This window comes from Lissotriton vulgaris, chromosome 2_1 (genome assembly GCF_964263255.1).
Source record: "Lissotriton vulgaris chromosome 2_1, aLisVul1.2, whole genome shotgun sequence".
In the NCBI taxonomy this organism is placed as follows: Eukaryota; Metazoa; Chordata; class Amphibia; order Caudata; family Salamandridae; genus Lissotriton; species Lissotriton vulgaris.
In genome coordinates, this window is record NC_141687.1 from 1,539,498,812 (window position 1) to 1,539,787,169 (window position 288,358).

The window sequence follows — 288,358 nt, forward strand, 5'->3', positions numbered from 1 at the left end:
TACAGTGTTTTGAGAAAGTTGAGAGCACACTGACAGAAACTTATAAATACGAGCAAGACACCATTTTGAAATCAGTTGATTATCAACTCCCAGAGTGTGCAGACGCCCAAAGCTGACCTCTCTGACCTATACACCTAGCGACGACCCAGAGGCATAGCAAAGCCGATATTTTCGCTCTGCCAAGTAAGTTTTAAAACAAATAGCATAAGTAGTTAGTGTTTAGCTTTCAAACTATGAATTAACACTAAAATAAAATTAAAATAAATTACAGCTACAGCAAAATAGTCAGTTTCGAGAAAGCAGTTTTGAAAATGACAACCAATTCTTGACAAATATGTAAGTAACTAGAAATGTTCGAAAATAATTTACCAATTTTTTTATAGTAGCAGATTAACGCCAATAATTTAAATATTTGAACATAAATAATAAAGATAAAAAGCCACAATAAACAATATATTTGATGAATACAAACAGTTTGTATCAAGTCAAAGAACACAGCGTAACTCATTTATTTTAGAAATATACATGTATGTAAAAAGCGTGCGATAAGAGCTATTGGAAATAATACATTAAATAATTAATCAATAGTCAATTTTTTTTTTTAAACAGCAAAATATTAACATTTCCGAAACGGAATAAAAACATTCCAACAGCGTTTTGAGAAAAGATCCAATCTCCCTTTCAACTATATTTACAAGGTAGTTATTTTTTTTTTTACTTTATTTTTGATTATGCAAGGAACACATAAACATTTTCCCCAATTGTGGCATCAAACAGAACCGTTGCATACAGGAAGACAACCTCATTAAGGCACATTAGGGACCAAAATACAAGGTAGTTATTTAAATTATTCGATTATTTCCCAAAAATTATGAAAAACAAAGAAAAGCTTCTAATACAAACTCATTTATTACAGACCTGAATAAGGAAAGCTAAAAAACGAGGAATTTCTTGGTTGAATAATCAAAGGACAACATTTTAAAAGGTAAATATTGTTTTAAAAGATTTTAGAAATAACATTTTAGAAAGTGACATAAGAAACATGTAGTAGTCAGGTAAGTAAGAGATAGTGCAGCAGTAAGAAAAATGTTGAGTAGTGATGAGCCCAGAAAGAAAAAGCTGTAGATGAATGAAAAGCTTCAACACAGAAATACAGTCATTTTAAATGTTGCTAAATTAATAAAAAGAAACAATATCAAAATCTATTTTTCACAATTTTTGCAGAATCTCAACGAACAAAGCAAAGAAATCCAAAGGAAAGTCAACAGCAAGAACCAAATACAACGAAAACAGAAATAGACAACAATAAAAAGGTAAATCAGATCCCAATGCAACATATTTAAACAAAACAAATTACAAAACTTGAGAATTTTTACTCAAGTACATTGCAGCATTTGTGTAAGTGAAGAATATTGCCAAATTAAAAATAACGATTCTTAATCCAATAAAATGCAACAGAATGTAAAATGTGTAACAGCTGTAGGTGCAACATTTACCAATGTAATGCAAAAAAGGTTAAACAGTAGGGAAAATGAAGGATAGTGAAAAACAAAAAACACTTTTCAAATTCCAGGAAGTTGCAACAGTGGTGAAAGACTGTGATAAAGTAAAGGTACCATTATCAATTCAAAATTCAAGAAGATGCAGTAGGAAAGAAATGAAAATCTTTTGCACAGAAATCCAAATAATCTGAATTCTTTTGAAAAAACTTAAACAAGCAATAACAAAATATACTGTTTTTATTATTTGCAGAATCTCTCAGAACCAACCAAATAAAAGCAAAAAAAAATGAACACCAAGAAAACATCTTCCAAAAAAAAGGAAAAAAGACAATACTTAAAAGGTAAATCAGATCAGAATACAACAGAAATAAAGCAAACAAATAACAATACTTGATTAATGTTACTCAAAAACATTAAAGCATTTGTGTAAGTGAGGGATAGAGTAAATAAGAAAATTGCATTCTAAGTCCAAGAAGGTGCAAAAGTATTGAAAATACAACAGTATTGATACAACAGTTGCTAAATGAAAAGCGTAGGCACAGTAAAACAGTCATGTAACATATTGTAAAAATCATTTAAAAAACAATACATAATTCTTATGATTTCTTTGTTTACAGAATATCAAAGACCCAACCAAATAAAAGCCAAGCAAACTCTACATCTCCAACACATTTCCCAGAAAAAGAAAAAAAGACGAGTCTAAAAAGGTAAATCAGATCAGAATGCAACACTGTTATACCAAACCAAAAAATGTAATATTATAAGTCCAGGAAGGTGCAGCAGTAGAAAAAGTGTGGGATAGTGTAGGGGCCAAATTTACTATTCTAACTCCTGCAAGGTGCAGCAGTAGGGAAAGTGTGGGATAGTGTAGGGGCTAGATTCACTATTCAAACTCCAGGAAGGTGCACCAGTAGGAAACGTTTTTGGATAGTGAAGGAGCTAAATTTACTGTTCAAACTCCAGAAAGGTGCAGCAGTAGGGAAAGTGTGGGATAGTGAAGGAGCAAGATTTACTATTCAAACTCCAGGAAGGTTCAGCTGTAGGGAAAGTGTGGGATGGTGTAGGGGCAAGATTTACTATTCTAACTCCAGAAAGGTGCAGCAATAGGGAAAGTGTGGGATACTATAGGGGCCAGATTTACTATTCTAACTCCAGGAAGGTGCAAAAGTAGGGAAAATGTGGGATAGTGTAGGGACAAGACTTACTATTCTAAGTCAAAGAAGGTGCACGAGTTGGGAAAGTGTGGGATAATGAAGGAGAAAGATTTACTATTAAAACTCCAGAAAAGGGGCAGCTGTACAGAAAGTGTGGGATAGTGTAAGGGCTAGATTTACTATTCTAACTCTAGAAATGTGCAGCAGTAGAAAAAGTGTGGGATAGTGTAGGGGCCAGATTTACTATTCTAACTCCAGGAAGGTGCAGCAGTAGGGAAAGTGTGGGATAGTGTAGGGGCTAGATTTACTATTCTAACTCCAGGAAGGAGCAGTTGTAGGGAAAGTGTGGGATAGTGTTGAGGCAAGATTTACTATTCTAACTCCAGGAACGTGCTGCAGTAGGGAAAGTGTGGCATACTGTAGGTACAAGATTTACTATTCAAATTCCAGGAAGGTGCAGCTGTAGAGAAAGTGTGGGATAGTGTAGGTAGGAGATTTACTATTCAAACTCCAAGAAGGTGCAGCTGTAGGGAAAGTGTGGGATAGTGTATGGGCCAGATTTACTATTCTAACTCCAGAAATGTGCAGCAGTAGGCAAAGTGTGAGATAGTGTAGGGGCCAGATTTACTATTCTAATTCCAGGAAGGTGCAGTTGTAGGGAAAGTCTGGAATAGTGTAGGGGCAAGATTTACTAATCAAACTCCAGGAAGGTGCAGCAGTAGGGAACGTGTGGGATAGTGCAGAGGCTAGATTTACTATTCTAACTCCAGGAAGGTGCAGCATTAGGGAAAGTGTTTAATACAGGAGGGGCAAAATTAACTTTCCTAACTCCAGAATTATGCATTAGTCGTGAAAAGGTTGTTTAATGTAAGGGTACTTTTTGAAAATCTAAATCATGTAAGAAACATCAGTTGCTAAATTAAAAGCTTAGGCACAGTAATACAGTCATGTTCCATATTTTAACACCGTAGCTGCTTCGAACGTTCAGCACCCAGTGCTGAACGTTCGAATAACAAGCGCTGGCCCGTCGGCCAGCGGTCGTGCACAGCACTGGGGAGGTAGCGCTCGCGACGACCGTTGGCCGACGGCAGCGCTTAAGGGGTTAAAAATCATTTAAGAATGCAATAACTAATTCTTTTTTGTTTACAGAATATCAAAGACCCAACAAAATAAAAGGCAAGCAAACTCTACAACACCAACACATTTTCAAGGCAAATAAAAAGGAGAAGACTAAAAAGGTAAATCAGATTAGAATGCAACACTGTTATACCAAAGAAAACAATTTTCTATTCTAAGTCCAGAAAGGTGCATCAGTAGTGAAAGTGTGAGATAGTGTAGTGGCCAGATTTACTAATCTAACTTAACCCCTTCCATGCTCATGACAAGGTCAGCTCGTCATGAGGCACGGTTGAGCTGTGCTTATGACGAGTTGACCTTGTCATGAACAATGGGGATCATGGATCTGCAGCACAGGAGGGGAAAACCCCCTAGCAGCCAAGGTTTTAAGGAAGGTGCAGCAGTATGGAAAGAGTGAGATAGTGTAGGAGCAAGATTTTCTATTCTACCTCAAGGAAGGTGCAACTGTAGGGAAAGTGTGGGATAATGTAGGGGCAAGATTTACTATTCTAACTCCACGAAGGTGCACCAGTAGGGAAAGTGTGGGATAGTGTAGGGGCTAGATTTACTATTCTAACTCCAGGAAGGTGCAGCAGTAGGGAAAGTGTGGGATAGTGTAGGGGCTAGATTTACTATTCTAACTCCAGGAAGGAGCAGTTGTAGGGAAAGTGTGGGATAGTGTTGAGGCTAGATTTACTATTCTAACTCCAGGAAGGTTGCAGCAGTAGGAAAAGTGTGGGATAGTGTAGGAACATGATTTACTATTCAAACTCCAAGAAGGTGCAGCTGTAGGGAAAGTGTGGGATTGTGTAGGTACGAGATTTACTATTCAAACTCCAGGAAGGTGCAGCTGTAGGGAAAGTGTGGGATAGTGTAGGGGCCAGATTTACTATTCTAACTCCAGGAAGGTGCAGTTGTAGGGAAAGTCTGGAATAGCGTAGGGGCAAGATTTACTAATCAAACTCCAGGAAGGTGCAGTAGGTGAAAGTGTTTAATACAGGAGGGGCAAAATTAACTTTACAAACTCCAGAATTATGCATTAGTCGTGAAAAGGTTGTTTAATGTGAGGGTACTTTTTGAAAATCTAAATCAAGAAAGAACATCAATTGCTAAATTACAAGCTTAGGCACAGTAATACAGTCATGTTCCATATTTTAAAAATCATTTAAAAATGCAATAACTAATTCGTTTTTGTTTACAGAATATCAAAGACCCAACAAAATAAAAGCCAAGCAAACTCTACAACACCAACACATTTTCAAGGCAAATAAAAAAGACTAAAAAGGTAAATCAGATTAGAATGCTACACTGTTATACCAAAGAAAACAATTTTCTATTCTAAGTCCAGAAAGGTGCGTCAGTATTGAAAGTGTGAGATAGTGTCGTGGCCAGATTTACTAATCTAACTTAAGGAAGTTACAGCAGTATGGAAAGAGTGGGATAGTGTAGGAGCAAGATTTTCTATTCTACCTCAAGGAAGGTGCAACTGTAGGGAAAGAGTGGGATAGTGTAGGGGCCAGATTTACTATTCTAACTCCAGGAAGGTGCAGTAGTAGGGAAAGTGTGGGATAGTGTAGGGGCTAGATTTACTATTCTAACTCCAGGAAGGTGCAGTTGTAGGGAAAGTGTGGGATAGTGTAGGGGCAAGATTTACAATTCAAGCTCCAGGAAGGTGTAACAGTTGGGAAAATATGTGAAAGTGTAGGGTCCAGATTTACTATTCAAACTCCACGAAGGTGCACCAGCAGGGAAAATGTGGGATAGTGTAGGGGCTAGATTTACTATTCTTACTCCAGGAAGGTGCAGTTGTAGAGAAAGTGTGGGATAGTGTAAGTGTGATATTTACTATTCTAACTCCAGGAAGATGCAGCAGTATAGAAAGTGTGGGATCGTGTAGGGGCAAGATTTACTATTAAAACTCCAGGAAGGTGCAGCAGTAGGGAAATTGTGGGATAGTGTAGGAGCAAGATTTACTATTCTAACTCCAGGAAGGGGCAACAGTTTACAAACTTTGTGAGAGTGTAGGTTCAAGATTTACTAATCAAACTCCAGGAAGGTTCAGCAGTAGGAAAAGAGGGTGATAGTTTTGGATCAAGATTTACTATTCTAACTCCAGGAAGGTAAAGCAATAGGGAAAGTGTAAGTTAGATTGCTAACAAACTTAAGATAAGTAAATGCACATACTAATGCAATTTTTTTTATTTTCACAGATAATGTCCACTCAGGAAACTGCTTCGTACATAAAATCCAATAGGGGAAACAGTTAATTAAAACATGCGGGATATATATATTGTAAAGAAAGGATAAGTGAACCACGTAGACATTGGAGGTGTGTGCAATACTACTCATCCCATTGCAGCGGCAGAGTGGTTACCCATGGTGATATCATTATTAAAACAACAGAAAATAACCACTCTGCCTCTGCAATGGAGATTGAAGTAAGGGAAACCTTAAATGAAATAAAAGAAGTTGCATGCACCTCCAATGACACTACTGGATCAATATTACGAGAGGTTGCACAGCATGTTCCTAGTCATATTGCTAGTAGTATGCCTATTATTCCCAATTTGAGAAAAATTATACAAAGACAAAAGCAGGCAAGTAATACTCAAAGTTCAACTCCTCATACTTTTTCTGACATTCAAATTCCTAATGAATTCACTATCTCTTTTTCTAATGAACCTTTCCTCCTGCACGACAACCAAAACCCTCAAAAATGTTTTAGTACACCCCGCAACCTTGTTAAATTAGAAAATAGTGAAATTTGGATGATGGATGGGACGTTTAAAAGTACACCCCATCCTTTCACCCAAATTTACTCTATTCTTGCAAAGATTAACCATAATGTAATTCCCTTAGTATACAGTTTGCTACCTGATAAGCAATCTGCAACCTAAACTGAGCTTTTATCAGTGATTAAAAGCAAAACCTCCAATAAAAGTCCTAGGAAGATAATTGTTGATTTTGAATTGGCTATGATCAATGTGATCACTAAAACGTACACGGATACCCAAATTCAGGGATGTTTTTTTCCATTTTTCCCAGGCATTCTGGCGTAAACTACAGAAACCATCCCTGGTTGCAGAGTACTCATCTGATAGCAAACTACAGTTTGAATTAAAAAAACGTACTGCTCTTTGTTTTGTTCCTCCTGAAAGTGTAGACGAGTACTACACAGCTATTAGAGAATCAGAACTTTTTAATGAAAAGGAAGATAAATTGGCACCCTTACTAAATTATTTTGAGGACACATGGATTGGACATCTAAGCAGATCGGGTCGCAGGAGGAAGCCACGTTTCCATGTGGAGTGGTGGAACTGCTACACGAGCTGCTTAGAAGGAGAAGGCAAAACAAAAAATGCCATAGAGGGATGGCATAACTCCTTCAACCATACAATTGGCAAATCACACCCTAATTTCTACTCATTTTTGGAAACTTTGAAAAAGGAACAAAGTTTTCAAGAAATGAGAATCTCTCAAACATTAACTGGTAGTCTAAACCCACTCATTTCCAAAAAATCAAATGAAATGTCTGAGAGACTATTGGCTATTCTACAACAGTTTTCGTTGTGTGTGGCTTTAGACTACCTTGATAATGTTACTAACATACTACATTTCTAACTTTAAACTACACCTTACTTTCCTGCTTTTACCTAAATAAAATAAAAGATTCAATTCAATTGGCAATCACATTTTTCTAAATTATTTTTTAAAATTTAAAGCCAGGTCACCTTACCTTTAGTTGTCTTCTTTTTTTGTCTTCCTCTTGTTTCTCCAATAGTAATCCATTTGGAGGCAAAATCCATTCACCCAAACCAAAAAAGTAAAAAAACAAAATCCACGAAATCCATATTTTTACGAAGTCAAACTTGAAAATTATCAAAGGTCTAGATGCATGCTTTTTAAAATCCAAAGTGCACGAAATCCACATTCTTTAATACTCCATCCTGAAACTAATCCAAAGTCAACGAAATCCATTTTCTTTTCAAATGCATTTGTTATGGTTTCCAAATTCAATATACATTCTGAAATTCATCCATACTCCAGTAAATCCTTTTTTCCCCTAGTCCATCTTGAAACGTTTCTTAAGTCCATGTACATCCTAATAATAATCCAATGTCCACGAAATCCATTTTGTTTCCAAGTCCATATGTAAAGGTTTTCAAAAACCATGTACATGGTGAAAGCCAACCAAACTCCACAAAATCCACATTTTTCACAAGTCCATCTTGAAAGGTTTCTGTCGTCCATATTCATCCTGGTAGAATTGCAAAGTCCAAGAAATCCATGTTCTTTCCAAGTCCATCTTGAAAGGTTTCCATCATCCAAATGCATCCTGATAGTAATCCAAAGTTCACGAAATCCATTTTCTTTCCAAGTCCATCTGGAAAGGTTTCTAAAGTCCATGTGCATCCTAATAGTAAATCATAGACTATGAAATCCATGATTTCGCCCACTCCATCCTTAAAAAAATTCAAAGTCCACAAAATACCTGTTGTTTACAATTCCATTTGATAAGGTATCCCAACTCCATGTACATCCTGAAAGTCATCCAAATTCCTTTAAATACATTTTTTTTCAAATTTCAAAGTTTTAATTTTGCTGTAGTCCAAGTGCATCCTGATAGTAATACAAAGTCCGAGAAAACCATTTCCTTCAAAACACCATCCAGTGTAAAGAGCAAAATATCCTTTTGTTTTAAATATTGATTTGAAAAGCTATCCAAGGTGAATATACATCCTAAAAGTCATCCAAAAACTAAGAAATCCATTTTTCCTCAAAATCCAACTTCAAAGAGTGTAAAAGTCCATATGCATGGTGATAGTAATCCAAAGTCCAAAAAATCCATAATCATTTGAAAACATTCTTCAAAGTTTTTTAAATTCCAGATGCGTCCTAAAAATAAAACATCGTGCACAATATCCAAAAACATTCTAACTCTATACTAAAAATAATTCTATTTTCAAGAAATCTAATTTTTAACTATGTCCTCCTTGCACTATGCGAAACAGCCTTGCTCTATTTCATAAGTTTCCGAATGACAATATATTCAAGATTCTAAAATGCAATACGTAACACAATTCCAGTATATAAAGTTTATACCAAAAACAACACCACCAAATTATTCAAAAATGAAAGAAACCAGCTATGTGTCAAACTCGATCTTTTATTTTTCATATTACTTGTATTCCGTGCACTTTGAGATTTGTATTAACAATGCATTTCACATTATAACTTATTATAAGCAATAAAAAGTATGACTTTGTAATGTAACATTTAAAAAAAATTTTATTTTACAACAAGCATCTATATTTTACATTACCCTATTATTTACAGCGACCCGACAAAGGCATACTATAGTAACATGATCGGCGACATGCTGAAATAACATCGTATACATAACATTTACATATGCAACCTCTCCTTATCCTTTCTTTACAATATATATTTCCAAATTAACATTGTAATGTTTATAAATAAAGTTCAAAGAGTTTCCAACCTGAGCGCAGATTAGCTTCCTGCTGCTTCCTCCTTCAACGCTCTTCTAAATGGCCGCTTGCATACACGTTTACGCGTCGACGTCATCTGGAGCAACAAAGATGAAAAAAGGACTACTTATATTTAATATTTAAACGTACTATTAAATGTATTTTAAAATGTTTATTTACATTTAAAATTTTGAAAAAAAACTATTTAAATCTATAAAATGTAAATAATATTTACATGATTTTTTTAATTAAAAAAAATCAAATAAATTGAGTTTCTGTTTTTAATAATGTACTTATTCTAAATGTGATTTTTTTATATGTAATAACATAGAACATTATGATAAATACAACTTACCTCTATACTTAAGGTATTTCCATTCAAATCTTCTCAAAAGTACCTCTTTTACAGCTTGCAAAGTAGTTCCGCACGACTCATAACTTCAAGTATGGAAATAAATAAAGGACAAAACTCTCCATTGAAATCAATGGGAAAGGGTGGGAAAATGTCATTCATTAATGTTAAAACATATATTTATAACATATTTATAACATTTTTTACAATCATAACAATATAGATGTGTCTTCTGACATTTGTACATATTTCTCCAATTTTCAACTTTTTCATATTTCGAAAAATATATTATACTAATCTTTAAATAAATATATTTTAAATAATATTATAAATCTTACTTTTTTTAAATAGTTTATTAATTTTTATAAAAGATATTAATAATTACAAACATTACATTACTAAATTAAATATAATTTTATTTACATTCAAATATCAATTTAGCAAACTTTTACATTTTTTAAATTTAATAAAATAATTATCAAAAATAGTTATAACATTTTTAAGTGCTACATTCAAAGAAATAATCTTGAACAATTCAATTATTAATTAAAAAGAATTACTACAGGATTAATTTAATTTCATCATAAAAAAATAATACTAGAGTAGTATTTTTAAAATCCCTTTTCAATTTTTAATAACTGGTGTATTTTTATTTTAATACTTACAAACAATAAATAATATTTTAAACATTTACTAATTACTCATAATTTAATTATTACTTGAGTATTTAGTTTAAAAAAATTTAAAAAATCCTCAATACTCAAAATGTATTTATTACTTGAGTAATCTTTTTAAATAAATCTTTTTAAATTTACACATGAATTATAATAAAAGTATTACTTGAGTATTAATTTTAAACAATTATTTTTACATTTACTCATAATGTATTTATTACTTGAGTATTAATTTAAAAAAATATTTTTACATTTACTCATAATTTATTTATTACTTACTTGAGTTTTACTTTTAAATAAATAATAATATTATACATTTTTTAAATTATATTAGTATTAATTTCAAATAAATATGTTTACATTTTTTTATTTAATTATTACTTATTAACTTTAAATTAATATTAAAAATTACTTCGAAATTATTTTCAATGAAATATTTTTATATTTACTCATTACTCCTAATTTAATTATTACTTGAGTAATAATTTCAAAAAAATGTTTTAAATAATTAAATGTAATTAAAAAAACGTACCTTATACCTACTTACGTTGTAAAAGCATGCGTTGTAATGACATCTGCGTTGTAATGGCATGCGTTGTAAAGTCATGCGTTGTAATAGCACTTGCGTTGTAAACGTTGCGTTGTAATGGTAGTGCGTTGTAAAAGTTGTGTTGTAAATGATGTTTCCCGTGCACAGAGTTGGCTGAGGCGAGAGGGCAGCAGAGTAGAGTGGAGCGCAGCTGGGCACAAAGAATTAACTTATTAGCCAGGGCAATCGGTAGGCTGTCAACAGCAACAACACAGCACACCAAGTGCACCCTGGCTCTGCAGATGGAAATGAGCCACTACAGTAATGACATTGCAAGAGGGCTGCAACAAATAATGGCTGCAAAGGAGGCAATCTAAACAAATATGATTGCCACTTGAGGAGCCACAGACTCAGCAGACAGCAAGGTGTCCAGCCGCAGCAGTGTCTCCACTGCAGAAACAACTATGCAGTGGCGAAGCGGCAGTTGGCAGCCACAAATCCCACGTGCCAGACCCCCACATTCTGTATGTAGAGGCAAAAAATGAGTTTTGACACATATGTTCCTGTTTGATTATTGTGGGCGATGCAGTAACCACATGACATTCATACTTTCAGTTGGTTATGTGGATTGAGATGGACTGGTTGTCATGCCCTTCAAATAAAGGGAAATTCAAATTGTTAAGTTCACTTTTTGTAGTGTCATTTGTTGTGTGTAAAGTGTCAATGGTTATGACCTACCTTGAAAAATAATGTCTAGCTTTGTGGTCCCTGCACCTTCTCTCTTCTACTGCTATGCTTCCCTCTCTTGGCTGTTGGGCAGTTCAGCCAGAGTCTTCATCTACCGAGTCTGAATCAGACACCTCCACGGGCATGCCACACCTGCAGGCAATGTTGTGGAGCATGGCCCATAATGCAAGGCTCCACCACTCTTGTGAAGACACCGGAATCATGATTTTAGTATGTAAATTGTGTGCTCAATGACTGACTTGGTGCATCTATGTGCCCTGTTATATCACCTTTCAGATGCGTTGTTGGGAAATAGGTACGGTGTGAGGATCCATGTACGCAGGGCATACGCACTGTCACCTTGGGGGAGATTCATGATGGTGAGACAACATGTAGACAGACATTAAGTTGCAAATACATTTCACTGTGGGTATGAAGATTCAGTACTTAGTAGGTACCCTTCATCAAAGTCACCTCTTTCTAATTTCTGGTATATGCCACTGTGTCTGAAGATGTATGAGTCATGGGTGCTTCCAGGATATTTGGCAACAATGTATGTGATTATGTTGTTTGCATCACAGACAATGTGGATGTTGAGGGAATGTGTGCTTTTCCTATTACAGAATATGTATTCTATGCGTGAGGGGAGACATTTGGGCACATGGGTCCCATTTAAGCACTCTATGACCTGTGGTAACCCTGCTATTCCATAAAATTGCATTTTTGTATTTTCAAGTTCCTCATCATTCCTGGACAGGTATATGTGCCGATGGATGTGGTGTAGCATGGCATCTAGGAAATCATGTAGGAAACGCGAAACCGCACTCTGCCACACACCTTGGCCCACTGCAATGACATCTTGGTAGCTTCCAGTGGCCAATAGGTGGAGGGAGCACAACACCTGCACATGTGTGGGCATTGCATTGCTACACATGGTTCTGCTTTCCAATTGTGGCTTCAAGTTGTCTATGAGGACTAGTATGACTGCTACTCAGCCTGTATTGCTCATAACTCTTTTCCTTTGTCTTCTCAAACAATGTCGGCCTGACTGTGAAAATCCTCTCTTGTCTCCCCCTCCTCTGCTAAGCAGCCAGTATCTGCATCCTCCTTGCTATCACGTACGGGGCAGCTATTGTGGAAATATTTCAGATGCATTCTGGGCCATTTTTTATAGGTTGGGCCTGTTTACCACCTGGTTCTGATTAGCGGTAAATTGCATTTGCAAATGGGCCAATTTGCGACTATTCCCTAATTGCGAATGGTCTGTAAATTGTAATTTGGGACTCACAAATTGTGAGTTGCTATTTTCAGAATGCAAACAGCGGTCACATTTTTTCTGAGTCAGTATTTGTTTGCACCGCAATTTTGAAATTTGCGAGTGCCCTTCGTTCATTCCGCACGACCATTTATGCAAGCGCAAATCATTTTGCGACCGATTTTGCACTTGCAAAATAGTTGTACATCTGCCCCTTTGACTGCAAAATGATTTCGGCTTGAAACTATATCATCTCCACTCTTGTGTGAAACAGTTTTCTTTAAGAAATGTAGAGCCTCTAATAAATCCAGAATTCTGGTAGAGGCTACTAATCACAGATTGCTCATGTTATGAATATCCCCCAGACATCAGACTAGATTCTGAAACTTTTGAGCAGTACCTCTGCACAGCTGTAGGGGGCACTGTACAGCTCTGCTTTGACTCTGTTATTCTCTGGAAATTACATGTGGGCCCTTATATGTCGCACTCCCACACCCAGGCATCAGTTCCTTTCTTTACTCGCCACCAGAAACAGATGCAGAGTAACCATTTGTCTCTTAGAAACTGTTTTCCTAACTAAATTTTAAAGAGTGTAACGGAAATGACACCTCCCAAGACAACCGGATTCAACCCGTGTAAGGACTGTTGTAAACAAATGTCTGTGACAGATCCTCATCAGGTTTGTGTGTCATGCCTGGGGTTATTTCACAACTCTAAGGCCTGCAGTGGCTTCAATGTCAATGAAACAAAAGGCTGTTATACAGTTCCTACAAATATACCAGGACTGTGTATTTGACCAACATGAACTTATTTGAGACTTATTCCACATATACCAGCAATAAGTGTTTGTGGGTTACAGCTAACCCAAAGTCCCACATCAAACTCCAAAACCAACCAGGGTAACAGATGTTATTGGCAACCTCGAACATGACACTCTGATGCCCAAGGAATCAGTGGAAACTGATCTAACCTTTTTGTTTGGTCCCTCTTGCATGCCCAAGGTAAATACAAGAAAGATGCGACAGTGCATTTTCAAACATATATTATTATTTTTTTTAACTTCTTTTTTTATTAAACATTCTTCACTGTCATTATACAGTATTACAATAGCAATGGTTGATATTACCTATCTGTCATCATACTTCGTTGACATATGGATGTTTGGAAACAAGCAACAATACTAGTGGAGGTCCCGCTCAAAACACCCCCCGTCAACCACCCCCTCCCACTTTAGCAATCAGGTGCCCCCCAATTACCCCTGTACTCTTCCCACTGTTGCCGCACTTTTTGCCATTTTTCAAACATTTATTGAAATGATTGTATTCTTTCAAAGTGAGCATGCGCTGTGATTATTAGAAAGATGAGGAGTTACTGTAATCCGCATTATCAGAATGGTAAACAATATGAACAATTCAGCCATGTTAATTGTTGTTAATGTTTGCTTACTCCTATCGGTATCTAATCCTGCACTGCAGAGAGCATAGTGGGAGTACCCTTTTTCCAGATTTATTGGGATAGCATAACACGCATACCTTGGTCTTATGTGTCAGACAGCTGGTTGTATTGCACAGCTTATCTTCCTTTGCAGGATGGAGGGCAGAGTCGGCAGGACTGCATCTCCATACAACCCTGGAACTAACTGTACAGACTACGGGGTGTCAATGCCTATCAGAGATACACATACAGCACAATCATGCATTAGCAGAAAGTGTAGCAGAAGGCACCGTGAGAAAGAGATGTCAACTTAAGGAGTTGAATTCAAAACAGTGGTGGCTCCTCTATGTGAGCGGAGGAGCGTCACCCCACAAACACTTAAATAAAATGGTTAATAAAGTTTATTTATTACCATTTTATATTTTAGCAATCTGAACTCAGAGTAAGGAAGAGGTGCGGCCAATGCTGCCAAGTGGTAGCTTGTGGTACGTAAAACAGTATGGTCCTTCTTGTATGTAATTAACATAAGATGTAAAAATGTATTTGCAATGATAGCGAGTGAAGAACAAGGACAACAGCATGAATACATCACACTCAATGTTGAGTTCTATAACCAAAGTATATTATTTATATATCCAAGATTCATTTATAATCAATTTAGTATAAAGAAACATCAAATTCATTATACAAAGGTTGCTCCACAGAGAGTGAGAGAAAAAGTGTTCTTAAAAGTGCTCATGTGCGCAGTGATAAGAGAGAAAAGCAAAAATGAGGGGGAAGATTTCTTCACTATTTAGTGTACAAAATAATCATAGTTCAGTGGCTATGGCAATGAGGGAATCCAATTTAGCCAGAACCAAGAAGCCTGCTTGGTAGATGTATCTAGTCAATTAATTCTTCCTTAGTCAGAATAGGGTGGTGTCCAGATAGACAGACCACCCCCCCACAGGGTATCAATATTCAATCCAGGCTAAATAGTTCTTGTCAACGTTTTGACCCGACTAGTGCAAGAGGTAGATTGGGTCCTAGCATGCGGGTCTTCATCAGGACAGTATGCAACAAAGTTAAAGGGTAACCTCACAGCGGTGCAGTCGCACAGAGTGTTGAGGGATGTGTTAATTCAATGTACAATATCCATTCTAAATCCAGAATGAATGTGGCGTAAACTCTTTCGCCCATTAAGTGGCAACCCCTTTGTGTGAAGATACAGTATGTGATGAGCGGTCGCTAGTTAAAAGAAAACTGATTCCAAATGCTGTCAGGTCTCGACGAATGAATCATACCTTACTCAGCATATGAATTAATCCTGTCCAGCAACTGTATCTTCGCACGAACGGGTCGCCACTTAATGGACCAGCTTTTTATGAAAGACCTACAGTGTGAATTTCCTCCCTCTCCTTTTGTTATGCTGCAGTGCGACCTCAACTTGGTCCTCACATATTTGATGTGCACTCCCTTTGAATGGTTTCACAGATGTCCTCTGCAGCTTCTCGCCCTCAAAACGTTATTCCTTGTTTCCATCTCATTAGTGCGGTGAGTGAGTTAGCTTCAGGCTCTGTGTTAACCTGCCACACACTACCTTCTTCTCAGTAAAAATGGTTCTGTGGATGCAAACATACTTCTTCCCAAAAGTGGTGATGCTGTTCCGCATCAGCCAAACCATCACCCTGCAGATGTTCTAAGCTTAGCCTCACCCTCTAAGGAGGAGGAGAGACTCCATCACTTGGACTCCAAAAGAGTGCTGAGCTTTTACATCAATTGTTCCAGAGATCACTGGGGAGGGCGTCCCTCCATGGACTTCTTTTGGAGGTAATCAGGGGTCGCAGCCTTACCCTCTAGACCCATTCTACCAGGGCCAAAGCTGCTACCACTATGTTAGCTCGCAGAGTTCCTGTCCTGAACATTTGCCAAGTGGCTACGTGGGAGTCACTACATACATTTACGAAGCACTAGTGTCTGTACAGCCAGGTTCGCAGAGAAGGGTCTTTTGGCTACTCTGTCCTGTAGTATTTTTTAGTCTAACCAAATTCCCTGACCCACCTCCTAATAGGTACTAGTTTAGTATCCATTTAAAAGGTGAGGAATTTACAATTAGAAGCCTCATTCAGAAGAACAAGTTAATGGCCTTCGGTAACGCTCTTTCAGATAGAGACTGATAGAGATAGAGAGATAGAGACTGATAGAGACTCTATCTAACCGAAAAATACTAACCAGCCTTTCCATACTCCCCATTCTGTTAATTGGACTCTACTCACTATTAAGATCCCAAGTTTAGGCACTTGTACACTAGTCAAAGCAAATTTGCTGCTGGGGCCCTGAATCTTATGGTACGGATGGATTCGAAAGCAAATGACATCAGTGTGTGGGAGTCGTACCTATATGAGCCCCACACCTCATTTCTAGACAGAAACGGTGTCTGTGTGGAGCCACAAAGCAACACCTACAGGCACATAGAGGTATTTCTCAAAAGTTTACGGATCCAGTTTGATGCCTGGGTAATATTCAAACAGTGGGGCATCTGCGGTTGGATAGAGTCTCTACTAGGAAGAGTGCTCCTTAAGGCAACTTTGTCATTTAGGAATCTGCAAACTGGTCAAAGCCAATTTGCTGGGAGGCTCTGTGCCAGAAGGCTCCGACAGCCTCAAAAGCAATTGACAGTGTGTGGGAGTGGGGCCTATATGGGAGTGGGATTTCGGCCTTGCGGAGCCACAGAGCGCCACCTACCAATGCACAGGGGTACAACTCAAAATGTTTACCAATCCAAGCGGATGCCTCTGGAATATTCAAAAGGAGAGGAATCTGTGATTAGATAGCCAACCAAAAAGAGCATTCCCACAACTGAGTGAATTGTTGTTTATTATTGCTTGCTTCTGATGGGGGCGACAGCAGATGATAAGAAGCCCCTTTGTGGCCACCATTGACCAAAATCATGGACCATTCCAAAACCGTGTCAACTATCTGCATAAATTGTAACACTCAATCCAATGGCTGTGCAGCATGCTCTTGTAATTGCAATCAATTTTGCCCTTTGTGCTGATGTTGCTCTTTACAAGTATGATGCTTCCACAATATATGCTATTGTACAAACTACATATACTTCTTGCAGAGTTTAATAATAATGTCTCAGACAAGATCTGGCCATACATGAACTAAGATCAGCCAATTTGAGTACATCTTACATACCCAGTCTTGGATTTAGTACACAATTCTGTCACATCAATGCAATCATGGTCACCTTCATCGATTTTGTCAGCAGCCTCCTTCCTGCCAATGGCAGAAAAGGTGCAGGATTAATTGTATTGCAGGATTTGATCGAAATGTTCTCTGCCAACAGAATAATCTGCTCATCCTGTAGCGATTCTTGGTATGAATGCTCTCAGTAGGAATGGACATTGTTATTCGTCATTTGGGAACCGCCGCACTACAACTCCCAGAAAGCCCTGGGTTCTGGTGGTTAGGAAGTTGCACATGGCTGCCTGCATATAAGCACCACCCATTGAAGAGGAAGGTGCTTGTCAATCATTCTCGATGCCTGACGAAGCCTTTCTTACAACCTTCGTGATCACTTCTGAGAAATTGCTGCGAGGACACTTTCCTTTCCGCTTTGGACACCTGAGGAATCGATGCGCGGACGCTTTCCTTCCCGCTTTGGACACCTGAGGAATCGCTGCGCGGACGCTTTCCTTCCCGCTTTGGAATTCCATAACTCGCTGAGCGAACGCCTCCTTTCCCGCTTCCAAGGTAGGATTGCTCTTGTTGATTCCACCCGGAGATAACGCGGCTGCGCTATCGAGTCTCCTGACCTCATTCTTAGGTCACCATTACATTTCCTGACACTCTCGTATTTGCAATCACTAAGTTTGGAAGAAGACTCCGTGCTTAATGACGAAACCCCTGTAATGATGTTAATTACAGGCTCCCAGAGGAACATTGTTCCTAACTAACTCGGAAGTACGCGGTATTCCATGTAAAGTATGGAACCTGTTCTAGCGCTGTGACTATAACAGCGGTAAACAGTATCCTGGTAATTAGTGATTCAGCCCCAGGACTCAAGGGCAGTTCAAAGACAAACATTGCTGGGCACCGAGTAAGTGCGGAACGGTTCTTGCCGAGTGTGAATGTGTCCTAGTTTTTGTTCTTTGTATACCAACTCTCCTTTCTATCTTTATAGTTACTTCTACGTCCAGAAGATTCCTACATCTTAGACCAGACCTAAGACCAGTGCCATACTGGCAGTGTTCTTTCTTATTTTGTCCCCTTCACTTTTCCCCGGGGTGTTGCCTGCCTAAGTCGTGTTTACCACACTGGGGGGGTTTGCATTTAAGGGAACTGGGAGGCTCCTCTTCAAGCTGTGGTCCCTGCTGGCTATTACAAAAAAGGTTAGTGGCTACTAACAATCTGGCAAAGACTTGACACATACATAGTCATGTGACTGTAAGGTGATGAGAACAGGTATGAGTCAGCAATGTCTCACCTGAATTTGGAACCAGGATAATAAATGTGTCACTAACTTCTCACTTTGTACCATTATCAAAGAAGTAGCCACAACGCTCTCCATGCACCCTGGGAGTATTGAGGCCACTCTATATAGTGCAGCAAAATAAACTATGGAGTGGGCTGTTCCACAACCCCCTTGCTAGATGATTTAATATAACAATTGTGCCAAGTCTACAGCCCTCTCTCATTTTAGCCATGACCTACAGATCACCAATGTATTGGACAAGCACTGAATCACAGGAAATTAGACTGCAGGGATAGATTGAAAGACCCTCTGTATACCCTTGAGTGATTCTACACCAAACCAGCATTCTATTGTGGAATCTGATTGTGTAAAGATATTGACTATCCTAATGAAGAGTTACTGAGTAAAATCTTTAACTCAAATCTACCACTAAAAACCATTTGACTTCCGTAGAAATCTGGAACAATATCACTGCAGGATTTTGTACCATGAGACATCAAGGAATCACTATGTCATACATTTTGTGCAAGTCCTGTACAATCCTCCATTTTCCACTAGGCTTCTTAATTTTCATGAGCTACCTAATACTTCTTTTAAAAAGCCTTGCTCAATAATTTTATTGTAAGGTAGTTTAGATGGGGCCCTTTTATTAATTTTAATTGTTAAATGAGTTTTTAGAATGTTTTATGGACAATTGTCTAAATAGACTTGTTTTCCACCTACCTACCAATAATTGTATTGTTAACAGGTGAAATCCCCGGCTTAATGAGTAAGCTTGATTGAGGAGTACTAAGAAACATTGCATTCAGTGACAGTGATATGCACTTTTGATAAATCCAATGTATTTTCCTGTAAAAACTCATACCTCCTTGTTCATCATATGTATTTAATCTGGAGGTACATTTCCTCTGTAAAACTTGGAAACATACTAACTCTTGTGATTTTGTCTTGAATTCAGGATCCTCATTATTTGAATACTGACACAATCGGTAAACAGTTATTCATGCAATTGAGGTTACGTAGTACGGTCTTGTCCTAACAGGTCAACTGGAGTGGCCTCACTGATTATAAATTCATGGTCCTTTACGATTGAACCAATTTTTACTGGAACATTAACTGATAACTTTCAGGTAGCTTGTTTATTTGAAATGCATGTATCATTGACTTCTTTTCCTAAGAGACATAGATGGGGAACCTCCACTCTCTAACCGTGGTGCGGGTTGCACCTTCATTGGTCAAAAATTATACTGGATGGCCATTCACTTCTCCGTCTATGAGAAGGCCATTCTGGTCTACATCTAGGACAGTACCAAACATGCCATACTCCTGCCTCCTCATGCACCATCATTGTTCCAAATTCGGTCCTGTGCAGGAGGCAAATTGTGGAAAATCATCATTAATCACTGAAAGCTTCTGCTGAAATCTAAAACTATGTTGGAATCCCTGCATATGATTCTGTTTTGGCTGTTGCTTAACTGATGCTGAAGGCGTATGCCCATTGAACTGTCTTGGATTATGCACGTATTGCGCACAACCTGGTAGGGTCGGCACAGTTGAATGTATCACCCCATTCTGCGCCATCTGATTTATAGTATACTCAATTTGGGGAATTCTTTGTGACTCACTCTGAAATCTATTTGGATTAAACCTACAATCCTGTTGCCAATGACCATTTTCCCGAAAATTATGGCATGGACCATTTCAAATTTGTGCATTATTAATATATTAATTGGGCACATTGATAGTAAAGCCTCTGCTCGAGGACCACCATTTCCACCTTGCCCATACTGCACGCCATATCCTTGTTGTTAGACCTGCCTTTTAATTACAGTGCGTTTATTCACAGACTTTTTGCTTTTGGGCCTCTTCTTTCTGACCTGTTTTTGTTGGTTTTATGACTCTGGACACTTTACCATTGCTGATCAGTGACAAAGTGCATATGCTTCCCCTGAAATTGGGTTTATTGATTGGCATTTCCCTGATTGGCTTATTTGAATTACTACTAAGTCCCTAGTACAGTGCACTGTGTGTGCCCAGGGCCTGTAAGTCCAGTACTGCTAGTGGGCCTGCAGGACTTATTGTGCAACCCACACAAGTGGCCTTTCAAAGGGTTCTGAGACCTGCCACTGCAGTGTCTTGTTGCAGTTTTTACTGCCATGTCGACCTGGCTAGTGCACCCACTTGCCAGGCTCTAAATTTCCCTTCTCTTACATGTAAGTCATCCCTATGGTAGGCCTAACGTACCCCTGTGGGCAGAGTGCAGTGTATGTAAAAGGTAAGGACTTGTACTGATGTTAGTGACATGTCCGGATAGTGAAATGCAGTGTATTTCGTTTTTCACTTTCGAAAGACTGTTTGTCACCTTAGGATAGAATGTGAGTTATTTATAACATCTTATAAGTATAATTTCCCATTGGGACAAGAGAGAAAGATGGGGTTTAGTATGCCTGAACTCAGAATATCAAAATGAATCTTTTGGTAAAGATGATTTTTATATTGTGTGTTTGAAAATACCTCTTTTAGAAAGTGGGTATTTTTTTGTTTAGCCATCCTGGGTGCTTCTGCTGGTTTTTTAATTGACTGTCTAGCTTTGGAGTGACAGGGGCTGAGGATGTGCATTATCTCAGACAGCCTCTGGGGCTGATGTGTGACCTGCCTTTCCTGAATGAGTCATGGCTGGGCTGAATAGACCTGCGCTGCATTTAGAGTAGGAGGGGGGAGATTTCCTGCACCTGAATGGGCCTAGCCTGCCTTACACAATGTTGTCTCCACCTCCCACTGGGAAGCTGGACCAGAGAGGACAGAACTGGTTTTGACTGAGCATAGAGCCTCTCTGCCAAAAGAGAACAAACAGAAATGCTGTACAAATATTGGGGCCCAGACCCCAGAACTTTAGATTACTTCTGGATCCAAGAGGAGCCTCTGCTAAGGAGAAGAGCTGGGAAAGCTGAAGGAGAAGTACTTCCCCTTTGCTCTGTGCTCTCTGGGGTTGGCATGCAGTGGCTGTTTCTGCCACGGACAGGACAAGGAGTTTGCTGTGTGTTGTGTATCCTGCTTGAAGAAGATCACCAAGGGCTTGAAATAGAGCTTACCTCCTGTTCTGAAGTCTCAGGGACAGAAAGATTTCACTACCAGCTCCCCAGAGCATCCCTGCTGGGAGTTCTGCCCTGCCAAGAGGTGCCTGTTGCTGTGTTGGGACTCTGGAGGTTGTTCCTGCTTCTGCGAGATGGAAAAGACATGACACTAAGAGAAGTGCAATGCATCCACACCGGTTTCTGACGCATCAACATTGTGCCACTGAAAAAAATGACTCAACGCCTGCCCGCGGCTAGAGAAATTGCCCCAAGCTGAATCCTACTGCACCGATCTAGGAAGTCCGAGATCACTGCCCGGATTCTGACGCAGGTCGTGCTGTACAGTCGCACGAACCAATGCACCGTGGGACCACGGCTGGGGAGACTAACACTGCGCAGTTGCTGCCACCTGCGCATCGAGAACCAACGCATCCTTGATTGCCACGCATTGCATCGGGGCGCCACGTCTACAAGAATGCCGGGGCCACAGTTAGAAACCGACACATCACCTCCCAGCACAGTAAGAAACTGACGCATCACCTCCCCTTCATTAAGGAACCGATGCATTACCTCCCCTGCATGGGAGTAAGGAACAGACGCATCACTCACCTGAAGTAAGGAACCAACGCATTAACTTCTCTGGGTGTAAGGAACCGACTCATCACCTTCTCTGTGGCTGTTTTTGTTTATGATTTTGACACGTCCAAGGTACTTTGTGTTGAAACTGTCACCTTTATAGTTTGCTATGGACAGACCTGTTTTTATCTTCTAAGAACCCTATTTTGATGATTGTATGATGGATTTTTGTAGTTTTGGTCCTGTTTGGTTTAGATAAAGAGTACAGATTTTTCTAAACTGGTGTGGTGTCTATTTGTAATGTTTTCACTGTATTACTTGCATGTGTGCACAAATGCTTCACACACAGCCTCTGAAATAAACCTGTCTGCTCGTACCAAGCTACCAAGGGGGTGATCAGAGGTTATTTTAGAAGTGTATCCCCCTTACCCTGACTAGGAAGAAGGGTCCCTACTTGGACAAAGGTGCAAACAATTGCACATGAGAGACTCACATTTCTAACACTTGTGCATTAACACCTTGCACATCAGTACCAAAGCCAATACCAGGTGTCTCAAAATCACCTTGTCCACCATTGAGCAACCTTCCATTTATTTTTTGTTGTTTTTTTCTTTTCAGCATCACAACAATCAATATAATACATTGTGTACACTAGAATCCAGTCTATCGATCTGGCCTGCCCACACATCATGCTCTGCTAGATATGCAAACTAATCTCCAAATACAATCCCAATACAAATGCCAAAGCAAGTCCAGAAACACTTTCTTTTGTGGGGCCTTCAACCCCACTATACTGTCTCTAAAGCTGCATTAATCTTTTATGATTTGCATGCATTGATTCACCTGGATTTCATGTCACTCTTGTAATCTTTGCTCAATTTACTTGTTTCTGGTTCCTCTTGGTCTTCAAGTGCTGAATAATTCGTTCATATTGCTCCATAACTACCGGAGAAGGCTTATTTTGAGTGGCTTCTTACTGTGGTTCTTCTACTGGCCACTGAACCATAGACTTACATTCTGTCCACAAATCTCGAGGCACAACTATTGTAAATAAAGCATTCAAATCTGTTCAAAGCACTTTTTAAATGGTCACAATCTTTTCCAAATGTAGGCCAGTTTTTGGGCTCCTCTCTGAACTTTTGGAAATTCTACCTTAATGAATAAAGACCACTCCTTGGCCATAGTACATGCACACATCTTTGCACTTCTCACAACAGAAACCCTTTTTCAACAAACATGTCACAGTTCAAAACACATTCTTCTTCATTTTACTCTTTTTCGACAAGCCAGTTTTATCAGCTGGGTCCATCTATTCCTTCCAATACCCCATCACATTCTCCTATACCCTAATCATGTCGAATATTTCCATGAGAGTATCACATAACATTTTCGGACTCTGATTCATTAATTAATTTCCAGAAATCCCTTTCTATTATGACTCACAACTTTTCTTTTGCCCAAAATCATCTTTAATTCTCTAGCCAATTCCAGATGTTTCTCAAATGCTTTGAGAGCAGTTTTCCGGCATTTGCAGTCATATATGCCAATTCATCTTTATTATACTTTGAAATTTTGTCTTGATCAATTCTTCTGCAGTAGGGGATATCTGTGTATAGTCATAATCTAGTGAATAGTCCCGCCCATGTGCGTGGACCCCGGAACAATCAAAAATAATCTCTTAAATTGTCAAAAAATGCAGATCTGCATAGACACTTAAGATAGAATTTAAAGACAGATAATGCAGCCTATCCATAGGCTACACTGTCCTGTACTTCAACTAGAAATTCCACCAACAAAACCACAAACTGCACAGCCTGCCCAGTTTTCTCCACAGAAAAACTTCCCTTCTACCAGTAAAAGCTACTGGAAAGATAGAGAGGGAGGAGTGGACAGACAAGCCCCATAGGCTGCCATTATGTAGCTGAAACAGGATACTGTGCTTTTAAGAGAACTTTCCAGAACTCTCTCAGTATCCCAGAGCACAGCAGGTCCCTTTTACTTTCAGTTCTTTTTTCCGGCTCCTGCTAGCAGGACCCTGGAGCATTGAGCTCTCCCTTTTCAAGGGTTTATTGGATTTTTGTGCACTTTTGGTGTTTAAAAGTGTTTCAGTTTGTGTGCTTGGTGTTTTTCTTCACTTCTGTGTATTTCTTCAGGCTTTTTAGGGCTCTAAAATGCCTGCTCTCTTCGACAAGTGCCCAGAATGTGCAAGGAAGAAGTCCAAGTCCGATCCACACGACATCTGCATCCTCTGTCTCCCTGCTACACATGCCCCTGAGGAATGTGACATCTGCCAGACCTTTTCAGCGAGGACCCTAAGGGAAAGGCTGAAGAGCAGGCTGCAAGGCATAGAGGAGAGACGACTGCAGGCTGCAGGTGGGTCTGGGCAGGATGGGAAGGCTCCCTCTGCCCCTGCTGAGGACTCTGGGGGGCTCCCCAGAGGCAGGAAGACCATCAAACGCTCCCGGTCTCCTTCGGCATCGATGGCATTGACGACGACTTCGAGAGGGATGACGACGGTGTGTTCCCCATCTCCCCAGGGCTCTGGGTCGAGACAGCGTGGAGGATCGACGTCGACATATTGGCAGGCGTCGGCGCTCGCCGTCGAGGCGACACTGCCGGTCGCCGTCGAGGAGACGGTCAGCGTCGAAGGGATCCTCGACGTCAAGGACCTCGAGGAAGCGATCGACGCCGAGAAGGAATCGACACTCGACGTCGAGGAGACGACGTTCGACATCGCGGAGGCGGCGTTTGGCGTCGGGGAAGAAGCGTTCGATGTCGCGAAGGCGGCGTTCGACGCCGGAGAGGAGACGCTCGGCGTCGCGGAGGCGGCGTTCGGTGTCTGAGAAGCGCTCGACATCGAGAAGAAAGAGATCAGAGTCTCGGAGGCTTTCCAACTCTCTTAAGCGGCACAGAAAGAGTTCTGGTGCCAGAAGTCACGCTGGATCTGGGGGAGGACGCCGGAGATGGCGGTCACCGACTGGAGGGGCTGGTTCGCAGTCCCCTCCCACGAAGAAGTCACTGGGCTCGGTGTACTCGGAGGTTTGTACACCTCCTCGGCCTAAGACACCCCCACCTCCCCACCCTCTACCTAAGGAGGCTCCTCCCAGCAATCCTCCTCTTCCGCCACTTCCGCCATCACTGCCACAACTCCCACCACCTCCTCCCCCTCATGCCGTCCCTTGGCCGGACGTACCTCCTGCTATTCCACCGGTCGGTGTCGCTGCCTCGCTACCCTACACCGCCTAAGGGGACACCTAGGCCGAAGCCCCTGGATAGGCCATGAAAGACACCTCCGCGGAAGCCTGTGGCGCGTCCGAAAACTGGGAGGTCGCGATCTTGTTCCAGGAGGAGGGAGCGGTCGCGGAGTCACAACATGTCATCGGAGCGGTCCAGACGACGCCACAGGAGGCGCAGGTATCGTTCGCACAGGGACTATTCACCGACGTTGTCGGAGTCTCCGGGGACAAGGGTGCCACCGGTTGACGATCTTGTGTCTTTCCATGATGTCCTGTTGAGGGGTGCAGCGAAGTTGGGCATCACTTTGACGGTGCCCACGCCAAAAACATCGGTGATCTTCGAGACGCTGCATCAGAAGCATCTGTCGCGGCCGTTACTGCCGCTGGTGCCGGGATTGGAGGAGCCGGCCATGGAACTGTTCCTCACCCCAGCTGTTGCTAAGGCGGCCCCCTGGAGACTCCAGAAGAAGTATCGGGCTCCCGACTCGGATCCGGCTTTTCTGAGGGTGGATCCTCCGCCAGACTCGGTGATAGTGACGGCGGTTCGGAAGCAGCATGCCACCACTCCGTCGTCCACAGTCCCGCCAGATAAAAAATCTAGATGGCTGGACTCGGCGGGGGCGGAAGGTCTGTGGGACCATGAAGGTGGCGAGTGCCACTGCCTTATTTGGGCGGTATGACCGAGCCCTCTGGGAATCCCTCCAGCAGTTTGTAGAACACCTGCCTTGTGACAAGAGAGAAGATTTCCAAGAGGTGTTGAATGAGGGGATGTTGGTGGCGAATCAGGTCATCAGTGCTGCAGCCGATTCTTCCCTCCTGGCGGCGCATGGTTACTGCCATGGAGTTAGCCACCAACGACACGCCTAGCTCCGCCTCACGTCGCTGAAGCCTGAAGCACAACAAAGGGTTGCCAATTTACCATTCTCTGGCGAAACCCTGTTTGGCAAACATGCGGATGATGAAATGGCCCGCATGAAGGTGGAGGCAGAAACGCTCACGGCTGTGGGTCTCGAAAATCCCAAGGAGACCAAGAAATCTTACCGCCTGTTCCAGGGACAGTTCGGTGGACAGGGCAGAGGGCGTGGCCAGGCTTCGGGACTGCAGCAACAACAACAGCAGCAGTTCCGAAGGCCCTTGCAGAAGGGCCAAAAAGGCAGAGGCGGACAACAGTCGGCGGCAGCGACAAAAGGCCCGGCCGGGTCTAGGCCCTGAGCGTTTACTTCCCCTGCATCTGTTACCCACTCCGGTGGGGGGAAGCGCTCAATTTTTTCTGGCAGAGTGGAGAAAAATTACTCAGGACAAGCGGGTGCTGAATATTGTTTGCAATGGATACAGTCTTCGGTTCACGAGCCCGCCTCCAGCGATTCCACCGGTCGGCTCGCAGTTTCAGCTGCTCGAACTCCAAGCGGAGGTCGATACCCTGTTAAGGAAAAGGGCGATAGAAGATGTACCTCTGTCCCAAAGAGGAAGAGGTCTGTACTCACGGTTCTTTCTGGTTCGAAAGAAGGACAAGAACGAGTTCAGGCCCATTCTGGATTTGCGACAAGCAAACAAGTGGATTTGCAGAGAGAAGTTTTGCATGCTGTCGTTGCATCAGATTTATCCTCAGCTGCAGCAAGGGGATTGGCTGTGTGCCATAGACCTACAGGATGCGTACTTCCATGTGCCCATTGCACACAAGCACAGGAAGGTCCTGCGATTCCAAGTCGGCGCCAATCATTTTCAGTACACAGTGCTGCCGGGCTGAAGTCAGCGCCCAGGACATTCTCGAAGTGCATGGCAGTGGTAGCAGCACACCTGAGGAAGAACAAGGTGTTTGTCTACCCGTACCTGGACGACTGGTTGATCAAAGCATCCTCCATTTCGGAAGCTCAAGCACATTTCTGGAAGACGTGCGTTCTCTTGAACAAGCTGGGGTTGCACGTCAACATGTCCAAGTCTGTCCCGACTCCGGTCCAGTGCATACAGTACTTGGGAGCCTCCATCAATATGCTGTCAGCAAGCGTGTCTCCTTCGGAGGAGCGATGACTATCGATCCTTCGGAAGGCTCAGGCTTTTATGACCGCTCCATCTACAACAGTGAGGACAGTGTCTTCTCTACTGGGGTCGATGGCCTCTTGTATCTTCCTCACGCCTCACGCACGGCTGCACATGAGACCTCTGCAGGAGTGCTTGGAGGACCAGTGGGATCAGAGGATTGGATCTTGGTGTTGTATCGGGTTCCCAAGGCCTACATGTTCCGAAGATAACCCACATACATTGGAAGAACTGTTGGCACGGAAACTGTAAAAGTCAAAGAACATGTTTATTAAGACCCCATGGGGTGGTGGTACACTCATACAGCACCCTTCGGTAATGCAAGAGGTATCACACCGAACATTGGTGTGACCCCCTCTTTTATACAATTCCACAGGTAATAAAACGAACACGCGGCACAAAGTTACAGAACATTATGTACATATAAGGGCATGTTTTGGAATACTGCCAGCTCATTGGAGGGTTTCAAACCCACTGGTCAGTTTGCGGCACATTCCTAAGGAGTGACTGGTCAGTGTGAACTGCGCATGTGTGAGCTTGACCAATACTAAAAATAGCATGTTGCTGGGCAGACTCGAGTGGTCAGTGGAACGGACAAAGGACTAAAGGGCACGCTGGCCACGAGGCCGCTCATGGTCTAAGATGGCCGCCACTTCATACAAAATGGCGTTTCTATGTATAGCTAATTTAAGCGGGAAACGTGTAGCAAAGCTAAGCGCTAACCCAGCCATCGTCAAAATACGACAGACGACCCTTTTAGCGTTTAGCTGAAGCTACCTCATAGTGGACATAGTCAGGGTGTTCATCTTCTATATCAATTAGCATTATTTGTGTTACTTCTTTATGAAGCATCATTTTGTCATGAGCAAGAGCTCGTCTCGATGGTACACAGACTGATAAGCACATGGAACATAAAGCTGGGCCACATTGGATACATATGTATACGAAGAACAGAATCCCCACAATAATACATAGAATCGTTAACAGTTTCCATCCCCAGGTGGTGAGTATTGACCAGAACCATCCTGACAGAGTCCAAGTACCATTATCCGGATGTATTTCAGCGGCTATCTTGTGTAGCTTAGTGATAGCATCATATACAGATGGTGAATTGTCAGGTATATAGACACAACAGCTACTTCCGATGATTCTACATGCCCCCCCACAGTCAGCTAACACTACATCTAGAACCATCCGGTTCTGAAGCGCAACAATTCTAGAAATCTGTACTTCTTCAGTGATATTTCCAAGTGCTATTGCAGTATCATTAGCCACAGCCTCAACAACACGCGTTAGTCGTCGGATCTTTCGACTGTTCAAAGCTGCCCCAACGAAGGAGAACAGACCCAAATTAAAGTCCACATACTGCTGCAAAGTAGTGTCCGTTTGATCTATATCATCCAAAACAACAGAGCGTTTGTCACGGTTTAAAACAAAGTCATGATATAGAATGTAGTTATTGTGATACATTGGTGGGGCAATGAATACAGGCGGTAATACAAAAGACACGTAGCAAGTGCCTGACCATCCCAAAGGAAGCTGGTGATAACCCTTCGTTCCACAGATGAAGTAAGTATTTCGGGATGTCACAAACGATATGCCAGTAGGACTATCAAACATGAGTGTGGTGTTGCATTCACTTTTCCCAACAGAAATTACACCTTTATTACGTATACATAGGTCTGCTTTAGTAGCAATAACATTAATGACATGTGCATTCGATACATTGACATTTCGTTGGTTGCTGTAAATTCGTGAAGCAGACACATTATCAGGGCGGTATTCCTCCCATTCAAATCGAGTACCCTCAGCTTGTGGATACCCATCCCGGTCATGATGACACAATTTATTCAAACGGAAAAGCACTCCCCCTTTCGTAGGCCATATCAAAGTAAAGAGGAGAGTGTAAAATGCATTGCAGGATCCATTATGCGAAAACGGGAGAGGAATGAGTGGAATACCCCTTTTCTTCTGATGCCCGGGCAACATCCCACACACCCAACAATTAGAGGTATTTGTCATATTGTGCGTATGATGTAGGATCTGAATAAAGCTATTGTTCAGATAAGTCTGTCGGTGCCGTTCTTCGTGGTAAGGCAGGGTGAAATGAAAATGTTCAGATGGAGCCGGGGTAGTCGGCAGCAAATGTTCACGTGCAGGCACCACAAGTTCAACTACCCAGGCTATTACAGCAATCACCACAATAGTCAAGACAAAGAGAATGGCACCCAAGAGTCGCTTATCTCGTGATGCTGATGATGCCATAGTTCAGAAAAGTTTTTGCAGAGTCTCAAATAGTTCGAATTGGTCACAAAGTCTCAAATACACATGCGTGTATACCTAAAAAGAAAAATATGGTGCTGAACTCCGAGGTAGCCGTTGTTTTCCTCTCCGGGCCAAGACGGGTTTCGCTACACTGGCAGAACTGATCCCCCCCCTTGGAATTCCCGGTTTCCGTTTCACAAATCTGGAGCGGTAACCAACCAGTCATAAAAAAAACACAAAAAGAAACTCTTCTTTATCGTGGCCGTAGATTATAACGCTCTCGTCAAGAAGCAGTGTGGTCCGGGAAGGCTCCCTCAACTTCGGCCGACGTCACAGCTGGGCTCTTCTCTTTTTCCAAAATCTCTTTATAATCGGTCAACACAACAGGATTTGCCAGATCAGAAGAAACACGACGGCAGTGGGTTGAATGTATCCACCGCTTCCTGTTGGTCACTCGTACAGCTGTCCGAGTGGCGAGAAGGACTTGCTCAGGGCCACGCCACCTCGGTTCCAAGCTATTCGTCCTCTCAAACGACCGAATCATCACAAAATCCCCAGGACGAAGATCATGGCCCTCTCCAGTAGAGTTGTCAGGGAGCGCTTCTCGAACCTGTTGATGAATAGAAAGCAAATCATTTGTTAATCGTGCCAAATAGTCGTTCATCATTACACAAGGCACATCATGTATCAATCGCGACTTAGGCACCCCCCAAATATTCATCGGCCTTCCGAACACCACTTCATATGGTGTGAGGCCCGTTCGAGAATGGGGTATTGATCTGAGAGAGAGTAATGCTAGCGGTAAGGCATCCGGCCACTTTAATGACGTGGACGCCACGATCTTGGCCAGTTTTAATTTCAACGTGGCATTGTACCGCTCAACAAGACCTGCCGACTGAGGGTGGAACACAGCATGGAACTTCTGCTGAATCCCCAACCCCTTCAACACATATTCCACAATTTTCCCGACAAAATGAGGCCCATTGTCGCTCCACAGATATTTGCAAATTCCAAATCGAGGGAAGTACTCCTTGAGCAAAACCTTAGCTGTTGTCAGCGCTGTATTGTCTTTCGTGGGGAAGGCTTCAACCCATTTACTAAAAGCACATACCACCACTAAAACATACTTCAGGTTATTACAGCGCTCAAGCTGGATATAATCCATTTGGAGTACTTCGAATGGTGCAGAAGGTGGAACGAACCCTCCTTTCGGAGTATGGGTCCCCTTTCCAGGGTTGTGCTGCAAGCATATCAGACAGGTCTGCACTACTCTCTTAGCAGTATTGGCAATCTCGGGATGCTCCCAAACTCGTGTCAACAGTCGAGTGATTGCAAGAGCCCCCACGTGTGCCAACCCATGCGCCATTTGGACCATCACCTGCAAGTAAGCTGCAGGCAATTTCCATTTCTCCATGTCTTTACTTCTCCAACACCCTTCATCATCTAGCACCCCATCTACTGCCCATGCCGCAAGTTCAGCTTCAGTAGCTGATTTTTGAATATCTAATATCTCAGCTCTAGCATCATTCCATCGTTCAGCTTGAGACTTTGTCACGTACATGGGGGAGTCAGTTCGAAACATAGCCGTTTGTCTTGCTATACTATCCGCAAAGGCATTTCCCGTACCCACTTTATCAGTGATTTTCTTGTGGGCACTACATTTTATGATCGCTACCTTCTTCGGACAAAGCAACGCATTTAGGAGATCCCGCACTAGTTCTCCGTGCATGATGTGTTCTCCATGAGAAGTCAGAAACCCACGTTCTCTCCAGAGTAGCCCAAAGTCATGCGCTACTCCGAAGGCATACCGGCTGTCTGTGTATATGTTCACACATAAACCAGCGCTCAATTCGCAGGCTCTTGTTAAGGCTATCAGCTCTGCTGCCTGAGCCGATTTCTGTGGTATTCTAGCTGTTTCCACCACTGTCTTAAGTGTCGTGATCGCATAAGCTGGGAAGTCGTGCCATCTGGCAGCCTTAGACACGACCCATCGACCCACAGTTCCCCATCCACATCTGGAAGTGGCATATCCTGTAAGTCGATACGACCCTTTGTCTGTTCCTCGGTCAGGAAAACACAGTCGTGATGTTTTTCTTCCTGACCCTCCTCGACCGGATAGGGCAATAAAGTGTCAGGGTTCAAAGTAGCACATCTTTTCAGTGTAATATGTGGCGCCAACAGTGTAAGCTCATATCCTGTTAACCGTGCACTCGTGAGATATTGGGTTTTCGTTTGGTTTAGCAGGGCATCTACTGCGTGAGGAACTAACACCAACAGTTTATGTGATAACACTATTCCCTCACTCTGCCGTATGGCTACTGCTGTAGCTGCTACCGCTCGGAAACACCCAGGCAATCCTCGTGCTACAGGATCAAGAATGGCAGAGAAATACGCACATGGTCTCTGCTTGTCCCCGTGTACTTGCACTAACACTGACAACGCGCACCCATCATTCTCGTGCACGTACAATGTAAAAAGTTCCGTGTAGTCTGGTGTGCCTAACACGGGTGCAGAACAAAGGGCCTGTCTCAGCTGTTCAAAAGCATTCTGACATTCATCTGTCCATTCAAGGGGCATTGGTTTAGTTTTGGACAGTAACGCTAGCAAGGGCTTTATAATGTGTGAAAAACCCATGATCCATTGTCTACAAAAGGACGTCAACCCTATGAAGGCACGTACATCTCTCTGTGTGCGGGGGACTGGTGTGTCTAAAATTGCTTGAATTCGATCTGATGTCAATGCACGCCCCTCCTTAGACAAAAGATGACCGAGGTAGGTCACCTTGGGTCTACAATATTGAAGCTTTTTCTTGGAAACCCTATGATTGTTCTGTGCCAGAAAAGAAAGCAACGCAATCGTACTTTCTTCACATTGTGCATAAGAGTCAGCAGCAAGCAGGAGGTCATCCACATATTGGATAAGGACAACCCCCGACTGCAACACAAAAGAGTCAAGCTGTCTTTTCAGAGCCTGGCTGTAGATACTCGGGCTCTCAGTGTACCCTTGAGGAACACGACAAAATCTATACGATTTATTATTTAACGTAAAGCCAAATAGGTATCTACTATCGGGATGGACAGGAATAGAAAAGAAGGCATTCTTCAAATCAATTACGCTAAAGGTCGTAGCCGTTGGTGGTACCATCGTAAGCAAGGTTGTAATATCAGACACCACCGGGTATTGGGGAACGACAATTTTATTGATCTCTCTCAGGTCAATAATAAACCGATAAATTTTGTCGTCAGTATCTCTCTTCAGAATCGGCAGAATAGGACTATTACAAACATTGTAAGAAACCTCTTCTACCACCCCAGCCACAATCAGATCTTGGACAATGTGTGTCAGGGCAATTTCTCCTTCCTTTGAAATCTTGTACTGTGGCACACGTGGCAGAGAAGCCCCTTCCTTAACAGTAATGTGAATAGGTGGAATGCGCATCTCTCCCACATCCGTGTCTGAGGTCGCCCATAACTTGTGCGGGAGAGAGGCCAAAGCTGAAATATCTTGTATAGTATAGAACCTATTTGGGTCAGGATAGTTGTCATTGAGAATGACACGCACTCCCTCCGGAGCGCACCGTATCGTTGCTCAAAAATATTTAAGCAAATCAATGCCCAGGATATTATCTGGGGTGTAGGGCGATAACAAAAATTGGCCAAAAGTAAAAAATTTGTCGAGACAAAGCGCTAGGGGTTTTGACAATGGGCTAGGGGAGGGTGTGCCATCAAACCCTACACATGTAATCATTTCGCCAGACAGGGGAGCCCTCGGAACCAACCTTTTAGACAAAGCGCCACGGGTAGCTCCGGTGTCAACTAGGAATTGATCAGTAGAACCCAAAATACCCGCTGTTACATATGGACCCTCCTGATCTACAGGCACTTCAATTGGTTCCGCACCCCATCCTACGCAGTCCTATGCATGTACATAATCCTGGTGTTCCACATTCTCACTTTCCGATATCTGATATTGGTTTCGTCTATCGAAAGTATTTCGTTCATCCTGGCCACGGCCCCTGCCCTCAACCCTTCCACGATCACTTCCGCCACCTCTTGCTCCCGTATAACCTCCTCTCGACCTACCACCTCCTCGACCACGCTGACTACGCTGATCACGAAGTACCGGACAATCATCAGCCCAATGCCCAAACTCCTTACAGTAGGCACACTGATCCTCCGCTATATCCGTACGACCATACGACGTAGTACCTCCACCTCGTCTTCCTCTATCACTCCCTCTATACTGAGTCCCACGGACCTGTGCCAACCTCACCTTCGTCTTCAATTCTTTCGCTTTCTTATCAACACTTTCTTTAGCCTCTATCTCCTGCCACTCATAATACTGTGCCATCGTTAACAAAGACGCAGGGGTCACCGTGGCCCAGGAACTGTCACTCGATTTCAATCGTTTTGCAATCTCCGTTAGGAGATTAGCCACATACTTATCTACGAACAAATGCCGGCCCGTATCATCTGTTAAAGATTGACCACTGTAATCATGGAATGCCTCCTCAAAGCGTGTAAAGAAATCTGAAACCGTTTCATCGAGCTTTTGTTTGCACGAAGTTAACATAGTCCAATCGATCTTTTTAGAAGGAACAAGCGTTTTTAATTTAACCAAGATAGCCGCCGGAAGGTCTAAAATCAACTGACAAGGCTTACATGCCGGTTCCCTATCTAAATCAGCAGCATTTATGTCTTTCCATGTTCCCCCCAATATTGTTTCATCATTATTTTTACGAATTTGCCTCCACATATCAGGTGGAAGAATTAACCCAAAAAACAAATCTATATCAACAAGAGTCATCACACAAGACGAGATAGCCCCTTCCACCCCTTCATAGAATACCGCTGGATTTTTCCGAAGATCAGGTAGAGAATTTTTCAATGCCATAACATCTGCTCTATTCCAGGGCGTGTACACCCAATTGTATACAAAATACCCCTTCGCATCCTTAGACAATTTATCCTCATCTGTACCTTGCCCTTTAGGAGGGACATACAAAGGTGCGGCTTCACGCATAGGCATAACATGCAATGCAGAACTCTTATCTGAACCCCGGAGAGAACACTCCTTAATCTGCTCGCTATTCTTCGACTCGGACTCCTTTTGCCTCCTTTTTCGCTCCTCCCGCAATCTGGTTGTTTCATCCCGCAGCTGGATCAGTTGCTTGAAAAGGTCGTCGACATCTGAAAGAGCAAATAAACCTTTATCCAAATTCTCACGATGTACTGACACCGATTTAGGTTCTAACGTGTCTGAAAGGTCACGATACGCGGCAACAACTTCATCCGCCAGAGTAGACAAGAAATACATTAACTCAAGATCCGACCACTTACTCCTCTCCGCAATCACCTCATCCTGAGAAACACATTTCTTATTCACTTTACGAGCCCAACTACGTAAATGTGCGGACCTCTCCGTAGTAAACCTGAGAGCAGATACACCCTTCTTTTCCGACTTATCCTGCCCATCATCACCCGAATCTTCAGCTGAAGCCGTCGGCGAAACATACGGTGGCGGTGACCGATCTAGCAACGAAAAATCATCAATTTTATTATTAAGGACAGGATAAAGCGGTCGACGGATAGGGAATTGACCCGTCGTTTGCAATTTACGTTCCCGTTCCTCCCTCTCTCTTTTCTCCTGAGCCTCTTTTTCCTCAAGCTGTAAAGCCTTATCCCGAGCAGCCTTGCGCTGCTCTTTGTCCGCCAAGGCAACTTCACGTTTCATTCGCTCACGCACCGATTTCTCCCACATTCGCACACAATCAAACATGTTTTGTCTAGACCTGCGTTGAAACAGACATTGCTCCACAAACTGTACTTTTTGCAAATCGAACGACCCATGTAGTGGCCATTGCAATTCAGGATCCGACTTAGTATACTTGTGCCAGAGTTTACTGTACATTATAGGGGGAAGGTCATGTTTAATGTACATTTCGCGATTTGGTGTTCCCTCTGGGGGAGCCGGCTGTGATTCCGCTAACCTAATTGTGGTACCATTTCCAAGACAGCACATCCCTCGAAGCGTGCTAAAAACAGGCATGTTCAAAGAGTATCACGAAAGCGTGACACCGTACAAAATGGCACTTACAGTACTTCACACAAATGTGCCGCTCAGAGGAAAAAAACAAAGTTAGAGAAACATCTCTACATGCCTGCCTATGTGAAGTGCACTACACATATAGATTCAAAGTTCACAAATTCACAAATTCACAAATGTTAGCTAACTCAAATCAAAGTCATAGGTCACAAAATTTCGGCAAGCGTCCGAGGACTACCTCACCGATCACAAATCATAGAACTCCAGTAAGCGTCCGCAGACTACCTTACCGATCACAAATCTTACCCAAAATCTCAAAGGTCCAGATTCCAACTGCCAAGATCTTTTAATCGAATCAGCCAAACGGCACTTTATCCGACAACACAGACGATTGAAACTCAGTCGGAGACCGGCGCCACCTGGAAGGTCAGATCGGAAGGAAAGGAAAAACACCGTGGGAGCCAAGACTCGGGTCACTTAGTGGCAGCGCGCGTCCATGGCGAGTGTCCCAACCTTCGTCACGACCTCTCTTTCGGGCATCCGAGTCGCCGATGAGTCCCTTCGTGGTCGCCAATTTGTTGTATCGGGTCCCCAAGGCCTACATGTTCCGAAGATAACCCACATACATTGGAAGAACTGTTGGCACGGAAACTGTAAAAGTCAAAGAACAAGTTTATTAAGACCCCATGGGGTGGTGGTACACTCATACAGCACCCTTCGGTAATGCAAGAGGTATCACACCGAACATCGGTGTGACCCCCTCTTTTATACAATTCCACAGGTAATAAAACAAACACGCGGCACAAAGTTACAGAACATTATGTACATATAAGGGCATGTTTTGGAATACTGCCAGCTCATTGGAGGGTTTCAAACCCACTGGTCAGTTTGCGGCACATTCCTAAGGAGTGACTGGTCATTGTGAACTGCGCATGTGTGAGCTTGACCAATACTAAAAATAGCCTGTTGCTGGGCAGACTCGAGTGGTCAGTGGAACGGACAAAGGACTAAAGGGCACGCTGGCCACGAGGCCGCTCATGGTCTAAGATGGCCGCCACTTCATACAAAATGGCGTTTCTATGTATAGCTAATTTAAGCAGGAAACGTGTAGCAAAGCTAAGCGCTAACCCAGCCATCGTCAAAATACGACATTGGGACGACAAGATACGACTGTCTCTGCATGCTCTTCAGTCTCTGAAGTGGTGGTGTTCAGCGGAGAATCTCCTCAGAGGGGTTCTGTGGTAAGTGGATATTTTTTCGTTACTTATGTCCCATTATACACCCTCTCTTTCACGTCCCGGGCTCATCATAATGGTAACTAGAAAACTCGGACACATAAACGTAAGATTGTGAGCGGCACATTTCTTCCTCTAGCTGCAACCACACATTCTTATGGTCAAGCCGATTCTGAGAAACCGCCTCCTGTTTGCCAAGACACGACACCAGACATCCTGTCACGACCGTTTTTTCTTATCTAAGGAACCAGCCTAGGGTTATTTCACAACATACCGCCTCTGCCGTGACTTCTGTATGATTACAACACAGAAACTGAAATTTGCCCGAGGAGAGCTTCTTCCTTTTTCCTGAGACAAGAAATGTATAAAATGTTGTACTTGTGATGATTAAAACAGAGACTATTCCTGAGCCTCCTTAGGTGACGGAGCTCTCCCTTAACTCGAGTTACTGAATAAAGACTCCTGAAATTCTAACCACAACGGACTCTGCTCTTCATACTTAACCTTATATATATTATAGAAATTCTGATCAAGGTAAATTACTAAAATATTTACCACAGTAATATGGCGGCCGAACAGGTACTTCCCGTTCTCCCCACACGCCGGTGATGCGGACCCGAACCTGTCTGTCCAGACACTGACGGACTTCAAAGTGCACACTGCAGGGTGATTCTGCATGAACTCCTTCGTGCCAAGGAGAGGCTGTGCCGCGGCCTGACCATCCACACGAGGCGGTGAGGACGACAGCGGAAGTCTCGACCCAGAGCCCGAACCTTGTGAAGTTGCCGAGTCCGAGGTCTTCAGAACCCTGATAAGTCCCTGATCAAGAGCGCGGCGCTACAAGTCCAGTGACCAGGTCTTCAAGTTTTCTGCATCTCGGTGAGTACTCCTGGAGATGTATCAAGACGGTTCTGATTTCAGGACACGGTCAAGACGGGTTCTGAGTTTCTAGAAAACTATATGTTTGTACTCTGATACGCAGGGTTTGTCGAGTTATCAACTGTAAATGTATTATATACTGACGCAATGCCTTTATTCTCTAAATTGTGTAAACTGGGTACACGAAAGGTGTTACCGGAACAATATGTACCAGTCCCCCCGAAGGATACTCCTGGTTACTTCATGTACACGAAATATGGAATTGGTGCCATCCTGTATTTGGATCTTTGGGAAGGTTACACCAAAGATTTAGAAATTGCGATTAGATGGCCAAAGAGTGCCATATGGGACTTAAATTGTATAATGGCAGTTGAGAAGAAATGTTGGGAAAAGAAAGCAAGACCCTCGATGTTAGAGAGCGTTGAAATATGGCGAAAGGAAGCACATCGAAGGGAACAGAAAGAGCAAGAGAAAGTGGAGAAAGCAAAGAGATTGTCAAAAGAAAGTAAGATGAGAAAGTTACAGGATCAGAATGATGATATTGATTTTGAACAAAAGGAAAGGGATGTCTCGGCCTCCGTGACGGGTATATATCCCGTCCTCTCGCAAAAGACAGGGTCCGATAGTAGTCCTGACCCTAACATCACAACAGCACCCCCACTTCCTAAGGTTCCTTCCGTGCCCGTAGACTTCATTACCACCAATTTAATGGAGCCACCTCCTGCTTATACTAATCAAATAACGGCCAGACGAGTAATTGCCTAGACGGAACCCATCCCTGACACCCCGGGTCATGATGTACCAATGTTGGAGTGTGGGTATTACCCGACTCCAGGGGAAGGTCCACAAGCAGATGTTTCCCGTCACTTACAGGAAGCTCTAAAAGGCATACGGGAGGTACCAGATATCACAAGTTGGCTGAATAAAATTTACGAAGCTCTCCGGACAGGGGAAAATTTAGAAGTCCTACAAGGGGCTATTAAAAATAGACCCATCGCTCATAAGAGATGTCTCTCACGATTCATGATTACCTGTTTCATCCGTATGGTCTTGAGTACTGGGAAAAGGGTTCCCGACGACCTACTTCAGCTAGACCAAGCAGTGGTAGCGGGAAGTTATAATAAAATAAAAGAAATAGATCTATTTATCCCTCTATTTATCAGTAAGGTTTCCGACTCACACCAGAAGACTGCAACTAACCAGGAAGACGAGAATGAGGGTGCAGATGAAGACAGGGAAGAAGTACCTGCTTTTCAAGGAGCAGTACGTTCCTGTCTCCCTCGTTCCCAAGGTAGCGGACGACTCAGTAGTAAGACTGAAAAATTGTCAGCTTCTTCAGATAAATTGTTTCAGCAAACACAAAAAGCCCTGGCTGATTGGATGGATACCGAACCTCCACTCACCACACAAGAGGAAGAACTCGCTCGATCAAGCACCCATTGGGTATCCCAATATTGTATATTATGCCCTGATATAGTCGCTCAAATGTTTTTATCGCTCCCTATGACATTTCAAAGGTTGGCCAGCATGTATATGGTTCAACACCTCATTACATTGTATGAGGGCACTGGCTACCCGCCCAAAGTGTTACATCCTCTCTTACGAGATTGTCTAGAGGGGAGATTGGTGGCCAGGGGTCAAGATTTCCTCAACATTTTCCTGGAGCAGCGACAACGCTATGTCCAACACCTTTCTGATATCTATGACTCAAATCCCCCACAGTACGACCAAGGTCAATTTCCCCTCTGTGAAGTACATCCCGTCGTAGATTCCACAGGAACGTTACAACAAACATTTGTCTATACTCCCTTAACAAAACTAGAGATATTAGAGATGAAGAAAATGGTCCCTTCTCATGAAAAAGATCCTACGGGATTCCATAGGGAACTCAAGGATATCCTTCAAATGGGCTCCTTTACTTATAAGGATCTCAATATTCTCCTCAAAGTCCTGCTGCCTCAAGGAACATACAACAAACTAAAGGGAAAGGGTTGGGAGGTTGAAGGGAAAAAGGTAGAATTGGCAGCTTTGGAGGCAGAAGAAACTACTCGTGATTGTGGAAAGGGCCTGGGACCTTTGGTCCTGGAACTCCCCCGCCTTCTCCCGAAAATACTCTCCCAGTTATTGGCTACTAAAAAGGAAGATTGGGATGCTATCTCTGCGTGCAAACAAAAACCAGATGAGGACATAGGGGACTATTATACGAGATTGGAGAAATGTTTTCTTATCAATAGTGGTCTCTCCTCAGGTGGAGACGCCTATAGTCGACTGTTTGTCTCAAAACTTGTAGAGAATGCTTTACCTATAATTAAAAATAGAGTATTGAAGGTTGAAAGCACTTGGCAAGCCAGTTCCCCTTCACAAGCACTCCAGATGCTCCAGTGCCATCAAAACAGAATTAGGGACGAACAAGAACAAGAGAAAAGAAGGACAAAGGATACCAAAATGAAGGTATTGGTAGCACAAACCAAAACAATTCCTCAGACCCATAAACAACCTCCAGTACCACAAGAAAAGGCCACCTGTAATTATTGCAAAAAGCCTGGCCACTTCGTGCCCGACTGTCCAGTCTTTCAACAACATATGGCTACTGGAAAGACACAACCTTGCACCTATACCCCTCGTCCCTCTGTTCCAACATCAACTGTCCCACCTGGCACTAAGGTAGCCACACAACTCTATCAGTATCCACTATCATCCTATCCTGAATTCCCCACGATTTCATGAGACAGCTGGGAGGAACACGATAGTCGTCCACTGATCCCGGTCCCGGTCGACCAAAAAGGTCTCTATGTACATGCTAAGCTCTTAGGTAAAGAAACAAAATTTCTGATCGACACCAGGGTCAGTAGGATGACAGTACAACGCAACGAAGTTCCCGAGGTACCCCTCTCTGGCTCGAATAGTATTTCCTTGGGTTTTTCAGGTACACCAGCCATCAACAAAGTTTCTGAACCAGTGTCACTCCAGGTTGGCCCTCTTACAGCTTCCACCGATTTGGTACTCACTAAGTCCTGTCCCGAAAATTTACTTGGCATCCAGACATTAAAGGAACTGGGTGCTGTGATATGCTGCTCCCCGGAAGGGGTCCGACTATTCCTCCGAGATTTCAATGGTCACTACACCACACGAAAATTAGATGACAGATTGAGGGATATTCCTGCTACATTATGGGCCACTGACCCGACTGACATGGGATTCATGGATATTACACCACACATAGTCACGTTAAAAGAAGGTGTCGTCCTGCCTCGTGTCCGCCAATACAAGTTACCTCCAGATGTAGAACAAGCCCTTATTCAGATTATCGACGACCTGATACAAAAAGGAGTGGTCAGAGAGGTACCTTCCAATATATGTAATTCGCCAGTTCTGCCAGTACGCAAGAAAACAGATGGCGGCGCACCACCAGTTTACAGACTTGTGGTTGATTTACGTGAGCTTAATAAATGTGTGGTACCACAATACCCTGTGGTTTCAGACATTAGTACTCTGCTAACAGCTATAGATCCTGATGCAACACATTTCACCGTCATTTATCTTAAGAACGCTTTCTTCAGTATACCCATTCATCCAGACAGTCAGCACCTATTCGGATTCTCACTACAAGGTTGTAGTTTCTGTTTCACACGAGTTCCCCAAGGGTATACAGAAAGTCCCAGTATCTACAGTCAAGCACTAAAAAGACATTTGGACGACATTGTTCTGCCTTCCACTACAACATTGTTACAATATGTCGATGACTTACTGATCACCGCACGTTCCGAACAGGAATGCGAACAAGCGTCACGAATTGTCCTAATGTTTCTTGCACAACATGGCCACAAAGTATCACCCTCTAAATTGCAATTGTGTTTACAGCAGGGGGCATACTTAGGACACTTGCTGTCAAAGGAGGGTAGGGCACTCACACCTGAAAGAATCCAACTCATTTTTAACATTCCTGTCCCTAAGACACAGAAAGAAGTCCGTGCCTTTATTGGCCTCACTTCCTATTGGAGGCAGTGGATTCCCCAGTTCGCCTATTTGGCCAAACCCCTGATACAGTTAACGACCTTTGATTTTGCCCCTCTTCTCCATTGCCATGGACACCTGTTCATACCTTTGCTTTTGACACTCTTAAACAAGCATTATGTTCTGCACCTGTCCTAGCTACACCAGATTATGCAAAACCTTTTGTCCTCTTCGTCACGGAACGGGAAGGTACAGCCTTATCAGTGCTCACACAAACACAGGCCAATAAACATCGTCCCTGTGCTTATTTTTCCAGTACTCTCGACCCTGTTGCACAAGGCTTGCCTGCCTGCTTAAAATCTGTTGCAGCTACGGCTCTAGCAATTCAACAAAGTGACTCCATTGTGCTAGGATATCCTCTTGAAGTGCAGGTCCCACATGCAGTAGAATTACTTTTGAATAGGACACAGACACAACACTTGACCATAGCTCGTCTCACAGGTTATGAAGTCACATTATTCCAACCTCACATTATCATCAAACGATGCAATATCCTCAACCCAGCTACACTGTTGCCCACTGTTCCAGTAGACAACCAACTCACGACTGCTTAGAGACAGTTGAACTAGTCACAAAACCCCGGTCTGATATTGTAGATGTACCCTTAAGTGCACCAGAACACACACTGTTCGTAGATGGTTCCTGTATGCGCCTCCAAACAGGCGAAATCTCAGCAGCTTATGCTGTCACTACAGAAAATACAGTCCTCCTGGCAGCCAGAATACTCGTACATTCAGCCCAAGCACCAGAACTCATAGCTCTTGCACAAGCATGCGAGTGGTCATTAGTAAAACGGGTTAACATCTACACCGATTCACAATAAGCTTTTGGGGTGGTCCACAATTTTGGAATTCTATGGAAGGAAAGAGGTTTTCTGACCTCTCATGGAACTAAGATAAAGTATGGTGATCTTATTCTTCAGCTACTAGATTCAATACAAAGTCCCGCAGAAGTAGCTATATTGAAATGCAAAGCACACACAAAAGTCATGGACTCTGTTACCAGAGGTAATGCTCTGACGGATGACACAGCTAAACACGCTGCTCGGACAGGAACACGGAGTACTGAAATTACCATTAAGACTGCTTATCCAGTTATCGATCCTACCAAAGATGTAATAGACATCCAAAAACCAAGCTACAGAGACCGAAAAGGGAAAATGGGAAGAAGAGGGAGGTTCCCGCACAGATCAGGGCTGGATAACAAAGGATAAATCCAAATCGTTTCTCCGTGACATAATGGTTCCTGTAATAATAGAAACTGCCCATGGTCCCACGCATCTCAGGGAAAAAGGGATGTTGGATAGTCTAAGTATGGTATGGCATAACAAACATCTGCGCTCAGAGGCCAAACAAAAGGTACGCATCTGTATGATTTGCTGGCAGTTCAATCCAGGGAAAAGTGTCTCGGGTGAACAAGGAGGATTCCACCCCCCAAACTACCCCTTTGAAGTCCTCCAAATGGACTACATACAAATGAAAAGATGTTGGGGACATAAGTGTGTCCTCGTAGTAGTCTGTACCTTAACCCGTTGGACTGAAGCATACCCCGTTCCAGATTACGGTGCCAAGATAACAGCTAAACAATTGGTGAGGGAATGTTTCCCTCTATACGGGTTGCCAAGAGTCATATACTCTGACAATGGACAGCCGTTCTCCTCCAAACTAATGGAGGCTGTCTCTTTACTGTTAGGATACACCTGGAGATTTCACTGTGTTCGACACCCCCAGGCAGCAGGCCTAGTCGAACGGCATATTCAGACTCTGAAGACCAAATTAGCTAAAATATGTGCTGACAAACAAATAGACTGGGTTACAGCTCTCCCGGTTGCTCTCTTCTACATGCGAATGGTGGCACATTCCCGGACGGGTCTGTCTGTCTCCCTTTGAAGTCACATATGGGAGGCCTCCGAATATCTGGGGCGTCCCATCCCCTAGAAAGTTAACTGATATTAATTCTAATGTTCTGACTTATTACCTAGCTTCCTTGATGTCTGCACTACGTTCTTGTCGTTCACAGGTGGCTGCAGCCTTTCCAGACAAAACCACGCCCGAGAAACACGCCATCCAGCCTGGGGACTGGATCCTTGTGCGGAATTTTGACCGCGCCAGTCCCCTGGAATGAAGGTGGACGTCTCACAAGTTGGTGCTACTCACGACGAGAACTGCGGTCAAGGTGGAAGGAAGGAAAGGATGGCTCCACGCTAGCCACTGCAAGAAATTCTTCGGACCAACACCTACTGACATTGTCGCTGGTTCCGAGAATATAGACACTGAGACAACAGACTCTATTTCACCCCTTCCTGAACTTTCCCCTCAAGAGGAATACAGATTGTGGCTGCGATCCCATCAGAAACAAGCTAGAGACATTGCATCTGACCTCTACCTGCTGGCAGCTAACTAAGTCCAAGACGTAGTTTTGGTGAAGCGGTTGTTGGGAAGTGTCCGGTCACGTATGCATAATTGACTCAGACTAGCAGCCACACATGAAGAATATATTTAAATGTGTAAAATGATTGCATAACAGGGTTTCGATCTTTTTAATTATGATGATTTTTATTTTTTGTATCACGGCTTGCCTGGGTTGGTTTCTTCATCTAGCTTTCCCACCATCTTCCCCTGCGCCTTTGAACAACACAGCTATGCATTCCCATATAGATCTCCCTCCACATCTCGAAAATAGAAAAAAAAAAGAATTTATCAATAACACGTTTATCTCCACACTCCACCAACATCAAATGGTTATTAACAAAACCAACTGTTGGGTCTGTGGTTTAATGCCACATTCTGTACATGGGGGGATGCCTTTTCTCCCTCTCCCTTTTGGCTATGCTGGATCTACCTATGCATTTTCTATGATATTCTCCGCTTCTGTTAGAAACATTCCTGAGACCAAGACCAAGACCACTAGTACATGGAACGAAATAAAAGCAAAGACAGTATGAGCCGTTGAAAAGATGGTGAACTTCACCATGACATGGGGATGGGTAGATAATAGTGAAAATACCAGTTATTCCCTCTTGAACGACACTACCTCCTTTAGGGAAACGTTTTCGGTCCAAAAGAGAAAGACAGAACAGGGAGGATGGGCAGTGCCCCATAAGGGCCTATTCTGTGTAAGAGGAAAGGGCAAGGGTCAGAAAATGGGAGAAAGTGAGTGTAATAAGACATACACCCTACCTGACCTCAATTTACCAAAGATGGTCACTGCCCCAACACCTATTATATCTGTGGACCCCACACACATACTTGGTTACCCCAAGGCTGGTCTGGGAAATGCTACATTGCATTTCTCCTCCCCCCTACTTACACAGCCCCAGCAGATTACCATCTGATTGACCCTCTGACCGTAATTAAAAGACGTCGAAGGGGGGCCATAGATGCCGAAGATACAGCGGGACAAGAGGCTGGCGATTTTTTCAAAGGTCTCGTCCCTTTCTGGGGCCCATGATCAATAGCCGCCACATAAGGCACCTGACTCGTGTAGTCCAAGCAGCCATAAACGAAACGGCTGGTGCATTAAACAATATCACAGCTGAGATGGCTGCCGACAGACTCATGACGTTACAAAACCGCATGGTTCTAGACATAATATTGGCCGACCGTGGTGGCGTATGTAAATTGATCGGGACCAGCTGTTGTATATACTTTCCAGATAATGCACCCTCGGTGTATTCCGCTATTTCCCGCCTTCACGTACTTTCCAGTAAAATAGATAAGGACACTGATACCTGGTTCCTGACGGGATGGCTCTGGGGTCTCCTGTCCACATGGGGATGGAAGGCACTTACCATCATAGGCCTTGCTCTAGCTATTCTCTTCACCAGTTGCATTTGTATTCAGTGTGGCCCAGCACTCTGTAGTTTTTGTATCACTGCCTGTATTCCCAGACCCCAAACTAGAAAGAAAGAGAAGGAAAGGATCATATTGCAGGAACAAGTGGACAACCTAATGAACATAGAGGTAGATGAAGGAAGATAATTTTAAAAGGGTATATTAGGGGACAAGGAGGGAATGTGGAAAGTGGATATTTTTTCGTTACTTATGTCCCATTATACACCCTCTCTTTCACGTCCCGGGCTCATCATAATGGTAACTAGAAAACTCGGACACATAAACGTAAGATTGCGCGCGGCACATTTATTCCTCTAGCTGCAACCACACATTCTTATGGTCAAGCCGATTCCGAGAAACCGGCTTCTGTTTGCCAAGACACGACACCAGACATCCTGTCACAACCTTTTTTTCTTATCTAAGGAACCAGCCTAGGGTTATTTCACAACATACCACCTCTGCCGTGACTCCTGTAAGATTACAACACAGTAACTGAAATTTTCCTGAGGAGGGCTTCTTCCTTTTTCCTGTGACAAGAAATGTATAAAATGTTGTACTTGTGATGATTAAAACAGACACTATTCCCGAGCCTCCTTAGGTGACGGAGCTCTCCCTTAACTCGAGTTACTGAATAAAGACTCCTGAAATTTTAACCACCACGCACTTTGCTCTTCATACTTAACCTTATTGATATTATAGAAATTCCGATCAAGGTAAATTACTAAAATATTTACCACAGTTCCCTTCCACAAGGACATTTCCACTCAGACTATCGTGACGGATGCGTCTCTCCACGGCTGGGGGGCGCACTCCGGAGACCTACAGATACAAGGACTGTGGTCCCCGACGAAGTCCACTTATCACATCAATTTCCTGGAACTCAGACTGTTCACTTGGCACTGAAGGCCTTTCTTCCGTCCTTTCAGACCAACTCTCTGCTTGTACAGACGGACAATACGACCACAATGTATTACCTCAACAAGCAGGGGGGTTCGAGATCGCGCACTCTCTCGCAGGAGGCGCAGACGATCTGGCGCTGGCTTCTAGCCAGAGGACTGACGATAACGGCTACCCATCTGCCAGGTGTGCAGAATGTTCAGGCGGACGCACTGAGCAGACTGATTCAGGAAAACCACGAATGGGTCATAAACGACGAAGTACTAGGAGAAGTCTTCGCAAGGTGGGGGACTCCAGACGTAGATCTGTTCGCCACCGCCGAAAACAGCAAATGCCGAGACTTCGCCTCCAGGTACTTCCAGCAGGGGACGCTGGGGAATGCGCTATGGATCGATTGGCCGAACAGCTTTCTGTACGCTTTTCCACCCATTCCCCTGATTCCGGCGGTGCTCATCAAGCTATCCCAGTCCAGGGCACAGATGATCCTGATCACACCGGAATGGCCCAGACAGTGGTGGTTCACGGACCTACTTCACCGGTCTCTCCTTCCTCACATTCGGCTGCCGTGCAGGCCAGACCTTCTCACGAAGTTCGGGGGGCAGATGGTGCACCCCAACCTATCATCTTTGAGTTTGGCGGCATGGCTCCTGAGATAGTGCAATATGGCCATTTGAATCTACCAGAAGATTGTATGGACATACTGAAGGAGGCGAAGTGACCTTCCACTAGGACTTCTTATGCTTACAAGTGGAAGAGATTCTGCATCTGGTGCAAGTCCAAGAACTATGATCCGACGAAATGTCAGGAAGATGTCATCCTTCCGTACCTTCTACATCTGGCGCAGTCTGGCCTTAATGTCCATTCTATTAAGGTGCATCTCGCTGCTCTTACTGCCTACAGGAAGTACCCTTCACAGACCTCCTTCTTCCAGATCCCTGTGATCAAGGATTTTTTGGAAGGCTTGAAGAAAGTGTTCCCTCCTGTCCGGCTTCCTTCGCCTTCATGGGAATTGAATGTGGTGCTGTCCAGATTGATGAAGAAGTCTTTTGAACCTATTCATAAGGCTTCGTTGCAGTACCTGTCCTGGAAGGCGGCGTTCCTCGTGGCCATTACATCGGCCCGCAGGGTGAATGAAATTCAGGCGTTGTGTTGCCAAGAACCTTATAATGTATTTCATGCTGCTAAGGTTGTTATGCGTCCTCACCCTAAATTTCTTCCCAAGGTTATTTCTGATTTCCATGTTAACCAGACCATAACTTTACCTACGTTTTTTCAGAATCCTTCCTCTCCGGCAGAACGATCTCTACATTCCCTGGATGTTAGGAGGGTGTTGAAATTTTATCTGGATAAAACCAAAGATATTCGTAGGTCAGACCAATTGTTTATCAATTATGGATCAGTCAGGACAGGTCTTGCTACCTCTAAACAGTCCATCTCTAGTTGGATTGTGTCCTGTATACAACTGTGTTACCAAAAAGCTAATAAGACCTTAGGAGGTAAGCCTAAGGCTCATTCCACCAGTGGCAAAGCTGCCACGACAGCTTTGCTACGTAATGTTCCAATTGCGGAAATCTGCAAGGCGGCCACATGGAAGTCTGTTCATACCTTTGCTAAACATTACTGTCTGGACACTGATGCCAGGTCAGATGCTCAGGTTGGGCAGGCTTCGCTGCAAAATTCGTTCGCACAGTAGTGGTTTGTTCTCTTAGTCTCCACCGCAGCTTGGTGTGGGGATGGGCTTGCCATTCTATTCACTAGATTATGACTATACACAGAGATCCCCTACTACAGAAGGAGTAGTTTCTGTCCTGTAACTCCAGTTCTGTAGTAGGGGTATCTCTGTTATAGTCATAAGCGCCCGCCCTCCTCCCCGGTGGAGAAAGATATTCATGTAAGGAATGCTACAGGTCTGGCGTGTTACGCCTTCAAAAAGAACTGAAAGTAAAAGGGACCTGCTATGCATTCTGGGATACTGAGAGAGTTCTGGAAAGTTCTCTTAAATTCACAGTATCCTGTTTAAGCCACATAATGGCAGCCTGTGGGGCTTGTCTGTCCACTCCTCCATCTCTATCATTCCAGTGTCTTTTACTGGTAAAAGGGAAGTTTGTCTGTGGAGAAAACTGGGCAGGCTGTGCAGTTTGTGTTTTTTTTGGTGGAATTTCTAGTTGAAGTACTGGACAGTGTAGCCTGTGGATAGGCTGCATTATCTGTCTTTAAATTCTCTCTTAAGTGTCTATGCAGATCTGCATTTTTTGACAATTTAAGAGATTATTTGTGATTGCTCCGGGGTCCACGCACATGGGCGGGACTATTCACTAGATTATGACTATAACAGAGATACCCCTACTACAGAACTGGAGTTACAGGACAGAAACTACTCCTTCTGTCTGCTATTAATTCCAAATCTCTTCTGAGTTTGAACATATCAATTTCCATTGTTTTCCTCTAACTGCATGACAACCAACTAGACATGCCTTGTTTCTCTTGATACTCAGCTATCCTGCCCCTAAATCTTCTGGCTGCCCCTGCAATGGGCTTTGTGATACAAAGGAAGTCTCACTTCAGTCAGCAATCTGTTCATAAAACAGATACAGCAGGTCTCGGTTTGAGACAGCACATGTGCGCAGTATAGAGCCGAGACCTAAAATTCAGAGAAAACAAGGCCAAAAGATGCATATCTAAAAGACGGCTTCTGTAAAATTACAACATCTGCAGTGAAAGAGAAAAACATATTGTGCAAACAACCATTCAACGTGAAACCAGGACTTTCAATGCTAATGTATAACTCACAGTTAGGATAGCATCAGTAGTTAGGTTAACTTAAATCAGTACATCCCGTTATTCCACTTGTATGCTTCCAACGACTAAGTTTGACTACCCACTAAAAAAAGTAACATTTATTATATGTGTATTATTTTGCATAGGCTTTTGAACTTTTCAGCTAAATGTATTTTTGCTTACAAAATGAGGAAATTTGCTCCAGCAACCTCCCCCCTCTGATGGCTAGAATTGCCATCACACTTTTATCATAAATGGATCTAAATCTAAAGTGCACCTTCCATTCTTGCAGTGTCATCTAACTTATTTGTTGAAATTTTCACCTCCTTCAACTTCTTCTATGCCTTATTCTTACTTTCTTCCATTTTTATTTCTTCTCCCGTTTGCCTTTCTATTTATTTTTTTCTTTCTTGTTAACTACCATCTAAATCCCTTATACATATTAAGCAAATGCCAACAATTAGTACAGGTTTAAATATAACCCCTAAGAATCCATTCCAAATGTTTCCAAACTAATTACTTATAGTACCAGCTAGTTTTCCTAAGGTTCCTAATAAACTAGTTGTCTCTAAAGTTTCTAATTCAGGTTTAAGGTTTGAAATGTTTTTTGCTAATTCTTCTATCATTTTACTCCCGTCAGGTATGTATGAACAACAATTATGAGTTCAACATTTTACCGACTACACCTTTCTCTGCCAGCAATATATCTACAGCTATTCAATCCTGCGAAAACATTGATCTGATACCTACTAACTTTGTTTTACTGCTAATAAATCGACAGATGTACTAGTAGCCAGCTTATCTACTACGGTACAGAGCTTTCTGGTTTTCTCATCATTCAGAACTACTCCTACTGGGGGAATAATTGCCCCATAGATATCTCCCACTAATTGAGTCCCATCCATGGTACTGCGTATATGTCCCTGACGAGTCATTTTTAGAACATCTATGTGATTTACATGATACTTCTTAGGTTAAAATAGAGCTAGATAGCACACTCCCTCCCAATCAGAAGGCAATTGAAAATATGCATCTTTTGAACAAACAAAATATACTCAAGGAATAATTGCTTCCTCTCCATGTCATTTTTGGACAGGCCCTTCAAGAACTTCAAATGTATGCACAAAGCCTTATCCCAATGTGTCTTTTTCTAAACGGATTTCTCCTTTTAGAAACACAGAATTTTCCTTTCTATCTAATTTTAAATTTGGATATATCATTTTCTTTTTGTATTCATCTTCCTCCTTCTTCCAAACATTCTTTAATGCACCTTCTTCTTTATTTGCCTTACAAAATACATGAGCTCTGCATTTCAATAATGCTAAGCTAAATCGCTTTTCTAATGGTCTCATTAAACATATCGAATTTTGTTTGTATGCCTTAACAATATCTAGCTCTGTAGGGGATCAAAAGATATACCAAGCCACTTCCACATCCTTAGCTTGCGAATGAGGTTTCATTCTTTTCTTTAGGGGAACTTTAAAGAGGATTATGCCATAATTGAAAAAATAATTAAAATGGTTCTGCCTATAAAACAAACTAAGAAATGTATTACATCTAACTGCATATGAAAGCGGAATATGATGATGGGTTATTTGAGGAAGGGGGTATCACTTCTGCATGTTTCCAGATGTTAGGAAGGGTGGCTGTGGTTGTGGGGCATTGAGGATGGTGGTGAGCTGGTGGGTGATCTAGTCTCTGCGGAAGCTGAAAAGTTGGTGGGGGCATGGGTTGGCTGGTGCTCCAGAGTGGACGAAGTTCATAAGAGTGGTTGTGTTCGGTGTGCTGAGCTGTTCCCATGTGGTGGGCAGGTGGTCGATGGGATGATGAGGAGGTCAGAGGGTTGGGGATCGAAGTTTCTATAGGTGGTTGCTATCTTGTTGTGGAAGTAGTCAGTGAGGGCATCACAGAGTTCCTGCGAGGAGGGGATCGAGTTTTCAGTGGCTGACAGGTGAGCCATAGTTGTATTGCATTGTATTGTAATTGCATTTATATAGTGCTTACTACCCCTGTCGAGACCTCAAATCGCTTTTTCGGCGAGTAGTACGCTACTCCGGGACCCATAAAGGATTAGTGTTGAATTAGTATAGTGAAATATCAAAGTAATTAAAGTGGTGGATAGGTTAGTCAGTTATTTGAATTCGGAAGGATATAAGAGGAAAAAAGGTTTGCATTTATATAGTGCTTCTTACCCCTGATGGGGTGTTAAACCACCTTTTTTTTGGGTGGGGGGGGGGTGCAGTAGCACGCTACTCCGGAAAGCCATAAAGGATTAGTGATGAATTAGTATGGTGAAATATGAAAGTCATTTGAGTGGTGGATATTAGTCAGTTATTTGGAGTGAGAAGGATAGCGGAGGAATAGAAGGAGAGAAAGGTTTGCATTTGTATAGTGCTTGTTACCTCTGAAGGGGTGTTGAAGTGCTTTTCTGTCAAGGAGCACGCTACTCCGAAACTCACAAAAGGATTAGTGTTGAAAATTAGTATAGTGAAATATAAAGTAATTTGAGTGGTGGATATGTTATTCAGTTATTTGGATAGAGAAGGGTAGCAGCAGGATAGAACAGTGAAAGAGGTTTGTATTTATATAGCGCATGCTACCATTGATGGGACCTGAAGCTCTATTTTATAGTGAGTAGCACGCTACTCTGGAACCCATAAGGTTTAGTGTTGAATTAGTATAGTGAAATATGAAAGTAATTTGAGTGGTGGATATGTTAGTCAGCTATTTGGATTGCGAAGGGTTGTAGGGGTAGAAAAGGGAAAAGGTTTGCATTTATATAGCGCTTGTAACCCTGATGGGCTGTTGAAGCGCAATATTGGCGAGTAGCACGCTACCCTGGAACCCATAATGGATTAGTGTTAAAAATTAGTATAGTGAAATATGAAAGAAGTTTGAGTATTGGATGTGTTATTCAGTTGGATAGAGATAGAGAAAGGTAGTGGAGGCATAAAAGAGGGAAAAAAGGTTTGCAGTTATATAATGCTTGCTTACCTCTGATGAGGTGTTGAAGCGCTTTTTTTGGCAAGTAGCACACTACTCTGGGACCCATAAATCATTACTGGTGAATTAGTATAGTGGAATATGAAATTTGAGAAGTGAACATGTTAGTCTGTTATTTTGATTGAAAAGGATAGTAGAGGGATAGGAGAATGAAGGATTTAGAACTATTTTTCTTGGAGGTCATAGCAGTAGGAGGAGGCTTTTGGATGAGTAGAAAGGGGTTGTGGAGGGGAAGAGTCAGAGGGAAGAGTTTAGAAAGGTTTGTTTTGGGGATCGAAACCCAATGCAGGGCTTTCAAGGCAGGTAAGATGTGGTCTCGCGGTTTGATATGCAAGAGTAGTCTGGCAGCCGAGTTCTGAATCTGTTATAGTCTTTTCATGGTAGTTAAAGGTGATCTGTGGAAGAGGCTATTGGCGTAATCGAGTTTGGACAAAACAAGGTTGATGGTAGCTTGGACCTTGTATGGAAATCCCAAACGAGGGAAAATTAGTTACAGCGTTTTTATAGAGACAAAGCTTGATCTTGCTAGTTTGTCCGCTTGGGCATTCATCGACAGCTTGGAGTCCATGGTCATTCCGAGGTTTCTTCCTTCCTTCTATACTTTAGGTGGTGATCCCAGTTCATCAGGCCAGGTGGCAAGCGGGTCATAATGTTTCCAATTGCCACATGTGAGTATTTCCGTTTTAGAAGCATTCAATTTGAGGTGGCTCCAAGTCATCCACTGATCCATGGCTCTGACACAACTGAAAATTGGGGAGTTTCCAATGTATTTGAGGCATTACAGTTGAAGGAGTATTTGTGTGTCATCTGCAAAGTTATAGTACGTGAGGTGAAATTGATTGATCAGTACTGGTAATGACTTCATGTAGATGTGGAAAAGAATGAGTGAGATGATAGAGCCTTGAGGGACCCCAGCTTTTGTGGAGTATGGTTTGGACGAGAAAGGTGGGGTATGGATGACTTTAGTTCTGTTTCGAAGGTAGGACGTGATCCAGTCAAAAGCAGACCCCCTCTATGCTGGCTTCGTAGATTCTTTGTATCAGAGTGTCAGGGTCAACCGTGTCAAAGGCAGGTGAGAGGTCCAAGAGGAAAAGGGCAGCAACCCCGTTGCAGTCAACTGTGTTCTTCAGGTCATCCCAGACTGCAAGGAGGGCAGATTCTGTGCCTCTTCCCGGACGGAAACCTCTTTGGAAGTCTGAAAGTATGTCATTCTCTTCAATGAAATGTGACATCTGGGCAAACGCTGCTCCTTCTATCAGTTTGCCTAGGAAAGGTCCATTTGTAATGGGCCTGTAGTTCATTCAGGGCCCCTGTTCTCTTCAAAACTGCTCATCATTGATGGATTAAAATCAACCAGCCCTGAGCTCACGGAGCAAGGACTTAAATCTGCAGAGTTTCTAAATTTGATGTGCTGTGAACGAACTCACACAGATTTTGAATTGCTGGACTGTAACCAATCCATAAGGAGACAGCCTTTCTCTGTCTCCACATTAGTAAGGAAAATGAGTACTGCATGCCGGAAAAACACTCAGCCACTGGATCCATTTACTTATGCAACGGGAACTACTGAAGCCCCATGAAAGTGGGCAGCTGTGGCACTGGTTGGTCTCAGCTGCTCTCAATCAATACAGTCAGCTCTGCTGAGCCCAGTCTGCTGTTGCACCAACCCGAAGGTCTACTTAACTTGAAGGCTCAAGAAGACTGCTAAAATTAAATTATATTTTGAATATTGTAAATCAACATCATGTCAGAAATCATCATGAATTGTCAGACCTGAGTGGCCAACGTGACAAGAGTAGTCTTTTTTTCAGCACAGCATTGTGGAGGCATTAGGATTTCTTGAGATCCTGCCTCTGCAGAGGTGACTGTCCGACCTAATTTGGTCGCCCTGTGTTCCTGCATGATGATGGGGCAGCAAACTGCTGGTGACACACAGGCAAGCAGTGGTGCTGTGAAGAAACATAACTGCCATGTTTTGCTGCCTCACTAGGACTTCCTGCAAATAGACAGTCATTGGACACGATGTCACATTAGGCCTCCGCAGCCGACCTTAGCTGAGCGGGTTTCTGCAGAAGCTGTGAATGATGTATATGCTGCCAGCGCAGCTGGGCCCCCTGGATGGCGCAAACCATTCACTATATTATTTTGATTTTAAATTCTAGTCTGTACTAGCATTTCAGAGCATTTCACAATGAATGCACCGTTACACAGTGCTCTCTGCTAGACTCATTGCTTGAGTGCTTCCGGCACCGCTCTTTCTCTGTAGTCTGGCTCAGTGCTACTTTGATGTCAGGACACGCTATAAATGCATGACTAAGCATAGTGCGGTAATGCGAACCACCACACTAAAATGCGTCAGTGTTGGGTCGTTGTCGTAGGCGGATGTCCAGTCTTGTGCACTGATGATGTTCTTGTGATCTTTGGTGAACGCCACCTGGTATTCATCCCAGTAGCTGGGTTTGGGTGCTGCTTCCACACAGCTTTGACAGTTCCGCTTTCTTGACAATGGCGATGATCTCGTGTAGAGGTGTTTCACCACTCACCCTTAACTTTTCCTGAACAGCGGTGTTTACTGTGTGCATTATTATTTGGTCCCGCACCAAGTCGTCATGCAAATGGCCGAATTTGCAGTTGACCACTAATTTCTTGAGTGTTGCAACATAATCTTCCACAGTCTCTGTCTCACTCTGTTTTCGCTGGAAAAATAGTATCTATCTATGGCCGTATATATGACTGGCTGGTAGTGGCTGTCTAAGTCGTCCAAAGCTTGCTGGAACATGTCTCCGTCCGTCGTGGCTCTCGGTTTCTTAACCATATTTTCGTAGACCCTCAACCCTTTATGCCCGCGGTTGTGCAGCAGAATTTTCTTCCTGCGCTTGCTGGAGAACTCTTCTTCTCCTTCATCTTCCAGGGCAGACAAGTAGTTGAGGAAGTACCCCTTCCAATAGGCCCATTTCATGGCCGGCGCACCAGGTTTTGGGAGGAAGGGCACTGGATTTGTGAGGGAGAAAGTCTGGGCACACATCGTGGTATGAGGGTCTCACCTGCGGGAAGGAAGTCGCGCCTGGAACTTGCATGGTGCCTGCCGCTTACTGAGCAGCGGTGCCTGCGATGCAGTGTCTGAAGGTGGTGCCGAGCTGTTCTGACCGGCTCCAATGTTCGTTCTTGGACCGCGGGCGAGGTTGCTTGCACTCTAGCAATGTACGTAGGGTGACCACGTGCAGGGGCCCTTGCGCCTGTGATTGAGAGCACATACCATGCACAGTTTGTAAAAGAGTCCATATTCAGGGTTTGACAGCATGCAGTGGGGCGAATCGCTGAGTACTAGTTTCAGTGCTGCTGCATGGGTCCCCTTGTGTGCATGGTACGCGTGGCGAGGCTCTCCTGAACAGGTGCTGGCAGGACGCTACGCAGGACACCTGGGAGCCCCACATGGGAGGTGCCGAGATCGTGAAGTGGCCACAGGAGTGTGCTGGGGCTGTAGTGAAGGGTGCTCACCTTGCCTGTGCTGGGAGCGAAAGGTTGCCGGTGGAGACAAGGGCGTGACCGGGTGCACGCGTGACCATAGACGCCTGGACGCTGCACTCCGTCTCCTGAGTGCCGTGCAGACGGCTTGCTTCCCGCTGTGAACACCGATCGTGGCAATGTGGCGTGTCTGGCAGCCGTTGCAGTGGGATTCATTTCCGCACGTCGCCAGTTTGTAACGTTAGTCCCCTGCACCATAAACCACAGGGACAACGTTGCTGATTATGTAATGTCACTTTTATTGCAGGAGAGGGACACACGTCCGATCTATGCTGTGCCTGTTAATCAATGGAGCACGATGATTAATTGGAAGAAGACGAGGTGTAGAGAGTGTAGATCTCTTTATTAAGTTAGATGGTAAGTTTCCAGATAAGAACCCCACCAGGAGCAGCCACTTGCTGCTCAGCCCGTTCACAACTGATCCTCGCGCTCAGACACTCAAACACTGCATTCTAACCACTCACCAACATTCCACTCATTCCACTCTGGCTGAGCAGCAAGTCCTACTATGTTTAGACCACTACATCACCTTCCCCCTTTTAAACAGAACAAAAGAATTATGCAATTACAATAATAAAATGAATCAATCAAGGGGAAAAAAAATTGTTAACATTGCATAAGAAGTAAAAAGACCAGTAATAATTCATAAAAGGAAATACATAACCAGTCTGAGAATTGTTAACACTGCGTCTGAAGAAAAAAAAACAAGTAATAATTTGTGAAAGAAAATGCAAAGCAATTCTGATACCAATTAACAGAGCAAATGAAGAAGGGCAGAGGAAGCGATTCATAATAACAATAAGGAAAGACTGAGATATATAAATTAAGACAGGTGGAAATTGCACCCTGTTGGACTTTAAAATAAGTCCAATGTTTCAGAAACAGATTTAAGATTCTACACACCGTGAATAAAAATCCAGTAATATAAATAGCAAGAAGTAGAAATCTAACAAGAGATAACTGCACATCCCAGTGCATATCACAAAGCCCGAAAGCTTATAACTGTCCACGCAAATGTGAACATTGTCAAACCATGAATAAAACAACCCCTACAACTAAACAACCATACACAGCAATAGATGAGAAATCCACTTGATGGTGGAAGACCCATAGCTGAAGCCAATTTCAGCTATAACCCGAAAAAGTAAGAGAATTGAGTGTATAGAGCTCCAAAATATGAAGGTTGCAGTGCCCCATGCACATTACACTAAAGGTGGGCTACGAGCCCATTAAAACTACAGATGGGTACACAGCCCATTGTGCATCTCTTAAAACAAATATGGGCATATTGTCCAAAATGATGGGTACTCAGCCCACAGCCCATTGTACATCTCTTAAAATAAATATGGGCATACTGTCCAAAATGATGGGTACTCAGCCCATTGCGCATTTCTAAGAACAAAAATGGGTAAACTGCCCCCAAGAAGATGAGTACTTAACCCATTGCGCATTTCTAAAAACAAAAAGGGTAAACTGCCCCCAAAAATATGGGTACTTAGCCCATTGCGCATTTCTAAAACAAATGTGGGTACACAGCCCGATGTGCAATAAAACTAGTATACATTACAAATTGCACATGACCAATTAAAATATATGAAACCGGCGCATTGAGCATTAAATGGGCTACAAACCATTAAGCATTCCTCAAAAAGTATGGATACACAGGCCTCTTAACTAATTAAAATATGGTCACTGCGCCAAATCCAATACAACGCACTTCATTGTGAAACTCAACTTCGAGCTAACCACCATCCATATAGCTAAACAAGGAAAGACTAAGATGTTAAAGCTAGGCACAAAAGAAACCAATAAGGGTAAAATCAGTGTTTAGGGTGTGCACTACCCACACTGTAGATTACCAGAAAGTGAAGAGACCAGCTCTAACACAATGAATACCCTAAAGAAACCAAATAAAGCCTAGAACCCTCAGGATCGGGAACCTCAACAAATAAATAAAGATTTTGCTATGTGGTTGCAACATGAGCAATTTCACCAGTTAAGTATGTAATAACGTGTATCATATTGACTCAATGAATTAAAAAGATAAAAACTGGAAAAATTCACCAAAAGCAGTCAGGTACTGTAACTTAAATTAACATAAATTAGAAGTACAGATACAGTAATGCCATATGAGTCAAAATGAAACATAGAACAACACCAAAAATAAAATAAAAGATAAAACAGTTCCAGAATCTAGTCCGGCCTTCCTGGTGAGCGATGTCTCACCCGAATCCACTGCAGGCGGAGTGATGATCCATCAAATTAAGAGCTGAGAGGTGCACTGCCGGCTGCCTTCCACTACACGGAACCGCATACCTTAAAGAAGAGATCACAGTAAAATATCCACTGGCGTTTCTAACAGCCGTCTGAAGAGAATCCTGGAACAGCCAAGATGGAAGCACGCTTTTTGACGCAGTCCCGGGTGGTTCACCGTGTGTCCGCACCCAGGAGCGTCCAGGAGCAGTTCTGGTCACCATGGAAACAAAGACGCCTTGTGGACGCTCAAGCACTCTAAGCATAACTCGCGTGAGCACTCTGAGCATGGCTCGCGCTGAATTCAAACAGGGGATCAACTGCCTCAAAACGCTTCACAGCGATGTCAATAAATAAAACATAAACAAACTGCTCACGTAGGTGAAAATCCACAGCCACCAAAATCACGTAGCTTTCCTTTTCGAATGTATTAAACGTACTTGTACTCAGGATCCACCTCCGGTCAATAAAAGTTCCATTTGAATCCAGTGGATGGCAGCAACCAACCCTTCATTCACTACCGATCAACAAATAATTACTTGAGACTTTCATTTGCTTGAGTCTTTCAGTTTTCAAAACGATGTGATCGCTCACAAGCCTGCCTGATCCACTCAGCTTACTTGAGTCTTGAGACACTTGAGTCTTCCAGTTGTCAAACGATGCGATTGCTCACAAGCCTGCCAGTTTACATTGCAGTCGAACTCTCCTTAGAGCACAGCTTTCCAAACTTTTCGTGTTGGTGACACACCTTTTTGTGAAAAAAATTTCAGGGACACAGTAACGCGAGGAAGCACAGCGAGTGAGCCTGAACCACCTATGGTGGGTTCAGGCCCCACAACCCACACACACATACTCCACCCCAAACACCCCACCCCACAGACACACCACCCCACACCCCCCCACACACACACAACCCCCCCACACAACCCCACACACACCCCACACCCCCCCACACACAACCCCCCCCACACACACCCCACACAACCCCCCAACACCCCCGCACACACACCCCACACCCCCGCACACACACCCCACACACAACCCCACACATACCACCCCAAACACAACCCCACAGATACCACCCCACAGACAACCCCCACACACACACACCAATATCCTTGTTATGGATGGTTAAACATTACTGGCTATTAAAACATACAAGTGAGTTTTATTTGCACAGGTCATTTTAAACTGAATTTGACACATGAAGTTAATTGATTTGACTTATATTCACACAATTTAGTCATGCAGGAAATCTTGGATTTGAACCCAGGCTTTCCAGTAACACTTAGTGCACTAAAGCCATTGAGTAGGTTGTTAATTTCTTATTCTCAGTCCGCTTTAAAACCAGAATACAGTTTTTGTACAATTCTGTAGGATGAATAGTACACTCTAAAATAAATGCCGATCACAGGTTAATCTAACACAATATTTAAAAATAAATAAATGTACATAATGAAGGTGAGGGAAAGCAGGATACTATATACTAATATCACTGGCTTTTTCAGACGTTAGCTAGCTATTCTATGCAGCGATTTAAGTGCTTTACAAATCGTATGGATACTGCAGCACGGACAGGGCTTGGGAGCGCAGAGGCGGAATCCAAAGGCAAGGCTAAAAAGAACAAATTCTGGAACCATTGTGTTGATTTTTCACAATCAAGTAACTACATCTAAAATAACACAGAGCTTAAATGGAAAATTAATGAAAGTTAAAATAATTCGTGGGAAATGCTCTATTTTATCTTATGAAACCGCTATTTGTTAATGCAATCACTACAGATGTCTATGTATACAATCACAGGCCCATAGCATTCAACCCTGGTGCAGCTGGGAAAGTGACATGTATTTTTAGTGCTACGAGGTCCCTGAAAGCACTATGAATGTGTAAATCATTACTTTAAAAGCGCGTTACACATAGTATAATATAGGCTGTCACAAAATGTGCATATACATTTAGGTTAAAGATAAAAAGTGCATCTAAAGTACAGATTTTACTATACCTGGTACAACATTTTTATACCTGTCCATTTAAAGCACACACTCCCCAGCTCGTCTTCGAACACTTTTACAATACCTCTAATAAAGAAAATATCTCTGCCTTCAGGAAGCTTCAAGTAACCATCAATTAATGCCTATATCGGCTCCTAAGCAACCTTTACATTCGCACATTTAAAAGTTGTGCACATTTGCATTTCTTTCAGGAAGCATGCACAAGAAACCTTGTTTTTTTATCTGTCTGCCTCTGCTTCGGTATTACAGCCCAGGCGACTCCCTCTCTTCCACTTTAGCTGGGGAATTTGAATTGCTGGAATTAACGTTTGTCCTTTAGCTGAAACGTTAAAATTACTGCCAAATGAGTGCCCGGAGGGTTACCTTATACGAGAGATGAGGTGGGCATCAAAGGGTTTCAGCCCCCACCCCCATTGGCATCAGAGGGCTTCAGCCTTCACTCATCCCGTCGTGTGTGGCGGCCCGGGACCGCTCACAGCCGCACCCGAGCATTTCACAGCTCTTTAAAGACCATGTGCATGTTAATAGGTCCTATTAACATGCACAAGGTCTTTAAAGACCTGTGAAGTGCTCGGCAGAGTCGAGCTGCAGGGGCTCTTAGAAGGGGTCAAACAACAACAAAGCCCTATAATAGGTCTTTGTTGTTGTTTGACCCCTTCTAAGAGCCCCTGCAGCTCGACTCTGCCGATTCCCGGCAGAAGTCATTATTCGCGCGACACACCTGTCGCGCCACACAGTTTGGAAAGCTGTGCCTTAGAGCCTCAGACAACTATATCAGCTGATTCTCCTCGTAGCTCTCCTACCGATCGAGGTTTAAAGAGAAGACCACCGCAACTGACAGCGCAGGTCCGCATACAGACTGAGACTTGATTCCTGACACGGCGGGCGACAGATGGAGGTCACTGGTGGGGTCTCTGTGTCAGGATCTTAAAGTCGATTAACGTTTCTTGAAAGGAGCTTTACTTTAACCTCATGCGCGCTAGCGGAATTCCGCTCGTACGCTGAGATTTTCTAAAACGCATGTTACGTGACGAGCTGGGCTCGTCATCAGCGTGCGAGGAGGCTACGCCATGACGAGCCCAGCTCGTCATCAGCGTGGAAGGGGTTAAGCAATTCCGTTTTCCGTTCAACCATCCATTAAGGTAGCAGCACCGACAGGTTCTTCCGGATCGCCGCCAGATGTAATAATAGGATTTATAGGTTAATTGGAAGAAGACGAGGTGTAGAGAGTGTAGATCTCTTTATTAAGTTAGATGGTAAGTTTCCAGATAAGAACCCCACCAGGAGCAGCCACTTGCTGCTCAGCCCGTTCACAACTGATCCTCACGCTCAGACACTCAAACACTGCATTCTAACCACTCACCAACATTCCACTCATTCCACTCTGGCTGAGCAGCAAATCCTACTATGTTTAGACTGTGAAGTTCTCCTTTCCCCCACACCAAGCACTGAGCCTCTGTGTATGTGTAGAGTCTTTATTACACAAAATTGCCAAGTTATATGAGCACAGGGCGCCGAGCGTCTACCTAGTTACAGCTCCGGTCGCCAACTGCCGTTTTCCCCGTTCGCGCCTTTCTCTCGCGTCTAACCGCGCATGCGCGCGCCTCGCGCTCCAGTCTATGGCGTGACGCGTCATCGCGTGTACGCTCATAGACTAGAGCGCATACTACATATCTCCCCTTTTTTATATAAACAACAATTAACATTCCCCAACTCTCAATGTGTCCAAATCCCCAATATGTGTCTCTGGAGGGCGCCCGGGGACGGCCAAGCCTATGGCTAATGTCCACTCATTTCAAAGTCTCTATATCGAGAGGGCACGGTAACTGCCCTGCCACTGCGGGTGTGTCTTACCGGCATGTTCTCTTCCACCTCTCGCTCTCCTCGTGCTCTCTCTCCATCTCTGTGATCTTCACCCTGCACTACACCGGCCGGTGTACCGTCTCTGTCTATAGGCTCTGTGTTGGGATTGTCCGCTTCACTGTTCTCTCCACTTCCATCCGACAGGCCTCCAGTGTTGTGCCCCGTTTGAGGTCTAGCTTCTTGGGAGTCCACCTGTATCTCTTCCTCCTCGGACTTGGGCCACACTACTATCTTGTTGACTCTGGCCATGCGGTCTTGGGACCACACCTTGCCGTCGCTCAGGAGAGCCGCCCTGCCTCGCACTTCCTTGACCTGCAAGGGCTGGCTGTATTTGCTTTCACCTTTCTTTTGTATGGTAGGGAGTTTGACCCTGACCCATTCTCCTTCCTCCAGCTCTGTTCCCTTCGCATTGCGACGTTTGTCGTAGTGTGCAGCATAAATCCTCTGGGCCTTCTCCAGGTTGTGCTGGACCACCGCGGGGGACCATTTGCTGGTGATGGTCTTCTCCCTCCACACTACGTTGTCCCTGGTGAACGGATGTCGTCCTCTTAGCACTTGGAATGGACTGTACCCCACCACCGTGGGGGTGATCCTGTAGGCCCACAGCATACTCATCACTTCGGTCTCCCAGTCCTTTCCCTGCGTGATGGCTGCCTGTATGGAGCCCATTAGCATGCGGTTGAACCGCTCCACTTGGCCATTGCAGGCCGGGTGATAGACTGCCGTGTGCTTTGACTCAATCCCGTTTCTCCTCATAAACCTAATCCATTTGTCCGAGACAAACTGTGGTCCGTTGTCACTGAGGATACATTTGGGTATACCTTCTCTTAGGAACAAAGATGTCAGGAATTTCAGTATCGTGTCCGTGTCCATGGACTCTTGTATGTCCACTTCAGGCCATTTGGAATATTTATCTATCACCACACACAAATACTTGTTCACGCCTCTGCTGTCCAGGACCGGCACCAGTATGTCGATGGCCACATTCTCCCAGGGGCTTTGTGGTGTGTCAAACTTTCCCAAAGCTGGTCTGAGTGGTCGTAGCACCTTGTCCGCTCCTTGGCACTGCCCACACTCCCTCACTTGTCTTTCTATGTGGACATCCATGCCTGGCCACCAATACATTTGCTTGACTCGTGCTTTGGTCTTTACAATACCCAGGTGTCCTTCATGCAGTTGTGTTAACAATCGGGGTATTAGTGATTCTGGTGGTACGACCCTTTCACCTCTGTAAATGAAGATCCCTGAATCACTCAGGGACAGCTCCTCTCTTATTTCATAGAATCTCCGTATCCCTTCAGTGAGCTTCCTTTTGTCAGGCCAGCCAGATGTTAGATGTCTCTTTATCTCTACCTTCTCGGCATCCTTCTCGTAAGCTGCCGCCCATTCCTGGCCGCTTATCGTCGTCTCATGGTCCTCCATGCTGGCCACCATCTCTTCTCTGTCCGGGGCTTCCTCCGGCGCATCTTCCATCGCCGCCGCCCTGCTGAGGTAATCTGCAACCCTGTTTTGCGTACCTGGTAAGTACTCCACGTCATAGGTGTAATCAAGAAGCTTCAGAGTCATCTTTGCTATTCTCGGGGTCGCTGTCTCATGGCCCGAAGATGTCAAGACTTTGATTAGGGGTTTGTGATCGGTTCGAAGCTTGAATCTTGTGCCCCACACGAACTGCCGAAACTTGCCCATGGCCCAAGTGACCGCCAACATCTCTTTTTCAATGACGCTGTACCTTTGTTCCGTCGGGGACAGCGCGCGTGAAGCAAAGCTGATGGTTTCAGTGGATCCATCTTCCCTTTCCTGCGCCAAAACCGCCCCTAAGCCCTTGTCGCTTGCATCTGTTGTCACTATGGTCTTCCCCATGGGGACATACCCTTGCAGTGGAACAGCTTGGCTGATGCATCCTTTATTGTGTCAAATTCCAATTGCGCTTCTGAGTCCCAATCAAATTTAGTTTTGTCTCTGATGAGTTGCCTCATTCTGTAGGTTCTGGTAGCGAAGTGTCTCACAAACTTGCTATAATACTCGGCCATCCCGAGGAATGACCACACTTCCTCCTTGGTGCTGGGAGCTTTGGCATTCCTGATGGCCTTCACATTTTGTTCCTTGGGTGATATACCAAGCGTACCGATTTCGTGACCCAAGTAGGTCACTGAGTGAGTTCCAATTTTACATTTGCTCCATTCCGCAGTTAACCCTTTGCTTTGTAGCACTCCCAGTACTCTATGTAGCTTCCTGTCGTGATCTTCCTTGGAGGAGCCCATCACCAAGATGTCATCCTGAAAGTACTCTACCCCCAAGATGTCCTTGAACAGCCGATGCATCAGCTTCTGAAATACTGCCGCTGCAGATGCCAGGCCAAAGGGCATCCTCCTGAACTGGTAGCACCCAAAGGGCGTAATGAAAGCGGTGTACTTCCTACTCAAGGGATGCAGCTCAATCTGATGGTACGCTGACGTGAGATCTATGGTGGAGAAGTGAGTCACGCCTTTCGTCCTAGCCAGCATCTCCTCGATCCTGGGAAGAGGAAACCTCTCCACTATGAGGTTTTTGTTGAGCTCGCGGAGGTCGACACAGAGACGAACCTTTCCGTTAGGTTTCTTGACCACCACCAAGGATGATAGCCACTCCGCACTGTCCACCGGCTCTATGATGCCTTGCTCCTCCAGCCTCAGAAGTTCTTGTTGTACTGCCCCGCTTGTGGATATGGGTATGTTCCTGACTTTGTGTACCATTGGTACTGCACCCTCCTTGAGGACTATTTTGTGGACGAACTTGTCCAGTTTACCGACTGTGCCATCAAAGACATTGGGGTATGCAGATTTCCAATCTTCTTCTTTCGTGAGGGGCCACTCATCCGTCAGCAGTATCTGCTCTCTCCCGCCTGGGTTGAGTATGATTCCTAGATCCCCTGCGTCTCTCCATCCCAGCACTGATGGGCCCTTCTCCGCCACGTACAGGGTGCATGTGGCCGACCTTCCTCTGAATTCAAACGTGAAGTCTCGGCACCCCACCAGTGGAATGGCGTTCTCTGTGTACGAGATGGGTCTGATATCCGGCGGCCATAAGTCTGGCCCCACTACCGGAGCGAAGTCTTCTTCCCATATGGATCTTTGTACGATGGTTCAGGGAGATCCTGAATCGACAGCCACGTGTACCTTCACTCCCCCTATCAGCATGTCCGTGCGAGGCTTATCTCTTCGCTTCCCAGCCACCTCCAGCACTTGGTCTTCGATGCATAGCACCAGATCGCCATCTTCCAGGTCGTCTTCCTCGCTGATGTCCGCGGTGGCTGATTCGACGCACTTGACCATGGACTTCTTCCCCCTCTTGCGGCATACCTTTTCAAAATGGCCGACCAGGCCACAAAACGCGCATCTGGCACGGAACGCGGGACAGCGTTTATCCTGGGCCGAATGTGCCGTGCTGCCACACCTGTAACACGAGAACTTATTGTCCGTGCTGGGGCGGACCGTCTGTTTCCCAGTCCATCTCGAATCCTTCCTCTGGTCTCCATACGTCCCCTTGGGTCTACTGGACTGTGAAGCCTCATCGATCTTGTTAATCATCTGCCTCGGTGCGCCCTCCCGTTTGGCTGCATCTGCACCGCGTTTCGACATTTCCACCTTTTTGACCATCGCCACGACTTCCTTGAGTGATGTCTCGTTCTGCGCCCATAATTTGTCTTGGACCGCCCTGCTGGTGGTATGCATGACGATCTGGTCTTTTATGTACTCATCCTGTAGAGTACCATACTGGCACGTGATGGCCAGACGTCGGAGCGCTGCCACATAGTCATCAATGGATTCGCCTGCCTCTTGTTTCCTCTGTTGAAAGTTATAACGGTCTATGGAGACACAAACTGCTGGGCGGTAATGGCTGTCCAAGTCATCTAGTGCATTTTTGAAGACATCTGTCTCCGTCGCGTCCCTTTCCTTGGGCACCAGGTTTTTGAATACTCTCACCCCTTCCGGACCTAAGTTGTGGAGTAGCAGTCTCTTTTTCCTTTCCGGGGTGTATGCTCCATCATTTTCATCCTCTAGTGCCTCTATGTAATTTTGAAAGTATTCCTTCCAATCCTCCCATTTTAACTGGGGTTCCCCTGGTCTGGGCAAGAATGGGACGGGGGCCATCAGGGCCGACGCTTGATTCGCCATCTTAGCCTCGCCTCTGGGGTCTACTGCCTGGGCACTGTGTTGGACGAGTACTCCGGATGCTCCTGCACTCCCTGCCGTGTCACTTTGCCCTCTTGGACTACCTGGGGTATTGTCCCTTATAGCCTGCGTGGGGTTGTCCGTCTGCGCCCCTTCCTCTGGCTTGGGGATGGTGCCTTTGGCTGCCAGGGTGCTGGCTGTGGGCTCTGTTCCTTGGGGCAGCACTGACCTGGGTGTAGGGCTTGTCCTCGTTTATACTCGTGCTGTTGCGCTGCTGCCACGCCCTCTGCTCATCCTGTTGCTGTTCTGTCCTTCTGGCTGGTGTGGGGCTGTTGAAGGGTGCCTGCTCCTGTCCCTTGTGCTCACTGGTGGTTTTAATCCCATCCTCGTCGCCACTGTAAAGTTCTCCTTTCCCCCACACCAAGCACTGAGCCTCTGTGTATGTGTAGAGTCTTTATTACACAAAATTGCCAAGTTATATGAGCACAGGGCGCCGAGCGTCTACCTAGTTACAGCTCCGGTCGCCAACTGCCGTTTTCCCCGTTCGCGCCTTTCTCTCGCGTCTAACCGCGCATGCGCGCGCCTCGCGCTCCAGTCTATGGCGTGACGCGTCATTGCGTGTACGCTCATAGACTAGAGCGCACACTGCATAGACCACTACACTGGCACTGGGAAAAAACTTTCTCCCGATTTTTTTTTCTTTTTAAACTCTCCCACTACTTTTCGAATAAAACTGTTGTTTCTGAGATTTCTTAGTTTTCACTGTAACTGTTTTACTTTCCTCCCATTAGAAAGGCTAAAAAAACAAGTATCCGCATTTGTTCACAAACATCTGATGATTTGCACCATATCTGACTGTTATGCACTCTATTTCTATTGAGAACGTAATCATGTGAGGCTACGTCTTGGTTAAGGGTCATTCCTCTAATGATGATGGGGCAGCAAACTGCTGGCGACACACAGGCTGGCAGTGGTGCGGTGAAGAAACATAACTGCCCTAGACTACATTTCCCCTGCCGATCACCTGCTCGACTCCGTTAGGTTTTGCATACACTACCATGGTTCAACAATCAAACAGTTAACGCCTTACTGGGAACCTAGAGACAGTTTAACTCCCGTGCTTCCGCGACACACCGCCGCAATTGACTAGTACAAAATGGCTGCTCCATTTACTATTATTAGTCTCCCAACCGCAGCGCGGTGTTCATTGGTCGCATGCTGCAACCAGTGATTCTGCTCGGAATTACGCATGCGCTCTACCAGTTTTGGTTGGCGGGAAACTAGAAGCTGATTTGTCGTTTTCAGGTAAAAATACTTACAATATAGTTCGTCTTGGTGTAGTTATAGCAAGAAACAAGGAAGAACTGCTGTAGGGGAACTTGCTGGAAGGGAGTACCAGGGAAACTTTAATAGTAGGGCAGCTACGTCTAAGATCAATGGGCTTAAAGGGGCGGAGTGAAGGCAGGTATCTCTGTTATCTAGCATAGCCAGAGTAGGGGTGAAGGGTAGGTTCGCTCTCTTGTGTTTGGAGTGGAGCTGGAAATGGGGTAACAAGTGCTGGCACCACTCGTTTGAAGAGGGAGGCGGGCAGTCTCCGCTACCACTCCAGACAAGGCAGCATCTCAGTCCCTCGTTGAAGGAAGACCGCAAGCACCTCGCTATACCTCTCACTAATATTCGGGTTTAGGGGCGGTGGTTTTGAGGCGCCAAATGTGCGAGAGTTCTGGAACTCAGCACTTTATATAGGAGGACCCCTACTGTCCAGAGAAGATGTTGCCTAACTCCTGCACATTAGAGAGGAGACCATAGTGACATTGGTCTCAAGCCAGACGTTCTCAATCAGGCACACTTCAAACAGTTTAGCTGGTCATACCTAGTGAAGTGGACAAAACCCCATGTGGCGGCGAGGTGTAATGGGTACCGAAACAAAAGTCCATTCCTCAATTCCAGTATGCCGCTAACTTGGCCATTAATGAAATTTGCAGGTAGGGTGTAGGAACAAATAGCAAGCTACCGACAAGTGCTCTAACCCCGCTTCACTGAAAATGAGACGAAAAATAGAAATACATTTGTTGATTTTTATCATTGCTACCACTAAACTTATTCAGTGTTAAACAACTCAAAACCTGGCAAGCTGTCTATTCCAGTTAACAATCGCTGAGCAAAATCTTTTTTTAGTTTTCGTTTTCACGCATTAACTTATTACAACAGCACATCAAATTCTGTGCAACTATATCACGTAAATGGCATTTTTTCGTGAATTCGGAAGCAAAATTCTTAGACCACACAAAAATGTGAACTTGTCAAAAGCCACATATTCCTAAAAGTTATTGACACCTAGTCTGTTAGCTTATTGTTTTTTTTATGTTGAGACCAGTGGGAGGTGCAACAGATTCATTAGTATTACCAACCAACTCATCGGGTGGAAAGAGAGGAAGTGTTGCCAATCCTTTCATGAAAGAGGGAATTTGTTATTCTTTATAACAGGGGAATAGGACCCATTTTACATATATCGCATCCCTCCCCTCCTAAAACGAATTTCTAACACAAGTTCGTTCTGAGGTCCAAAAGAAGAGGGTAATCCGAGGGCTCGCTGGGTACCATGTCACTGTGTTCTTGGTTCTTCCCTCCAGGATGAATAGTGTCATACTCACTGTGTTATCTTGGGCCTGTCTACCTGATCTCTAGTGATTATCAGCTGCAATCTTGGCTACCATGCATGTATTCAAGTTTTTATTCTCCAGGTAGTTATTCATAACGCAATAAAGTGGTGTGCTCTTGAGTTGTCTTTAGATTGTCCCAGGTCCAGGTGTAAATTCTTTCTGATGATCTCTATTCGCTGTCTAAGTGGTATCTATTTTTTTTGCATCACTTTGATCTGTGGATGAATGGCATTTGCATTTTATTCGGTCTCTCCTTAGAGTAAGTACACCAACACACTAGCTCCCAGTTGAATGTACACCTCAGCGATGCTGCATTCTGTTGTTGGTGCCGCATTTCCCTGTGACGTTTTGTGTTCTCCGTTTGACAAATATGGTCATGCATGCAAATATTTGGGGTACATCGCCTAACAGGTGGATTTATGGGGCTACAGGTTTTGTGGGGAAAAGCGTTTTTCAGTATGTCAAAAAGTGTTGTGACTGAGTACAATGAGATTATTGCGTTGGATGTGTATTTCTTGGTGGATATATCTGCGCTATTGGTATAGTGCGAACATTGCCAAAAAAAGGCAGCAGATCACTTTACAGGATCAAAGGCAAGCATACCGTCAACAAGTGATGGGAGATATAGCTGGTTATTGGAATGTGATTGCTTTGTGATGTAATATTCTTTAAATAGGTGTGACGTCAACTCTTTCCTAAAGTGGACCTGATTTGGGGGCAGTCCATATGAATTTTCAAATGTTGCTTAAGATCCTGGATTCGTATATGGAAAAGGGCTTGTTGCCTTTTGGTCCCTTCACTTGCTTAGTTTCCAGTTTGTTGGTTACCAGACTTTAGGTGTGCCCCGAACCTCCAGAGATGGTGAGGGCTCCTGCAAAGATAAGTGGAGGTGCCATCTATTATGGTTTCGTAAATGATTCAGACCCTTTACCTCCGTGGTGTGTCCGTACACTGAACTACTTCTCCATTTGCTGTAGGCCACTATTGTGGGATTCGGTGATGGTAGCCATTCACAATGACAAGGATGTGCCATCTGCCAACTATAAAACTAAAAAAAAAAAAGGATTAAGAAAAAAAAACAACTCTTGCATGTATTAAAGCCATTGCTACATGGACATGGTGATGATTGGACCCTTTACTGGTGCTGTTGCCAAAGCTTGGTCTCAGTTTCAGCTGCTCGTTGTCTGATGTATGCAAGTCTCAATTTCGAGCAGGTCATTTTTTGCTTGTATATAGCTTTGGGTTTTTCTATTCCTCGTTTACTTTCTTGTGTCAAACCCACAAATTAATGCTAGATTATCTACAGTGCCACGGTTCAGATACCTAATGTTCTCTGTAGCAATTGCCACTTGCTGTCTAATGTAGAGCAGTGATGAAGGACGTGTCTGCCTTAAGGGCTCCTGTGTGACTGGGATTTCTGAAGTCTTCTCTTCGTGCATTGTCTACTTGCTATTGAGGCCATTTAAAAACCTGCCTGGAGCTGTCTTTTATGCTAATTGGTCTAATGTGTCTACATTCTGAAGCATATGTATTAAAATGAACAGTTGCACAGTTTGACATGCTCTCTCTTCCCGTGGAATAGGTGATTTTGAATTGCCTGAGAGAGAATCTCTAGGGTTGGTCACCCCGTCTGGCGTATCACTTAATAACCTTAAAACTGTAATTTTAGCATCTGTGCTGTCAAAATAGTTTGTTGCATTGAGAATAAGTGAGTAGTTTGTAGGCCGTCTCCATTGCAAATTTTTGACTTGAAAATTTGATTCACAACAAATCTAAATTAGCTATATCAGAGAAGGGTAAAACAAAGTAATTTTTTTTCTCTGCCCAAGGATGCTGAGCCAGTAGAAAATAGTTCCAACCCAACACTTGTGTTGACTTCTGTGTAGAAGCTTGAGAGATTATAGCCAATAACAACTGAGCCAATAACTGACACATACTTCAAACCCAAAGCAAACTCTCATGACCTACTTGCAAAACAAAGAACAAAACTGAGATGCAGTGGCAAAGAATATGGGCATGTTCAGAAAGCAGTATTGAAAACAAAAAAAATAAAACGCTTTTGGCAGGGAATAATTGCCTTTGAAAGAATGCCCCATGTAGTCTAAAGGGCAACACAGTTCCTCCTATAACGGTTTATGATGATATTTCTCTTCATTTTATCGCTTGCTCTAGAAAGGAGTATAAGAAGGGAGAACTTAACAGTCCTAATGCTCCATGTGGCTCATGATGGAAACTACTTTTAAGAACAGCAAATACTTAACCGTGACTTTCCTTTGGTCATTAAATGGAAAATGTTTTCCTTGTGGGAATATTTACTTAAGACATTTTAAGAATTAGCTTTGTGTAGGATTTAAAAGGCAATTAGAATTACAAGAATGGTCTTTTATTAAAAATAGTCTTTGATTCGGTATTAATGTTGTAAGCACACTAAATTTAAAATACATTTACAAACATATTTTAATTAGTTATTTTTGGGGAAAAATGCCTAACCACTAAGATGTGGACCACTGTGATTTGATCACGTATGAAGTGTGGGTGTTTGGTAGAAAAGGATGATTCAATTCAATGTTATTATTATGATTTGGAACTCAGAGGTCCACATAAAATAGTTACATTTTTCATTAAAAAGAAAAGCAATACATTCAATATAAATTATATGAAATTCTGAAATACAAGAGGAAACCAATCGGCATACAATTATACTCTACTTTACTCAAAGTATGGCCCATGGACATAGAAAGTGCAAAAGTACAATCTAATCAATTAAACATTATAACGGACAACTAAATAAAGTTATTAAATACAAAAAATAAGTAGTACAAATGTTTTACGGTACAATTCTAATGCAGTACTTGTATTTGCGCATTACATCCTGCATTGTAAGCAAAATTAGTACAGTAATTCTATTTTATTCAATGTAAAGTGTTAGGGACCTAAAATGCTGTATTCCACAAAATCATAACCAAATACAATTACTATAGAATTACAAAAATTCAAACAATTCTAAAGTATTTTAAAATTGTTTTAAAAAATGTGCAAATATTTGCGCATACTATTTTTGACGCTGGCACAAAAAGACAATTCCGGGCCTCTGCTACCTTAGTTATGTTATACTTTAAAACATTGGTCTTAGCAATTGGTGCCAGAACGAGTGAAGGTATTATGATTTAAGTTTTAAACACAGTTCCCATAAAGATCATAAAATCTCTCCTTTCTTTCTTTCCCTCCCAAGATCCAGTAATAATTCTTAGTGATGCAGATTCAACCTTAATAACAAAACAGTTCTGCGCACACCATGGGGGAGGTTTCTTAGTACATAGTTCCGGGCATGCTGAGCACACAACACAACATCTATTTTCCAGCTCACTTCAGAAATTGATTTTTTTAAATCAAATTTATTTAAGGGGAGTTTCGGAAGAGGTGCCATCTCACTCTGACCATTTACAAACATATCTAGAGCTTTCATACAGTGAAAAAGTTTGTATTTCAGTGCTGCTCGAATGGAACCAGGTTTGCAATTCAGTAAGCTAATCTCCCCACCTTAAAACAGCCGCCATAGAAAATTCATTCGTAGACGGAACCCTAATTCTATCCGAAGAGCTGATGGTATGGATGGAAAATGCAAATTACAAATTCGGGGACGGATTCACCCTTCAACGATCTCAAAAAAGTACCAATGCCGTTCTTCCATTACCTCACAGGCTTAACTCAGCGAAGGCGGAATCTTATAAACCTCTAATAAAAGAGAGAGGTACCCCACAACCAAAGGGATGGAGTACCACAATAGACTTTCGTCAAACAAATATTCCCTTTGGGACACCTTACTGTTGGAACATATATTCTCAAGACACATGTACACAAACAACAAATACTAACGTGATACTCTATTAGTGAAGCAAAATGTAAACATAGACAAACTTATAAGAATATGCTGAACAGTTTATTCATATTAGAATATATTACAAAATAATTAAAAATATGATTAAAAACAGGGGACAGACAATTAAAATAAGGAAACACTCGAATTCCTATTTGGTAAAAAGGAGGTACCAAACAAAAAATCAATTCAGCAAAGCGTCAGAATTGTCTTCAATTAGTATATAGCACAATCCTCCTTTTTCTTAAGCATCGACGCGTTTCGGCGGACCTTCTATTAAAGCCACCTTCATCAGGTATACATATATTGTCTTCCTAATTAAATCTTGCGTAATAATTCTCAAGATCAATACTTCAGGGTAGGTACCTCTTACGTCCTTCAAATGCCACACGTGTTGCGAGAAGAAACTTCTCTAAAACAGCAGCCTTGCACACTGCTTATATATGCACAAATCAAGGATCGATATCTCTGGTTAGACCGCATATGGGTATTAACGGTTAAAATGACGGTTGCAGTATAACATCTTTATACTAAACTCCGTACTATACACGCGGTATGTGTGCCTGTGAAGGGATGAAACTAGAGATTCTCTAGTCTCACATTTTCAAATATTTAGTCTGACGTCGGTGGGCCCTCGACGCCTCCTTGCGGAGCACCACAAAATACCCAAAAAAACATTTTTCAACTTAAGCTTAAGTTTGATCAAATACACTGCTGGGCATCCATCCGATATCAGTTGAATTCCAATTTCTGCCACCCTTCTTTTTCCACTATATTAGTCTGGGAGGCCTGATATTTCGTTTCAGTGCCCCTTTCTTCCTTTCTTGGGCATAAACCAAAGGAAATTAGGTTCTGCACTCCTATTAAAATTGGGGACAACACGCCCAACACTTAATCAGAGTTAGCAACTGATCTGTGCAGCAGAGCCATAATGATGATAAAATATCTATATTCTCTACACATATTAAAATAACGGAGTGCCCCCCCCCCCCCCTTCAGATTAAGTGGCTGCATACATACTTGGTACCTTATGGGCAAAGATAGACCACAATTCAAAGAAGAATTCATTGAGGCCTTATAGGAAACCCTTGAAGATGACTTACTACTATATAAAGCCGGTAATGATGGAAGACTGGGTAAACAATCCAGAGGTGGGCTCCAGATGAAGTCCAGGGCAATAGGAGACTTTAGCTTGACCTCCCTAATCCGATTCTTTTCAATAAGAGCAACAATGTCTGGCATGGAATAGTCCTCCACTGCACCAAGGTTACTGTGTCACAAATCAACAACGAGCCATCATGAGTTACTACAGGAGTCTCTTTAGGTGGCAACATTTCCGACCCATGAGCCACAATTTGACCACCGAATGGGACACCAGGCGGCGCCATGCGATTATTGGAACTGGACCCGAGATCCATCTTGATGCCAACTGTACCAGCAGTGCTCGGCTTGAATGCAGCCTCAATGCCCATTTCTTCTATTACTTTCACCATACTACACAATTTATTGGACTGGTTTAAAGGGTCAGCTGATGCTGAACCACAGGCAACACTACTGACTTGATGCAAAGCAGAGCCCAGGAACAAAACTGTAACCAATGTTAAGTCGTCTTCATTATTTGCATCTGACATAATCTTCAGTCCCCGTTTCCCTACCCCGCTCCACCTCTTTGAGAATAGGTTCAGATGGTACTGTGACTTTTCCGGCCTAATAGTTTTTTCAGTTTTTAAAGGTGTAGAAGCACTAGTAGAGGTAGCAGTCGCTCCAGAAATGGAGATTGTGCGACCTGAGTGCAGACACCTTGATGGCATCTTGCAAAATTGTCCACACACATCTCCCAGTGACCAGCTCCTCCACTCATTCCTCCTGTGACTCTGCAACTCTGCAACTGAAGGCATTCCCCTCCGGTTTGTCTAGTTCTCCTGGTGACAAACCTTATGATGGGAGCCCAGACGAACGCCCACTGACACACGGTTAGAGGGCAATTCCCATAAGGAGGATCAAGTTAGCTGGTAAGGAGTGATTGTGTAGGGAGCAGAGCCCCCTAGGAGGCACAAGCTGCACCGGCCTAATGCCTTCAGACTAAGCTTACCCTGCGCACTATCTCTCTAGGAAATATTTATATATATATATATATATATATATATTCACTAAAAAAACCCATAGGTTTTAGGCCTTAGTGATGTCACTGACCATGTCATGAATGATGTAATATGTGACATCATCAGCATTGGATTGCGGATGCGCGAAATATATAGTTAGTGCACCTAACTATATGTCGAATTTCATTGGTTTTATATCAATAAAATGTCCAGCTAACTATATAGGAGGAATTTCAATGGTTTTTTATATGTTAATTCCTAACTATATAAGGCCTAAAACCTATGGTTTTTTTAGTGAATTTCATTGGTTTTTTAAAGGCTAATTCCTAACTATATATAGTGTATAACCTATGGTTTTTTCAGTGAATTTCATTGGTTTTTTAAAAGCTAATATATATATATATATTCCTAACTATATAAGGCCAAAAATCTATGGGTTTTTTAGTGAATTTCCAAGGTTTTTTAAAGGCTAATTCCTAACTATATATAGTGTATAACCTATGGTTTTTTCAGTGAATTTCATTGGTTTTTTAAAAGCTAATGTATATATATTGCTAACTATATAAGGCCTAAAACCTATGGTTTTTTCAGTGAATTTCCAAGGTTTTTTAAAGGCTAATTCCTAACTATATATAGTGTATAACCTATGGTTTTTTTAGTGAATTTCATTGGTTTTTTAAAAGCTAATATATATATATTTATATATATTACCAGGGGCGACTAGGTTAAAAAACAGACTGTGAACATTTCATGTTAAATATTAGAAGTTAAATATATATCAGATTTCACACAATGTAATTCAAACTAGGTCATGTTAAATATTGGAAGTTAAATATATATCAGATTTCACACAATGTAATTCAAACTAGGTAATGATGTATTTAGCTGTACATTTAAAGACATATTTTTCTTTAGCAAGTGTATGTTAGGAAACCTGACACAGCCAATTAACCACGTTTCTAGACAGAGATTTCCTGGATCTTGTCTCATTCTTACGTGGATTTACCCCTTTACACCGTTTGCAGAGCGGCCAGAATCCCACTCTGAATACCTGTGCACTCCCCTAAAGACCTGAAGCTTTGGCCTTTTCAAACCATTGTAACGTAGTAAGCCATCATACTTGTTTAGAGTGTAGTCTTCAAGAGTTACAGCTTCTTAGCACATGGACACGTGCATTGCCTGTAATATGAGACTTTGAATGCAACCTGTTAACCTAAAATCCCCCAACTCGAGTTTTCAGCAGCTAACATTTCCATGCGTAATACTTCAATTTGTAATCTCATTCGGGCTGGTAAATTTAGTTACTGATTCGTTCGACATTACCTGGGGCACTAGTAATGAGAGTCTGTTTGGAAATCTTAAAAAACTGAAAAGAAAACAAGAAATGCTCTGCTAGTGAAAGAATCTGTCAGCTCACAGTCAAAGTCAGATACACATGCTGCCTCATAAAATATGGCTAAATTCCACTGTTATCACATAATGCACGAATCAAGGCAACCAGCGTCCCCATTCAGACCACCACTGAAATCAATGAATAAGTATAGGAAGATCAAAAAAGAACTTTTTTACTTTGAAGGCAGAGCAAAGCTAGAAATGTCTATTTTGCTCTTTTCCCAGCTGGAAATGGTCATAAAGTTATTGGCTGCAGTAACTATCTTCCATGATACGAAGGAGAATGGATTATCCCAGTTGTGCTAGGGGTGTAGAGGAAGAAGTTTCTCAACGGGGACAAATGTTTTTCCCTGCAAAGAAGATGTTCTTTCACCCATTTGCCTGTCTTTTGCATAACGCTGAATTGTACGAAAAATGAAGTCTTAAAAAAGTAAAATAGCATGGGTTTTCAGGATACACTATTACATCTGTTTTTTGTGAATGGTGAAAAAGGGTGAAAAGTATGTTATGACATCATCGCCGTTCCTTTAGACTTTTCTAAATGCATTTGCTGTTCTGCTTTTCTGCTAGCGCTATATAAAACTCTCAAATACATGAATAGTTCCTCAAGGTTGCTCTTGGTGTCCATCTTGCAGCATTTGAATTGTGATGATTCCCAGTTTGACAGTGTTACAGTCCAGTAAATCAGATACTTGCTTGAGCCCAGCCTTTTTGTATGGCGATGCGTTTGTCCTCCTGTTAGTAATGCACACTGTTTGCATTAATGTAAAGCTTAATTGAGGTTTTTATGTGTTTTTCCTAAAGATGTCACGAGCCCACACCTGACCATGCAGAACTTAAGTGAGGAAACAAAAAAGTCTGAACCCTGCAATGGCCTGCAGGTAGAGAAAGGACAAAACACCGGTGATGTCTCCAAATAATACACCCGAGACCTGCTCTCCAGCCCATTCCAAATACCTTCAGTTCACTACACCTGCCCGTTTGTGACATATTCGAAACGAGGGCGCTCTTTAGGGGCTTGGCAACTCTGTAAGGCTTCTCCGGTTGGCGGCGCGGGCTCCTCTTCCACAACGGAGCCCCGCCTGCACCTTCAGGCGCCGGGCCCCTCGTCTCTCCTCAGACTGCGGGGCGGGACTTCTGGCCACCTCTCCTAGGGCCGCGCCATGATTGGCCGGCGGGCCTGAACACTTCCGGGTCGTCGCGGGCAGCGCGGCGGCCCGTTCCAGGCACTCGTAGGCGGGGGATACGCAGCAAATGCCGGGTGGGCACCGGCTCTTTTTAAAAGACAATAAATCGAGGTGGGCACTCGATTTTAGGGCGGCAATGTCCCTGGCAGGGTGGGCACCTGCCAGGGGACTTCAAAATCGTCCTCCCGGCCCCGCCCACAACCAGGCGGCGGCCATCTTAAGGCAGCTCGGGCGGCGGAGGTGATCTCGGGGTGCAAAACGAGGGGTGGGCACCCTCGAAATTAAATTAAAAACATAAAAATGAAAGACAGAAGCCCCCCCCCCCCAAAAGAAAATCACGGAAAATCGCGGGGTGCGCGCACCCGTGCGCGCTTATAGATATATAAAGTCAAGTCATAAAATTTATATAGCGCACTACATACCCAGAGGGTTTCAAGGCGCTTAGGAAGGGGAGGATGATTATTTGTCAAAAATCCACGTTTTAAGCTGTTTTCTGAACGCTAGGTGATTCTGGGTGAGGCGAAGGTAAGCGGGGAGTGAGTTCCATGTTCTGGCAGCCAGGTATGAAAAGGATCTGCCTCCCATGGTGGTCTTGTTGATGCGAGGTACAGTGGCGAGGGCTTGGCTGGAAGAGCGAAGTTGGCGGGAGGGGGTGTAGAAGGACAGTCGAGAGTTGAGGCAATCTGGTCCGATGTCGTAGAGTGATTTGTGTGCGTGGGTAAGCAGACGGAAAGTAATCCTCTTATTGACGGGTAGCCAGTGGAGGTCTTTGAGGTGACCAGAGATGTGTTCGTTGCGTGGGATGTCTAATATGAGCCTGGCTGAGGCGTTTTGGATTTGTTGTAGTTTCTTCTGGAGTTTAGCGGTGGTACCTGCGTAGAGGGTGTTTCCGTAGTCCAGTCGGCTCGTGACCAGGGCATGGGTGACTGTTTTCCTTGTTTCGGTGGGGATCCAGCGAAAAGTTTTTCTGAGCATGCGAAGAATGTTAAAGCAGGAAGAGGATACGGCGCTGACTTGTCTGTTCATAGAGAGTGAAGAATCCAGGATGACGCCAAGGTTCCGTGCGTGGTCTGTCGGGATGGGTGCATTTCCGAGGGCTTCCGGCCACCAGGAGTCGTCCCAAGCAGCGGGGGATTTACCTAAGATGAGGACTTCTGTTTTGTCTGAGTTCAGTTTCAGACGGCTTTGTTTCATCCATTCGGCGACTTCTTTCATTCCTTCGTGTAGGTTAGTTTTGGCGGTGCTGGGGTCCTTGGTGAGAGATAGGATCAGTTGAGTGTCATCCGCGTAAGAGATGATGTTGAGGTTGTGTTGGCGGGCGATGGCCGCGAGGGGGCTCATGTATACGTTGAAGAGGGTGGGACTGAGTGAGGATCCTTGTGGTACGCCGCAGATGATTTCAGAGGCTTCGGACTTGAATGGTGGGAGGCGGACTCTCTGGGTTCTGCCGGTGAGGAACGAGGTGATCCATTCCAGTGCCTTTCCTTGGATTCCGATGTTTCTGAGGCGTTGTAAAAGGGTGCTGTGGCAGACTGTGTCGAAGGCTGCAGAGAGGTCGAGGAGGATGAGGGCGACTGTGTCTCCATTGTCCAGTAGAGTTCGAATGTCGTTTGTTGCTGCGATGAGGGCGGTCTCAGTGCTGTGTTTGGCTCGGAAGCCAGATTGTGAGGGGTCGAGTGATTTGTTGGCTTCGAGGAAGGCGGCGAGCTGGTTGTTGACAGCTTTCTCGATGACTTTGGCCGGGAATGGAAGAAGCGAGATGGGTCGGTAGTTTTTGAGTTCGGTGGGGTCTGCTGTTGGTTTTTTCAGAAGGGCGGTGAGTTCAGCGTGTTTCCAGTCTTCTGGGAAGGTAGCGGAGTTGAAGGAACAGTTGATGACGTCTCGGAGGTGCGGAGCTATGACGGAGTCTGCTTTGTTGAAGATGTGGTGAGGGCATGGGTCTGTGGGGGATCCAGAGTGGATGGAATTCATCAGGCGGATGGTGTCCTCAGTGGAGATTGGGTTCCAGGCGTTAAGGGTGTTAACGAGGGGAAGATGGTCGGCTGATGGTAGGGTGGGTTGGCTTCCGGGTTGGTTGTCAAAGCTGTTGTGGATGTCAGCAATCTTCTTGTGGAAAAAAGAGGCTAGGGAATCGCAGAGGGTTTGAGAGGGGGTGATGTCGTTGGAGTTGGCCGAGGGGTTGGAAAATTCCTTGACGATGTTGAAAAGTTCCTTGCTGTTGTGGGCGTTGTTGTCAAGTCGATCCTTGAATGCTGTTTTCTTGGCTTTTCGGATCAGTTGGTGGTGAGTACGGATGGCGCTTTTGAAGGCGTCTTTGGTGTTGGTGGATGGGTCTTTTTTCCATGCCTTTTCAAGGGAGCGGCACAGTTTCTTGGAATTCTTGAGGTCATCGTTGAACCATGAGGCCTTCTTGATGCCAGGTTTGTGTTGACGTTTTTTCAGTGGTGCTAAGGTGTCGGCGGTGTTGGATAGCCAGAGGGTGAGGTTGGAGGCGGCTTCGTTGGCGTTAGAAGAGAGGGCTGGGGAGGTTTGAAGGAGTGATGTGGAGATCTGGTCGGTGGTGATCTTTGATTTCTCTACTAATTTTTTTGATTTCTCTACTCATTTTTTTCTACTAATTGATTTCTCTACTAATTTTCTCAGGAACCACTGGAGGGAATTAAACTATTTTACCAAAAGCGTGATCTGCATACCAGACACTACCATTTTGACAAGTTTGGTGTAATTCCCTTCAGCGGTTCAAGCTGTAGCTGAGTCTAAAGGTCCTATGGAAATTAACACGGGGAAAACACGTTTTGGGACCCCCCTTTTTTCTCAGCCCCCACTTGACGAATCCCCCCCAAATTTTCAGGGAAGGAGCGGAGCAGAGCGAGCCATCTTCTTTGAGAAATTTGCGAAGATTCATCAACCAGGGCCAAAGTTATTCCCAATAGAATGTTGGGGATTTCCTATGGGAACCCGTCCTAACTATATATACCTACTGGCTACCGCCAGTAGGTAATTAATATATATATATAATTTTAGATTCTCTGCTCTTTTAGTTAACCTGTGCCTGGAAAAAGACAGAGATTGACCTCAACTTGCAGGTGCAAAACTGTATATTAGAGACAGTCTGCCATGACGCGTTTTGGCCTGGATAGGCCTTGATCACGACACCACTGCATTGTGGCACCAAAGTATTTAAAGTGGCAAGTGCTATACCAATACCATAAACACTGATAACAGACTGCTCATACAGTTGAACACGTAGTATCTTGATTAAAACACACTTGATATTATTGCTTGGTTTAAAAATCCCAGTAAAATATCTCCATGTTATAGAACCTGTGTTAACAAATTAATTATAGACATAATCGTAAAATCATTTTTATAAGAGCATCACAAATAACAGTGCAATTAAAATACAATACAAACATCAATGCATGTTCAGCAACTGACGTGATATTCCTTATAATAGATCTTATTGCTTATACTTGGTAATTTGTCATAGTGTCGATGGCTGATATTTGCCAACAATAATTATTTAATTACTCCAAATCATGTCTACCTTGTCATATCTGAAAGCCGTCTGTAGAAGTGCAGAAGTGCATAAAGTACTGAAGAATAAAGTGCTATGTATAGATAATTATTTCCTCTTTATGTTTTTGGCGTTCAAAGGTGCAAATAAAATAGCACCAGGTAGGTAGCATCAATGCAAGGTAACTGATGGAATCAATGTCCTGAATGACTGTACAATTCCCTCAAGCTGTTGATTATGGATCGCTGTATCAATGTTGATCAAGTAGCCAAGAATTTTATAAAAAGAAAATAAATGTTTCATATGTTTTAAATTCTTATTAAATGTCAATATATCAGCTAATTGACTGTATCCTAGCTTGTTGTACCCTGGCCTTTGCCTAGATCCTCTTACTAGATATTACTAGATATTAGGTTGAACTGAGTCAGTTAATTGGTTAAGCTTGTACATCACACCCATCCCTAATGATACTACAGACAGGTGAAAAGGTCCTCACTGGCATTAATGCCCCCAGATGTATTTGTATCTCGTTCCAAAATATACTCGGTCTCTAATTTTCTTAGTAAAGACTCCCTGTTGTTCCCCCTCTAAAATTTTGAACCAAGTCCAGTAGATAGTATCTGAACTGTTCCAAATTGTTATGGTGCCCTTCTTTAAAAGGGGTGCAGCTGGGTAGGTAGGGTTGGAATTGGTGATTGCCCGGATGTGTTAGAGTATCTGCGTGTCTACCTGTAGCTTGTCACTGCCAATATAACGCAGCCCACGGGAACGCTCCAACACATACACAACATGATCTGTCTTGCATGTAAGGAATTTCTTAATTATAGTAGGTTTGTCACTGAATGGGGTTAGATATCATTTGCAGGCTCGACAGGTGGGACATTTGAAGACGCCTTTTCTAAATGATAACCAGGTATCTCCCTCCATTGGTTCTTGACTACTTTTAACAAAAGCAGTACTCAGTGAGGTAGCTTTTCTGTATGTAATGGAGGGGGATTTGGCAGAATTTGACCTATAATTGCGTTGTCCAATACTAACTGTGAGTTTCGCCTGATGGTTTTCCTCAGTTGTCTTTCCGGTTTGTTAAAAGTGATACTTAACCAAGTTTGCTGTTCCTTGTCTTTCTTCAAAAAGAACAATTGATGGACAGAATGCAAAACAATTTCATACATTCACCCCAGTACAAAGTTCTGGCCTAAATCCATCGTTTTTTTGCTCACCATGCCATTCCAGTTTGGACCCTGCCATATGCAAATCAGCCTTGACCCTGCGCCCAATGGGAACAGTCCAGCCCGAACTGCCAGACCAGGTCCTCCCTGGACAGGAAACAAGCATCGTAGGACCGTTTTCGGGTTTTCCGCTGTCATCAGCTAGGACAACTTGACTCCAGTGGTATGGAGAGCACGGGGCCCACAAATCGTCTTTCTTCTGCATGGGTTTAGAGGTTGTATCACAGCTGTTCCTACCAAATAGGAGCTCAGATCTATTGAGAAGTTGTAATTTAGAAATTGCTGAATTGATTGTTTTATCGGAATAACCTCTTGCCAAAAATCAGAGTTTGCGGTCTCGTTGAGCCCTTACCAGGCCTGTGTTACTACATATTCTCTTCAACCTAAGCATTTCCCCATTGGAGATGCTCTGAATCAAATGCTTATGCTGGAAACTGGTAGCATGCAGCACAAAATTACCGGCTGTTTCCTTATGATGTAACGCAGTTTCTATCTGTTGTCAATAACACAGACCTGTATATCAAGAAAATTGACTGTTTGTCTGCTCACTGTCGCTGTAAAATTAAGATTGATGTCATTAAGAATGATCGCTGAAACAAAAACTTCGTACCCCTCCAAATGACAAAGAAGTTGTCAATGAATCTTAGCCAACTCATTACATGCTCATTCAAGATCGCCCCAAAGTTTGCCATGAGGACCAGCTCCTCCCACCTATCTATATATATATATATATATATATATATATAATATATATATATATATATATATATATATATATATGTCTGCTCCAACAATCCCTCCCCGCAATCCTCGGGAAACAGGAGGCAGCACTCCAAAGATAGGTTACACAAAGTTCTTTTAATCTCTCACAAAGCGCTTTCGGCACTCGGCCTTCGTCAGTAATGAGACGCTGGCAACAAACATCAGCTTACATTTAAACACCCGCGTTGCACGGGTAGTAAACATAAAGATAGGACTACCATCACAAATCAAATTGAAAAAGTGGCGGTCGCCATCTTAGAGTGGTTGTAGTCGCAATGTGTTAATCGCTTATGCTACCAATAATACACAAGTGTATATCCAATTATTGAAAAAGCACACTAAGGCCATTATCAACACACAATGCGACTGTATAACTTTGGTCATAGATATATATATATATATATATATATATATATACACACATTTTTTCACTTTGGCTCCCCTCTGTGAGCCACAAGCACAACAAGGCAGCAGCAACACAACCCCAATAATAATAATGGAGAAGAATCTGCCTCTTACTTCCTTTTCTCGTGGAATGAACTGTAGATTAAAACAGCTTTTTCAGTGACCACAAGCAGACATAATGGGCGCATAGAAATCTCCAGCAGAAAATTCAAGCTCCACTCCACTCTCCGTCAAGTCCTCTCAGTGACCGCGCTGCTGGGACCAAGGACCACACAGTGGGGCCATGGACCACACACAGGGGCCAAACCAGGTCCATAGCCAAAACCAACACTTGCGCCACTTCGCCCTGCTCTCCTATACGGACTGCTTACCAGCGCCGAGACTGGAGGCCGAAGTGACGCACTCGCTGCCTCACTCCTTGCTTGCTGAAAGCGTGTGATGTCACACATGCCGTAATCTCGTGATCGTAATAAGTGGTCAAGGACAGTAAATTTGAAATGCTTTTAGAAATAGAAAAGAATGATCTGGGAAGAATATTGGTAAAAGTTAACTCCAGGATAAGGTCTCCTAAGCAAATTGCTACTTAATAGAAGAAATTCATTGCACCCGAAAGAACCAATTGTTTATCATTTTTCATTATTGCCCAGCTCCTCAGGGATACTGGGTCACCCCATTGTAACTTAACTTCAAGTTGGAGCATATCAAATGTTGTCGTGGTTGTGATGAGTTTCTCCTCTGCCTTCTTGTTTAGTTTGAGGCCATCTCTACTTGTTCTTTTAAGGCCCCAAAGCACATTATTGTGCTAAGGATGTATTTCTTATTACATCTCTGCTATGTCACATTTTTCTTCAGTGCTTGGTTGAATGTCTGCTCGCTCGTCAAATTTCTATTATGCTTTTCAGTGTCAGCTTTGGCTGGCTTAAGATGTATAGGCGTAGCTGTGGTGACAAAATCCACTGTTGATATGTGTGCTTATTTCCATCTGATTTGTTTTAGTCATCAAGAGCAGGATGATTCGAGGTGTCTCATTCTTGCTTGAATGCATCTGTTATATGGGACATTGTGTGGCATTTATGGGATTACATTGTTTATAATCTAGGGTTGTTTGTGGTTGGAAGCAGTCTGTTCGGTCATTTACATGGAAATCGTAGTCTGTTTTTTTGCCCGAGTTTAGTCTGCTTCTGTCCATAGATGGTGAAACAAAAGATGTTTCAATTTTTTGGTGTAGGGTTCTTACTCCAGTCTCTAAATAGTTTTTGACACCATGCCAGCCACATTGCCTGGCGAAGTCCAGTAGATACGTGTTAAACTCCTCAATTCAACATTGTGTTTATTTGCTCTGAACTGGTTTTTTTTCTTTTGCTGTATTTTTATTAGCCTATTCGAGTTTGATGTCTTATCGTATTTGACAGCTGCTTTGTGTTTCTCTTTAATGTTGTTCCATCATTTGTTTGTCTTCCTTCTCCTTGTTTGCATTTGGTAATTCTGTTTTTTACATTGTTTGTGAAGGCAGGGCTCAATGGATGTCAATAAGAAGTGTGTAGTATGGGTCGGATTGTTTCACTTTCATCACAGCATGTGACCCCTCTTCACTTGCATACTCTTTATCCAAAACTTGCACAGTGCCTTGGCTGTTCTCCTTATGTGCCTTGCCTGGAAAGCGTTTGACCTGTTCAGAGTGAATCATTCTGGTTATTTACTGTTTGGTGGACACCACGTATCTAGTGGTTGCAGTAAGGATTACATGAAAATGCTGCTGGGATGATGTGTGTAATCTCCACCGTATGTATGTTTGCACTTATTAGTATATCTTTTTTTAACTTCTAGTTTTGTTTGTTTGATGCACAAATGGGGTTGGCTCCTCTGACACCACTGTATGAATCCCCCGAGTTGGAATGGGGCTTCATTGCGTGATTCAGTTTCCTGATTCTTCAATGTACACTCCTCTGCTTTGTTGTATCACATACACAGAATGAGGTATTTCTTCTGCATGTTATATGGAGGGCGGAGGGGTGGTGCCTAAACAAATTTTTTCTAACTAAGCTGTGCTGATGACCCTGATCTGTAGGCAGGTGAGAAACTACTGTAAAACATAACAAGGAGAGTCTGGGAGTGCGGCTAACATCCAGCATACATACTCCCTAGACGCATATGTAATCGCAAGGGTATGCAGTTCCTGTATAGTCATAGGAAAAGAGCAAAGCTGTTATCGGAAGAGACTGGGCGAGCAGATCGTGGTGGGGGGGGGTCTGATCGTTCCGAAGCAATAGTCCTCAGCAATAGTCCTCCCGCGTGTGTCATGCTTCATCATAGGGCAGCTCCTCGATGGACGGCGCTGCAAGGCCAACAGGTCCCTAGAGGGGACTCTTTGCCAGAGGTCTTTTGAAAATAAGACGCCGTGATGAAGTGTATGTGGAGTTACAGTGTGTGTACATTGGTGAACGTGGTTTAAAAATGACCAAGAGAAATCCTTTGGGAGTTTAATAAGCAGGGGTTCTTGTCATAAATAAAAGCAAGTAGTGGCTGTGTTGGAGGCAATGATCTTGTACAGCTCACAAAGTGGTAAAAGCTTTTACCATGAGGAGCTGCCTGATGATAAAGCATGACACCCATTTGGATCTGTGAGCACATTGCTTACACCCCCGGTCTATAAGAAGGAGAGATAGCTTAGGGGTGGGGTTCTTTAGAAGAGTTGAGAGGGCAGTACAAGGATTTGTTGAGAAAGGAAGGTCCAGATCTTTGGACCTATGTATGGCAGTGCCGGGATACCCTCTCTCTCATGGGAAACAGGGAAGGAAAACTGTAGCTCTGGTTTCCTAGAGTTGCCCAGACTACTGTGTGGTGGTCTCAATAGGTTGGGGACTAGTAGTCCCTATAGGAAAGGCAGCATTTTGGTGGGATTAATCACTCCAAGTGATTTTCACCCTGCCACAAAGAGAAGAGAGATCTCTTCTCTTTGTGGCAAGGTGAATATCACTTGGCATCATGCAAGAAGAGATATGCCTTCTTTAGTCATTCTTCTCCTGAAGATCTAGGACACTTGTTTTCTGTTAATGCTGTTCCTTTCATTAGTTATTCGCGTTAGATGAAATCAATCAAATTTTTAATTAAACACGTATCATCCATTGACGTTGTGCATGCACTGCTAGAAAAATGGTGGACGTTGATAAGGCATCATTACTTGCCTTATCATTGCCCTCTCAGGTCACTGTGTTCAAATGCATATAGATGTTTGTTTGAAAAAAAATGCTTTACAGTCTCTTTATGTTTCAGAGAGAAAAACTCAAATCAAAGGAATATAGGCACAGAACTTGCTCCACTCTAAATCCATGGCTCTTTCAGTTTTTAGTCGGCCTGGGGTGTGTTCGATTTCCAATAGGGGCAGATAACTACTGCTCATGACCATCATCTTCTTTCGAGTGATATGTTGTTTGTTAAATCTGTTCTAATGACCTAATCACTATATATATTGTAGCATAAATGTGATCATTGTGTTGGTATCGCCATAATATGGTAATGTATCACTTTATTTCGCAATTAACATATAGTTATGTTTTTTTACCATTTGAGGATGGTGCCCTAGTGTACGGAAAAATTCTTGTTGTAAATAGCAGAACCACACTGGCTTTACAGTATCCTGATCTGGTATCAGGAGCGCACTTCCAGGGCGAACAATGTCAGTGTCACTTTAATTTTGTACTTGAGACCACTAACACATATATGGCACCGAAATGGTGTGTTGGTACTTAAAATACTATAGGCCTCTGAATCTCTAGGGGAAGGTTACTCTGCTATCATGTTAACCCCCTCAATCATCTTTTGAAACGCTGAGCATAAGTTTTTATTTTCTTTTTTTTTTTTAGAATACACTGGGGAAAGGGTATCTGTAAGGAAGAAGCATGTTCAGATTGTAAACGCTTGGGGAAATTACTGAAATACCTTTGTGACCCAACACATCATGTGCCACGATATTCAAATTTACTGTAACAGAACGAAAAATTATACCATATTTTCTAAACCTCGTCACAGTCATGAAATTAGTATGTGAGACACGTCTGCCATATGGTCTTCTGAAAACAAAGTGCCACTATTTCAGATAAGGGTGAATTTCATTAAAATCATTATTTTTTTTATCTTTAAGATTAGTTGGATTCCATCGGTTGCACATATGAAAAATGGCGGTACCATTTGTGGAAGATTGGGATCTGGTGCAGACTTTGGGAGAAGGAGCTTATGGAGAGTACGTAGCACATTCTTGTAATTCTCAGTGTATGAATATCACCTGCTCCATGGCCATGCATTTCAAATCATCATTGAGGATAACTTGTTTGGGCAGCAATGCCGATGTTCTGTATCCTGAGACTGCCAAAGTGTGTGTGTGTGTTTTTGAGACTTTTCACTTTATCACTACTTTCATTTGCTTGTGGCTATTGAAAAAGACTCCAGGTTCTGTTTGCACTTTTAAACTGTGCGCCATGGTTGTCTGTTGCATTAGTCTGTACAATTTCCTAGATGCTCGGAGCATGCAGTAGAATTTCTAACATGTAAAACGCACCTTGAAGTCAATTGACAGTGGCCTTTTTCCCCTCTGACAGAGTGCAACTGGCTGTGAACAAACGCACTGAAGAAGCTGTGGCAGTAAAAATTGTTGACATGAAGCGTGCAGCAGACTGTCCAGAAAACATCAAAAAAGAGATCTGCATCAATAAAATGCTAAATCACACTAACATAGTCAAGTTTTATGGGCACCGGCGCGAAGGTAACATCCAATATCTTTTTCTGGAGTACTGCAGCGGTGGAGAGCTGTTTGATCGAATTGGTAAGAGAGTTGAAGATGTTATCGCAAAATGTTTAAGGTTCTTTTCATATCCTTCAATAATAGTCATGGTTTCAGAATGACCTATTTAAATATTATTCAAAGCTGTTAAGGTGCAGGTCTCGGACCTTTCGTTTGTATGCTAGTTCCTCGAGGTGAGGAGTTACCTGATTCCTTACGAGGGGCCGAGATTGTTACCATTTATAAGAAGGGTGATGCATGCGCACCCTCGAATTACAGGCCAATCAGCCTAATCAACAATGCCCAGAAGATTTTCGCTAAAGAAATCCGTGACAAATTGCTCCGTTAGATAGACACAAATAATGTCATGTCAGATCTCCAAGCTGGGTTTCGCTCTAAGATGAGTACTACAGATCAAATTTCCAGATTCACCATGCTACACTGGAAATATACCCTACTACATCAGGCAGAATCTTTACATGGCGTTTGTTGATCTTAGGGCTGCCTTTGATCTCATTCCCCGTACAAATCTGTGGTATGTCTTAAATATGATGGATGTCCCAGGGAACTTAATCCATCTCCTGTCCCAGCGGTATAGTAACAACTTTGCCCAGGTACAGTGTGGGCATGCGGGAGAGTTAACTAAACTCATCCCTATACAGCGGGGTGTACGACAGGGGTGTGTCCTTTCTCCCACGCTCTTTACCCTGTATATAAAGGAAGCGGCTGATAGCTTGAAGAATTGCAGAAATGACTCCCTTTCACAAAATGGTAATAAAGTACTGATTCTTTTATTTGCAGATGACTCCCTCCACATTTCTAAGACTCCAATGGGTCTCCAGCTCCTTGGTGATAAATTTACAGATTTTTGTGTGTCAAGGGGCTTGGAGCTCAATGCTAATAAAACCAAATATATAGTATTTGGAAAGGGAGCAGTCAAAAATTCAATCATACGGGCTGGGGGAGAAGCAATCGAGAGGGTGAGGATCTTCGATTATCTAGGAGTTAAGGTAATAGAGAGCCTGAAGCGGAATGATCAGCTAAGGAAAAGTCCACTACTACTTGAGCACAGAGCAAATGCTATTAATAGGCTGCATAGGCAAACAAGCTCCCGTGCTCATTTTTACAGGCAGTTGGCACAATTGTGGCAGACTACTATTTGTGCCTTCAAGTGCCTAGGTCAAATTTGTAACTACCGTTTTATTCTGACAATATTCGTTTTATATATAGAGTTTAAAGCTAATTTTTGTGTTTTTATGTACTCGTTGCTTAATTTGCACATAGCTGGAATTGAGTTGTGACATGTCTTAAAATGGTTTTTGGATGTATTCCCACAAAGTTTTGCACAGGTGCACTTTTATGGTAAGTGGCTACCGAATAAAGTATATTACTACTACTACTACTACAGCAATGTCCTTGTTCCAGAGTGCCTAGTATACCCTACACAGAGGAGAATTTGGGCACTAAGATTTTATTTAACTTCAGGTCTCTGAGCCCATAAGTGTGCATGTTGCCAGTTGGTGGCTATCCTTTTTATGTGATACTGAAAATATTTTCGTAGTTAATGGCTTACATTTCCCGCAGCTATCATAGTGGGCTCCATGCCCAGAAAGTGTTTTTTCTGGCTGGAATATCACCTTCAAATGGTCTAAAGAGGTTTTTGCCAAAATGCCTGCCTATGCTTAGGACATCTTACACAACTAATAAGGCAGTCCTTTGATAAGAGTTTTGTTTGGACTCCGTTGTCTACAAGCTAAAATGTAAAAAAAACACATCGACCAGGCTAATTGCAAAGGCCGTGGTAGAGTTAACTAAAAGAAAAAAAAGTCAAATGTTTGCTAGCCGACTGTGTTTCATTGACGTGTAGTGATGGAGGATTTAGATTGGCTTGACCTGCATCTCCCTGCTGTTCAGTGGTCCATGGTGGTTTACTCTTCAGGCAAGTACATTTATTGGGCCTGAAACATCATCCACCTGTCTGACTGGTGCGATTCGGCCCTGCAGACGGTTGTAGCAGTTCCATTCGGAATGCACAGGTGCCTATATTCAGGCATATACCGTTCGCGGTACATCAATCTACAATCCCCTAACTATCCTCTGCTGGAAATCTCTTATTATCCGGACCTTCATATTACCGCGGTGGCTCCGCAGCAGATTCTGCCCACATTATTGGGGTGCCGGAGCTCGTAATTACTACGGTCATATTTCGACTTTTCTGCTGCCGTCAGAGGTCAACGTATGGTGGCTCCTCCTTTTGCCAGCCTAGGCTTTTTGACCCAGGCAATATATTGGTTGTCCTGATTATGATCCTTGATTTAGACAGGATCGAAACGCCGTCGACAGTAAATGTAGTCTAAACATTAGTTCACTATTATGTGCCAGATTGTGTTTTTTCTACATGCGTGAGGCTAAATTGATTCCATTCTATGTCTAGCTGCTCACAATTTGAAAACTGGCTGAGAAACTCCTTTGTACATTGTATATTGTTTGTCTAGCCTTGTCGGATACAGGACTGTGTCCCACTGTATATGTGTGGTTGTTATACATTTTCATTACCTTATTGATTAAATTTGAGGTTCGGCTGAACTTCTTCTTTTCTATTATAGCGCAGATTGTGGCCTATGATTATTTAACATTTCACCTCCCCCTTTGTAAGGACCGTTGTTGCTTACTAATACTGATACCCTTGGTCCTTGCTTACCGAGTGGGTTCCCTTCTTTCCTTAATAATCTGAAACATCATCCAGGCACGTTTCAGTTACTGCCACTAAGTTCAAGTTCCTGCTGGCATTAAGGTAGCACAACACGTAACGGTGCACTGCCTACTAAATGTTTCCACTAATAACGTATTGCTGGTATCTGAAGAGGCTATCTTCCTGATGGTGTCACTCTACACATCACCTGAAATTATTGAGTAAGCTGAAGATCATTAAGGTAGCAAGATAGAACGGAAATGGATCTTAAAACCGACTGTTCATTCTATGATATTAGATTTGGACAAAATGATGAATTTCTCTCCCACTCTTTCGAGCTGCCTGGGACTCGCTCCCCTGTGGCACCGTTGAAGATACTGTGGACTTAACCTGCACTTGGGCTTGCAGGAGTATTTAAGGGCAATACATTCTTTGGCCTGATTCCCTCCTGGAAAGCATTTGTAGATTTCTCCATATGTTATTTCCATTAATGATGGCACAAATATGGTGCTAACTGTTGGAAGCCTGACATTAAAACTGGATTTTGTGTTGGCGATAGCCTTGCACAGTGCATCCGCGAACTCCAGTTTTGCTCTTTCTATCCATGGACACTTTCAGAGATCCTTTGGTGCCTTCTACCCACCAGTACAGCATATTTCAGTAGTCAAATGTCTATCTGAATCAGAGATTTTGCTCCTGGTGTTGTTACCTAATCTTCATATCGCTGGTCTTCAAGACTGTCTGCACCATCTGAATGTAAAGGAATGTAGGAGTTTAAGCTTGACCTCATAAAGAAATTCAGCTTCACTTTATGGGTGGGCTCCATATGGGTGCAGAATTAGAACTATGCTCTGGAAAGCACAAGCCCGCTGGCCTCAGTTAGGTTTTGTCAGTTGTTTCAGAGCGCAAACAAATGCACTAATTTCTCAGGAGTTGGTTACAAAAGAGAGAACAGAGATTCAGAGGATCAGAACTGTTACCGGCAGGTAAATCACAATTTCCCTTCATTGCTTGCCTTTTTGGATTAAGGAAAAGGTGACCTTTGCAAGTGCCGTTTGTATAATGGCAAGAACATGGAGTACTTCCTCGCCCTAATGGGATGTGAACTACACATTAGTATGAAGCCTTTTTTTGGGGATCCGAGGTAAGTCAAAGATTACTTGGTACTAACTTTAACCATTAGAAACTCAGAAGCAATAACTTGAAACTTCATGAAGCTCTTTACTTTGTAAAAGAACACAACTTTCTTAAAGATATGTAAGCTATTCTATGCTCCAGATCTACACAGAAAACCAGAAGTGCCTAGCAGCATCTGAGCTTGAGCTACAATTGCAAAAATGTTTCTCGCTCCTAGACACTAGGAGCCAGATGTGCAAAGCAGTTTTTTGTCACAAGCACTCCGATTCGGAGTTTGCGACCTAAATGGGTTTAGGCGTGTGCTATATGTCCCTTCCAAATAGAAATTCCTAGCCATGAAAGGGTTAGAACTGAAATAGCGTCTGTTTAGGTGGTAGCCTATTCATGAAAGGGAAGGAGTCCCTTCAGGACCCCTTTCCCTTTGCGAATGTTAAAAAAAAAGTTGGGTAGTGGCAGCAGGAGCGGCTCCACAGCTAAAGCAGAGGAGCGTTGCCCCACTGCTTTCAAGCCGTGCAGAAGCAAAAACATAAAATTATAAATAACTTTCAGTTATGATCATTTTATGTTTGGCTGCTTTGAGAGCCGATTGGTGGGATTGGCTGCTCTGCGAGCAGGCAGTGGAGGAGTCGTTTGCCCACTCCTAAAAGTGCGCAGTGACTGTTTGGTCGGCCCTCTCGAGCCGCCCAGACCAGTCATGCGCACTTTCCCACTTCTCCATGCAGGCTGTATTACAGACCGCATGGAGAACAGAGCCACCCCTACCGCCCCTGGCTGAGCGCTGTCACTGCGCTCAGACCACTCACAAAGCTGCCTGCTTCCTGTTCTTGAAATTGGAAGCAGGAGAGCAGGAGCAATAAAAAAAATTAAAACAGTAACGATCCTCCCACAACCCCCCTCCCGCGAGTCATGCCAGCCGCTGCTGAGTGGACCACGCAAACTCTCAAACAACCAAAAACAAAGTAAGCTTTTCTTTTGAGAGGCAGCCCTGTTTCCTATAAGGAAAACTGTTTGCATTTAAAAACAAACATTGGCATAGCCAATAGGTCTCGTTTTTGGGACCTTATAAGTATTTAGCTATGCAGCACAATATCCTTGGTGCAATAACATCAACTGTTGCATGTCTAAAAACGGATAGGGTCCCAAAGGTGAGACCTATTGGCTATGCCAATGCTTGTTTTTAGAGGCCTGGCATGCAGTTTTAAATGTAGGCTGGTAAGAAAGGTGCCAACCTGAGGGGCAAGGTCTAGAGAGAAATAAGATAGGAAGAGAGGTGAGTTATGAGATAGCACAAATAGAAAGGTGAAGCACAGAATGACAGGTCAGGTAAACAAAGTAGCGAGGCAGAGAGGCAGGTAGAGCCGGTGGGATGAAAAATAGAAAGATATGAGAAGTAGAGCGAAAAGAGGTTCAGATGAGATAGAGAGATGAGGCTAATACAGAGGAAGGGCGAGGGAGAAGTAGAGAATGGTGAAATAGGGAGAGAGGGACAGAAGTAAGACAGATGTATTAAACGATCGAGACATTGGAAGCATAGAGAGTGAACGGAATTAGTGAAGGCGATAGAAAGAGAGATGAAAGCAAAGGGAGTCATAGATGAAGTGGAAGAGGTAGAGAGAGCATTGTAGAGAGAAATAAATAAAATAATGGGAAAGGTGAGGGAAAGAGGACATCAATAAAAAGAGAGACACAGAATGCCAATAGGTGAGGTAAATTTAGAGGCTAGATAGTGTATGAGAGGTGGTGAAGAGAGAGATGAGGCAGTGAGTTGTGAGGCAGAGAGAGAAATTAAGATAATAAGTGTTCAAAATAGCACAAAACTGTTTGAGTAAACATGAAATGATGCATAGAATGAGGCCTGGGGACATGCCCTTTGTTTATCTCATTTCCCACTGTGCCGTCTGATGTTCTCACGTGTGCTGAGTAAGCAGCGCCGTAACTTTTGCCTCCCTTCCCCTGTCGTCTTTTTCTGCCTCACACAGGGAACGTCCCAATATTCAATGTCGGCTTATACCTATAAAAAAGGAGTTTTAAGAGTGACATTTTTATCCAACGCAAATTTTCTTGTTGCAAGTTGTTGCTTTTTAAATGTTCTAGTACTTAATGCTGTTTTTATGTAGCTGCTTAGTAATAGAATGCATTAAAACTGAATATGAATTTTGCTTGCTAGAAAGGCAGTCGCCTCACAAGCAAATAGCGTTTTTTTCTTCTTTTTTTTCCGAAAGGGAAAATCAGTTTGATTAATAAAAACAGTGCTCAATGTCCTGTTCTGTTTTTTAACGAGCACTTTAAGTGGTGCTGCAACTACACATATTGGATGTGGGTTATATAAAAAAAAAGGCTAGTGCCATAACACTGTGAGCTTAAATTCTAGCAAAGTGTGTCATGGGACTGCGTAGTCTTAATTCGCAAAAAAAAAACTATCACAGGCTGTGAAAATACGTTCCTCATTAAGTTACAAAGTGAGCACATCTCGAAGTAAACACGGGCGGAACATCGAATTAATGTTAATGTTTATGTTATGTTTATGTTAAAATATTTGTATAGCGCAACGTACACCGGATTGGTTTCTTGGCGCTTCTGGGACGGGGCTCTGTGGAATGGAGGCTCAGGAAGAGGAGTAGGCTTGCTGGAATAGCCACGTTTTAAGCAACTTTCTGAAATGGAGATGCGAGGCAGTAGAACGGATAGGAAGAGGGAGGGAATTCCATATTTGAGGGGAAAGCGTAGAGAAGCGAGTGCCGCCATGTTTTAGGCGCTTAAATCTGGGAGTGATAAGTAGGTGTTGTCCAGCGGAGCGAAGGGTACGAGAGGGGGTGTATTTTTTGATCCGATTTGAGAGGAACCTAGGGCCTGTGTCAGAGAGGGCTCTGTGAGTAATACAGCAGATCTTAAAAATGCTACGCTGTTCCACGGGGAGCCAATGTAGTTTTTTCAACAACGGCTTAGTATGGTGGCGGGCTGGGAGATGGAAGATCAGTCTGGCCGCCTGATTCTGTATCAATTGCAGTCTATGTGTCTGGTAGGCTGGAATGCCAGCATACAATGCGTTGGCATAATCCAGACGAGAGACAATGAGTGCAAGGACGACCAGAGTGAGGGCTTCAGTGGACAAGAATCTTTTTATTTTTTTTATTTTCCGTAGCATAAGAAAGCAAGCTGATACCACAGAACTAATCTGTGGGGTCATTGAGAGATCGCTGCTGATTTTTACGCCTAGGCTTTTTGCGGAGGGAGCTGGGGTGGGCGGGGGGCCCAGGGCTGAAGGCCAGAAGCTGGAATTCCAGGGGTTAGAGGGCGTAAGTGTCAAGACCAACTCTGTCTTGTCAGGGTTAAGCTTCAATTGGTTGGTGTTCATCCAAGAGCTGATGTAAATCATAGTCGACTGCAGATTGATTTCAGAGAGTCTTGTGGGTTGAATGTTAAATAAGAGTTGCAGGTCATCTGCGTAATTATAGACCTGGACTCCCATTTCCCTCAAGGATGATATTAGCGGTTGCATGTATAGGTTGAATAAAAGGGGGGATAAAGAGGAGCCCTGTGGGACTCCGCAGGAGAGCCGCCCTTTTTTTGAGCAGAAATTGCCCAGTCTGACAGATTGGAATCTGTTTGTCAAGAAGGATTGTATCCACCTCAGGGCCTGTCCTCCGACCCCGGCACTGTGGACACGGTCGATCAGGATGTTATGATCGACCGTGTCAAACGCAGCTGAAAGATCAAGGAGGATCAGGGCCTGGGGGGAGTTAAGGTCCGCCCCCTTGCGTAGCTCATCCATGACCGTTACAAGGACTGCCTCAGTCGAGTGGGCAGGCCTAAAGCCTGCTTGGTGAGGGTCGAGATAGTGAGTCTCCTCCTTAAGGATGAGAATAGGCTTCTTGGGTAAGTGGTTCTACACCACATCACACAGCAAGAGAGATTTTATGCACATTCCCAAAAAAATAGTTAAAATATCACAAGCCCCCAAAAATTATATACATCACCTCTCGGGACTGCTGTGTAAAGAAAACCCTCCTTTCGGACTTTTAAAGTGTGTACTAAATTTATCTCGATGAATATTTCCTGAAAAATCTGCCATGGCTCCACTTCTTGGCACTCTGAATTTAGCATGTATGCCAACACATCTGATGCAAGCCGAAAACTCATAATTTATGCGTGTTTCTGTTGTGGTGTGCACGCAGGCGGTGCCGCTTAGTTCTATTGTGGTGTGCACGCAGGCAGTGATGCCTTCTTCTATAGTGGTGTGCACGCAGGCAGCGATGCATGGTTCGATTGTGGTGTGGGGAAGCCCACTTTGCTAGCTCTTTAACAACTGTCTACAATAGTGACCCGAAAATGAAACGAGCATTGTTGTAATACACTGTCAAAAAATTCTAGTTCTGTCCAATAGATGGCTACATTACTACACATGAAGTGCACTGGACAGACAATATCACAATTTAAGTAATCAATAAAAGGTGTCTCATAGGTTCGCCCAAAAATATTTTTTAGATGAATGTAGCCACTATAATGTATTATGTGTAAAAGCAGAGGGACCAAATTCGGAGAAAAATAATGCAAAGCTAATGACACCCATACCACAGTGCTGAAGGCTCAGACATAGGATCATGCAATATACCGATTTGTGCTCTCACTTCCAGGCAAATAGATGAGTGCAACACACCAGAAATACAGATCTTGAAAAGGTAGACCGAACATGAAAGAATATTACGGAAATTACAAAATAGGCAACAACATATCATATTTTGGCATGTGTGTATCTTAAATTATCTGGACTCGATGGCTTCATAGCCTTTCCATACCGGGTTGAGGAATCTGGTGGCAGAGTGACGCGATCTGTGGTGGGGAAGGGGGAGGGAATTGAAGTGCGGAGAGAGACACGCAAGGCTTAATGAGCCTTGACAGGAATGGCTGCGCATGTGCACGAGCACGTGCACGCACGCTTGAGGCCAGGAAAAGCCACTGGTAGCACTTTGTAAACCATCCAGTGAGCCAGTCCAATGTGGAACGCCTCGCACAACTTAACAAGCACGATAGCAACGGAACGCCATGGCGCGCAATCAAAAGAATACCACAGGTAAGCAACAGTAAGAATATCATTTACACACTAGTAACACATCCATGTGACAATAAATACACAGACATGCTAAATAGCATAAAAGCACAAATACAACAAATGTCCAGCTAAAGAACGATGGTTCAATCATGAATCCAAAACATTTAAGGATTGGTTAAATCAGTTAAGAAAAAAAGAACTGCTCAATAAATATACTTCCATGACTAGCATTACCTACAAAAAGCTGATGCCTGAAAGAAAAAGAGCTTACAGAAATATGCCGAGGTGCTGTCACTGCTATGTTGGCGAGACGCACAGCAATAAGCAGATCTCCTGGCTTCATAGGTGTAAAGTTCGGGGAGCGGAAAGTGGTTGCGCACAAGCACCCCACCAGGAGCAGGCGTCTTCACATTGGCTAAGCCCTGCACTGAAGGCTGACTCCAGAGGGACAAAGATGGAACCCGCTCTCAGTGACCTCACATATGTGGATGACGTATGCCGTGGCGCGCACATTCGCACTCGACACCAAACGCCTCAAAGATAAAAGGTGGCTGAAAATGAAGGAGCGATGTGGATGCATAAATAATGAAAGGCACTTTTTTTTTTTATTCTGCCGGTCTCGTGAGAACTCAGAGATAACGATACTATACATCGTTATTGGAACAGTTTGGTGGCATAAGGCACCTTACGAGCTATTAAGTAAAACAATTAGCAGTGTACATCATTGGAACTGAAGAATCACAGTAAAAACAACTGCATAAACCTGCATTCCCGGAAAACATTACACAAACTGTTAAAGTAGCATTCTGTGAGAGGAGAGGGGTGTGGTGCCCTCTGTTCTGCCGCCTCCTGCAAGTGGTTGGTGCAGTGGCAATGCCTAGATTGTTAGTGTGCTTGTGACTGTGCAGAAAGATTGGTGATTGTGTGCTGTGGTTTAGTTTGCAGAACGTATGGGGATTGCGTGCTATGGTTTAGTTTGCAGAACGTAAGGGGATTGCGTGCTATGGTTTAGTTGCTCCTTTGGTGTCTGTCAGTGCCAGGCTGAGCAGAAGGAAGATTACTTCCGGAGAAGTTTTATATTGTCTATACTGTACCACAAGTAACTGAATTAAAACATGCAGCATACATTAAAGCTGATGACGTACTTAGCTGTGCGAAAAGTGAGCATGGTCAGTAATATAGCAAGCTTCATTTTGACCATGTTCACTCCTGCGTTGAGCCAGATGTTTGGCGGAATCTCGGAGCACCAGGAGTACCTTGGTTGCAACCCTACCCACAGCTCAGACAAGCGCGGTCTGGCCGCAAAAGTTTCAAGCATTGGCGCTGCGAAACGCGTTCGGTGGAGGAGCGAGTAAGACTAAGAGGCAGAGCGAGGCACGCGCAGAAGAGCCAGAGGAATGTCATATGCCGGCTCTGCTCGTAAGCGCGCGTCCACGCACATGCAGGCAAGCTGTAGGCCAGCCATGGTAGCATTTTTTGAAACCCTTACTAAAAGTCACGCCAGACCAGTGCATGCGCTGGGTCAGGCGAGACCTAAAAACTACACAGTTCTGGGTTTTCAGCAAGATGCCTGAATGCAAGATGGGATCACCAAACTTAATCATGACACATATAAGTAAGGCACTGTGCGGATCTTGGGTTAATTTACATAACAAGAAGTGCAGATTCTCTCAGTGTAATATGCTTGCAGTTTTGGATCTGGTAGAGGGAATTTTGCAAGTATTCCAACCTTTCCCAAAATGTCAAAATACTTCATTAGAGTGCGCTTTAAACTCTTTCAGACTATTTACCAGCTAAACAAATAAACACTTGAGGAATGTCTTACAGCACTTGGATGTGCTGGCTTAATTGTACCACGAAATTTCATCTCCCACGCTGATGACACTCAACTAATCCTCTCCCTCACCAAAGACCCAAACACAGCCAAAACCAACCTACATAGAGGAATGAAAGAAGTAGCCGAATGGATGAAGCTCAGCCGTCTCAAACTGAACTCAGACAAAACAGAAGTCCTCATCTTAGGTAATTCTCCCTCCGCCTGGGACGACTCTTGGTGGCCAGCTGCCCTAGAAAAAGCACCCATCCCAACTGACCACGCACGGAACCTGGGCGTCATCCTGGACTCCTCACTTTCGATGACCAGACAAGTCAACGCAGTTTCTTCATCTTGCTTCAACATCCTCCGCATGCTCAAAAAAACATTTCGTTGGATCCCCACCGAAACCAGAAAGACGGTCACTCACGCACTGATTACAAGCCGCCTGGACTAACGAAACACCCATACGCCGGTACCACCGCGAAACTTCAGAAAAAACTCCAACGCATCCAAAACGCTTCAGCCAGACTCATACTAGACATACCGCGTAAAGATCACATCTCCGGTCACCTAAAAGACCTCCACTGACTCCCTATCAATAAGAGGATAACGTTCCGCCTCCTCACCCACGCACACAAAGCACTTTACGAACTTGGACCAGAATGCCTCAACACGCATCTATCCTTCTACTCCCCATCCCGCCAGCTACGTTCTTCCAACCAAGCCCTCGCTGATATTCCTCGCATCAACAAATCCACCATGGGGGGGAAGATCCTTCTCCTACCTAGCAGCCAAAACATGGAACTCCCTTCCCATTCACCTCCGCCTCACTCAAAACCACCTATCCTTCAGAAAACAGCTTAAAACTTGGATTTTCGACAAATAATCCCCCACCCTTCCCCAAGCGCCTTGAGACCCTCTGGGTATGTAGTGCGCTATATAAATTCTCTGACTTGACTTGACTTGCCGTAGAAAAAGTAACATTTTACCCTTACTGTGGGCAGCATGCGATTCCTCTGTTGAATTGACCCTTAACCTTGCCCAAACATCCACTTTTTGTGTCTTAAATTCTCACAAACCTCATTGGGAGTACTTGATGTTTTACCTATTCTACAAGCTCACTCTAATCCCTTTTGCTACCATTCTGACGCCTGCTCCTTTACTTTTTCCAGCACCTCCTCCTCTTTCCTCTCCACTGTGGTGGCACCTACCCCTTTCTTGTTCTACCCTCTAATTGATGATACACTCCTTTCGTGCTCCTGTCTGGTGGTTCCACTCTCCTTCAGCTTCCATCTTAATACTCTATATCCTTGAGCACCATAATTACAGGCAGACATTCCCCTGATTATCTTACACTCCCAACCTCTCTGCTTATTCCTGCGTCCTCATCAACTTCCTCTCCCTTCTGAATCTCTTTCATGCCCTCCCATCGATTTACTTCATGGAATCATTATAAACTGCTCTTTCTTGTGTTTTCCTTTGTCTTGTACGTTTTTGAGTCTATTCTAAAGAGTTTTTTAGTAATTTCTAACCAAATCAGAGTCGCTGCGTGTTAAGGCAAAAAGGAATGCTATACAAACTGAAAGCTGGTTTGACTCTCAATGCACAAAGGCTTATACCAAACTTAAACATGCTCTAAATGCTCAATTGAAGAACCAGGTCCACATTAGGGAAGCCAGAAGAAACTACAAGAAAACATTCAAACAAAGAAGAAAATGCTGAAAGAGGAAGCATGGAGCGCTTTACATGAGGTTTCGCTTAATCCTGATCCTACTGCTTTTTGGAAGGCGTTTAATGCACAGTTTTTGGCTGATCAGGACAAAGCAACCTTAGAAATAGCAATAACTGATTCAGACTGGATATCACACTTCTCAAAGTTGTATAATAATTCACTGACAGATGACCAGGGAAATGTGTTGAATGGGGTTGTTCTCGAGGTCTCTCCCACTTTCCAAACATTATCATTGAATTTTACTTTGAGCGAGGTAATGCTGCCATAAACGCAAGTTTGGGTGGTAAGGCCCCGGGGCCCGACGGTATACCAGTTGACCTTTTTAAGTGTAATATAGCACTGTGGGGACCACTACTAACACAAGTTTTTAATGCATGTTGTACAAAGGGTTTTTTGTCAACCTGGTACGATTCTATAATTGTCCCCATATTTAAAAAGGGAGAAAGGGTGAATCCAGCTAGTTATCGCCCAATTTCATTACTGGATTCTACAGTTAAGATTGTATGACAAGTGATCCTTGTAAGACAAGTGATCCTCTGCCCAGGCCTGGGCAGAGGAGCAAGCAATAATAAGTGACTTACAATACAGCTTTCGCAAGGGCCTGGGAACAATAGATCAGGGACTGAATCTACACATCTTATTAGATAAATATACCAAAGCAAAAAGGGAAAGGTGGTTTTTAACGTTTGTTGATTTAACGGCATTACTCGATTGCGTCGTTCATGAAAAGTTAAGGTTGATCTCAGAGGAGCTGGGAGTAGATATTTTACTAATCTCTTTTTTAAGGCAGCTTTGTTCAGGGGCAGGGGTGCGATTTGGGCTAGAAGGGGACTGTACCAAGAACTTCGAAGTGATGAGGGTTGTAAGGCAAGGCTGCGTCCATGCACCGTTTTTTTCACATTGTATATAAACGGCTTGGAAACTGTTTTGGTCAAGGAGTACAGGTATTTACCAACAGCAGCTACTCGCCCTATCCCTGCACTCTTCTACGCAGATGATGCCGCTGGGTCTCCAAAAGGTAGTCCATTCTGTACAAATTTTATGTCCAACTTGTGCCTTACATTTAACTATTCAAAAACATTTGTAATGAACTGTGGGAATGGATCCAAAAAAAAGAATACTATATTTATTAATACTAAGGCAATAGAGTGTACCAAAACTATTTAGGAATTGTATTTGATCAATCGGGAACTTGGAACCGGGCAGTTAAAGTCAGATGGCTTTTTATTTAGCAAATCATTAATGGCACTGTCAAATCTTAGTTGAAATTTAGGGAAATGCTAACCGGGGGAATTGCTACACATTTATAGGGCAAAGTGTGTTGTGATTGCTACCTACGAAGCTGGAATCTGGGAACTTGCCAATGTTAAGTCACTGCAGATGGCAGAAAACATGTTTCTCAGGTTCCTCCTGGCAGTGCTGGACAGCACATCAAATTTTGTCTACCTCACTGAGCTTGGAATGCCGTACTTTGAGGATGTGATTAAGACTCACCCCGTCCTCCTGTGGCACAGGGTATGGACCACGGAGGAATCTGCTTTTAACCATCACATACGGAAGGATACCCTTGGGCTCGATGGGGTTAAACATAAAAGATGGTTAGAGAATGTTAAAACTTTCTTATTTCAATTAGGTCATCAAGAATACTATTATGACCCCCAGACAATGTGTAATGTGTCTAGAAAGGACCTAAAAAGTAACTATGCGATTTCTGAATGAAATCCGACTTATGACTGAAATGAAAAAAACCATGGTCCAAGCCCACCATCTTACCCTCGTCTCTGCATCTATGCAACCATACATTCAGTTAATCGCTGGAGACTACGGCAGATTTTTGCTAACACGTTTTTTTCATTTAAATATTTTATATAGGTCTTTGAGTTTCCCCAAATTAAATGATTGGTCCAGAACACTATGTAAGTGCCCGTGTGACGACATTTCTGCACAGTCATCTATACATATATTGTTCTTTTGCAAATTTTACTCTATTCCCAGGAAACAATGGCTTGTCCCTGTGTTAAGAAAATTGGGTCTGAGACAATGTCGCACTGCATTTTTGGCACTACAATTTTTGGACGATGAATTTATTATTGCCTCTGTAATTGCTTTTTTAAACATTTTTTTTAAATCTCGTAAATCAATTGTGATATGATACCAACAACTTTTTGGTATTAAATCTTTTTATTGACAAATAAACGCTCACACAGGAGTAGCATATAGGCATTTGGGACCATACTTTCAAGACATCAAAAGCCCAAAAACATTGCCAATAAGATACACTGAGCCGTACAAACAAGTAGGATTGGCTCCAGGCGAAACACCTTGTGTGGGCAAGCATAGATGCAAAACAAAAGCAAACCATACAGAAACCACCCAACTTCCCGGTAAACCATATTCTTGAAGAAATATCTCAAACGGCATAACCCCGCCTTCGGCATACAGGTGAAACAGGGTTCTACACCTAGCTGGGTGCCACTTTGCGAAGGCCAGAGTATCTTGCCACGGCCCAAAGTTAGGGTTATTCATCAGGGGAGTGAGGGTTGATGGAAACGAGGTGAGCTCATGTTTAATGTAAGTGTGATCTCACACCTCCATCAATGCCCTGGTAATATGTGAGGCGTAAAGGTTAGGTGGTCGGTGCTGCTGGCAAAGGAAGGGAACCTCCTGGAGCTGGCGACCCGCAATCGCCTGGTCTTGAAAAAGCCAGTGCTTTTCGGACTCCCATCTGCTCCATTCCACAAGAGCCCGCAATTGGGCCGCCTGAAAATAAAGAAGCAGATCTGGTAGGCCAAGACCTCCCCTCTCAGGCGGAAAAGTCGCCAATCGAAGCTTCAGTCTCGGACGCTTGCCATTCCAGATAAACTGAGCCAGCTCCGACTGGGTCTTACGAATCCATCTGTCTGGCGGTCGTAAAGGATTGTGCGAAAGAGATAAGCTGAGGAAGAATAGTCATCTTGAGGGCCGCTACCCTCCCCAACCAGGATAGGGGAAAATGCCGCCATCTACCTAATTTTATGGAGAGCCCGTGCATAGTTGATGCGGACAGTATCCTGTAATGTGGAGGCCAACTGAATCCCCAAGTAGGGGATAGCATCAGACGCCCAGCGGAAGGGAAATTGCTCCTGTAGATGCGCTCGTGTGGGCCTCTCTAGCGAGAGATCTAGAGCCTCCGACTTGCCCATGTTCACCCTAAAACCCCCCGCTTGTGTGAAACCCTCTTAAGTGTCAAGACAAGCCGGCAGCGACTCCCTAGGAGAGGATAAAAAGAGGAGCACATCGTCCGCATATAGGCTGATTTTGTGAACAAATGCGCCAAACTTAATCCCTCTCACTCGTGGTCTAATCTTGATCGCTTGCGCCATCAGCTCCATGTAAAGGGCCAAGAGCAGGGGCGACAGGGGGCACCCTTGTAGAGTTCCCCGCTCAATGGGAAAATGTGGCGAAGTATAGCCATTTACTCGAACCGTCGCCAATGGGAATTTATAATCGTTCATAACCAAGGTGCGAAACTTTTCACCCAATCCCGCTTTCATTAGGACCTGCTCTAGGAAGGGCCAATGGACCCGATCAAACGCTTTTTCAGCATCAATCGTAAGTAGCATAAATTCGCCCGGCAGTCGCGTAGCTCGTTCTATCAGATGCAAAGCTCTCTTGGTGTTGTCAGTGGTTTGTCGTTCCGGGATAAACTCAGCCTGATCTGGATCAATCAACCCGGGCATGAGCGGTGCAAGCCGAGCCGCAAGGATGCCAGTGTCAATCTTGAGATCAACGTTAAGAAGGGATATAGGACGGTACGCCTCACATTGCGAATGACCTTTTCCCGGTTTGGGGATCACCGATATAGTGGCATCTAGGAGGTCCCTGAGAATAGCCCCGGCTCCGAGAAGGAGTTAAAGAGTGCGGTCAGCAGGGGGGCCACCTGAGGGCAAAATGTTTTATAAAAAATGTCCGAAAATCCATCAGGCCCTGGTGCTTTCGCTAGCTTAAGCCGGGATATGGCCGCTATAACCTCCTCTGGCCTGATGTTGCTGTCTAAGAGGTCTGCTTGATCTTTTGTCCAGGTCGGGAGGGGGACGCCAAAAAGGACTCTCTGGCAGCGGATTCAAGTGAGCACCCAGTATATAAGGAAGTGTAAAACTCGCTAAACGCAGCAGCTATATCAGCATACTCAGTGACCCGCCGACCATCCAAGGTAACAATCTCTTGTATCGTCAGTCTCTGTCGAGCTTCTCGAAGTTTATAGCCCAATAGGCGCCCGCACCGGTCCCCCCAGTATAATATATATGCTTCAAGCGTAAGGCCGCATATTCGGCTCTGTCTTGATCCAACGCAGCCAACTGCTGCCGCATAAACCGCAGTTGTCTCCATACCCTGGGGGCTCCCGTTCGCTGGTGCATATGTTCCAACTCCTTCGTTTTCTGCGTGAGCTCTTCCCTTTTTTGTGCCCTTTCTACATTTTCCGCAGCTGAGATCGCAATGAACTCTCCCCGTAACACTGCTTTGAGCGCTGTCCATTGTGTAGCTAATGTAGCGTCTGCGTTGCTATTGTGTGTCAGGAAGTCTGTGATAGCCCCCTTGATTTTTCCCACTACTTCCTTACTGTGTAAGAGCGTATCCCGCAATCTCCAGTTCTGCGTTATTCGCGTTACTAGTGGTAAAGAGAAAACCACAGTCAATAGCGCATGATCTGAGAGCGCTGCCACACCTATGTCAACCTCTTTTGTAAATGCCTGAAGGGATGTGGTAGCCAAGAAATAATCTAAACGGGCATAGGTCTTATGAGCATTAGAGTAATATGTGTATTCCCTGTCCCAGCATGAAAGCTGCGCCAAAAGTCTACCAAACCCATCTCTCCAAGCCTGACCAATCCCCCGGGAGAAAAAGCACCTGCCTGCGAAATACGCTGACAAGACCTGTCTAGCTGGTTAGCAAACACCAGGTTTAGATAGTATGTTCAGTACAGCAAAGCCCACCCTCCCGCCAACGGCCAAAGCCAAACCAGAAGTAAGAAAACTGCCATGGGCAAAGTCCGCACAAACTTCAGCCAGGTTGAGATGATTCCAAACCAGACGATACCGCCTCCACTGCAGCCCATTGTCCGTTCTTAATCTCGGTCACCGGAGGCTTCCGTACTCTGCGCCGTCTACCCTGCTGCCTCCATCGCGGCTTAGTGTCCTCGGATTCTGCGATGGGTTCACCAGGCTCGTCATCCTCTGCCGGAGCGTCCAAGCCTAGCAAGCGGCACGCCTCTCTCAGAGATCGAAGTTGGTGGAGCTTATTGTCTCTCTTGAATTTCAACCGGAACGGATGGCCCCAGATATAGGGGATATTATTCTGCTGCAGATAGGCTGTGACAGGTTTGAAGGTCCTGCGTTTCTGCAGGGTAAGCGCCGTTAGATCTTCAAACAGAACTGGAGACTGTTCCTTAAAGGACTGGGGGTGCAATTGGCGTGCCTTCTGTAGGATTTCCTCTTTTGTACGATAGTCCTGCACGCATGCCAAGATGTCTGGAGGGGGGCCGTCGATTAACACGGAGGACCCACCCTATGAACCCTGTCTAGCCGTAGCTCCGACTCCAAGAGACGACTCAGGATGTTGTTTAAATAATTCTTTTGTTAAGCTGAACAAATCCTTCGTGCCATCCGTCAGCGTAACGCCTCGGATACGAACATTGTGGCGACGAGAGCGATTCTCTAAATCTTCCAGATGCGTTTGCAAATCAACCTGTTGGTCGTGGATCCACACTATCTCCTGACGCAATGCCTCCAGCTCATTATCCCGTCCATCACTCTTGGTCTCCAGCTCTGTCACGCGTTCCCCAATGCCATCCACATCTCTGCGCACCACTTTGATCTCCGCCGTGAATTCCTTCTTCAAGGTATGGATGTCGTCTCTGAGATTGGTGAACAGCGCTTCTAAAAAGGCTTTAGTAATAGGTTCCGCTCCCTCTGATCGTTCAGCGGCAGAACTGGCTATACTCGCCGCCATGGTCTTGGATTGCTGACTTGCCTGTGCCAGTGCAAACAAATCTTTCAAGGTTTTATCCTTGCGGCCTCATGTCGTGGACATAGCGACCCACATGCTGCCTGGCAAACACTCACCCGGCCCACTGTGCCCCAAGGCCTCTTTCGAGATCAGGCAATCCTATCACTAACTCCAACCAGATGCACACCTCAGAAATTCAGTTCCACTTTCACAAAGCAGTATTAGGCCGTCCCACACAGGACACCGGATGACAAACGGACTGCCTGCCACCAGTACCCCTCAAGCTGCCGCCACACCACCAGGCCAAGTTACCTACAAGTTCCAACATGCAGTCCAAGAGTCTCCTGTCTCTGCTGCACTGAGTACATTGTTGATCTCGCCTGGCCTCTACCAAGTTCGGGGCGGCACCCACCACCTGTGAGCCACTTTTAGCATCATCTGGCAGTCTCCCAATCCTCCAAGCACCCCAGGCCCCCGTCGATCTCCGCAGCCGGCCTCCACAAGGCCGGGCCGCCCGCATCTCCCATATACGCCGGTGACCGGACCTCTGCTAGCGTCGTCCTCTCACCAGGTTGGAGGGCCGAGACACCACCACCGGATCTCCATTCCCAGAGCGCCCCAAACAACGTCAGAGCCCCCTTGGGTGACAGCCACTACAGCTCACGTTCTCACCCCAGTCCACAATGGAGGACGATCACCACTGGCGTCAGTCCTGGGCCCAGGCGCAGAGTCACTGCTTCGTGGGGGACCTCCCACCACTAATCGCCAAGAACCTGAGTGCCATTCCGGTCCTGGCCACCACTCCTGATCTCAGCAGTTCCGGACTGCGCTACTGCTGTCCGCTGTAAGGGAGAGAGACCCGCTCCAAAATGGCGGCCCACTCCTGCCCGCCGCGATTCAGCTCTTTCTCGTTGCGGCGTACTGGGTCTCTGCTGCCCCGGCTGCTGCAGGTCTGACGGCTCCGATGCTCCCCCCAGCCGCACTGCCACCAGCGTGCTCCGCCACTCAGCCCTTCCTGCAGACTGTCTCCACACTCCAACGCAGGTCCAGGGCAAGATGGTGGCCGAAGTCCGGCCTACGCTCCAGTCCGCTCTTGGCCGTAGTGCCACGCTCTGCATCCACCACTGGACCCACCGCTGTGTACTGTGCCTGTCCCGCAATCGCGCCCGGACCTCCGAGACCAGCCAGGGCGATGCACAAGCCCGCAGGACTCCAGACTCCTGATGCTACAACAGCCCGTTGGCCGGTGCTAAATCAGGCCGTTGGCGGGAGCCTCAGGGCAGCGTGTCTGTTCACGCTGCCATCTTGGCCACGCCCCCTACCAAAAACTTTTTAATGTGACAAAAGCATCTGATATCATTGTGGCCCTCTTTTTAGGTCTCGCCTGTCGATGCGCATGCGCATCGAGCAAGCGAGACTATGGTGGCTTATCCACTCTTTATCCAACTTGCAAGGAATCGTGGCGATTCCTTGCAGTGCACGAGAAATTTAAGCTCAATGCGCATGCGCATTGAGCTTAAAAGCGCGTGCACATGCCCCCAGCCGCCTGCCTTGCCTACTCTCCCAGCTGGTGCCGCTCCACCCCCTGCGGCATCAAAGGCTTTCACGGCCGGCCGGCCATGCTTTCAGTTTCACGACCGGCCGGCCGTGTGAAGTGCATTTCAAAGCCCGCTCTCCCTGCTCCGCCCCCTGCTCTGGCCGAGACGCATTTCTCCTCCCTCCTCCCCCCTCCTGGGTCTGCTTCACACGGTGTCGCATTTCTCCTCCCCCCTCCCCTTCTCTGCCTTCCCTCCGTCTTATCACTTTTATCCTTTCATTATTTTTTTCTTTCCTCTCCTCCCCCACATCACCGATTTTCATCCTTCTTTGTTCCTTTCTTCACATTCCTTCTTTATTTCTTATCTTTTTGTTTCTTTCTATTTTAGTTCTCAATTGTTATTCATCTCTGCTTCTTTATTTCTCATTTTTTCTTTTCCTTTGTATTCCACCCCTCTCTCCTTCCTTTTCCATCTGCCTTACCCTGCTAGCGGGCCCCTCATCCGTCACATGCTGCCCTGTCACCCCTCTCCCCTGCCTCTGCTCCGTGCAGATTTTACCCCTGCGTTCCGTCTCTCATGGCCCGTGATGCTGTGATGCGTCCCTGACTCACTCTCAGACTTCACAGAGACTGTTAGGTTTCTTTGATTGTAAAGGGGATTGTTGGGGGGCGGGGTGTTTGCAGATGACAGAGGCGCTTACACTGCCGTCTAGTGAAATAGATGGCTTGCACGCCATGTCAAATCTCCCATTCGGCTCCGCGGTCCCTTTATAATCTTACATTTCCGATATGTGGCAGTCTTCTCTCATTCTGCCTGCATTGCTCTTAGGTCTCTTGGAGTGGCGCTACTGCTACAGCAAGAGGTTTGCTTGGGGGCAGGAACGTGGCGGGACTGGGAGATGATGCTGGTTTTACTCCTGACTACCGAGGTTCAACAAAAATCTTTACATTTTTGGCAGATCGCCTCATTTGCTCGTGCATGTAAACGTGAATGTAACATGCATGTTTGCTAATTGCACGTTCACCTCTGGAGCTTCTTGGCGCTGAATAACCGAGGTTTACTGTTACCCGCCGCAGTGATACTCATTTTATGTTTCATGTAAATATGTCATTTAAAAGCACTTGTATTTTTTACTGTCCCAATCACGCGTACACCCCTCCGTTTTGTGTAATCTAATTCACAGCACTGCGCTGCGCCAGATATACAGGAACGTGTCTGTAGAGCTCTGTTTGTCACTGCAACAAGATCTACGCTGTGTCGGTCAGGGGGTTTGCTGCAGAGGCAGTCTTCTGAGGAACTGCCTCAGTTGTGTGATCCTGGGCAACTCGCTCTGTATCACTGCGTTCAGATCGGCATTCATCAAAGTGAAGCAAACCAAAGCCAGTGCCTACCATTGTGTGAAAATAGGACAGTGTGTAATCTTATTTCAAGCAAAAGTCATACATCTCAGGATGCGCTCACAATCCCTAAGTTATCACAAATTCAACACCCTGCAAGCGGAATGTGTTAATTTGTGTGCGTGTGAATTCGAGATCCTACATTTTTTAATTAAATAGTGGAAAGTATGAGGTCCTAGAACAATGCCCTCGAGGGACCCCTCTGCCACACCCTGAAAACGCCCATTATTATATGTGCACACATGTTGGTTCTATGAGAGCAGTTACTTCACAGCCTTAAGGCCACACTCCATGTGACATCCCTTTTATGCACCATATGAACATGACCTGCACGTGCTTAATTCTTAGATGTTTGTATTTAGCCCCTATGCAGAGGGTTGAGGCGATGAGGAAGGTCACGTGCCCAGTAGATGTCCCAAGATCGTGAAGACAGGTTGTCTTTTATTCTGAACCCTCTCAGATGTATGCATGACCTTAACATATGCATGTTCTTTCATATGCCTGGCCCTAAGATGTCCTCAGACATGCCTGACCATAACATACTGTGAACAGAATATGAATGTACTTACATATTTTCTCAGAGATGTCAGATGCTCTTGGGTGGTGTGCCTGCATGTACGCAAGAGCGTGTGTTGCTTTGACTAAAAAAAAACAAGCACTGGTGTTGCCAATAGGTCTCGCAGTAGGAAAGTTGGAGCTATTGGTTTTGTAAATGACAAAGCCCTTTATGTTTTTAAAATTAAAACAAAAATAAAAGGCATTGCTATTTGCAATTGTAATAGCTCCAACTTTCCTACTGCGAGACCTATTGGCAACCCTTCACCCTCAACCTCTCACTCACCCTCACTCACCCTCAACACCTCAGCCTCACCCTCACTCACCCTCACCCACCCTCAACCCCTCACCCTCACTCACCCTCAACTCCTCACCCTCACTCACCCTCACCCACACTCACTCTCCCTCAACCCCTCACCCTCACTCACCCTCAACCCCTCACCCTCACCCTCAAACCCTCACCCTCAAACCTTCACCCTCAACCCCTCACTCACCCTCACTCACCCTCACTCAGCCTCAACTACTCTCACTCACCCTCAACCCCTCACCCTAACTCACCCTCACCCTCACTCACCCTCAACACCTCACTCACCCTCACCCTCACTCACCCTCAACACCTCACCCTCAACCTCAACCCCTCACCCTCACTCACCCTCACTCACCCTCACCCTCACTCACCCTCACTCACCCTCACTCACCCTCACTCACCCTCAACCCCTCACTCACCCTCACTCACCCTCACTCACCCTCACTCACCCTCACTCACCCTCACTCACCCTCACTCACCCTCACTCACCCTCACTCACCCTCACTCACCCTCACTCACCCTCACTCACCCTCACTCACCCTCACTCACCCTCACCTTCACTCACCCTCAACCCCTCACCCTCACACAGTGCAATAGGTCTCAGACCATTTCAGTTAGAGCTTTAAGAAATGTTTATGGCTTTTTTTATTTGTAATTCTTTAGCATTGGCTACAGGAAACAAAAATGCTAAACATTTACAAAAAAACCCCATAAACAATTCTAAAAGCACTAACTCTAATGGTGCGAGACCTATTGCATTTCCAATGCTTGTTTTAAATAGTCCTGATAATTTTAACTGTGGGAGATAAGAATTGTGCTTTTATGGTTTACTTCGTACAGTAACCGAATAAAGTTCTTTGAATTGAATTGAGTCTATTCAGTCCTTCATCAAACCCTACATTTCACCTCTGGAGGTATGATATGGAGGCCCTTTATCTTGGAGGTCCCTTTGATCTTTTTCTGTCTCAGGATAGGCTAGGCCTGCTAGAGTTGGGACTTTTCACATGAGCCAACGTTCTGGGCAAATCTGTGTTTTCTACAAGGGCTACTAAGTGGGTGTGCACTGAACTGACCTCACTAAGGGCCACTCTGAATTGCCAGACTACTTTACCTTTGTCTCGGCAGAAGTTGTTTTGCCATGAAAGGTCCGATATGAACAATAAGCCTAAAGAGGAATACAGCTGAATTTGACCTGTTTGATGTTGGAGCACAAGTGCACCCTGTCTAGGATTCTGAAGTTTCTACCTGCTGTTAGTATTCTCTCAACTTCTACTTGTAATGTTAAATTTGCTCCCTCACACCCTTATTTTATGGCTCTCCTAGCATATGTCATCAGTGGGTTCTATCTAGCCTTCTAAAGTTGTGCTTTTGCCGGCTTCAGTTGGAATGTGTGTGATTATCTAGAGCTCTTCTAGCATCTCTCTCCTGCCTCTTGATGGAGATTTAACAGGATCAGACGCAGTACATCGCTCCTATTCCCCCCAGATTGATCATTGCCTCTCTCATCTATTAAAATGAATAATTTTTTTCTGATTAATAAGTCACGCATCTCTGACTACTATTATTGAAGCACCCTTGTTCAAAAACATACATATTTATTCACAAACACATGTGAGTGAATTCGTTTCATCATTAATAATACACCATTTGGTAGTAAGGCCTCTAATTTTCATTGAGACAATACATTTTCATTAAAACCTGTGCAATGCAGAGTGCAATCGTTATTACTACCTTGGTATTTACTTTGATAAAAACTCTGTATAGAATTGTTAAATGTTTGTGATTCAACTTTACGAATTATGAAAATCTTGCAACTAAACCTTTGTGCTGTTTCTTACAGAGCCTGATGTAGGAATGCCTGAACAAGATGCTCACAAATTTTTTCATCAACTTTTGGCTGGTGTTGTAAGTGTATTATATACTTCCGAGTTTACGTTTTTTTGCACCGAGAGAAAGGTGAACAACATTTTTTTGTTGTTTCTTTTTTGTTAGGAATATCTCCACGGGATTGGAATAACTCACAGGGATATTAAGCCAGAGAACCTTCTGCTTGATGAAAGGGGTGAGTTAACAAAAATGTAATGCTCATGTTAGACCTCCTTTGGATCTACAAAGGGGCTCCCGATTTATATTGAATGGTAAACTGTACTTAACTTTAGACCCTTGGATATTACAGGTTTTAGCACACTGTAAGGAGTTAATGGTACCTGGCCATAGTTCCATCTTCTAGGTTGTAGTTTTGTGGCAACGTTTTATTTTTGCATTTTTTCATTCTTGTCTGGTTACATTTTCTCCCAGTAATCTGGGTTATGCCTGGATTTCAAAACTACTTTCTTCCAAGTAGGTTGGGAGAAGCTGCCTTCTGGTCTTGGATGGATTAGCCTAGCTGTGTGATTTCCTTCTCTGCGTCTCTGGCAAGTCTTCCTTATGGCATACCCCGTGACTCATGCTGGTTGCCTCAGGCGAGCTGAGTTAGGGAGGCTAATGTGGTAGGACTTGGTGGTGGCTGTATAAAATAATTGGCCTCAGGTTACGGTGAACAAGAGAGCATCTCAACTGGAGAAAATTTGAATGGTTACTGTGTCAGTAGTCCAGTGTTTTGAGAGTGCCGCATTGATAAAAAAGACTAATGCTTGCCTCGACAAGTAGAAACCAAATAGTTTCAACCGCCTGACCAGAGCTACTTCATATTACTAAAGATCAACTTATGATGATCAGCATTTACCACATGGGAAAGGTTGCATTTGTTTGAAGACGAAATTCCTTATTAAAATTTGGAAATACTGCTGTAAATAAGAGGTTGGATAACTGAGAGGCCCAGCCTTTTTATAACTGTGACATTGATTTAAAAGTCTGCAAATTTAAGATGCGATTATTTGTTTACAGGTGCCCTTTGCATCATTGACTTCAAATGGGGACACAATCAACTTTTAAAAAGCATAGGTGCTTTTTAGAGCAGTGTCTTCTTATCACATGGGGCTAGGTGTAGTGGCCAGTGATGTTTTTTTTTTTAGTAAGGTCTAAGTTAGGAAAAAGACTTTTGGGCCAAGATTTGCTTATTATATTGTTGAAACTGTATATTGAGTCTGTGTTGAATTGCAAAGTCTGGTTGACATTACTCACATTAATATGGAACAACAGTGGTTAATTGCAGCTTCAGGATTATTGCCTCGGGTGTGTTCAGCTGTGGAGAAAACACAATTACATACAACAAAAAACATTTCTTGTATTTTGTTTTTTCCCACTTGACAGGCAACTTAAAGGATTTGATAGTGCTTATGATTTAAAACTGACTTCTGTGAATATGTAGTGCTGTACCATCAAGTTTTCCACAGTAGTTTTTTTACAAGTAAGAGAGTTTCTTAAGATAACATGATCATCTCCATTTGGAGATGATCCCTGACGTGTTTAGGGTAATGTCTAGTTTCTGAGTTGAGGGCAGTTTTAGTACTTGGAGAGGGGTTGTCTTTCCGTTATTTTTACATTTATATTTTAAACTTGGATACTTGAGCATTTGATATACGAAAACACATTTTTGCCTTTTATCAATAATTTTTCTGAAGAAGGCAATAATTGAAAGACCATGGCCTACTTTTTTTTTCTAAAAAGGTCCATAGACATGCCCGAGGATAATTTTAAATGGCTTGCTTAGCTGAGCTTTTACTATATTTTCAGTGGGACGAGGAGACCAAGACGTGGGTTCCATGGTCACCAAGCCACTGGATTCAAGCTATCCTGGCTGATGACGGTGAAACCGGTCCTATGATGCTTGTTTACGGTCCAAGGAGGACCTGGCCTGGCAGTTTGGGCTGGACTGTTCCAATGATTTGCATATGCCTAGGTCAAAACTGGCGTGGTGAGGTGAGTAACAAAATTATGGATTTAGGCCCAGATCTCTGCACTGGGGGTAAGTGTTTGACATTATTCAGCATTGTGTCCATCAATTGTTCTTTTTGCATTCGTCCTCAAAAGGACCTAGGGCCAGAACTCCCGCTCCCAAGGCAAGCCAGTCACCATGTTTCTCTCAAACACCATTACACCTACCATTCCAAATCTCACAGCTAGACACTGCAACCATACTCTCTCTATTTCCATATTCATACATCTGTCACCAGCAACCTCATTCACATACCATGAGAGAGAATACATACACCACCTTATCACTCCATCTTCAATTCAACACACAGTCCTTGACAAAGCCAACATCCCGCACCACCACCTACATACTCTTTATTACAGAAACTTGGTTCACACCCTCCTCCACCCATATTTTACACTATCCCCCCTCTTGATACAGCATCCAACTCGTAGACCGCACGTGCAGAACTACAGCGGGACCTGGAATTGTGCACAAGTCATTGTAGCCGTCCTCTATCTTGCACACCAGAGTCTTTTGAACTCTTATCCTGTTACTTTCTCCTCTCAGCCTTCCAAACTGCCTCCTTTCATGTCATCTGCAGATCACCCGGAACCCACAAGGACTCTGTAGGAGTAATGTCAGACCTCCTCAATTCTGGCTCTATCCACCTGTCTTGGAGACTTCAATCGATGCAGTAACTCAAGTTCCAAAACAATGAGGAAAACCCTTGACTCTCTACCCAACACCGTAGAAATAAAACACCATCACAAACCCAAGTCTCCCCAAAGGCAAGACACCAGCTTTTCCTCTCTGCGTGCCCCAACATCCACTGCCACCCCCTGTTCTTCTGAACTGATACTCTTGCCATCCCCTCCACATTCTAAACATCCTCCCCCACATGAAGGGCAGCAGAAAAGGAAAAATTACCATCTGCTCCTTCATGCATATCTATTTAGAAATCCTAGAATATCTAATCAACGACCCGACTCTTGCAGCCTACAGTAGATGTCCACACCCTTCTCAACATCTACAGCACCTCTCTGAATAATCATGTAAATGCTGTGGCCCTCTGAAAAATCGCACCTCCAAGCCTATGCCGTCAATACCCAAATTCACCCTAGAACTTACTGAAAACAAGCATGCAGTGCAAAGATAGGATAAGAAATGCAGAAGATCAAAATGACGAGATGACCTTACCCTTCTGAAAGCATTCTGCTCCAATGTTCGTTCCATCATCACCACAGTTAAAGCAATCTACTACAAGATCACCATCAACAGAGTAATCAACAGATGCAAAACCCGCTTTAAGATGTCCAACTGTGTGCCAGCTCCATTCCAGAAACTAGTACCCCAACATCAGCTGATAGATGCTATCAGCCTATTCTTCATGGAGAAGTTAATAAAATCAGATCAGACACCACCAATTAATTTTCATATCCTATCCTCTGTAACCAGCAGCCACCTCTTCAGCATTTTGATCTCACTTAAAGCCACCTACTAAAAAATTGACATGGTTCCTGCTTCAATAATCAAGTCGCTTCAAGGAGAAGCCATCACGCCACTTTCACACAATGTTCATTAGTCACTAATGCAGGATACCTTCCTGGACGGGCTCAAGACCGGACAGGTTCTCTCCATGCTGAGAAAGCCTACATTAGACACAGTCAACCATGCTAATTTCATCTTAAAACCCACCTCCTACTTGTTGGAAAAATCATCAAGGTGGCAGTTGCCACACAGTTAAAGGAGCACACTGGCAAGAATAACCTACTTCCAAGACTATGAATTGGGATTCGGAGCACGCTGCAGTATTGAAACAGCTACATTTCTAGTAGTCTGAAGCCTTCTTCCTCAGTGACAAATACAAGACTTGCCTTCATGTCCTGCTTGACCTCTCCACAGCTTTTAGAACTTGCATGGGTCCTACTGCCATATTCCTACAATGCTTTATATCTTACCGCACCAAACAATAGCAGCAAGTTTAAATAGGACTGTCGGATCCCAGACTCTTGGTTTCACCTCTGGCACCACCATCTCTCTCTCCGCCCCCTCCCACCCCTTATCCCACCCCCTTTCACCCGGGCTCAATCCTGTCACCTAAATGAAACCCATACATACAGTAAAAATAAAAACGACCTGTATGCTAATGACACCCAACACTATCTCTGCGTCTCCTCAATCAAAGACATATAGAGACTCAACGCCTGCCTTGAACCCATCAGAACCTCGTTGTCAGAAAACAGCTTCACACCCCAACTAAGAACAAGCTGAATTACTTGGATTCGCCCTCGACTCGAACCTCTCACTCATAAACCACTTTGCAGAGAAATTGAAGGCGGCCTAATTCTAACACTCCTCATAACAGTGGCATTTTTTTTTTATCGCAGAAGAAGTCAGATGGCCCTAGTCCTGGTCCTGGTCAATGTCAAGACGTACTGCCATAGTCACTCCTGTTTTAAATTTGGCTCCATCTGTTTCTCATCTTTCAGTACTTACAATCCAAAGCTTTCTTGCTTATGCATTCTAGCTCGTTTTCATTATGCAATCCTCTCATATTTCCTTGCATTTCTAGTTCTTTGAGCCTAGTCCTTTATACCCCTCTTTTCTATGCCGTTTTGATGTTTGGTACACATTTCACTCCTCTGTAAAGTTGGCAACTAATACCATTTCCCCACGGTTTTTGATGGCCTGCATGTTTTCCTAATGTTTGAAATTCACCCCCATTTGAGACTAATGTAATTCACGTAGACTTTTTGATTGCTGACACTTGCATGATTCCCTCTGTGACATTGGATATTGGCTAACTATGATATGTTTCTTTTTTATTGTACTTAAAATTTGATGACTGATTGTATGTAATGGATGGTCATGTCGCACTAGGGTTGTTCAGCATACAGAAATCTGACACTTTTACCTGGTATAGTAGCTGTTTAGAACAAGCATTGGCATAGCCAATAATTCTCGCTTTTGGGACCTTCTAAGTATTTTTTTATGCAGCATAATATCCTTTGTGCAACCACTTCAACTGTTGCGTAGCTAAACACTTATAAGGTCCCAAAGGCGAAACCTATTGGCTATGCCAATGCTTGGTGTGGTTGTTTGTGTGGCTGTGTGTGTGGCTGTGTGTGTGGCTGTGTGTGTGGCTGGCTGTGTGTGTGGCTGTGTGTGTGTATGAGTGTGTGTACGAGTGTGTGTGGTTGTGGGTGTGGTTGTGTGTGTGGTTGTGTGTGTGTGGTTGTGGGTGCGTGTGTGGGTGCAGTTGTGAGTGTGTGTGTGGCATAGCCAATAGGTCTCGCTTTTGGGACCTTATAAGTGTTTATTTATGCACCACAATATCCTTGGAGCAACAACATCTACTGTTGCATGGCTAAACACTTATAAGGTCCCAAAGGCAAAACCTATTGGCTATGCCAATGCTTTTTGAAGCACCTACAAATTGGAAGGTGAATGCCTCAGAAATGTAACATAAATGTCTCAGGAATGGAAGGTGAATGCCTCGGGAATGTATATATGGGGGGGGGGGGGTGTAAAATGGCCACAGTATAAACCACGGTGATGTATGGGAGTGTTGCACTGCATCAACACACTACAGCATATTACAGTACAGCAATGCAGGACAATATAGTCTATGGAAATGCTGGAATAATTATCGTGAGGCATTGCATCAAAGCACTGCAGGCACTGAAGCACCGAAATACCCAAGTTAGGGAGCTGTAAAGTCTGGTCTGTGGGCAGTGCGGACAATCTTAGTGTGTATGCTTCCCATCACTTCCGACCCAGGCACATCATGGGCTCAGCCCTCCCTCATCAGAGCATAATGAGTAGCAAGACCAAATGCACCATAAATTATTCACTCCAAGGAGAGGGGTGCATTAAAAAAAGCAGGCTGTACTGGGAAGAGAGTGCTGGAGAGAGAAAGATGACAAGGAGGATGAATGTGGCAAGGGATGAGACGTGAGTGGTGAAGAGAGAGAGCAAGAGTGTGCTGAGGTGAACAGAAAAGGGCGTGGACTGTAATATGTGAGAGGTGAAAGAAAAAACAAGAATGGACAAGGTGAGTGTGGAAAGACAGAGCAAGGCAAAATGCAGCATGTGGAGAAGTAGAGGGTTGTGAGAGGATAAAGGAAATACTGTTTAAAATCAGACAGGGGCTGAAACCAGTAGCCTTTAAATACTACGCAGGAAAAAGTGCGCTAGGCTTGTCCTCTGCCTTCAGCATTAGGGACTGGTTTTTTTTTTTGAAGAAGATGATGTTAGTAACAAGATCAAATGTGGCAGGTATAGCCACGGAAAAGACTGTAACTAAGGTACAAAATGTGACGTGACTAGCGTTCACGTCAACTGCATACCGACTTAAAATATGTATTGGCAAAGCCAGTAGGTCTCGCCTTTTGGGGCTACCGGCTTTGCCAATGCAATTTGCTGACACAAAAAGTGGAAAAAGGCGTGATGAAGCAACTGTTATCTTCCTTATTTTTTAATATACCCATCAGAAATGGCAGATGGCACGTAGGTCAGGGAAAAAAAAGATAGTATAAAAGAACATGAAAAAAACAAACCAGAGGCAGAAGTCAAAGGAGGAATCGGCGGAAGGAGGAAAGGAAAAGCCATCACGACAGAGAGCTAAACTAGGGTGGGGAGACGCACCCAATGGAGGGAACAACACATAGGGTGGAGCGTCGGAAGAGTTTCCCGGGGAGAAGCAAATGAGAGAGAGAGAGTAGCACACAAAGGAGAGAGCAATATACTGCGTGGGGCAAGTACACAAGACGGAGAGCAAAACAGAGCACGTGAGTGAGCAATTTGGCGGTGGCGAAGCACACGAGTGCTAAATACCTCTAGCCGATCGGTGCTGTTCTGTTTACACATACTGTGACACTTTAAAAATAAGATTTTCAGGGCCGTTGGAGCTCGGAAACACGAGCGCTCGTGAAGCCGCTATAAGCAGCACGGCACATTGCGTAGGAATAAAAAGAAATGACAGGGCTGTCGGAGTCCTGAGATTGAAAACACGATTGGATAAAAACAAGAAGTGTAATGAAGAAAAAAAAAAGCGGCCAGGAAATGCACTCGGGGCAAGAGTGGGAACGCAGTTGCAGAAAGAGGTTTTCTTGATTCCTTTGAAGTGAAGCTCTAATTAGGGGGGAGGAGAAGTGAAGCCGAGCGAGCAGGGGAGGGGGGTGGGAGTAGAAATGCGAGACACGGCCTGGCGGCCGTGAAGTGTGAAGCAGTGAGCGGGGGAGCAGATGCCTTTGAAGTAAAGCTCTCAGAAGCAGCGGCTGGGGGAGCAAATGGTAAAAAGCGAGTGCATGTGCACATGCACTCGACGTAATCTGCGATAGTTTCAGAGCTTGGATGAGCCTCTATACTCTCGTCCTATTTATCGCTTGCGCGATTAATAGGACGAGACCTAAAAATCACTGTTACTAAAATAGGTGTTAAATAATTCTGAGCGCAGGGAGCTTAAACTCCAATTCTCTATCTTTTCCTAATTAGAATTTACACTTACAAAATGTTACAAGGCAGCTCCAATGATCACCTATGGGAAAGACAGCCTTCCACAATGAAAAATTGAATTGGCTGTATTTCACCATTAGGACACGAAAACACACCAGCACATGTCCTATCTTTCACATACACTGCACCCTGCCCACAGGGGTACCTTGGGCCTACCTTAGGGGAGGCTTGTATGTAAGAAAAGGGATGTTTAGGGCCTGGCAAGTAGGTGCACTTGCCAAGCCAACATGGGAATTAAAACTGCGCGCAGACACATCATTGGGAGGTCTGACAGCTTTTGAATGTCTCCTTGTATTGGGGGGTGGTGGGTTTCACAATCAGTGCTGCAGGTCCAATAATGTCAATTGATTTACATGTCCTGGGCACACACAGTGAACTGTATTATGGACTTAATAATAAATCAATTATGTCAATCATGGAAAACAATCATAACAATTTACAGTAGGAGTACTTTCACTTTAGTACTGAATAGCAGTGAAAAAGTGTGCAGAGACACTAAACCAGCAAACAGAAGTCCAGCATACTGTTGAAAAAGAGGGTGTCAGAAAGCAAAAAGTCGGAGTTAACACCCCAAAAAGATGCCAGGTCTAACACGTGTAAAACAAGGGGATTGTACCTATGCCTCCGGGATGTATTACTAAATCACTCAGTAAGACAATAGATAAAGCTAAATGAATTAGTTTTACCAAGACAATTTATTTTGTCAGTATTTTTAGAATCAGTTTTTTAGATTATTATTTTTTAGGCAAGAGAATCAACATTATCAACTCAACCTCTAGCGACTGAATTTTCACAAAAGACTAATATACAAATAACATACAAAAACATTGAATTAATCATCAATATACCTTAACAAAAAAGGACTAATGTACATGTGACATACAAAGAACATTAAATCAACATATATCATTTCATTCCAATTATCAAAAAACAGTTCATCATGGACAGAAAGAGTTTGCCAATATTAAATATGCATTCAGTTTCCACAATGTGGTGCACTATTTCTTTTTAGAACCACATGAGTCAAAGTTTAAACATTCCTTTTAAACTTGAACATTCATATTAAATGTATTAACAAGAATTTTATGCGAACTAGTGCCGTAGCCGACGCGTTTCGAGTCCTGTTAAGAAAGTCACAGGGCTCTCATCAGGGCAGCATTAAATGGATTCCACGGGGAACTGATTGAGGGCTTGAGTGCGACCTTTTATTAATAGTAGTGTGGCCGCCACTGTGTGTCTCACACTTAAGTGAAAGCCTCAAGGATGGTCTCTTGTCAAGGCATTGTTTATTGTTCCAAGGTGACAAGTCTTGTCTATTCAGAAGCCAAACAGTCCACCGCAACCTTGCGTGAGGTACTGTGCTTAAAGTTGGTTATTTTATAATAACTCTGAGGGCTGAACAGCCCACCGCAATCGAGCGTGTGGTGCTGTGAGTAGGAATTATGTCTTCTTTGGTTCAAAAAGAATCTTTCTGTTTTCTCTCATTGAATGAGCACGAACATTGACTAATTAGCAAAATCATGCAGATATGTGAAAATAAAATGTTTTGCTTTACTTGTTATAAAATACATGTAGGTTTCTTGCATACCAATGTGTAGTTGAGCTCAAATATGGCTGAGAAGAGCTCTGTTTTTAAACCGACATGTGAAACTTGGCATTACATCTTATGGTAATGTGGTATGTATTAGGCGTTTGCTTTGCCTTTATCCAAGATCAGTTATCATCATGAGCATAATGGAATCAGTTTATTTTTACAGGCCCCAGAAGTTGGTCTGCGACTGATAAGCTCTAACAAGCATTTCTCAATATTTTAAAGCACAGCATCCAATATCGCCCTTGTTTCACATGCTTCCTTTGTGCAATGTATTTCTGGTTTACAGTGTCACTAAATTAGCTCTTAGTATTTTTCCTTAATTAGATCATGTGTCCCTATTTTACTTTCAAGACTTTTTAATATCACATTCACACCCTAGGGGCAAGGTGGGGAGAACGATTTTGGGGGTCAATACAATATGAGCAGTATTTTCCTTTTATAGGGGTTTTCGTATATTGACCGGTTAGTGTACACAGATTATTAATGTGATCCGTATTTCTTTGTTTCGGAAGAAACCCCTTTTGATGTCTTTGTAAAGACTTTCTGCATAAGGAATGCCTATGCTTTAAGTCTAAGAATGGAATGTATGGTTCATGGTTGAGACTTGGGTGGGGCATCTGGTGGAATTTATTATATTTCTGGTGTTTTAATATCACCTAGAGCATGGACCAAGTACTTGCCTCCGTACACTGCTCACATTTTTGGAGCTATTTTTTATTGATTTTTCTACAAGCATGCCATAGGCGTACTTGTGTTTTTAGGCCATCTACTCTAATTGTTGCTTCTTTTCCCTTTCAGCCTTCTGCCCCTGTCTGTTTCTTCTGTACCCTCTCCATGCACCTCTTTTGGAATTGCATAGCTTTTCAATCCCTGGGGGCACAGGCCCCAAAATAATGTGTTGCATGGCTACACACCTATAATGTCCAAAAAGCTAGACCTATTGGCAATGCCAATGCTTGTTGAAACTTGTGGCCCGTATTCTGCGAGCGGTTATTCCCTTGTTAAAACAGCTACAAGGTTAAGTTCCTCTGAAAATGTTTACTGAAAGTGAATGCCATGTTGGGAGGGGTCAACATTTAAGAAAAACTGAATTGCACGGTCTACAAGGCATTACTTAATTGAAAATTGGGCAGCATTTTACTGTTAAGATTAAAAGACGGAATAAATGATGAATAGACTACATCTCCCACAATGCTGTGGGTTTTACTGATTGCAATCTTACTGAAGGCCCCACCTGTAAAAACGTTCTGTGCTGCTTTATTTCAGCCTATTGCAATATATGCCTGTCTATTTTTTTTGCACAGTTCAACACTATTGGTGGAGATAATTCAACCAGCAAAATCAGAAAAAGAGCAATTACTAAGAAAAGGGAGAAAAAAAAACTCACAAGAGGACATTATGAGTTACAAGTGGATACCGGGAAGGTTAAGGGCGACTGGCAGGCTTTGATGTGTTGCTTCTAAATTAAAGCTATCTGCATAAAAAAAGTAAATACGGCGCTTAAGAGCTGCAAGCGAGTCGAGCGACTGTGATCTTAAAAACACATCTTCAACGTTGGCCGACGCAGACTGTGGCTGAAAGTAAACTTGGCTTGAGCGTAAAGCAATACTCTTGGCTCTGTAAACCGAGCTTGCAAGCTGCTAGGTGCCACTTGTAATACAATGCACGAGAAGAGTCTGCTCACAAACCAAGTGGCCGGAGGCGCAGGCGCTGCATTGAATTGCCAAACAGCAACAAAAAGGCAGATATTTCTGAAGGCCCTGGCCGTCTAACACCCCAAGTGAAGTCACATCTGCGCTGCTACATGTGCACGGCTAAAAGCGCCAATGTCTGCTTTAACTGAGTACTAACTACTTCTATATACAACTACACGTAGGACATTCAAAACATAGTCAATAGGTATTTAAAAAATAAATGACGCTTCATGGCTCCCACCTACCATTTCAGTTACCTCCTTGTTCGTATGTCAGTTACGAGAACATTACAATCGAACACCTAGATTATAATATGTAATAGTACCCCTTTCTTACATATGCGGTCTTGAACCGTGCCTGTGCCTTCTTCCCTTAAGGATGCATCCATTGAAGCATTCAAGGGGGAAGCGGCTTGGTTTGAGAAACGCGAGAGACGGCCTGGCGGCCGTCAAAGTGAAAGTACGGCCGGCCGTGGGCAGTGAATAAATTAGGAGAGGAGAAATGCCTGAGGTAGAGCGCACGCTGAGGGATGCCTGTGGGAGGGAGGCTGGTGGCTTTGATGTGCACTCGCTTTTTAGGTCCATGCGCTTGCGCATTGAGCTTGCTTTTCACAGTCACAGCATCAAATCACCCGATGGTTAAGCTCTGGTTAAGCCCCAATATCTCTCGCAAGCTCAATGTGCAAGCGCATTGACAGGCTCGACCTAAAAATGTAAAATGTGTTCGACACAAGGAATACAGTTTATACTGTTGGTGAACATCAGATATGGGTGGCCAATAACAATGATAAACATTGTGTGTAGAATTTTCCCTATTTCCCATCAATTGTCCACCTACACAGTAATTGTATACTAGATGTATCACTTAGGAATTAAATTATTTGGCCACAATACGCTGGTCTCTAGTCTTCACCCCCCCCCCCCCCCCCCCCCTCTGTCTTAGGGTACAGCAAACACTCATCCTATCTTGCTTAATTAGATAATAAGGACCCACTTAATACTGGTTTCAGGTTAGGGTTAGGACCTTGTTATTATTCTGTGTGCTACATGGGCCTAAATCATGGCCACTTGAATTATGTGGCAGGGAAGGGCTAAATTATGTGGGAGGTTTGAGTAAATTATGCAGCAAGAAAAGGCAATTGTGGCGTAATGTGGCACATTTGATAGTTTTACCTAATTATTGTCATTTTTAGACTTGTTAACACTGTCGGGTTCTTGGTGACACCTTATTAGTACCAGTTTAACACTCCATTATAGAAATAAGCAGCAGAAAGGTGACCAGTCAACCTTTGCAAATGTATATAACTACGGGGAAAAAGTCAGTCTAAGAAGTGACAAAAAAACCTCAAATGCTCAAAATAAACTTCTCACCAGGTCGACATAGCTTGCCCAAACACTGGCTTGAGAAAAGTCTCCATCAGCCCACCCATTTGGCGGAGCATCGTCATCTGGAAGACTACGAGAGGAGGGTCAGATGTAGCCAATGTTGCTCTAAGGCTAACATGAATGGAAACTTGACCTCATACTCTCAGAAGTTCTCAGCCACAGTTGTTCAAAATATGAGACCACTGATGGAGTGCAGTGCAAGTGATAAATGTGTGTGGGATGAAAATGACTAAAAGGACAAAAATATGTTTTTTAAGTATTGTCCTGATGCCATAAATAAAAACCGCCTGATAGTATTGAAAAAATTAACTACCTCCTGGCAAAGAGTGAGGTCGACATGTTTCAGCCGTGCGGCCAAATTGCCCGGCTTTCTTCAGAACCTTGATGATGTTAATTGCTACCTCAGGAAAAATAATACGTGAAGTATATTATACATCTGATTTTTCATAAAGAAGTAAACAGATCAGTGGTGTATTACCACCCTACCAGGTACAAATCCAATGTACACGTGGATGAGATCTATCTCTTCATTCCTAGAACAAAGAAGGGGGTTTAGTGCAAAAACCAGGTCAAACCAGCAGTGGCGAATAGAAATACTCGGAGCATAGAGGTAAAGAAGTCAAAGAGTTCGATTACACTTTGTGATCGACTGTGCCCATTCATTATGTGATTCTAATAAGGCAATAATAATTTTAAAAAAAATAGTAAGTACTCACCCAGCTTTCTGTGGGAGTAAGCCTCCCCTCACCCGGCAACTGCTCGGTGGTTGAGGCCCGCTCTATTTGTAAGTAAAGTAAGGGAACAAATGGTAATGGCATCATCCATCTTATGTTCCCCTGTTATACTCGGAAATCAAATTTACAAACCGAAAATCAAAAAACTAAGACCATAACATACGACACCATGTGAGAAAACAGGCTGGCGCTCAGCGTCAAAAATTCTATATTGAAGTAAATCAATTTCTTAATGTAGTATTTTATTTCATATATTAATTGTGAACCAACATATTTAAAGTTTAGGATGAGAGATGATGTACAAAGTATCTGCAAAACACTCTCTCACTGAAGTGTCCCTTATTTCTGAAGACTTAGCTGAATAGGAACAAAACAGCCCATGAAAAAGATGTTCTTTCATGAGTATTGTCAGCCAAGGACCTAAATCAATGTGTAAAACTATGGTCTAACCTATGGCTTAAATTACAGTGTTTCCCCATGTTCTCAGTTAGCTAAGGGTCCACTGTGACTAAAGGGGCAACACCAAAATTAAACGTTTAGCAAAAATGATGAAGTAAAAGTCCAAAATAGCAGAACCATCTAGGAACATCTTACCTGTCCGTCGATACCTCTTAGCAATCCGGAAGCAGTGTGGGAGGTACGAGGAAGGTTCGATGTCCTCTTTTATAGTGGAGCTAATTGGCTAATTGGTTCTTTAACCAATAAATGTCCGCGTTGTTGCGGTATATTTAACGCATGTAATGGCTGGCCTTGCGTCATGCTCAGACGCTAACTCTATCCATTCATCTTGAGTGCTCATGCGTAAACAGCTGGCCGCTCTCTGAGCATGCTCAGTCCTTCCTGTTGGTAACACGCAGTCGGTAATGTTTTTCTCGCGCGCATGAGCGTTGCTGCCTACCGGATGATGAATGCGCATGTGCGCACAGCTTTAGAACTGAACTCAAGAGGCAGCATCAGTACAAGTCTCTGTATTTTCTTATAAAGATTGGAGGAGACAAATTAGGACTCGTCGGATCTGGCTGTCCTACCCCTACATCAGGCAATCGTGAAAGTAACTCTATTGATAACCCGATGTGCTCAAGGCACACTGTAAATCATTGGATGGAGTGTCGTCAATGTGAATACACAGATTTATTAACCCCTCCGATGCGTGTGACAAGGTCAACTCGTCATGGGCGTTACCTGCGCTGTGCGTGTGACGAGTTGACCTTGTCACGTAACGCGGGATTTTTGAAATCTCAGCACTCAGCGGGAAAACCGCTAGCGCGCATGCGGTTAAGTGACAAGTATGCATCATTAAGAGCAGTGAGTGTTACATACACATTCAAAGATGCCATATGTGGAGTCTTGTAACTGGCTGTCAGAAAAACTACCACCATAAATCAGACAACTAGGATCACAAAAAAAGACCCGGATACCGATCATCAATTGCAAGCGATCAATCTGCTAGTTGTGATGTAGTAGTGCTCGTGAGTTACAGTCGAATACCCATGCACAGGTAGTACTGAAAGGTGTACTTATCACTATATAGAAAAATGATTTGGAATTGTCAACCGGTAACGCGACAACTGCAGAATGTGTTACAAGTAGATCAAGCCTGATCTACCAACATGAGCTGGCGCAATATATACTGGTGGCCAAGATATCACTTTACAACACTGATTCAGATTGAGACCCATGGAATATTATCATTCAGGCCTTCTGTATCAGTTTTGAGCCTAATAATCAATTTCTGCTCTTTAATAAACAGAAACCTGGATATGTCAGTCACATGTTGGTGATCATAGGATGTTCAAGGATCAGCCATCTCATGTCGTCTGCTTGGTGTTTGAAGCATAAGAAATGGTTGGTGAGGCACGTAGATTGCTTATTGCAGGGTATAGTGCTTTTGTGCTCACTAATGCGCAGCTTGATTTTGCGAGTGGTGTGACCGATTTACCTGAGTGAGCAAGGACATGTGATCATGTAGATCACACGATCTGTATTACAATTTGTGTGATTTTTCAGAATCCACGGTCGACCAGTCCCAATATCCACAGAATCTGTTTTAATGGTCTGTGGGCACACACTACATGACCCACATGGATGGTGGCCACGTACCGGGGGAAGCCCCCAGAGGGTGTTAGAATTTTGTTTGGACTGCAAACGGGGTCGAGTATGTACTAGGCTGTCACGTAGACTAGGACCTCTCCTGAATGCAAAAAGTGGTAGAGGGATCTTTTCAGTGGCAACATTCAAAATGCGCCAATGTCTGCGTACTGTCTTCTGGACTTTACTAGACAGTGTACAAAATGTATCGACAAACGTCAATCTGTTGGTTGCAGGTTTGATAATACTATGATCAAGTAAGGCATCTCGGCTAGTGTTCGGGCTCTCTTCCAGGCTCTGCGTACTCAGTGTTTAGGATAATCTCGGGCCTGGTTTAGTTGGTCTATAAATACTATCCCCTAGACCCTCTTACACATATTTTTCATTTTTAACCTTTGCAAATGGCCTTCCACTGCCAGCACCAGATATCCCTTTATGTTTTTGTAACTTTTGAACCATTGGAGCTAGAAACTCAATTTGCTTCTTGTTAAAATCTTCAGATTATGCAGTAGATGATAGATTATGTGGAAAATCTACAATTAGGTGAAAAACATCACAGCTGCACAATCGCATAATTCTAGTGTGTCTGGCTTAAATTTGATCTTCACAATGAGCTGCTTTGAAGCTGCTGTCTACTTCCAAGGATGCATTAGGGCTTATTTCGTAACTGCAGATGAGCGGCAATACTGAACAGAGAACTCTTTCTGGAAAGCACTTGTAATTCACTTTTCATCATATTTATTCTTTGCTCAGATTGGGTTAACGATGTCTTGGCAAATGAGATTTACTATCTACAAGGAGTAGGTATATTTAGTCCTTTGTTTAATTGAAGCTTGCATACAGTTTACTTCATCGGTACAGTAGATCAGGACCTGAGAGGTGTTCTCCGTGGAAACTTGCTCACTAGGCTTCTTTGCCAAATTTGATAAGTTCAATGGTTACTCTTTTCGGATACATGTGCAGGGTTTTCAAGTAAGCTAGTGCCTTACCAGAACCAACACCAAGAGTAAGTACCATATGCTTCCCCTCTTGCTTGACTTACCAAGTAGCAGTTGTGGCTACTCTGTCAAAGTTTAAGAAGAACATAGGATCGTTCTGAGGAGCTTTGATGGGACTGAGCTTTATGTTGGATTGATTATCACTTCCTACACATAGAGAAGTGTATCTTGCTGTTTAGGTAGTCTGCTTCACCCTGGGGTTGAAGACCTTGTGGACGTATGACCCTTCCATCTAGAGCAATATTATTCTGTTATACACTATGCGGGCTGTAAGCATCATTGTCCCTCTGCCAGTTGTGAGATTAAGTTCAAGACACAGGGTGCTCCAAGGGACTTATTTTGAAAATATTTTCAATGAATTGTTGAGTGGTATTACAATAACACACTCCGTAGTATCCAAGAGATATCAATCTTATTCGACACAACATGAATTCATGGAAGGTTGGAAGAAATACAGAGCAAAAAAGGTTATATTTCAAATTAATTCTTTACTTGAAAACAATTATTATAGGGGATGTATGTACACAAATCAATTAAAGCAAAAAAAGTCATGAACAAAGATAGACAATGTTTTTTCTATAGTTCATAACATTATGCATCAACTCCGGCTGAATCCAGCAAACAACCCAAATTATACAATAAAAAGTGATTGTAGGTTGGTGTCTAAAGACAACATTAAAGGAGATGATGACAAGATGTCGACGTTTCGGTCTTTGCTGTATTCATCAATAAGATCATCATCAGGACGATGTTTATTCAAATGCTGTAAAGGACTCCCCTTAGAGTTACAAGGGGAACTGCATCAGTTGATATAGGCGGTCCACATTAAAATTCTTACAAGAAGATTCAGATGGATGTAAAACAACATCTGTTGATCCAAGAAAACTGGCTATACAGTCCAGTCGTAGGAGTGTTAGATCCTTTTTTTGAGATAACTCCAGCGGCAAAATTATATCCCGAACACACGGGGATATAATCCATCTGAATCTTCTTGTAAGAATTTTAATGTGGACACGTCGACATCTTGTCATCATCTCCTAAAATTGCTGAAATATAACCTTTTTTGCTCTATATTTCTTCCAACCTTCCATGAATTCATGGTGTCGAATAAGATTGATATCTCTTGGATACTACGGAGTGTGTTATTGTAATACCACTCAACAATTAATTGAAAATATTTTCAAAATAAGTCCCTTGTAGCACCCTGTGTCTTGAACTACATATCGCCCAAGCCTACAAGGGTTGATTGGGTTTTCCCCTGACAAAAATATAATATAGTTGTGAAATTAAGGCCCCCTTTAAGCCCAATGCTGACACCAAATGTGACAGACAAGTGAGAATGAAGTGAGCCTATTTACCAGTTTAGCTTTCGTTCTTTTCCTGTGACGAACAAGGGTTCCATTGGTGGGGCATGTGGTAGCATAGTACATTATCAGTACATAGTCTGTCTCCTTTAATGCCCTCGGTGTACACAGTATATTCACTCCTCAAAATGCTGACCTTAGCTTGACCGCACCTCAAGCACTGGGTCCTGCTGTCTCTCATGAAACTCATACGACTTAGTCTCAAAAGGTTGCAAGTTAGAAGTGTTATTAATTTTACCATTGAACTCAAATTCAAACAACATTCCATTTAAAATGTCACTACCTGGTTGACTTTCCATGGACCTATGTTATGTCCTGTCTTGGAGGCTGTGTATGTAGTATCTGGGTCTATAGTGTCTGTATGATAATGGAAAACCCTGGTGAGCAGTAGATTCCCCTAGGTAGTTGGAAGGACTAGAGTGGTGCTGCTGTTATCGTGGTGCTGGTGGGGTACTATTACATGTAATAATGAACTTAAAGAGAACATTAATATATGGACATCTGTGCATCTTAACTAACTACCCTACTGCCTGTTGGGAAGAGTCTACTATATGATGTTAAACAGGATGTGTGTCAGCACTTGTCTATAGTATGTTGGTAGAGGCAGCAGCAGATACCACCTCTCACCTACACCACCACTAGGAGAGTGGCACTGTTAGTTGTTGGAGATGGTATCAAAGAGACGGTCTACTGTAAATGACTGTTTCCAGGTCTTGCAGTGGCTCCTAGATCTCTTTATGATGCGCTCTGGTTGAAGATCATTCATCAGGTTTTGTTGGTTCTGTGGTCTGTAGAGGGGTAACCTGAAATGGTTAAGTATTAATGAATTCATGGTTGTTTCATGATGATTTTTGATTAGCTTGCAGACACGATTTGTGAATAGAAGTTAACCATATTAATAATTTGCCATATACATCAATGTTATAAAAAGCCTACTTTTTTGCTACTTGAAGGTCTTACTTTATACTCTGTGTCTCATTATCTCAAGAGTATAATGTATGGTGTGTTCTAATTTCCAATGAGGGAGGTGAAGCATTTCATGTACACACTCTTTAGTTTTAGGTGCTTCGGAAGGACATTATGCATTGCCCACTGAGCACCCTGCTAATAAACTATGATTATCGAATCAGCAGGTGGTGCACTCACTGCTGCTGATCTAGATATAAAGAACTGTAATGGAGCATATTACTAATAACAGATGATTACAAATGTAAACTAATTAGCTCTGATAATTAAAATCATAGATATTTTATATTTTAATTTATAATCTTCACTTTTCCTAATGTTTTTCCAATATTCCGTCTAATTTTCTTGCACCTTTTTATAGTCCAGTTCAGGACCAAATAAAGAAACTGTAAATTATAAAAACATTTATGATGACCTGAAATAAATGTGATCTCACACACCCTAATCTTCCCAGCAGGGAGTACCTGGCAACTGTGAAAGAGTTTCACACTGTGAATGAGAACCACAGGTGTGTTGGGCAGATTCAGTCTCTTTTCTCCGCTGTACAGATCCACAGGTTCACGTCTCCGAGGGATAAGGAAATTCTAATAGTGGCCAAAAGTTGACTAGTTGCAATAATTTACATGTACCACCGAGCCATGAGAAACTGGTGGAATTCATTCTTAGCAGGTGAATGTTGTGGCGTTGGTTTGGGACCATGCATGCTTGACTGAGTTCTAAATTTTTTTACTTAAGTGTCGTTGATGGGGCAGTTTGCTCTGCAATTTCAATTTTTTTTATTTATTTTGATATGGAACTCCAACGGAGGTCCGCAAAGTACACCAATAGATTAAAAAAGACATACTTTATATACAATACAAAATTCTTCAATATCCAACCATCAGATATTACAACATACAAAATAGACTTAAAAAATTGCCTAATACATAACCAAGAATGTTTTTAAAAAAACTGATTTATCTGATCGCAAACCATATCATTTTTGTTGGGCACAAAACAAATGTGCGGGCCTCCTGAGCAGAATGGATATTAAATTTGATAAATGATGCTCCTAAAAACATAAGCCTGGCCCTTTGTAGTTCCGGGCACAGCAATAGATTAAGATCTTGAATTTGTAAAGAACACATTTCACAAATTCTCTCCTATTTTGGTATTTTGTCCCATATACCAGTAACTTCTTTTAAGGGAAACAAGTTAGTTCAACAAGGAGTATCAGCCTTCTTATCCCGTGAGGAAGGTTCCCGGTTAAATAAAGTTGTGGTCTATTCCCCAAAGCACTTTCACAGACCACCTTGCTACGTGATTTGGACTGACTTAAAGCAGTGTCTCTAGCCTTGCTAATAGAGGTTGCAGGCTTCTTTATAAACAGCTTCAGTTCAGACTTTGGCGTAGAGGAATCAACATTTAAGCTAAGTCCAAATAGATCAATTGCTTGTGCAAAGGACCTAAAGAATGTAGATTGTTCTTTCAATTTATGAAAAATTGCTATTCTCAAGGCAGCCGTAAGAGTGCCCTCATCCCCCACAACAGAGGGAGTTACCCCACCTCAGGACTGCAGCCACGGATTAAATATATGAAGAGACTAAACAAATTCCAGCCGTAATACCTGTGGGGCAGCTAAAGAATTTAAGTTACAAATTTGGCCGAAGATTCTGCCTTCAGCCTTATCGAAAGCGAGCCAGTGATTCATATCCAGTACTTCAGGAGCATATGTTAATGAAGGGGGGATTTTCACCTTAAATACTGATGGAACATGACTGAAGTGGCGTCTCCCACAAGTTTTATAAAATCTGTCTAAACCTCCAGCTTGGGAGACAACCTTACTAACACAAAGTTTAATATGCTCGATATCAAGTCCAGCTTTTGAAAAAACCTTCCCCAAATATAAGTACGAATCAACTAGTTCCATTTCTTCGTACCCCAACATCCACTTATGCCCTCTCTTTATTCTTAGCCCTTTCTTGCGGAAAACCAGGATTTTGATTTAAGCGATATTAATTTTCAAAAACTGGTCTTCTGCATATTTAGTTAGTGCATCCAGACGACGTTGCAGACCAATTCGGGTTAAATCAAAAATTGCCACATCATCCGTGTATAATAAAGAACCAACAGACATTGTACCAAATATGGGAGCATCCTCCCTGACTGAGTTCAAAGTGCTGGGGAGATCAGATCTATACAATGAAAACAAAAGAGGGGTCCGCAGGCAGCCCTGCTTAAGCCCAGTATATGTTTTGATCTTACATGGTAACCCCAGTGAACCTCCCATCAGAACTTGGTGCCAGGTGTCTGTATGTAATTCCATAAAGTTTGCTTTGTGCACATTTTAGTGCAAATTCAGGCTCAAAAAGTGCCCTCCGATAAAGCTTTACTTCTCAGTGAGGTTAAACATCGCAATTAATACATTTCAGTAACATGAAGCATATTTGGTTCCACTGCAGGCAAGAGTGAATTAATTTTTCAAAACCATGGAAGTTTGTTAAAGGATTACAAAGTTACACATTTAAATCATCAAAATTTGTTGTCATTCTGCTGTCAATACATGAATGCGCCAGTCCATATATTTTCAAACCAATTTAAAAACCTAGAGACATAGACCGACTATCACGAAGTTGTCTCGAATGAACTAGATCAAAATCAGCTCTTCCATACTGAAAGCATTCTACTCTGCCGAACTAGGGAAAAGTCGGGTGTTCTGGAGAGAAGTCAGGATAAAGGGATTCTGCCAGAAAGTCTTGAAAGGCAATAGAAAGGCATCTGCTCACAAGCAATGGAAAAGGGAGTTCCAACTTATCATACATATTCCACTGGCTGAAAACACACATTCTCACATTTTGCTACACCAAAATATGAGCCCCAAAAGAAGAATCAATTACTTTAAGGAACAAGCATATAAAACAACTTTGCTAATTTTCCCAAGCAAATATACAATACACTCACTCTAAACGTGCTCCGGACTAACACTTGTCTGCAACATAAGATGCATTAAGTTCAAGTTGTACCCTGCATGTGCGCATTAGAGCATCCTAGAAGGATTGCATCAAACCTTTCACACGAAAAACAGAAAACAAAAGATACATCATTCAATATTGCTGGCTCGGTTTTCTCCTGAAATAAAGTTACAGGACAAAAAGCAAAATGGCTTCCAGACGTTACCCATCTTTAAATGTGACATATGTTAGCTACAGTAAGTTTAAATGAGAAAAGTACATTTGCGTGTGCTCATCGTATTGTAAATATGAATGCAAGCATTTTTAATATGAAAAACACTCCATTACCATTGCGTATTCTTTTGTAGGACCCAATGAGATTGTGCCCCGTAAGTGTAACTAAATGAGTCTGTGGCACACATGCTGTTTTAGGCATCCTGTATTAAACAGAACGCCAGTTGAATTTTTTCTTTCTGTGCCTAGTATTTACATTATATTGTTTCTACCTGTATGTAATATGGAAAAACGGGCTGCATTTTTAGTCGCTGCATTGATTAAATGTAAATTGTAATTTTTGTCAACTAGTTAAAACTCTGTATTTTATCAGTTTTTGCAGCACTTTTGTATTAGATAAAATGCTTGTGCCCCTGAAAAAGCACTGCTTTTAAGATCTGTTTTGAATTCTCCAGAAAAGCACTTTAAATATTTAATCTATTTTTCTTTTTCTTTAATGAAATTTTTAGATAAACTTAAAATTTCCGATTTTGGTTTGGCAACTGTGTTCAGACACAACGGCCGCGAGCGATTGTTGAACAAGATGTGTGGGACGCTCCCTTATGTTGCACCAGAACTAATTAAAAGAAAAGAATTTCATGCAGAACCGGTGGATATATGGTCATGTGGGATAGTTCTAACTGCAATGCTAGCTGGAGGTAAGAAGCAGAGACAGGCTCTTGAAATCAGTTTTCCTAGATTCTTTATATGCTGCTTTTATACTTCATCCTCAATACATTTTTCCTCCTGTCTAATGTATTCAGGCATGAGGAAAAAAAACAGGTGAACGATTTTTGACTCTGCACATTATCATGAAAGCAAAGTATAATTGATTTTGTTTTTACTTACCACTTGCGTGAATAAGCACTTTACATAAAACTGGATATTCATTGTGGTTTACTTAAGTGATGGGGAAAATGTATAGCAAAGATGTCTGCAAGCTAGGAAGGTGGCTGTTTAAGTTTATTTTTGCAGATATAATTTTAGGAAATGTGATTTTACGTTATTCCTTGTGAAAAGAATGTTTGGGTTCAATTTGAGATAATCCTGTATATGACGCCAGGATCTTGATACTTGACTTGAAATGGCTTGGTTAAATGTTTTTATTTAATTTTTGTTTGGCTTCTTTATTTCTCAGTGCAATTAACATTTGCTTTTAGACTTGCCTTCTTGATAATAGTAGGCCTAGATAGAAAGCTTTTTAGGTCTAGGTTTGCGGCAGCGCACAGCGTGCTGCTCGCTCTGCGAGACTGCTGTAGTAGAGTATTGGAGAGAAGCCGTGCCCACTCTCCTCCCATATTTTTCATTCGCTTGTGTCGTTGTCTTTCATAAATGCTGCCTTCGGATTCGTTAATAGGCTTGTTAGTCCCTCCTTAGTACGGCATTGTCTTCATTTGTAACCTCCATGGCTACTGGCCCCTTTACTTCTGTTGTTACACTGGATCTGTTATTTCGTCAGTAAACACTATTTACTTGATTGAGTTTCTCTTACTGCAGGCCGGACATGCGCTGCTTCAGCTGAAACGGATTGTCTTTTTTTAAGCAGCATGTCTGCCCTGTAACATGGGCCCCCACTTTCAATCGCTTTAACATTAACCTTAAAACAGACACATTATCTTGTCTGTTTTAAACCCCCCCACCCCAGTAAAATAGTTTTTGAAATGATTATATTGAGTTTCTCTTGCTGCAGCCCGGACATTCGCTGCTTCAGCTGAAACCGCTTGTGTTTTTTGAAGCAGCTCGGCCGCCCCGTAACTTGGGCGTCCGCTTTAAATCACTTTAACCCGGCATTATCTCGAGTCTGTTTCAAACCTATCTACTCCCCCCCCCCCCCCCCCCCCCCACTAAAACCACCACAAATACCAACACCACCAATACCGGCGCCACCAATACCTCCACCACCAATACCACCACCACCAATACCACCGCCACCAATACCACCACCACCACCAATACCACCACCACCACCAATACCACTGCCAATACCACCACCACCAATACCAGCACCAATACCACCAATACCACCAATACCAATTCCTCCACCACAATGCCACCACCACCCCCAATACCACTACCAATACCATCACCACAACCAATACCACCACCAATAATACCACCTCCTCAGCGCCTTTCGCTCACTAGTAATAGCAGGGGCACTGTACGAGACAGTAGCTGCAGCCAAGACCATCCCTCCCTCCCTCCATGCCTGCCATAAAATACACCCTGCTCTGCACCAGGAGGTGAAGTCAGGGCCCTACTACAGCTGGAGTGTTTTTAGGTCTCCGCCTAGCGTACACTGCGCAGCAGTGTCACGCAGACGAGAATTTTCGATCCCCAGTACTGGGGCTTTAACTCGCCTCTCTCTTCCATTGGCTAGCTCCATAAATGGAGGCTAGCCATTGGAAGAGAGATGTGGCAATCATTCTGGGAGAAGATTTGTGGGCGTTTCTGTGTTTTTAAGCCCCGCCCCCTCTGTTTCGTCATTCAGAGGTGGGCCATTGTGGGTGTTTCCTTTTTTTTTTTACACAGATGTTTTTTCGTCAGTCTGTGCCAGCTCGGTCCCGGTCCTGGTCCCCTCTGAAGCCTCTCCTTTACATGTCATGTTTTTGTGACTCTGCTCTTTGACTGTTGAACCCTGCCAGGCCCCTGACCCTTGTTCATGCTTGCTGTCCTGCCCCCCCCCCGTTGTTTCAGTCAGCTGCGCGGCATGCCTGCGTTGAGTGTGTGTGAGAGGTCGCGCAGGGAGGGTCTGAAGCTGCGGTGAGACACGGCGCCCGAGCAGCAGCGGCAGCTGGAAGAGGAGCCCGAGCAGCTCCCCCTGCCACGCACCCAGGACTCCGGAACACAGCTCCAGTGCAGCACAAATGCCTTGTAGAAAACCCCAGGCTGCGTGATTGTGGATACAGAGTGTTGCCCTGTTTAGAAACCAGTGTGTAGGCACGCAGTTGGAGCGTGTGTGTAAAGTAGCGCCCAGCACGGCCCCTTTAGACTCGAACGCTGTTTCCGATACTACCTTTCCAAGATGGAAGCTGCAGGAGTGGGAGAGGGAGGGGCTCCATGCCGTTGTTTCCTGTGGGGGCTGTTCTCTCTCTGAGCGGAGAGGGTTTGTACCAATAGTAGGCATAGTGTGCCTGACAGCATAAATAGTAGACGTAAAAATCAGGCGCATTGAACCCACCTCTGTCATATGTTAGTGTCAATGTCTTCCAGCTTATCCTCGCCTGTTTAGTACCCCAGACAAGCCTCAGCAGCTGAGTCTGTAATGTTTTAAAGTGTTGAGTGAGTGGTATCGGTATATTGCAGAATAGGTATAAGAATTTAGGCAGCACCACCATTTTTATGACGGAGATGTGGTCAGCTAAGGATAAGGGGAGGCCCTGCCATCTATCTATTTGTGCAACTAGGGTCCTATAAGCAGCGCCATAATTTTCTGTTATAACCACCTGAGGGTCTTGGTGTATCCACACTCCTAGATATTTAACAGGTTCTGCTGACCAGACCAATGGGTATTCAACAGACTGAGGGTTAGTCACCTCCGTCAGAGGGATGACAACGGATTTGTCCCAGTTAATATGCAGGCCCGAAAATAAGCCATATTTGACGTATTCGCGCAGTACCCCGGGGATAGGTATTTTTGTGGTTCTCTGACATACAGGAGCATGTCGTCCGCGTGGAGCGAAATTCCCACCGGCCTGTTATTAAAGTTCAGAGCCGCCTCTCTATGTATCTGCCTGATTTTACAGGCCAGCGGCTCAAGCACTATGGCAAATATGAGCGGAGAGAGAGGGCATCCCTGACGGGTGCCCCTACCCACCTCAAATTGTTCAGACGTGTCCCACCCAACACGGACTCTTGCAGACGGCTCTGTGTATAATCTGAATACATTGGAGGAATACCAGAGGAAAGCCCATTCTGCGCAGTATGTGCATCGTGTACCTCCACTCTATAGAGTTGAATGCCTTTGCGGCATCCAATAGGCCCGCAACTGCGTGCAGATTGGGATTTAGGACATGTGGCATGGCAAATATAATGCGTATATTCAAAGAGGTAGAGTGGTCAGGGATAAACCCTGCCTGGTCAGGCAGCACAAGCTGCGGCAAGAGGGGTTGTAGCTTGGTGGGCAGTATCTTAGCCAGGATTTTGGCATCTAGATTAATAAGGGATATGGGGCGGTAAGATTCACAATGCTCAGGGGGTTTGTCCTTCTTTAAAAGGGTGATGATAATCGCTTGGCACAGTGAAGGGGGTAGTCTACCAGTCTTGTGCGCTTCAGCGTACATCCCTAACAGGTGAGGCGCCAAAATATCAGCATAGGCCTTGTAGAACTCCGCTGTTAGCACGTCAGGGCCGGGGGCTTTGCCATTCGGGAGTGTCTTGATGGCATTTACCACGTCCTCTACATCTATGGGTAGACTCAGATATTTGCGGTGTACATCCGATAACCATGCGCATGCAATATCTTGAAGGTAATCATCCGTGGCTGCTTCCTCCATCCCCCACGTGGACGTGTATAGTGTAGCATAAAATTGACGGAATTGTTCCACTATGGCAGAGGGTGTATAGTGAGATTCCCCAGTCGCGTCTACTATGTGATCTATGGGAGGCTGTTGGCCTCTGCTCTGGAGTCGGCCCGCAAGTATACTGCCTGGTCTTCCCCCCCTCCCCGTAACGCCGGGCTACATGGCGTTTAGAGAGGTACTTCACTTCTGTGTCAGCAATCGCGTTTCCTTTGTGTGTCCGCCCAGCCCCACACCACATCCGCACAGGCTTCTATATTAGTTGCCCTTTTTGACATTACAATGTCTAATCCTGGTGGAGTATCAAACTCTGCTTGACAGGTCTGCTTTGGTTTACAAATTATACTAGGAATGCACTTGAAAGCAAGGGAAACAGGATGACAAAATAATTTGTGTGTGCCCACTCACTGGTTGCTGGAACGCCCTGCTTTTTTCTGACCTCTGTCTCTGAGTTTATTGGGTATACAATGACCTCCCCAAACTGGAAATTAGTGTTAGATGTGGAAGAACACTGGATTACCATAGTACAAACACCCAGCCCTCAAAACCAGATATATTTAATGTGCCAGGAGACGTCTGCCACCTTCAAAGTGTCTACATTAGGGTTGGCCCTGAAAACTTATACCTCATTGTTTATGGCATGCCCGGGAGTCTTTCCCACCCACCGGCTTCTGCCAGGCATACATGTGGCATCTCCAGACACCCACTTCAAAACCTGGGGCCTACATTTACAGCTGCAGAGTGATGAGCAGCTACAAAAGGCCTATGCTGCAACTGCCCACCTGGTCAGTGGCACTGATCTTGGACTGTACCCTGCTGGTTGGTCTCTGCCTGTCTCCCCTTTGATTATCTAAGTGCCTCCCGGAGATCCTGAGGAACTTTAGAAGTGTACCACTGTGGTGGATTAGTACTTACAGGAATAAAGTCAGAAGGCAAAATCTTTGTCCAACATAAACCCGGTTAGTGTATCGCACTCGCAGTCCATCTCAGCCAACGTCAAATTGCACCTAGGTCACGGTCTGCTATGGCCATATATTATCATTGGCATTTTATGCTTTTTGGTGCAATTCCTATTTAAAACTTTAGAAATTCATATCTCCGATTTAGGATTTTTATTGTTGCATTTCGACTTAATTATTGCTGTTTTGGTACTGCATAAATACTTTACTCAATTCCCTAAGTTAGGCCTGTCTGTGCTGTGCCACAGCAAGCAGTAGGTTGAGCTTTGGTTGATTTATTCACTTTGAGAGTTCAGCCTGACAAGAGTTGTGAGTAATCTAGTTTCTTACACTGATGTTAGACTTAATGATAAAAGAATGAAAAATAGAGGCGCGAGAGTGAGATTCTCTAAGGAAAGCCCCATGTAACCTGACTTGATAGAGAGTGACAATGAGCACTGGAATTAAGATGGGACAATTCCATGAGAAAGGATACAAGTCATTTGAAAGCAAAACCAGCAAATCACCCTCTCTGAGCTAATTTGTGAGGAGGGGTGGTCTTTGGTGTCAAAAGCAGCTGAGAGGTCCTGAAGAATATGTATCCTGATACCTCTGTAATCCACCTTCATTCTTAGTGTATTCAAGGTGGTGAGTACCAACAGCTCTGTACTCGGGCAGTTTAATTTGGGATCTAGGATATTACTTTCTACATACTAAATCTGACGCTGGCCTGTTGCTGCTTCTACTTGGACCTTGCACAAGAAAGGGAGCTGGAAACGATTGCAATATTTTTCAGTAATTTGCACCCAAAATGTTTTCCCTCAGTGAAAGTTTCTGGGTACGCTTCTGTAGCAACCAGGCATTAATTATGTATTAAAGGGGTGATTTTGGTACTTATGACTGGTCATATCGTAGCATGGCAGGGTTCCTGTGGTGGACCAGAATGATGAGTACATAACAGCTTTGTTACTTAGTCCTTTACATACTAGGCCTCCCTATCTTGACCCCCTTAAGGTCAATAACCATTGTCCTTACTTTTTCAATTCCTTCACCCAGTATGCAAATCCTATATTGTTGCCTCTGTGGCTCAAAGAATGAACATGTTCTCTGTAAGATACTGGGCCTGGAAAATTCTTTCATCTTCTGGGGTTTTCCTTTGAATGCTTTGCCTTATTAAAGAGTTCTTCATTTAGTGACTTTTGTGTACTTATGCCAGAACACTTAAGGATAGTTTGCATACATTTCTAGATAGGCTCAAACAACTACCAAGGTGACTCATCTGCTTTTCCTGGCTAGTGGTAGGTCATTTGTGTGCAATGGAGAAAACTCACACCATGAAGAAGCATGGTGTTCTTGCGTTTTAGAAATCTCTTGGGATTGGAATCGGAAGTCAGTGTGTTTAGACTTGTTAAACATGTGGCTTACTGCTTTGTTTGCAAGCCCGCGCGATCCTCCAAGTTATTGCTAAGCCAAATTTCTCATACAAAAGTCTTGCTTGCACCTCTGTCTTTCACTCAAATGTTTTGCTGAGGCCAATTTGGTGTGCGACCTCATTACACTTTCCAACTTCTATAGGTCAAGTAGGTTTCGTCTTATTCCTGCTAGCTTATCAGGGGGTCTTGCAATAATTCTCTATCAGTTCAGGCACATAGTAATCCTCTTGCTAATGAATCTTGTTTGGCAGCGGTCGTCCCATATTATAATCTGTTGAATGTTTCTTCTTGCAATAACAGACTCATATGAAACTCTAATCTGAGAGATTTCTAGCACAGATACATTTGAATATCCTCAGGCATCAGACTGCATTCGGAAGATTTTTTAGCAGTACACCTGCGCCCCAGTAGGTGGCGTGGTTTGTTTCTGTGTCGGCATTCGCACTGGAAGTGACGTGTGGTACCTATATAGGCACCACCTTGGTGTGCTGATGTCTTTACTTTCTGAGCCAGATAGTGCTGATCTTGATTGAGCTACCCTCAGTCACATTTTGACTGGATTCTTTTTACTTTTTGTCGAGGGTGTTTAGATTTCATCTCCTGGTGTGAGGGTGTCACCCAAGACACTGGCTGTTTTCATACCATGTGGAGTTTGTCATCGGCAAATGCGAGCGACAGACCCCACTTGGTTTGTTAGCGGTGCCTGGAGCCAGGGCACAACAAGAAGATTCGTGAGGACTTCCCCGCCATGCACCCAAAGGCGCTGAGCAAGCCCTCCAGCAAGGTCCTTGCCGCCTGACGTCATTGGACTCTGTAATGCTCGATGTCCCATACTTGTGGGAGGTCCTGGGACTGTTAACTGAGCCCTTCTTGACGTTTGTCGCACACAGTCTTCCGTGAAGTTGTGGAAGATCCACAAGTATTAGAAGTTGAAAAAATGCAAACGCTCTTCGACTTACCCTCGTCCGTCGAAGGGGGCGTTGGCACTCCAGGCCTCGCAAGTCGGTGCAGTCTGAAACTAAGTCTGCTCCACGCATCCTCTATTTTCCCGAACCCACCCTGCCGAGATAAAGGAGTTTTATGAGGCCTTGCGTCTCACTTTTGGGCGTCCCGGCCCCACTGGGGTGCCATTGGGTCCCAAGGGCACCGGAGGGTTCGTCCTCGTCACCATTTGGGCCCTAAGGATCCCTCGGTGGATCCAACGCAGAATCGTTGTCTTGCCTTGGTTTCCACTCCATTGACACTGGCACTGCCAACACCCCTAGGCAGCGCTATCCCCATACCCGACTCCGACATGGAGCCGGATGGGCGCTGCCTGACGCTGCATCCTTCGCCGACTGAGAACATCCTCATTGAAGCAGAGCCAGTACCTTTTTTAAAGGATAGGCCTGGTGAGGGACACTTTTGGTAGGGGTCAATGGACCCGTACGGAGAAGAACCATTTGAGGAGAATAACTGGTATGGGGAACTGGGTGAGGCCAGTGAGTTAGACACCTCCCCTTTCTCTGGCCTGATGTCCCCTCCTACTGTGGCTACAGAGGCGAGAACCTCTGTTGCTATGGCCAGCTGAGGTCCTGGACCTTAACCTGTCCTCAGTGGCAGTCCAAACTAATGTTTTGACTGAGGTTCTTCAGTCTGGAGTTCCCCCCTCAGAACCTTTACTCCCATTTAATAAAGCCCTTACTGCCATCCTACTTGAAGGCCTGCTCCAAGCCCTGCACAGGGGCTCCTGTGAATAGGACAATTGCCCACCACCATCACCCCGCTCCTGGGAATCCCAGTTTCCTTACTCAGCACCTCACCCTGGAGAGCTTGGTTATTCAAGCCTTCTCATCCCGCATTTACCCATGCGCATTCCTTACTACTTCACCAGATATGGAATCCAAGAGGTTAGACACCTTTGGTAAGAGAATGTTCTCTTCCACCAGCTTGGCACAGAGGTCAGTGCATACTGCATGCCTATTGGGCTGTTATTCCTATACTCTTTGGTATTTGGTTATGCAAGTGCTGCCTATGGTCCCAGAGGAAGCCTGGGCCATACTCTTTGAGGCCGTTGCAGACGTGAGAGATGAAGCAAATTTCTCCATCAAATGTTGTCTTGACACGACCAACGCACTAGGCAGAGCAATTTCACTGGCAGTGGCCTTGCGGCAGCACCACGCCTGGCTGAGAACATCTGTTTGTTCAGGGGATATCTAGGCTCCTCTCCTCTTCCTATCCTCACTTTCGCTCTCTCCTAAAAACTCACCTTTTCCGCGGTGTCTATACATAAAGTTCTTCTTTCTCCCCTCCTTGCCTCCTCCTGGGTTGGTGATCAGCGCCAAGAAACCGTCCGGTGAACGCAGCGCTATACAAATCCTTTTTACATTAGGCTTCCATCCTGGACATGCCCATTGATGTCCGTCACCTATTTGGTGACAAGGTGGATTCAGTGCTCGCATGCTTCAAGGACAGCAGAGCTATCGCCAGGTTCTTGGGGTTGTCTATGACTCGTCGTCCACCTCCTTCCACGTTCCGTGCTACAGAAGGGGTTTCCAGCCACACCCATACACTCTCAGCCACCAGGGCCATCAGGCTTCCCTCCCTTTTCGTGCCCAGCAGCGTGGTCCCAGTGACCACATGGTACAGGCAGTCCGGTAAGTCCACCATACCCCTGGCAGCTGCTGCCTCCAAGCCTCTTTAGTCCGCCCTCAGTCCATCATGGGCCCCCACTGCCGTCCAGTAACATCAGACCGATGGGTACTACAGATCGTACAAAGGGGTTTCCTCCCCTTTGTGACAGCCCCTCTGCCCATCCCACCCACTTATGACCAGCTGACGGAAGACTGTCTCTCCTTGCTCTTACAGGAAGTGCAGGCTCTTTTGGCGAAGTAAGCCATAGCGAGAGGGTACCGTCATCAGAACAAGGTTATGATAGCGGTTCCCGCTACATTCTGGTGCCCAAGAAGGACGGCAAACTCTGACCTATCCTTCTCAACTTCTTCTTGAAGAAGGCGGAATTTAAAATTTCCTAGCTATCATAACAGAAAGTTTCAATTTTATTAAGGACTCTGAGGCGAGGATTATGCCATCTCTCTTCACTTTTATTAATAGCAGCCAATTTTAAACAGCAAGACTACATTTCCCATGAACCCTTGGGAAATTTGTAGTAAAAGAAAAGTGTCCAATTAGGAACGGTCCTGGATCCTCCAATCGGGGACACTCCAGCTCCAACATAGTCTGTCCTCACTGGCCTTTCATCCTCTTTCGTCGCGCAAAGTCAGCTGTTAGATCACATTCATGTATCCTGTTCATTCGCATCCGGACCTACGAGGACAATGGTACATCGTCACTCAACGAACAGGTATTCGTCAAGCCTGTAAACCAAAAGCAGAGAGGCAGATTTCCACAAAATGACAGCAAAATCAGTACTCTCAACAGTCTAGAATCAAACTCAGATACTGACTCCAATACGGGGTGGGAAATCTTCATCCAAAACCCTAGGGAGGGATAATTCTCGCCTCTGAGTCCTTAATCGAATTGAAACTTTGTTACGATAGCTAGGAAATGTTTTCATTCTATGTCGGGACTGGAGACGAGGATTATGCTAGTTTAAAGCATCCTCGCCACGAGGTGAGCCATGTCCAGCATTGGCTTGAAATAAAACCTTTTAAAGGTAGAGTCCGAAGACCTATCCGCCATGTTGAGGATAGCCTCTAAACGGGCACCGAAGCCAAATGCTTTCAAGGCCATTGCTCCTCGAGCTGAGCTCTAAAGTCCTTAAGACTCCTACCTGCCTATTGCATAACCCACCTAACCCATCTGGCTATGGTGGGAGAGGACACCGCCTTAAATGGTTTGCGTAATGCAATAAGGAGTTAACGTTCTCCTGGCGGCCGGAACTCCTGTCATTTTTCATACGCCATCAGGCAGCGGACCACACACAATTTAGGAGAATCTGGGAATTCCGGATATGAGATTACTCTATTGTGACACTTATTCCTTCTATGCAGAGCCAGTCACTCAATTCGTAGTAAAAATCCTGGATGTGACATCCAGAGCTCTCACGTCAGAGACACGTCGGCTTGAAAAAAGGCAGGAAATAAGGCAGAGCAGCATAGCCAGCTTAGCCGACAGCTCTTTCCATGACAAAAAACAGTTAGGTTGCTAAGATAAGAACACGCTACGGTCCTGGTTCACATCCCATAAGGCTGAGTGATAAGTTTCCGGAAGCAGAGATAGTTTAGTGCCCCGGAGAGGTTTGCACACTAGGTGTTCCCCCGACTGCAGCATTATTAAGCGACAGGTGGCCTGCCGAAATGGCTGAACGAAAGGTGGTTATAGACCCGTAAGCCAAACCACTAGAGGCTAGGTGGGCCAGAAAATTCAGGATGTGAACCACATCTGCATCCTAGGAATTGAAACTCAATCGTACACACCAGCGGGACACCTGCCCCAAGCGGACCTGTATCGTTTGACTGAACTGTCTGCCTAAGCCTAAGACATGAACTCTTGAGCTTTTGCCAAAAGGCCCGGGTCCTCCCATCGTCCCCTGTAATCCTCCACGCCATGAGCCACAATGAGTTCCCCTGAACCAGTGGGTGGAGAACTCTGTCGGGATCCAGAAGAAGATTCGGAAAGTGGGGGGAGTAGGATTGGAGAATTCCAAGAAAGTTCCAGAAGAACCGGAAACTAAACTTGAGATCTCCAAAAGGGGGTGACTAGTACCACCTCTGCTCGCTGCCTCCTGATCTGAGCCGTCACTCTTGTGATCATTGCAAAGGGGGGAAAGGATTACCCAACCGAGTTGGTGGTCAAGCCTTGAGGCAAAGAGGTCTATCAAAAAAGGACCCCAAAGTTCGTTCAACCTCCCAAAAACATCTGGGTCCAGCATTTACAGACTGGAATCCCTGAAGTTGCAGGATTGAAAATCTGCCACCAAGTTCTCGCAACCGGAGAGATATTCCGCTGTGACTGACACTTGATGATCCAGACAGTACTGCCAAAAACCGGCAGCCAGGTCAGAGAGAACTTTGGATCTTGTGCCCCCTAAGTGGTTGATATAACGGACAGCAGATATGTTGTCCATTTTTAGAAGAACAGATGACTGAATGGAATCTCTCGTCCAATAGCGTACAGCGAAGGATCCAGCCAGGAGTTCTAAGCAGTTGATATGTAATTTCCGTTCTTCTGGAGACCACCACCCTCCTGTAGAGAATTTGCTGCACCTGGCTCCCCAGCTTATTGTGCGGACGTCACTCTATCACTAAATCTGGCGCAGACCCAAAGATTGCCCGGCCGTTCCGGGCTTCCATGTGTTGCAACCACCATTGGATCTCCGCCCGAGCTTCCTCGGAAAGGATCACCTTGTGGGAGTAGGGACACTGCGCAAATACACTGCTTTGAGGCGTTGTAGGGCTCGTTAGTGGAGGGGCCCCGGGAAGATGGCCTGGATGGAACCAGATAGTAGACCTACTATTTTGGCTAAGAGAGACCTGTCATTTGGTGAGGGTCCGTCTCAATTTGTGTTGAATTTTTGAGACCTTCCTGGCCGGTAGGCTGAGAGTGGCGGAAGTGGAGTCTATCAAGAAGCGTAAGAGATTGGGAGAGTGTGAGAACCAACTTCGATTCGTTGACTACAAACCCCAGGCTCTGGAGATGATGCAGCACAATTTGAAGAGTAGAAGTTGTAGAAGACACTCGTCCATCAGGAGCAGATCGTCCAGGTATACAATCATTTGTATGCCACAAGCTCTTAAACACTCCACCACTGGCTTGAGGACCTTGGTAAAGCACCAAGGGGCCAATGATAGGCCGAAAGGGAGAGATGCAAACTCATACGTCTGCCTTTGCCAGATGAACTGGAGGAATCGTCAGTGGGGAGGACAAACTGGAATAACCAGGTAGGCGTCTTTTAGGGCCAACCGCAAGCAAGACATCTCTGAGGAGATGAATTCCTTCCATCTTGAAGTGGCGATAGACCAGCCACTCATTGACCCCCCTGAGATTGATTACAGGTGACTTGCCGCATCTATTTTGTCCTCTAAAAATATGTTGCTGACGAATCCCCTGGGATGAGAAGTGGAGGGGACGATAGCCCCTTTGGCCAGGAGGGATTCGACCTCTGCATCTACTAAGGGGGCTTCCTTTTGGGAGAAGTGGATGGGATGGGGTCTGCCCTCTTGGATGGGTTTGCCCACATAATCTATGTGGAAGTCTTGAACCGTTTGCAATATCCATGGATCCCCTGTGATAGAAGTCCATGCCTGGAAAAAATTCCCCAGCCTCTCCCCTACCTTTAAACGGGAAGAAGGGAGAACACTTGTTGGGATTGGAGGAGGCTGCAGCTTCTCGATACCCTCTGCCTTTGCCACATCGGCCTCTTGCAGGGAACAAGTTGCCAAAACGGGACTGGTCCTGGTACTTGCACTGTCTGAAGCCTTGCCCTTTTGGGTGTTGGTTGGAAGTGCAGCCTGTTGAGTGGCCCCTACCTTCACCGGCCCCTCGGAAAACTCGGGGGAAAAACCTTTTTAATGGAGAACTGCGCTTTGTCAAGAGAGGTAAACGTGTTGACAAATTTACCCAACTCCTTGACAAAAGGTTCTCCAAAGAGTCCTCTTTGCGCCACGGTCCCAGCTTCTAAATCAGCAAGTTCCCCAAGTTTGGGTTCAAACTTGATAAGCAGGGAGCGATTGCGTTCTGTGGAAATGGCACAATTAGCGTTGCCCAAAAAGACAATAGCCCTATGTGCCCATGCCGAAAGGGACTCGGGAAAGATTAGGGACCCTGATGTCTTGGCCTCCTCTGCCATGTCCAAGATCTTTGTGAGGGGCCCTAAAATGTCCAGGAGCTTGTCCTGGCACGCACACCAGGACTCGGCAATCCCTTTTTTGGGGTCTCTCATAAATTTCTGCAAAAATGTGGCCATTGGGGTGAGGGCGACTTTACCGTCCAGGGAAGGTAGAGGGCATTCAGCTCGGAGACGGCTATGTGCCTCTTTCTATAAGGGCTTCCTAAAGTGCAGTGCCACAATGGCAACCTTATCAGCTGGGGCCCAGTCCGATGAGCAGGGGTGAATGATCTCTTCATGATCGTAAATGTCAGAGGTGTCTTGAGGTCAGGAAGGGAGCCAGGGCCGGGCTCAAGGTCCGCATCCCCTGCTTTGTCGATGGGCAGAGTGTCTTGTAGGGTTGACAAATCGTCACCTGCAGGTGGCAAATTTGGTTGGGTGGCTAGGAAAGCTTTTTTAAGCATGTCAAAGGCACTAAGACCCCCCTCTGTGTGTCGTGCACGTTTGGCAGGGGGGAAACAGGGTCTGACAACATGTAATCATGGGTGCCCAGGTTGAGAGACGGGGGCCATAGGGACGTTAGCCAGACGTGCTAGCGCCTGATCAATCTTTCGTGATAACCTCTCTTCTAGGGACGACATGGCTTCGCCCACCGCTTCATAGATTGAAGCATCCACAGCTTCATAACTCATCATCCCAAGGGAGGTCTGCCAGGGTGTTTTCCCCTCCTTGGGAGTCTTCCTCATAGTCCATTTCCATATTCTTGGACAATAATGAGGATGGATAAGGGTAGATGAGACTTTTCTGTGGGGTCTGGGAGACAGACCTGACTGCCTTAACCTGAAAAGCTTTTATCTTAGGGGGCTGGGTGTCAGCCTGATCTCATGTGCGAGGATCTTGCTGAAATTTCAAGGGCACAAAATACCTGGTGCAAAAACAGTATATATGAATAGGACCGGCTTGGGAAAGTACCCAACAGGCGTCAGATGCCTGAAATATACAGACCCACATAGGGCGCAACATAGAAAAAATACTGATTCTGCTGCCTAAAAGTAAATCAGTGCCTGAGGCAGCAGAGCGTGAGAAACACGGATAGCCATTAATTAGACAGCGCAGCACGATTACATACACCTCAGAGAGGCGTTTCCCTCTGCCTCCCACACCCCTTGTCAGCGGGGGGTCCACGAGCGCACCAGGGAAGAGCTGCGTAGGAGATGAAGCGCTCCAGCGGCCTCACAAGAAAGGACGCAGCACTTCTCGAGCGTCCCGCTAAAACAAACTCGCACTGTGGTGGTGAAGCCCTAATGAAACCGAATAATGGGCAATCTCGTCAACGCTGCATCAGCACGTGCCGCTACGCGGGAAATGAAAAAGGCAGCAATGAAAAAGGCAGCATAACCTTCTAATGAGCACTAAAACCACAATAAGGAAACATAAAGAGCAATACAATCAAAACTGCATTCAAATGATTAAACAAGGCAAATGATACAAAGCCGCATTAGTACGCTCAAGCAACGTGTGTGATACAATCAATTATAATTAATTAGGGAAACTAAAAACATAATTAACAAGGTCATAGTCCCACAGAGTAGGAAAAACACTTATTTCGGCTGCGCAACAGCGAAGAAAGAGGATGAAGGGCCAATGAGGACAGACTATGTTGGAGCTGGAGTGTCCCTGATTGGAGAATCCAGGACTGTTCCTAATTCGACAATTTTCTTTTACTACAAATTTCCCAAGGGCTCATGGAAAATGTAGTCTTGTTGTTTAAAATTGGCTGTTAATAAAAGTGAAGAGAGAAGGCATAATCCCCGCCTCCAGCCCTGAGATAGAATTCAAAATGCTTGGCTCGCCTAAGTGTTGTCTGCCCTGGACCTGGGAGACTGAATGGTAGCATTGGACTTCCCCATCCTTGTTCTGCTGGCCTACAGACTCTATCTGTGGTTCACGGTGGGCTGCTAGCACTTTCAGTTCGCTATACTCACCTTCGGCCTTACTAGTACCCTTCGGGCGTTCACCAAGGTGATGGCAGTGGTCGCAACTCATCTGCGGAGGTGAGGGATCTCAGTCTTCCCCTTACCTCAACCACTGGTTGTTAGAGGCGGGCTTGCCCCAGGCAGTCGTCTCCCACCTTGAGACTATGCCAAACCTCCTGCACTTGCTGGGATTCACTATCCTCACGCCTAAGTCACACATGACTCCCTCTCAGACGCTTCCTTTCATCTGAACTTTTCTGGACACAGTGCAGTTTCGGGCCTATCCTCCTGAGCGGCGAGTCCAGGATTTTCAGGCTATGATACCGATGTTTCAGCCTCTATCCTGGATTTTTAGTGAGACTGACTCTAAGGCTGTTGGGCCTCATGGCTTTCTTCTATCTTGTGGTGACACATGCACACTGGCATATGCAGGCTCTGCAGTAGGACTTGAAGGCCCAGTGAGCGCAGCATTAGGGAATCTCTCCAACATGGTCTAAATCTCAGAGAGATCTGCAAATCTCTGCATTAGTGGCTGACGAACCGCGATTGGGTCAGTGGCAAACCCCTCACCCTTCCCCAACCCTTCTTGACTGTAGTGACAAATTTGTCACTAATGGAAAGGAGTGGCTGCCTGGGGTTGGTGGTCTTTCCGCCTAAATCACTCCTGCTCACAGTTCTCAAGAAGATCAGGAATGACCGGGCCCAAGCCATTCTTGTGACCTTGGATTGGGCACTGAGAGTGTAGTATCCTGTGCTGTTGAACATTGCTGCCGGTTGTCTGGAAAGGCTGCCTCTTCTGTAGGATCTTCTGTCGCAGCAGCAGGGCAGCGTCCTACACCCGAACCTATGCACCCTCCACCTCTGTGCGTGGAGATTGAGCAGCGATAGTTGACCACCTATGACCTTCCTCCCGAGTCTGAGATGTTATTCCTGCAGCCAGGTGTCTTTCCACCAAGACTGTATATGTCGGCCGTTGGGAAACGTTTGTCTCCATGGTGTGCTTCTTTCAATGTCGACCCCTTGTCTGCACCTCTATCACAATCTCTCCTGTTTGCACTCTCTTTGGCCCAGCAGGGCTCTGCTCTGGACACAGTTATGGTTTACTTATTTGCCATCTCTGCGTTTTTGCAGTTGCCGGACCAACGGTCTCTGTTTAAGTCACCAGTTGCGGCTTGGTTCCTTAAAAGTCTACAACATGTTTCCACCTACACCCTCTATTATGCTTCACTGGGACCTCAACCTGGTCCTTACTTTTCTCATGTGCGCTCCATTTGAGCCTCTACATAATTATCCCCTTAGGCTGTTGACCATCGAAACTGCCTTTTTAGTGACCATTACATCGACTAGGAGGGTCAAAGAACTCCAAGCGCTCTCGGTACACCCACCTATTACCCAGACAAACTGGTCCTCCAAACATTTCTGCCTAAGGTTGTCACTTCTTGCCATGTAGGCCAGAACATCAGCTGTCCACCTTCTTTGCTCCTCCTCATACCTCCAAAGAAGAGGAAAGACTCCACCGCCTGGACCCAAAAAGACCGTTGTTGTTCTCCCTTGACCTCTTGAGAGTGTTGCTGATGGATTATCATCTCTTTGTTGGTTATGTGAGAGCAAAGAAGTGGAAAGCTGTACAGAACTATCTCTCGATGGATTTTCCTCTGTATTAAGATCTGTTATCCATTTGCCAAGAAACAGCCCTCTGAGGGCATGTGGACGCACTCTGCTAGAGCTAAGTCTACGAACACTGCGTTTGTGTATGGCGTTCCTGTCCTGGATATCTGTCAGGCAGTGACACGTAAAATCCCTGCACACGTTTACAAAACATTATTGCCTGGACAGTCAGGTCCATCGTGATGGGCACTTCACCTGTTCCGTCTTGCGGGAATTTTTTGGTTTGATCAGATTTTCAGTACCACCTCTGTATTGCTAGGTTATCTATTCAAAGGTAAGGAATCTGTGGCTAGAAGTCTCTATCTGATGAACAATTACTTACCTTTGGTAACTCCTTATTTGGTAGACACTCTATCTAGCTGCAGATTCCTTACCATCCTGCTCATCCTCCCTGCTCTGCGAACTAGTTAGGTACAAGAGAGACCCTCTTTCAGGGACGTAGTCTTTTCCACACCAGTGATCCGTTTTCATCATGGTTCCACGCAAAAGTAGCTGACATCATCGCTCTGAGGTAGCGCTTACGCAGGAACCGCGGACGGTGAAGAACCGAACTACGCCACCTACCACCGTGCAGGGGTACTGCTCGCAAATCTTTGCCTGGGCATATTCAAAGGTAAGGAATGGCCCTGGTAAGAAGGTAGAGTATTCAAAGGGAAGGAATCTACAGCTAGATAGTCTCTACTAGATAAGGCGCTACTGAAGTTAAGTAACATTTTCTTTATGCACACCAGTTCAGAGCCCCTATCCACTTTGAGAGTAAATTACCGTTTTGTCTGTACTGGCACAAAACCCTTTTGAGCACTTGTCTTTTCGATGATGTTAACTATAGATACCATGGAATATTACAGGTTTGTAGCCTTTTCTTTGTCTATTTTGATGAGCATGCTTCATTTTTTGTCTGCAAAGAAATCCCTTATGCTCTTTCACTCGGATTAGGGGCTCTTTGGGCAAAACCTTTGTTTCTCTCAAAGTATTTGTTTGACCAGAGTGATGGCTAAATAGTTTGCTAATCCTTACCAAGCTAAACAAATTCTGTTTAGCCTTGTAGTTACTCTTGCATTCGTTTTGAATATGTAACGCACAAGGAGATTGTTATTTTCTTTTTTTTTTGTTGCTGTTGCTGACCTAATTCACCGAAGGCTTTGTTTGTTATATCTTTAATACTTGACTGTTGCTTTTGAGTTGTTTTCCATCCTCTTTCCATAAAGTAATGCAAGAATTAAAAGCAAGGGTGGCTTCTCAAAGATTTGTTCAAATTATTGAGGGCTGCTTGGAGCCTCTTCGGCTGCACCCCTTGCATTCCGTAACCACCGTCAGTGCAGTTGGTGAATGTTATTCCGAATACATCTGTTTTATCCAACGTTCAATTTCTTGCAATCCTCACAATAATGTTCAGTGTTTACTTTTAAAGGAACGGGCTCTCAGGACAAATTCTTTAAAACAATACACTTGTGATAGTTTAACTTTGGCTGTTTATCTACTTTACCTCCATGAAATTATTCTCCAATCCCCTTTACTAAAGTCTGCTGATGCCTTGCACCCTAGCTAAACCTTTTTCTGATGTTGCTAGTGTACTGTACATTCCCATAAAAAAGAAAAGACCTCCTAGGTAAATTAAATAAGAGATGGCATAAAGGTTAAAGAATGCAGAAGTTACAATTACGCATAAGATGTTCTTACTTCCATTTTACATGCACCTTAGTCATGGCAGTCATGTTTGTGTGGGGAGTTACTTTCATACTGTACCCTTTCTGTAATGTCTTGCTTTCTTCTGCTGTTCTTTTTTTTATTATGAAGCATTCAAGGAGAGGTTGATGCCTTCTTCTATTGCAGAACTACCGTGGGACCAACCGAACGAGAGCTGCCAAGAGTACTGTGACTGGAAGGAAAAAAAACATTACCTGTCACCTTGGAAGAAGATCGACGCTGCGCCATTGGGTATCTTTCCTGATTGATTATATATTTCCATATCGTGATTATATACTTCCATATCTCTTTAGATATTTGTCTGTTTGATTTACTAGACCACTTAAAGATTTTAAACCAAGGCAAGACTTAAATAATAATTATAGCTACATGTGCAGTAGGGATAGCTGATAGGAAATTATCAGTTACACATAGAACTAATTGGCAATAGAAAATGTGGGGAATTTTCCTATGTTGTGTAAATGTGTCCAATTCCATGAGTTGTTTGTAACTGTACTTGGTGATTGATAGGTGAGACAAGAGGTCTGTGAATGAGACATGGAAGTGTGAAAGTTGATGTGGGGCTTTTTAATCTGCATTTCAAGGTGGCTGTGTAAAATGTTAATTTTGTAACTGTTCTTACTTTGTTCCAGCTTTTTTGACTAAAATATTAACGGAAAGTCCAAGTACTAGAACTACCATTCCAGACATAAAGAAAGATCGATGGTACATGAAGACTGCAAAGAAAGGTATTCTGTTCATAGGATGATTGTTTGGCATTGGTGCCAGTTAATCCCATTTGTAGTGAATGTATTTCATGGACAAGGAAATGGCCAGTGCAGTGACCCAGAAAAAACGTATAAAATTATAGCTGGGTAAGAGTGAATTATGGTTATGTTTTTCTCCCGATGGGTTCTGAGTGACATGAAATAGACTAGAGCGAAGCTCCAATTGTCTGTGATGCCACTCAGAACCCCGAGGGGAAAATCATCCCTGCAGTATGCTTTTTAAAAAAAAAACTTTATTAGATTTTCACATACGAGGTGCATTACAGTCAATGAGCCCCCTTCCCCCCCAACGAAACACACTCATCGCAACTAAGTCAGTTCTACAATTACCAATACTCTCCATCAGGTAGTAGACAACCATTTAGCCAACAACCCAGTTCCGGGCAGGCGGTGGGCAACTCAAAATCCGAAGGTGACAAATTCAGCATGAAACAATCTGTCTATAACATTTCCCCTCCTCCTCCCCCTCGTACAGCACTCCCCCCCCCCCCCCTCCCTCCAGCACACCGACACATGACACAATGACAATCACAGCAAATTCTACGTGTTCCTAGTGCAATGTACGGTATGGAAAGCAAGGATACCCCCCCAAGTGACCTACAAAGGGAGAGGGGGATCTGGAACGATCTCAGTGCGAGGTGCTGTCGGAGAGCCCTCCGCTCAGCAGCTCTGTGTCCCTCAGAGTGGCTGGGGATCTTTTCGCTGGGGCGCCAGATTCAGCACTGCCGCTGATGTATGTCTGAAACAGTCCCAAAAAATTCTTCGGGCGGCTCGTGGGGGGCAGTAACTCACTGTAATGTTCCGACTGCGTACTACAGTATAGCATGTGATGGGCCCAGCGCTTGGATGTGGGTACCGGGCCTCGCATCCAGCAAAGTGCAACCACCCGCCTGGCCATAAGCATCCCCATGTCGACCAATCTTCGGACGGCAAGCGGCAATATCCTGGAGTGTCCTAACAGCGCCAGCGCCGGGTCGGGGACCAGTGTTACCCCCACTATCTTGCTAATTTCAGCAAAAATGTCCTCCCAAAATGCTCGCACACCCGGGCTCTGTCACGCTAGATGAAGGAAGTCCTCTTACGGCGCATGGCACCTTTCACATTCCGCCATGTCGCGGAGACCATACCTGTGCAACCTTTCTGGGGTGTAATACACTCTGTTGAGAAATTTGAAGTGGATCAGTCTGTGCCTGCCATTTAAAGATATCCGTTTAGTGTTAACGCAGCAATAGCGCCACGTGTTGTCATCTATTGTAATGTGCAGGTCCCTTTGCCAGGCCAACTGTGCTGTTGTGAACTGTTCCTCTCTGTGTCATCGAGCGTTTATATAGGTTGGTCAGCAATTTGCGGGGCGTCTCGGTCTTTATTATGTATGTGAGTTCGGGGGGCTTCCGGTGTTTCCGCTAGGTCGTCACCCAGCAGTCCCAGGAGAGCGCTACGCATTCTGTGAAACTGAAAGCGCAGCAGTAGGGAGACGTCCCCTCCGTTTTCAGTCACCTGATCCCAGGTTTTAACCTTCTCATCATGGAATAAGTCCCTAGCGAGTTTGTTGTTAAGCTTGTGCAAGGTCTGGACCACCCCCCTCTATTCAATGGGGGATAACCATTGAGCCCATTCCACCGGCATGCTAGGGGAGTAAAGTAACACCCCACCCCAGCGCTGCAGTAGTTTATGCCAAGCATGATTTGTAGCTGCAATGGAATCAAGGATCCCAGTCCTGCGGTCCGCCGGCCTGAAAACAGTTGCCGGAAGTGTGAGTGGGTCTGCAAATACGCTTTCCATGCAAACGTGGGGAATACGTATATCACCATGAATCCAAGTGTGCATATGAGCCGCCTGGGCTACCCTGTAATAGAGCTCCAGGTCTGGGGCATCAAGACCGCCCATACTGTATGGCAGTATGAGGAGTGACCACTTCGCTCGAGGCTGTTTGCCTGCCCATGCCAATTTGACTATAAGTTGCTTCAGCCTCTGAAAGAAGATCTTAGGCAGCGCCATCGGGATGGTTGCAAACAGAAACAAAAACCTTGGCAGCACTACCATTTTCATAATGGATATGCGACCCAGGAGCAAGAGCGGGAGTCTGCACCAAGCCTCCACGTCGTCCTCTAGTTTACTGAAAGCAATCCCATAGTTTTCACTGAACAGGATCTCAGAGTCAGTATGCAGCCGAACACCCAGGTACCTGATGGGGCCCAGGGTCCACAGAAGCGGGTATTCCATGTCGAACCGCCGGATAACCGCAGTGAGGGGGAAGGCAAGAGACTTCGCCCAATTAACTTTCAAGCCGGAGAGGGCGCCTAAGCGTACCACCTCCCTAAGCATTGATGATAAATTATTTTCAGAGTCACTGACATACAGCAAAGTATCGTCAGCGTACATTGAGACTACTATCCTATATGTGAGGAAGCCTATGTCCTCGTTGCTATGATACTCTCGCAACGCACACGCCAGTAGTTCTGCCACCAGGGCGTACAGCAGTGGAGACAGTGAACACCCCTGACTGGTCCGCCTGCAAATTGGAAAGGAGTCGGTGACCAAATTGCCGAGGCGCAACCTTGCTCTTGGTTGGAAGTATAGCGCTCCAATCATTTGGAGGAACAGCTGACCCAGCCCCATTGCAGTATGCTTTTTACCCGTCTATAATTTTATGTTACATATGCTCGCCCAGATCTGCCCCTGCTTTCAACTGCTACGCGGGGCATAAGATTAATGGGTGAGCCATACGTAGCACAGCCTCTCCTCTCTGTCCCAAATATATAGGTCTCTGCAATGCCTGAGCTAATGGCCTTGTCAATATGAATGTATTTTAGCTATGTTGTCTAGGAGCACATCTGCTGTTCACCATGGCTGAAAGTTAAAGAAAGCTCAGAATCACAGGATGTTGAGCCGACAACAAGTCTGCCCCAAATGTGGAGTTTATTGTCCTGCTCTTTGTAACACAAATGGAGTGATTTGGCCTGTGCAGGCCTCATCATAGCATTTTTTTCTGTGACTTTCAGCCATGCTGGAGCTGCTAAACGACATGGCTAAAAGACTTTCACAATGACAAGACTAATTAGCCGGGCATGCCGAGGTCTTTTGCCTTTGCTAATGCTTGTTGGGTGTTGCTGGGGCCTTGCTTAGCAAATGTGGAAGTGATAATGAGAAACAGTTAAGCTTTGAAGTGAAGCAAGGATGTGGCGTAACAGCCAGAGCTACCAACGGAAACTGGGGAACCAGGTTGGAATCTCTTGGTAGGCTGAATAATTTGTGATTCTGGGCACATCTTACGTTTCTCCCTGCCTACGACAATGAATGTGTCATTGTATAATGTAATTGGTGAGCTCTTAAAGCACTCCATTAGCATTGGATGGTGTTAGCAGTATGGCAAGATAAAGGACACAACAAGTACTCCAATACAATTGGATCTTGAACAAAATAAACAAGTTCTGTTTGTGTTTTAACAGCATTTTAAGAAATGCATTTATTTATGTACACGTGCATGCATTTTAGTAGTATGTGTATATGCGTACAAGGAAGACGGTCTGAAAACACAAGTACTCATATGGAGTACTTGAAAACTATGAAAAAGATGGAGGCTGAAACAAGCTCCAGTACCATCGGATCGTACAAAAAAAAAACATGAACAAGTGCTGTTCGTGTTTTAACAACTAAGAAATGCATTTGTGTGTGTAGAAGTACATGCATTTTAGTGATGTGTGTATGTGTACAAGGGGGATGGGCTGAAAACACAAGTATTCCTATGGAGTGCTTGAAAACAAAGAAAAAAATAGCTCTGCTAACCGGTAACAATGAAAGGAGACATGTACTTGGTCCATGCGCTATGGGAGGCCCAACATAAGAAGAGGGTATAATGCTCACTTGCCATGACGAATGGCATCAAAGAAAATGAGAGCGACGGAGAAGTTTACCAGTAGTAGTAGATGGGTGGCCTGTAAGCCCTCAGATAGAATACATTGTGTCTCCTCGAGACAGAGCATGCGCTATCTAGCCAAGACCTAAAAAAAAATACCTGACGTCCTGTCACCCACCCCACCAATCTTTGTTCCTTCCCTTCCCTCTCCTCCAGAAGATGTGCTACCTTCATTCACATGCTACTCTGACAGGCTCTTGCAGATCTCATTCAGGGCAGACTGGGATTTCTTTGACGTAGCAACATTGAGTTACGTCTCTGCAGTGTATTGGCAGATTTAGAATAATGGCATAAAATCTCTATTAATTTTCATCAAGCCTAAAACAGTCGTATAGTAGATAAGGAGATAATTTTTGAATAACATACATATTTTTTCACATCTTGCAGTTAAATCAAATTCCTTTCCGAGGTTAATTGGAGAATGGCTTGAAAAGATGGCACTATGCTGCTTTTCTCTAGTAACAATGAGAAGGCAAAGACTTCCTTGTACATCGTTGGAGTTACTTTGGGGGGCAGATGTTTTATGAAATGTTGACAAGGTTATCTACATGTTAAAGAATATCAAGAGACATTGAGACACTGATGATTCTCTTCTAAAGAAAAACTTGATTATTGGATATCATGAGGAACATCCCTGTTCCTCTTTACTACATTTTTTTTTTGGTTTGATGAATGGCGGCTGCCTCACCCTTCTTTATTACTTTATTCATTCTTTACATTCTGAGCGTCATTTCACTATTTATTGTGTTCTCTATAGTGCGAACATGACTCAGTTGGGTATCGGAGTGCTGCACAAGTTATATAGCACCAACAATTGTGACAACAATTTTAAAAAGGCATTGAAACCTAAAGAAAGTGCGTAACCTGATAAACTTCCCATTATAACACATGGACCGAAAGAGTATAAGAATGTAGGTCTAAAGTTCACTCATCAAAAGTTATAAAAGTCTGTCTCTATACATATTAGATTCATATTGGGTCATAAGCATCTGTCAGAACACTAGTAAACTAACTCCCTGCTAAGCTGCGAGGTCTATTAAGATTCAACTTGTGATCACTCTGAAGAGAGCAGATTTTACACCCAGATGGTCTAGTCGACGTATTAACTATCAGATCGTGATGTATTTACTCTGCAGGTGATTATGGTAGGAATTTGCTAATTAAAAATATATTTGCTTCTCTCTTTAAGACTGTTGTAGTCAGGATTTTTCTAATGTTTGGAGGAAGTGAGTTCCAGACTGTAGGGGCGGCTCCGGAGAATGCTCTGTTGTAGGTTTTCTTTTTCTGAAAGATAGGAGGTTTCAGCACCATGTTTCTGGCGCTCCAAGAGGATCAGTCTCCTCCTGATATCTGTTTTCTGAGCTAGGTACATCAGAGTTTTGTAGTGGAGCGCTTTGTGTGTAATATATGCCAGTTTAAGTTGATTCTGGCTTCCTATGGTAGCCAGTTAAAAACGTTCAGGTGAAGAGAGATATGGTTGTGTTTCTTGATCCGGTTATTAGTCTATCAACTGCATTCAGGTGGGCTTGTAGGGGAGCTGTGGAAACATTGGGTAAACCTATGAGTCATACAGCCATACTCGATCCTCAAGATGACTAAGGACCGGACTGCCAATTTAAGGTCTGAGTTTATGATGAATGGTTTACATTTTCTAGGTAGCACAGGTGAAAGCGAGCACTCTGCCATAGCGTTGATGTGGGTTTACATGTTTAAGTTTTCATCAAGCATAATTCCAAGAGATTTGGTTGAGTCAACTAGGACTGGGGCGCAATGTAGAGCAGTGATCAGTTTTGTCCATTCCTTGACGTCGAAGGAGCTTTTGGAAGGGGATATTATTAGGAATTACGTCTTTTGTGTGTTTAGCTTAAGATGATTGCTAGTTAACCATTGTAGGGTCACCTTTAATGCATCATTCATTGGCTTAATCTCTTCCAGAGAGGAAATCTTAATATTGACCTGGGTGTCATCTGCGTACATTTGAAAGGAGATGTAGGCATGCTGTAGAATTACTGTTAGCAGCTGGACACAAAGTCTAAATAGAGATGTAGAAAGTGTGGAGCCGAATATGACTCGTTACTACGCAAGTCATTACATCATGTGGCATTCCAACACGGTTGTTACAACGACCATGTTGTTACCACTCCATGCCATTACTACGCAAGACATTACATCGACTTGCAGTAGATGGCGCCCTGACATTGGACATATATAATTTACTATTCCAACACCAGCCTACGCAACAGTAGGGAAGGTGTTGTAATAGTAAACTATACTATTCCTAATGTTAGCGCGTCATCTACTGCAAGTCGATGTAATGACTTGCGTAGTAATGGCATTGCGTGCTAACAATGCGTCGTTGTAACAACCATGGTGTAATGACATAGCGGTGTAATGACCGCGATGTAAAGGTTGTTTCCCGTTGCGCCTTGTGGGACTCCAATCAAGTTAGAAGACTGTGATGATGGTTCCTGGTTAACTATGAATCTTTGCATTCTGTTCTACTAGAAGGATTTAAACCATTTAAGCACAGTTGCCGATACCCCCATCCTGTTCTCTAGACTGGCTAGCAATTTTTCATGGTTTACCATGTCAAAAGCAGAAGACAGATCAATACGAACTAATAGACATGTTTCATTATGATCCAATGCCCGTAGGGCATCATCCACTATACGAAGTATTGCTGTTTCTGTATTGTGATCAGGTCTGAACCTGGATTTGCAGTTATCAAGTAGAGCAAATATGGCAATATGTTGGCTCAATTATTGTACACATTTATCTGAAAGAGACACGTTAGTGATAGATTCCTTACCTTAGAATATCCCCAGGCGTCAAACTGGATCCGGAAACTTTTGCGTAGCAGTACCCTTGCGCGTCGGTAGGCGTCGTCTGCGGCTCCGCGTCCGTCGTGGGCGCCGTGATGACGTCGTCGGAGTACTTAGCCGCCGCCTCCGCTTGCTGACGTCAGTTCTTCTTTTTTCCGCGCCAGCAAGCGCAGATCTGGAAAAAGCAGTAACCCTTAGTCAATTTCTGACTAACTTTTTGGGATCTTTTTGATCATTAATCGAAGTCTTCTCGACTCCGATCGGTGCCTTAGGGATGCCTGGTTTCAAGCATTGTGAGGATTGCGACCGCACGATGTAGGTCACGGATCCGCACCACCTGTGCCAACTTGTCTGGGCGTCGACCACGACAACAAGGCCTGCTCAGACTGCCGGGCCCTCTCTTCAAAAGCCAGGCGGGAGCGGTCCCGCAGGCGACTAGAACTCCGGCAGTCGGCCCCGCGCCGCGTGAGGTCCCGGTCCCACGGGAGGTCGAGGGACAGGTCACAGGGACGGAGCCACCACAGCTCCGGGAGTCGGCACCACTCCTCCGGGTCGAAGTCGTCAGGTAAGAAGCACAAGAAGTCGAAGAGGCGTCATCGCTCTTCTGACTCCCCCGACGCTCGCCGATGCGGCCGGGGGATCGGGTGACACCACCCACGCGGCTCCTTCGGAGTCGCGGGTGTCGCGACCTGCCCCACACCCTCCGGTCCCTGGGCAGAACGCGACGCCGGAGGAGATCGTACGCTTCCTCATGGCCATGAGGTCCCTTTCTCCTCCGACGGGCTCCGCGGCGCCTCCGGGCCCAGCGGACCAGTCTGGGGCCCCTAGTGGGTCGGGACCTTCGGGCCCGGCGCCGCAGGGCCCCCCGTCGCAGGGCCCCCTGGTCCCGACACTGCCGGCCCCTTCGGGCCAGGCGCCGCAAGGTCAAGCGGTCCCGACGCCGTTGGCGCCTTCGGGCCCGGTGTCACGGGACCCCACTGGACCTTCGTCGGGCTCTGGATCGTCACCGGTGGACCTTACAACCCCTCCGGCGTCGGTCTGTTTGGTGTCACCCCCGACGCTGTCCTTGGCGGCGCCGGCCCCGATGCCTCCCTCGCTCCTGTTCCGGCGCCGCTGGGCGCCGCTTTCGACGCCGTTTGGAGATTTCAACTTCTACGAACAGGCCCCATTGATTGACAACCCTGAGTTTCAGGAGATGGGTGATAAGGAGGATTGGGAGTGGTCTGACGACCCTCTGACCAAGGAGTGTCAGTCTTATGAGGACTGGGCAGGAGGCCTTGGGGAAGCCAGTGGCCTGGACACCTCTCCAGACACTGGTCTTGTCTCCCCTCCTACCGTGGCTTCGGAGGAGGGAGCAACATATAGTGTGGTGTTGACAAAGGCTGCCAAGGCCCCTGGGCTTTGAGCTCCCAGTCGCGGCCGTGAGGACTAACCTCCTCACTGAGGTCCTTAAACCGTAGTCCAGCTCGGCCGAGCCTATGAGGCAGAGCCTTTAATGAGGCCTTGACGGACGTTCTTTTGTGCACTTGGTCCAGGCCTGCTACGGGTTCGCCCGTAGATAGGAACGCGGCCAGACGCCACCGCCCGGCCTTGGGCGACCCATGTTTCCTGTCCGCCCACTCCACCCCCGAGAGTCTGGTCATCCAGGCCTCAAATTCCCAGACCGCATTCCCGTCGGCCCCGCCGGACAGGGAATCCAAGAGGTATGAGAATTATGGAAAGAAAATATTCTCCTCCCTTAGTTTGGGACTGCGGTCTTCCAACACCGCCTGCCTCTTGGGACGCTACACCCACTCTCTGTGGGAGACGGTTGCGGAAGTGCTGCCAGAGTGCCCGTTGGAGGTACGGGCCAAACTCGGCCAAGCCCTTGTGGAGGGCCAAGACGCAGCCAAATATTCTATACTGTGTGGGCTGGATACCACCGACTCACTAGGCAGAACGGTGGCGGTCAGACGTCACGCTTGGCTGAGGTCCGCCAACTTTTCGGCAGATGTCCAGAACCCTCTAATGGACATGCCGTTCGATGGCCGTCGCCTTTTTGGTGACAAGGCAGACTATGCGCTTGAGCGCTTTAAGGACTCCAGGGCTACGGCCAAGTCCTTGGGCCTCTCGGCCCCGCGCCAGCAAATGGGTGCCTTTCCCTTCTTTCGTGGCCAAGGAAGGGGCGCCCCCACAAGTGCTGCCAGCCACACGCCGCAGACTAACATCCAGCACGGTGGTGGCCGTGGTAATCGCTGTGGCGGCGGTCGGGGACAACGGCGAGGCCAGTCCAGACCTTCCCCCGCAGCATCCACCTCTAAACCCTCCTAATCCGTGCCTCTCGGCCCATGTGACGCCAGTGGGGGGCAGGGTTCGCCATCACCACTCTCACTGGCGCACTGTCACTTCGGACAGGTGGGTGCTGCAGATTGTCCGGAGGGGCTACTCCCTCCCCTTCGAGACGACCCCTCAAGCCATGCCACCGCAATACCACCGCTTATCGGGGGATCACTTGCGGCTCCTGCAGGAGGTAGTTTCGGCCCTCTTGGCCAAGGGGGCCATCGAGCGCGTTCCTGGGCCAGAAGTAGGACGTGGTTGCTACTCCCACTACTTTCTGGTACCCAAGAAGGGCAAAGGGGGCCTACGCCCTATCTTGGTCAACGGCTTCCTCCGGAAGGAGAAGTTCAAAATGCTGACTCTGGCTCAGGTCTTAGCTGCCCTGGACCCAGGAGACTGGATTGTAGCGTTGGACTTGCAGGACGCCTATTTCCACATCCCCGTCCTGCCGGCCCACTGGTCCACGGTAGGCCACGAGCACTTTCAGTTTACCGTGCTCCCCTTCGGCCTTACCAGCGCCCCACAGGTGATCACGAAAGTGATGGCGGTGGTCGCAGCTCATCTGCGCAGGTTAGGGGTTTCAGGCTTCCCCTACCTCGACGACTGGTTGTTGAAGGCGGGCTCGCCCCAGACAGTCGTCAACCACCTCCAGACGACGGCAGACCTCTTGCACCAGCTAAGGTTCTCCATCAATGTGCCGAAGTCACACCTGTGCCCCTCTCAGAAGCTCCTTTTCATCAGAGCGGTTCTCGACTCGGCGCAGTTTCGGCTTTACCCACCCGAGCAGCGGGTTCGGGATATACAGGCTCTGATTCCAATCTTCCAGCCTTTATCCCGGGTTTCGGTCAGGTTGACACTGCGGCTTCTGGGGCTCATGACTTCCTGCATCCTTCTGGTGCATCACGCCCGTTGGCGGAAGCGGGCTCTGCAGTGGGACCTGAAGTTTCAGTGGGCCCAGCATCAGGGCAACCTGTCCGACCATGTCCTGATCTCGGAGGGCACTGCGAGACAGTTGCAGTGGTGGCTCACGGACCGCGATTGGGTCAGCGGCAGATCCCTCTCCCTTCCCCAACCGGAGCACATAGTTGTGACGGACGCGTCCCTCCAGGGCTGGGGAGGCCACATGGGAGAGGCGAAGATCAGAGGCCTCTGGTCTCCGGCGGAGTCCCGGCTCCATATCAACCTTTTGGAGCTACGGGCGATTCGTCTGGCACTGAAGGCATTCCTCCACTCTGTTCGGGGGAGTGTAGTGCAGGTGATCACGGACAACACCACCGCCATGTGGTACTGCAACAAACAGGGCGGGGTGGGGTCGTGGACCCTCTGCCAGGAGGCTCTGCGCCTCTGGCAATGGCTGGAACATCAGGGCGTGACTCTGGTGGTTCAACACCTGGCAGGTTCTCTGAACACCAGGACGGACGAACTCAGCTGCTGGTGCATGATGGATCACGAATGGCGTCTGAACTCAGACGTGGAGCAAGGTCTCTTTCAGCAGTGGCTAGAGCCTTGGTTAGATCTATTCGCCACCGAAGAGAACGCGCAATGTCATCAGTTCTGCGCGTTGGAATTTCCAAGGCGGCACTCGCTCGGAGACGCTTTTCGTCGCGAGTGGAGTTGCACTCTGTTGTACGCCTTTCCGCCTATACCACTTCTGCCCAGAGTGCTGAAGAAGATCCGGCGCGACCGGGCACAAGTCATCCATGTGGCTCCGGACTGGGCACGAAGGTACTGGTATTCCGAGCTACTCAGTATGTCAGTCGATCCCCCGGTTTGTCTGCTTCTTCGGGAGGACCTTCTGTCGCAGCAGCAGGGGACGGTCCTCCACCCGAACCTGTCCAGTCTCCACGTCCATGCTTGGAGATTGAGCGGCGACAGTTGAGGCCATTTGACTTGCCTCCTGAAGTTTGTAACTTCATTCTGGCAGCCAGGCGTCCCTCCACAAAGTCAGTATACGCCTGTAGGCGGAACAGGTTTGTGGCATGGTGCACAGCAAAGGCTGTGGATCCCCTCAATGCCCCTCTTTCTGAGGTTCTTCTCTTTCTTCTCTCTCTCTTGCCCAGCAGGGCTCTGCTCGGGGCACTATCAAGGGCTACCTTTCTGCTCTTTCAGCCTTTTTTCGGCTGCCTGATAAAACCTTCTTTGTTAAAGTCCTCTATCGTTAATCGATTCCTGAAAGGCATCACGCATACGTACCCTCCTGTGCCCTTTGTGATGCCTCAGTGGGACTTGAACTTTGTTCTTACATTTCTGATGTGCGCTCCCTTCGAGCCACTCCACAACTGTCCTCTTCGCCTTCTAACTTTGAAAACTGCCTTCCTGGTAGCCATCACCTCTGCCAGGAGAGTGAGTGAGCTCCAGGCTCTATCTTGTAAACCTCCCTTCCTTTCAGTCCATCCGGACAAGGTTGTGTTAAGGACAAGGCCCTCCTTCCTACCCAAGGTAGTCACGGCCTTCCACATTGGGCAATCTAGCACCTTGCCCACCTTCTTTCCGCCTCCGCATCCCTCGAGAGAGGAAGAGAGGCTCCACCGTCTGGACCCAAACAGTGTGCTCTCATTTTATTTGGATCGCACACTCCAGTTCCGGGTGGATGACCAACTTTTTGTTGGTTACGTGGGCGCTAAGAAAGGGAAAGCGGTGCACAAGCGGACCATCTCGCGGTGGATCATCTTGTGTATCCAGGCGTGTTACTCCTTGGCTAAGAAGGAACCCCCTGTGGGGCTGAGGGCTCATTCCACTCGAGCCACAGCGACTACAACTGCCTTGGGCCGAGGTGTGCCCTTGCAGGACATTTGCCAGGCGGCTACGTGGGCCTCACTGCACACGTTTGCACGACATTATTGCCTGGACAGTCAAGTCCGGAGGGATGGCTTCTTTGGCCGTTCCGTCCTCTAGGACTTTCTGGTGTGATTATTGGTTCGCAGACCCACCAACATGGGGTTGGTATTGCTGGGGTATCTATTCTAAGGTAAGGAATCTATCACTAACGTGTCTCTTTCAGATGCACAAGTTACTACTTGTGTGACGATGTATCTGTAAGAGACATTAGTTAGTGATAGATTCCTTACCGACCCACCCATCCTCCCCATTCTGCGGACCGATATCTAGGGTTAAGGTCATCCCCTTTCAGGGCCCTAGTTTCATGGCACCAGTGTTGGTTTTTGGCATAGCTCTGTGTTTCTGGTGCGGAAAAGCTGTGTCTAAGAACTGACGTCAGCACGCGGAGGCGGCGTCTAAGTACTCCGATGACGTCATCCCGGCGCCGCCGACGGGCGCGGAGCCGCAGACGCCTACCGACGCGCAAGGGTTACTGCTACGCAAAAGTTTCAGGATCCAGTCTGACGCCTGGGGATATTCTAAGACACGGGTTAACCCAAGAAGTCACTGGGACCTGGGCGAAGTATTGATACACACAAAGTGGTATTTAAACAAATGGAGCCTCACCTATATGTGTACACATCCACATAAAAAACCAACAGGAATAGGGACCCCTTCTAATTAGTGTCCCCAGGGATTTGTCAATGACATAAATCCTATGGTTAGGATGTGTATAGATACTAAAAATCACACAGGACCACAATTACTTCATCCACAAGAAAAGTGTGAAAGATAGAGAGAGTACCTCACGGTAGCACCACCCGAGGGGGTTCCCGGTTAGTAATTACCGGTATACCCACTTCTCATCATTGGCCACTCTCTCTATGTGAAAAGACAAAAGTGCACTAGGAGATAATAGTGCAAACGTGAGAATAGTGATGTGAAAAACACAAATAGTGACAAACGTCTCACCACTAACACACACTTTATAGTGTACAGAGAAAAGATGTAAAGACCCCTAACCAAACACACAAACAATATGTAAAAGTGTGGTAGGGTTATGCTTGCTTTACCGTTTTATTCTGATGCAGCAGAACCCCACTTCTTAAAAATGGTAAATATGTACCATAACTCTTTCTGTTCTCAAGGCTCTATTGCCCCACCTCCCGCAACCCCTGTCCTGATGAAGACCCGCTAGCAAGGTTTATACCACGCCTGCATCCATCTGGGTCGAAACGTCGACACTCTCTTCTGTGTTCAGCCTCCTCCATTATTTATCATTTATGATCTAATTTGAGGCATGACTGTCTAAAATCAATTGACTAATTAATTGTTTCATTGTGTTAATTGTTTAGAATTTCCGTTGCATTTTGGTCTTAGTGACCGACTGTCTGAGTTTTCTATACTTTCACCATTCCTGCACTACCCTTCCCTACTTCTTCCTTTAGGGGCATTATATGTGATTTAATATGTACTCATTTTTATGAATTAGTTTTATGTAAACACACGTTGTGATTAAAAAACAATGTTGTTATAATTTTCTCTATATCTATTTATTCTGGTTACGATTGAGTTTATTGCGTGTTTCTCTGGGACCACTTTGTGTGTATCAATGGGGATATTCTAAGGTAAGGAATCTATCACTAACTAATGTCTCTTACAGATATATCGTTACACAAGTAGTAACTTGTGCTTCTAGCAGTTTGGCTAATAAAGGAATATTGGTCACTGGACGAAAATTATTAGGGTCGGAAGGGTCTCCTGACAGTTTTTTGATGATGGGGAGGACTTGATCAGATTTTAGGCAGTTTGGCATGGAACCTTGTGACAGGAAAGCATTGATTATCGTTGTCCAAATGGGGTCGATGATTTGATTGACAAGCAGTTTGAGGGGAGAGGATCATTGCAGTGATTGTTCGGTTTTACAGTCACAAGAGTTTGGCAATATCATTGTGGTTATGTAGGTTGTAGGTCGACCATTGGGCATTATTTGTGAGCTTTTTCTGTGAGGTGTGTATGGGTTAATCCTTTTGGAATGGCAAAGAGCCAGTGAGGTTATCTGCTGCTATCCTAAACTCATTTTCCAATGAGTTGGCTTCGGTTGTAAAGAAGGTTGAGAATTCCTCACAGCTCAGTTGGGATTTTATTGATTCTTGCGAGGATTTGGCTTGTTTATTAGATTCTTGTTTATCATTTTGAATAGTTTACATGGTCTGTTTTTAGCAATATCCAGCTCCTTCCTAAAGAAAGCTTTTTTGGATCTGAGAACACTTTTGTTGTATGCTTTTCTAGTCTTTCTAAGGAGTTTTAGCTGTGGGGAGGAAGGGCGCTGTCTCCACTTCCTTTCAGCTAGTCTCAGACTTCACCTTTCTTTGTTTAGCAATCCATTAAATTAAGTAATTTTATCTGTCTGGTATTTTTTTTCAGTTTTAAAGGTGCCAGTCCTATTGAATATATTTGTCATTATTGAATTATAGTGTTATGTGAGTTCATTAACCCTTGCCATGTTATTAGGCGGGAACAGATCATTCTTGCACCTTGCTAGTAGTTGGTCATTGCTTAAGTCTCTATTGTCTCGTACCCACTTCTTAAGTTTGACAGGTTGCGTAGTGTTTTTCTTTTTAATGGTCACTCTTTGGAACGGGATGACGCGGTGATCCGACCAATTTCAAGGGACTATTGGGTTTATTTTCTCAGCCTTGTCTCTAGAAATATTCCAGGCTAATTTTGAGCCTTTTGAATGTATCGGCATAGTGCAGGCTTGTGTGAGATTCCGTTGTAGGAAATCTTTGAGGATGTTGACCTTTCATTAAGATAAAGGCACAACGTGCAAAAATGTATTTGAGGCTACCAGGACCACCTCAGTCTGCCTTTTTGACACAATGTTAAAAATGCACAAAGCAGAAATGAACAAGACAACAACTTGTAAACTGCAATAAGCAAATTGGCACCTTTGAGCTAATATATTTGATTCCTACAGATGAAAGACACTGTGTGACTGTTTGCTCTAGTGTTGGATGTGATAACTATCAAATCTGATAAAATCTGACACAAACTTGTGTCTGAGAAATGGAACAATGCATTGATTTTTTTTGTGTGTTTACTATGCAAAAATCTGCATGCCTCTGAATTTACTGCCATTTTTCAGCTCGTGTACATTGGTACTTTTGACTGGATGTGAGTGTTTGATTGATTCAGATACTCCGTCCATCACCACCCCCTTTTGTACCGCTTTTGGCCGCCATAAGTGTGGCAGGGTATGCTCAGACGTGAGTCCCTTGCTCACTTTGCCACTGGATTCAAGCAAGCCGGGCTGAAGATGGCTGGAATGCCAGAAATCGGTCCTCGGAAGCTTGTTTCCGGTCCAAGGAAGACATGGCTTGGCAGTTCGGGCTGGACTGTTCCCATGAGGCACAGGGTCAGACTGATTTGCATATAGCCATGTCTGAACTGGGGTGGCAGAGTGGGCTAAAGAACGGTGATGGATTAAACCCAGATCCTCTGACTGGGTGTGAGTGTTTGATTGATTCAGATACTCCGTCCATCACCACCCCCTTTTGTACCGCCATTGGTAAGTTTGTCCTGACAAATTTAATTTGGGAAACTTGGGGGTTGGTGGGTTGCGTTTTGATAGGAGTTTTACCACACATTTTGTAATTAACCGGGGCACTCTTAATTGATGCCATCTGGGGAACTGTAGACTTCAAAGTGAAGCTCAGTCACAACTTAACCACATTACAGGACATCCACTCAAGCCCTCATTCAAGGTACTCTGAAATACAGACACTGTATTCCTGGAACTGGCAATACCTTGAGAAGTGGGGAATTACCTTGTGAGTTGATGTTTCAGCATCCGATTCCCATCGTAATTTCTAAATTTTGGGCTTTTACCACTATCATGTTTCTCCACAGTTCTGGTGGTGAGAAATGTCTAGGCAGGGTTGACATCCGAAGTGCAATTTTCCAGTGTTACTTATAAAGTCGATTCGGCCTGTAAGTCCTGTTACTTCTCAACTGAAACTGAGCAGTTTAGTGTAGTATTAAAATTCAGAACATGTAAGCGAAGACAGGATCCGGATACATGGATATTTCGTCAATATTTCTAACATTAATACAAAAGATGGCCGAAGTAACATATAAAATGTAAGACCCCTCTCCTTTACCTTTTTATGTGTTTATGTGGATGGGACTTTTTTTAATGTTAGAACCCAAAGTGCAGTTTGTCTTTCTGAAATGTCATGTTTATGGTGATCAGTATAGGAAGACCTGTTAGGCTTCCACTGTGCTCATTGCGATATGAACATTATGCCCTTTTCGATCCTTGCTGACGATTTGGCATGGCCTTCTGCAGTCTGCTGCTGCTGTTGTAGCACCTTTATTTGGGAAAGTTTAAGGACAAGGCTGTAGTAAATTGCAGTTATGTTTTTCGAGTGTTGTCGCCCTCACTGAGGCTTCTCCCATAGATTCACATGCTTATTATTTACCCTGTCTTTAGGCAAGGAATTCTAGCAACTGTTAAAGGGTGTATGCTATTCCTCACTTAAAAGCCAATCGTTGTTTGAGCCTTTTAGTTCCATTTTCACTAATGGATGGTCCTTGTAGCTCGACTTCTTTTGGCGGTTTCAGATTATTTATAAAATGGCTGGGGGAAATGTATCCAAAGATGAATGTGTTGGGGATATATTTTAGGGTCGTGAGAAAATGGGGTGTAACGAGTGAAGTGGGGCATGGAGTGAGTCTTTTTATAGATTTGACAATATTTGTGTGAATTTCATATATTGAGCTACACATAGTAATTTTTGATTTCATTTTTTCTATATTAATATGCTGCAGTATTGGCACATTAATTGTTCTTCAATAAAAAGGCAAAGCTTTATTTGGACTTGTTTTTTGTAAATCCATTGCCTTAATTGCTGGGCCATTTTGTTTGTATCTTCCCTGTAGAAGTGAAGAGGTCCCGGGTAGCCTCGGGAGGCGCTTCCGAATCGACCGGTGGCTTCGCCAAACACATTCGATCTGATATGGACCTGTCGCCTGTGACCAACGCACTCAGGTTTGAGCACTCGACTTTTATAGAACCTACTGCCCAGTTATATTCGTGTTTGACACCGATGGATTGACTAACAGCGCACTAGAGCCGAGAACTCGACATAAAGGTTTTACGGAAACTGTATGTCAATTTATGTTAGAATATGATTGCAAAATCTAGAAAGTCGAAATGACAAGTGCAGCGCCTTGTGGATTCGAGGCCAAATAAAGCTATTTGGAACGCTTTCAGAAGCTGGTTTTTAGAACATACGTTTTACAAAGTGTGCCGCGGTTCTAACTGGGTTTTATCTAAAGCTTCAGGCGAGGCTGCTGTCGAACCGTATGACGAAAAGTTTGCCTTTATGGTGGCCACTGATATCAAATATGGTGCTTTTCACACCAGGGGGATAATTGATGGAAAACGCAAAATGTAAACTGCCCTTTTCTACCCGAAAGTAGTCGTTATTTAAATATAATGGTCTGGTTGGGTGGATGTCTGCGATTATTTTTGTAACTGTAGGCTGCAAAAAAAGATTGAATTGGATAATAATTTCAGTTTTAACAGAAGTGTTAAATGGCTCGAGGTTTAACGGGTTAAGTTCTCGGCCTCGCAGATCTTACTGTAATTGTGAAAGTCAATTTGTCGGCTGTTCACGCTAGCACGAGCACTCTCAGAAGGTTGTCTGGTTTGTTTATTTAACTACTGAAATTCAACGTGGCATCCGAGAGACATAGGTGGGTGTTAATGGAATAATTTTTTTTAATTTGGAAGTGAGACTGTTTTGGGGTTCTGTGCCCTAAATCTGTGTAATGTCATGCAACGATGTTGTGACGCTTTTTTTTCTGCTGCTTGTTTTTCAGTGAGGACAGGATTCGATATTCCAGCACGCAGCCAGAGCCCAGAACGGCACTCTCCTCGTGGGATTCGAGCCATTCATGCATAGACACACTTGTGCAAGGCATGAGTTTCTCCCAACCAGTGTGCCCAGACCACATGTTGCTCAGTAGCCAATTATTGGGAACTCCGGGGTCATCCCAGGTAACGTGGCACTGTGTGCAGTCTTCTATTACACTTCAGCTAACGTGGCACTATGTACGTACTGTATCACATACAACGCCTCTCTTAAATATATTCTTGTTAACCTTAAATGTCTACAAACAGTTTCATACGTGGCCATGGTTTTATTTTATTGTATATTTCATGCACATTCTGTTCAACGTGGTTGAGTTTCAGGGTTCTATATGCTAACATTATTAAATACTTATTGTTGATAATAATGTGTTCTTTGTTCTAAGTGTCATTTAAAAAAAAATGTACTTTTTAGAAAGTACTCATCTTTTACCTCTGCCCTTAACCTTTCATCATTTTCTTCATCCTTTTTCTGTAATAACTTCTTCTCAACTTGTCCTTTGCTATGTTTTTTTAATCTCCATAGTTTTTGATTTCTCCCTTATTACTCTGCAATTATCTTTTCATGGGGCGCACTATAAGAAAAAAACACATGCCCCTTTGTTTTGCTCCTAATGTAATCTATTGGAGTAAAGTAGTTACACACCAACGTTCATTTTTACGTATAAGACTACGTAAAAACGAGAAAACTGTTACTGAAATTGAATTGTGCTTGTCCTTGAGTTACCTCATTCAGTTTTACAGCATATACAGAAGTGGACCTGAATGATTTCCACAACAAAGGATAAAAGGTTAGGAGACCTATGTGGCACTCTATGTACCCAAATCCTGAATCTCTTCATATACCCTCACTTCATTTAGCCAAAGTCTCCTTTTCTCAGCAGAACAAGGGTCTGCTAGCACCTGTTAACCCACTGTTTTACACATTTCTTCCAGAACTTCACTGTCAGGAAGGGAATATCTTTGTTTTAAAGCACTTGGCCATCTATTTTGCCGAGGTACGCAGCCTAATCGGGAAAGACACATATCAGGGTATCGAGCTTGCAAACATCAGACTCACTGATGATGAATTCAATGTGCAGAAGCGGCGTAAGAACAGAATGCTTGAAATTTGATGGTCGGGGGAATAAGATTTGATACATGTTAGATGTGTTCAGTTACTCCTGTTTGTATTTGAACAACGCATGTGCAAACACACACCCCTGGAATGTACCCAGGGTAGGGAACTAGAGGCTTTGGGGTCTCCATGGTGAGCTGCCCTCCCAACACATAAATATGCACACAAAAAGAGCTACTTGAGATTTGTTATTTTACTAATTATGCACCCCTCATTGTTCTACCCAACATGATGTCCATTGTTGGGCATACACAAAAGTGTGACGGGTTGTCCTCACACACCACCATGTGTCCTCATCTGATGACAGCTCACTCTCTCCAAAAATCCAGTTTGATGGAAAGTGGGCCTTCACCTGGAGTCCGGAATGCACTTCTAAGTAAGAGTGGACCCCTGATCTAAATGTATTTTTATTTGCTAGATAAGACACTTGGTATTAAAACCAGCCGTGAGGACATGGGTAATTAGTTCTGCATCACCACTTTACCATTGACATGTTTCTGCCTGGTGGCTCATGTGAGTCTGTGGCATTCTTCAGGACAGAAATACGGGATCCTAGTGTTCAACCCTACATTAGCCTTGCCGATGAAAAAAAAGAGGGACCTGTGTCTATCTCTTATATATCTGGCCCATATGTACCTGCAAGTAAATAAACACTCTTTAGATTTTCATAATTTGTAGATAAAGGGAAACACTATAATTCGTAGATAATTGTATGCATGCAGCATTCGCATCCTTGGTGTTATGTGGCACTGTACACGTGAAGTAACACAACAAATTATCTCTCTTAGTTGTTAGACCAGCTAACAGTCTTACCCCGCCATTGGGTCTTCCAGGCCCCCTGGAGGGAGGGCTCAGGAACCCTTGTAGTCACACTCTGAAGGTAGTAGATGGGAGGAAGCTCAGTATCATTTCGTCATGATAAATGCTTTCACTCGCGGTCATCCACATCAAGAGATACATTATCCCTACCACATTCACCCTCTTACTTAATCAAGGTGCGTTCCTCTCTGAAAGCCTATTTGCGTCTGCCCCTTCCTCCCAATGTGTGTCGGGTGGAGAGAGGGTCCCATATTTATGATGAGGTATCCTCTTCACAGTGTTTCCCTGTAACAGGATTGCCCATACCTGCTGCGGCATTTGTTGATCTGGAAAGAACCAGCACATTCCTCCGATGAAGTCTGCTTGGTTCTTGATATCATTACCGCAACGTCCTTAGTCGAGCATTTCCAGTCGGAAGTGAAAGAATCATAGGGTATGTAGTCCAGTGTATCGAGGCCAATGTAATGACAGCTGATGTAGAGGAAAACGTGAGGGACACGTTTTTATTAAGGGCTACTTGTGGTACAACTCGTTTTTTAAGAAAATATTTTTGAAACAATATTCTTTTATGATGGGCAAGAACCCTCTCAAACGTATGTTCTTTTTTAATTAGTAGGTTCAGATCACAAACCGATTTGTCAAATAATAGTGTGAATATTTCATGGAGTGGAACCCTTTTTAATGACTCCATGTCAGAAAGGCCATATCCCCCCCAATCACTGTAATATCCATCTCCGTTTTTATAGGCATATAGGCTGCTGGCTGATTAAGGGCCAGCCCCCTCATCGCGGTTTCAAGTTTTAGTGTGGTAAAATACAGCTACAAAGAAGTGGAAAGCCACAGTAGTGATCAAATGTGATGGATTCTTGTCTGCACTTAATGGTTTTATGTCAGTTGTAACCATGGTATTTCATCATTCAACCCCTTTTCCCATGTTCTCAATTGATGCACCCATCTTTGTTCATGTACAAGTATTTTTTTCTGGGGATCTGGGGTGTTAGTGTTTACTTTCTAAACAACCCCCCACGTCAACAAACCGGGCTTTTGGAGAGTGTGGATTGTCCTATGATGAAGCATGACACCTGGTGATATGTGAGGACAACCTGTCACATTTTTGTGTATGTCCAACAATGGACATCTTGTTGAGTAAAACAGTGAGGGGTGCATAATTAGTAAAATAGAAAATCTGTGGTAGCTCTTTTTGGGGGCATGTATTTGAACACCCTACCCACATCTTGCTCTCATTCCGCCATACTTGTTCACGACTTGTTTGCTACTTGATTCCGTCCAGTATCATCAATTATACACTGACCAAGAAGAGGTCAGTGATGGTTTTATTCCACTTGTCGGGGTCATCTATGCTTTAACCCAAACTTTTGCTTTGGAAGGGCATGGTGCCAAATACCAAGGCTGCATAGTCTTGATGTCACCCTCATCTTTAATCCGTCACCAGAAACTCCCTGCCCCTCAGACTCATTCCTGCAAGGTCTCTTTCATTCCTTTGTCACTGTTTGTCTGCCTTTTTCTTCCTCCTTCTTTTCCCCTTTTGTGTTTATCTCTTTGTTTTTATTGGTCAAAGTATGATGTGGAAAAATAAGTGCTGGTGCAGTATGGGTGGAGGGCCTCACCGGCAACCACAGGCACAAATGAAGCATTGCATATACCTACTTAAGACAGGTTGATCAGACCGCTTTCTCTTCAACCTGCGTGTCTCAATGAGTCCATCAAGGTCACCTCTGGTTTTCTCAGTGAGCATAACCTGTTGTCAGCCTGCAGACCAGGAATGAGTTTTCGTCACATTAGGGACTGGTGTTACACCCTCACATGCAAGTTTCAAGGACTTCTTGGAATAGTATCCTAGTTCAAAATTGCCCCTCATGTAGGTTGATTTCTCCAGTCACTGGAAATTCAAGTTCCCAGAAGGTAATGGCGGATTTTGAGCATCTGTGAAAGACCCTATGTTGATTATATCCCCATGACCTTCAAGTTTAATCAAAATTGTAATCTTAGAGGTGTGGTTGTGTGCCAGAAAAGCACTTTAGTCTGTAGAAGGCTTATTGAATGATATAAACATTTTTAAGCTGAGCGCATTCTGTACTCCCCAAGTCTTTACTCTTTTACGAGTGTCAGAATGTGTTTGTTCTGTTAGGTGTTTTTATTTTTATGAACGTATACTCCCCCAATAATAGGCATCCTTATACATTGAGATTTTCAGTAAAGCACAACAGCATCTCTTATCTGGGATCATACTCTAGATGAGACATTGTACTCTTTAGTCTTGGGCACACATATAGCGGTGTGTTTAGAGAGCAATCGTGTTACATAAGTCCATAAGAAAGTTCAATATTCAAAAAAGTTCTCAGAAGAGTTGTTCTTTGTCCTTTTTCACTTATTTCACGTAGACAGTAATCCGCTTCAAAACAACCAGCCAAACTTTTTTGAATACTGAACTTTCTTATGGACTTACGTAACACGATTTGTTCTCTAAACACACCGCTATATGTGTGCACAGGACTAAAGAGTACAATTTTGGTGTAGGTGTTCCTACACTCACATAGGGGTTACAGGGGTCTCCCCTACCTGGTTAGCACCATATTTATTAGAATATTTTTCACACATACCCAAATATAGCAGAGCACCTCTACTTCCTATCTACTGAAAACCCTCCTCTTTGAGTGTATCTAGACGAGACATTAACTAACAGTTGAGATGGAATCCAGGTTGTCTTTCCGGTTCAGGTCTGGGCTCCCAGATATGTTATGTTAGGGTGTCTTATATAGCACAACAGCTGCCCCAGCAAAAGGGCGTCCCGTTGCTGAAAGAAAGACTAACAGATCACAGAGTAACACCAGCTAGCTAGTGGGGAAGAGAAGTCTTGATGGCCTTCCAAGAGATCCATAAGTTGTCGCATCCTTGAAATATTTCACAGGAGCAACCCTGTTTATCCAAAAAGGCATGATGTAATTGTCTTGTACAGCTTCCTTTCCCCGTATTCTTTATACCTACCATAGGTCTGTGATGTTGAACGCTAAAAATCCTGACATTTTAGCATGTAGGATTCTTATCCGATTTCTGATCTGTTGAGATGATATATACCCTAGCTTCAGCATTGCAGCTATTTACGTTCATCATAAAAGCCCCGGTATTTATATAGGAGGACTACGACGCCGAGGCTTTCGAGAACGAAGAAGTCGTCGAGGAGGAAGGAGACGACGACGGGGCCCTAGGGGCCATGAAGGATAGCTCGGACGAGGAGCTTCCTCAGACTGACTCTGGGGCCGTGCCAATCGATAAGGCCCAGGTCGAGGTATCGCCTTCGGGCCTTACCCAAGACCTTGATGTGAGTTCCTCGGCCCCGCCTGCAGGCCCGGCCACGAACATTGGTACTGAGTCGCTCCCGGTGAAGAAACCGAAAGTGAAACCTACGGTCTTGACGCCAGATGCTGCGCAAGGGCAGATATCGAAACCGAAAGTGCGCATCGCATTGGTCGGCTCGAAGACTTCGGAGGCCTAGGCGCCGAAGAAACCTAAGATGGCCGTCGAGTCGAAGGGCCAAGTCAAAATGGCCGAGCCGAAGGCTACCACATCAAAGACTAAAGCATCGGCGCCGAAGTCTATCGACGCCGGCAAGGGTCGGGTCGACCACAAGAAGGCTGTCGACGACTCCAAGAAGTCTCATGCAGAGCCGAAGAAGCGGACCGATGACCCGAAGGCCCTCTCTGCCCCGTCTCCACACGACAAGGCCAAGGGGCCTGCGCCAAGTGTGTCGACTCCGGAGGTGGCCTTGAAGGACTCCACTTCGAAGCCGTCCTCGAAGGATTCTGTCGAACCGGCACATCCATCGGCCGCGTTCACGAAGAAGGTCACTGAGTCCCTGCAGCGCATAAGGGATGGCACCGCAGCTCCCGAACCGAAGGACCCCCGCCTGCAAAGCCTCTTGAGAAACCGGCGAAGGCGTCCACGCCGATCATTTTTACCTTGCCGCCTAAGAAGGCGCCGAAGGCTTTTGCTGCTAAACCAGGGGCCGGCTTGCCCGAGAAGGTATCTTCGACGCCGAAGGCATCGTTGGTGGTCCTTGGCCCGCGGCCTCAACAACTTGCAGAAGAGGAGCGTCAGGAACATTTCATCGATGCCGAAACGGGCAGGCTTTCCCTTCTTAAGAGGAAAATCACCCCAGAACCCCAATTGGAGTCTTACAGAATCCCCCTAAAGAGGAAAAGGGACTCTGTTGGTGCCCCAGCTTTGGTGGAACCCATTTCACCACAAGTTCACGAGGTCTCGCCCACTCACTCCGATGGGGACGATGGTGAGGGCGAAGACGAGGATGAATATAGCTATCCAGTCTACACAGACCCAGAGGATGTGACAGAGCCCTGGTCTGCTGGTGGTGAGCCTGGGGATCCACATTCTGGACAGGATCCTCAGCTCTTCTCTGCTAAGACTTCACCTACTGAAGACTCTGCTGCTTTCAATGCCCTCATTGAGCGGGCAGCAGCAAATCACAATGTCCAGCTGCATGCTGACCCTGTGGACGTAGATTTCCTTTTTGACACCTTTTCTGTGTCTGAAAAGACTGTAAAAACTCTGCCAATGCTAAAAGGCGTTTTGAAGCACGCTGCTGAGGTCTTCAAAGAACCCACCAGGTCAAGAGTCATCAACCCGAGAATTGACAAAAAGTACAAGGCGGCGCCCACTGATCCCACTTACATTAAAGGACAGTTGCCTCTGGACTCCCTGGTCGTCTCGAATGCCCGGAAGAGGGCCAACTTTCAGACTACGGGTGATGCTCCTCCCCCAGACAAAGAGTCCAAGGTCTTTGAGGCTTCGGGGAAGAGGGTTGCATCGCAGGCAGCTAACATCTGGCGCATCTCAAACACACAGGCGCTCCTAGCGCGTTATGACAGGGCGCACTACGATACCCTAGAGACCCTTTTGCAACATCTACCTGATCAATATAAGGAAGGGGCTGAGATGCTGATCCAGGAGGGGAAGCTAATCTCCAACGCTTCCATAAAATGCGCTCTAGACGCGGCTGATATGGCTGCGCGCGCCAATAACACCAGTGTTATGATTCGGAGACATGCCTGGCTAAGAATTTCTGGTTTCAAGCCAGATATACAAACAACCATCTTGAACCAAACAGTCAACCCTGATCACCTGTTTGGCCCGGATGTTGACACCACCCTAGAAAAAGTGAGGAAGGACACTGCAAAATCCATGGGTGCCTTGCAGTCCCAGCAGTTTCGGGGTGGGTCCTTTCGTCGGTCCAATGCCAGAGGCACCTCCAGGGGTCAGCTTTCGCAGTCCGCGCAGTTCTACAAAAGCAACACCCAGTCACTTATGCCAACAAGAGTCGTGGTGGCTACCGCGGCAACAGCGCCAAGGGCAGAGGACGTGGCAACAACAGCTCCAGGTCCTCTACCGCCAACAAACAGTGACTCAGTGTCACTGCCCCCCGACCACACAACACCGGTCGGGGGGAGACTCCAGCAGTTCCTGCCCGTGTGGAAGTCCATCACCACGGACAGGTGGGTCAGAAAGCTTATCCAATTTGGTTATTGTCTGGAGTTAACATCCACTCCCCCCAACATACCCCCAAGGCACCGTCCTATGTCGGACGAGCACTTGCACTTATTGCCGCAGGAGGTCAACGTCATGCTGCAAAAAGGGGCAATAGAGCTCGTGCCCATACAGGAACGAGGCACAGGAGTTTACTCCCTGTACTTCCTGATTCCAAAAAAGGACGGGTCCCTCAGGCCCATCCTGGATCTCAGGCCCCTCAACTTCTACATCCTGTCGGAGCACTTCCACATGCTAACACTGCAGCAGGTGCTCCCGCTGCTCCAACAGGGGGACTTTCTCGCAACTTTAGATTTAAAGGATGCGTACTTTCACATTCCACTGCATCCTTAACACAGAAAATACCTCAGGTTCACCATCCAAAACCAGCACTACCAGTTCAGGGTTTTGCCTTTTGGGGTCACCACGGCACCCAGGGTGTTCACCAAGTGCCTGGCGACGGTGGCGGCACATCTGAGACGGCAGAACGTCCACGTTTACCCCTATCTGGATGACTGGCTCATCCAAGCGAAGTCAGCCCAGCAGTGTGCCGACCACGTGTCCCACACCATTCACCTCCTGCACGATCTGGGATTCTCACTGAATTACCCAAAATCCCACCTCCAGCCCGCCCACATACGGCAGTATCTGGGGGCGACCATAGACACTCTGGCGGCCACAGCACAGCCAAATTCAGTGAGAGTCAGCAGCATTCAATCGCTGATCCAAAAATTCAGACCTCAACACTCGCTTCCAGCAAGAGTGTTCATGCAGTTGATAGGCATGATGGCCTCCTGCATCTACATTGTCCCGCATGCGAGACTACATATGCGTCTGCTTCAGGAGTGCTTAGCACGTCAGTGGACTCAGGCTCACAACCAGTTGAAAGACCTAGTGTTGGTGAGCGGTCGGGCATACAACTCTCTGCATTGGTGGAATCCACGAAACCTTTGCAAGGGCCGACCGTTCCAGGAGCCTGTGCCGCAGATTATCCAGACAACGGACGCTTCTCTCCCGGGATGGGGAGCGCATGTACTCCAATACACTGTGCAGGGACTATGGACGCAACAGCAGGGGAAGATGCACATCAATGTTCTGGAACTGATGGCTATCTTCATGGCACTGAAAGCATTCAAGGTACATCTGTGCAACAAGGTCGTGTTGATCCGGACGGACAACATGACGGCAATGTACTACATCCAAAAGCAGGGAGGAACACACTCTCCGCAGCTGTCTCATCTGGCTCAGAGCATGTGGAAGTGGGCCATTCAGAGGAACATCTTCCTCATGGCAGAGCATCTCCCGGGCAAGGACAATCAGATGGCGGACCTGCTCAGCAGGCACAGCCACCAGATGCACGAGTGGGAGATACATCCATCAGTACTCCAGCCGTACTTCCAAAGGTGGGGTCATCCAGAGATAGACCTGTTCGCCACAAGGGAGAATGCAAAATGCCAAAGCTTCGCCACCAGGTTCCCACACCCACAGTCGCAGGGCAATGCGATATGGATGAACTGGTCAGGCAGATTTGCGTACGCTTTTCCCCCAGCACCCATGATACTGCTGGTGGCACGCAAGCTCAGGCAGCACTCGATGACTCTCATCCTGGTTGCTCCAACGTGGGCTCGCCAACCATGGTACACCACGTTTCTAGAACTGTCCGTGGTGCCGCATCAGAGGCTACGCCTCACACCCAGCCTTCTGACGCAGAGCCATGGCGACATTCAGCACCCAGATCCGCAACAGCTCAACCTGGCGATCTGGCTCCTGAAGTCCTAGAATTTGGCTACCTGCGCTTACCTGCCGACTGCATGGACATCATTCGGGAGGCAAGGAAGCCCACCACTAGAGCATGCTATGCGGCAAAATGGAAGCGGTTTGTCATTTATTGTGCAGACCACAACATTAACCCGCTGGATGCTTCTATTCAGAACATCATCTGTTACCTTTTCCATCTATACAAGTGTAATCTGGCCTATGCTTCCATTCGCATTCATCTGTCTGCAATGGCCGCTTATCTCCAAAATAGGCAGCACCTCTCCCTCTTCAGGGTGCCTGCCATCAAAGCTTTTCTGGAAGGACTCAAACGAGTCATTCCGCCACGGACTCCACCAGCTCCTGAGTGGAACCTCAATGTGGTCCTTACCAGGCTAATGGGTCCTCCCTTTGAACCACTGCATTCCTGCGAGATTCAGTTCTTGACATGGAAAGTGGCTTTCCTCATAGCAATTACATCGCTACGGCGGGTTAGTGAGTTGCAAGCCCTCACTATCCAAGAGCCATTTATCCAAATTCATTCGAACAGGGTAGTGCTTCGCACTAACCCTAAATTTCTATCCAAGGTTGTGTCTCAGTTTCACATCAACCAAACAATCTAATTACCTGTTTTCTTTCAAAATCCTGAGTCACTGGCGGAGCGGATGCTCCATACCCTTGACGTTAAACGGGCCCTAATGTATTACATCGATAGGACCAAGGATTTCAGGAAAACTAAGCAACTCTTTGTCGCCTTTGCACCACACCACAAAGGTAACCCTATTTCCAAGGCTGGTATTGCTAGATGGATCGTTAAATGTATCCAGATCTGCTATCTAAAAGCAAAACTCACTCTTACCATTCCGCCAAGAGCCCACTTCACCAGGAAGTTAGGGGCTTCTATGGCATTCCTTGGAAACATTCCTTTGGAAGACATATGTAGAGCAGCCACATGGTCTACCACACACACATTTACTAAGCATTAGTGTGTTGATGTGCACTCCAAACAGCAGGCAGCTGTAGGGCAGGCTGTTCTCAAAACACTTTTTCAAACTGCTGCAGCTGGCACGGGCGGCCGCCGCTAACGGAGGGACTGCTATGTATTCTATGCACAGATATGAATTCAGCAGCCCACATGCCTCGAACCGAATATGCTACTTACCATTATGCATCTGTTCTTGGCATGTAGGGCTGCAGACATTCATATCGCTCGCCCTCCTCCCCAGCGCCTGTAGCAGCTGCAGTATTCACATATACTCATAGCATGGTAATCATTCACTGAGTTTCACTCCATCTTGGCCACAATGGCTAAAAACAATCTGGGGATGGAGTCGATGCCCATGCATACTGTAGTCCAGGAGAGGAGCCACCTATCTCGTGATACTTCGAAGACTCTTCCAGGACAACAATATGCAATCATCCGGACCAAACACTAGGCGGCGATCTATGCACAGATATGAATGTCAGCAGCCCAACATGCCAAGAACAGATGCATACTGGTAAGTAGCATTTTCGATGTAGCTCTACATATATGTATATATACATATATAAAAACATACAATGCAGCCTCCCCTAGACATGATGAACGATGCTGCAAGGCAATTCTTTGCACATAAATACATTCCAATAAAGCAGGGAGAAAGAAAGCCTTTGAAAACTGCTTTATTATACAGCAGAAATTGTAATCCTGCAAGGAAAGTGAAGACATTGTCAGCACTTAGGCTGCATTGTAGAGGAAAAATCAGTGTAGAAAGCTGAAAAGCTAACCCACATAAACAGTAACAATAAACTGGCACCGTGCCATTAAGGCAGCCATGATCCCTAGCTCCTATCATGCCTCAGGGGTGACAGTTAGGTCAGTAGTTCTTTCCAGGTCCTTCTGACAGGACCCTGGTCTATACAGCTCTACTTCTTTCTGATCTTTGTCAGAAATTACTCTCACTTTTGAGGTGAAACCTTTTTACTTCGACATTTTTTCAGTGTTGAAGTACTTTTCAACAATTTTTTAAGGGTTTGGGCATTGTTTTCCACGCAGAAATGCCTTTCCTTTTTGATCATTGCCACTCCTGTGGCAAAAAGAAGGAAAACACAGACTCTCATTCGGTCTGTATTTTATGTTTGCCTTTTATGTTTGCCTTCTTATCATGATCCTGCCAGCATTGTCTTCCTCCAGAGGCAGGTCACCGCTGAAGAAGGAGAGAGCATCCTCAAGTAAGATCCCAGTGTGCTCTCCATCGGCGCCGGGCTCGGCTCCTCGAATCCCTTCTTCAGCGTTGAAAATGGTGACAAAAAGACCATCGACGGCGGGCTCGCTGTCGAGAGAAGACCGGTCGTCGTCGAGGATCACAGGTAAGTCGATACCTCCACCGTCATCAACCAGGCGGCGATCGGCGTCGAGGCAGCGATCTCTGTTGGTGCGGGCTCGCAAAACGTCGAGAGACAAGTCTTCGCCGTCGAAGCAGCATTCGATGTCGAGGCATGCTCCGTCGTCGAGTCGCCGGCGATCGAAGTCTAAGCCTAGATCTCCGTCGGCGTCAACCAGGCGATTGTCGACGTCGAGTCAAGCTCCGCCGTCGCAGGTTCATCAGCGACCGGCGTCAAAGCATACCTCTCCGTCGACGTCATCCAGGCGGCATTTGACGTCGACAGGTACCATCACCTCCGTCGGCGACGTTCGATGTCGAGGTCTAGATCCCCTCCAGTGTCACATTGGACGTTGAGGCCAAGAAAGTAGACGTCGAGGGATCGTTCGACGTCGAGGAGGTTTTATCCGTCGAACCGGTCGAGGAGGTTTTCTGCGTCGAACCGGTCATCGGGGAGATCGCTGGCACGCTCACCCTCAGGAGCAAGATCTAGAGGCTCCAGGCATTCGGCCTCACTCAACTCAACGTCGAGGCATTCAGAAAGATCGACGTTGAGGAGACGTTCAGGATCCAGAGTCTCTCCCATTATGGTGACACAGAGCAGATCAACGTCAAGGCACTCGCTAGCGACGTCTCATTGCTCTTCGCAACGGAGGTCGCGCTCAAGAACCCATGGGGCCTCTTCGCATTCTATCAGACGTTCCCCACAGAAAATTGCGTCTTCTCGCAGTGCATCCATGCATTCCAAATAACCTGCAGGTTCTCTTCCAAGAAGTTCTCAGAGGAGGCAGAGATTCCCTTCGGTGCATCTATCTCCCAGATGGCTGCAACCCCTACATCTCTGGAAGCCAGCATCGGCAGGTGCTACGCAAAGGGCAGCTGAATACTCGAGCCCGTTGCATAGATCTCCTTTGCAGCGCTTGGTGTAAGAAGTGGACAAGTCACCCAACACTCGCACCAGAGAACACCAGGGCAGATCCCCTGATCGAAGGTATGCACATGGCCATCGCAAAAGGCGGCGTACATAATCTTGGTCGTCATCATCAACGCACTCATCTAAGAGGGATTACTCTACCACCCTCACAGATAGTCCGGCTAGCAGAGTGTCACCCATTGACGACGTGAACACTTCCCATGATGTGCTTACCAGGGGGGCGCACAGAAGTTGGGCATTACCATGGCCACTACTCAGACGACCACATCCATTATCTTTAAGATGCTACATCAAAGATCTGTGTCAAGACCGCTGCTCCCTTTGTTACCGGGAGTCATCAAACCTGTTATGGATAATTTTCTAGCCCCAGCTTCAGCAAAAGCAGCTCCTGCACGTATCTTAAATATTTACAAGCCGGCTGCATCGGATCCTCTAATCCTGAGATCAGAACCTCCGCCTGATTCTGGTATAATTGCAGCAGCTAAGAAAACGCACTCAGTGGCATCTTCTTCCTCGGTTCCTCCTGATAAGGAGAGTAAAGCCCAAGACTCTTGGGGGAGGAAAGCCTGTGGTTCAGCAGCTTCCACGCTACAGGTTTCCAATGCTGCAGCCCTGTTTGGGCGATACGACAGATCCCTGTGGGATTCTTTGGATTGTTTTAAAGAGAAGCTTCCAAAGGAAGATCAGCAGGACTTTTCGGAAATTATTCAAAAAGGTGCTCTGGTGTCCACCAAGTATTAAGCACGGCAGCTGATGGCGTATCTCTGGCGGCTCATTCGTATGCGCATGGCGTTTGTGCACGTCGTTCCTCTTGGTTACTCCTCACTGCATTAAACCCTGATGCACAGCAGCGCATAATGAATCTTCTGTTCCTGGGTAACTCTGTTTGGCGCCCATACAGACGAGGAGATGGGAAGAATGAAGCCTGAATTGGACACTTTGAAGGCGGTGGGCCTTGAGAAAAAGAAAGAGTTCAGGAAGCGCTACAGGCCCTATAATCGTAAAGATAACCAACAGAGGGTTCAAACCCCTCAATGGTCACAGAGCAAGCAGGTGAAATCCCAATATCAGGGCCAACGCTCCTCAAGCGGAAGAGGAGACACCAGCAGCAATCCTCCTCCACATCCAAGACCGCGGGGAAGCAATGAGTCAATGCTTCCTCCAGCACCAATGCACACTCCAGTGGGAGGAAGTATAACACACTACGCTCAAGAGTGGCGCAGAATAATGAAAGATCAATGGGTGCTAGATATACTAGACAATGGATACACGCTACGTTTTGGCACGGCTCCAAAAGACTCTCCTCCGGTAAAATCCAGACAGCATTATCTGGACCTCCTGTGTCAGGATGTGTTGACCCTTCTCGAAAAACAAGTTATAGAAGAGGTCCCTCAATACAGAGAAGGAAAGGAATCTATTCAAGATACTTCCTTGTCCGAAAAAAAGACCAGCCGAACAAGTTAAGACCCATCTTAGATCTGCAGTTTCTGAACAAATACATAAAAAAAAAAATTTTGGATGCTGTCTCTTCACCAAATTTTTCCTCACTTAAAAAAAGGCGATTGGATGTGCTCAGTGGACCTTCAGGATGCATACTTCCACATCTCGATCACAGCATGGCATCGCAAATTCCTACGTTTCACAGTATGGAAGTATCATTACAATTCAAAGTCTTACCCTTCAGTCTAAAGTCAGCTCCAAGGGTATTCACGAAATGCATGGCAGTAGTAGCAGCCTTCTTACATCGCCAAGGCCCACACGTCTATCCATACCTAGACGATTGGCTGCTAAAGGAATCATCTCCTCTCATGGTGCAGGAACACCTCATGTGTCTGAACCTACTTCAACGCTTGGGACTGCATGTTAATCTGGACAAATCGGTCCCTCAACCAACCCAGTCGATCCACTATCCGAGGGCCACTATCAACTCCGCCCTAGAAAATGTGTTTCCTTCGGCGGAAAGACTGTCATCAATGAAGGTCAAATGCAACATCATCCTTCAAGCTCCTCAGTCATCAGTAAGACAAGTGGCTTCTCTGCTGGGCTCAATGGCCTCCTGCATCTTCCTCATACCCAATGCCAAGATGAGGATGATAAATCAATTGTATATATTACTAGTTCTGTCCTGATGATGGTCTTGAGAAAACTTCAAATAAGACCGAAACGTCGACTTGTTTAGTCCAACTCTGCACTTCTTGTTTCATGTCATCCTTTGATTTTCTTCTGATTTTAAGTTGAACTCAATGAACTATTGTGCTTAAGCAGTCTGGACTCAATATTTGGATAGGTCAAAGGATAAATAACCAATACCTTGAATATCCAAGTTATATCCATGTATGTACCCTACCCCACATCATCATTTTTGTACATAAATATATTTTTTTTGCCTTGAATTTAAATAATAATTTTCAGACAACACTAAATCCTGGTTTCTTGTATTTTATTGATCATTTATTGTATAACATGATGTTAGTGTGGTAACATCTTTTGTTCTTATTCTGTGGAACTCCCTGTATAATTTATTAACATAGGACAGCCACTGATTAATTTCAAGCTTAGGTACTTTGATTGTTCCAAAACAGGTCCTAACAGTGCTGAGAAATTAGAAAACAATAAAACCCCTTGCTGGCCATCTTTCATTATAATAAACTCTGCCCGAGCCCGCAAGGGTATATTGGGTTGCTCACCTTCTTATCCAAGATGAGGATGAGGCCACTTCAGCAAGACCTAGAAGACAAATGGAATCAGTCCTCTGGTCAATGGAACAAACGGATTCTGCTATCCTCCATTGCGAAGAAGTCTATCCTCTGGTGGATGCATCCACAGAATCTCATGGTGGGAGTTCCTTTTCATCAGCCTCTGCCAGCGCTTCTCTTCAGGGCTGGGGTGCACATCTAGGACCCCTTCAGACTTAGGGAAGATGGACCCCCAACGAACAGACTTAACATATCAACATGCCCGAACTGCGGGCAGTTCACTTGGCTCTGTAGGCTATTCAACCTGCCACACAGTCAGAATCAATATTGGTTCAAACGGACAACACAACCACCATGTACTGTTTAAACAAACCAGGTGTAACACGTTCTCGTCCTCTGTCTCTCGAAGCCCAAGCGATTTGGCACTGGCTGCTTGCCAGGAACCTATCGATCACAGCAGTCCATCTGCCAGGGGAGCAGAATGTTCGAGCAGACTCCCTCAGCCGTCACTTCAAAGAGCAAGAAGACTGGGTGCTCAACGACGACGTGGTGGCAGATATTTTTCAGCAGTGGGGTCATCCCTGCATCGACCCTCTTCGCAGACGAAGAAAACAAAAAATGCCTCGCCTTCGCATCCAAGTTTTACCGACCAGGAACGAGGGGGAATGCACTTTTGATAAACTGGTCATGGACGTTTGCATATGCCTTTCCATCCCTCCCTCTCATTCCGAAGGTAGTTGCAAAGCTCCTGAGATCCAGGATGAAGATGATCCTAATAGCAACGGACTGGCCTGCCAATGGTGGTATCCAGATCTGTTGCAGCTGTCAATTCACCCGCATCGGAGGCTTCCATGCAGGCCGGACCTTCTTACCAAGATTGGGGGGGGGGATATCTTTTATCCCAGCCTTCCCTCGCTCAGCTTGACAGCATGGCTCCTGAAGTCCTGCAGTATGGACATCTAAACCTTCCCTCGGACTGCATGGACATTCTACAGGAGTCAGAGGCCTTCTACAAGTACCTCGTACTCTATGAAGTGGAAGAGGTTTTACTTGTGGTGTGTACAGAACGGTTGGAGTCCAGTTAATGGGCAGGAGGAGGTCATCTTACCATACTTGCTCTATTTGGCCAAGTCTGGATTGAAATACTCCTCCATAAAGGTACATTTGGCAGCCATTACGGCTTATCGTAAATCTCTTAACCAACCAACCTTTCTTTTTTCAACTACAGATGGTTAAGGACTTCCTACAGGGGCTGAAGAAAGTTTACCCTCCTGTTAGACCTCCTTCTCCTCCTTGGGAGTTGAACCTGGTATTGTCCAAGTTGATGGACCCTCCTTTTGAGCCCATTCATAAGGCAACATTGCAGCAATTTTCGTGGAAGGTGGTTTTTCTGGTAGTAATCACTTCTGCACATGAAATTCAGGCATTATCTTCCAAAGAGCCCTATACAGTCTTCCACCATAATAGGGTGGTTTTGCAAACCCACCCTTCCTTTCTACCAAAGGTTGTATCGGAGGTCCATGTAAATCAGACAATTGCCCTCTTTCTTTCCAATCCTACGACACCAGCGGAAAGGTCTCTACATTCGCTGGACCTCGAGAGGGTTCTCAAGTTTTACTTGGAAGCCACAAAATCTATGAGAAAGTCTGACCAACTGTTTGTGAACTATGGTTCTGTTTGAACAGGTTTTGCTGCTTCTAAATGAACCATCTCAAGATGGATAGTCTCTTGTATAAAGTTATCTTACCAGTTGGCAAATAAAGCTTTGTTCGCTTCCCCTAAGGCTCACTCAACTAGGGGCAAAGCGGCAACAGTAGCTTTCCTACACAATGTACCGATGGCAGAGATTTGCAAAGCGGCAACTTGGAAATTGGTTCACACATTTACCAGGCATTACTGCCTAGATTCATACTCCAGCGCAGATACCCAAGTGGGCCAGGTTTCCTTGAGGAATCTGTCCCAGTGTTGATTTTTTCGGAGTCTTTGTTCGCCTAATGGTGGTTTTCTATGTCTGACTAGTTCTCTGCTTACTTGCCTGCAGGATGAGGGGATGGGCTTGCTATTCTATTCATGTGCTTATGACTATTGATTAGGATCCCTGGAAAAGAAGGATTAATTACTTCTGTAGTAGGGGATCTCTGTGTATAGTCATAATCTAGTGAATAGTCCTGCCCATTTGCGTGGACCCCGGAGCAATCAAAAATGATCTCTTAAAGTGTCGAAAAAATGCAGAACTGCACAGACACTTAAGAGAGAATTTAAAGACATATAATGCAGCCTATAAAAGGCTACACTGTCCAGTACTTCAGCTAGAAATTCCACCAAAAATCCACAAAACAGCAAAGCCTGTCCAGATTTCCCTTGCCTTCAGCACAAACCCCTCTGGATAATAGAGAGGAAGACATGGACAGACAAGCCCCATAGGCTGCCATTATGTGGCTCAGAATAGGATACTGTGCCTTTGAGAACTTTCCAGAACTTCACAGTATCCCAGAATGCCCTGCAGGTCCCTCTTACTTTCAGTTCTTTTTTCCTGCTCCTGCTAGCAGGACCCTGGAGCATTGAGCTCTCCCTTTTGGGACTTATTTGGTGTTTTTTCACTATTCTTCACAGTTTAAGTACTTTATTGTACTTTGGGGCCTTTCTTCTTGGCTTTCTCACTCTGTTTTTTGTCAAAGATGCCTGCCTTATTCGACAAATGCCCAGAGTGCTCCAGGAAAAAGGCCAGGTCGGACCACCATGAGGTGTGTATCCTCTGCCTTCCAGCTTCTCATGTTCCAGAGGAGTGTGTTATCTGCCAAGGGTTCTCTGGCAGGACCCTGAGGGAAAGGAGAGGAATGACTGCGGTCTGTTCCCCATCGTCGGAGACGAAACGACGGCGAGGCTCGGCGTCGAGGGATGTTACCAGACCTTCGAAGTCTCCGGTGTCTGTGTCATCGTGATCCTCGTCGGCGTCGAAGTCGAGCGATCGGCGTCGACGAGCCAGGCGTCGGCGCTCGCCGTCGAGGCGATACCGCCGTTCGCCGTCGGCGAGGAGGCGGGCGTCGTCGGTGAGTTCCTCGCCGTCGAGGTCGCCGTCAAAGCCCAGGTCGCCGTCGAGGCACAGGAAGTCACCGTCGAGGCGCATGAGGTCGCCGTCGAGGCGCATGAGGTCGCCGTCGAGGCGCATGAGGTCGCCGTCGAGGCGCATGAGGTCACCGTCGAGGCGCATGAGGTCGCCGTCGAGGCGCATGAGGTCGCCGTCGAGGCGCATGAGGTCACCGTCGAGGCGCATGAGGTTCGACGTCGAGGCGCAAAAGGTCTCCGTTCAGGCACGGAAGGTCACCGCCGAGGCGCCGAAGGCATTCGACGCCGATGAAGAGACGCTCGACGTCCAGGGGCCGACGCTCGCCGTATGGTCGCCGTTCTTCGACGCCGAAAAGAGGTGGAAGTAGACCTGACACCGTGGGAGGTTCGCCTACGTCCCAGGCTGGAAAAGAAGGGGGTTCGCCGCGCTCGGTGTATTCCGAGGTGTATACCCCTTCGGGGAAGATGACTCCCCCTCCTCCGTTACAGGGGGGTCCCCGTCCGAGGACACCTACTCCGCCTTCGTTGCCTCCACCTCAGCCTGGATCGGGGTTGCCTGAGGAGCCACCTCCGGTTCCTCCGAGGTCGACTTAGTTGCCTAAGCTTCCGACGCCTCCGAAGGGTACGCCTAGACCAAAGGCTCCGTCCAAACCCAAGTCACCCGTTCCGGTGGACCCGGTTGATCGTCCTCGGCCGAGGAGGTCCCGTTCACGCTCCGGACGGAGAGGAAGATCAAGGAGTCGTCATAGATCCTCCACCAGATCAAGGCGTCGCCATAGGAGGAGGGGGTCCAGGTCCCGCACAGACTCTTACAGGACCCATACTTCCTACTCGCCGACCTTATCGGATTCTCCAGAGACCTGGATCCCTCAGTGGACGACATTGCCAAGTTCCTGGAAGTTCTCCTGAGGGGGGCTGCGAAGTTAGGTATCACGGTGACTGCTCCAACACCTACAACGTCTGTGATATTCGAGACGCTTCACAAGAAGCACTTGTCTCGCCCTCTGCTGCCTCTGGTGCCTGGATTGAAGGAACCTGCGGAGGAGCTGTTTCTCACGCCAGCGGTGGTGAAGGCCGCTCCGTCCCGGCTTCGGAAGAAGTACAGGGCCCCGGATTCGGACCCTGCATTCCTGAGAATGGATCCGGTACCGGATTCAGTGATTGTGACGGCGGCCAGGAAATTACATTCTACCTCCCCGTCATCCACTGTGCCGCCAGATAAGGAGAGTCGGTGGATCGACTCAGCAGGAAGGAAAGCGCGTGGGACCGCTTCCGCAGCCATGAAAGCTGCCAGCGATACGGCTCTGCTAGGCCGTTACGACCGGGCGCTGTGGGACTCCCTTCAACAATTCGTGGAACTGCTACCGAGAGACAAGAGGAAGGACTTCCAAGAGATCCTCAAGAAAGGGATGCTGGTTTCAAACCAGGTGATCAGTGCAGCAGCAGACACCTCCCTGTTCGCCGCACATGGTTACTGCCATGGAATCAACCAGCGTCGGCATGCCTGGCTACGGCTCTCGTCACTCAAGCCGGAGGACCAGCAGCGGGTGGCCAATCTGCCCTTTTCCGGAGAGACCCTTTTCGGTAAACACGCAGATGATGAGATGGCCCGCATAAAGGCGGAGGCAGAGACCCTGACGGCTGTGGGCTTGGAGAAGCCCAAAGAGAAGAAATCCTTCAGGCCTTTCCAGAGGCGCTACGGCGCACAGGAAAGAGGACGGGGGCAGTCTTCGGGACAGCAGCAGCAACAACAGCATCAGTTCCGGAGACCCTTCCAGAAACGTCAGAAAGGTAGAGGAGGGCAACAGTCCTCTACCGCGAACAAGGGCCCGGCCGGGTCTCGACCCTGAGCGGTTACTTCCCCTTCATCCATTACCCGCTCCGGTGGGGGAAGCGTTCAATTTTTTCTGGCAGAGTGGAGAAAAATTACTCAGGACAAGTGGGTGCTGAATATTGTTTGCCATGGATACAGTCTTCGGTTCATCAGCCCTCCTCCAGTGATCCCTCCGGTCAGCTCGCAGTATCAACTGCGCGAGCTCCAGGCGGAGGCCGATATCCTGTTAAGGAAAAGGGCGATAGAAGACGTTCTTCTGTCTCAAAGAGGAAGAGGTCTGTACTCCCGGTTCTTTTTGGTTCGCAAGAAGGACAAGAACGAGTTCAGGCCCATTCTGGACTTGTGGCAGGCAAACAAGTGGATTCGCAGAGAAAATTTTCGTATGCTGTTGTTGCATCAGATTTATCCTCAGTTGCAACAGGGGGACTGGCTTTGTGCCATAGACCTAAAGGATGCGTACTTCCACGTGCCAATCGCGTACAAACACAGGAAGTTTCTGCGATTTCAAGTCGGCACCAACCATTACCAATACACAGTGCTGCCTTTCGGACTGAAATCAGCGCCCAGGACATTCTCGAAGTGCATGGCAGTGGTAGCGGCACACCTCAGGAAGAACAAGGTGTTGGTCTACCTGTATCTGGACGATTGGTTGATCAAGGCCTCCTCCTTCTCGGAAGCTCAAGCAGACTTCCAGAAGACGTGCATTCTCTTGAACAATTTGGGGTTGCACATCAACATGTCCAAGTCTGTCCCGATCCCGGTCCAGTGCATTTAATACTTGGGAGCCACCATCAATACGCTGTCAGCAAGCGTGTCTCCTTCGGAGGAGCGACAGCAATCGATCCTTCGGAAGGCTCAGGCTCTTATGACCACTCCATCTACAACATTGAGGATGGTGTCTTCTCTACTGGGGTCGATGGCCTCTTGTATCTTCCTCACTTCTCCTGCACGACTACACATGAGACCTCTGCAGGAGGGCTTGGAGGACCAATGGGACCAGAGGAAAGGATCGTGGACGACAAGATGCGACTGTCTCTGCATGCTCTTCAGTCTCTGAAGTGGTGGTGTTAAGCGGAGAATCTCCTCAGAGGGGTTCCCTTCCACAAGGACATTCCTACTCAGACTATCGTGACGGATGCTTCTCTCCAAAGCTGGGGAGCGCATTCGGGAGACTTACAGATTCAAGGAACGTGGTCTCAGACGGAGTCCACGTATCACATCAATTTCCTGGAACTCAGAGCTGTTCCCTTGTCACTGAAGGCCTTTCATCCGTCCTTCCGGACCAACTCTCTGCGTGTACAGACGGACAATACGACCACGATGTATTACCTCAACAAGCAGGGGGGGTCGAGATCGCGCACCCTGTCTCTGGAGGCGCAGACGATCTGGCTTCTGGCCAGAGGATTGACGGTAACGGCTACCCATCTGCCAGGTGTGCAGAATGTTCAGACGGACGCACTGAGCAGACTGATTCAGGAAAACCACGAATGGGTCATAAACGACGACGTACTAGGAGAAGTCTTCGAAAGGTGGGGGACTCCAGACGTAGATCTGTTCGCCACCGCCGAAAACAGCAAATGCTGAGACTTCGCCTCCAGGTACTACCAGCAAGGTAGTACCTGGAGGGAATGCACTCTGGATCAACTGGTCGAACAGCTTTGTTTACGCTTTTCCGCCCATTCCCCTGATTCCAGCGGTGCTCATCAAGCTGTCCCGGTCCAGGGCACGGATGATCCTGATTGCCCCGGAATGGCCCAGACAGTGGTCGTTCACGGACCTTCTACACCGGTCCCGCCTTCCACACATACGGTTGCCGTACAGGCCGGACCTTCTCACGAAGTTCGGGGGCAGATGTTGCACCCCAACCTCTCGTCCTTGAGTTTGGCGGCATGGCTCCTGAGATAGTGCAATATGGCCATTTGAATCTGCCCGAAGATTGCATGGACATACTGAAGGAGTCTAAGAGACCTTCCACTCCGACTTCCTACGCTTACAATTGGAAGAGGTTTTATATCTGGTGTGTGTCCAGAAACTTTGACCCAACGACGTGCAAGGAAGATGTCATCCTTCCTTACCTTCTGCATTTGGCGCGGTCTGGCCTTAATGTTCATTCCATTAAGGTTCATCTCGCTGCATTGACTGCCTACAGGAAAAGCCCTTCACAGACTTCCTTCTTCCAGATCCCTGTGATCAAAGACTTTTTGGAAGGCTTGAAGAAAGTGTTCCCTCCTGTCAGGCTTCCTTCGCCTTCATGGGAATTGAATGTGGTGCTGTCCAGTTTGATGAAGGAGCCTTTTGAACCCATTCATAAGGCTTCGTTGCAGCACCTGTCCTGGAAGGCAGCGTTCCTCGTGGCCATTACATCGGCCCGCAGAGTGAGTAAAATTCAGGCGTTGTGTTGTAATGAACCTTATACTGTATTTCATGCTGCTAAGGTTGTTATGCGTACTCACCCTAAATTTCTTCTCAAGGTTATTTCTGACTTTCATGTCAACCAAACTATAACTTTGCCTACGTTTTTTCAGAATCCTTCATCTCCAGCGGAAAGGTCTCTACATTCCCTGGATGTTAGGAGGGTGTTGAAATTTTATCTGGATAAGACCAAAGGTATTCGTAGGTCAGACCAATTGTTTATCAATTATGGATCGGTCAGGACTGGTCTTGCGACCTCTAAGCAGTCCATCTCTAGGTGGATTGTGTCCTGCATACAACTATGTTACCAGAAAGCTAATAAGACCTTAGGAGGTAAGCCTAAGGCTCATTCCACCAGGGGCAAAGCTGCCACGACCGCCTTGCTCCGTAATGTGCCGATTGCAGAAATGTGCAAGGCCGCCACTTGGAAGTCGGTTCATACCTTTGTTAAGCATTACTGTCGGGACACTGATGCCAGGGCGGATGCTCAGGTTGGACAGGCTTCGCTGCGGAACTTGTTCGCACAATAGTGGTGTTGGTTCTTTTCTCCACCGCCGCTTTGGTGTGGGGATGGGCTTGCCATTCTATTCACTAGATTATGACTATACACAGAGATCCCCTACTACAGAAGGAGTAGTTTCTTTTCTGTAACTCCAGTTCTGTAGTAGGGGTATCTCTGTTAGTCATAAGCGCCCGCCCTCCTCCCCGGTGGAGACAGATATTCATGTGAGGAATGCTACAGGTCTGGCGTGTTACGCCTTCAAAAAGAACTGAAAGTAAGAGGGACCTGCAGGGCATTCTGGGATACTGTGAAGTTCTGGAAAGTTCTCTTAAAGGCACAGTATCCTATTCTGAGCCACATAATGGCAGCCTACGGGGCTTGTCTGTCCATGTCTTCCTCTCTATCATCCAGAGGGGTTTGTGCTGAAGGCAAGAAAAATCTGGACAGGCTTTGCTGTTTTGTGGATTTTTGGTGGAATTTCTAGCTGAAGTACTGGACAGTGTAGCCTTTTATAGGCTGCATTACATGTCTTTAAATTCTCTCTTAAGTGTCTGTGCAGTTCTGCATTTTTTCGACACTTTAAGAGATTATTTTTGATTGCTCCGGGGTACACGCACATGGGTGGGACTATTCACTAGATTATGACTATAACGGAGATACCCCTACTACAGAACTGGAGTTACAGAAAAGAAACTACTCCTTACCTGTAATCCTAGTTCTTTCCAGGGGTATCCTCATCAAAGTCATAAGCAACCCACCCACCTCCCCGGGCAAGTGATCATGAGACATACATTTGTTTCTAAAATGGTCTGCGGTTATCCGCAAAGAACAACTCACCTGTCACCCCTGAGGCATGATGGGAGCTAGGGGTCATGGCTGCCTTAAAGGCACGGTGCCAGTTTATTGTTACTGTTTATGTGGGTTCGCTTTTCAGCTTTCTACACTGGTGTTTCCTCTGCAATGCAGCCTATGTGCGGTCAATGTTTTCACTTTCCTTGCAGGATTACCTTTTCTGCTGTATAATAAAGCCGTTTTCAAAGGCTTTCTTTCTCCCTGCTTTATTGGAATATATTTATGTGCAAAGACTTCTCTTGCAGCATCGTTCAGCGTGTCTAGGGAAGGCTGCATTGTATGTTTTTATATATGTCTATATACATATATGTAGAGCTACATATATGGTTTTCACATATATATGTGTTTCTGGGGTCCCTCGCATGGGCGGGAATATTCATGTGCTTAAGACTTTGATGAGGATACCCCTGGAAGAGAACTAGGATTACAGGTAAGTTACTAATCCTTCCAGTGTACTGTGGACGGAGAAGACTGTTGAATTTTTATATAGTGAAATTCTTTAAAAATGTGAGCTATTACTGTTTGAATCCCTGACATGGCTTTGGTGAGGTGTGTATGTTTTTGTAGGTTTTAAACTTTTTTTCTGTTTCAGAATCCATGGCACCGTTTGGTGAAAAGGCTTACCCGTTTCTTTACGAAGCTGGATGGTGACCGGTCATACAGTACCCTTAAGGACGTCTGTGAAAAAATGGGATACACTTGGAAGAGAAGCTGCACCAACCAGGTACTTGATATCTTCATATCAGCATGTAGATAGCTTGAGGATAGAACAAGGCACTGAGTGTGCTGAGTGGCGTAAGTTGACTATCCCAATTGCAGTTTAAAGAAACCAAACCTTTTAGTATCCAAGAGTATTTTGATATGCATTATCTCCATCCCGGAAGACAGGCCCCGTATCTGTGTAAAAAAAAATCCCTGCTTGTTCCAGTTACGTCTAAAACTTTCCAAAAGTATGTAACTATGAATGGGTTTTGCAGCGTGCATCTTTTCTGGATTCACGTGCTGTGCATTATTCCACGATGAAGTGGTAGAGTCCATAGTTGACTGTTTGTAGTTTTTTTTTTTTTTTTAGTGGGGTCACCAAATCATCGACTATTTAGCTGTGTGTTCCTCTGTGTATGACATTAGACACCCTTGAAATCTTCAAAGGACTAGCCATCTTCCGATTTTCTGCAGTTGATTCTTAGAACACAAGGGAATGCTCCGAAGTTAATTTCGATGCAGAAAGGCAAGCAGAAGCCAAAAGAGCCCTACATTTCCAAGCCAAAGCTTAAAGCTGGAGGCAAAACTCCTGAGCTGACCTTGAAAAATAATTGAGTGTGGGAGGTACTAGGCACCTTAAGGAAAGAACTGCTTGACACCGAAGAAAAGGCGAAATAACCCTCAATTAATAAAATTCTCTTGAGGGTAGAGAAAAAGAGAAGACGCCTGGAAGCCGAAATAGAGGCCTTCATGTGAAAAAAGAAAGAGTTTGATTGCTCTCTAAAAGAGTACAAAATCCTCCTGAAATCTCAGCAATAGAAGCAACCATCAGGGCAGGAGGTTGCTGAAATGAAACCACCACTATCACCAGAACTTCATGGGGAGTTCTTTCAGTTCAAGGAGAAAGAAGAGCAGTTCCTCGAACATGCCATTTCAGAAGCATGGGAGTCAATGGAAGAGTAGCAAGACATGCATGCTGACTCTCCAAAAGAGGGGAGTGGTCTCCAACCCTTTGAGACTTTCACCCCAGATTACATCACGGCATACCATGGGGTGCAATTGGAGGAATAGCAGACGGAGTCATGCTGCCTGCTGGAGCCACTACTTCTTGACCAGAAAATAAATTCCTGCTCATTGTCTGCAACCTGGGGAAATAGGCCTTCAAGGAGCCAGCAGCTTAAAAGTCAATAGTCTAACTCAACAAGCAAAAAGGGAAAGGATCACACAAGCTGTGCAAAGTAGCCAAATTACATGTAGAAATGGGTGAACAAGAAAGGGCTTTCACTAGTGGTGATACACCTACAAGGAACACTCAACACCAGATTGCGCAAACAGGGTAACATCGCACAAGAGTGGGAGTTAAAAGAAGTAGTAATAAAGTACATCTTCCACTATGCCACACTTGGACTTGGTTGCAAGTCCTGAAAATTCAAAAATGCCAAAATTTCACATCCAGATTTCACCACCAAGGATCTCTAGGGAACGCCCTATCGATAAAATGGTCCGGGAGATTTGCATAGGCTTCCGCCCTTCAATACTGTTGATACCACACATGATACAAAGATGCAAACACGAGCATCTGACAATCTTCATAGTCCTGCACTGGGCCAGACAAAGGTGGTTCTTGGATCTACTGTAGTTGCCACAGGGGCAAATCTTAGAGCTTACTGCAAATCAAGACCTCGTGATGATACAGGGGGAAAAGTGTGAAACCTGGAACCAGCCATCCTGAGCCTGGAAGCGTGGCTCCTGAAGGCTTAGTTTGGACACCTAAACCTACCAGCAGGGTCTGTGCAAATAATTAAAGAACTAGTTAAAAGGTTCATACAGTGGTGCAACAGGGAAAAAGACTGACGAGACTAGTCACAGAATGCCATAATGATCAAATGGCTCACTCACCTGTTGAACAGACATCTTCGCTAAAGGTCTTCCTAGTGGCCATTGTGGCATACATAATTGAGTATTAGGGAAAAGCTTCTTTACCTCACCGGTGCTAAAACGATTCTTAGAGGGAGCCAAGAAGATTTCTCCTCCAAGAAGAACACCCATGCCTACATAGAATCTTAATGTGGTACTCTAATGAAATCACAGCTTGAGCCAATAAACAGCTGAAGTTTCTATTTCTAAAAAACTGCCTTTCTGCTTTGCATCACTTCATGAAGAAAAGTGACTGAGATCCAAGCTCTAAACACAAAAGAACCACATCTTCAAATATGTACGAGTATTGTATTGTATTGTACTGTATGTTGGATTTATATAGCGCTTATAACCCAGGGGTCTCTAAGCGCTTGCCTTGGGAACCCATCCTAGCTTTTCCCTGTGAGATAGCCCCTACAGGGCATCCCCAAGGTGAAAGCCAGGCAACCCGCCGCGGGGGGCCGTTGTGGAGATTAAGCAAGCTTAATGCCCAGAGTTGCAGAGTGTGAACCCATAATTAGGTCAGGCACCGAAGCGAGAATTATCGAGTCCGTGGACATTTGAGCTCAAGACCCTGCCGCGTCGGGAATTGAACCCTGGTCCTGGGTCTGACCTCTGCTTCAGGGTCTGCCTGCCAGGGTCTGCCTGCTCTAACCAGTGAGCCACACTTTACTTCATAAGGTGACAATGGGAAGAAACCCCAGATTGATACCAAAAATGTATCTGGTCATACAATTACCAGCCTTTTTCCAACAGCCAAAGGCACCAGCGGTGAAGATCCTACCCACGCTGGCAGCCAGATGGGAGATTGTGTATTATTTGCGAAGGGCGAAAACAATCCGCACAGAAGAGCAATTCTTCTTAGCTTTAGTCAATGTGTGCAAGGGCTCTCCTGCCGCAAAATGTACCATCGCAAGATGGATTGTACAAGCAATCCAATCTTGTCACAAGACAGTAGGAGTAACACTCAAAGAAAGATCACAAGCGCACTCAACAATATAAAATAAAAGGGGCAGCTCTGTGTGTTGTTGGACGATACCTGCGCTGCAGCCATTTAGTCTTCAGTACACACTCTCATGAAACGTACTATAGGGACATCCAAGCCAAGAAAAAAGTCTAAGTGGGACAAAGAGTGCTAAAACGCTTGTTTGCAAACATACTCCGAGGAACCCAGCCTCCTTTGAGAAGAAACCCAGCTATAAAATCAATTCACAGCATGTGAATCAGAAAAGACTCACACTGCAAAACTAACTGGTTACTTACTGGTGCGAGTAGATTTTCAACTTGAAGAATTTTCCGGATTCATATCGACCCACCTACCTCCACCAGACAAGGTGTGATTTCAAATAACATTCTCAATGCAACAGAAACAAAGGAAGATAACCAGCACAATAAAAATCGCCAATAGGTAAAAATAATCAAATATAGCAGCTGTGTCGCAGGATGTCATGGATGTACGTCTGCCGTCATACTAGTAGGGACATAGAGCCCCAAGGATGCCCCATCCCACCCCCCCAAAAACAAATGTTAGAAGAGACTACAAACCGGCAGTTCCAAACTCAATCACTAGATGGCCGAATAATACACTGCATTTGAATCCCAAAAATTGTTCAAGCTGCAAAACTACTACCTGCAAGTACTTTTTTTTGTCTTTAGATGATCTACTTAAGTATTCCTGGTCATGCTTATGATTTCTCTGTTTACCAGTACCAGATAGCTCCGGGAAATGCCCCATCACATTCTTATACTTTATATAGAACAGTTTCTGATGGATACTTCTAACTGCAGAACCTTTAAAGCAGAACTTCTGCAAACCAGTAGGCCGTGCTGTACTGCTCTGTGCTGATGTCATTCTGCTCTGAACGTCATGAGCAGAGTCACATAGAAGTGCCATCCATTGATGTTGGCATCAGAAGGGGTTCCGGATCTGATCCTTGGTCTTTATAAACCCTTTAAAAAAAATGTGTACACCAGGGCACAATAATAAATGTCACCCCTTAAAACACAGATTTCAAGCTGTGTAGGGTCTGTTGCAAACACGTCTGTGATGGACCCCCATGAAATATGCTTAGTGTGCCTGGGTCGGCTGAGATCAGATGAATCTAAAGGCCATACCAGACCACAAGGTGAATTTGTATGTCACCAAACATTGAAAGACTCCACCCTGTGACTAGTCGAATTTGAAAGGCAGGTCTCGTTCCCACTCCCAAATCTTTCCCCAATCAAATATTCGCAGTCAGTCTTCATATTAGTCCAAAAAGAAGCATAAGAAATCTAGTCTGAAATTGGCTCCTTGCTGCCACTCTCGAACTTAAGGGAAGGTGCAAGGGAGTCGGCGTGCCTCCTGCTGTCGCTCCTGATCTGATTCTGAGCATATTCAGAGTCTAGTCCTGATGCACCCCAAATTTCTGGGTCTGTCGACAGCTTTGCAGCAATAAGAAGTATTTACGGAGGCCATGCTGCCTATTTTCTGCACTTTGAAAGTTCCCACTGGCGTGCTTCATGCCCGAAGCATCCACAGGTGCCTCCAGTTGGGCTTCCACTGGCACGTCTGCTCTTGGCGCCGTATGTTTCCCTCAGGCCCACATCAGGTTCCAAATCTGCTCTGGTGCTGGCTCCATCCACTCTACTTGTTCCCTATGCGTTGACGCTGGTGCCAACGCCAGTGACACTGGAGGAGGATGTGCAACCCATTATGCTGTCAGACTTCGAGCAGGATCCTACCACACCTAGACTGAGGCTGCAGTCTGTAACTACTGGAGCGTAGCTAGCGGGCAATCCTTGTGATTCTGATACTTTGCCCTTACCACTCCAGACGTTGCACAGTCTTTTCAGTCAACAAATCAATCAGGATGTATAAAGCGCGGCTAATCACCTGATAGGGTATCCAGGCGCTTGCAAGCTTATTCAAACAGCCTGGTCTTAAGAGCCATTCGGAATTCCGGCAGTGAGGTGATGGTCCAAAAGTGCATGGGGGACTGTTCCAGGTCTTTGCTGCAATGTGGGAGAAGAAGCTTCCGCTACTTCTGCTTCGGTAGATGAGGGGAGTATGGGCAAGTAAAATGGAGGCTGATCGTAGTCTTTTCCATGGTTGGTGGAAGTTCAGGTAGTTGTTAATGTAGGCTGGTCCTTGGTTGTGTGTAGATCCTTGTGTGCATGAGTTAGCGGCTTGAATTGCCATCTCTTCTGTACGTGGAGCCAGTGGAGTTTCCGGAGGTGGGGGTGATGTGGGTTCGTCGGGGAAGGCTGCGAGTGAACCTGTGGCGTTCTGTATGGTCTGAAGTCTCTTTAGAAGGTGTGCAGCGATTCCTATGTTGAGGGCATTGCCATAGTCCAGTCAGCTGTTGATGAGGGTTTGGTCACAATGCGTGTCATGTGTAGGGGTAGCCACTTGAAGATCTTACGTAGCATGCGCAGAGTGAGAAAGCAGGCAGAGCAGACAGCTTTAATCTGTGATTTCATGGTGTGTTTATTGTCAATGATTTTGAGGTTTCTGGCATGGTTGGAGGTCGTGGGTGCGGGCACCTAGGTCTGATGACCACCTGGAGTCGTTCCATGTGTTTCTGCTGTTGTGAAAAGTTCAGTACTTCCGTCTTGTCTGTTTTCAGCTGCATCCATTCACCAACGTTTGTCATGCATCTGTGGAAGTTGGTTCTGGTAGTGGTGGGGTCATCAGTGAGTGAGAGGATAAGTTGGGTGGCTTCTGCATAGGAAATTATGTTGAAAACGGGCGATCTGACCGTGTTGGCCAGCGGGCCATATATGCGTTGAAGAGCGTGGGGCTGAATATTGAGCCCTGGAGGACACAGCAGGTGGTCGCCTTGGGTTCATGGGTAACAGGTGGGAGGTAGATTCTCTGGGTTCTTCCGGTGATGGATGTGTTCCATCTGAGCATGTCCCCTTGGATGCCGATATGGTTGCATCTTTCGATCAGTGTGTGGTGGGATACGGTGTTGAAGGAGTTAAAAGAGAATCAAAGCTGCTGTTTCTCCTCGGTTGAGGAGGGTTTGGATGTTGGTGGCTGCTATCAGGGCTGTTTCGGTCCTGTGTTTGCTGCTGAAGCCGGGTTGGGAGGCGTCGAGTAGCTGGTTCTGCTCTAGGTGTGTCTTGACTTGATTGTTGATTATCTTTTCCAGTATGTTCACTAGGAATGGGAACAGGGAGATTGGTCGATAGTTTTTGAGTTTGCTGGAGTCGGTGGAGGGTTTTTTGAGTAGTGGTCTGACTTTGGTGTGTTTCCAGGCATCTGCAAATGTTGTGGTGGTGATAGAGGTGTTGAGTAGGGTGGTGAGTTCCTGGCCGATCCCTTAGTTTCCGAGGTTGAAGATGTGGCGTGGGCATGGGTCTGTGGGAGCTCCAGAGTGGATGGATTTCATGGTGGAGGTGGTGTCGTGGGTGAAGAGGATGTTACAGGTGGTCAGTGTGTGGTTCGTGTTGGTTACCGTGGTGGCATATCTGTAGAGAAAGTGTTTCTGTTTATGGTTGATATCTTGTGAAAGAAGTGGGTGAGGTTGTCGCACAGCCCCTGTGAGGTTGTAATGTTGTTTTCCTTGCAGCCAGTTTGGAGAATTCCTTAGCGATGCTGAAAAGTTCCTTGGTGTTCCTAGCGCTGGTTTCAATGCTCGCGGTAATGGTGGTCTTCTTTGTTACCCTCAGCAGGCGGTGGTAGATGTTGCGGGAGATCTTCAACGCTGCCCATCTGAGGTATCCTTGCTGGTGCGCCATCTCTCCCCAACGGTTTGCTGTCTCATTTCGCTGTTCTGAGTTCTTGGGTGTACTGGCTGTCCTTTTTAGAGGATTTTCCCTTTATGCTGCTCTTGATGAGGTAGAAGCTGTCTGCTCAATTGGTGATCCAGGCGTTTAAATTTTTTAGTTTCCTGTTTGAGGTTGGTGGCCGTCCCAGGGTTGGAGATTATGAGGGCGTTCGCCCAGTTTGTCTCAGAGCTTTTGTTCCATCTACGGTGGTGGGAGTTGGTCATCTTAGAGGTGGCGGTGTGGGGCCAGGAGATGCTGAAGTGGACGATGGAGTGATGGGTCCATGTGAGTTCTATGACATGGCTGCATTTGACGCGGTTACTGGAGGTGAAAATTGGGTTCGGCGTGTGTCCTGCGATGTGTGTAGGGTTGTGGACAGTTTGGGTCAATCCAACGATGCTCATACTGTTGAGGAGGTGTGCGATGTTTTTGTCATTGGGATTGTCGATGTGACAATTGAGGTCTCCAAGTAAGATCTAGTCCTTGGATTCTAAGGCTAGGGCCGCAATGAAGTCTGCAATGGTGTTGCAGAAACTGGCGCGCAGGTCTGGGGGTCGGTATGCTAGGGTGCCTCTGATGGTTGTCTTGTCCGTGTGGAGCTTGAAGTTGAGATGTTCAATGGGGTTGGTGGTGGTAGTGGTACACTGTATGGTCTCTTTGCGGATATGGCTGTTTCTCCTCCCTGGTTGTTGGTTTGGTCCTAGTGAATGATTTTATATCCGTCATGGATCGTGGTGGCAATGCCTGGGGCTGATGTGGGGTTGAGTCAGGTCTCAGTGAGGAAGACTATGTCAGGTGCAACGGTAGCAATGAGGTACCATAATTCAGTGGAATGCTTGCATAGTGAGCGTGTGTTGAGAAGGGCGTAAGCAAGTTGGTGTTTGTTCAGGTGGTGTCCGTGGTTTGTTCAGGGTGGGGCTGGTCAGTGGTCTGGTGTGTGTGTGTAGTTGCAGGTGAAGTGGCAGTGAGTGCAGGTGAAAGGTCCTACAATTGAGCGTGGGTCGGCACGATGGCTGTGTCTGTTGTAGTGTTTAGGGTGTAAAGCTCAGTGATGGTGTATCTTTTGTAGCAGCAGCAGGGCCCGGGTTTGTGGCGCTGGGCACGGTACAGGTGTTGACAAGCGCAGATAGGCTTGTCTTTGGCACGCCTTTTGCGCACTTCTGCCGCGCTGTGGACTGCGGGCTGCATTAAGTAGGTCATGTGGTGTGCAGGGCTTCTGCTGGTGGAAAGAACAGTGAGTGGGAAAACACCAGCAGGAAACCCCAGGCAGCTGCGATGTTACTGGATCAGTATGGAACAAGCAGGAACTGGCAGCCACAGGCATGTGGCAAGCTGGGCGTCCAGGTGCCTACAACACTGATTGACACAATAGCAATTTTAATAAATTCTGTTCCCCAATATGATGATAATTGCTTCAAAGAGCTCCCAAAATGCTAGCGGCTGGATACTTCTGCAGGGACTGGCCTCATTTCGTCTTCTGGCTCTTTCACTGAGGAAAGCGTCTCTACTGCTGTCGTTATGCGAAGGGTGGAAAAAGTACTGGACCACAAAATACCAATATGGTGGAGACGATCAATGTTTAACAGTGGTTCTCCAGCCTCGTTAGGCATTTTCAGAACCTCTACTGCTGGTTAATGAAGCCCTTAAAGACACCCTTTTGGGCACTTGGGCGAAACCCTCGTTAGCACCACCAGTTAATAGGCAGGTAGCTTAGTGCCATCGCCCACCACCAAGTGACCCTCCTTTTTTTACACAACATCCTACGCCAGAGAGTTTGGTGGTCTAGGCACTGGAAGTGATGTCTTCATGGTGGCTTCGGAGAAATAAAGCTTCCTTGATGACATATTGCCTTTTTACACACCATTAATGCGAATCCAGAGTTCGAATTTCCTCAGGAGAAAGTCAACATTAGCATCTTTAGTATAGGGACTGTGATGGACAGATGGCCATTTTGGACTTGCATAAAATCTGCATGTGGTGCTCAGGCTCAGGTCACAATGTAAAGGCCTGTGGCTGTTTTTGCTGTATGCACCATAGGGGTATTAAGGAGAGGAAGGCCAAGATGTTTGTGGCCCAAACAAGGGATGAATGTCAAGAAAGTCGCAAATTCAGGGCATGGTCGAAGACGCCAGAGTCACGGCCATTGTCGAAGTGAAAATGAAAAGAAGAGATGACTCAGTTCAGAGACTCTCCCTCCACGTAGATCCAGCAATGTTTTTGAGTGCAGTGTACAATATGTTCCAAAGAACCATAGCCCCTCTCTTGAGTGCCAACTGGCCCCGTGGGTCCGATGGGATTCGCTTTTGGAGCTCTTATGACACTGTACCAACTGGCTCCCTTTACTTCATTCTTTCCGCTTGCCATTGGTAACCTAGGCTACCCTGTACATGGTTCCAGTGCTGTCTGAAGGTTCAGGGGTGTGATCAACACCACCTTAGCGCACTATTCCATCAGGATCATCATCTTCGAAGATGGGTTACATTACTGTACTGGTGCTGCAGGTGACTCTGCCAGACCCACAGTATATGTAATTGGCACCACAACACTTGTCCCTGGCTCCACAAGGTATGCCAGCTGCGTCGCAACCAACTCGACCAGAAACATTACCCCTGTCTGAATTTCCTCAACCTTGTTCACAGTGGAATTCTAGGTGCTTCATCAAATATGGGAGGTCCTTTTTAAGGTTGAGCATTCAAGACCTCTTTTCTATACTTTAGTATATACTTATATCTGTATGTACTTTGTGGGCTCTGGACATCAGCCCTAGGACTTGTCTGTTTCCGCTTAGGGACTTTTTTTCTGTTCAACTTCCTCTGTTTACCTGTCTTGATAGAAACGACCAGTAGAGGTCTGTAAAATATCAGAATTGCTTTTTGCTGGGGGATTTAATTTTAAATTTATTTTTCTGGCAACTGCTTCTATTTACCTTTCTTGATAGAAAACGACCAGCAGAGGTCAGTAAAATCTAAAACCCCGTAAATTGGAGATGGACAAGCTGCAGCAGAGCAAGTGATTCACACGTGTCTTTGACACTGCCAGAACTACGTTGTAGGAAGCTGGCTCACTATATAGTGCACCAAAATGAGGTGTACTGTGCAGAGTTCAGACAACCCCCAGTGGAATTACAGAAGCACATTAACACCCCAAATGCTCTCTTTTTTGTTAGTGTGGGCGAGCAGTTAGGCATATCAGAGGGTAGTGCTCAGCATTTATTACCACACAGAGGTAGTATTTGAAACTGCACTCGATAAAGAAATCCAACCCCAATTTATGAAAATAACGTGCTTTTATATAAATTTAGATACCAAGATCAGCAGAATCAAGTAAGTGCTTTGCCAAGGTATCAATTTTAAAAATTTTCACAAATGCACACAGTGCAATTTCTAGATCGGTTATGTTATCCTGTGGAGGGAAAATATGTATTGCATTCAGACACCTGTCAACGACTTACAGAACTGTTCTTCAGGACTTAAGCGACTATGGGGAAAGGTCTAAGGCCACACCAACATGTACCTCATAAGGCTCTGGGGCATCTGATTGCAGAGGTGTGTTACGGCGTCGGGTGTCCCATTCACTTCAGTGTGGGAGGGGGGGGGGGCGGCAGGGGGATTTGTCAGTCCGAGGGTATCCACATGGGGGCGCAACCATTGAAATCCTCTGTTCGCAGGTACCAGGTACACCCTTGGTCCAATTATTCTTGGGCTGTGTGCCTCGGATGGAGTGGTGTCTTTTGGCGTTGGATTCACTACTGGAGTCACTCGCGTTTGGAGGGGGCCTGAAGAAAGAGCCTGCAGGTGATGACTGGAAGCCCAGTCTGAGCAAACCCAAGGGTGGGTTTAGCTTCTCTGGGTTTGGGGACCCTGTTGGCACTGTCACCTCGCTTGGACTTGGGATCTGGAGCATGAGGGCCTAGGGGCTTTGAGGCCTCGGGTGGCAGCCGTTGCAGACTTACTCTTTTTCTTGGTTTTTGCTGCAGAGGGCCAAACAGGACAGCTGGGCCACTCACGATGTGGGTCCTACTGTCCCTGAAGTCCCTTGATGTGCAGGTTGGTCTCCATTGGCATTGGAATCTGGGCTGGACACAACAAACCTTAGCTGCTGCAAGTAGCCCGTACACCAGATGTTGGTGTTGTGCGGCTTCAGTCGGTCCTAGTGACCCTACATTTGGTGGGAGGATGGCTCTAATCTGTAGGAGCACTGCTACCTCTTCCTGGGTGGCTGCTGCGTTGGTATTCGCCATAGGCAGCAGGGCGGTGTGCTGGGGCTTGATTTTTTTGGTGCCTGCGGCTGCAGGAGAGTAGCTCCTCTACTCCAAGGGAGTTTCTTTGGCAATTTTCGAAGCACTAGCAGCCCTCCAAGTTTCTTGAGGCTTGCACAGCGGCAGGATGAAACAGTTGTTCCACAAGGGTCAGGTGCAGCAGGCAGGCTGGCGGAGTTGGTGCCAAGTCAGTCATGTTCTTTGGTCCGCAATCTTCTTTTCTCGCTTCTTCTTTTGATCCGTAGATAACTGAAAGCCCTGGTATCAGGGGATCCCCTTAAGGGCGTGGCGAGCTAGCCAAGATGGGCACGCACTCTAACAAGGCTCCGTCCCATGGCCAGCACACTCGTAACTTATCCTGCGCATAGCTGTGCCATCGGGTCGCAAAAACTAACCCATTGGGACTGGTGTACATGTGTGACTGTGCACAGCGAGTTGAGCTTGATGGTGTTGGCCGCAACCTAGCTGGATGACTACAGTGCGACAGCCCCTCGATGAGTATGGTGACTGGACAGCGGGGATTGACTGAAGGCTACGCGAACAGACTGCTACTGACCTGATCGGGAGCTGCTGAGGGCACCCGGAGAGGAGCGGAGGGTCCCTGTGCGATGTGGGAGAAGCAGAGGTGCTCCCACCTCGTGACGAACACAGATGAGCGACAACTGCCGGCTGGGGGTCCTGTGGCGAATGCTGTGTAGCGCCACTTGAAAGCTGGGGCAGTGCGAAGGGCCGCACATACCCTGGGGAAACTTCCTGTTATCGCTGTGTTGAAACACTGTGAGTAGCAGCGGTGTGAACTGTATGATTCGGGGCGAGAACTGCTGGGATCAATTAAACTCTTCCAGTACAGGGGCTGGTGGACTGAGAGGGTGTGCCCGACCCTGGTTAGGTAAACGGACCTGGGCCACACACTGTATGAGGGAGTGCACTTGTGGCGTGGGGTGCGGGCCCCTTCAGCGTAGCGCACAGGGGTTTGTGGCTCCCCTTCCTGGGCACACTAGTGTGGGATTGCCAGCTGCTCCCTGCCTACAGGAGCCCCATGCCTGTCCGGAACGTCAGAAGGATTTAAGACTTGGTGGAAGGAAACCCTGAGGCCAACTTACAGGCCTATTCAGTGCAGTGGCCTAGGGAGGACTGGAAGATACGGACATGTGGCTGCAAAACGATGTGGGAAGATAGTGGGTCAGGCGGGTATTTGCGGCGGGAATATAGGATGACCCTGCGCCTTCGCAGAGACTAACGGTGCACCTAACTGGTGGGATGGAGCGTAGCCCCAGCGCCTGGCCCTTCTACAACCTGAGAGCAGACGGAGAACACAGTATTGTCCTCTGGGCGTGAGGCACACCTGGGAGCATACGAAGGACCGCGTCAGGGTTGAGTTTCAGTTCAGTCCAGACGATAAGAGCCCTACCTGGGGTGAAATTCAGGCACCACAAATAGTTTGCACAATCGGGGCCGACACAGTCGGCGCAAGGATCTGGCGTGCAGCCTGGACTGGACCTGGCGCACAGAAAATTGTGCTGCTCCTGACAGGTCAAACGGGAGGAACCTATCCGAAGCACCGGAAAGAGGAGGTTGCATAGAAAAATACCCCATCCCCGTTGCACCTCGACGGAATGGGCAGGCAGCGCACAGGTACGCGAACAGCACCCACGCGATAGGCATTGGGCCCAACTCAGTCCAACCAAGAATCTGAAGCATCAGGCGCATCCAGACCTTCTAAACTGGAATCAAAAATAGACTGTACTCCAGGCAGTGATGCAAATCAGAGCGGCATTGACACAGACCCGCACGTCTCTTGAAGGCTGCATCGACAAGGTCACATTGGATTTCACTCTCTTGCACGCGTATCATAGAAAATTGGTAGGGATAGTCAATGACCTCAAGAAGGAAGTAAAAGAGGTCAGCGCGATGGCCATAGAAATGACCACGGAAGTGCGTAATCTCACAGCCAGATTCCACTCCTTTGAATGCAGACTGGATGACGCAGAAGGTCGATCAAGGCAAAATAATGTACGCGTGGTTGGGTGCCGGAAGGCACTAAAGGCGGAGATGCAGTGGTGTACACTAAAACCTGGTTGCAATCTTTGATGCCTGCCGGTGCGCCCTCTCCTTTCTTCGCAGTAGAAAGGGCGCCGTCTAATTGCCTGGTGCTGGTCCGAGGCCTTTCCTGTTCCGCCTCATGAACTTTATTTATTTATTTCATTTATTTATAAAGTTTTATATAATGCAAACTTGATCCCGAAGGATATCGGAGCGCTTTACAATTTGAGGCAAAGGTAACAAATCAGAACAGTAGTCTAACATGGGGAATATAATGGGCATTGAATCAACTAGTATAAACATATGCCTTTACAAACAAGGATGTCTCTTGCTGGTCCAGTTCAAGGGGCCAGTGAGGCACAAAAGCCATCATACAACAAAACAATAAAAGTGGACAATTCACAAGTCCTCTTCTTCCCCGACTATGGGCTTGGGGTACAGAGACCGGGGAGTGCCTTCCTGACTGTTAAACGGCGAATGCAGGACTTGAATCTGAAATATTGCCTGCCCAATTGTGAGTGGTTGTGGACGTCTCCACGCATTTCTTCAGTACAGCTGAGGAGGCGTGGTAATGGCTAGAAACCAAAGGTCACCACACCTTGCCGAGTCAGAGACAACCCACCACGGGACCACAGGCGGGTACTCGCAGGGGTCGCCACACCAGGCGTAAGTTACGAACAGCGGTATGGCCAACACAGTCAAGGGCCGCCTCCAACTTCGAGCAGGTGCTTCATGGGAGGGGGAATGCATTGCAGGTAGTGGCGGACCTGAGAGATCGGCGGAGCAGCAGAGATGCAGATGCCTTATCTGAACAGTCGCTGAGCGAGGACACTTCGCATGCTATTTGGCCGGTCCATGAGGACTCTCAGTCACTCCTGACTGGTACGCCTCAAACTGCTGATGACTTAATGCAAAATACGGTGCATGGACACAGAAGTATAAGGTCGTAGCAGCACACACATATGAGGCATATACGCTCCACCGGTTATTCACACATGGGTTGCCCTACTAGACTAATTGGCATATGACGTTTGGGTAGACCAGCGTAGATATGCACGCATCTCAGGCTTCTGGTCAATGGCCTATCCCATAAGGCACAGCATAGTGCACACATTCACGAGCGCAAAGCTGGACCCATCCAACATATTTCGCTTGTTTGCTCTAGCCCACCCCACACAATCTCATAATAAGATTGAGACAGTGATAATTGCCATGAGTTTCCCTATGGTGCTATTAACAGTTTCGGCAGACACATGTTGTCTATCTGCTCTACCCCAGTTGAACCGCACAAGGTTCCTTCCTATAACCCATGTTCGTGTTCGCCAGCCCCTTGCCTTATGATTATTCCAGTTGCATTTAGCAAGTACTAGAAGTTTCACATGTTGTTACTACATCCCTGACTTCACCAGCTGCCTGCAGCACGTGCAAGTATATTACCATGCACTATGCCGCCCACAAACGTAATTACCTGGAATGTTAGGGAGCTCCACACGCAAGCTCGCAGGTACAGGATATATGCCTACCTTAAGCGTCATGCCGCTCACGTGGCACTTCTGCAAGAAACACATATCTCACAGCCAGAAATTTGTAGGTTACAACAGAGTTGGAGAGGTCAAGTTCTAAAGGACAAAACCGGTAAAGAGAGGGTCCAAGGGTATATTTAAAGACCAAGCACAGATACGCCCCCCAAAAGAAGACAATGCGAAAGACAAAAAGTAACTGTGGGTCTGAGAAATCAACTTGCTATTCTGTGTCTGACAAGGTATCCGATGCTTTAATCGGGACCAGACATCGCTACTGCATTGATAAGAATGAATGAAAAAGAAAATTGTACATTGCAATTGTGTCACCGAGACTGCTCGGAGGGACGCCCAGAGTACCGGCGGTCAGAGCGGTGCTCTACCTACCTAAGCTGCAGCCAGGTGCGGCGTAGTACTATCCTCCTACCAAATAGTACCTTGGAGGATTTGTATATACCTAGGACGTCCAGGTGACACAATTGCAATGTACAATTTTGTTTTTCATTCATTCTTATCAATGCAGGAGCGATGTTCGGTCCTGATGAAAGCATCGGATACCTTGTCCGATCCATACACTGCAGAAACATGTTGACCTACATAATCTAAATAGTAGCTATTTGTTTAACGTACTATGTTCCCGCACTGGTTTTAACTATTGGAAGTCTGAGAGGCATCTAATAAATGTATTTTCCTCTCTACTCTCCAATTTTATATTTCTCACCCCGCTCACATATGCACTTCTTTTTACGCACTGCTATTCAGTTATTAGAACACGGTCACCTCTTACACACCCTCAAAACACTGGTGCATCCGCTTCTTACACATCAAGTGGTTGCAGGTATACTCTCCTCGGTGTGAGGAGTCCCAGATGATGACGAGGGCGGTACCGGACGATAACGGATGGGTACTTTCAGATCTTGGAAGTATCTTGTCGTGCTTGAGTCACACGTGATGATTTATTATTATAGTTGGCAGTGAGTTTTTTGTCAGACACAGAATAGCAAGTTTATTGCTCAGACCCACAGTTACTTTTTGTCTTTCGCGAGGTCAAGTTCTAGCCACAGGCTACTCGGCCTATGCCCCGAACACAGAACAGAGCATATTTTGGCACACACTAACAGGCATGCTCTCACGCTGGTGCAAGGTCCCCTGGCTGTTGGGGAGCGACTTTAATTTGGTCTTAGACACAACGCTTGATAGGCCCTTCCCGCCATTACCACAGACTGTAGCCACATCCAACGGTAAAAAAACCTGGGGGAATGGCTGCAACAATGGGACCTAACAGATATATGGAGGGCCCTTAACCCACAGACAAAATTGTACTTAAACTACTCACACCCGCACAGGCTTCATATCCGTATTGATCGCTTTGTTGCAAGCGCACTGCTGTTGGCAAAATGCCTCAATGCGGACTATTTTAGAAAAACGCACTCTGACCACAGCCCACATATCGTGGCATTACAATGCCATAAGGGACCCACTACACATTTATGGAGGCTCCAGCCCCAGGCATTAGAAGACCTTCCGTTCAGAGATGCAGTAGGCACAGCAATAGAATCATATTTTGAAACCAATACAGGGTCAGTTACAGACACAGGTACCCTGTGGGACACAGGCAAGGCGGTGGTCCGAGGTTGTTGTATCAGGCTGAGCTGGTGCATTAGTAAACAATATTATGAGGAGGTGAAGCACATTGAAGACCCTTAACCAAACTCGAAGCTGAATTAGCACAGGGTGACGGTGTACAGCAGAATATTGACGCACAGCGTAATAAGCATGCTAAGCTGCTTGAATTACGCGTTGCACGCTGCGCGCATTCATGCAGTGGCAGACATCGCGGGTAGATTGCTGGCACGCATGGTAGGTCAAGAACAGACGCGGGTACCTGTGCTGAGGCTGCGATCTGCAACAGAACTGATGCTCACTACATAATATGATGTTCACTGTTGGTTCACCGCACATTACACCAGAGTGCACCAATCCCTTAACCATGTCACGCCACCAGATGTAGACTCCTTTCTAGCATCTTTAACCCTAAGCAAGGTCAGGACAGGGAAAAGGGACAAACTGAGTGAGCCAATTTCGCTGATGGAAGAGCATGCTGCTATACGTTTGTTGGCCATGGGCAAGGCACCGGGCCCAGATGGGCATCTGGCCAAGTATTACAAAGCTTACCAACAGGCCCTGGCGCCTCGTCTTCTCACAATGTACCAGAATGCGCAGGAAATGGGCACACTTCCGGACACGCTTAGTGAGTCTCTACTGGTGTCCTTGCCCAAACCTCACAGGGCTATAGAGCTGCTGGGATCGTATCGCCTACTAGCAGAATTTAACACAGATTACAAGGTGCTAGCTAAATACTCGCAAATAGATTAGCCCCATTAGTGCCGCAACTAGTGCACATGGACCAAAATGGCTTTGTCCCTGCCCTCAGCACATCACTACATTTGTGGTGCTTCTTCCGAGTGGCGCATTACACCAGGGACAGATGGGAACATGCTGGATGCCTGGTACTGGACCTTGAGAAGGCGTTTGACACCCTAGAATTTGGGTTTCTATTTATTGTACTGCATAAATATGGACTGGGGGAGGTGTTTCAAGACCTTGTTAAGTTACTATATACGAACCCAACTACCAGAGTCAAGACAGGCCCATATAAATCAGAGCGGATTCCCATAGAATGCAGCACGAGGCATGGCTGCCCACTTTCCCCATTGTTAGCGCTCGCAAATGGGGTCGCTGGCAGAGGGGCATCGTAATATTTAAGAGGAATGGGGAATCCATTTAGGAGACAGGATTCATGCAGTCTAATTATACGCAGATGATCTGCTGGTATATCTCAGAGATGTGGCACAGCCACGTGCGACAATTGAGGCCATGCTGCACAAGTTCGCCTCAATGTCGGGTCTGAAGGTGAATTGGGAAAATTCGTGCCTGTATCCCTTCGTAGAGTCTACCCCTAACCCACAATTAGTCATCAATGGTAGGGCTGTCCATTGGCAGCTGGCAGTGTTCCAATATTTGGGTATTCTTATATATAGGAGTTCTCAGGATCTTCCTGATGGTAATCTGGTGCAGGGCAGTCACGCCGGTAAGGGTGCAGATGGCCTTTTGAAGTACCCTGCCACTTGCGGTTATGGGCAGAGTTGCATTACTAAAAATAGTGGTCCTACCACGACTGCTTTATTACTTCACAAAGTTGCCACTGCATCTTTGGCCACCGTCTAGAAAAAATCTGGAAACAGACATGCAGCAGTTTATCTGGCATGGGTTGCAAAGCAGAGGATCATTAGCTAAAATGTATCCACTGACCACTCAGGGAGGCCTATCACTGCCCAACATTGAGCAATATTATCTGGGGGTGCAACTTCAGTTGGTGGCGCGTTGGCTAAGTCCACACAAACTTTAAGACACAGCAGCGCAGATGCCTGGATTCACGGGATCCCAGATAGTAACACTGTTCCACCCGGGTAGGACGGGCAGCGCACCAACACAATTATTGGTCTGAGTGGCGTATCAATGCTATTGGCGCTGTCTTCTCATAGCGTACCAAGTAGCACCATATGCGCCCTCGCTACCTACCCTGGGTACACCTAGGAGGCATAGGGCGGTAACCAGTGCGGAACTTGCGCACTGAAGGAAGCAGATATACAAACGTTAAGCGACCTGTACAATGATATTTATATATATGTAGATCAAGTTAAAAAGAAATAACATGAACAATGAATTCAGCAATAATTCATGAAAGAGATTAAATCAAATTTGTTCTACAATTCATGAAGAAAACATCTATTCCAACAAAAATATCAATGCCATATCTCCGAATGAGAATAATGATCACTGGATACAATCAATATTTTGAAAGTAGATGGATTTGACGTTTCAGTCTTAAATGGCATCAGTCCGTCAGACCATCTTCAGGACAATGGATATTGCATATGAGGAAGGACCCTATTCTGAGTCGGACTAAACACGATAAATCCTTGTTGTGGAGCTATGTTCAAGCCAGCTCATATATATATCATAGCTGTCGCTAATCCTCAGATCAAGGTCAATCCCATTTTATGGTGGCAATATAGAGCTCAGTCCAAATTAATGGCGGCGATTCTAAGAGGGAATCTCAGGACCTCCAGTTTTAGTGTCCCAACTGTATTTAAAGCGGGAAGGATAAAAACTGGCGTCAGTCCAGAAAACGCCCGCCTTTTTTATTATTGCTTATAAAATAAATATCTCCGTTAACCCTATTTTTTTTATTGTAGTGTCTAAAAATTTTCAAAAATGCAGTATTTTTATAAATTGGTGTTGAATTTCCTGAGTGTTGTGTTGATTTCTTCTTCAGTTGTGTTGGTGCTGTTTAAACACTTATTCCACTGTGTAAGCCTTGCTTCTCAATACCACAGCTACCCAGGGTTGAGCTGAGGGTTTGACAGACAAAACCTAAGGGTCCTAAAGGGGTTGGTGAGTGTATTACGCCTCTGTAAGAGGCTGGACCGCCAGGGAATTTCTCTTATGGTGAACCACCTGACGGGATCTGTATACGCTAGGGTAGACAAACTCAGCTGCTGACGTTTAGCAGAACACAAACGGTAGTTAAACCTGAACATGGTGCAGGGTGTCTGTCATCAATGGGAGAACCCTGGCTCAATCTTTTTGCCACCGCAGAGAAAGTGCAATGTAAGCAAGTTTGCGCTTTGGAGTTTGTAAAGCAGTTTTTAGCTTTCACTCGGAGACACCTATTGTCTAGATTGGTGCTCGGGACTTGTTTATGCCTTCCTGTCTGTGCCTCTCCAACCCAGAGTTTTGACGATCTGGAACGACCTGGCCCAAGTCATCCTAGTGGTGCTGGATTGGGCCAGGAAATTGTGGTACCCGTAACTGCCTAGCATGAGCATCTGTCCTCTGATCAAGCTGCAACTTCAAAACATCTTGTCACAGCACTAGGCCATTGTACTGTCCCCGGACCTGCACAAAATGCATCTCCATGCTTGGTGTTTAACCTGTGGCATCTGACCTTCTTTACCTTCCTCAGGTTGTAATCATCATCTTGGCAGCTAGGCAGCACACTACAAAATTAGTGTACACCAGTTGTTAGGTAATGGTTGTGACTTGGTGTGGCTCCTGACAGATCGACCCTCTACAAGCCAAATTGTCTAAATTGTATGTTGGTCATTTTGTCCTTGGCCCAGCAAGAAGTTGCTTTAGGCACTGTTAGAGGCTGCTTGTCAACTCTTTCAGCTTTTTGGCAGTTGCTGGATCAACCATCTTTCTTTAAATCATCTATTATCAAAAAATGATAATAGATGATTTAAAGAAAGATGGTCAATCGAACTTATACAACATTCTTTCCTAATAATCTGATGTTGATGACCTGTGCTTCCTTTCTATCGAAAGGGGCCATGCCATTTTAAAGTTGAGTAGCCTGTCACCCTTATGGCATTCTTTGCCCCAACTCATCCGCCTAAGAAGGGAGAGAGACTTTATCAGTTGGACCATACGAAGCACTAACCCCTATATGGATTGCACCAAAAAACATTTGTGTATGATCAGCTCTTTGTGGGGTTCTCTCGGGCAAAGGAGGACAAAGCAACTCAAAAGCGGACATCTACTGATGGATTGTTCTCTGCTCAAAGATCTGCTGCACACTAGAGAAGAAGAAGCCTTAAGAGCAATTGCTTGCTCGTTCCACCAAAGCCCAGACTGCTACCACTGCATTAGTACGTGTAGTATCTGTGCTAGACATTTGCCAGGTGTTTATGTGGACATCGGTTCATACGTTCATGAATCACTCCGGCCCTGACAGCCAGACACAATAAGAGGGGCATTTTACACGCTCAATCCTTCAGGACTTTGTTAGGAGTCAGTTGACATGCCCACCACTTGGGAGGTACTGCTATGGTATCTATTGACAATGTGAGGAATCTGCGGTTAAAGTATACATTAGAAGAACAAGTTGCTTATCTTAAGTAAAGATCTTTCTGATTCATACTCTAACTGCAAATTACTTGCCGACCCTCTCACCACCCCGTTCTGTGAACTGAGCTCTTTTCCCATCTATCAAGGTCCCATCTAGAGATCTGCACACTGGTCATAACAGCCTGCTGATAGTCTCTGTATCTAAGAGCGCTTACAACCTAAGTGAGCAACTGACTTTAGAGCACATGGGTGGTGCTTATGTGCAGTTCAATGCATGCCTTACAGGGCTGAATGACATGAGCTGGAGATGCACAATACCACCTATGGGTGCGCAGGTTTCTACTTTAAAGTTTTCCGATCCAGTCTGATAGCAGGGACATTATCACAAGGGGAGGAATCCGAAGTTAAATAGCATATCCACTTGAAAGATAGTTACCAAAGGTAAGTAATTTATTCTATCTTCCCAAACTCCTGCTTACAATGTATGTGATCTTTCAGAACAAGCGCATAATGCTTTGCTGTAAAGGTAATACAAACACTGTAGCCCACAACAGCAGGAGTACTTCTTTTTTTGATTTTCCAAGGTATGTTTATTTGGGTGCTCCTCGCTCCTGATCAGATGAGAATTGATCTTTATCTTTTTGTTTTAGGGTTCATATTTAGCTGGGCAGGCCATTAGGGCAGTGTGGACTAGTGGGATATGTTATTTAAATAGATTTTACTTTCTTTATTTCTCCTCCCGATCCCTGGCAGTTTTAAGAGGGATACTAAAGCATAAATGTTGATTGGCAAATACCTCAAAAGTACATGTGCTCCCATGAAGCCCTTTCTAATTAATTGTTTGGTTCCAAGCCCTTTTAAAATTGCACTACCAATTTATTATTAAGCTGCTAACTTGTCTGCCTGTGTTCTTATAAGGTGACTGTATCCACTACTGACCGGCGAAACAACAAACTAATCTTCAAAGTGAACCTGGTTGAGATGGATCAGAAGATCCTGGTTGACTTTCGGCTCTCAAAGGTACGTATTGAAGTTCTGTAAATTTGTAGCTGAACATCCACATGAATACCAAAGACCTTTTAACTCAAAGGTTTCCCTGGAAATTGAATGTATATCCTGAATGCAAGTAGTCCCTCGGTACATATTAAGATTCTGTAAATAATTCTCAATACATTTCTTATAAATTCTCTCCATGTTGTGTCTTCCATTTTATTTTCAATTGCATCACCATAGTAGAGTGAACTCAATTATTTATCAATGTATTTCTAAGCATACATCACTTAACTGTTTTGTGAATCCATATTTGGGAACATATTTCTTTACCTGTGTTACTGGAGTGGAGGCCCTCTTTTGTAAAGTTCCACTTCCATGTGCTTACCCAACTCCTGACACTAACATCCCTTTTGTAGGATGTGTTTGTGTGTATGGACTACATGGTGTATGTGTTAGAGAGAGAACCAGAGTAAAGGAGGCGTCTGAAAACCATTTTGAATATCCCTGGCCTGACCTTTTGCACAAGATAAAGGTTAGGTGTTTTTCTAAGACAGTGTGTTGCTGAAATTCATGAAGATAGAGGGAGGTGACCTCGACACTCATGTTAGAGATGAGGAGACCAGGTTTCTTAGAAATGTTGCAGAGTGAAGGGCCGTTGATTGCTCTTCTTAAAGTACTACCCTTTAGTGAATCGTAGGGGTGAAGGGTGTGACTGCGAATTCCTGTTGTGCTGCGTGAATGGAGCCCTTTAGGTGAGGCCCACCCTTTCAGTTTCCCCTGATCACTTTCAGTTTGGCTGATGGCAGCGGGGTGCAGAAAGCTCATGCACCATGCCTCTGTTGTGGGTGTTCCAGGCTAGAGACACCAGTGTTATGAGAATCATCACTCCAGGTCAAGGCTGAATCTGGACGGTGCCATGGAGAGGACAGTTGAAATGAGAAACACCCCAAACCTGTTCTGAAAGTGCAGACTGTTGGTACACATCTCCTCTCTGCTGTTACTATATAAATGCGGGCCCCCTCTTGAAAATCCAGTTCTAAGTTCTCAATGAGTAAGGAAGAGAGTGCTCTGCAGAATACTCCGAGGACTGCTGGGCAACCATATCTGCTGTCTACCTGACAATCAGCTTCCCAGAGATGAGGGGACATCACCTCAGCCTACCCTTTCTTGGAAGAGCTATATTTTCCACTGAATCACCTAGAAGCCAACCTACCTGCTGATAGAGGAACAGAGCCTGACAGCCCTGCCGAAGAAGTAAGATGGAAAAACCAAAGGGGATGATGGACGGAGCGTTGACAATACAAACACTCACCCCCAGTCAACTGATCTGGGTTTAATCCATCACCGTTCTTTAGCTCAATCCGCCACCCCAGTTCAGACATGGCCATATGCAAATCAGTGGCAAAGTGAGCAAGGGACTCACGTCTGGGCATACCCTGCCAACTTAGGGCGAACAAAGAAAAACCAAAGGGGATGATGGACGGAGCGTTGACAATACAAACACTCACCCCCAGTCAAACGGATCTGGGTTTAATTCATCACCGTTCTTTAGCTCACTCCTCCACCCCAGTTCAGACATGGCCATATGCAAATCAGTCTGACCCTGTGCCTCATGGGAACAGTCCAGCCCGAACTCCCAAGCCATGTCTTCCCTGGACCGGAACCAAGCTTCCCAGGATCGGTTTCTGGCATTACAGCCGTCTTCAGCCGGGCTTGCTTGAATCCAGTAAGATGTAGCATGTCTCCTGAGCTGGTGGGGTTTCTAGAAGAGAGCAACTATGAAGACTGAGCTGTGTACCCCAGTGTTGGAGAGTTAAAGTCTCCCCAACCGTAGTTCCTGGTGGGAACTATGATGATCACTGTTGGGTACTTGAAGATCACTGAAGCCAAGTTGGGGGCTTCACTATAGTGAATAATATACAATGAGACCCAATCCAAATGGCGAGTAAATCTATCAGTGACATAAGGGGGGTCCAATACATCCCACTCCCCACTACTCTCTTATCCACATTATAATGAGATAATGCACTGTGCTCTGCCTTGTTTAAAATATCTGTTCTCCAAGACAACCCAACAGAGCAAAGCTCTTAGAGTGACCCCAATCTTGGTTGTTCACAACAGTCCACACCACACATTGGACTTCACTCTAAATAGAGGAAAAATGTGCGAGAAGCAAGTGACCCCTCACGGAAACACCACCAAGCGGGGTAACTGGTATGCAATTTCCAGACAGGCCCCTGTCTCATCATCGGTGGTCACTTGCTCCTCGGGAAAATAAAGGTGATAGAAAGTAAGACGTGTCCAAAACAAACAACGTATAAAGTGCTACAGTGAAGTGCAGAAAATTCTGCTAGTGACAAACACACACAAACATAATAATAGAGTGCCTAAAACCACACACAACACACCAATCCCTTATCCACTTTTATTCGTAGGGTGGTGATTGCGTGCTCTTGAGTGTTAAAAAGGCTGGTAGCTAGTCATGCATACCATTACCTACAGTGCCGACATGTTTCACTGCTGTATAGCGTAGAGCAGTTTCATCAGGGCTGCACTCAAGTGCTGCCACTTCACTCTTATTGGACACTCAGTTCTGTAACGTGCTGTCAATGGAGAACAGGTACGTAGTTAAAAACATGTAGACTCAGGCTGGCCAGAGGTGTACTATGAAGGTATATGCCCAGAGGTAGTGTGAGGAATATTTACCCAGGAGCAGCAAAGCTTTGCATACCAGCCACTCCGGTGTCAAACTGGGACCCTAGATACTCCAAGCGTGAGTGTGCCCCTTGCTTTGTAATAAAAGTATTATATCTGCAAATTGAGAGAACACAAAACCAGCGTTGTAGTTTTCTAGTGCTATTATGACATATAGCACCTGCTGGAAATTACACCTATATTCGGGAATGAGCCACAAGTAACATACACTCTTAACGCTGCTATTACATACTGCTCATAAGGGTTGTTCTAACTAGTGGAGTTCCATCACTGGGGTGCCTGTTGTAAATGCCACAATGCAGCGCACACACCACAGCGTCCCCCACGTCAACACTAGTGCAGCCAGAGCGAACTAGGACTAAACAGTCACGATCGTGACCAACTTCCATCTTAGCAAAAGAGCAAATGAGCAAATGAGGCTACGCGGGCCCAGCGGGCTCGAGAAAATAACATTTAGCCCACGGAGCAAAAATCTAAAGTATACTTCCCTGGCGCTTGATTCCGAAGCTGTCTCACCGTGACGGTCCGGGAAGACGCCTTTCCTCAGCCGTATCGGACGCCCACACCCGGGACACTAAAGAATGCAGCGCCGGAGCGACCACACCCCTCGCGTCACATCACGTGATCGCGACACCATACACGGCGGCCATCTTAGCCTAGTCAATGGGCTTGAATCCACATAGCGGTATACACTGATAACGCCCTTTCGAGGGGAGAAGATGCTATACCAAATAACACTGCCCCGGTTAATGTGCTGGATATTAAAGGGACATACTACTCCAGAATGTCAGAGCTTCACCCCTATGTGTAACAAAACCAAAACTGATTACATCAACACAGCAATGCTGCCCTGGCAAATGTGAAAGATATGAAAGAGATATCAGAACTAGGAGGGGAGGGACATAATGCTCCTAAATGTCAGTGCTTCACACCCATCTGTAGAAAGTGAAAAGGGACATGCTGGTCAAATAGTCATTCAGCTAGTGAATTATATGCTGAATATAGACATGTCACAATAGATCATATTGTATGCACTTCGCCCCCTTGAGCATATTGAAAGTAATGTAATCAGTTCCAGAGACACTTCAGAGTGACACAAAATCAGGGGGAATTGTGCTGGATAGGAGCTAACCCACAAGGGGCATCCAATATGGAGAGTCTAGGTTATGGGCACAGGAAGGGCAAATGTACATGGTACCCCTCCTAAATTAGAGAGGGAGTGAACCCAAGTATGGCCAGAACGCATGACCAGAAAGCAAGTGAGGGGTCCCAGTGTGGAGCAACATAAGACCCAGGTTCACAGTTTAATCCTGTTCCATTCAATGATTTCGTTGAGCCCTACCCTATCAGTTTTCTCATTATAGATCCATCGCGATTCTTTAGCCAACAAGATCTCATCAATGTTCTGGGGGGAGCCTGTGATCTTCTCAAGCACTGTCCACTGAAAGGTGTGTTTTTCAGTAGAACAGTGCTGAACAAGCTTTGTTGTTAATTTACCTGCTCTTATTGTGCTAAGATGTTCCTGTATGCGCACTTTGATCTTGCGTGAAGTCAGACCTATATACTGCAATCCACACTGGCACGTTAGCCTGTATACCACTTGTGTGGAATTACAGTTACTAAACTGATTTTGAAACCACTCCTTCCCTGATGTGAGACTCACACTTTTGCTTTTCTTGGTGAGTGGACATACAGAGCATGTCCCACACGGAAAATGGCCTTTGGGTACAGTAGAATTTTGATCGGTTTGTACGACGGCTTCACTATAGTGCCCAGAAAAAATGCAGTTTCAATTAAGCCACATTACATTGAAAATGTAGGCTGTGCGTTGCCTTGTTTCTCAGAGATCTTTGGCCTGTACATGGCTGTACCACAAGTTGGAGATCGACCTGTGCTTGATTGCCCTCTAGTAGGAGATTGGCCAGTGCATGGCCACAAAGGACGTGGGTCCCTTGCTCACTGTGCCACTGTATTCAAGCTAGTCTGGCTGATAAGGGGTGTTACCCCAAAAACCGGCCCCAGGATACTTTTTTCTGGTCCAGTGAAGATCTGGCTTGGCAGTTCAGGCTAGACTGTTCGCATAATCATTAGGGTCAAGACTGATTTGCATATGGCTGGGTCTGAACCGGGGTGGCGAAGTGAGCTAAAGAACGATGATGAATTCAACCCAGATCTGTTACTGAGATGAGTGTCTGAAAAGTTTCAGCACTCTGTCCATCATCTCTTTGTGTATGCTGTGCTCTGGAGAAAATACAGGAGTTTGGATAGGGTGGTCATTTTGTACAGGGCAACTCTGCCCTTCAGAGAAAGCAGAAGATTCTGCCAGTGTCCCATGTCTGCCTTATAGTCCTGAAGGACTCTCCCCAAATTGTGTTGGTAAAATCCTGCTTGGTCCACGGTTACATAAATGCCCCAAGTATCTGAACCCCTTAGGTGACCAGCATAGCCGGCATTTCCAGCCCAGCAGAGGCTTCCATGGAGCAAGTGGGAACGCCACCAACTTGATATTGTTTTTGTGCACCCCAAGAACTTACCCAATATATTCAAGATATCTAAGATATTGGGATATGGACTGAACCATGTCTGCTAGGTAGAGCATGATGTCATCCACACGAAAGGAGATCACATTGATGGTCCAACTAATACCTCTCTGTGACATACAGCCAAATAACTGGCAGAGGTTGTGTCTCATGAATCTACCAGGCATAAAAGCCTACTGGTTCAGGTGTATTAGTTTATGAATTTCTTGGAACAATTGGTTCGCCAACACCTTGGCCAGAATCTTATCTTTCAGGTTCAGTAGAGTGATAGGCCTATAAGAGGCACTTTTGTCCACTGGCTTGCCCTGCTTGTGGATCAGCACCATTGTTGCGGTATGATGGTCTTGTGGGAGATATCCCTCCTTCCTTGCCTCATAAAATATTTCCTGAGGCACTTGTAGAACTCAGTGAAACCTGTTTGGGCCATAGGCTGTCCCGCTCTTAAGGTGGCAGATGGCCACCCTAAGCACCCTGTCCTCTATGCTCCTGTGCAGCATCTCTCTGTTTTCATCCTCAAAGGTACGGGTCGAGGTTCTTGTGACACTTTTGGCACTGTCCCCAGTCCATCCCCGACCTGGACTCGTGCATATTCTGGAGGTGTGTTGCAAAGGCCGCAGCTATGTCTTCTACTGTGCCTACCTTTTTCCCACCTCATTCTCTATCTGGGGTATCCATTGTCTGCTCTCCTCTCTGTGCACCATCCAGGCTAGCAGCTTGCCCACCTAGTTTCCTTCTTCATAGAGCCTATGTTGCTTTTCCCTAAATTGGTCCCTTGCCTCCTGTTCTACCAGCCATCTATATTCTTCCCTAGCTAGGGCAATTTTGTACGTGAGATCTGATAGAGACTACTAGCCGCAGATTCCTTCGCGTAGAATTATCCCCAGGCGTGAGACTGGATCTGGAAAACTTTTTCCCACAGCATCCCTGCGCGCCGGGGACAGGACGACATCACGCAACTCTGCCCAGGCGTCGTCCGCGCACGTGCCGTCAGCGAGGTCCCATAAGACCCGGCCCAGCGTTCCTACGTTAGTTTTTTCCTTTTCCGCGTTGCAACGCGGATCCTGTCCTTGCTCGGGCCTGTTTTGTGCCCCTTTTTTCTCCATTTCTTTTGTAGGAACAGTTTGCGAATGTCTTCGGGCTTTAAAACTTGTACGTTTTGTGGCGTCTTATGTCGGCGACGGACCCGCACCTCATTTGTATGTGGTGTTTGGGGGAGGATCACAGCACCACCGACTGCGAGGCCTGTCAACAGTTGTAGCCGAAGTCGTCACGGGAGCGCTGCATGAAACTTCTCTCGGCGTGTCTCTCCAGGTCAACGTCCTCTCGGTCTGCTTCGGCAGACGGCTTCAGGTTCTGCCGTGGTCATCCTCGCCCTTCTCCGATGTCATGTGAGCATCGCTCCCCGGTGGGTAAGTGTCGCAGTGTGTCCTAGGGGCTGGTTTCCTGCCTGCTGGGTACGTGGACGAGAATCTACGCGGGTGATGCAGCCCGCGGTCCCCTACGGAGGCGGGTGCGGCCTTCGCTCACCCGGTGTCCGCGGTTGTGGACATACTGCATATGGGTGACCCGGTGGCTCGCTTTCCGGCGGACCATCTATTGGAGGTCCTCCACCAGGGCTCTCATGGGAGAGAAAGCTTACTTCCCTTTGAAGGTTCCCTCCTTTCTTCCTTGACGGGGGCTTGAGGGCGTCCGGCCTCAGGGGACCCGGTGCCTAAGCATCTTCTGTACTAGCATCTCCCGGCACCCGACCCGGCGTGCCTTTCCCTCTACCCCTCTGCCTTCAGTCCGCTTTTGCAGACTGCTTTTCCCTCCCTGCCGCCACTGTTGACTCCGCCATCCCGAGAGGCCCGCTGGCTGGACTCTTGGGGGCGCAACATGTTTGTCTCGACCAGCGCTGCCCTGCGGGCCCTGAACACCTTGTGTGTGCTTGCTCGTGCCTCCTCCTGTTTGTGGGACTCGGCTGAGTCTCTGGGATCCGCAGCGTCCCAGAAAGGTGGTCAAGTGGACTTGAGGTATCATACGTTAGATGGCCGGGAGCTTGCGGCATTTATTCTCCGCTCCGCTCTGGACCTCTCAGAGGTGCTGGGCCGGGCCATGGCTTCCTCGGTCGCTCTCCGTCACCATGCTTGGCTTCGGGATGGAGTATTCTCTGAGAATATTCGGGAGCGGCTCATTGACCTTCCGTTTGATGGCAGCCTGTTCCATGCCCTGGCCGACTCTGCAATCCAGAGGCTGTTGGCGGGGCTCCGTCCTCCTCCGCCTTATCCTCATCCTCCTCCGTCCCCTACTCAGTGACTCCTGAGTCTGGTTGATTCTGGGCCTTCTTAGGCCAGTTGTTCTGGCTGTGGAGGGTGTTTTCTGCCCATTTGCCTCCCTCCTTGGGACTTTGGCATTGTTGGCTGCTGGACGGCCCTTTTGTTGATTGTGTGTGTGTTGGAATTGTTGCGCAGACTTGGCCCTGAGATTAGGCCTTCTGCTTGCTTGGGCTGCTTGTCAAGCCTTTCGCGGGGGTGTTTTTTCCCCCGTGGCTCTTTTCTTTGTTCCTCTTCCAAAGAGGGTTCCCATTTTTTGGGATTTATCGTACCCTAGATGGGGTAGTGGTAGCTGTCATATGGCTTGCGCTCTGCTAGGGGGTTCTGGTCGCCTTAGAGTGCCTGTTCTGCATGGTGTTGCTGTAGGTTGCTTTTGCTTCCTGAGTTTGTGTGCGAGGCCACTCGTGGTGGTGTGCCCGGGCATCTCCTCCTCTCCCTGCTGTTGCCTGAGGTCTGAGATGATCCTGTGTTCTCCCTTGCCGGGCGCTGCCTACTTGGCCTCTGGCTGTTCTTCTTGCTTCTGGCGGCTTTGACTGCTGGCACTGTTCTTGCTGGCGGGATGCTCTCCATCTGGAGTGGGTTTGCCTTCTTTTCCCTCGTTTCCTTGGGTACTCTAGGCTTCGTCTTCTGCTCTTCCTGTCTTGGCATGGGGCGGCAGCAGGTTTGCCTTGTGGGGGAGTGTGTACTTCGGCCTCTCCGACCTTGCCCTTGGCTCCTCTGCCGTGAGGGTGCGGGCCTCTTCAGCCTTCTTCTCCTTCTTCTTACCCCTCCTACATACTCTTGGTGTCATGGGGTTCTGCTTGTGGGGGTTTCTCTTGCCTGGCAGGGACGAGGTTCTACCTGGTCAACAGTTCTGGTCCCCTGTGGGGCCCTCTGTTCTGTATTGGCTGGTGGGGTACTTTCGCAAACCCTCCTTCCCAGGGGGTATTGATAGGGTATCTATTCTACGTGAAGGAATCTGCGGTTAGTATTGTCTATCAGATGTACGAGTTACTTACCTTTGGTAACAATGTATGTGGTAGAAATTATTCTAGCCGCAGATTCCTTCATGGCTTCTTGTCGCAGATTCCTTCACGGCCCGCTCTTCCTCCCCTATTATGTGAGGACCCTTGGGTTGGTCTTTGGTACTCGCCTCCCAGTGGGGCGCTGCATCTCCTGTGAGTGCCTTCTTGTTCTCTTGACTGGTGACTCCGTCTGAGGGCGGTTCACTCCTCCTTGGTTCTTTGGAGGATGGGGTTCCGGTACTCAGGTGCCCTTCTGCTCTGGCTAATCCGGAGTTTGGGGGATTGCTTTCTATCCCGGTCCTCCCTCCCTTCCTTCCATTGCTATCCTCTGCTTAAGGGTCATCTGGTCATGTTATGCCCTTTCCCTTGTGAGTGGTTGCCCTTATGTTGGGGTGGCTTGGATGTTTTTTGTCCCTGTCTGTGTTGGGACGGGTCTCTTTTTTTTGCTCAGGTTAGGGGTGGTGGGTTTCCTACGTGTACCATGTCGTTACGCATGTTCCTTGCCTCAGCGGCATAGAGGTTATCTATGTGCTGGCAGGGTGGTGGCGCAGGGCTCTGCTTCTTCTTCTTCTTTCTCTTTCTCTGCCTTGGGTTCTGCGGTTTGGCACTACTGTGGTAGTGTTGTTAGTCACCGTTTCTTTTTAAATTTTCTGCTTTTCGCACACTGTTCCCATGCTTCCACAGTCTTTTTGTGTGGCTCCGCGTTGTGGCGCAGAAAAGTTCTCCGAAGAAAACTGACGTAGGCGCGTTGGGGCGGGTATTATGTGACCTCGCTGACGTCACTTGCGCGGACGACGCCTGGGCGGAGTCGCGTGATCTCGTCCCGGCGCGCAGGGATGCTATGTTGAAAAGTTTTCCAGATCTAGTCTCACACCTGGGGATAATTCTACGTGCAGGAATCTGTGGCTAGAATCATCTCTACCAGATACATCGTTACCGAAGGTAAATAACTCGTACCTTCGGGTCAAAGATATTCATGTTCTCCGACATTGGCTCTTTCATAGATGCACATGCTTGAGTCATTCCCCATTGTCAAAGTTGGAGTCCCACCGTACTTTAAAGGCAGTAAGTAATACTGTAGCATTGAAGTTAATGGAGAAACATTATTCACTTTAATATCGTGTCCTAATCATTAGGAATGGTCCAAAGTCCAGCCAATCAGGTGACAGCACCCTTTAATACCCTCACCACAGAGGCTCTAGGCTCTCACATTTTCTACTGCGTATTGTGTGAAGGGAGACTCCCTGAGATCTGCTCAGTATTATTACTCTTTTGGCCTACTTGACAGAATTCCTTCTGCAAAACAGCATGTCTACGACTATAAGATCTCTGTTTAGTTACTGTGACACCTGTGAGAAGCTAACACTACACTCGGATGATCCTCACAAAAAGTATATTCACTGCCTTCACCCTGACCACCAGGTGAGAGATTGTAAAATCTGTTGAACTTTCTCTCAAAAAACTTTGAGAGATAGAGAGGGAAAGCTTCTTCTGTGGCTGCAGAAGTTAAAAACTCCTTGTCTGATGTTGACAGCTATTCCTCCCTCAAAACTACTGCCTCAAAAAAGAGAAGAAGTGATGTGGAAATAGTTTCCCCTAAAGCTGTTAAGGTGGTAAGAGGGCATCATCATTCATTGAAAGCTGATGATCAGCCCTTCTCCTCCAAAAAGGAGTCTGCCTCTCACAAGGGTCATTTTACGACCTTCTCAAATACAACTTCAAGGTCTTTACAGGAGACGATTTCATCACCTCAGAAAGACGTAACGTCAACGACGCCCCCGGCTGCGAAAGCTTCAGTTGTCCCTACTACAACGATGTTGACCTTTTCACCTCCACAGTCTAAACTTATCATGTCCTCGTCTACGTCGACCATAGTTTCTGTAAAGGTGAGGCCTTCTACGTCGCCAAAACATAGTTTATGAAAACGGCGATGAATAAATGATTGTTGTTGAAAGATAGTCGACAGCGCTACCATTGCCACTGCAGTTGTCGACTGACCTCGAACACAAATTTCTCTTGTTGATGCAACATCGTAGACAGTGGCTCCGTCGACGGACCCGAAACCTACTACCACAGATTTACATAGACGAACATCAATGACATCAAAGATATTTACGGAAAGGGTCATCGACGAAGGCTCCGAGAACGACAGCCTCATCTTCGGTTCTTTTGGCAATGACTATTCCTTCGTTGGGTACTCTGTCGACGATTCCTCTGTCATCGACTTTGCATACGGCATAGGGAAATGGATCTGAGTTTACCTCAACAAATGTACCAGCAGTCAAATACACTGTTATTTCATCTGCAGTTTCCTAGCCTGAATGTAGGTCCTCATAGGAAATAATTTTACCTTCCATACCTCTCCTAGTAAGGTTCACCTTAGTCCTTCAGAAGAGCTTTTTAATTATGAGGTTGAAGAGGATGGGGACTCTGATGAAAAGGACATGTTTGGTGTGGCATACAGTCCTTCAGACCTCAGGACAAAATGTCGAGAGAATGACTATGAATACTATTACTATTCTCATGACCCTTACCAGCAAAATAGGCAGAGGGAGGAGACTATTCAGATGCCTGTTTCTCTAGTGTCAAACCTTCAACACATGGTGGAAGATTACTACCACAGATTCCCATCATCGAAACCGGTGACTTCAATCCCTCAAACTCTGATTGCTAAGACATATTTGATCACAGGGTCACCCCCTATATCTCCGCCACCTACTACTCCACAACCGCAGGTAGCGGAGCATCGCACTACTGATGGAGAATTGGAAGAAGTGTACCTTCCCAATGAGTGGTACAATTACCAGATACAGACACCATATCCGCCAACCCGCCTCCGGTGGACTCTCCACCGGAAGACATAGGAGGTTATTGTACTGTAATGGAAGGGGCAGCAATGAGATTTAAGCTCCCCATGGTCACCAAACAGTCTGATTGTTTCCTATATGATTTTAAGGAACAAGCTAAGAGACATGTTCTTTCAATCCCCATAGTAGATTTCATATGGGAGGAAGGCCTAAAGATGATGCAAACACCGGCTTCCATTCCAGCAGTTTTACCTAAGCTAAAAAAGCAATACAAGGCACCTGGTAACTTTCCCGCCTGCCTCATAGGCCAGCCAAAGCAAGATTCAGTGATTTCCCAGGTGGCTCAATGTCGTGCCAGGAATCCTACTTCACCCATGTCAGCCCCTCCTGGCAGGCCCTGGAGACGTCTTGACACTATTGTTAAGAAATTCTCCAATATGGCAGCGACCACAGTTAGGGCAGCAAACTCACTCACAATATTAGGTAGATATAACGGGTCGACATTTTGCCGTTTATTGATCTGTTGCTTGAGGAGTCTAAAGCAGAAGCAAGGAATATCGTTCAGGAAGGACAAAGGAGTTCAGCTGAATTAATTGATTGTGCTGTGGATATATCGTCGGCAGGTTTCTGTCAGTTTGCTGGGGCAGCAGTACTAAGCAACAGGGATAGTTAGGAGAGACTTCTTTTCGGCAGGAGGTGCAAACTAAGGTCATTGATATGCCTTATGATGGCAAATCCCTGTTTTTTCAACGCATTAATGAGGCTCTGAAGCAATAAAAAATGATACGGACACAGCGAAGGCGTTAGGCACCCTGCAAATTAAAAGACCGCCCTTTCGTGGGGCACGAGGCCATGGCTCGGCTTCCTTTCGGGTACAGACAATTTCAGCCATATCAGGGACAATCCCGATACTTACCGGCACAACATCAACAATCATACAAACAACCACCTGTCGCATCCTACAAGCACTATAGAGTAAAGACATTCTTCAGAGACACCTCCAAGAAGCAGTGACGAACCCCTGGTGTCGGCCACAAATCACACCCATTCCGTAGAGGTTGGTAGAAAAATTTCCTGTTTCCTCCCCATACGGTCTACGATAATAACGGAATGATGGGTCTTAGATATAGTTTCCAATGGTCAAACTTTGGAATTTCAACAGATTCCTCCAAATTGTCCAGCTCGAGGCCATTCGTCTTCCCATCTAACAAAGCTACTGTCTCAGATCAACAACATGGGAGCGATCGAAATGATACCAAGTGCACAACGAGTAACAGGATTTTTATTCACGATTTTTCCTCATAAGAAAAAAATCAGGGGAGTGGCACCCCATCTTGGACCTTTGTCACCTCAACAAATTCCTGAAAAAACAAACATTTTGTATATTGTCTCTTCAGGAAGTTCTACTACTCTTGAATCAAGGAGATCACATGACTACCTTGGATCTTCAATACGCCTATTTTCACATTCCTATTCACCCCAAACACGAGATTTTTATGCTTTAGAGTGGCCGGCACAGATGATCAATTCTGAGTTCTGCCCTTCGGCCTCTTACCACAACCTGATTGTTCACTATAGTATTAGCACGAGTGGTGGCTCATCTACGACAAGCAGGAATTCATATTTTCCCTTACCTGGACGATTGCCTTATAAAAGCGAAATCCTCTTCAGTGGCAAGCAGACATACACAGGAGTGCCTATTTCTTTGGCAGTCTCTAGGGCTGCACATCAACGTTCAAAAGTCTCAACTAATTCCCTCAAAGGTCAGAAAGTTTTTACAAGCAACTATAGACACCCCATCTGAAAAATCTTTCACCTCGCAGGAAAGGCAAGAAAAGATACGCAGGCTGGCAGCTCTCCTCTTTGTAAAACACTCAATTTTAGTGCAGGAATCTGCGGTTAGTAGTCTCTATCAGATGTACGAGTTACTTACCTTCGGTAACGATGTATCTGGTAGAGATGATTCTAGCCGCAGATTCCTTCACGGCCCACCCTTCCTCCCCTATTCTGCGAGGACCCTTGGATTGGTCTTCGGTACTCGCCTCCCGGTGGGGGGCTGTGTCTCCTGTGAGTGCCTTCTTGTACAGGAAAAACTAGACAGTCAATGGTTACAGACCACCGGGTCCTTCGAAGATCTCATTCGGATAACACTACAGATGACGGATGTACTTCAATGGTGGAAGCACTTCCCAAATGTAGCCAGAAGCCGTTCTTTCTTGATCGACTCTCCAAAATATGTAATTACGACAGACGCCTCTCTCGAAGGCTGGGTAGCATATCTGCAGGGTTTACCGGTCAAGGGCAAATTGGACAACCAACAACGGTCCTTACATATCAGTCTGTTTGAACTCAAGGCTGTTTTCCTGAATCTGAAGTTTTTCCTTTAAAAAAATCTCAGGAGCATCAGTGTTAATTTGGGCGGATGATACTACAAGTGTGCACTATCTAAACAAACAGGGCATAACATTGACTGCACTGTCTCTGCAAGCTCAGCAAATTTGGAACTGGGCAATACCACACGAGATTAACTTAACTGCGGAACATGTTCCAGGAGTGGCCAATACTCTTGCAGATTCCCTGAGCAGGGCAAACTTCCCAGCAAGCAGGCTACCCCAACAGGGATCGTGGGGGAATGCTTTTCTGATCAAATGGTCAAAGATATATGCCTACGCTTTTCCTCCCATTCCATTAATCCCACGGGTGCTCTGGAAAATTAAGAAAGAACCTTGTCGGGTACTGCTCATAGCACCCAGGGGGCCCGCCAGTTCTGGTTTATGGAACTACTCCTCTCGGAGTGCAAACCCATTCAGTTAAGACCAATACCGAACCTGTTGACATCAAATCACGGCCAGATCCATCATTCACATCTGACATCGCTTTGATTGGCAGCTTGGCTCCTGAACGCTACGAGTCTGCCAGTTTAGCCATCCCTGCTGATTGTCGGGAAGTCCTTGCTAATGCTAGGGCACAGTCCACTATTAAAACATACAAGCTCAAATGGAAACTATTCTGTTACTGGTGCTCAAACTTAAAGGGGCATCCTATCCAGTCACCACCAGAAAAGATGCTTCAGTTACTCCTCCAAGTGGCATGATCCGGTCTCTCTCACTCTTCCATAAACGTCCACCTGGCCGCTGTATCCAGATTTTGATGACATAATACATTTGGTACAGAAAATATTTTATAATCATGTAAAAAATTGCAATGATACTGACATGAAATAATTGAAATTTTGGTGTAATGTCAAACTACGAGTCTGTTTTTCACATTAGTCACAGTTGTAGTTGTCATGTGATATCACGTAATGCACTTTAAAAAATGGCCGCGTTTACAACTCTTTTTCCAGTGAGCAAGACTGTTTCACAGTCGAAACGTGCTTGGTAGCGGCAGAAAATAAAATTAAAAAATCACACACAGCGTTGTCATTTGTAAAAAGGATATATATATATAATATATATCTCAAAACACAATCTCCTCCTTTGGAAGTAGACAAGGGGACACAGCGGGGCTTCATAAAACTGTTTATTCAGTCCGTTGCTGTCTTCAGAGACTTCCTGGTGTGCCAATCAGATCCCAAGAGTCAAGCCGCCAGCCCAGTTAGAATTCCAGGCTTGAGGCTAACAGGTGCGTTATCATTGGGGATAGGTTGGAGATACCTTGCGCAAGGCCAAAACCACCCTCTCTGTTGTCCTGGTGCAAACAAGTAGTCTATGCGGGACATAGACCCTGCTAAGCCCGCTGCATAGGAATATTGTGTGTGTGGGATTTTCCTCCTGCCACACACCAACAAATACCAACGCCGCTAACCAGGTGCATCATCGGGCATTTCTGGTACCCTCCTGCACCTGGTGACCCTGTTCCATTCGTCCGCATTGTATGGTTCAAGTTGTCCCACCCCTCACCTCCCCAACACCCCCACCGTCACCCAATTAGTAATGTGGGCTCCGGAGGTAAAAGGATTATCCAGTCCCCGTATATGCCCGAATAACTTTTGCTGCAGCCCCAGTGGAAGATATCCAGAAGCCGAAGCGAGGAGCTCTCCCTCGTATATTCCGCTAATTGCTGCTACGCTGCCTCCCCAGGTTTATGGTATCCCTAGTAGTAGGGGCTTCCTTTCCAGGAAGCCAACCCCTCATGATCCCGTAGTGAAACTAAATTTGCTAGCAGTGATCTTCCTTCCCAAGGAAATCCACAGTGGTTCCCCACTAGGTGCTGTGGTTTCCTTTCTCCTTGGTGTCTTCTGCTTAATAGCATGAAAGGTGTATACCTGAGGTGGGGGAGTGGTAGTGTTATTTGTGGAACTTTCTACCAACATGTACTTAACCTCTCATAAATGACTGCGCCCGTCAAAATTGCTCTTATAGGATATTGAGGTTGGTGTATAGCTTTGCAGATGAGCTTCAGCCATAGCCTATTCAACTGAAAAGGTGTGCATTCTTCTTGAAAATTAAATGTCAAACAATGCTTGTGAGGCAAAGTGCTACTATTTTGAGTTCTGAGACTGGAATAAACTACTGAATCCTTAAGGGAGATTCCCTATATAGAGTGATTCAGAAAACTTCTAAAAACACACATTTTCCCCTTAGTGTGACCTGTTTGTATAGTTAACTCTGTTTTTAAGTTGTGTATAAATGTATTCTGATGTGGATTGTGTCTTTTAGGATCTTGTATCTTTCATATACCATAAAATATTCCCCATTATTAGATGGAGCCCCAAACAATTAAAACAAGCATACATTTGATCCTCCGAGATGTTTGCTGACTTTTTCACAAACTGTCTTTAACACTTCAACTAATCCTTGGTAGTTGGTGAAATATTAGCTCTTCGTTTTTTGGCCATCAGAGGAGAATGCCAACTAATAATGTTGGCTTAAGTTTATGGGCCTTGTGTTGATCGATTCATCCCACTGCACGTTTGGATGTTTGGACATAATATACTATATGTATTCCAAATGGTATCTCTTCAGAGACACTGTCGATTTTAATGCCTGATAACGGATTTATTTTGTTTGCTGTGCGTTAAATTAACATTTTCCGTTTTGGTCTTATGCAGGGAGATGGGCTGGAGTTCAAGCGCCATTTCCTGAAGATTAAGGGGAAATTGAATGACATTGTCAGCACCCAGAAGAACACCCTCCCTACTACATGATCCATGTGCTCATATGAGAAGGAAAGAATGTGAATATGCTGCACTGTTTCCTGCTTGGACCAGAGTGTACTGTTCTACTTGTCGTGGAGTCACTGCTACCCAGTCATCTTTTCATAAAATGTTTATTTTGTTTTGTTTCATGCTAGCAGCTGTTGGCATGTAAACATGCTTGATTACATTTCTGCAATTGACAAGAATTATGGATCTTCATTATGTTCATCCTGTATTTATCAGTTCTCCCTGCACTGTTACTCCTAAGACGGCAAGTATGCTTGCAGGAAGACCTACGCTCAGAAATGGATCTTCAGCACGTGCAGTTTCCCTTTATGGGCCTTTTAGTTGAAGTCTGAAGAAGAAAATCTATATGTAAAACAAGAAGACCTCCTTTGAATGGGATTATAATTCCTCCAATGCAGCAACTTTTCTAATTAGTTATTATTATATATGCCTTCTTTTATATCAGGCTACTTCATCTCCATTCTTCTATTTTATTTACAACGTTGTGAACTGACAAACTGCAGCTATTAGGGTCCAGCCATGTTACCATAAAATGGTGCCTGATGGAAATTAGGTTTACAGTTTGTGGTGATCCCACGTGGAAAGAAGCATTGAAAATGTGTTAAAAAAAAATCACGTTTGTGTAGGATAGTGCTCCAATGCACTTGTTTTGCTAAGTAGGAGGGGAGTTTACATTGTTGCACCCACATTGTTTTCATATATTGTTCGCTAATAATAGATGCATTGTCCACTTGAAGTCCTGCTTTACTCATACCATGTGTGATCTCGTTTGTTAGTCATGGTTTCCTTTTTAGAATAATCTTTTTCCTATTAAAATCAAATTCAAACAGGGATCCCTATACACCGGCATGTGCACTCATTGTGATTAGTGCATATCCACCCATACTGCACAGTGTTAACTTTACTTGTTGTTTGTCAATTTTTGTGTTGTTGGCCGACTTGGTGCCTACGAAATAAAGGGTTGTCCTGCAAAACTGACTTAAGGAAGTTCAGTGCCGATTCCTTGCGTCCCAATACCCACATGGTGCCCACTTGGAAAATCCTATACTTTTAAGGCAATAAATTTCCATAAACAAAGGTACCAGCTGCCTTTCTTAAAAACAGTGCAGCATTGGGACTAGGTTCTCCAGGTAGTTAGTGTGAAATTATAATTAAAGTGATGAGACTTGTACAAAATTCTTTGTCTTTTAAGTTTATAAAAATACAAATAAAGGTTAGACACTGAATTCTGTTTTGGTTGTTTTTTACTTATGGGTTTGAAAGATATGTGCATTTCAAACAATTAACTACCAGTACCAAGTGATCACTTTTAGACCTGCCAGATTTTACTAAAAAGTTGACCAGAACAAAAAAGAAACAAGTGGTTGTAATTAAAGACCCATGCGTTCTCCTTTATCGCCCTCCCATAGGTAACCAATTGAATCATTTCCTGGTATCTGGTTAGGATCCCAGACAGTTTATTTAGTAACCTATTCTTTCCATTAATGACTAGACCACCATGCCTCACTTGTGAGGTCTGAGAGGCTATTATAAAATGTTAAGCCCTTTCCATCCTTTTTCTTTCATACTATGATAAACCATTCTTTTTCTGCCACCACGACTATTCGTGAGCAATACTGCATGTTTATCTTTCAGTTTTTATGTTTGGATGGAAGGAATGCAGGGGGGGGGGACTCGGAGATTCTCACTGCTTTTGACAGAGTGCAAGGAGCAATACATAAACGATCAGCTGCTGGTTCACTAGTTTTAATGAATGTTTCTTTTTTTCTTATTTTGTCTCTTTCGCTACACCAAGAACAGCAACAGCTCCTCCTCCAGACCCTTCAGTGACATCCTGTCGTGTGACGTGTCTGTGCTCGCTCCCGCCCGCCCGCATGTCTGAGCTGCACCACTATTGATAGCTATCGTCATGTGGTGCCCCAACGTGTGGTGATCCCGCTATTTGGATCGCTCCTAGGCTGGTGCCTCTGGGGCTTATTTTATATCACTCCAGGCTGCCTTGGCTACACTGACAGAAATTGGTCTCCTTGTGGCCAGTGATAGCTGCCGGCAGGACTCCTTATCACAGTGGCAGCCTGCTACAACACGCTACTTTGCGCAGGAAGGGCCGGTTCTTTTATGGTCCGGGAAACACCTGAAATTCCAGGGAGGTGCCCAGGGATAGTACCCTGCAGTGGAGCAGTAGCACCACTGCTCCCCGTACAGAAGTAGAGGGAGCGTGCAAAGGGTTATAATTTGAGTATTTCGGTCTATAGGAATACGGCCATAAAGGGAGGTGGCGGCGGCGTTGTAGCACAATCAAAGTCATTGTGACCAGAAGGAGGAGGTAAGTGAGCTCATTAAACATTTTAAAGTGCTTGTTATATATCAGAACCTTACTGTGTCCCCCGATAGGTCTGCCCAGGGATGTTTCCCCAAAATAAGAGACATCAAGCTCCCGGTGACTACAAAAATCAAAATAAAAGGTGGAGTGATAGTTAATACACCTGAAATAAGAGACTCTCTTGACCCTGAGCTTGTCTCGTCTTTTGTTGGGATGAGTTAGTCTTGTTGGAATATAACGTAATGTGCAATGCTCAGCAAAATTCCTGGCAGTTTCAATTAAAGACTGTGGGGAACCACGTCAGGTCCACAATGGCACAGTATTCTGCAATAGTGGGACCAGTGTCTCCCCAGGATGTCCCCTGGAGATACTAGATATCCAGGAAACTAGAGGCTCTGTACTTGATTGAAAATACTGAAATGATTCACCCACCCCCTGTCTATTTCATCCATCAGAATGGAAATTTGCCTAACAACGTTAAGGTACGTTTCAATTCTATTAAGGACACGGAGGCAACGATTATGCTTTCTTCCTTCACTTCTAATATAATTTCATTTAAACAGCAGCCATTTGAACATTATTCAAAAGAAAAAATCTTCCAATGAACACCAGGGCAAACATCAACAAGACACAAGTCCTTTTTCACTGTCCATGGTATGAAGACCTGTAGGAAATTAGGATCTGCTTTTATGGTTACCCTCACTTTTCGCTTGATGTAATGCTGTTTCTGACTGGTATGACTGGGATCCTGCTAATCAGGACCCCAGACTCTGTGATTTCTACCCTATATTGGTTTGGTAAGTACTTAGGTACATCCCAGATTGGACACTGTTGTAACCTTAGCAGTCCTTAGCATATGGTACTAAGGTACCTAGGGCATAGGTACACCAGGGGTACCCCATGGGCTGAAGCATGTATTATGCCAAGAAAGGAAGGCAGACCAATAGGTATCCTGTCACAGGGAGATGTCCCCACCTCCCACACAGGGTTTAGTGTATTGGGACAGGGTGGGGGCTCTTGCCAGCACCACATACTCTGCGTGCAGGGCACACTTGGTGCCCTCCATGCATAGTCCAGTTCAGGGAGCCATTGGCTCCCGCTCTGGCGCGAAACTGGACAAAGGACAGCAGAGTATCCTCCCCGGGCCAGCCCCTCCTTAGAGAGGGACCCCTGAATCGTCCCAAACCTTTCCTTAAGGTGTATAAGGGCTTACCTGTGGGTGGGTCCCTAGATTTGTCATGCGACAAGATTCATTTCAGACACCACTTCTTCAACCATCCGGGAACTTTGGACTTCTCTCTGGGCATCAACGCTGCAACCGGGAAGGCTCTTGCTGCTCCTGATCTTCTCCCCCTGCTAGTCTGCTGCAATATCGGTGCCTGTGGACCATACAGGAACCTTCTAAGGCCTATGTGCATCCAAGACACCTGAAGGAATCTCCCTTGAAGTGAAGGAGTCACTTCCCTGAATCTGTAGGCACCACAAGTAAGCTGACCGATCTGCTGTCCTAGGCTTCTACGGACTCCGAAAAGCTCAGCAACACAGGTGGTGGTTCTCATCCCTCAAGGCCTGCCCTGTCCTCTCACCAAGTTTGAGGGCAGTATCCCTCGTTGGAGCTTCAGGAACCGAACCCCTGTGCACCGCGTCTCTTGGAGTTGCAAAGGCTTGTTGGCTTCTTTCCACCAAGATCTTTATGCTCCAAGTAGCCCCAACATCAAGCATCTCCAGTGACCAGGACCTTCGTCCTCATCACATCACCTGCATCATGGGCTTGCATCTTTTGTGAGCTGCTTGCGGTCCTCTTGCGACCCCAGTGCCTCTGGCCTGTGAGTCCTCTTGAGGGTGTCCTTTGAATTCTTTGCGCTCCCCTGATTGCTTGGGGCCTGCCCTGACTCCCCTGCTTGTCTTGCGTCTTCCGGACCTTGCTGGTCCCAACATTGCTCCTTTCTTCAACTGCCATGTTGTTTGCAGTTGCCAAGGCTTGTTGGCTCTCCCGCCGGACACTGGCCCCTCAACTCTCGACGTCCGATGTGGGACAGCTTGTGTACAGCTCCTGGTCTTCCACAGCGTCGCCTGGTCCACACAGCTGCAATTTCAAGGTCACCGTCAGCTCTCCTGCAACACTCAACGTTAGTGGGCATTCATCTTCCCCGTCTCCTGTTCACTCCTGAGTGGTATAGACTCTGTTCCCTCTGCTTTCAGGTTCTTCACATCTTGAATCTACCTTTGGGTTCCACCAGATACTTTCACCTTCCTCAGCAGCAGCTTCTTTCTGAAGTCCTCCATTGAGTTCAACTGTGGTTTCCAACGCCACTTCACACCTATGCACCCGGCTTTCCTGGTGCAGGTATCCTGGTTCCTAAGGTATCTACGGGTGAGGTGGCTCTCAAACCTTCTTTCTTCCACAGGGATTTTTCAGGGTCCCCTGGGAATAGTCCTTTAAAATTGCAACACAACTTACCCATTAACTTGCATTGATCCCACTGTTGTGTTCCCACTCAGCAAACAGCCTCTGTGGGGCTCCTGGTTACTTACCTTGGGTGGTTTTGTGGATCCCTGGTACTTCTACGTCTTCTGCGTATAGTCTTGACTCAAGTCAGGGTTTGCATACCACTAATATAGTATATGGTTTGGTCTCCCGCTGGTGACCTCTGTGTATTACGTGCTACTTACCTGTTTCTATTGAAAAGGATTGTGTATATCTCCGGCTAGGAGAGATCTGTATGTGTTCGTGAGTGTCTTATAATAAATACTTCTTTTTATAAATACACTGGGTTTTTTTTCACTTAATCTATATCTATAAGATTATGTCCTGGTAAAACAAGCTGCTTTACACTCCTTCTGGAATTAGCCTGAAGGCTGCTCTCCACAGCTACCACTTATAAAGCTTTCTAAGGCAACTAAAAGCACCATAAGTGTTGTCTGGATTGGTGCAAAGTGTTCACTTACATAAGTGTACATCATACACCAAGCCAGCTTCTTACAAAACCCATATAGTCCTTCTTCACTGGCTGGACCGCCTCTTTCTGCGCAAGATTCACACCAATAATTGCACCTCACTGGCCCTGTTTTGATCCATCGTTCCCTGCAAAGACATAATGTCAGGAACTGATTGAACACACATTGAGCATGTCACCAAAGACTGCATCCTTCCCATAAGCAGTGAAAACTTGAACATGACATCGATCAGTTTCATTGCAAGTACATTTTAATATAGCGTTAGTCTTCCTACGATACAAGGAGGGTCTGCATAAGGATGATTGCCGGGTGGGATAATCCTCGCCTCCATGTCATTAATCGAATTAAAACTTACCTTTACGTTGTTAGCCACATTTTCATTCAATCTCAGGACTGGAGGAGAGGATTATGCTTGTTCAAAGCTTGCTTACCACTAATTGAGCTAGCTCCATTACCGGCTTGAAGTCAAACCTCTTGATGGTAGAGTCTGAGGACCAGTCTGCCACCCACATCTGGTTATCCAGAAATGCCCCCAAAGCAGAAGCCTTTCGAAGCCATAACTCCCCTTGCCGAGTGCGCCCCAAACCCTATTGGTATATATGCCTGCTTCTTGCATGACCCACCGCACCCACCTGGCAATGGTGGGAGTCGAAACAGCCTTATAGGGCTTTTTTGGAACAATAATAAGTTGTTGTCCCTTAGAGAAGGATAATCCTGGATCAATTCTTCATAAACCTTTAGGGAAGGCACAGTTTAGGCGAGTCTGGGAACGTGATTCTACGCGTAAGCGACTTAGTCAACCTACTGTGGAAACCACCCCATCCGGGGAAAAAGGCCTGCCAAAATGTCTAGGGCTCGCACATCCGAGACTAGCCTGCATGAGATTAAGTGCAACCGCATTGACAATTTGGCCAAGAGCTCCTTTGAGGACAGATACTTGTTCGGTTGCCAAGAGAGAAAAGATTCAGGACTAGATTCACTTCCTACGAGACTGCATAGAATGGCACTGTATGAAGAGAAAGGCGAATCCCTCGCAACAGTCTAGAAACAAAAAGGTGTTCACCCACTGGGTCCCCCTCTATCAGTGCATGCCCTGCCGAAGTAGCTGACCTGATCTTGTTGATCGAACAGGAAGCCAAAACCGTCTGAAGCTAGGTTGGACAGGAAATTCAAAATCTGTATGAGGTCTGCTACCTCGGTATCCAGGTTCTGTCGCAGACACCAACTAACTCATCACAATGCTTGGTGGTGCTACCCCCACGCTCTGGACAAAAGCTGTTCAGCAGTTTGCGAAAGGCCTGGGAGCGACTAGCGCGGCCTGAAATACGCCATGCCATCAACTGCAGGGAGCCCTGTGAAATTAGGCGACACAAGACTTGGTCTGGATTCAACAGAAGATGTGGAAACGGGGGGAGTCGAACTGGAGAATCCCAAGAAAGTTCCAGAAGAACTGGAAACCAAACTTGCGTCCTCCACAGCGGGGTCACCATGAACACCTCTGCTGCCTGACGGCAGACCTGAGCTGACGACTTTAAGATCCTCAAGAATGGAGGGAACGCTTCTTCCCGCTCCGCACTCCAATCCTGGAGGAAAGCATCTGTGGCTGCTGCCAGCGGGTCCAGCCTTCAGCAGACGAACCGGGGAATCTGGTGGTCAAGACGGGATGCAAACCGTACAACCACAAATGGGCCCCATAGGGTCGAGAGCCACTGAAAGACCTGATGGTCCAGCCTCCACAGGCTGGAGTCATGAAGGTGTCTAGAGTGCCAGTCCGCCAATTGGTTGGCCTGGCCCGGAAGATATTCTGCCAAGATGTGGTGTTCTAGGCAGAAGTTCCAGAAGTCCTTCGCCAGATCCGCCAGCGTCTGGGACCTGTAACCCCCCCCCCCCCCCCCCCCTTCCCCCCCAAGTGATTGATGTAATGGACAGCTGAAACATTGTCCATCTTTAGGAGCGCACAGGATTGGATCCAGTCTCTGGTCCAACAACTGACAGTGAACTACCCTGCTGGCAGACCCAGACAATTTATGTGTAGGTTTTGCTCTTCTAATGACCAACTTCCTCTTGTGGAGAAATCCCTACATCGGGCACCCTAGCCGGACCTGTTTACCTCCTACTCAATAACCAAGTCGGGATCCAAGCCGAATATTGCACGCCCGTTCCACGCCTTCATATAGTTCAACCACCAAGCAATTTCCTCTTTCACTTCTACGTAAGGGGCACCGATTGGGTGTATTTCAAACCCTTGTAATGTAATGTATAGGCATTTATATAGCGCACTACTTACCCGGAGGGTCCCAAGGCGCTTCGACCGCTGCGAAACCCTTCCTGGCTTCCCTGAGAGATGGTCCCTTAATGGGTATCTCCAGGGTGAGACCAGGCATCCCCGGCGGTCTGGTTGGGCCGTTAGTGAAGATGAGGCAAGCTAATGCCCAGAGTTGCCGAGTGTGATCGCTGATCAGAGTGGGCACCGAGGCGAGAGAATTATCGAGTCCGCTGACCCTGGTCCAGAAACCTGCCGCGCCGGGAATCGAACCCTGGTCCCGGGCCGTCCTCTGCTCTCGGGTCTGCCGCCTCTAACCAGTGAGCCACACTACTTCACTTCCGCAGATGGTGAGCCTTGAGGCGCTGCAGGCCCCAATAATGAAGGCAGCCTAGATGGAGGATGAGAGGAGGACCACCAGGCGTGCAATTTGACTGAGCAATTTCTGAGGTTTGGCTATCTGACGCAATTTATTTTGAATTTTGGCCATCTTCCGTGATGGGGAGGCTCAGCAACGCTTATGCAGAGTCCACGACAAAGCCCAGGAAGGTCACCTTCTGGAATAGGGAGAGCACTGATTTTTTTTTCCTTTGATTATGAACCCCAGGCCCTATGGGAGATCGATTGCGGTCTGGAGCTGCGTAACCATCCCCCTGAGACATTGCGCCATGAGCATGATTTCGTCCAGGTATATAATCATGCGTATGCGCTGAGAAACTCCACCGCCGGGCGGAGCACCTTGGTAAAACACCATGGCACGACAGGCCGAGCAGTAACGTTATGAATTTGAAAACTTGCTCCGTCCAGTAGAACTGCAGAAACCGGCGTTGGTGGAAATATTGGAACCACCAGGTAGGCTTCCTTCAAATATAGGCGCAACATCCAGTCCATTTGGAACAGAATGTACCTGAGGAGATTAATTCCCTCCGTTTTGAAGTGGCAGTACACTAGCTACTCGTTGAACTTCCGGAGGTTGATAATCGGGCGCCGGCCACCATCGGACTTGTCGATGAGAAAGATAGGAATCCATTGCAAAGCAGTGCCGATCGACAGGGGCCCCCTTGGGCAGAAGCGCAGAGACTTCGTCGAGCTCTGCGACGCGGACTGTAAAACAGATGGGGCGAGGGTGTGACACCTGCTGGGGCAGTCGTCGAACTCTGTGGAACCCCTGCACTGTTTCAAAAACCCAAGCATCTGAGGTGAGGGAGGCCCAAGTATCCAGAAACCCTGCCAAGCGACCCCCCCACGGGGATCTGGGTGGAGGGAGAACATTCACCGTTGGAGTTGCATGACCTCTGGGACCCCCACGATCTCTGAAGCGCTGACCTCTTGTTGGGTAGAAGTTGGTGAAGTTCACACTAGTTTGGTATTTGCCGCGCCCAGAGCCTTGTCCCTTGGGGGTGATTCTGGTATGGAGCCCGGCTGTCCGAGTGGCCCCTGCATGTCTGGGTGTTCATAGGGTTGGGGGTTACATTTTAATATGTGTTATGTGTATTTATTGTTTGAAAGACAATTGTCTTTACATAAATAGACTTGACGCAGATAACAGGTTAGGAATTTTGTATTGCTTTTGAAAACCAACCCGAGTTTTTGATAATGGAGCTAACTTCATATCGTAGATATGTGGTTACAATGTTCAGTGTCCGCACACGTGTGAGAGTGCACCGTTTTTTGGGGGGTATTTACTGGACAGCACAGTGAGTGCAATTGACTATCCAGCACCGGGAAAGGCAAGATTAATAAAAGTATTATGGGCCTGTTGCTCTGGGGTAAAGCAGCACAAATAGAAAGTAATGCAACTTGCATATCCCTAGTTAACAAAAGCGGTGTAATGGTGAGAATTTCAAGGAGTTGCGAGAAGGAAGGTGGCAGATTTTTATGAAGGATTTTCCATGAAATATGATATGGTACTAAACAGTGTAAACCGGTGTATCTGCTAGAGATTACTAGCCGCAGATTCCTTCAGTAGAATTATCCCCAGGCGTGAGACTGGATCCGGAAACTTTTCTGCCACAGCATCCCTGCGCGCTGGGGGCGGGACGACATCACGTGAATCCGCCCAGGCGTCGTCCATGTATGTGACGTCAGCGAGGTCACATAAGATCCGCCCCGTGCGGCCTACGTCAGTTTTTTCCTTTTCCGTGTGCAACGCCGATTCAGTCCTTGCTACGGGCCTGTTTAGGGCCCCTTTTCTTCCATTTCTTTTTGGTGGAACAGTGTGCGAAAGCCTTCGGGCTTCAAGACTTACACGTTTTGTGGGCGTCTTATTTCGGTAGTTTCTTAATGTAGAATTTAGCGAGCTGCTAGAATTTTCGAGGACTCGTAGAATAGAGCAAGGACAATAAAGAAACAAAGGATGCAGAGGAGGAAAGAAGGTGGGCAAAGTGACGGTCTGCCCGATGTGGAAGGGCGTGACAACGTTTGGCAGAAAAAAAGGATGGGTCCCTAAAACCACCTTGTCCGGATGAACGGAAAGGAAAGGAGGTTTTGAAGAAAGGGCCTGGAGCTCATGCACTCCTCTGGCAGAGGTGATAGCAACCAGGAAAGCTGTCTTAAGAGTAAGAAGACGTAAAGGACAGTGATGAAGTGGCTCAAAGGGAGCGCACATCGGAAAAGACAAGATTTAGGTCTCATTGAGGCATTATGAAGGGCACGGGAGGAAACGTGTGTGTAATACCCTTGAGAAAGCGGTTAACAACCGGGGACTTAGAAAGAGAAGGGTGATCAGTAAGCCTCAGGAAGGCGGAAATGGCAGAAAGATAGCTTTTGATAGTGCCCAAAGCAGAGCCCTGCTGGACCAAAGATAGGAGAAACAGAAGAACCTCAGAAAGAGTGGCGGAAAGGGGATTCACAGCCTTTGCTGTGCACATTGCCAGAAATCTGTTCCATCGGCAGGCGTATACTGTTTTAGTGGAGGGACGCCTGGCTGCCAGAATGACATTACAGACTTCGGGAGGACGATCGAAAGCTGTTAACTGTCGCCGCTCAATCTCCACGCATGGGGGTGGAGGATGGATAGGTTCGGGTGGAGGACCGTCCCCTGTTGCTGCGACAGAAGATCCTCCCGAAGAAACAGACTGATCGGGGGATCAATGCTCATACTGAGTAGCTCGGGATACCATACTCTTCGAGCCCAGTCTGGAGCCACAAGAATAACTTGGGCCTGGTCGCGCCTGATCTTCTTCAGCACTCTGGGCAGAAGTGGTATAGGCAGAAAGGCGTACAACAGACAGCAGCTCCACTCGAGACGAAAAGCGTCTCCGAGCGAGTGCCACCTTGGAAATTCCAACGCGCATAACTGATGACATTGAGATGTGGCGAACAGATCTAACCAAGGCTCTCCCCACTGCAGAAAGAGACCTTGCGCCACATCCAAGTTCAGATGCCACTCGTGATCCACCATGCACGGCGGCTGAGTTTGTCCGCCCTGGCTTTCATTGAACCTGCCAGGTGTCGAACCACCAAGGTAATGCCTTGATGTTCCATCCATGTCCAGAGGCGCAGAGCCTCCTGACATAGGGTCCACGACCCCAATCCGCCCCGTTTGTTGCAATACCACATGGCGGTGGTGTTGTCCGTGAACACCTGCACTTCCCCGGACAGAGGGAAGGAATGCCTTCAGTGCAAGCCGGATCGTCCGCAGCTCCAGAAGGTTGATATAAAGCCTGGACTCCGCCGGAGACCAGAGACCTCTGATCTCCGCCTCTCCCATGTGGCCTCCCCATCCCAGGAGGGATGCATCCGTCACCACTATGTGCTCCGGTTGGGAAGGGAGAGGGATCTGCCACTGACCCAGTCGCGATTTGTGAGCCACCACTGCAACTGTCATGCAGCGCCCTCCGAGATCGGACAGGTTGTCATGATGCTGTGCCCACTGGAACTTCAGGTCCCACTGCAGAGCCCGCATATGCCATCTGGCATGTGTCACCAGCAGGATGCATCAGGCCGGAGGGTCAACCTGACTGAAACCCGGGCTAGAGGCTGAAAGAGCGGAATCTTAGCCTGAATATCCTGGACTCGCTGCTCGGGAGGATAAACCCGAAACAGCGTCGAATCAAGAACCACTCTGATAAAAGGGAGCTTCTGAGAGGGACTCAGGTGCGACTTCGGCACATTGATGGAGAACCCCAGCAACTGCAGGAAGTCGGCCGTAGTCTGGAGATGGGAGACGACTGCCTGGGGCGAGCCCGCCTTCAACAGCCAGTCGTTGAGGCAAGGGAAGACTGACACCCCTGACATGCGCAGATGAGCTGCGACCACCGCCATCACTTTCGTGAACACCCGAGGGGCGCTGGTAAGGCCGAAAGGGAGCACGGCAAACTGAAAATGCTCCTGGCCTACCATGAACTGCAGGTAACGCCGGTGGGCCGGCAGGACGGGGATATGAAAATAGGCGTCCTGCAAGTCCAATGCTACCATCCAGACTCCAGGGCCCAGGGCAGTCAGGACCTAAGCCAGAGTCAGCATCTTGAACTTCTCTTTCTGGAGGAATGGATTGACGTTCCAGAGGTCCAAGATGGTGCGCAGGCCCCCCTTGTCCTTCTTGGGTATGCAACCGTTTCAATGCAACTTTTACAATGCATTATTTTTCAACGCACTCTTTTTCAATGCACACCATTACAACGCAGGATCCTTTACAACGAATGCCTTTACAACGCATGACATTACATAGCAGATGCTATTACAACGCATGACATTACAACGTAAGTATTGGTAAGTATGTCATTTTATTTAAACATTTAATATTAAAAATAAATTAAATACATTAATTTAAATAATTGTAAATATTTGGTTTTGGGTTATGGGGTACAGGGGTATTATTACGGTTCCAGGCTGGGTTTGGGTTATGTGGTACAGGGTTTTTTTAGGGTTCAGGGCTGGGTTTGGGTTATGGAGTACAGGGGTATTATTAGGGTTCAGGGCTGGGTTTGGGTTATGGGGTACAGGGGTATTTTTAGGGTTCAGGGCTGGGTTTGAGTTATGTGGTATAGGGTTTTTTTTTCGGGTTCAGGGCTGGGTTTGGGTTATGGGGTACAGGTGTATTAGGATTCAGGGCTGGGTTTGGGTTATGGGGTACAGGGGTATTTTTAGGGTTCAGGGCTAGGTTTGGGTTATGGGGTACAGGGGTATTTTTAGGGTTCAGGGCTAGGTTTGGGTTATGGGGTACAGGGGTATTTTTAGGGTTCAGGGATGGGTTTGGGTTATGGGGTACGGGGTATTTTTAGGGTTCAGGGCTGGGTTTGGGTTATGGGGTACAGGGGTATTTTTAGGGTTCAGGGCTGGGTTTGGGTTATTGGGGTACAGGGGTATTTTTAGGGTTCAGGGCTGGGTTTGGGTTATGGGGTACAGGAGTATTTTTAGGGTTCAGGGCTGGGTTTGGGTTATGGGGTACAGGGGTATTTTTAGGGTTCAGGTTTGGGTTATGGGGTACAGGGGTATTTTTAGGGTTCAGGGCTAGGTGTGGGTTATGGGGTACAGGGGTATTTTTAGGGTTCAGGGCTGGGTTTGGGTTATGTGGTACAGGGTTTTTTTTTAGGGTTCAGGGCTGGGTTTGGGTTATGGAGTACAGGGGTATTAGGGTTCAGGGCTGGGTTTGGGTTATGGGGTACAGGGGTATTTTTAGGGTTCAGGGCTGCGTTTGGGTTATGTGGTATAGGGTTTTATTTTCGGGTTCAGGGATGGGTTTGGGTTATGGGGTACAGGTGTATTAGGATTCAGGGCTGGGTTTGGGTTATGGGGTACAGGGGTATTTTTAGGGTTCAGGGCTAGGTTTGGGTTATGGGGTACAGGGGTAGTTTTAGGGTTCAGGGCTAGGTTTGGGTTATGGGGTACAGGGGTATTTTTAGGGTTCAGGGCTGGGTTTGGGTTATGGGGTATTTTTAGGGTTCAGGGCTGGGTTTGGGTTATGGGGTACAGGGGTATTTTTAACGTTCAGGGCTGGGTTTGGGTTATGGGGTCCAGGGGTATTTTTAGGGTTCAGGGCTGGGTTTGGGTTATGGGGTACAGGAGTATTTTTAGGGTTCAGGGCTGGGTTTGGGTTATGGGGTACAGGGGTATTTTTAGGGTTCAGGGCTGGGTTTGGGTTATGGGGTACAGGGGTATTTTTAGGGTTCGGGGCTAGGTTTGGGTTATGGGGTACAGGGGTATTTTTAGGGTTCAGGGCTGGGTTTGGGTTATGGGGTACAGGGGTATTTTTAGGGTTCAGGGCTGGGTTTGGGTTTTACACTAACTGGATTTTAAATATTTTTATACACCTACACTATTTTAAAAAAATATTTAAATATATTTACAAATATATTAATAAAAAATGTATTTAATAAATAAAATTAAGTCAATGTTTATTAATTACATTTGTTAAAAAATAATATACTTACCTAGACTTGCGTTGTAATGGCATGCGTTCTAATAGCATCTGCTATGTAATGTCATGTTTTGTAAAGGCTTCCATTGTAAAGGATCCTGCGTTGTAAAAATTGCGTTGTAATGGAGAAGAGCTCAATGATCCCCCGACATGGTGTGGTACCGAGGTGGCATGGCTGAAGTCGAGGGCAGAAAGGGGAGCGAGTAACCTTGCCAGATTATCTGCAGCACCCACTTGTCCGATGTGATTTCGTGCCAGTGGTGGAGGTGGTGACGAACCCTGCCTTCTACCGGTGTGGGGTGCCTCCTGAAGCCCGGATTAGGAAGGCTTGGAGGTGGAAGCAGCAGGTGTGGAGGTGGACTGTCCCGCCCGCTGGTTACCAGACCCGCCCCTGCGGAAGCCGTGGCCACGCTGAGGCAGGTTCTGCGCAGGCTTTGTGGAGGAGCGCATCTGGGCGCCTCTACCTTGTCCATGAAAGGAACAAAACCCCGGCATGGTAGGGCTCTCATCGTGGAAAGACCCAAAGACTTGGCCGTGGCCAGTGAGTCTTTAAAGCGCCATAGGGCATTGTCAGCCTTTTGTCGCCAAAGAGGTGAGAGCCATCAAAGGGCATGTGCATGAGGGAGCTCTGGACATCAAGCGAGTACCCCATAGACCGCAACCAGGCATGGCGCCGCAACGCCACAGTCGTGGAAATCACCTTGCCCAAGGAATCAGCTGTGTCCAGACCACACCAGATGGCAAACTTCAATGCATCCTTGCCCTCGGCAATCGCTTGGGAGAGGACGACCTGGACCTCTTCCGAACACTGAGGCAGAACCTCCGCCACCAAATCCCACATGGTGTGGGAGTAATGGCCCAATAGGCAGGCGGTATTAACCGACTACAACCCCAAGCTGGCCGAGGAGGACAACCTCTTGCCATATTGGCCCAACTTTTTAGAGTCCTTATCCGGCGGAGCCGTGGGAAAGGCACTCTGCAACGTCGAGGCCTGAATGACCATGCTGTCAGGCGTGGGGTGAGTAGTCAAGAAGGCAGGGTCACCAGGTGGCAGGTGATGACTCCTAGCGACGTTCTTATCCACCGGTGCCCCCGAGGCTTGCCGCAACCAAGGGCCCAAAGGACTTCGGTCAGGGCCTCATTGAAAGGGAGCAGTGGTTCCGACGACGTAGATGCCGTCTAGCGCACTTCCATAAGGAGGTTGGTCTTAAGGGTCACTGAAGGGAGGTCGAGATGGAGAGCTTCCGCAGCTCGACGCAGCACCAGAGTGTAGGAAGCACCTTCCTCCATAGTAGGCGGAGGGGAGGCAAACCCCAGGTCAGAAGACACAAGTTCACCTGCATCTTGAAGGTCATCCACCCAATCCTGCTTGGAGTCACACTGCCACGCAAGGGGGTCCTCGCAGCCGTCCCTGTCCTCATCCGGCTCCAGAGTAGAAGGAGCCAAAGCCTGAGAGTGGGCCAGTGGCGCCGGGAGCGGCGGGGGCCGAGGCCGAATCGGAATCGCATCCCAATGCGGAACCCAGGTCGGAACTAAATGTTCTGAGAACCGGGGCGGGGACGGGATGAGTGGCACCCAGTGCGGTGCCTGTGGCGGAGCCAGGGGCGGCACTGGTGCCAGAGCCAAGGGCAGCGCCGGGGCCGGAGCAAAGGGAGCTGGATCCAGTGGCTCCGGGCCAGAGGCGGTGCCGCCAGGCCAGCAGGATCTGGACACGGGACAGCAGGGCCCGCATGCGTGCCGGCGGGAGCCCGAGGCCTAAACATGCAGTCCATGGCAGGAAGAAACTCTTGCACCTGTTTGGGTGTCGCCGACGGACCCGGGTATAGCGGGTAGGCCGCGGGACTCCCAGGCTCCCGAGGAGCCGCAGGGTTGGAGCCCCTATCCCCCTCGTCCGCCTCCCGGGAGCCTCATGGGGACGTCTGAGAGCGAACACTCTTTTTCGACTTCTTCTTATGGCGTTGCTTACTAGAATCTGAAGGTGAAGACTTAGAGTCCGAGGAGCGACGGCTCAACTGTTGGCACGCCGCGCGATCAGTGGTGCTGTGATCCTACACTTAATAAAGAAACCTAACCAACTACTCCCTATCCTAGCGTGCTTCCTTTCAATGCTGCCAAAAAGATGAGTGGTCTTTTTTTTATGGTTGATAGACGCCGAATTTATGTGTCCGTCAATTATTTCACAGAACATACAAAGGACATTTTTTTTGGGCTTCATCAATGGGACATTAAATATGGTCAGCACATGTTGGTGACTATTCATGAGGAGACTTCTGATTCTGACCACCACATGAACAAGATCTATGTTACGTCTGGAAGTTAACAAGACCACACCATGTTCCAGGAGGGGCTGACTGGACCAAATCATCAAAAAATTCGAAACATTTACCAGGCCCGATGTGAGGCTGTGACTGGCAAGCCTAGCCATACTGAAGGATCTGCCCTGACCTACACACATGGACCAGGAAGACTCAAAGGAGGACGGCACGCCCTTCCACGACTCCAGTTGGGAGCCAAAGGACTGAATTCCCTCCGCCAGGGAGAGCTAGAGTTACCGAATCACTGTGAGATGGAAGCTGCTCGGATCGGTGGGGCGAGCAGCCACTCCCTCTGGATAGTGAGCCAGCACCTACCTGACACTTCCGCATGTACTGCGAGCACCAAGACTTCTCCAAGCAGGACCTGATCTTGCGAGTGCCCGTGCTGAGGGCACCCAATGCTACGCCGAATGGTTCTGCGCAGCAGGAGGAGGTAAGTCTTGAACTATGAACTTTGGGGCCCGGGGGATTCGGTGCAGATGTTCCTGTGGCACCATAGACAATTTTGACTAAAATCCTGAAGAGTCAAAGGGAACTCTTGAGTATGGCCTAATAGTTTGCATTCCCTGATGTGGCCACCAGTAACTGAGGAAAAACCCCAAATGTTACATGAAGGAGGTTGGGAAAGGGATTCGACTGACAACTACTAGAACCCTGACCTCAAGGGGGATTGTGTTGTTGCATTTGATTGTCGCATCTCTGCATGTGCAGAGTTAGAATTAAAATAACATTTTTGATTATAAAAGCAAGTATTTGGCTGGACATTGATTTATTGTTCAGACTGTTTGCACTTTGAGTTATGAGTTGTGTTCAGTGACCTGTATTAAAACTCTCATCCTCTCCCCCCCAAGGCAGCCTTGACTTAATGGTAGATGTGGTCCAGCAGTCAAGTATAGAAGGGGTACTTGGCCCAGTTGAGCAGAATACATAGTAGGTCAGGCCTAGGGACACCAGGAATAAAAGTCCTTAACCACAACGGTTGGGCCCAGTAACCTCTACGTGGCCGGTGGTCCTCTAAAAGGGGTTCTGACAATAGCCTCAACATTTATCTCAGGTTTTAGCCAACTTTGGATCCATTGCATGGAAAAATTAAGAGACGATTCAGGAAAACAAAAAACATGGAATGCTTATACAGGGCTCAACCCTCAAACTAAACAGAACCAGACAGAATGTGCTGTGGATGCACAAAAGATCGGGAGGACAGAAACGGCATGCACGCAGTGTAATTCTAACTAAGAGGTGTTGGCTGTTTTAGCAAGAGGTCAGAAGACAGTTAATCTAAGATTTAACAGTCTCCAATCGTATAATAGGTAGTGAAAGGAAAAGATTCAACGATAATACATCAGACCCAAAACTTCTAAAATGGATCCTATTTGAAGAATACATCGAGTTGAAGTAACTTGCATGACACACAAGGCCCTTCCACATAACACTTCTGTCTGCCTAGCCAAAAACTTTAACTATCTGTTGGAAGTTGCTCCTCAAGAAGCCCTAACTCCCTATTGTTAAAAGTTTAATATAAAGAAAACTTAAAACCATTCTTTCTCCGGCCTAGCCCCTTGGATATGGAAAACACTGCCTCCTGAAAATAGGCTAAACCCCCTCAACAACCTCCGTCTAAAAAGAAGTAAAAATGCTTCTGATGAATTGATTCCTTCACTCCATGTTATTTATTTGTTTCCTGTTAGAAATGGGATTCCTGGCTGGCTGAGGTTGACACCAAAGCCAGGCAGAAACCACCACTCTAATCAGGGCAAGAGAACTACTCCTCAGAATGACCCCTGCTCACCCTTTAGGTTGCGTTGGGCGAGCAGGCAAGGCTAAACTTCGGGGCGCTACAGTTAAACATTCATGACCTTTCACAGTAAAACACACTGATTCCCCCCACAAATGGACACCAGACTTAGGTTCTGTAAAAATACGGTTCATTTATGTAAAAAAAAAAAAATAAAATAAAATATATATATATATATATATATATATATATATATATATGCAGCAGTGACTTATCACAAGACCAGTTCAACACAGTTTTAGGCCACAAGATCTTAAAAATAGGTAAAGGTTCTTTCTGTTGCAGTTCAAATTATCAAAGTTCCTTCACAGCCAGGTTGAGTTTACTTGGCAAGGGTCTTAATCCTGAGAAATGCTTCTTTTAGGGTTTTTAAATATTTTCTTATGTCCCAAAATAATCCTTGCAGGGTTTCCACAACTTTGGGGCCCTTTGGAACAAGTTGTGCGTTTGGTAGTGCTTCTGGGCGCTTCGAACGGGTGAAAACACGTACCCCTCCCGATGCTCACGCCTCACGCGTGAGCAGGCGTGCGCGGCGTACCTCTTCAAGGCAACAAGGCGTACGGTGTGGCGCACCAGTTGGATGAAATCCCCAGCATACACCTAGGGCATACATGCCAACATTTCAGGAGAGCAAAGTGGGAGATTTTAAAAAATAAATCGGGAGAATGGGGCTTTGAATCGGGTTACTGGCATTTATGGGTTTTGGAAGTGGCTGCTGTAGGATCGGACATTTGAAACGTAAATGCACGTTTTTTTCTTACCTTTCAGAAGCATGGAGCCCAATGGCAGGCAGAGAGAGGGTGATGCAAGTGTTGGGCTCTGGCCTGGCAGGTTGTTGGTAGTGCATGCACCCCCACCCCCCTGTGGCAGCCCGGGCTGAAACACCTCCCCCCCCCCCCCAAGTACTTAACAAGTTTTTGAAAGACGATTCCCAAGTTAATGACGCTTTGTTGGTTTCTCACCCCTTCGAGAGCCCCTGCATCGCCACTCTTTGTTGGAAGAGTTAGCACTTAACACACTACCAAGCCCTGTCAGCTGAAACCCTCGACGAATCGGGTTTTTGCTTGTACAAATCGGGAGGCGGGAGACTAGCCTTCAAATCGGTAGTCTCACGCCTGAATCGGGAGGGTTGGCATGTCTGCCCTAGGGCAATGCAAAATAATGGTACGAGCCGTACCCAGCTTGTGCGGTTCGTACTGCGGGGTGATTTTAGCGTCCTTGGCACTTTTCAGGGATACGAGACGTAACAAGGTAAAACAATGGTTCGAGCCGTACCCAGCTTGTGCGGCTCGTACTGCGAGGTGATTTCACGCAGACCGGGGGTACACCAGCAGTTGCGGAGCGCACAGGGCTACAGGGAAAGAAGAATGTTGCAGGCCCCGAGCCCGTGACCAGCCCTGTGCGTAGAGGTGTGGGGTAAGCTTCTGGTGCACAGATGTACCTTGGGGTTTTCAAGTAGCGTATCATTTCTCTTAAGGCAGTCCGACGCGCACAGTGAGATTTACAGGGAAATAAAACGTTGCGGCCCGATCCCAGTGCAAGCTTAAATACTCTTTGTGCAGAGGGTCGGTGCGCTGCGGGCGTTGGTAAGGGGGCGCCCTGGGCACTGCAGGCGTACGCTTGGCTGAGAGAGGGGTGGACGGAGATCGTCGGTGCACCAAAGGTGAGAGGCAGGAGTACTTCTTGGGTTAGTCGTCCCTCGTGCAGGGGGGCGGCTCGTAGGAGTCTGGCGCGCCTGGGGCACCAATGTGGCTTCGGATCTCTACTACAGCGGGTGCGTGCACACAGGCAGGCGCGGCCCACGACCTCAGTACCGATTTTACAGGGGGTCTCCAAAAAGAGGGCGGCGCGGCCTGTAAGGTCTCTTAGGGGGGGTGAAGCAGGGCAGCAGGGTACGTTCCGACGTACGGGCCGCTGTCCCAGCGTTGATCACCGGCCTCAGAGGAATTCCGGCTGGAGGGACGAGCGAGCGCTACAGCGCGCTCCTAATGGCAGGCAGGGGCAGAGGAGCAGGCAGCCTGACCCGGGGGCAGAGAGCGACTCCAACTGAGCGAGGCTCGCACGGGTAAAGGGCAGGCGAGATCCCGAGTGCTACAGCCCTAGGAGGGGGCGATGGGGGCGCAGACTCAGCTCCGGCGAGAGGCACACACGGCTCGAAGTACAAGACGAGCCAAGGCACAAGGAACCCACTGGTCCTGGAGTTCCGTTCAGGGGGCAAGCTCAGACAAGCCCTTGGAGAAAGTTTCAAGCACAATTCTGCAAAGTCCTTGGCAGGTCTTCTCCTCTCCTTCCTCAGCAAGGCAGACTGCAGATCAGTCCTTCAGCTTCTTCCTTCTAGTTGGGCAGAGGTTCGTTGTGGGAAACAAGATCTAGTTTGCTAGGAGCAGGGCTCCAACTTTTATGCAGCTTTTCCTTTGTTCTGGCAGGCCAGGGGGGCCTGTGCATAACTTCTTTCAGTTTCTGAGCACTTTGTTGGGTAAACTTGTGTCTCTCCTTTCAGGGAGCAGGGATGGCACATCAGACGCTCCACAGGAGGTGGAGCCTGCATTGTGGGGACAAGGGCAGCCGGGAGTAATTTGTTGACAGGCTTCCCTCTTCCTGGGCCAGGTGTCGGTCTGAGTCATCAGTCGCTCCCCAGGAGGTGGAGCCAGCCTTGTGGTGGCAGAGCACAGCTCTATTCAGAGTCCAGGGGCACTCCCACCACCCACGAGGTGTAATCCTTGCATTCACCACCTGTCATCCCCCAGCCCTGTCACTCACACAACCTAGACAGCAAATACACATCCTAGCAGAGGCGGGCTGAAATGGTTAGGCAAGCAAATGTTCACTTTCTACAAGTAGCATTTGTAAACACAGGCTATTAAAATAAACTTTACTAAAAGAAGTATTTTATTATTCTGAGTTCAGGCATACTAAACTTGACCTTCTACCATGTTACCTGAGCCTGCTGGGATTATAGAGTGTAATAATTCCAGCAGCCCTTCTTGGCCTAAGAGAACAGGTAGCCTTACAATAGTGAAAAACGAAATTGGCTGTAATTCACTATTAGGACATGCCTCACACATCAGGGCTTGTCCTACCTTACACTTACAATGCACCCTGCCCTAGGGCCTACCATAGGGGTGACTCATATGAAGTAAAGGGAAGGTTTAGATGCTGGTAAGTGTGTGCACTTGCCCAGTCAGCATGACAGTACCAGACTGCACGCAGGTTCTGCAATGGCAGACCTAGACACATTTTAAAAGGCTGCTTCTGTGATTGGCGCAACCAGCGCTGCAGGTCGACTAGCAGTATTGGCATTCACAAGCCCTGGCACTCCTGGTGCACTTTACTGGGGACTGACAGTAAATCCAATGAACCAATCATGGACATCAATCACATATACATTTTGCACAGGGAGAGCATATGCACTTTAGCACTGGTCTGCAGTGGTAAAGTGCCCAGAGTCATTAAACCAACAAAAACAGGTCAGAGAGAATATTGGAGGAAGGCAAAAAGTTCAGGGATGACCCTGCCAAGAGGGCCAAGTCCAACACTTCCCATTTAGACCTAGCTATTTGACCAAAGCCCGGTGGAGCTACCTGATAGCTATAGAGGAGATGGGCTTTGGGACTTCCCCCTCGACCGTCACCTACCCAGCCGTTTCTCCCTCCCATCCTGTTTCTGCGAACCTCTTCCCTTGAAACCCGAGACCGGACTACTTTGTCTGATGCCCGATAGAGCTACCTGGTTTAGCTATAGAGGAGACGGTCCATGGATTCCCTCCTTGGTCGTCACCTACCCAGTCGGTCTTTAGACAGACTTCCTCTCGTCTCCACGGTTGTCTCTTCCCTTATCCTCACGTTCTCACCTCACCTACCCCCCACTTCTTTTCTCTCTCCTTTCTTTCCTCGCCAAATGTATTGCTGATTGTTTGATGTAAACGAGTAATTGTAGACCTTTTTCTGGTATACTGTTAAACCGCATTGTTGCACCTTCCTTTCGTCCATACTGTCATCTTCCCGCATACTCCCCCTATTTTTGTCTCTCCTTCTCCCCTCTCTCATTGTATTGAGACTGAACTTTTCTAATACCCGATGGAGCTACCTAGTTTAGTTATAGGTGAGATGGGCCGTGGATTCCTTCCTTGGTCTTCACCTATCCAGTCGGTCTTTAGACAGACTTCTCTTCGTCCCTCCCTACTGTCTCTTCCCTTATCCTCCCTTTCTCGCCTCCCCTGCCCCCTCCACTACTACAACAACCTCCAAGCCACCCCAACATAGAGAGCAACCACCCCCAAGGGACAATGGCAAAACATGGCAAGCTGACCCTTAATCAGAGGATAGCAATGGAAGGAGGGGAAGAAGGACAGGGACAGAAGCAAACCCCCACCCAAACCTGGAATAGCCAGAGCGGCAGGGCACCAGAACCCCATCCTCCAAAGAACCAAGGAGGAATGAACCGCCTCAGACGGAGCCACCTGTCAAGAACAAGGAAGCACTCACAGGAGACACAGCCCCCCACGGGAGGCGGTACCGAAGACCAACCCAAGGGTCCTCGCAGAATAGGGGAAGAAGGGCGGGCCGTGAAGGAATCTGTGGCTAGAATCGTCTCTACCAGATACATTGTTAGCGAAGGCAAGTAACTCGTACATCTGCTAGACTACTAGGCGCAGATTACTTCACATAGAATAGATACCCAAGCAATACCCCCTGGGAAGGAGGGTCTGCGAAAGGTCCCCACCAGCCAATACAGAACAGAGGGCCCCACGGGGGACCAGATCTGCAGACCAGGTAGAACCTCGTCCCTGCCAGGCAATGGGAACTCCCACAAGCAGAGCCCCACTGACTCCAAAGGATGTTATGTTATAAGCTTATATAGCGCTATATCACCCAGAGGTATCTAAGCGCTGAAGAGGCCCATACACACCAAGGGTAAGGTCAAAGAGGCCGAAGCACCACACTCCCACACAAGGCAAACCAGCTGCCGCTCCATCTAAGACACGAAGAGCGGAAGAAGAAGCCTAGAGGACCCAAGGAAATGAGGGAAAAGAAGGCAAACCCATTCCAGATGGAGAGCAACCTGCCAGCCAGAACAGCGATGACAGTGAAAAGCAGCCCGAAGCAAATAGAACAGCCCGAGGCCCCAGGAAGGCCGAGTAGGCAGCGCCCGGCAAGGGAGAACAAAGGATCACTCCAGACCTCAGAGCAGGAGCAGGGAGAGGAGGAGATGCCTGGCACACCACTACGAGTGGCCGCACACATGATCTCAGGGAGCAAAAGCAACCTACATAAACACCACGGAGAACAGGCACCTGAAGGCGACCAGAACCCCCTAGCAGAGCGTAAGCCATATGACAGCTACCACTACCCCACATAGGGTTCGATAAGTCCCAAGATATGGGAACCCTCTTTGGAAGACCTTCCCCAGCAGAGGAAAAACAAAGGAGCCACGGGGAAAAAAACACCCCCGCAGGAGGCTTGACAAACAGCCCAAGCAAAGCAGAAGAACTAATCTCAGGGCTAAGTCTGCACAACAACTGCGGCAAAGCACACACACAGAGAAAAAAAAAGCGCAATCTAGCAGCCAACAATGCCAAAGCCCCAAGAAAGGACGCAAATGGCCAGAACATACACTCGCCAGCCAGAACAACCGGCCTAAGAAGGCCCAGAATCAACCCAACTCAGCAGTCACTGAGGAGGGGACAGAGGAAGACGGAGCTCTGCCAAGAGCTGTTGGATGGCGGAGTCGGTCGGGGCATGAAATAACAGGCTGCCATCAAACGGAAGGTCGATGAGTTGCTCCCGAATATTCTCAGGTAACACCCCGTCCCGAAGCCAAGCATGGCGACTGAGAGCGACTGAGGAAGCCATGGCCCGGCCCAGCACCTCGAGATGTCCGGAGCTGAGAATAAACGCAGCAAGCTCCCGTCCATCCAAAGCATTATGCCGTAAGTCCACCTGACCAGTCTCCTGGTATGCTGCCAGAGACTCAGAAGAGTCCCACAAACAGGAGAAGGCCCTAGCCAATGTGTTAAGGGCCCGCAGGACAGCGCTGGTCGAGGCGAACATGTTGCGCCCCCAAGAGTCCAGCCAGTGACTCTCTCGGGATGACGGAGTCAACAGCGGAGGCAGGGAGGGAAAAGCAATCCGCAAAAGGGGGCTGGCAGCCGAGGGGTGAAGGGAAAGATATGCCGGGTCACACGGCGCCGGGAGCTGCCGGTGAAGAAGATGTTGAGCCTCCGGGTCCTCTGAGGCACGACGCCTCCAAGCCCCCGTCCTCCAAAATTCTAGCGGCTCGCTAAAATCTACATTAAAAAACAAAGACTAGATCCTCTGGAAAAAGTTAACTCATCAGTCTCCGCCTTTTCTTATCATGCCATGAAAACAGATATTATTGCTTCTTAAGTGATCTTCCAAATCTGAGGCTTTGCAGTAGAGATATCAGATGTCCTTGCTCCTATCTGGACATTTACCAAATCTACTTTCAAACTCTAAGCCTTTATTCTGCAGCATTCAAATGCACATGAAAGGATGCAATATCCACATGTGCAGATGTAGCTTCACTTGAGATCTTTGTGACCTATGTCTACATTTGCCACCTTGTCTTTCCTATTGTGATTTCCTTCACAATTGTAGGAAGCTGGCTCTGTATATGATATTGCTACTAGGTGATAATATCGTGCAGGGGTACATCAAAAGTGTACAGGGCTCAATGTAAAACTCAAAGTGCTCGATTAGTGGTAGTGTGTATGAGCAGCCTTAGGTTTAAGACAGAGGACTGTAAGACATTTATTGCACAACAGTGATCAATAATGGACACACGACTCAAGAAGGAGATGCCGACCAATTTTAGAAAGATATACTGTGTTTGTACTTTATTTTAAGACCAAGATTTTTTTAATAAGGTAAGGATGTTTTTGATAAAAAATACTTTTCTCTTTGAAAAATCGATACTTAGAAATGTCTCAGCACAGTGCTATGTTATCCTATGTTATCCTACGGGGAAAACAAATTGTGGTTAAACAAGTAAGTACTGCACTTACAATACCAGTCTTCAGAGCCAAAAGTCAGCAAGGGCCAGGGGTTAGGTGAGTATCAAAACTGCACCACCAGCCGCACAGGGGCGGCTGGGGTCGGAGGTCAAAATCAGAGTTCGGCCCAATGCTTTCCAATGGAGACGGAGGTGCCTTGAGCCACACTGCTTGCAGGCAAGTAAATCGGTTTCAGGGGCCTAGCTTTGGGGGTTAGGTTAAGTACAGGGGTCCCCCAAAGCAGCACCAAACATACACTACCAGCTGCAAAATTTCAATGTCGGGTGTCTATTGCTTTTCAATTCTTATTTCATCAAAGAGGCTTCAGGCGTGGCACCCGTAGTTGCAGGAGGACGGCCAAGGACAGCAGACGTAAGTAGACATACAGAGGGTCATAGGGGAACTGTCGGTTCCACTCACCAAGAGCCAGGGAGTCTTCTTACTGAAGCCAGTCGCGTTCCGGGTGTTATGTTTCATATATGTACCATAATATATGAGCCTGTGCAACATCATACCCCTTCACCTACATTACCTCCCCTACACTACACTGTAACAAGCCTTTTTAGGATTGAACCTTTTACCTAGTTCTAGTCCTGGGTGCAAAAGGAGGGTTTCTCCTAAAAAATAGAGTCCTATAACTCCATCAATTGACTCACACAGTATGAATGAATATTCCTAATAGTTCCTAGAAACCAGGCTGGGGCTACACCACCTTCCTCCCCATATCTACGTACCCCATTCATCCCATACATCCTCATCAAACCCAACAATGGCTAATACAAGTAACAAGGGACAAAGCAACCTTAGATACTTTCTGTATAAATATAGCACCTCTTACTAGTGTTAGTTAGAGGGAACTGAGACTTCCTGGCCGACACACTGACCATAGACGCTGAGGCTCCAGCTGACAGTGGTCTGAACATCCCTCGCGGGGTGTCCAACTCGAGATCAAGATGGGCTCCTACATTCTCACACTTCAGGTAATGGGGTTTGAGTAAATCCTAGAGGGATTCTTGGCTTTCACGCCTACTCACATGCTACGTACAATTCGGTACATCTAGATAGGCATATTAGGAGTACTCCCACTTTTACCATGCATTTTATGTTCATGTATTTATTCATGCTAATTGCAAGATGATAGAACTGTACTATGCTTTTATAGTCACTGTACTGCTAATCATATACCTCTGCTACTGTCTAGTGGTTGTTGCAGCTCATATATTTTAATCAAGAATATAACTGTTCATGAAACCCTTATTGAAATGCCCAGACTGTTTATTCTGTGTATCTCTGAGATAAACTAAATGAGCATGAGGGACTGAGCGAAAAGTAGTACATTGTTTCCAGGATCCTGAGGGATCAAGGTTGTCTTGTTATAAAGTTTGCCAGAAACTATTCTATCCCCGATAAGAGGAGACACTAGTGGCACTGTGAGCGAGCTTAAATGCAAACAGGCTAACATTTCTCTGTGGTGGTGTACGGAACCAGTCTGCCACCAATCCCACAGTTTGTTATCCAAACACGCATTTCCTGTATGGGTACTACAGGAACTACACAACAAGGGGATCCTCTGGATTCACACTGCAGGCACTATCGTGGAGGTCCTGTGCAGTCCGTCAATTTTGGACATGAGGTCAGGATCACTGGGGAGACTTCACTGCACTGTGGAGCCACTCGGACCGGGGGCGTCTGCTGCAGAGTGGGCAGGAGACACTGGTCTGTCTGGATCCGGTGTCCTCGAAGTTGGTTACTTCTTGGACAGGTCAGCTGTCCGATGGAGATCAGAGTCTTTTTCAAAAGCAGCAGTCTTCCAAGGGTTTTTAGAGGTTGCTGGCTGCAAGACCGGTCGCAGGTTCGCAAAAGCAGGAGACAGGCCGGTAGAGCTGGGGCAAAGGCAGTCATCATCTTCAGTCTTCTCTGCAGCGTTGTCTTCTTTCCACTTAGGTCGTCCCAGATCTAGTTTCCAGGTCTGGGGAAGCAACCTAAATACTAGATTTAGCAAGATACATATATATGCCCTCACTTGTGGTATAGTGCACCCTGCCTTAGGGCTGTGAGGCCTGCTAGAGGCGTGACTTACCAATGCCTTCAGGCAGTGTTAGCTGGCATGGCACCCAGGCAGTATGCCATGTTCACTTCATTGTTTTCTCTCTCATAGGGCCATGCAAGCTGCAAGGGCAGTGGCATGGTCCCCGTGAGGTGGTCTCAAGGGACACTCTTTAGCTCCCAGGTCTTAGGTACCCAGGATACCATTTACTAGGGACTTACAGAGGTAAATAACTAATTGGGGGGTTGTCTTTAGGGAAGAAGCACTGGCACAGGGGACCTGGTTGGCAGGGACCCTGTGCACTACTATTGATACTAAATCGTAACTAGGCAAAAAGTGGGGGGCTAACCATGCAAAAGAGGCTCTTTCTCACAATCATGTCTAATGTAAAGTCTGGCTTTTAATTCTTGTTGATTGTTTTGTTTTTGCCAATGCCCCAATAGACAGTTGTCACCTGGATCTTATTGGGAGGTGTTAGTGCAGGTGGCTGTGTAAGTTTGCAACATTAACAGATCAATAGGAGTAATGACAGATAAGAATGTCCCCATGGTATGATTTCCAGGGTTACATTACCAGAGGTCAAAGAAGCCATGCAGTGGCTCAGTGCATTCTGTAACTCCTACCCGTACAAGCAGCAATGTGTCACGTCTGATTTGAAGTGTATTGCAGTGTAGTCAGGGGGAGTGGTAAAATTGTCTCACACCAAGAAAATGGGAGATTTTCTGGGCCAGTTGAGTTCTCCCAAATACAATACTTTTTCACAAAAGGGCAACTGGGCCAAGAAGTAGACAGAGGAAGAAAAAGTGAGGAACAAGAGTAGAAGCTCACTAATCTCCCTGGGGCATCCAAAGATTTTAGAATAGACGCTACACTCCACTATTATGACATGCTTCATCATCGGCGCATATCCACTCCCTGGTAGGATGATTTCACCAGGGCAGATTCGAGCAGAATACTTTCTTTGAAAGTTCCTAGATACAAAGAAGCTGGATAAAGCAAGGGTCCAGTAAAGAGAGTAGAGAGTGAGTTAAAAATACCTCACAGTAAATCCATAAGAAAGTATTTTATTAGTAGGGTACAGGGGGTGTGGATAAAAATATAAGTGCGACAATGTTATATTTTGTGGGTTATCACTCAGTTAACCTTGATTCAATCAAATGCCAACATGTTTCAGCCCTCACAATGAGTCCAATACGGATCTGGGGTCTTCTTCAGGGCTAAAGTTTCCTCCCTGCTTGAAACGACTACACATTTGTTCCTTGTGTGTATAAGAAGCCTATAGCTCTCACCTGCAGTTCAGTGGAAGTCTGAGCAGTGAAAGCCCGTAGGTTTCTATGTATACATCTGTCCTACTAGTGGTCGCCAGTAGGTAGTTTCAGTTAGGATTATGTTTCCATAGGAAAATCATTTTTTGACTTGCCTATATCTTTGGTGCAGATTGACGAATCTTCATTAAATTTTCCACAAAAAGTGTGCTGATGAGTCTTATTGTACATGGAAAGTTTCGGGCTGATCTGTCAAGCAGGGAACGAGAAAAAGGTGGGGCTCAAAAAAAGTGCATTTCCAATAGTAATTACCAAAATTTTAAACAGGACTACAGCCCAACCGCAGGACAAAATTACACCTAATTTAGCAGAAAGGTAGCTTCGGTCCAGAAAGCGGACTTTTTGGGTTTTGATATGTATCTGTTCAGTAGTTTTTGAGATCTTAAAGGAAAAAGATATGTGTATATCTGGACAGTTGATGTTCAGATATGCTCTGATTGGCCAATTTAAAGGAGACTAGTCAATCCTGATTGGTTGGTGTCAACCTGAACAATATGCTTTGGCAGCCATTACTTGGTCCCTGTATCCTGAAAATGAAATGATACAAATATCTAAGTGGGCAGAATGAGCACACCCAGACCCCAAATGGCATATATGTGGGGCCCAAATGGACCCCCCCTTTATTGTCTGGCAACAACATGGACAACATGCTGTGGCAGCACTTACAGGACTGTGAGGCATGGTCCCCATTGAAATGCATTGTAGTAAATGGCAGGTTTTCAGGGTCACAAAAAGGAGAATGTATAAAGGTTGCTAACAGATTTTAGTTACAATATAAATCATTTGTAGATGGTACCATACTAATTCTAGTAATTATGGTGTGTTCTAAGGTGAATTTGCCCTATGAAAAAGCATTCAGCTGGATTTCATGAAACATGTTTGAGAGAAAACCGGTTGGTCATGATTTTATGGCTAGGTACGGAAGCCAATATTATGCATACCTCTTTATTGCCAATCAACACAGCAGTAACTTAAAACATTACATGTCAATTAACAAGCTTCATATCCTCTATATATTCCTGAACCAGGCAGCCATCTTCCTTCCTTGTTGGTGCTCATCCATGAAATAAGTTCACAGAGTTTACAGTTTGAGTGATGCTATGTATTTGAAAATGTCTGTGTGAAGAGTACAGCTGAGGTTGTTGTTGGCTTATCAGCATTTCATGGTTCTATATTAGGTGAATGTTTGAAGTCATGTTTGCAACCGTGTGATTATACTACATTTTACAGTTTAAAAAAGCAGAGTGTTTTTTAAAGTTCATAACTAACATTGCCTAAGCGCATCTTGTTTGTAGGGCACCTGAGTTAGGATGCAGGTATTAATTATAGGGTGGACCATTTTGGTGCGAAGCGGATAGGCTAAACTCCAGGGCAATGTGTAAAGCATCTGCGCAGTCCACACTCACAGGCAACACACTGAGCACACTGCAAAAGAGACTCCACACCAGGTTGTGAAAAAGTGGCGTTTTGTATTAAGAAAACACATTAGACTTGTAATCACAGTCACATATAACACAGTGCCAACTGGCACCAGGTAGCACTTTTACAGGGGAATGATTTACAGGGAAGGGCCACTCGGGCCGCTGCCAGAACTGTCTAGAGCACAGGGGGTAAATGCAAGACCATCAATAAATGTGTAACAGCCAATACCTACTGGCAAGTCCAGGTACCTAGCAACATTGCAGTAACCATTAGGCCTAAACATAAGGCATCCTCATTAGCATAGGGCCTGAAAGCGTAATCAGGCAGGAACATAAAACATCATAACTTTAGAATCAGGCATGCATCACCTTTGCCGTAGGCCTGGAATGAAAGCATCAGGTCAGGCATAGTAATGCAAATTCATCTAATCATATTAGCCTTGGCATAAAATGCAACATTAAGCATACCATCACACTATGCGTAAAAATGGGCATAGGTCACATTGGGCATAAACATCAAATCAGCAAGGCAAAACTGGTGACACCTAGAACCTCATTGCCTGACGTGAGGCGTTCTCCTGAGCGTGAACAGCCTCCTGCAGTAGGCATAATCCTATGGGCATGGGGCATAGAACATAAGTAAGAAGGAAACATTATGTGTACCATCAGCACAGCAGCGTGCTCATTGTGACACCCAAAATCATTGTCCACCACACCGCAGAGTAGTCTCTGGCGCCTCTGCGCCTGGGGAGCCCCCTCTTGGACTCTAAAAGGAAGCTTTGACCAATGTTGCAGCAGTACAAAAATAAGGCCCACAAGTTACTGGCCAGGTAGGTGTCCCTCTTCTGGACTCAACAACTATATTGCCCCCTCGGTGCAGCTGCCCGCGTTGGTGCGGCACAGCTGCGAAGCCCAAACAGAGTACTGGCACCACGGTGCCCAAGGTGAGTCCCGGTCCGTTGGAGCTCCCCTTTGGGGCTCGAATATCAACAAAAATGCCCAAACTGATGCAGCTGTCAACAGGGGTAGCAGGGTGAGTTAAAACCACTATGGCCACATTGGAGTCCCCTCTGGGACTCTGTAGTCACAACAATGGCACCACGTTGCGGCAGCCCGCACCGGCATGGCTGCTGTGTAGCCCTCAAAGGAAAACTGGCACCGGGCACAGGCACCAGCAATGTGCCACAACACACCCCCCAACCGCTGGAAGCCTGAGCCCCACTGACTGGCTCTCTGGGCTTCGCACGGTTTTCTGCGGGCACCGGCAGTCAGCATGCGGGGACTTCAATGCAGCGGGGCGGGCACCGACAATGTGCCTCGGGCCCCTCTCCGCCCTACTTTCCAGAAGGCCGCTGACGCTACGGGGCTCTCTCCGGTCCTGGGAGTCCCGCCTTTGCTGCGCCTCTCACCGGCGGCTTCACGCGAGGCCGGGTAGGCTCCTGCCTCGTACCTGGCTCCCCTCCTGACTTTACCCCCCCCCCCCCCAGGGCTCGGGACTTCGATAGGGAGCCCGCGAGGCTCCGGACGGCCTCCCAAGGCCCCGCCCACAACCAGACTTTGGCTTCCGGGTTGTCTCTGGCCGCGCGGCGGCACATTTCTTCTGCACAACCCATGTTGCCGCTGTGATTTCTGGCAACTTCAAAGTGCGGGGTAGGCTCCCACCAACATTGGCATCAAACCCGTGGGTGGGCTCCCGCTGGGTTTCTAACTATGCCCGAACGCTGGGTAGGCACCCGCTGTATCTCCAAATCGGCACAGTGCGGTAACAACGCGGGATGGGCTCCCGCTGTATTTCTAGATATCCAGTTCCCCCAGGCAGCACTATTATGCGTCACAACCACGGGGTGGGCAGTGCACCCGCTCCTCCTGGAAACGTGGGGCTCTCCCTGGCACAAGGGAGCCCCACGGGCAATGTGGATTCTTCTCCTGGGGACATGACGATGGAGGTGCCCAACAGCAGGGGGGCTCCTGCTAGTTGGAGATGCAGGCTGGGTGTATCCCACACACCGGGGTTCCCTCGCAGCGCTTTGGAAGCACAGCGCTGCAGACATCCGCTCCTCCTCACTAGCAGTCTGAATATAGCACTCACGAGGCGCTAGGTCCCAGCATTCAGTCAGGGCCCCACACAAGCAGGTAGCGCCCACGCTCTTCACCTCCTTGGAGTGCAGGCAAACGAACTATGGCGCTCATGAGGCGCTAGGGAAGGAGAGCAGGCAGGCAGTGCTAGGCAAGATCAGCGGTCAGTGGGCACTCATCGGTACAGGACAGCAGTGCTTAGGAACAGTCAATCCCTATATCGTGGCACTCCAGTAAAGGGCTCTCACTGGCCCTGTGGAAAACAGAGGGGGATCGATGGGCACAGGGGCCAGCACACAGACCCTTGCGGTGGTACCTTGCACACTCTGAACACATGGAGTCTCAGCTCCTCTATATATACACACCCCTCACCCCACCTACCAGAAAGGGCCAGAACCTTCTAGAAGGCTCCCAGGCTTCCCTCCAAAAGCTGGGGGGTGTGAGACACACACCCAAGGGGCGGAGCCAGCCTTGGTCACTTCGAGCACTAGACCTGCAACCCATTTCAGGCAGGCAAGCACAAGGCACACAGAAATGGCAAATGTTTTAAAGGGAACATTTACACAATGGTACAAAAGAATCTGCGCCCACCATTGCGCAACATTTATTATTTTCATTTCAGGCACCCCACACATAGTGAATACAGTTTCTACCATGGGGGTTCCTAATGTGAGCCTGTGTAAGGCAGACAACACACGCACTTTGCACTGCTAACCAACGCTAAAGTGTTCAGAATCCTGAGCTCACCAATTCCATCACAGCCATATAGGCTAGGGGGAAGGCAAAGAGTTTCGGGATGACCCTGCAAGCAGGGCCAAGTCCAACATTGAAATGCGGATTTGAATAGGTTTGGTTTCGGAATGTTGCAAGCCTATTTTGTTAGTAGCTTTTTTATCTGGTGGTGCTAATTTAATTATTCGCGCGTCGATCACTTTATGAAGCCAAGTGTATAATTTGTAGGCCTTGGTGGCTAAAGGGGTTACTTGCTCATTGATTTATTTTTTATTGACGCCTGTGAGGTCTGCCGGGCACGTGTACAGAGGAAGGGTAGCTTTGTGAGGCAAGGAGCGTCATACCTTGGGTTCTGGATATATTGCTGTGCGTTCTCTATTGTTCCCCTCCCTACACACTGGCTCATGGTCGCCGTCTGAGCGTGGTGTTCATCTCCTGAGGAGCTTCGAAGTTGACTCCTCCAGCGTGATTACACGTGATCAACCATTTTGTATTGGACTTTCAACAAGGCACACAATGTATAGCGTGACAGCCATATTTCGAGACGTTAAATAGATTTTTAGTTTCTGTTAGTTAGTTACAACCTTTTACGAGTAAAGGATAGAGGCCGTGCATGCTGGAATTGGTGGTATTTTTGACTATGGAATTGAGTTTTGGTGCTTTTATGTTTGGATTTGAGGTTTATTTGGTGAGAATAATTTACAAATATTCAATATTTAATTGTTTATTGATAGTGGAGTCTAACTTGCCAGTTGAACAGAATTTGTAGGACAAAGTTCAGGAATGTGTAAGTAAGATTTTCTTTGGCTAACCAGTTAGGTCAAAAACTGGATGACTGTATGGAAAAACAGGAGAAAAAGATTTATTAAAGTGAGAAAGAACAGTTTTCGTCAGTGGAGGAAGTGGCAGGAAGATCTTGTGAGATTGAAAATATCATGTCTGGACAGTATGGTCCGCAGGAAAAGAAAGAGGGGTTCATGGGAAAGGCTGTAAAGGCAGTTAAAAGGAATCACAGCAGTTGCATATAACAAGCCATCAGGAAGTGGTGACGTAGTGATTTCTTGTTCATCTGATATGGATGAGTCAAATGATGAAGTGGAAAGGAAAAACTATAAGAAGGAGTTGGTTTGTGATGAGCAAGATCAAGTAGTGAAAGACCTGCTTGGAGAATGTATGTTTGATCCTCACACAATTCGACATCCTTTGTCCCGACAATGGGTACCTACAGATCACGTGCCAGAGCATATGAGTCCCTAGATTAAGCGTGAAATGTCTACAGAAGTGAGGAATAGATTATGCACAGAATGTCCCTGACCATCTTTGAGTAAAAAGGTAACATATACTCCTGAGTTAGATTGAAAGATGTTGGCTTTCCTGAACAAGTCAGGGAGTGACCCAAGAAGTAGTCTGGAGAAAGGGTTAAAGGGCAAGGAGTGTCAGGACAGGTTACTTGATGTATTTGGGCCCTTAAAGAATATTTTTGACATGTGTGAGGAGGGTTATTTACAGGAAATATCTGTGGATGTGTAGCTACTGTGCCAGTGGGTTCAGCAGTTGTTTGGTTGTTGGAGAATTCCAATGCAGCCTTATGTATGGAGGGTAGAAAAAACATCTTAATGAAGATAGACCCAAAGTTGGCAGGCTTGCATCTAAGGAAGCGGGGCAAGAAGCCAATGGTATACACTTTGGATAAGAGTTTGTCAAAGAGATGATAAAATATTTAGGGTCTTTTAATTCCATTCAAAAGGTCCATAATAATATGGAGAGGTTTTTGGAGGGGCTGGGAGAATGCAGGATCAATTTCCCGGCTGAGAATTTGGAATCCTGCAGTTATCATTTTGGCTTGGTAATATAACCTATGGATACTAGTATTTAAATTTCTTTTGTATTCATTTGCTGAGGGACCTGTTGAGGAAGGGAGAGTGGTTGACCGTCTGGATTTCAAAGATGCTTATTTGATGGGCCCGGTTTGTCTGGAACAGAGAGATAATCTGAGGTTTCTGTGGCAAGGGACAATGTGCAGGTTCAAAAGTCTTTTGTTTGAGCTCACGTCCGCCCCTTGGTGTTTCACAAAGGTGCTGAGGCCAATTCTGGCTTGGTTAAGATCCAGAGGGGTGCAACTAATAGTTTATATATACAAAATTCTGATTATGGCAGAGAGCAGAGATTTTGTGCAGTAACAGACACATCTGGCTGTTTTGAATTTATTTTGGAGGATCTTGGGTTTGTGGTGAACAGAAAGAAGTTGTGTTTGGAACCTTGTCAGAGTTTTTTTTGGGGGGTTTCCAAATTCAGACATTGGAATGTGCTTTGAAATTACGAGTGGAGAAGGTAAAGAATAACCATAGTGAGATAAAGAGAATGTTGCAATGCAAATGAGTTTCATTGAGACAGTTAGCAAGTGTTTTGGGTTTGTGTCCGCTTCAATTCAGGCAATTTTCCCAGCACCTTTACGTTATCAAGCAAAGCAGAGATTAAAAGCGAGGTATCTTCGCAAAGGATTGAGGTATTCCCAGAAAGTTTGTATGATCTGGACACAAGGAATGAACAAGAGTCTTGGCTAGAGAATTTAGAGGCCTGGAATGGAAGAGTAATTTTTGGAGAGACAGTAGATTTGGTGATAGTCGGAGGCCAGTCTTTTTGGTTGGGGGGTGGAGGGGCGAGAAGTTATTCACTTACAACAGGAGAATTAAATGCATCTCAATTATCTGGTATTGCTGGGAGTTGTGTTTGCGGTGAAGAATTTTGTCAAGGACAGGACAAAGTGTTCTGTGTTGTTAAAGATGGACAATGCGTCTGCTGTAAGGTACATAAACAAGTTGGGAGGTTCCCGGTCAAGACAGAGTTCGCAAAGGAGTTTCTGCATTTTTGTCTAGCCCACAATATCATATTGCAAGCCCAGTTTATTCTGGGAATGAGCAACATTGTGACAGATTGGAGTTCCAGGAGGTTGCAAGACATCAGTGATTGATGTTGAACAAGGAGGTTTTCAAAGCTTTAGAGAACAGGTGGGGACCATTCAAAGTTGACTTGTTTGTAAGCAGGTGGAATTGTCATATTGGCAAGTTTTTCCGCTGGAGGCCAGATACGGAGGCGGAGGCAGTGGATGTGGATGTGGATGTGATGTTACTGGGATTTTTAAAGTGCTCTGTTACCCTGAGGTGTCCTGGCACTGTGCACTACCAACCAAGAGCATCTATAAGTGTTGGCTAAAGTGACCATTTAAGTAAATAGCCATGTTTTTAGTTCTTTCCTAAAGGGGAGAAGCTCCGTTGAGTTTCTAAAATGGAAAGGCAGGCTATTCCAAGCCTTGGTGGCGCAATGACGAAAGCTCCTACCACTTCAACTAGTCTTGTTATAGCGGGGGAGGATCGCTTGTTTGGCTTGCGAGGAACGCAGAGCTCTTCCAGGAACATACCACTGTATTGAGTGTTTTAGGAAGCCAGGACCAATGCCATTGAGGGACTTAAAGACTATACACAAGGCCTTAAACTGTATCCGTAGTTCAACATGGATGCATTTCTTCAGCATTGAGGGGTGGATCACAATTATGCGTTCTCGCTGTTTGCCTTAATCCAGAGACTGCTGTTGAAAGTGCAGAGAAACCAGGCCGAGTTGTTGTTAGTGGCTCACTTTTGGCCATCCCAAGCGTGGTTTCTGAAAGGCATGAAGCTGTTAATAGAAGATCCAGTTCTAATTCCAGGGGTTAGAATAGTGTTGATAAATCCCCTGGAACAATTGTACAAGTTGATTTTACAAGGTCAAATGCAGTTGATGGACTGGATGATTTCAGGGGAGTTTGGCAGGTGTCAGGCTTATCGTTGGAAGAAAATAAGCTTATTAAGGACTCCTGTGCTCCAGGAACAAACAAAGTCATATAAATTAGCAGGGAAGAGATGGGGATGTTTGTGTTCATCGCAGAGTTTAGATCCCACTTCAGCACCTGTGGCAAGTGTGGTTAATTTTTTGACAGAGGTTTCCTTAGGAGGCATATCTTATAGTTCCGTAAATCTGGATAGATTGGCCATTTCAGCAGTTGGTGGATGCCTTACCAGTGGGCAGCAGGACATAGTAAAGAGATTGATATGGAATGTTCTTTTAAAGGTGTCCCAGAAACCAAAGTATTCTTCTCTGTGGTGTTAACAGAATTGGCTGATTGGTGTGAGAATGAGGTTTTCGATTTATTCTTTGCTTAATATCTTTTAGAAGGGTATCGGATGTAAGGGCATTGGAGATATCTTCACGTAGTTACTTACCAGAAGGTGTCTTATACCATTTAGAGAAGAATCAAAACTTTGTCCCGGACTGTATTTCATCCAAACTTTGAGGAGAGCAGGAAGCTGTGTATGGTTACGTGTTTGCAGGAGTATGAAGAAGGACTTCAAGTTTGAGGGGTCAATTAGATTCTCAATTGCTAATTTCTTTCAGATCCCCTCAAAAACCTGTTTGAAGCCCTACTTTGGCTATATGTGTTAAGAAAATAAAGAGAAGACCGGGAATTAATGTTAGTAGGTTTGGAGCACACTCAGCAAGTGGATCTTTGGCTTCTAAAGCTTTGGTTTTAGGAGGAAGTTTGGGTGATATTTTGCCTGCAGCTGATTGGTCAATGGTGTTTAGGAAGCTTTATTTTAAACCAGTAGAATGTGCTGTGATGAATATTATGGCAAGTCCTTGAACATGCATAATATTGGCCTCTTTGCCATGCCATAAAATTCAGATTTTCCACAACAAGGGTGGGTAGAAAATCATGATTTCATTAAAGACACAGAGGCTAATATTAAACCCTCCCAGTGAATAGTACTCTCCCCTTAATTTGTGTTTCAGAAACGGCAAATATACGAAGTTAAGCTATAGAATAAGGAGCCTTGGATCTCGTATATCGGTAAGAATAAAGAAAACAAAAAGGAACTGTTCAAGTTGTGCGCAAGAAAAAAAGGAAGATGGCTGCCTGGCTGAGGAATATATAGTAGATTGGAATGTTGTTAGCGGTCCTAGTTCTAATGTAATGTTTTAAGTTGCTGCTGTGTTGAGTGGCAAAAAAGAGGTATACATTATATTAGCCTCTTAGTCTTTAATAAAATCATGATTGTCTGCACATCCTTGCTGTGGAAAACGGACATTTTCCCATAGAGGTTATAGAAGGTGCTCAGAAACTAAAATGAGATCATATTTTCTGTAAATTCACATACACATTCTCAGCCATATGAGAAGGAAGTCTAACATTCTCAGTAAAACATGTTCTTTCAACTGGAGCAGCCTGTCAGTTGATTCCCTTGTGTTCTACTGGAGCCTCACAGGGTGTTCTAAAGAGCAACTAGAGATCTAACAGTCTTACTTATGACAAACGCATCGCACACCTGAAGCCATCTTGATTGAATCAAACTGTTAACATTTAAAATATTTAATTTGAAAAGGAACACAATGGGGGGATTCATGTTGTCATAGAAGTTATAGTTAGTGCTGTAGGAAGGAAAATTATGACACATTTTAGCGAGTTCTCGAAGAGTTTCCTTTACTATTTTATTAAAACATTCTAACATGCAGACTAAAACATGCATTTTCAACACTAGCTGTAGACTGCCAATCAACTCCCTGGTGATTGGAAGCTTTATTACAGTGTTCTAATGTGCAACTAGAGTGCTAACATTCTGATGGTGTGCCAAAAGTGTGGCACCTCTGAACGCCACCTTGATGGAATGGAAGTAGAACACTGAGAGTTTTCTACTGAGGGTCCTACAGTAAATGAGGAAATTAGGGAGTTTTATTACAAGAAAGTCTCCCAAGATGGCCACCAGAGAAAAAAAGAGCCCAAATGTAGCCCAAATATCACCCAAATGTAGCCCAAGTATATCCCATGGCAGAAGTAATTAATTTGTTTGCAGTTTTATATAGCGCAGACTTGACCCGAAGGTATACCAGTGCTTTAAATGAGCATCAGTTGCATTACACAAGGACACATCCATTTTGGTTTTAGGTTTAGGGAGATTAAGTGATTTGCCCAGAATCATAGGATGTCGAGGTGATGGCAAAACTCGAACCTGGTTCCCCAGTTGCAAAGTCTGTTTTTTAATAAAATTTCATATAGCGCGGACTAGACCCGATGAGGGTTTCCGAGTGCTATACAAAAGTTACATCAAAAGAAAAGTTGAGCACTAGTCACATAGAAATGAGTATCTAACACGAGATATTATATGTTGTAGTTTCTCGTTGAAGGTCAGGAGTGTGTTAGTCATTCTTTTTTTTTTTTGTCCTCATATGCCACCTAGGTTCGGATCATGCAACCTGCAACATGCTGCCTCAGTTCTTTTGACTGGGGGGGGGGGGGGGGGGTGTAGAAATGGAACGGGGCATTCATCCCTCAGCACTAGTGCATAGACCAGCTTTGATCGCAAGGACAGAAAACCATATGGAGGTCATTGGACCTGGGGAAAGAAAAAAAACCCAGGCTCTCAATGATCCCACCTCAGGAGATGCCAGAAAGATCTTTTGTCACTGTTCCCAGCTCTGGCCAAATCCAAACTAGAGACCTGTAGGGCCGAGGTGTACCAGTCATTAATTGAGGGAGGTAGAGAGTCTTTCCATTTCTTACACATCTCCCTCCTAGCAAGCAGGATAGATTAAAAAATCATCTTCCTTGCCGATGTGGAAACCCTTTCTACAATGCCAAAAATTACTGAGGTAAGATCTAGAACAATATTGGTACTGACTGATTTTGAAAGAGTCTTACTTATGGCTTCCCAAAACAGGGAAAGATTAGGGCACTCGGAAAACATGTGGGTGCCAGCAGCAGCTAAGAGCCCACATCTCGCACATGCCACCCTGTTTCCCTGATTAAATTTAGAAAGTCGTAAGGGCGAATAATAAGCTCGGTGTATAGTAAAGATGTGGTTTCTACGTAACCATGCCGGCTTGACGATATCCCACATAATGCCACATGATGTAATCCAAAGGTCTTGCAGGTTGGGGTTCATTAGATGTGGTGATCTAAGCTGATCCGGTAGCAGAAATTTGCCATCCAGTTCTTCCAGGATTAGATTATACCAAGATGAAATATCCTTCTTAGTGGGAGGCTTATCAACTAGAAGGGTGATAAGGTTACTGTGTGTACCCAAGGGAAATTTAGTTCCTCGAAATGATAAAGCGTTATATGATCTGGACCAACTAGATATTTGCAAGTATTTAAGTCTAGCAAAGTTCGGACCAATTTTGTTTCTTAGGCACTCCCAGGGTAACAGAACACCATCAACGAATAATTCTCCCCACACCAGAAGTCCAGCATCTCCAATAGATTGAGCAAGTGCATCTCCTAGCCAAGCCAGACTATCGGGAAGACCCCACAGAGGTGTTCTACTACCATAGTACACTATTTTAATAACTTTTGTTAGCTGGGCCCAAATTCTTGACATACCCCGTAAGATCTTCAGTTTGACTTTTTTTTTAAAACTTGGGATCTCCAAATTTAAAAAGGAAACTTGACTGGCTCGCCCCCTCTGCCATCAACAATGTAGAAAAAATAAAACCAACTCCATGGTTAGATGGATTCTTTAATAACATCCTAGCATGAGATAGCTGGAAGGCCCAGGCGTAGATCTGCAGGTCAGGGGCTGCAAGCCCACCCTTATCCCTACGTCTCCTGATTTTCTTCCACGAAATTCTTGGAAGGTGTTTATTCCAGATGAAGGTGTTGATGTTGGCCTGTAATTTTTTATTAAGAGAAGGTTCAAAATATAAAGGGATAATGTTAAATAAAAAGGTAATCTTGGGTAGAATAGACATCTTAACTAGATTAATCCTACCCAGTAAAGACAACGTGAGATGGGCCCAATTTTGGAGCAACTTACGACATTCCTTAGCCACTTTTGAGAAATTGTTAGTGGTGATCTGATCTATATCCCCAACAACATCAAGGCCTAGATACCTCATCTCCTTACCCGGCCAAACGCCGGAACTAAAAGAACTCTGGTCGATGTTCCAGGTCATCATCTCAGTTTTTAATGTGTTAATCTCGTAACAGGACACCTCCCCAAACTCCGATGCCACTTTAAATATTGCAGGAAGGGCCAAATGGGTTGTGGACGTGAAGATGAGGATGTCGTCTGCATATAGGGCCACCTTTCTCTCCCAGCCTCTACATGCGAACCCTTTGATGTCATGTGGAGACGTGTGGCTCAGGGGTTAGAGGCGGCAGACCCGGAAGCTGAGATCGGTCCTGGACCAGGGTTCAATTCCCCGCCTCGGTGGGTCTTGGGCTAAAAATTCCACGGACTCGATAATTCTCGCTCCGGTGCCTTCTCGACTCACGGGTTCACACTCTGTGACTCTGGGCAATAGCTTGCTTAATCTCCACAACGGCCCCTCGCGGCGGGATGCCTGACTTTCACCTTGTGGATACCCGCTGGGGCTATCACACGGGGAATATCAGGACGGGTTCCCTAAGCAAGCGCCGGGACACCCACTGCGGGTAGCTGTGCGCTATATAAGCTCAACTACATTTACATTTCCACTATCCCTCAAACTCTGGGCAAATGGTTCAGCATATAGATCGAAAAGAAGAGGAGAGAGTAGGCAGCCCTGCCGAGTTCCCCTCGAGATGTCAATGGGGTCAGACAATACCCCATTGACCAGAACACAGGCCCTGGGATTCTGGTAAAGAAGACCGATTGCTCCACGGAATCCTCCTCCCACGTTGAATTTTGCCAAGGCCTCCGACAGGTACAACCAGTTGACCCTGTCGAAGGCCTTGGTGGCATCCAACGTAAGAGCCGCCAGTGGGAGAGATTCCAAAACAGCCAGATCTATAGCTCTAATTAGGTTGTAGGTTAATTCGAAGAGTTGTCTCCCCTTGACAAACCCCTTCTGATCTGGATGTAAAATGGAGGGTGCAACTAAGGCTAGTCTATTTGCAAGAATGGATGAAAATATCTTGTAATCCCCATTTAGAATCGAGATTGGTCTGAACGAACCGCATGCCGTTGATGGCTTGCCAGGTTTTAATATTACAGTAATGGAAGCATTATCCCATGACACTGGAGGAGGCACCCCATCCAAAAGAATCTGGTTAAACAGGTTTGCCAGAAAAGGGACAAGCTCTTGCTCCAATGATCTATACATTTCTGCAGGTTGGCCTCCCATCTTTCTTGTAATCTCTGGTTAAGAGTAGAGGCCAGTTGACCCTTTAAGGAGAGTAGTCTTTCGCACAGAGGCCTCAAAACATCATCCGTGGAGCTAGTATTGGAGTCAATCTCAAGCTGGACCATGGCTATATTCGCCTCTACCGAGGCCACGGCCTCTCTATACTCTTTTCTTCTATAGGCTGCTTTAACTGTAATTAGGCCTCTCAAAAACGCTTTAAGAGAGTCCAAGACAAGTCCCATACTAGCAGTGCCTACATTTATCTTCAAGAAGTGGGCTACCTCAGTCTTTAAAAATAGTACATCTTCAGAGTGAGAGAATAGTGAACGATCAACAGACCAAACCCTTACCGGCGCTGTTAAAGGGGTCATAAGTTCCAATAGCACAGCCGAGTGGTCTGATAAGTGTAGGGGGTAGCTATTTAATGGTCTTGACAGCTTCCACCAATCTCTGGCTAATTAATATATAGTCTATTCTCGATTGGTGGTGGTACTTATAATTCCTGAAAGAAATGCCCTGCTGTTGGCCTGCCCTTAGCCTCCAGATATCCACATACCCATATTGCTTCATTGCATTTAACAAGAAGGATCTTGACTTCGACTGGACTTTGGATCTGTTACTGTGAGATTTATCAAAATGGGGTCTAAAACAATGTTAAAGTCCCCTGCAAATATTACAGGCTCAGGGAAGGACAGGAGATGGGAAAAAATGGTTCGCAAGATAGATGGATCATCTTGATTAGGCCCATAATACCCACTATAGTCAATTGAAAGCTCAAAATAGAAAGAAAAGCAATAGCCCATCTACAATCTGGGTCCACTTTTGAGTCCAGGAGCTTAGCCCCAAGATGTTTCTTGAAAATGAGCGATACACCTCTAGAAGTCAAGGACTGAGAAGTAGAGATTGCAAAGTCAATCCATTTATTGACCTTAACCAATGCATCGATTTCAACCTGCACCAAATGTGTCTCTTGGAGGACGATGACCTGAGCGTCTGAGTCACGAAGATACTGCAAAAGAGTTCTAGCTCTGGGTTTGGTTCGTAAACCATTAGCGTTCCGTGATGATATCTTTAATTTAGTCATCATAATTGTTCCAGACTCTGCCCAACCTCAACTTGAAATAAAAAACAATGATATGCTGAGTACCCCCATTAAAAATTAGCAGCACAGCACATAGATATATATAGCTGATTAAGTGCAGTAAAGCATCATATTGGTAAATGAGGAATTTTCTATTGATTTTTAACCCCCCTTAACCCTGTGCCCCCTCCTCCCTCCACCCCCCCCTCCCATGGAGAACCCGTGCTGTATCTAACCGGATCAAGTCCAGTAGATGGCACCCCTCCCTCAGGTTACCGCTACCCCCTTGCCTCTAACTCAAAACCCTGAAAGAAGTCCCTGTCTTAAAGTTTTGGTGCATCAAGAAAAAAGAAAAGAAAAGAGAAGATTACATGTAAGACATAACAATTTTTCCCCCCTTCTTTTCCTTCTCTTCTCCCTCTCCTGTTTTTTTTTAGTATTTAATTTTTTGAGATTTTTTTTATTTGATTTTAAGTTCATTTGTTTGCTTGTTGTATCTATTCAATGTGAATATAGACATACATGATGTTCATTTTCACTGAATTAGTCTATGTCACTGAGAGACACAAATCTTATTTATCTGATCCCTTATTACCTAGATCTAAAAGGAGCTCATCAGCAGCTTGGACAGTCCTGATGTTCATCATCTTGTTATTATGCATGACCCTTAATGAGGACGGAAATATGAACTGAGCTGTAGCACCTAGCCTCTTAAAGGCGTCTAACCGCCTACCAAACTCCCATTGCTTTTCCAGCGTAATCCCTTGCCAGGTAATGACTTCTGCTTTAAAGCTAGATTTAAAATCTGCTCTTTAAGGGCATAAGTGTGAAAATTGACCAAGATTTTACGAGGTTTCGACCTTTGTGGATTTTGTCTAAAGGGATCCCTGTGGACCCTCTGGATGTCAGTGGCCAACACCTCTAGGCATTGATCCAAAGAAAGAGATTCTTTTAATAGATGAACAACAAACTTCTTGACATCTGGCCCTTCTGATCCTTCTGGAATGTTGAGAATGCGAATGTTACTCCTTCTGGCATTGTTCTCCAACACCTCCATCTTGTCTAGGAGGGCCTGATCCTCTTTCTTTAATTTACCAATATCATCCACTGCTTTATCCAAGTGTAACGACATTGCCCCGACAGTCTCTTCTAACACACCAGTCCTAGATGTTAACCCATCTATTTTGCTATTGAGGGACTCACAATAGTTCCGGATCTCCCTCTGTATAGATGCAGACTCCTCAAAGCCTCTTTTTATGTCACGAGATAGGGTTGAGAACATTACCAGCAAAGAGGCAGCCGTAATACCACCTTCCTCCAAAGATAGAACCGGATCTGGAAGTTGCTGCTGGGCTAAATCAGAAGATTTAACTGAAGGATCTGACCCCCCTGCTGCCTCCATGCCAGCATTTGCTACGTGTGCAAGTTCCACTAGGAGAGGAGAAAAGGGGTCACCTGGTCTGTCTCCTACCACCATGTGCCCGTCAGAGGCGTTATCTGAATCACCGCTCTTCCTGGCATCAACAGTAATAGCTATAGTGGTCAAAGCTACATTAACCGGAAGGATGGTGGGTAAAAGACGATCTGACGGTGATAAAGCTGTACAAACAGGTGGCCCATCTGCTCCGACTACAGTAGTTAGAGTAAAGACTTGAGCATTTTCAGGAGGGGTCTGATCAGAAGAGGCTGGGACTGATGCTAAGTTATCATTAGTGGCCATACCTGAAACTGAAAGTGCAGGCGTACCCTAAGAGTCTGTGAGGCGTAATACTTGTGGTATTGCTTTAAAGTACGAACCCAAAGAAGGCGTGATTTAGGAACCTACATCAGAGACAGCAGTGGAATTACGGTTAGGTAGGACTTTTCCTCTTATTTTCCCTCTATTGCCCTTAGCTTTAACTTCAATCGAGAGGTATGAGGAGGTTCTCTTACCTACTGAGGGCAATGCAACATTGCTGTCTAGGTTTGTGGTGGGGGCAGGCTCCCTCGATTGTTCTCTAGCCGACGCCTTGCCCCTTCTATGATTGTTTCTCCCCTTATCTTTAAGCTGCTGCTGCTGGTGCTGATAGCGCTGGTGGTAACGCCGAAGATGAAGAGACAAACCCTCTTCCTCGGAGTCCTCAGACCCCCCAGAGACACTATGCACTTCGGACTCTCTCTCTTTGCGCAAAACACTGACTATCTCCCCCTCAGCCTCTATGGCATCCACTGTTTCCTATGAATACAGCCTCGAGGTTCGTTCTGCAGAAACGCCAGCCCCAGCACACGAAGCGCGCAACAAACTGCGTGCTTTCCTTCCACGGCGCAGCTCCAGGGCTGCCGAGGCCCACTGCCGCAGGACCAACGGGGCTACCGGAGAGATGGAAGCTGTAAGCAGAGGTAACGTACAGCAAGCGTCTCCGTCCACACCATCCGCACTTCCAACGCTGGAAACGCTGCCAGAGAAACCCATCATAGAAACTGAAAGCAGACCTCACTCGAAGGTATGTCGGGCGATGACTTCAGAGTTTTGTTTTTCTATTTCGTCCGATATTTTTATAACAGGCCTAAATTTAATATTAGGGAACGGAGGACTATGCCATTAAGGAATACATCAAGGACCGTTCGAATTCAGGGCTCAGGCGGGGTAAACAGCAACCTGAATCACGGAGCGCCACACTAGCTCAGCCGTCTGCCGCCATGTTCTCCCCGCATGGAGTATGTTAGTCATTCTTGCTTAGAGTTCATCATGCATCCTGGTAGGTGAGCTTCTGGTTGGGATCAACTGTTGCTCTGGCCGTAATGCAAAAATTCTCTCCCCTAAATGTGACATATAATTAAGTGATCAACCAGATAAAAAAAATCAAGATAGCAAATCATTTAAAAGTGCTTTGTCACAGTTTGAGAACTTAGTAAATATTTAATCATTTTAGATTTTTAGAGCACTAACCATAATTTCTATGGGAATAAGACCCTCTTATTTTAGGTGTTACACTTTTGATTACATCAAGATGACATCAGGCGTGCTACACTTTTGTAATACATTTAGAATGTTAGCAGTCTTGCTCATTAGAATGCTGTTGGGAGGCAGAGGTCAGGGGCACATACTCAGATATTTGAGAGCAGGGATGAGGTTGTTTACCACGCTAGACAGCTGAAAGGGGTAGTAGCAAGACAACAGACCATGGAGGGCAGGGGCAACAAATCAACCATGTAGGACAGGCAAGAGATACTGTGACAATATACCAGACCATTGAGGGCAGAAGGAAGAGGCAGTGGTAATACAACCATACATGACAACAGACCCGAATCAGGCAGGAGACTCACAATGTTTCTAAGCTCAAAAAGAGCTGTATTTTACCTTCCTCCTGCCTAAAATCTCTTTTGAAATGTAAGTCAATTAGGAAAATCAATTCCACTTTTTATTTTTCCAATATCTCCCTCATACCAAGTTCACCATATTGGCAAGTATGGCGCACTGGATCATGGAAATCAGGAGGAATGGGGTAGGGATTTGGACTCGTATAACAGAGGGCAGGAGGGAGATGGGCAGGGGCATCAAGCTAACCTTACAGGACAGGTGCCAGGGGTAGCAGCAGCACAATACACCACACTGGGCAAGTGGGACAGCAGTGCAGCACAACAGATCATGGAAAGCAATAGGGAGGGAACAGGACCATCCCCATGCACATGGACAACAGTGGGGAAAGAGGCAAGGGCAGCAAACTGACTATACCAGATAGACAGTTGGGACAGTTGCAGTATAACCGACCATGAAGGGAAGGAGGGAGGGGGCAGATGTAGCAAAGGACCAGAAAAGGCAGGAGGGAGGGGATTGGGGCCTACACATGGAAAACGGAGGGCAGGGTACAGGAGCAGCAAGCTGACCATGGAGGGCAAGCGAGATGGGCACTAGCAGCACCTTGCACCATGGAGGGCCACAGTGAGACCATAATGGCACTGACAATGGAGGGAAGTTGGGGATCAGAGGCACACAGAGTGGGTGGTAGGGGCTGTGACTGCAAAGAAGACTATTCATGGCAAGCAGGAGGGTTAGTGGGAACACAACGGCCATGGTGGGCAAGAGGAAGGGGCATGGGCTTGCACAAAGGAACATGGAGGACAGAAGGGTGGGGTAGGGGCTGTGCAAAGACTTGAGTGGACAGGGGAAGGGGCTTCACAACAGACCACGCAAGGAAGGCAGGAGAAGCAATTGCAGCAGAACAATAGTATGAAGAACAAAAAGTAGTGGCAGCAAAATGCACCATGGAGGACAGGAGGGGAGGTGCCAGGGACAGACGGCAGCTATCTGATCATACTAGGCAGGCAGAAGTGGCAGTCCTAGTACAACAGAACACTCAGACTATATAGGATGGGCAGTGGCAGGTCCATGGAACATGGTGGACAAAAAGTAGGGAGCAAGGGCCTGCACACAGACATCGGAGTGCAGGGGAAGCAGGGTAGGGGCGGCAAACTAAGAACAACAGAGTCTATATAGGAGGGCAGTGATTTGGCAAATAAATGGACAATGGAGGGCAGAAGCAGTGGGTGGGATGTCAAGCAAAATGGAGGGCAGTGATAGCACATTGGACCATGCAGAGCAGGAGGAAGTGGACTGGTGCATGGAATCGGACAACAAAGGGTTAGAAGAAGCTGGACGGGGCAGCAAGCAAACTGTTTAGGGAAGCCAGGTAGGGCAGTGACAGAACAACTTCCATACAGGGCTGAAATGAGGAAGCAGGGGCATGGACAATGGGTGGCAAGGAGGCGGGGCACAGAAGAAGCAAGCTTGGATGGAGCAGCACAGTGCAATGACAGGACTTGCATCTAACCCCTCCATGCATTGCGACGAGCATCTTACTTAACGTTAAATCCTACAAATTCTCTAAAAAACAAAGGTTACAGGGAAGTTATAGTTAGAAAACAGAATTAAAATAAACCTTATAAATTCACTAAAACAACAAAGATTACAGGGACCTTATAGTTTGGTTCAGATTTTACATGCACAAAACCATAAAAATTCAGCTTTTATAGTTAGTTATTTCAAGTAACTATAATTCATGCCGTATGGTAACTATAACCTGCACCCTTTCCATGCACTGCTGCTTACTCCAGATTTTACAACAGTCATGACATCTTCCATAATATCATTGATAATTTCACTGTAACATTTGCAGTAAAATTTTTGATGGGAAAACTGTGCATGGCGAGGGCGCGTGTTATAGTTACCATAGGGCACGATTTATAGTTGCTTGAAATATCTCTTGCTATAAAAACTGAATTTCTATGGTTTTGTTTGTGTACTATCTAAACTGAATTATAAAGTCTCTGTAACCTTTGTTTTTTTTTAATGAATGTCGGAGGTTGGCTCTCTATGTAGTGCACTAAAATGAAGTACACTGTGCAGAGAGTCCAGTGAGACCCAACCTGGTACACAGAGGCAAAAGTAGATTATACTAATGCTCTGTTTGTGGTAGTATGGGCAAGCAGTTAGGCTTATCAGAGGGTAGTGCTAAGCATTTGTTTTACTCAGAGGCAATAAATTACACACACAGTTAAAAATAAATCCGAGACCAATTTATTAAAATAACGGATTTTTATATCATTTTTCAGACCCAGAACTTAGTTGTACAGTAAGTATTTTTCAAGATAGAACTTTTCAAGTACGCAAAATACATTACTTTTGTGCTCAATTATGCACTATTGAAGTCAATGGGAGAAAATAGATTTAATGCATATAAAATCATACACTTGGATTCCGAAGTTCACCTTCAGGATTTAAGTAAGTATCAAGACCTGGCCCAATGTTCCAACAGCAGCTTTTGGGAGTGTCCCCTATTCGGCCGGGAGCAGGGTGCTAAGTCCGTTGGTAGCTGGTGTGCTCAAAGGAGGCCACCTGAAACACTTAAAGGTAAAGTCAAAGGGATCCCACTGCAGGTCACAAGGGCTTCAGGGCCACAGTATCACAGCTGGTTTGTCGGTACCCAGGCTGTGCTAGCTGGGTGAAGAGCAGATAGGTCAGCCAGGCGGCACACGTCAAGATGTCCTCACAGTCAGGAGCAGGCAGCTTGGAGAGGCAATTCTGGGACAGCTGGGCCACTCTCAAAGTGGGTCTTTGGGTTTCGATGGGTGCTTGCTTCCTGGGCATTTGGAGTCTGGATTGAACTCTTCGTCTCAGTGAATGCTTCAAAGGGTCAGGTATCCCGGGCATCGGTGCGGCACAGCTTCGGTAGGTCCTGGTGTCTCCAAGCTTGGTGGGGAGACAGATCTGACCCTCTGGAGCTAGTGTAGCATTTTTGGTTTGAGTGCTGCGTTGGAGTCGCCGGGGAGCAGCAAGTCAGGAAACCGGATTCTGCTTCTTCATTGCCTTCGGACTGCAGTCGAGTAGTACCTCTACTCCAAGGGAGTTCTTTGGTGATTTGTTGGAGGATGGAGGTGCGCCGGGGTTGTTGTAGGCATCACAGTTGCAGGATGAAACAGCACACCATGATTATCAAGTCCTTAAGGAAGCAGGCTGGCTTTAATGCCAATTTTCTGCAGCAGGGATTCTGTCCTCGGGTCAGCAGCTCTTCTTTGTCCTTTCCTTCTCTGTGTCTGTCAAATCTAAGTTATGGGTCCAAGGATGTCACCTAAATACTAAATTTTGGGCCTTTAAAGGGGGTGACAGGTAGTAGTCAATGGGCTACCTACCTTTAGGATGCAACACCATCTAAGTGATCATTTTTCTGTGGGAAGGGGCACTATACTGACCCTAATTGGCCAATTCCATTTGAAACCACGATAGAGGGAAATAAAAAGTGGGCTCCACATCACCTGCCCCACCTTAAAGGTGGTGCTGGCTGAATGGGGACCCTCCACCTAAATTACCTAATTTTCACGCCTGTACTCCAGCCAAATGTGAAGCATCCACCACTAGCTGTAGCTGCCTTGGTTGCATTTCAAAGTCAACATCGCCTTTGAAGGTTCCTGGCCTGGGCGAGGTGGGAAGCACCTCTGCCCAGAGCTGGCTTTGTTCTTGCCCTCTGAAAGTTCTGGCTCTCACCCCATGAGGTCAGAAACATGTCAGTGGTGGCAGACTGGCTAAGACTAGTCAAAGACCACACCAATGCTTGGTAGGGTGTCAGAGGACCCTCACCTGTGTGCATTTATTAATAAATCCAAAACCAGTGAGGATTTATTATGACAAGATGTTTGGTACCAAACATCTTAGGGTACATTGAAGCAATCATGGAGCTAGGAAACTCGTAATGACATGTATCCAACCAATTGTTCAAGACGAAGGTCCTCCTAAAGGAGCTGACTGTGAGGTAGCTAATGAAAATCTAAACAATATCGTTACTAAGGCCCTGGACATCACAGCCCCTAGCCGCACCATGTCCAATGTTAGGAGGCCTAAGAAAACTGCTCCATGGTTCGGCCAAGAACTACAGACCTTGAAAACGGCTTGTAAGAAACTTGAGAGAGCCTGGCGCCATAACTTCTGTGTAGATACTAAAATACTATATAAAACAGCACAGAGAGAATATTACAAATCTGTTCGCCTGGCCAAAGCTGAGCATTATCACACTCGTATTACGGAAGCAGGCAACTCCTCTAGGGAACTGTTTCAAATATATAAAGAGATATCCATAGTGGAGATGTCCTCCTCCACCCAAAATGATTCTGTGGAATCGTGCAATAATATTGCTCAGTATTTTGCTGGCAAAATTAGTAAAATCTACACTAGTTTCTCTAAACAGGGAGCCCCGGCCACGGACTTTACTGAAAATGATAAAATTGTAAGTACTCCTGTGTGCCTCAAATCTTTTGTAGTTCCCTCCCATGAGATTTTGTCCAAAATGTGCAATAAAATTAAATCAGGATCGCCCCGGGACCCGGCACCACCAAAAATTTTAGCTGAAGCCTTTTCAGTATTGGAACCTCATCTGAGGCACCTACTACAAACCTCCTTTTCAACCTCTTGTCTCCCTGAGGAATGGAAACAGGCAATAGTGCTACCCATTAAGAAAAAACCCAACATCAGTTTGGACATAATGGATAATTTACGACCTATATCCCTGCTACCTTATGTGGCCAAGTTAGCAGAGAAAATCGCTAACACTCAACTGATGGAACATCTTGAGACCCATAATGTTTTCCATAAATCTCAGTCGGGTTTCAGATCTGGTTTCTCTACGGAGACAGCTCTCCTGAGGGCCACAGAAACCCTTCGTGAGGGAGCAGATGAGGGAAAGACAATGGCCCTCATCATGCTTGATCTCAGTGCCGCTTTTGACACTGTAGCACACTCCATCTTGCTACAGTGTCTAAACAAAGCGGGAGTCACCAATAAGGCACTGGGATGGCTGAAAGCTTTCTTGCTTAACAGGAGCTTCCAAGTCCAAAGGGGGACTTCTCTCTCCGACAGAGTGATGCTTGAGCAGGGGGTTCCTCAGGGCTCTGCCCTGAGTCCCACCCTGTTTAATTTATACATGGCCCCATTGGCAGAGGTAGTGCAGTCGTTCGGCGTGGAGCTTGTCTCCTACGCCGACGACACGCAACTTCTTATATCTCTGACCCAAGCTCCTTCTAAGGAAGCTGATAACTTCAATGCCTGCATGACCAAACTTGCCACATGGATGAATGACCATTGTCTGAAACTTAATGGGACAAAGACAGAGGTCCTCATTATTGGTGGCAACGAGGTCAAATGGACGACAGAGTGGTGGCCCAGCTGCCTTGGTCCTTTGCCCTCCCCCTCTCGAGAGGCGAAGAATTTGGGTGTGTGGGTGGATAATAAACTGTCCTTTGATAGCCACATAAGAAAAACTGTAGGCAAATGCTTTGGGGTGATGAAAACTCTGAACCGCACCCTTGACCTGTTACCCATCAATTCCAGGCGTACCATGACCCAAGCACTGATAACGTCCCGTATTGATTACGGAAACGTGCTGCTCATGGGGACATCACAGAAAAACATCAAAAAGCTACAGGTTTTACAAAATTCGGCAGCTCGCCTGGTCTTAAGGCTTCCCCGCAGAGCTCCTTCACTCCCCTCTCTCGCAGCCCTCCACTGGTTACCTATCAGGAAGAGGATTGATTTTAAAGCTATGCTATGGTGCCATAAAATAATTCATCACAGAGCACCGGCTTATATGTCGGATTTGGCATATGTTTATGAACCTAGCAGGTCGCTTAGATCTAAAGGAATGGGTCTGCTCAGAACTACCTGCCCCAAAAAAGCTAGAATGGGAGGCAGATCATTCCGTACTCTAGCTGCTAGGAAATGGAACCTTCTTCCTTTGGATATCAGGATGGAGAATAATGAAATCATGTTTAGGAAGAAGTTGAAAACCTGCCTCTTTACCTTGTGATTGGTTTCCTCTACACTATTTCACACTCTCTCCACAGCGCGGGGACACGCTGGGAGGCGTCACCAGGCGCTCTACAAACTCCTTTAAATTAAATTAAAATAAATAAATGCACACTCTGCCTTCCCTTTGCACTTACAATATCCAACAATGGCTCAGATATTGCAAGGTCATATCTGCTCATGCAGATATGTCTACACCTGGGGTATAGTGCATCTTGCCTTAGGGCTGCAAAGCCTGCAGTAGGGGTGATTTACCTATACCCCATGCGGTATCTGTGGGCATTGCACACATGATTGTGTGCTATGTCAACTTTAGTTTTCTCTGCACCAAGATACATAGCCTGCAATAGCAGTTTGCATGGTCTTGATGAGCGGTCCCTAGGGTGGTACAATTTGTGCTGCAGCCCCAGTGGACCCTCTTTAGTTCCAATGCCCTAGGTACCATGGGTACCGTTTACTAGGGACCTATAGGGGTTTCTGAGGTTGTGGCAATTGTGGTACAGTTTTAGGAAAAGAACACTGGTTTAGCAGCACACCCCAGTCAAAGTTGCATCAAAAACAAGGCAAAAAGTGAGGGGGTACTGTAATAAAAACCCAGTTTGTCACATAAGCCTCCCTAGCCCACAGGCCAGGAGACTCAGCAAAATCTGGGAGAGTCTTCCTAATCAGTCAGGCGAGGAAGAGTAGGGAAACTGGATTGTTGCAGAGCCTACTCTGCCTTACATCTTCCTGTGCAGGCCAGTCCATCTCGGGAGCAGACCTACCTCAACAGTTTCAGGACCCAATTGAAAATGCCCTTTGTCTGTCTCTTCAGTGTCCACACCCAATATATTTAGTGTGAGATCAGAGGTTTCCACCTCCGTTAATTCTAACTTAGCCAGGTCAAGCCCCAAAGAGGTTACCCATAGCTTGAGTAACCCTACCATGACCAACAGGGTCAGGGGGCCAGGCTTACTATTTGACATGGGTTCAGACCACCATGCCAAGGACCGTACAGCCATGAAGGCTTAAACCCAGTAGAGGTCAAGAACCATACCTTTAGCTCTTCACTGACAGGTGAAGGAACTAACTTACAGGTTTCTTGGAGTTTAGGTCGCCGATCTGCTGCTTTAGAGTGGGGGGTTACTGCCTTCTGTAATAAGACCCCTTCTTCTACCCTAGGTTCTGTCAGCTGGGGAACCACCAACTCAAGCTGAATAGCTGCCTGACTAGTCAAGAGTTCTTTTTGGACAGGTTGGGCTGCACCAGTGCCAATTATAGAGTTCTCCCCTTCTTGGGTATAACCTCCCTGGCGTACTGAAACTGTGGCTAACAGTTGCTCACCTTTCCTTTACTTTCTCTTGCTATTTTTCTTGTGGGGCTTACCTGTACTAAATGCAGGTTCAGTCCCTCTAGAGTCCTTGGTTGAGGACTGGCACTAGACCAGTAACTTCTTGGTACACACCAACCTCTGGTTGGTCATTTCCAAGGAGACAGTCAAAGAGCAGCGGGTGGGGGGGGATGAGGTGGGGTGAGGGTGGTCTTTACTGACTACCACCCTTCTCAAACTAAGGAACCCCATTATTTCTAGGGGTTCCACAGCCACAGGCCTAACAGCCACCTCCCTAGGTATAGTGTTGTATCCTGCTTTCCACTCTTCATTGTCCTTTCTGTGTGTCTTGTTCTCTGCTGCTCAGCCTCTCTCTGTGATGTCATCTAGAGTTCTATCTGTGTATGTTTAAGTGTATTTGTCAGTTACCTATCTGAAGCAGACTTACTTTTAAATTATCTGCAACAAGCTCTGGCACATACCTAAAGGACTACAATGTCTACTGCTGGTGAGTCATCTTGCTTATAAGTGATTATTCTGCTGCTGACTATTCTCGGTGTGGCTGCGCTTGTCTCCTGTTTACAAGAACGCTATTGGTCTGCTTTGTACTCCATGTTTTAAGGTGTGGTTTACGTGTGTACTGGCTAGTAAAAATGGCTTTTAAGGCTGCATTGCTTCTACAATCTACGTGGACTCTGTGTTTTTTTTACCTTGGATGTTGTGCACTGGCAGCTTGGGTGAAGAAACTGCTTTGACGTTTATGAGGATGAATAATCTCAATCTATCCGACTTTTCGAACTTCAGCCCGTTTCAAATCACATGAATTTGTAATATTTGTGTAGTCGGA

At 45.7% G+C, this 288,358-nt stretch overlaps 1 protein-coding gene across 1 annotated transcript; it reads left to right on the top strand.

The window, feature by feature from the left end:
- Positions 1 to 67,584: 67,584 nt before the first annotated feature.
- CHEK1 (checkpoint kinase 1) lies at positions 67,585 to 235,256 on the top strand. Its single transcript, XM_086957409.1, has 13 exons — positions 67,585 to 67,674; positions 87,645 to 87,743; positions 88,099 to 88,322; positions 112,330 to 112,394; positions 112,482 to 112,551; positions 134,362 to 134,550; positions 153,026 to 153,130; positions 153,532 to 153,627; positions 170,482 to 170,590; positions 171,427 to 171,604; positions 195,977 to 196,108; positions 217,411 to 217,512; positions 233,917 to 235,256. Exons 2-13 carry the CDS (start codon positions 87,679 to 87,681, stop codon positions 234,010 to 234,012), a joined length of 1,431 nt encoding a protein of 476 aa, XP_086813535.1. The 5' UTR covers positions 67,585 to 67,674; positions 87,645 to 87,678; the 3' UTR covers positions 234,013 to 235,256.
- Positions 235,257 to 288,358: the final 53,102 nt, after the last annotated feature.

Excerpts from the sequence above, each read along its gene's own strand:
- CHEK1 (XM_086957409.1), top strand. The coding sequence starts at position 87,679 with ATGGCGGTACCATTTGTGGAAGATTGGGATCTGGTGCAGACTTTGGGA. Across the intron at positions 87,744-88,098 it reads GGAGAAGGAGCTTATGGAGA|AGTGCAACTGGCTGTGAACA; the intron begins GTACGTAGCACA and ends CCCCTCTGACAG. Across the intron at positions 217,513-233,916 it reads TTGACTTTCGGCTCTCAAAG|GGAGATGGGCTGGAGTTCAA; the intron begins GTACGTATTGAA and ends GGTCTTATGCAG.